Source organism: Thunnus albacares, chromosome 14, assembly GCF_914725855.1.
Source record: "Thunnus albacares chromosome 14, fThuAlb1.1, whole genome shotgun sequence".
In the NCBI taxonomy this organism is placed as follows: Eukaryota; Metazoa; Chordata; class Actinopteri; order Scombriformes; family Scombridae; genus Thunnus; species Thunnus albacares.
Window position 1 is genome coordinate 5,408,945 of NC_058119.1, and position 233,053 is coordinate 5,641,997.

At 40.9% G+C, this 233,053-nt stretch overlaps 8 protein-coding genes and 2 long non-coding RNA genes across 16 annotated transcripts; 6 read left to right on the forward strand and 4 right to left on the reverse strand.

Moving 5' to 3' along the window:
• Window positions 1–16,021: 16,021 nt before the first annotated feature.
• Window positions 16,022–26,410, forward strand: LOC122996468. 4 transcript variants are annotated; one of them, XR_006406981.1, is made up of 3 exons: window positions 16,022–16,118; window positions 22,446–22,529; window positions 24,521–26,410. It is a non-coding gene; the product is annotated as an uncharacterized LOC122996468 (long non-coding RNA). The 4 variants fall into 4 exon arrangements; XR_006406983.1 differs by lacking the exon at window positions 16,022–16,118 and adding an exon at window positions 18,227–18,591; XR_006406982.1 differs by lacking the exon at window positions 16,022–16,118 and adding an exon at window positions 18,600–19,645.
• LOC122996469 lies at window positions 20,325–22,452 on the reverse strand. The gene is made up of 2 exons (XR_006406984.1): window positions 22,254–22,452; window positions 20,325–20,564 (listed from the first exon to the last, which is right to left on the reverse strand). It is a non-coding gene; the product is annotated as an uncharacterized LOC122996469 (long non-coding RNA).
• A 2,404-nt stretch (window positions 26,411–28,814) lies between the features above and the next one.
• Window positions 28,815–32,528, reverse strand: zfp36l2 (zinc finger protein 36, C3H type-like 2). Its single transcript, XM_044372935.1, has 2 exons — window positions 32,195–32,528; window positions 28,815–31,982 (listed from the first exon to the last, which is right to left on the reverse strand). Exons 1-2 carry the CDS (start codon window positions 32,282–32,284, stop codon window positions 30,780–30,782), a joined length of 1,293 nt encoding a protein of 430 aa, XP_044228870.1. The 5' UTR covers window positions 32,285–32,528; the 3' UTR covers window positions 28,815–30,779.
• Window positions 32,529–35,224: 2,696 nt separating this feature from the next.
• thada (THADA armadillo repeat containing) lies at window positions 35,225–134,025 on the reverse strand. 3 transcript variants are annotated; one of them, XM_044372477.1, is made up of 38 exons: window positions 133,937–134,025; window positions 133,410–133,491; window positions 133,129–133,238; window positions 132,818–132,948; window positions 132,183–132,331; window positions 132,038–132,070; window positions 131,576–131,624; window positions 131,076–131,269; window positions 130,159–130,253; window positions 129,681–129,904; window positions 128,761–129,485; window positions 128,488–128,642; window positions 128,218–128,373; window positions 127,983–128,090; window positions 127,708–127,831; window positions 126,388–126,533; window positions 126,003–126,231; window positions 124,784–124,919; window positions 124,476–124,612; window positions 123,345–123,491; window positions 122,547–122,707; window positions 114,048–114,157; window positions 110,976–111,108; window positions 108,896–109,018; window positions 108,471–108,593; window positions 107,470–107,561; window positions 101,474–101,563; window positions 96,480–96,611; window positions 87,015–87,183; window positions 73,212–73,315; window positions 69,857–69,939; window positions 58,129–58,505; window positions 53,654–53,778; window positions 51,009–51,081; window positions 49,834–49,984; window positions 49,442–49,564; window positions 36,680–36,855; window positions 35,225–35,843 (listed from the first exon to the last, which is right to left on the reverse strand). In XM_044372477.1, exons 2-38 carry the CDS (start codon window positions 133,480–133,482, stop codon window positions 35,520–35,522), a joined length of 5,790 nt encoding a protein of 1,929 aa, XP_044228412.1. In that variant the 5' UTR covers window positions 133,483–133,491; window positions 133,937–134,025; the 3' UTR covers window positions 35,225–35,519. The 3 variants fall into 3 exon arrangements, with proteins under 3 accessions (XP_044228412.1, XP_044228413.1, XP_044228414.1); XM_044372478.1 differs by lacking the exon at window positions 35,225–35,843 and adding an exon at window positions 37,070–37,196 and having other exon boundaries at window positions 36,686–36,855; XM_044372479.1 differs by lacking the exons at window positions 35,225–35,843; window positions 36,680–36,855 and adding an exon at window positions 45,608–45,922.
• A 1,273-nt stretch (window positions 134,026–135,298) lies between these two features.
• Window positions 135,299–167,263, forward strand: plekhh2 (pleckstrin homology domain containing, family H (with MyTH4 domain) member 2). The gene is made up of 30 exons (XM_044373324.1): window positions 135,299–135,501; window positions 138,102–138,234; window positions 146,881–146,943; window positions 147,057–147,206; window positions 147,848–147,931; window positions 148,056–148,137; window positions 148,223–148,408; window positions 149,647–150,560; window positions 151,024–151,099; window positions 151,210–151,304; window positions 151,492–151,651; window positions 152,110–152,246; window positions 152,405–152,518; window positions 152,869–152,955; window positions 153,082–153,240; window positions 153,426–153,506; window positions 153,690–153,869; window positions 154,196–154,304; window positions 155,243–155,355; window positions 155,690–155,869; window positions 157,130–157,227; window positions 158,562–158,739; window positions 160,477–160,635; window positions 160,728–160,825; window positions 161,212–161,353; window positions 161,592–161,728; window positions 161,937–162,066; window positions 162,636–162,722; window positions 164,383–164,532; window positions 165,431–167,263. Exons 2-30 carry the CDS (start codon window positions 138,115–138,117, stop codon window positions 165,614–165,616), a joined length of 4,455 nt encoding a protein of 1,484 aa, XP_044229259.1. The 5' UTR covers window positions 135,299–135,501; window positions 138,102–138,114; the 3' UTR covers window positions 165,617–167,263.
• Window positions 167,264–170,086: 2,823 nt separating this feature from the next.
• Window positions 170,087–173,333, reverse strand: epcam (epithelial cell adhesion molecule). Its single transcript, XM_044373822.1, has 9 exons — window positions 172,928–173,333; window positions 172,074–172,175; window positions 171,701–171,962; window positions 171,534–171,599; window positions 171,361–171,424; window positions 171,134–171,232; window positions 170,791–170,988; window positions 170,640–170,681; window positions 170,087–170,510 (listed from the first exon to the last, which is right to left on the reverse strand). The coding sequence occupies exons 1-9, from the start codon at window positions 172,986–172,988 to the stop codon at window positions 170,487–170,489; spliced, it is 918 nt and encodes a 305-aa protein (XP_044229757.1). The 5' UTR covers window positions 172,989–173,333; the 3' UTR covers window positions 170,087–170,486.
• Window positions 173,334–186,381: 13,048 nt separating this feature from the next.
• On the forward strand, window positions 186,382–188,250 carry LOC122997339 (latent-transforming growth factor beta-binding protein 2-like; the record flags this gene model as incomplete). The annotated part of the gene is made up of 1 exon (XM_044373422.1): window positions 186,382–188,250. A coding segment is annotated over exon 1 (1,869 nt), but the record flags the coding sequence as incomplete, so codon positions are not given.
• A 1,320-nt stretch (window positions 188,251–189,570) lies between these two features.
• On the forward strand, window positions 189,571–206,534 carry si:ch73-105b23.6 (mucin-4). The gene is made up of 20 exons (XM_044373423.1): window positions 189,571–189,603; window positions 189,801–189,968; window positions 190,101–190,280; window positions 191,755–192,346; window positions 192,691–192,840; window positions 193,190–193,407; window positions 194,636–194,711; window positions 194,956–195,246; window positions 196,533–196,769; window positions 196,933–197,085; window positions 197,528–197,706; window positions 198,741–198,933; window positions 199,055–199,174; window positions 199,262–199,381; window positions 201,027–201,047; window positions 201,192–201,253; window positions 201,414–201,606; window positions 202,200–202,328; window positions 202,627–202,762; window positions 205,549–206,534. The coding sequence occupies exons 1-20, from the start codon at window positions 189,571–189,573 to the stop codon at window positions 205,688–205,690; spliced, it is 3,393 nt and encodes a 1,130-aa protein (XP_044229358.1). The 3' UTR covers window positions 205,691–206,534.
• Window positions 206,535–211,924: 5,390 nt separating this feature from the next.
• Window positions 211,925–216,393, forward strand: calm2a (calmodulin 2a (phosphorylase kinase, delta)). The gene is made up of 6 exons (XM_044372754.1): window positions 211,925–212,047; window positions 212,986–213,016; window positions 214,417–214,560; window positions 214,656–214,762; window positions 214,840–214,975; window positions 215,107–216,393. The coding sequence occupies exons 1-6, from the start codon at window positions 212,045–212,047 to the stop codon at window positions 215,133–215,135; spliced, it is 450 nt and encodes a 149-aa protein (XP_044228689.1). The 5' UTR covers window positions 211,925–212,044; the 3' UTR covers window positions 215,136–216,393.
• Window positions 216,394–217,526: 1,133 nt separating this feature from the next.
• stpg4 (sperm-tail PG-rich repeat containing 4) lies at window positions 217,527–227,766 on the forward strand. 2 transcript variants are annotated; one of them, XM_044372753.1, is made up of 7 exons: window positions 217,527–217,781; window positions 217,956–218,012; window positions 218,880–219,134; window positions 220,198–220,262; window positions 220,566–220,611; window positions 223,707–223,811; window positions 226,400–227,766. In XM_044372753.1, exons 1-7 carry the CDS (start codon window positions 217,692–217,694, stop codon window positions 226,508–226,510), a joined length of 729 nt encoding a protein of 242 aa, XP_044228688.1. In that variant the 5' UTR covers window positions 217,527–217,691; the 3' UTR covers window positions 226,511–227,766. The 2 variants fall into 2 exon arrangements, with proteins under 2 accessions (XP_044228688.1, XP_044228687.1); XM_044372752.1 differs by lacking the exon at window positions 217,527–217,781 and having other exon boundaries at window positions 217,822–218,012.
• Window positions 227,767–233,053: the final 5,287 nt, after the last annotated feature.

A 233,053-nucleotide genomic window follows, 5' to 3' on the forward strand; every position in this document is an offset into this window, starting at 1 on the left:
CTGTACTTTGTAATGCAGAGATATAGTATCTGTTATTTGTAATATCTTGTCATGTAGTTTATCATGTAATATCTTTTTATTGAGCTGAACAGCAGTTGGTTGACAAAACCACAGTCCACATGCAGTCATCTCGTAAATGTCTTATCCTTAATGTATGACTAATAAAGAGTTTCATCATCCTCACCCCTCTTCATTTGTCTTATTCATAGTCTTATGGTCCCTGCTCTTATGAACAGCTATTTTCCCACATGTATTATTACTTTTTTCAAGTTTAGTAAAATTTCATCTGATATTAATGGAACTGGATAGTATGCACACACCCATGTGTGTTGTATGCACACGTGTGTGAGTGTGTGTGTGCATATATCACACACTAGCTTATCAGTGGAGAAAGAAATATATATAGTATAGTATATATAGTGTTATACATAGAAAATGTTTGAAGGTATGACTCCGCTTCATAAAAAAAAAGCTCCTGGTTATCTGAGCTCAGGTTGCTAGCTACAGTAGCTAACAGTACAGTTGGTACACTGACTGCAAAAGCACCCCACATACATCAAATTTGCAAAAAAGAAAATTGATTGGTTGAAAATTTGCTTTATGTTCAGTTGGAACACACTATAAATTGAGACTGTATCAGTTTTACAAGGGTTGCCAAGTAAGTTCTTACAGCTTTACTTGGTCCAGTATGGCCAGCAGCTTGTGCAGGCTAATGCTAGCTTACAGTATATTAGCAAACCTTTGGTAGATACCATGTTACTGTGTAACTAACATTACTGAGTCAATTCACTGACTTTTGAATCAATCAATCAATCAATCATATTGACATTAGAAGATCCCTTCATAATGCACATACAATGTAAGTGATGAGGGACAAAATCCACAATCCTTCTGTGCAAAAATGTATTTAAAAGTTTATCTGAAGCTAATATGAAGCTTCAGATTCCAAATGAGTCAAATCAAGTAGATATCTTTCTAATGTTACAGTCTTTTTAGTGCCAAAGTTCCTCTTTTTTGCTACTATACTTCCACCACAGCTCAACAGGGAAACACAAGGAGGGAATTTGATGCTAAAAAGACTGTAAACGTGGCAGATATCCACTTGATATGACTAACTCAGACTGCTGAAGCCTCATATAAGCTTCACATCAACTTTTAAATGCATTTTTGCACAAAATTGACTGTGTGGACACACTGTGGATTTTGGCCCCCATCAGTTACATTGAAAGCGCATTTGAAGGGGATCTTTTAATAGCCAGTATGAACAAGAGGAATGATTACAGTGAGGAAAACCTCTTTCACTGTTCATATGGACTCCTTTAAGACAGACTTGAAAAATTGTGAACCCGTCCTTAAACGAAAGCTACTTTGTAGTTTCCATCACAAGTGAATTATTTGCATACATGCAAAAATGTACAAAACAAGCCCCCAAACATTCGAGAATGAACATGATTATGTGCATCTGAAGCACATTTTTTAATATCCTGTAAATTAATAATTATCAGTATTATCACAGATTCCATTCAAACCAAAACTCAGAAAGCCCTGGTGTTATCTTTCTAGTTTTGTCTCCTCAGTCAGTGTAGGGACAACAGAGGATGTTTTCAATTACCCAAAAAATGTGGAGGAGCCATCTGCTGGGAGAAGGATAATCACTATGCATTGTTGCGTGCAGGCATGAATGAGTGAGGAGCCAGTGTCTGAGTCAGAGAGCAGGTTCAGTAGGGGGACAGATAAGACTGAAACAGCTTATATCACAAGGACCGTTTTCAGTTTCACTCTAATCTGAATACTGTTTCAAATAAATCAGTCCAGAGTCTTCTGAGAAAGAGATAAAAGGGTGCTTTTCAGTAGAGCTGCAAAAGCATGACAAAGCTAGTTCCCTGGTGGGCTAATATGAGTCAGCGCTTTGAGGGTTAAGCCATACTGTCAGTCCCTATATGGTTTCACATGCAAATTTATGATATGCAAATGTAACATAGGTGTGTGTATTAGGAGGCCACACATGAAAATGCTGGTCATGTTGAAATAGGTCAGTTTAAAAAAGGACATAGCCTGGGTAAGCAAAGTATGAAGGGTTGAATAAACAGTTTGCAGTGATGAACGCGTAAACAAAAGCAAATACACACAGATACACACTCATAGACGCTAAGAGAAAACTTATAACATGACCATAAGAAGCTGAGCTATAACCCTGATTTGTGTATTTTCATAAACATTTGTAGCCATATTGCCAGCAGGCTTGTGCAGAAGTAACGTACTCAGTAATGTAACCATAATGTAACATAATCATATGACACCACATACAAACACACGCACAAACACATGCACACACACCCATACACACACAAACAAACACACGCGCACACACACACACACACACACACACATACACACACATACCAACCAACCCCTGAGACTGAATCATTCATTTCACATTTTACAAACACATTTTCTTTCATTTCCTGTGTGCTGGCAGGGGCCTCCCGGGGTCACACTTAACGTCACAGTGTGTGGTAGACTGCTCCACGTTGGCTGAGCAGCCTATCAACAGTCAGGAGAGACAATCACACACACATCAGATGAGCGGTGCAGCAATGTGATTCTATTAGACATCTATCAGACAGGTCATGTCATGTTAACTACGTTTGTGGGGCCAAAGGGCAGAAGTCAGCATACTGACCTGAGGGTGACACCTACTATAACGAGTGTAATGTGAATGTCCTGACTGCTAGATGCTCTGTCTATGTGTGTGTCTGAGTGGGTGAAATTACAAAGGAGGCACATTGTTCATGACAGACTTTGATTTTAAGCATATTAAGTCATATTTATTTTACAATGGGGAAGACAGAAATGTGAGTGAGTTTGTGCACTTTGGTTTTACATTAAACCACTGCAGGTTAGAGGATTGATCTTACCTTTAAAATACGCAAGGAATCAAAACTTGTTGGGTACAATTAAAGGGCCAGTTCACCCAAATTATAAAAAAGACACACCTCTAAAAGTATCTAGCCATGTATAGAGTTTTGGTTTAATTTGTCCAGGTTTTGAGATATATGTTTTGGACGTTTTTTGCCAATAGTGTCCCAGAAGTAAGAAAACCTCATTCAAAATCACATTGACATTTGTAGTAACATAAATGACTAAAAGCCCAGCCCTGGAATACAACCTTACTCAACAGTGTGTCATGTGTATCACTCCATATTGTACCATATTGTGCTGTATGTTTACATAAGGATGGTACATTTAAAAAAAAAAAGAGGAAAAAAAAGATCTGCTAAATTTGTTTATTTCATTTTTCAGTTAGTTTAGACATTCAGACATCTATTAGTTCAGGTTTCAGACAGCAGAGATTACAGCTAAACATTTGGAAAAACAACAAAAAGAGAGAAACCAAGTTATGATGACTTGATTATAAATGCTGCCAGACTGGTGTATGTCATGGGAACTGCAGTTTTTTTTATTGCATGCTGACAAATGAATTAAACTTTGTTGCGGCCATGCAAGGTTTTCAACTCATAATAAAGTGCTGTAGGAAATACTCATTATCTTGGTATATGGACTGTAAACCTTTGGAAAATATTAATTTTTTTGAGAAAGATGGAAATGTTGAATGTGAAATTACATTGATTACAGAAGCTAATGGAACAGCAGCTAGCCTGGAGGTGAAGTCAGCTCTCTTTGCAGTGGCTTAGATCTTACTCAGACTACTTTCTGCAAAAAAAAAAGTCCCAATGCAACCTGATTTGAGCACCAGAAAGTAAATTCCATCCATCTCCACTGTATTAAAACCTTAATTAGCAAAACCAAATATATGTGCATGGCTAGATAAAAGTAAATTGAATTTTGATTATTTGGTTGAATCATCTCTTTAATGCCTTTAGCTGTCCTTATTTAGAACAACGTACAATACACAGTGTCATGTGTTTTCCATTGAGCTACACAAGACCACATGGACCAAGTAGTGTGTTATGTAAAGTTAGATGCATCATAAAGCGGTTTATCACAGGACACTGCAGCCAGAGGATCCTGCTCTACCCTATATAGTGTAAATGGGATAAAATAGTAACTTTCAGTGGACTGTAGGCAGACTGCAGGCGACATGTTGTAGACTGTAACATGGAGCCTATAGATCACAAGGAAATCTTGAGAAGGAACTGATGACCTTGTCTTTCCTGCCGTCACTAGGCCCGAAGCGCCGAAAAAGTCTTGTTGTTGTAAATAAGCCACATGTATGAAATTATTATTACATTTCATTGAGAAAATGATTTTAATTCATTAAGTTTAATCAGAAATCATTATTCACACACACAGAAAATACACTCACACACAATTATGAGAGGTTTCCCAAAAGTCTTGGACCTGAGTTTGCAAAGTAATTGAAAAATTGACGTCATGAGTTCCTCAGTAAATGTAAATTGAGTCAACCCCTAAGTGCTGGACTTTCCCTTCTCTCCTCATCTTTTTTTTTTCTCTATCTCTGTTTATATTTGCGTCTTTCTTCATCTCTTACCCTCTCCTCTGCGTTTCAGTAGTCTCATGATCAATTAACACACTGAGAGGAGAGGAGGGTGGGTTCAAGGTGGCTGTGACGTCCAGCTCTTCAAGGGTTGCCATGTCGACGATGGGTGCGGCCTGAAAAGTCAAGAGAGAAAGAGGTGGTGTGATTTTTCCCATTGAAGCGGTATATGTGTGTGTTCTAGTTTCAGTACATACGGTACATGAACATAGCAGATGTGTACATTAGATGTGTACACACATCCAGACTTTGTAGGAAATAGTCCTAAGACTGCAGGAGCTGAAAGAAAAGCTTTCATTTTTAATGTCTCTACTTTTTAATTCCTTGTTTCTTTCTTTTTTTTTTTAAACTTTTCATCTATTTATTTCTCCATCCACTAATTCAGAGAGACAATTCAAAGAGAATTCAGAGGGTTTTTTTACTTTACCTTTTTACTTCTTTACTCAACATAATTGTTAGGAGCTGAAACAATTAGTCGATCAACAAAAAATGAAATAACAACCATTTGTTATAATCATTTCACTTGTTAACTTATGCACAAATGCCAAATATCATCCCACATACCCACAACCTAAATATCTTTTGAGTTTTGGACTGTTGAATTGTTTTGGAAATTTCCTAGAATAAATGATTCGTCAACAGATTAAGGGAAATATCCATTAGTTGCAGCTTAATATCAAACATTCATCTTGCACTGATGAGTTAATGCTCTCTTATCTTTCTCCACTGTGCTGTGTCAACTTGTAACTATAACCGGAACCTAACAGTTGAAATGGAATCAATGCACAGTTACTGAAGATATGTGTTATAGAATTGTCAGTGCAAAGCAGTTAAAGTAATATTTTGCATTTTGGGAAATATGCGCATTTGTTTTCCAGTGAGTAAGAAGATCAATTCCACTCATGTATGGTGACTATGAAGCTACAACCAGCAGCTGGTTAGCTTAGCTTAGCACAAAGAGTGGAAACAGGGGGATATAGCTAGCCTGGCTCAGTCAAAAGGTAACAAAATCCTACTTTGAGATACTATCCCACCCTGACAAGTATAAAACTTTGGATAAAAGAATGCTAAGATGCTCTTCAGAGCAACATCCTTATTACAGGGACATGACTTTATGTACTTCTCTAAATCTGACAGCGTTTGACATAAACTGTCCTGGACTGTCCTGGTTTAGGTGACAGACTCCACCCATCTGGTTTCCACACAAGTTCAAACAAACATACACTTTGCAAATACTGCCTGACCCACTTCCACACTGCAATGTCATGTATGTGACAAAGGGCTGTGCCATTTGACTGCACTGCCATGTTCCCCATGGACAGAGATAGACTGACAGTGAGTGCAGATGTATATATGTGTGGCCAGTTTGTGTATGTGTGTGTGAGAGAGAAAGAGACAGCAGTCATATACAACCTCTGATGGAATTCAAGAAAGTCTGTAAATGCTGTGTGTGTAAAAGATGTGTTTTTGCAATGTAAGAGTGTGGCAGTGTTCCCGTGTGTGTGTGTATGTGTGTATGTGTGTGTGTGTGTGTGTACACTGAGGTAAACTAATTACCATGTGCTGCGATCAGCTGTGGGCCCTAAGGCCTGCAGGGAGAATTCCTCTGTGGTCAGCCGACCCCGGTTGTCCTGTCTATCTCTACCTCCTTCCCTCCCCCTCTCTCTCTTTCTGTCTCTCTCTTTCACACACACACACACACACATACCCACACACACAAACGTACACACACACTGTGAACTCAGTCACCTCACTCATGCCACTCACTCAGGCACGTCATGTAGAGGCCCAGTTAACAGAGAGACCGCGGGAGAGGAACATACACATATACTTAGGCTGTCATTAACTTGTGTGCTGAACACGCATAGAAAGACATCAAATACAGTATTGTGAACAAGGAGCTGGAATAAGACTCTATGTCTGAGTGTGTGTAGTATATCGGTGACCTACATTGTGACAGAGTTGAGTAACTGTGAGTTTTAATTTGGATGTTTGCCAGGGAGCTCAGATGTTATCAGAGACAGGGATGATGTATTATGATAAAAGCTGAGTCCAGTGTCTCTCTGCCAGCTACAGCACTCACCCTCAAGCATGTTGATGTGGAGCAGACACCAAGGCTCAGTAACAGCTTTTTTAAGTACAGTGTTCAGTACAGTATGGACGCCCAAATGAGTTGAATAAGGCAGGACCATGGCCATGATTTTAGGAACACTCAATTCATAAATCCCAATCCCCCCAGCCACCCAGCCCCCTACAAGATATTTTTAACTAGCCACCAGAAAAGAAAACTTAAATTTTCTGATTATTTACTTTTTTTTTTTTAGCCTAGTAGCAGTAATCCTACAGAAAGCAACAAGTATTTTGGCTTCTTCTGGACATGTTCTTGTAAGTGAATTTTCTCTGTTGCCATCAGGGCGTCATTATGTTACCTGCTTGCAAAACTAACCGCCATTCAAAGTATCGCCTCCACAATCCGACTTTTAAATGCTACGTATCGAATTCTAATGACTTTTATGATCCCCTGACTTTTCATCTAGTGCCACTAGCAGTTTTATTTTGTCCAATGCTTTGGTTTATGCCTGCAGAACTAATGACATTCCCACAAGCTGTACTTTGCACTTAGTGCTAATTAGCAAATGTTTACATGCTAACACCCTAAGCTAAGATGGTGAGCATGGTAACCATTACCTGCTAAACATCCACGTCAGAAGCGAGCTCACAGCAACACTATGCCTAAAATGAATCATATTGATGCTCATTGCTGTACTGTTCAGTTTGAAAGCTAATCTAATAGCCTACTTTTAGTTAGCACACACATATAGTTAAACATGAAAAATACAAATACCTGTAACATATAATACATTGCAAAAGGAATAAATAGCAGTTGTCCTTCTTGTCAATGTTGAGTTTTTGTTTTGTTGATACTTCTACTTTAGTTGTTAGTGTGTTGAGTCAGTTGTATGGTAGTTTTTGAGAATATACTTTGCTGTGGTAGTGTAACAGTAGACCGTATTATATAAGTGTTTATGATACAGTATTTTGTCTACCTAATAACACAAACAAAATCACCACAGAATATGATGTAACAGAGTAAATAACTGTTAACCACTCTATTTCATGTAAAATTCTGTAAAGACTTAATTATGCTTAAGTGGGCCATACAGGTGTTGGTGCATCTGCAGGTGGGTTTTGGTGAGCCTGTCTGGGTCAAAAGTCCCAGGCCTACTTATAAACCCATCCAACCCTGACTGCAGCAGTAACAGAGCAAGTATGATGTAAGACAGCAGCATCTGCTCTCTGTATTTATCCTGTTGATGGAATTAGTTCACATAGATCATGTGTCTCCTCAGCTATCCTAAGGGAAAAGCAGATATATCCCCACACTAATTAAGAGGACTTTGCTGTGTCAGCTTACACTTCAAGTTCAAGCATGTAAATATGAAGGACAAAATTTCACATGCGCACACATGCATATGCACACACACCTCTATTTCCAGTCAGTCAGCTTGTCAGAGGGCTGTTGGGACAAGAGATTAGCAGCTGTCATGGTTAAAAACACAGGGTCTAGAGCAGTGCGGCTAAATACTAGCATAAAGGAATCCAAGCAACCACCCACTGACCTCCCCGACCCCTTACACACACACACACACACCCACACACAAACACACCAGGCCTCTTTCCCACCTGCTGGGAGTGAGTGTGTGTCACCTCAGTAACCTTAAACCTGTTCAAGGCTTGGCTTGCCTTCATTCTCTCTCACATATTAAGTCTCACGCCTTATTATTGCCACCTGACATGTATGAAATTTGCAGCTGAAACAAAGTGCACGCTGTTTCAGGGAGGGCCTTGGCTTGTCACGTCTCTGTAACAGTACATACACACAAAAACATAGGGCTTAGTTCTATTTTTAAGCAGCATAAGCAGCAAAGCTAATCAAAGTAGCTGCACTTCAAATGGGGGTCAGTGACAGTTGATGCTTTGACTTGCAGTTTACGATGTGTTTCAACTTCTAGATGTCAACTTCTAGATGTTCATGTGCTTTATTCATAGATATCACATGTGTTGAGTGAGTCAACATCACACTTCTATCAGTTCATAGGTAGTGCAGATACTTGAAGTTGCGTCACAACTCTAGAGACCACATCTGGCAACATCTCTGAGGTTCCGAATAAATTAGAGATAAATGAAACGCAACCTAGAAAAAAAAGTTTGTAGTGTGTGTGTGTAACAGGTATTACTCATGTTGTGGCAACATAAAAGTGTTTACACGGTCACATTGGGGGGACTCAACTTCCTTATGGGGACAAAAAGCAAGTTCCTATAACATGAATCGTTAAATTTTAGGCAGCAGACTTGGTTTAAGCTTAAAGTGAGATTAGGGTTAGGCAAGTTCAGGGTTCGAAAGTGCATTTGCCCCTAAAAATAGATAAAAAAATAAATTTGCCAGCACAGCGTGTGAGTAAAGATTACAACCTACCATAATCTTTTTTTCCCTTGCTCCTAATCATTCAAAAACTAGTATTTGATAGTCAGATAATGTACAATATTTATTAATAGTACATTAGTTTCACGGAAAAGAAATGCTGCCAAGTATAAATATCAGCACACTGCAACTGTAGCCTCGGTTTGTGCTTCTCACAGAGCTGCTAGTAGCGTTAGCAAGCCTGACAAGAGATGGCAGAGAGGCGACATTGTACTAATAAACCAAAGATATATTCCTTTTCTGTGGCAGTAAACACAACACATGGGCTGATAACTAACTGTGCTATATTCAGAGTTTTACAAGATATTCAGGGCTGAGCCACTAACGTTAGCTTAGCTAAAACACAGGTACGACACAGAAACTTTCACAAAGGGCCATGAATGTGCTTCTAGTGACTGTCAAAGCTCCAGTGGACTCTCTGTTTCCAGCTTGGACATGGAGAGTCTGACAGCAGCTGCTCATGGCTGCTTATTTTGCTCGCATTTCTTCTTCGTTGTCACCTACAATTGCTGTTCATCTGACTGTCACCAGTCTGTTCAGGAGGGTACTGGCACTCTGAAAGTTGTGAGCTAAACTAGCTGAATAAATTCAGTTACTGTTGATCGTCTAATTGATTAATCGACTAATCTTTGCAGCTCTAGTTTGAAACACACAATGAGGACTGTTCCTGATTAATGAATTAACTTCTTGACTGTGGTCCAACACAAATAGGTGAATGATAGTTCAGTTCCTGTTCTCTCACTGATACTCCCCTTGGAGAAATGATGTTCTCTCAGTATACAGATCTTGTATCAGGCTGCCCTCAATGTATTTAAATTTGACAGTGTATTTTAAATTTGAGTCTGTTTGACAAAGACCTGAGCGCGCGCACACACACACACACACACAAACAGCACAGCAGAAACAGCAGCAGGTGATAGCTGACAATAGGCTAAAGACAGTAAGACAGTAAAACTGAGAAGAAGTCGGCCCATTTCTGAGTTAATAAACTCTGTGTTACTTGAACATTTTTCACTGTGCACCGTGTAGAGCGCTGGCAAGTAGTGGTTATGGTTATGGGTTAGGATAAGTCTCCAGGAAATGAATGTAAGTCAATGTAATGTCCCCTGAAATGATGGAAACACTCCTGTGTCTGTGTGTGTGTGTGTGTGTGTGTGTGTGCTGGTCTGTTCAGTGTGTTCAGATGTTAGTTGCTGTGACACTTGTCTTTAGCCTACTTTAGCCTAATCTGTGCTATGATGTGCTAATATTGTAAACAATTTGTAAACAATTTGACATTCTCTAATTATATTCCGCTGTCAGTTAAGCTAATTATCTCAGTAACAAACAGTACATAAATGAGCTTGCCTGTTCATGTTGAGACGACTAGCTGAGTGTCACTTCATTAAACTGACTTCTCCATATATTTAATCTAAATTGCTTGTGTTTTCTTTCCCTCCCAGTCTGTTGGCTGTAATGATGGTGAAGGAGGCTGAGGCAAGCCCTCCACACCCGGAGGAAAACCACACAAAGCAAACACACGTTCTCTCTCTCTCTCTCTCTCTCTCTCTCTCACACACACAAATGCTCAACCGAAACCAACAAAAATAGTCATTTGAAAGTCATGCGACCTGGAAAGCACACACATATACACTCGTCAAAAATAATAGGCAGTAGGCTCGTAAATAGTAAGCCATCTGCCCTCAACCCATAGCTCCTGAACTGTATGAAAGTCAGATTTTTTGGTATCTGCGCTACTGAAAACAAGTCAAACCAGAGGTAAAAACAGTCTTCCTGGATGTCAGACGTGTCTACAGAAAGCAAAGAAGTCTTCAGTGGTTCTTTGGTTTTGTGAGTGGTTCTATACGGAGCTATGATAACCCCTAATTTGCTTTTAAAAAAGCCAAATCAAATAAATAACTTGTGTAACCTGTTGACCTTTCTAAAAAAGAACTATTTTCTAGTACTTCATAGGATGTTTCTTGTTGGAGCTGTAGGGATAGAGTAAGAGACAGAAAGAGATAGAGAAAAGGAAATATGATAGAAAGAGAGCACAGCACTGTGAGGAAAGCCATGTGTTCCCCTGACTGTTGATGCACTGATAAAGGCTGAATGGATGCGGTGTTGTTTTCACAGAGCAGTTGAATGCAGGGTGACGTGACTGAGCCATAAGAGAGCTCAACTGTGTGAACCAGCATGTGATACATGGAGACGGGTTTATTTCCCATGATACCGCTGCAAAAAACAGCAGCCTGGTTGGATAATCGATGGACTCACAACTACGGCTTTTTAGAGTGGTTCAGCTGACTTAGGAATATACACCCTCAGACTGTGACGTGTAGGTTCAAGTAAGGTTTGAGACCTGACACATGACATCCCTTGAACCGACATGAAGTAGGAAAAGAAAAAAAGTATCACCTTGTAGAGTGCGGTGAGATGGTTATCTCAAAACCCACATGAAATGGAAACTATCTGCAGAGAAAGAGACCACCAGGGGTAGTTGAGAAAATCTGCAATTTTAAAGTTTGGGTGAACTGAAACTGACACAACAATATCTGAACCTTTCAAACAAGAAGAAAAATGTTGTACTTTAGCATCACTACATTTTGATCTCCTTTCTGAACCTGTATTTCAACAAATCTCACTACTGATCTTCATCTTTCAGCTCTCTTTCACTCAGAATTTACCTAGAAGTTGATCCAAGATGCTGATTGTATCATGAGCGGTTGCCTTGGTAAATCAGGTGTTAATTACACGCATATCGAAAGCAAAAAGATGAGTGAAATGTGCATCAGTAATTCGCCTTTACATACACAAATCTGTAACTGCAGGTGTGGGCATATAAACAGGAAATAGATCGGTTGTTTGATATGATCTCTATATATATGGTTCTACATAAGTGCAAGCTGTTTCTCACTGGTTTGAAGTGGTTTTAAATGTCATTTCAAATGTTAATGTCAAATATTTCTGTGCTCCAAACAGAGTTTAGCAACATTTAAATCAGAAGTTGTGGGGACAGTTGTGGGATGGCTTACTCATGTTGCAAGACTGCTGTCAATCAAATCTGATCAAACATACAGTTCTGATAAAGAAGTCTTTTAATTTTAAATTGTGTCAGAGGTTAACTCTTAAATACTAATTAAGGCTATTTTTTTCTCACTTTAACTTTGATTATTGCTTATATAGTCATGAATAGACATTAAAGATGTATTCAGTTACTTTTGGGAAACGTTGCTAACAGATTTCATAGATATCCAGCAATTTAGCTAAACTAGGCTAATCTCTTGTAAATTTGAACTTCACAAGAAATGACTTTCAAGATATTTGAAGAAGGGCAACTATGAGTTTGTCTGACTTTGAATTAGTAAAGAAAAGCAAAAAACTAGTCATCTCTTAAGGTCAAAAACGATGATGATAATGGTGAAACAACTGGACTTGTCTCTTATATAACTTATCTGCCTGATGCAGTGCCTGATGTTTTAAATGCTGGTGCAAAAAGCTGCCCATGAAAATTGATCAGGGCGTATTAGAGACAGAATAATTAGATCTCCCCGGCTGCTGTAACAGACTGTCTTATCAGAATCTTCACAGTATTTATTCAGAACTATTTCCTTCTGAGTTGAACCTTCAGCTGCCAGGAGTATGCCCTCATTCCCAGCACAAAACAAACACACTGCAGCTGATAACAGTATCTGGGGGCTGAGGGCAGATATGACTTTAACCCCGAGACCTCTGCAGGTCTTGCACTTGTGAGGCGCGGGTGGGGTGAGGGTGTCAAAGGTTAACACTGGGGTCATGCTGACGGGTGTACAAACAGTCATACAACCCCTCTACGCACACAAACATCCAGAAACACACACACACAGACGGGATAGAGACAGTAGGTGTGCGTTTGACGCGACTGACAGATGTTGCTGCCTTGTTCCAGCTGTTCCCTACCTTACTCCTCAGGTGAGCTGGGCGGCGTTGGGCGATAATAACACACACACACGTGGACGCACACACTCATTTGCACACTCACTACCACAGTTATCACATCAGCTATCCCTGACTCACCAGATTTATGTGCTGTGTGCCAGCACATACAAACACAGCAGTATTTCAGCTCGTGTATGTGTTTGTGTGTGTGTGTGCAGGATGGGGATGTGTTTACCATTTGGAGGAATGTACAGTATTTGGTAATGTGAAAAGCAGCCCTCAGTGGTCAGGAGTCATACAAACACACTCTGTTTTATTGGATGGGCCTGAGATTCCTCTGTGCACACCCAGGGGGCAAGAGTGAGGAATTTAAACGCTTTAACATGCTGCCTCACTGTTGGGGATCTAATACTACTGTGTGTGTGAGTGTGTGTGTGTGTTTGTGTGTGGAAAGTGCATACCAACATGTTTTTGCATGTGTGTTTCTCTGTTTGTATAAAATGTGTTTGTGTTATAAAACAGGTTGTTGTCTCGACATAGAATCACAAGTCAGTTTCTAATTGAGTGAAGCGTTTAGAGACTGAGGAGGAGAATGGTGGGAGAGCATCATTTGTGGTAAGGTGTGTCCATGACAACATGTAGGTGGCGTAGGCTTGTTAGTGGCTGTACTTGCTGCCATTCACACAACCACCTCGCATTTAGAAATCCCCAGACAATCAGTAGGCGGAGAGATCTCTGATTGTCTGGTATTGCAAGACTATTCTCAATTAATCTACAGCTTTAATATTAATCTGAAAACATTTTCCTTTATTGAATTTAACATGCATATTCATAAGCTATTTAAAGTACATACTGTAAGAGTGTGAGTAAACTCTAACCCAGGTGATATTTTTGTCTGAAACCTGATCATTCACTGGAACAAATGACTGTACCTGATCTTTATCATGTGATTTTATTTCTTACATCAGCCTCTACTGTTTCCAGGTCACATGAGAACTCCATGTACATTTCATCATGTGTAAAGTTTCTGTACACTCTACTGTTTGCAGAGTAAAGGCTTATAGCATTAGTGAGTCAATAACTACAGTGTGTGTGTGTGTGTGTGTGTGTTTAAGTGTGTGAGGTTCAGCTGTACAATAGAGCAGACAAAGTCAGCCTGTGGTCTTACTGAACCTGATGGAGAGCAGCAACGTGACTACCAGTGTCTCTTATCAAGTTACATACGTTCATGTGAACACAAACATGGGTAATCTTAAGTGTGAATCTGGGTCAGTGTTGCAACTGGGAGTACAGCAGCACAGGAGGGAAATCCTGAGACTAGGAGGAGCAAAACTCACCCAGCTGGTAACTGGGTTACTGTCGCTTTGTTCAAATTTTTGAAATTATCATCTTCCCAATTTCTTCTTTGTTCCATTTATGTACTAAGGGTTTTGTCTGAGTGTTGCCTTGTCTTCCTATAAAGCCTGGTTAGGAACCGCTGCTGTTTAGGCCTTGACTTAACTTGCCATCATCAGAGCAAGAAATGCTGCTCCTCTGCATCACAAGGTGGGGTAATCCCTTTAAAACCCAACATCAGAGGGAAAGCAGTTGTGTTGAGAAGAGGGAATCCATTTTACAATGTTCCCTCTGGACCTGGATGAGTTTTATAAGAAATCCTTGTTTGACTGATGTGAGTTTTTAAAGGCTGATGCTGACACTGTTGTCTTTGGACTGAAGTTTGCTTCAGGCAGATTTTCTATTTATTGATTATATGAACACATGATGAACATAAAAAGTAAATGTTTCCCCCAGGATATTGTTGCTGGTGGGAAAAAATCTTATGAACAAACATTTAGACCACATTAGACCACTCCTCATAGATAAGAATGGAGACATGATTTATGGTTCAGGCTGCTTCCAAAGTGCAGATCATTTTCTGTTAAAAAAATGTATCTGTAAACTAGATGCTATGAATATTTGCTTATGGCCCTTTGTAATGACTCTATGATCATTAGTATAATCTGTAATCAACAATAGCCTTTGTCAGTATTTTGAAACTTGATTGATTTTTTTTCTGATTTTTTTTCACAAGGTGAAAACACAACATATTATCACCTTATATGGTTGTCACAGAGAACATATCAGAAAAAAGTTGCTTATTTGCTGGAAAGGAAGTTGATGAGAGCAGTGTAACTGAACCAAAACAGCAAGTTGCAAGTCTTGAAACCAAAACAATGAACTAAAAGACACTAAAACTCTGTAACTGCAGAATTTGGTGATAATTCTCTATGGGTTTGTCATCATGATTGACACCTTTCATATGACACATATTACACATTCATTTCATTTCACAGAACATTGTTAATATGAAAATATTGATTGGCGCAGCTTTAAGTGACAAGCTATTAGTTGCCACTGTTGTCATAACACATAAAATAAAGTGCATTTGTGAAAGATCTTTGGGGAAAATATTCACACTGTACATTTGTAAAATTAGAAGGCAGATGTTGATCATATAGTGACTGTGCAAGAACATTTTTCTTGCAGTCACCATACCTACCTGTAAAGCCTCAACAGTAACGACATTTTCAAGCCTATTGATCAATGCCACACTCAATGATCATCATCAGATCATGGCAAAATGTTGTAAAGTAACATCTGTACAACACTATGAAAGCCTATCTAAGTCCTAATGTGAGAAATTCAAGTTAAACATAAATGGTTGTCTCCTCTTCAGCTCTTCCTCATTTCTTTCACACAAAAGTCTTCACAGATTTTCTTGCCTCAGTACCCTTAACAAGCTCACCTCTTCTGGAAAGACTTTTACAAGAGAGTAAAAAAAAACCCCATCAGTAAATTTCAACCTCAGCACTGGAAACAGCTCCTATGAATATGAATTCACATGCCAAGATGTTTGACAAGGAATTAATGCAGAGCCCTAAGAGCGGCTGAAACACTTCAACCTGTAATGAAAGACTTCATACACTTCTCTGGGAATGAAAAGAAAGAAAACAACTTTTTCTTTCATAAACAGTTTATCTAACGCTCCTCTAATAAATAGCAGCAGAGGAAAAGGACTTAAATTGGAAGTTCTGGCCCGGTGGACGGTGCTGGGAAGCAGCAAAAACGTGCCACTGTGTAAACACACAGTGACAGGTTTGCTGCTTTATCAGCGGAGAGATCTCAAACCTCTCATTTCCTTTAGAGAGCGGTCCTCTGGGATTTCTGAGTGGATATGAGGTAAGGTGGGTATGATGTGCCCTTCCAGCAATATTATTTCAGTGATAATGGCAGTGAATGCCTTCAGCTGGAACTGACCATTTGATAAACCCCTCTCCTGCACAGCAGTGGTCAAAAAACTGTTCCAAAAATATTATTTAAAAGAAAAAACAGGAGCAAAGTGTAAAGAATTTATTAAACAGCATGTTTATCTGCTCTAACGTAAGAGGCTATGCTTTTGTTAGCATGTTTGGCTCACTAGTATGTTATTAGCTCTGTCCCAAGTTTACACTCCAGCAACCCCAAAAATGTTTCCTGATATAGCATTACATTTGTCATTAGTCTTCATCCTAAAAGCCTTTTCTCTTATAAGATCAAAAGTAAAAACATACTGTTTAAAAATGTGAACAAGTAAGCTAAGCAGCCAAAAAGGGTTATGTTAGAACAAAATACCTTACATTTTTGCTTATCATATGCATAATACTAGGGCTACAAGAACAATACTGTCTCTTTATTTCAATGTATTCTACGTGGATGACGCTGGGACATATAGACATTTAGTCTTTTAGCATATCATGTATAAAGCTATCGTGCATATTTTAGACCCTTTTACAAGATTCTCAAAAAAATAGGTCAGCTGGAAACATTAAAAACTCAGCCAGAGACAGTGTTGTCAGTGTTTTCAGCCAACTCAAGGAGATAACGTTAGCTTAATCAGCTAGTTAGCTACAGCTAATAAAATATAATATCATTTCAGCCTACAAAACTGACCATAGCTAGCTAGAAACGAGAACCCTTCTTTTGTATAGTTCTGTTTGAAATCATGGACTCATTGTTTCAAAAAATATTAAGAATTTAAAGTAGTAAATGTGCCACAATTATGACTGTAAACTGCGTATGTATTGCGTCAGAACCGAGAGCTTGACAGGCGTAGCAGCCAGTAACTAAAGGGGGTTAAGTGTACACTCAGTTAGGGAAGGAAGAGTGAATCATTTTCCTTATGTATGTGAAAGAAGAGGTATAAGCTCATATTGTAAATCCTGATCACATAACTGTGAGAGGAAAACAGTTATCATATTGTTTTGCTCTCATCCAGTTTCTCTGATGAGATGCTTGTGACTTTTGCAGGCCTCACTTTCGGTAAATGGGGTTAAGGAGTTTCCAAAACAGTCTCTCTTTAAATGAATGTTGCATAAGGTCTGGCCCTGGGTAAATAGCTGATGTATCATTGTACTATAGTGATACACACACAGAATGAGAGGCAGATTGTGATTTAGGTCAAGCAGTCTAAACGCTTCAGGCCTAATGACTCACCATCTGTCATTATGTTCATTATTGTCATCAGTTAGCGTTACGACGTGTTGAATTTGTCGCTGTCATGCCGCGCTTGAACCCGTTAATCAGGTGGCACTGGTTTATGGTTCAGAATTGTATTCAATCTTCAAACTTTGTTTTCTTTAGAAATGAACCATTCTGCAAGTGGGAGCAAAAGTAGGCTTGTCTTTGCTGCAGATCAGCATTTTATGTCAAAATATATGTATATTATTTGACTAAAGAAGTGCAAACTATGAATGAATGAATGAATGAATGTGATAACAAAGAAGTAGAAAAATACACTCTCCTTTATTCAAGGATACATATTTGCCTGATTAGTAATATCCACTTTCCTATTTTGTTTGGACTGAGGGCGATTTAAGGACCTTCTGTGTGTTTATAAGGTGACTCAACTTTTTAAATAAGAGATTATTTAGGCTAGCTACGGTAACAGAAGTATGTGTGTCTGCATGGGTCAGTGTGTGTGTCCAAATCAAATAAACCCAACAGTGAATATGCGGGTGTGCAGATTTGGTTCTGAGTCATCTTTTAAATACTGATTTATTTATTATTAGAGTGAAATGCACCATTGAGAAATCTGAGTTAAACTGGTAAACTTCATGGGAAACAGCCAACGCTGTCTGCTGTACATCTTGCAGAAGCAGCCACATGGCACACACCAAAAAAACCCCAAACTCCTGAATGGCTGCACAGAAGCATGAGTGTCAGATTGATCATTCAAATAAACATGACTTTGTTTGTAAAATGAAATCTATCTTTATTTACAGTAAACAGTGTGTATGCATAGTCCCAGATGCAATACACACACAGACACAGATGCACATACGGACTCAAATGAGCAAATGAGCGCAGGAGGTGTGTTTTCTTGCTGTTTGAGTAAGCGGGTACACACACACACATACACACAGGCTTTGCTCAGTGTGTGTGTTGCTGCAGATAGCTCCCCCTCTCTGGTGTATGAATGAGTGTCCTGAGAGTGCTGGATAAAGGTGGTCTGTGCTGCAGCTCTGCTCCACTGACCCTTAAAGGAGGCATTGATGGGAGGACCGGCCGGCTGCTGCAGCTCCAGGACCTGCGTCCGCCTGCAGCACACCGGCCGAAGATGGAGAGAGTCGGGGGTGGGAGCAGCTCTGCGATCTGTACAGTAAGACTCCTAACAGTGAGTTTGTGAACAAGGCAGAGGCTGCCAAATATCAGATCTTTCAGCGTACAAACACAGCCAAGCCCTCCAGTACGTGAGGCCACCACAGGCTGATGTATGGTCTGCTTGTTCTGCACATGGACACACATGCAAACAGTTGTTGTAAAGGCTGAATGGGTTTTTAATGGCTGAGACAGATACAAATATTTTTTTTACCAAAATTCAACTGCCATGGCTGGATTAACCTCTAAGAAGGGCAAAGGGCAAAAATGACCCCCCCCCCTCCCCCCATTCCCTCTACCTTCTGTTTAATATGAAGGACTACTTGGCCTGACATGTGGTCATTTGTGAAACAAATGTCAGGCCAAGTGAAATAATGAAGGCCTCAATACTAGATTTTGACACAGGGACCCTGTGCAAGACAGGAACCAATCTTAGCTGTACCATACACTACAGGCTCCTCTCCACCTAGTCTATCTAATCATGTAGCTAAATAGTGCAGTTTGTAGCTTAAAACAGAGGAAATGGTGAGCAATATAGCATGTTTCATATAACAGGTTTTGTTAGCTGATCTCAAAACTTAATCCAGGTCTTTCTCTTATTTTCCTCGGGGTCCCTTTTGCACATTCATGAAGTGGAGTCACAAAGCCTCCAAATCATTTCAAGCTAAAATTTTTATTCAAGTTGAATAAAAAAAGTCCAGTTGCTCTTGACTCGTCCCTCCTTGATATTCAAGTTGAAGCATTTTCAACTTGTGTGGTTTCTTTACCTCATTTCCTCAGTTTTGCCTAATGTCAATTTTGTATGCAATCATGCTGCTTCTAAAATTAGATTCTTGTTGTCTGAAGACATCCTTTCAAAGGAGAATGACAGTGACACTCCACTGCCTGATATGACAGTAACCCAAATGCAAATCACAAAGCCACAGCCTACTGAAGACACACTGAAAATTAAACATGAATATCAGGTAAACAGAGAAACATGCACACCTACAGATCGCTGGCAACATCATGTGTGTGAGTGCTGAATCAGGACAGGATTTTACTTCACTCTGTGTCTCTTTCATCATCACGTGAGTATGATGAAACTTTCTACCTAAAGAATAGATGTGTGATTATGTTGAGAAATGAAACAGTGCGCTCTAATGAACTCAGTGGAAAAAACTGGATCGCATTAGAAAGAGAAATAGAAACATCATTAGTGAGCACACAAACACTCATTTCCTCTGGCTGGCCAGCAGATTGTATCAACATACGGCTTTTGTTTGAAAGCCACAGATATGAAATATGGACGTGAGTAACAGCACTGCAACTAGACCGAGAAGAACTAACCAACACCCCTCCTCCTCTCTTCACACACACACAGATACACATGGCCACACCAGCACCACATCCGGGACTAGGCGACCCTTAGCCCCCTTTAACTTTGCCAGATGCAGGTCAAACCTCAAAGGCGCTCTGAACTCTCTACCTCTGAGAGTCAAAGAGGCCTCCATACATTGTTTTTATTATTTCATATTTACTAATGAGAATTCATAATATATTCATCATGCTTTATGGAAACCAACTGATGCATTACATCAACATTAGAAAAAAATACAGAACAAATGATAATAATCAGTAAGCTCAGAGTGCCATTAATTTGTATGAATGGTTGACACTGACATTAAAAGCTTTCTGCGAGGGGGAAAAAAAATACAATGCTCAAATAATAAAATTAGACTCTCAACCACAAAATAGTCCATGTGCAAATGTCCTCCAAGTACCATTTATTTAATAAGAGAACACAATGTTCTGTGATTACAGAGAAATAATTAAAAACACACGTTTCAGTCAGGAAATGACACATCAGGCACTAATTGACCATTCACTAAACCCCTTACCCAAACAGCGCTGTCCAATAATAACTTAGCAACCAATAGCTTAGCACGGCAGACCTCTCAGCAGGCTCAGTATTTGGAGGATGGTGTCTTTGTTTTCTCCTTTACAAAACTAAAAACACAAAAGCAAAATTGTAAGGAACTGATTAAACAGTGTTTGTCTGTTCTGCAAACGTTAGCATGCCTGGCTAAGTAGCTTACTACTTACCTGCAGTAGTAACCAAGCGTTACTTCCAAAGCCAATATCATTAGCTAAATTCATAATATTGTTAGATTACAGGTTATGTTTGAAAAATCCCCATTCAGGACAGGAACATCTCTTATGTGGGAGCCAAGATATACTCTTTATTGGATTTAGGGAAGTTTACACCCCAGCAACCCCAACCAAACTTATCACCTGAGAGAGCAACATTTGCCAAACCCATTGGTTAGTCCTTAAAATGTTTTCTAATATAAGTGAAACATATAGTACTGTATATACAGTACTATACAGTAACAGTAAAACATAAACCTAACCTCTGTGTTGCATGTCAAGGTATGTTGTCTGTTGTAAGCATCCAAACCATCCAAGGGTTATGTTAGAATCAACAATTTCTAATTAATTTTTTATTTATGTATCGTAATCCATTTTCCGACGCTTATCGGGGTCCTGTGGTTGTGGCAGCTAGCCAAGTGAGGTAGCATATACATTCTCCCTAGCTACATCCTGCGGTTCTCCAAGACCTGGTCAGATGGGATGTGTTGCTAATCCATCCAGCGTATTCTGGGGACTATAATAGCTAACTAGCTCTAAACCGTAATAGAAGAACAATGTTGCGCCAAACATTAAAAAAAGTGAGCTGGAGATACTGTTTTCAACCAGCCTGCAAAGTTAATGTTAGCTTAATTTGCTAGCTAAGCTACAGCTGATAGAATCTGCTATCGGCAGTCATCATTTCAGGAAACAAAAACTGACAGTCGTGAGCCAGAAATGAGAAGCCTGCTTTTGTTTACTTCTCTATAAAATCAAAGACCTATTGTTTCAAAACTGATTAGAAATGACTTTTTAGTTGAAAGTTTGACAGGCATAGAAAAAGTAAATAAGGGTGGCTAGGCTAGATGCTAGAGAGTAACGTATCAGTGCTAGCACAGCAAAAACAACACGAAAACCCTACAATGACACCAACATACTGTATAGTTTAGTGAAAAATAATAATAATGAGATTTAACACGATTATTATTTGGCCCTTTTTATCAAAGCACCTAACCCAGTTTAATAGGAAGCATGAGTCAAACAACTGAATTCAATTCAAATATGTGACTGGAGTAATTGGAAAAACAGTTTTGTGGTTGAAGCTTGTCAGGGAAAAGGTATTTATCCATTTTATGAATGTAAAACACTTCCCTCCCCCGGCCTTTGCTATAAGCATGACCATAAGGCATGATGAGTATATTATACAGTATGTCTTTATGATTGGTTGTGTAGTGTGGTATGGATATGGTTGTCATAAAGAGTGTTAGCAGGCCTTCTGTCTTGCTGCATGATAATCTGAGCCTGGTCATGCGCCTGGTTAATCATGGAGCGGCCGGGCTCATTCACAACGGCAGCTATACCCGTCCCACACAGCCACTCACTCAGCATAGTTATGCAGTTTGTACAGTATAAACATTTTAGATGATTATATGTAATTACCTGGTGTTGCACGGGTGCACGGACTTCCACATTGACTCACACACACACACACACACACCACACACACACATACACACACACACACAGGCGGATGGACGAATGGACTCACACAAACCTGCACACACTGACCTCAGGGATTCTCTTCCATGCTGAAAAGTGTTTACTGAGTAGCAAATGAAAGAAGTCAGGGACATGCTCACTGCCAAAATCCTCTCCAAATAAACACCCACATTAAATATTTTCATGTCAATCTCCCCACTTATTGCCATACTCCATAATTTTACTCCCTTTGCTCTCCCTCTCTGCTCTCTCAAACCACAGCGCTGACCGTGAAGCTTCATTCATCACGGCCGAAATCTCGAGATGTGTGGCTCTCTCTGTCTTTAACGCCATTGGTCAGAAAGTGTAAGTAGGCCAAATGCACGCAATGTCAATACACACTCCCAGCATTCACTCCTTCCCCAGCCTCACCCCTTGCCTCACAGATACTTCCTTATCGCCCTCCAAGCTCGGCTGCCAATCACATGTTTTGAGACCACGCCTGGTCTAAGTAAAGCCCCTTACTGAACTAGATAGGACATGTTAAATTTTACAGTTGCATCTCTCAAACACCCAGGTCTGGGACTTTCTCGCCTGCCCTCCGTCTCTTCCTTCTCACCCCATGTGTGAGTTTCAGACAGCCGTCACGTTTTGGCTGCTCGAGTGACACATATAGTGCAGAGATAGCGATTGTTATTTTCAGGTTCTGCTCTTACGTGGGCGCTTGAACTGTTTGCTAATCAGATCTGTTTTCAAAGCTGTTAGTTGACAGTGCAGTGTTATAGATAGAGGTTTACTGTCATCTCTTCCATTTCAAGTGAGACTATTTAAGTTTTGAAAGAACACACAACTTCTTAAACGAGTGAAACTTTAAATTCAAAGCAACAAAACGCACAATCACTCAGTTCAATACTCTCAGAGGTTTAGCTGGCACGACTGGTAGCTTACGGTGGCTAATGTTAGCCAGTAGTGCTGATGTTAGGACTCCTTTCTACTTGTGTCACCGTTACACAAGGCATTGCCTTTAAGATTACAATAAAGAGTAGAAGCCCAAAGAAAGGAGTAAGAAACATGTACAAAAAAGCGGAAGAGTAACATAGTTCAAATCTTAAAGGACCAGTGTGGAGGATTTAGTGGCATCTAGTGGTGAGGTTGCAGATTGCAAAAAACTAAATACCCCTCCTCTCCCCTTCCAAGTGTGTAGGAAAGCGTACAGTGGCTGCAAAACTTGTGAAAAACACGAAAGGCCCTCTCTAGAGCCAGTGTTTGGTTTGTCCGTTCTGGGCTACTGTAGAAACATGGCAGGCTCCATGGAAGACGACCTGCTCCCTATGTAGATATAAAGGGCTCATTCTAAGGTAACAAAAACACAATAATTCTTGTTTTCAGGTTAATATACACTAATTAAAACATACTTATGAATATTTTATTCCATTTCTGCCAAGTTTGTTCCGCTAGATGCCACTAAATTCTACACACTGGTCCTTTAAATAAAGGTAATGGAACAGGGAAACTAACAGGAAATGCTAACTCATTTAAAGCATAACTACACATTTTAGCCAGAAACCTTTTTGCTATCTGAAAAGAAAGCATAGCAAAGGTTTCATACAGAAAATATGAGAAAGGCATGACATCTCTCTCCTGATACTGTATCTTAAATGAGCAAAATTGATCAACATACATACAGGTGACAAATTAGACGGCAAGCCAACATAAAGTGTCTTAACCAACATAAATATGAATCTTTGAATAGATCTGAGAGAATAGCAATGGCTCATAGAACTTTGTACAATAGCAAAATCGATTTATCAGTGAATACAGGCAGTCCACACGCAATTTGATATGTTATTTTTCATAACTTTAATTTGTAAAGGGATAATTATCTTTTTTGTGCATAGATTTGGGAGGTTTTCTGCCCAGTGGGGAGTGTAACTGTGGCTTATCTTGTATTGTAAGTTTATCATGGCCTTTCTAGCAAAGGGCGGCCAAGAATATTCTGACCTCTAAAATAAAGCAGCCAGAGACAGAATTAGAGCCAGGTCAGGTTAGCATGTGTGTGTACCTCATTAACTATCCCACAGTGAAACTTCCGCCCACACGCTCAGCAACCCACCAGCCCAGAGTACATGAATCTGGAGACATCCTCATACAGAGCTGCTTGCCTAAAAATGGCCCGGCCGGGCCCTTAATGGTATTTGCACCCTCTGTATTATTTACATTTGGAAAGGAGTAAAGAAAACATGTTTTATGAGAATGTTCCGCCCGCAAAGACGTGATGTCAGCACCACGGCCTTGTATACAGGGTGGGGTGAGGTAAACAAACACTTCTCCCATCTTTCTCTGTCTGTCATTTGCAGGGGTCAGAGAAGGTAGACTGAGGTGCGACTGCCTCTCTGCTCGCTGGACTCTTACTGTTGGTTCATAGATGGAACTCAGAGCCGGGGCCTGAACAAGAGCCAGGGGCCAGTGTTAGTAAACTGTGGAGAGACCAAGGGAAGTACCTCATCCGACACACACACACACAGCTCAGGGTTTACACTGTGCGACGACCAAGAGAAGCATCTCATCTGCATTGCACCTACACACCCACACACACACACACACACACATGCACACGCGCTAAGGAGCCACAAGCATTGGCACACTCAGGCCTCTCACAACATGCTTTGTAAATATTTACAGCTCGGCAGGCGTTGAAGGGAGAGGAACATGGCGGACCAAGCAGCGCCGGTCGAACGTAACCGGCCATCAGCCAACCCCTACATCTCCACCCTCCCCCCCCCCCCATCATCTCCGACCATCACCGGACTTCACATCCACTGGGCAAACAACATTACCTTATTCAGCATCTGTGCACTGTGGCTTACCTTGGCTTACCTTGCGGCAGTTGGGGAGGTTACCTCAGCTGAGCATGGGGCCGGAGGCTGCTTCCTGAAAATAAAGCGAAGATTATGTTTTTAGCTACTCACAATAAGAGAGGCAGTGGTAAGCTGAATGCTGGGTAAACTGTGACCTCCTGTCAGTGGTCATACTGAGGTGAATAGTTAGGAATAAGCAAAAAAAAAGGGTTACATATTTAGACTTTCACAGGAGTTTGATACCTTGCCAGACTGAAAAAGTGCGCATGTTGAGTTTAATCTTCCCTCTATCATTATATAAAACTGTTGAGCTTTAGGCAAATAGACATTTGTCGGTTATAGAGCCAAACTCACAGTCACCACATTGGTATTTTTTCAGTCAATAAAAGAACAACATGTACCCAAGTATGGTGCAGTGCAGCAGTTCACAAACAACTTTATGTTACATGGCTCAGACATCCACATACTATTATGTCATCAACTTCAATTAAAGTTAATCTGATGTTGTGGAACCTGTGTTAAACAGCGGCCACTGTGGACACCAGTGGTAATTACAGTTTAATTGCATATTGAGTTTTCCCTCCATCTCCCAAGATGTGTTTTGTACATCTATGAATATGTGTAACTGTATGTTTAATCTGTATGTAAATCTCACATCAAGTTGAATCGTACTGTATTTCCTTGATTCAGTTGTTTTAAACCTGTATTAATGCATTTGTTGGCCATTTGGAGGCTTTTTAAATGTGTTATGGTGATTGTGTTAGTCAATAGTTGCCTAAGTACACATCTAGCAGACACAGAGCATTATTAGCTTTCATTCTGAGCAGTTTCTGGTTCCACTCTCAATTTATGAGAGACCTATGATAAATGCTCCACTATGTTCACCAGCTAGATGCAGGCTGTAAAACCAAAACAATGAGCTGAAAGAAAGAAGGGAAGGGAACTGAAGGGAACTGCAAACTCAACTGATAACTGTATTTGGGTGTGATACAATTCCTGAAATGTCTGTGACACACTAAACATAGTGTAACAGTGGCTCAAATAGAGAAGAGTCTTTAAATCAGCTAACAAGTTTGCTAACATTAGCTGCCATTAGCTACTGGTCATACTAGACAAAGTAAGGCTGTCACAAACAAAGGCTCGATTTCTTTAATATTGATTTTCTGTTTTTTGAAAGAAGGAGAATGTGTTGTTTTTTTTTCTTTAAAAAGTTACATGACTGCGCTTTGAGTTATAGGCCTCACAGGACTCCTGCCTCTGGATGCAGACTGCTGTGGGAATGAATCCCACTGAACTGTAACCCTCTGTCTTGTCTCTCTTGGCAGCTTAAACATTGCCTTGGACTCAGATATCACCTGCCTTTCTAATTACATAAAGTTACAACAGTAACAGTGACTGAAAATTTGTTTTTTCAACTGAATGCTTCTACAAAGTCTGACAGCTGCACGTGTTTCTTTGAACCTTGTAGTAGTGCCAGATGGGTGGGGTTGTTATGTGAGTTTCACAAACACACACACATATGAACACATGTTACACATTGTTTCATTTTTAAGCCAGAAAGTGACACATGCAGAAGGGACTTTTAAGGGTTCGTCAGTGACTCAGGGCCCTGGAACCATGCAGGAGGGGTCTTTTAGGGTTTGTCCCTGCTAAAATGAGAAATGTCTATTTTCACTTTAATAATAAGCAGCAATTATACCTCATTAAAGACAGAGAGAGGGGATTGGATTTCACTTCCACCACAGTAATCTACTACTTAATTACTAAATTAAGAAAAACAAAACCTGCGGGAAAGTCTGATCAAATGGGAGGCTGTGGCCTTATCCTAGTCTAATTTGAGTTTAGTGACACAAAAATGATGAACAACTTCTGCTTCCCACTTTCTATTTGGCAAACCTCCACCCATCTGGCACCCGTGATGGTTAAAACAAAGTCTAAAAAGTATGCGCTGTTACTACTTTGACCCCGGGGTCTGCGCCGAGCATGCCCAAAACAATACCAGGACGAGCCCAGCTTCCCACTGCAGCAATGGAACACAAATAGTAACTTCTAGAAGCCGTCGGCCGCCACTACAGAGGAGAGGGGAAACTGAAGGAGGAGGAAAAACAGCAGGACAGAGAAGAGGTGGAAATGGGTGGTGGCCAGGAACTGGGGCTCTTCCTGCCCTAATCACAAGTCAGAGTATTTCCTTTCATTGTAGGAGCTCCAGACCCATTAACCAGCAAGACCTCTGCGTGCGCGCACACACACACACATACACACATATAAACACCACTACATACACATCCTCATGTAGAAAAAGTTCTTCTCTTATAGATATAACATGTATAAAAGATCATACACTCAATTAAAGCTTGTGTGTATGTTTGTCGAGTGACACAGTGAGCTTTACACACTCATATTGACACACACACTCAGACACTAAGTCACAAGTACGTGGATCCTACTTGGCAGGGCCTGCCGCATTGTGCAGCCCTTTGGCTCTGCTCTGATAAACACTTCATTATGAAATCCTGAGGACACAGTAAATATTTGCCGGGGCCCTTATCGGTCTACCTTATCTTGGCGTGAACTCCAAGCACCACATGACTCCCGGGCCCTTTATTTTCTTAATGCCTTTGCTGCCGCTGATAACTTCACAGACTAGCCTGCAGAAAACACTTCTTCTTTGAGAGGCTCCTGGAAAGCCAGCACCACAACCTCACGCTGAATATAGGCCAGAGATTTTATTTGCTCCAGACATGACCGAATATAACACTCCAATCAGGGCAGGGGTTGGATGTATTTTGCCCACTACAGCCCGGTGAGTTGCAAAATGAGCCGTTGTCCCCGTTTTACCTGCTCAAGCGACTGATAGTAGAAACACGTTTACAGCTGGGGAGTTAATCAGTTATGGCTTGATGGCTGGTGTTCAGTTCCCAGCCTGATACATTCATCTCAGAGCGGCAATGACGTCACTCACAATCACAAGTTTCTTTGAAAGCTTAATAAGCGAAACAACATATAGGATCATTCAGATGTGACTGAAACATGTCGATTTGTAACGCTGGCGAGAAATCCAGCTGTAACTCCTCACTCCTTAATCTTCAGATAGACTTCAACTCATCTGTGCCTGAGCACATTATGTCAGAAAACTGCATTACAACGCACAACTTATTAAAAGATTAAAATCTTATCGTGATGGCCAGGATCCAACCAGAGCCACCAACACATTCATCTGACTTCCCCTGAGGCTCTGGGCTCCTACATATTTTCCATTTTAAAATTCCAGACCTCATTCCTCAGATGGTGCAGACATATCGCTCATCGCTCTCTGTTTATAGCAGAATATTACACATTATGTAATGTTACATACAGTTTATTTAAGGCTATTAGTCGCTGTGGTGGTGTTGCTTTTCTTAAGAATCTGATTTTTCCTGTCTCAGAGTACACCTACAGTTCAGTCCTTCCTTTGTTGGACAGGAGACTGGAATTCTCTGGAAACTAACTGCTCATTGCTTTTACTGTATACCAATACCAAGGGACCAATACCCTGAGGGCCCCAAGCCAAGTAGTGTCACAGGGCAGCTGAGGCCCTACTGTACCCAGGACACACTCTCTCATGCCTCCAGGGTTTTTCCACTGCAGGACTATTTGCTTTTAACATCTGATGTGTTTACGAGAGCAACATGAGAAGCAGGACTGTCACACTCATGCTTGATCTGATCATATGTTTAGATGTCACACCTTTTGCACGAGCCAACATGAGATCTTGACACTCAAACGTATAATAAATCACAGCTTGACAGTCTGAAACTTTTTCGAAAATGATTTTTATTGGGAGAACTACAAAAAATGTACAGTACAAAGTTAACAGTCTCACACTCAATTTGTAGTGAACTGACTCCCCAAAAAAATATTAACAACTCGCGTTGTCTTTTTGTCCGTTTTGTTACATTCAAAAAGCTTTACTTCTGATAAAGTAGTCAAAAGTACATAGTGCGCATCCCCCTGTACCTACTATGTACAAACCAAACGTGTTCAACCACTTCCCTCTCCAGCAAACTCTCAAGACTCAGACTAGATTTCAATATCAAAAAAATGAAAAAACAGAGCAAAAGGAAATCAAAATAATAAGAGGAATGGGGACTTAGAAAGGTTACGGTTGTTTTTGTCAGAGTATCTGAGTGGTAACAACCTTTAAAAACAAAAAAAATAAAAGAATCCAACACTACATTCAGTTCAACCTGTGTATAAAAGATGCCATGTAGGAAAAATACTTTATTTGGTTAATTTTAAGGCATGTCAAGATGGTGAACCCCATAGGCACTACACAATAATACTGGGGCACAAGGGATTGCTACATTCTTTAGCACGTGGCTGGAATCACAGTGTGACCTCGTGCAAACAGAGAGAAAACAAAAATACTTTTTGGTTAATTTATTGACTTGGGTTCTTTGTCACTGAAGTCTGATCTAGATAAAACAAAAGAAGTAAGGTTTGGACGGTCTGTACAACCACATCGTTTATACATTCTACAGAAACATCTAAATAGGGATCCTCCAAAAAAAAAAAAAAAAAAAAAAAAAAGCCTTCTACAGCATTGACACACAACCTCAGGAGCAAACAGCAATCACGCAAACTTTTTTTTAATAAACGTAAACAAGGAAACAAAATTAATGAAATAAATATCACATACGTTCTCTTAAATTAAGATTTTTTTTACTCATTTACAATAAAAATAACCAAGTGAAGTTACAAAAAAAAGGAGAAAAAAAACAAAATATATATATTACTGTGAAAAGAACATACACTCCACTTTATGCAGATTAATAATGGCGATCATAATTTAAACATAAAAGAATATAGATCTATTGCTTCATCATACTTGATAAATACAGTATGGACACAAATTACCAATGTAGCCTATACTTTTTTCACAAGATAATAAATAAGTTAAATAGTCCATAGCCAGTTATGCACTGCTATGTAAATCACTCAAAAACAGCTAAAAAAATATATATTCAACCATCAGCAGTGATTTCCCCAAACAAACCCCACTCAAGAGTGCTTTTTAACCAAGCAACAAACTAGACTAACCAAACGAACCACTGGGTGGCGCTGGGAGAAGACAGATCTGGAATGGAAGTTGAAGCTTTCAGATAGGAAAAAAAATAATATATATATTTATATATATATTTAAACACACTTTGATAAAGAAAAACAAAATGTTACTTTGAGTCAAGGCATATTCTTGGCAGGATGGAGGAAATCTGAAACCGCTTACAGTCTCTTCTTGTCAAGTCATGTTACACATCTAATCCCAGGAAAAGTGTGGCTTGCCTGATAGAGCAAAAGGGAGACGGGCTGCCATGAGCCCTTGGGCAAGGCACTGATGGAATGCCTTCTGTTTGCTATCTAAGTTTTAATACAGCTATATTACATACAAAGAAAAAAAATACTAAACTAATGCCAGGTCAAGGACACTTTAAACTGTGATGCTCTATTGATCCCTGTGGGTGAAATTCTCTTCTCTTGCCCCCCTCCAGGGAGGTCAGAGCAGGGTCAGCACCCCTGGAGCTGGTAGGGATTCAATGTCTTGCTGCTCAAAGGCACTTCAGCAGGGTGGATGCTGCTGAAATTGGGTGAAGGGCTGTGGGGTGAGGGGGCTGAACAGGGATCCTCTGCTTGAAGTACAGTCTACCTCACTCACTTAACACCCTCTAACTCCTCCAGCCCCCCCTGGCCCATCCATAATCCATTTGAAAACAAAACATGATTAGTCATCTGAAATCGACAGCCTGCTGAAGATTGGCAACCGTCTTCCAGCGTCCAGACTCGGGGACTCGGAGCCGCTGAGGCTCCCGGAAGAGCTGAGGGACCCGCTCGCATAGCTCTCCCGGTCAGAGAGCGAGTCTGGCGGACTGGGAGGAGGCTCGAACACCGGCGACTCGCTGAGGCGGCGCAGCGCCTGCAAGTGGCTCATGTTATAGGTCGGAGGGGAGGGCGGGCACATGCTGCCCTGCATGTTCCCGTAGTAGGCACCGGTGGAGTGGTTGTTGGCGTAGCCGCCGGGGGTGTGCACGGCTAGTGGGGCCAGTAAGGCTTTTAAGTCCTGTCCGGGGAAAGAGAAGGCACTGTTGATGCAGGACACCGAGTTGGGCGACAGCACCTCCTCGTAGAAGCTGGAGGCGGAGGTGCAGGAGGAGGCGGTGGTAGGTGGTGGTGGGGTCCGGGACGTGGGGCTGTCAAGCAGGGGGGACTCGAGTCCGTGGTGGGTGGAGAAGCCGGAGAAGCTGAGGCTGTGGTGAAGCTTTGGTCTGTCCCTCGGGGTGTAGCCGAGCTGCTGCGGGGGCAAGACATCCCTCTGGCCGTAACCGCACAGCTCACGAGCCGACCTTGGCTCCCCTGCCTGCACATTAGCGTTGGCGGCCGGAGCGGGCCGGCGCTCGTCGGCGTTGTGGATAAAGTGACACCGGGGACCGTACGGGCAGAAACCGATGGTGTGGAAGGTGCGGCACGGCTCCGTTTTGTACTTAGGGTGGCGGGACAAGCTCCTCAACTCGTGGTAGCCGTGAGCGAACTGACATTTCTCCCCGTACTTGCACGACCCGTTCTCCTCGAAGGGCCGGCAGAGCTCGGTCTTGTAGCGGGTGGAGTTGATCTGAGAGCCGGGCTTCTGCTGCAGCACGCCCCGGTCTCCGTTCTCGCTGTAAGCGCGGTCGCGGAACTTGTTTTCCTTGTTCATGAGAGCTGTGGCGCTGCTGTTGCTGCTCGGTGTGTTCTCCTTCAGACTACTGTAGGAGCCCATCGAGTATTTGTTGCCGTTGTTCATCGCCTCCATGTTGCTGGTTGAGTTTCTGCGGAAAAATCCCGGTGTGAAGGAGCCGCCGGAGCCCGGAGAAGTGACCGGAGCCCCCACCGCTTTCTTGTCCAGCATGCTGTTGATGTGCAGGGCGTTCATGTTCATGCTTTTATCTTGCTGTTGGAAAGAACAGACTCAAGTTAGCAATGCAGAAATCTGTCACTATTTAGAGCACATGGCATGTTTAAGACAACTTTGTCTGCAGCACAGCAACTTGTTGCAGCTGAACACAATCACTCCACTAAGTTCAAGCACGCTAATTCAGTCAAGTTCATTTGTTTCACGCTGGATGCAAAGAGGCAAAAGTCCACATTTTCTCATAACTTTACCTTGTAAAGCATGTCCATGTCGTAGAAAGCAGACAAGACGGTCGCAGACATCTCGTTTCCCCAAGTTTGCTGCCGCACTCCCTCTTTCATGGAGGACCGACCAGGATCCTTGAATGCGACGAGCGGTAGTTTGTGCCACGACTGGTTTTGGTTGTGGAAAAGTTTTGAAAAGTTGCTTCAAAAGTTTGTGTGTAGCTTAAGTCCGTAGAAGAAGGAAAAAAAGGGGGGTAGGTTTGTATTGTTGAGTTGTAGGTGGTTTTATTTCCTCCCCTCGAGAAGCGCTGAGCCAGAGTGCTTCACTGTGCGCTCTAGCCTTTTTGACTGGGTATAAATGCGTGATGCCGGGGAGGGGCAAACTCAAGCAAAGTTTTGCTGCTCCTCCCCTGCCCTCTGAAAAAAACTTCCATTCACCGGTTGGTCACTTATTCTTTAACACCACGCCTTGAAATCCAACCCCGGCACCGCCCCCTCCGTTAACCATCCCCCCTTAACCATCCTTACCCCCCCCCCCCCCCCCTTCACCATCCTCCACACACCCCTCAAAAGTTTTTTCTTCTTCTTAATCACACAACCAATTTCGTGGAAGTTGGTTTTGCTTTTTGGGTTTACTTTCGCTGAGAAAGAATGTAGTATCATCAAGGGAAGTCTACGATGTATGCAAGCTATTCTCCACTAATTTCACCATTCACACTTTCACACCTGGGTCCTCTAATGAAGCTGCATGTGGGGGGCTGGGTCCCTTGCTCTAAAGCTCCTTGACTGAATGTGAATAAAGGGGAAATAATTCCTCAATGACCCCCCCCCCCCCCCCCCCTCCCACTCCCCCCCAAGCCTCCCAGCAAAGTTCTGGGATTTGAACCAGCGACCCTCCAGTGACAATGGCCACCCCTCTAGCCTCTGGACCACCACACTTGGAAGCTGACACAAGTATTTGTAATGGAAGGAAAACTCTGCCTCTCCCTCCCTCTCCCTGTGGATGGGTTGAGAGTGAGACCGCAAGTATGAGCGGAGAGGAGTCCAGGCAGAGTGCAGTACAATTTTTAGAATCCATTGGTTGCATAATCGACTTCCACAGTGCAACAGCAGCCTATTCCAGTCTACTACACATGGAGACACAGGCAGTTCATTCCTACTGTGCTCACATGACCTACTTTTGTATCTGAGCTTCAAAATGTGGATTTAACCTTGAGATTAAAAATCTGTGATTCCTAAAAGGACAATACGTTGAGTCACACTAATAACAAAAAGTACATTCACTTTGATTTAATCTTTTTAAAGCACTCCTCCACAGTTCCTCTCTAACTTGTTTTTCCCAATCTCAGGGCTCAGACTGGAGGAATGTGGTTTTCATGTGGAACAACACTGCCCCCATGAGAGAAAAGTGGGAATCGACTGGGAAAGACCGGTGCGCCACCTGCTGAGCAGAGCAGGAGCAAGAGTTACATTCAGGCTGTAATAGTCATATTTTGCTGATTTCTGTAAAGAATTTGTCTTCTCACTTGATGTTTTGATGATTTCAGCAAAACCCCTACTCCCTCCAGTCTCCCTCATAATAACAAAGCCACACAGTCCTCCTTTGTAAAGTCAAAGAGTGCAGCACGGTTGTAATAAGCTGCCCCTGTCTCAGCATGATGTAACCTTCCCAGGATGGCAGAATGTTCACATGAAAATGTCAAACTACTCCACTCTGCTTTTGGAGTTATGTCAAGTTTTAAAAACCACAATGGAAAGATTGCAGAGTTGGCAGAGGAAGGACGAGACTTTATATCAGGGCTGCGCAAGGCAGATATTTTGGTCAGGAGGGTGTAAAAACGTTGTGCAGCACATATCACCAGAAATTGCTGGTTTCTACAACACTGGTAACCATTAAGTCCTTTCCATGTCAAATCATAATTGGAAGAGTGGTTATAAAAAAAAAAAGAAGAATGAAAAATGATTTTTCTTTCTGTGACATGATTCAATATTCTCTCAAGAGCTGAGTGGTTTGGTTGGAGAGGGAGGGAGAGATGTCGGAGAAAAAAAAAAAAAAAGGGGGGGGAAATAGCAACAGGCGAAAAACAAGTCACATAAGCGCTTGGAATCTACTACTACCAACCCTAAAATTAGGCTGAGGGCTGCCCCAGGACTATTTGCGCTTTGCAGTTGTGATAAATAGTTTAATGTGAAGGACAGACACAGCGAGGCTCCTGAGAAATCCCTTGAACATGTCCTCGTCCGCAGAAACCACTCTCCCATCACACGACTGTTTTTATTGGGGATGTTGAGCTGTTCCAAAACATTACGTCAGTTTTACTGTAACAGGGAACATGGCTACCAGGGAGGGAGAAGGGTCCAGCTGTATGAGAGGGAAGTGCACACACACACACTCTTACACATGTGTACACACACACACACACACACACACACACACACACACACACACACACACACACACACACACACAGAGGACAGTAGCTCATTGTGCTGTCCTCCTAATTACATAACCAGGAAAACTAGAGGGAAGCATAAAAACACAGTCCAATGGGAAGAATCCTGCAGTAAATTAAATATCACAGGAAAATAACACCTCGTATAAACATACAGTAGAAGTCAAAGCGTATACTGAAATACAACTTTGGTGACGTGTCAGCGAAAACACTTTCACAATCCCATGCCTCGGCCATAAAGCTCGGCTCACTGCACAATTGCACCATTGAAGTTTGTGCTTGAAGCTTTAGGCGCTGTGTTGTTTAGCTCCAACCTTAAATCCCTGGTAGACATGTAGAAAGCAGAACGGCCTGTGTGCTCAATGCTGACACTGTTGAAGTTTGTCGTGTGACACATTCTCACTGATAAGAGAACAGAGCATCAAGTGTTGTTTTGCACAAGCTCAGGCTGAATTATTGTTACAGCTTCACAACTGCTGCATTTCTCCATACTGCGGTGCTACGAGGACAACCTTCATATACCGGTATTATTATTAAAGTGACATATTGAGACAATAATGTATTTCCTTGTAGGAAAAATAGAAGATTGGAATCAAAAATGATGTAATTTCAGACATAATATTTAATTAAAAAGGCATCAATGATCATAAAAATTAAAATACATGTAATCAATGAGGTAACATTTATAAGATGTACAGTAAGAGGCGAGTACAGAGTAAAAAAAACAAACAGTTCTTTCCTTCAGTCTCTTAGCATGATAATAAGAAGACTTGACCACAAAGCCAGTCTGTGTTGGTTCACTGAGGCTGTTCATTTATCTGATAACTTTTCCTTTATTGAAATATGAGGAGCTCTTACTTGAAACAATTGGTGCAACTAGAGCCAAAGCCCGCTAACCTCTACCTGAGCCTCTGCAGCACATCCAGAGCCAGAGTGGCCCTCTGCTGCCGCAGCACCAGCCGGGCGTGCTCCATGGTGCAGGAGAACTGAGGCAGAGCTGGGAGGGAGTCCAGGGCCTGCTGGGAGCTGAGGGCCTTGGCTTGGGCCTGGGTTGATAGTGTTTGGATCAGGTGGACCTGGTCCGGCTCTGCCATTCCCGGGTCCTGGGTCTGCTTGTAGGCCAGGATGAGGGAGCTGAGGTGTCCGTGAAGCAGCTTCACCCACTGGACTGGCTCGGCCCACAGGTTCAGGTCGCCCTTCTCGAACAGGAACTCCTCTTCATCCTGGACATGAGCAAAATGGTCAGTTTACTGGATTTTGATATAAAGCAGTATTCACTGATTTTTTTACTATCACCTTATAAATTTGACACGTCTAACATGTTAGCAAACAGTTGCCTATTTACACAACCAGCAGATATGGAGCAACATTAGCATTCATGTGGAGACATGTTTCTGGGACAAAATGAGTGGGTTTTTCAGAGCTTTTTTAGTGAAATCCTGCTGATGCTGTAGACAGTGTTAATGGAAATAGTTGTGAATAACCAAATAAACCAAATGAGGTAAAAGATGTGTAAACGCTTTATAGAATTGAGGGAATCCACAGAGTTGAGTCATAATCCTTCAATATGAGGAACGACTTTCGAATCACACAATGTAATATGACTTAATGTAAAAATACTGATTGTTGCAGCCTAGAATACAGTAGCCTGGACTGTACAGCAGGTCTTGTCACTAGTAAAGATGTGTGTGGTAAGTAAAAAGTGAATAAAGATATGTCAGCGCCGGGCCGTAAGCAGCCGTAGTTTACAGCCACTTTGCGTTAGGTCATGCCTTACGAAGCCTCTCAGTGTCTATAAAGTCCTGAGTAGAAAGAAAACAAATAATTTGTAAATTTGTAGCCCATGTAAGTGAAACTCAACGGACTTCAGTTTCACTTGATGGGAAATCACCTTAAGTTTATGTAGTCTATCTTCTTGCAAATACCCCACTTCCTGTTTGTTATTATATCAAAGTGTCACAATACAAGTTGTGACAATATATCTGCTGCCAGATCACACATTCCTGGACACTTCAGTTACTCTGATCCCAAATGACAAACAACTAGACAGCATTCTCACCAGACTGGAGGCTTCGTCTGCATCTGCCTCCTCATCGCCTTCCTCATCTCCCAGCAGCCACTCTGTCAGGGCGAGGACACCTGCTGGTACCTGCTCCCACAGCTCAAACAGCCGACACAGGAGCCCCACGCCCAAGTCCAGGGCTACAGGAGGACACACGGACACACCTGCCACATCTGAGAACAGAGACCACACATTCATACAAAACAATCTGGTCACAGTGTCATACTTTTAAGACATACAAACATGGTTTACAGAAGCAAGAGTGAATAAACTCAGCCTGAATGTGAATGAACAACAACAAAACATGTCGACAGATCATAAATCATCTTTTCCCAAATAACAAACAGCTTTGGTGCATGTGACTGTGTCATGTTTTTCCACTCTTGCCTTGTTTTCATGAATTCTGGTGCCAATTCCAAGTCATGAACCCACTGTGTCAGCTGGCCAGTGGTTGCACTAATGGTGGTTTCACCTTTAGTCTTTAGGAATGACCAGAGGACCTTTGCCCAGGGATCTAGGGTTGTCCACAAGCGTATTATAAGGTGAAAGGTCAGGGATACAACTGCTAAATATTAAGATTTCAAAAGTCAAAACAAAAGCTTTCTGAGAGGGAGATGCAGAGTGCAGGATCGGGTTGCACCAGCTGTTTGTAAATCCATCAGTGACTGGTAGCTCGTTTCAAACTAGTGATTTACTTAATCAGGTTAAATCTTGAGGAATGTCCTAGCTAGTTCAGGACTTCAGTAATGTGTAAACCTGAGCCAAGGAAACATCCGTATTACTGTGATATATTAATCTTGGCCTTTATAAATGTTGGTATGACTTTGTTTTATCTATAGATGCATATATGGAGAAATGTGTTTTTCAAATGCAGTTTAGAATGAGTGCATTATATCCGTTGTGCGCTAACCTAACCAACATTTAGACATTTAGCTAATCTACTGTTGTAACATTTCTTGATTTGAGGTATTTTTTCCATTCTTTCAAAAGTGGTTTCAAATCTTCCCGGTTCACATCATTATTAAACATTTTTCATTTCTCTTTCACTCTTCAACCATATATTTGCAAGCTAACGTAGCTTTGTGTGTTGGCTCAGTTAGCTACGTACCAGCTACAGCTGAAAGATACCCGGTGTAAATATTTCATAACAGCTAACTAATATCTATGTAAGAACTAGTTTGTGCAACTCATATTTATTTCATGTTATGTAAATCCGCACTTAAGACAGCTGAATTTGAACTTATGTAGAGCTGATGCAACCGGATCCAGGTATTTTCTTTTTCCTATGGGGGATGTGGGGAGTCACTTGAAACTCTGGTTAGTGCACAAACCATTGCTAGGCTTAGAAGAGATGAGTGTAAGAAGTCAAAAAAACATGTTTGAAGAAACGTGTTTACATGAATGCAAGTCCTTGCTGGCTGTCTGCCTGCGGTCACATGATTTCCTGAAAATCATGTAAAAGGAGAAACCTAATTTCCTCAAATCAGGGTTTGGAATTTTTTGTCTATGTGGTTTATCACAGCTAGATGTCTGCTGAAGAATCCTGAAACCAGTTTTCTAAACGGGCTTCTACAACAGCGCAGTGCATGACGTAGACCTTGCACTCAGAATATCGTGTGCTGCCGTGGCATGAGAGGAAAAACCATTACTCGTAGCGGTGTTCCCCGTATCCAAAATAATTAAATCCAAAGTCTGACTAAAACTCATGCTGAAATAAATAATTCTAAATAAGTCAGTTTCCACAGCTTGAACAGTGGAGTATTTGTAAAATTCAGACGCATTCGGACTCAAAGGAAAAAATGTGCCTGTCACTGCGCTGCGAGTCCAAAAACAGGGAGAAAAAAACTCTTCTGGCTGCCGAATTATCAAATTTGTAATAAACATACCAGATTCAAAAATATGGCAGGTGGCTATGGAGAAATCTGATCATTGACCACCTGTGCGTAAACATTTCCTCCAATTTTCTGCCGTCACCTAATTTCTCTCAATAATTCTTGCTGCAACCGTTGCGACATTTGAATGATGCAGGGCTGACAGCATGTTCCATACTTAGTGTGTGTGTGAGTGAGTGTGCGCGCATGTGTGTACTCTCTGGGTTTGGAAGGCCTTCTGGGAAACAAAACTATAACTCATATAACCAACCACCATCAGGGTGTGTATGAGTGGATTCAAAAATATTCTGCTTCAACACGTTGCACCAATATGCCCATACACACACACACACACACACACACACACACACACTTCAAACTGCTAACGTTGCTCTTACTGTAACTTCCTGTTTACTTGCTAATGAATGGATGGACGGATTGCTAACATTTTTGAATGTGATGATCATGTGGATTTTCTTAAATGTGGTGACTGCCAGGAATCGCTCCAATGAAAAATAAAAACACTTTCTTTTTGAAAACTTCCTATTTTTAGTCCTCCTAGAGCAGAGGACTGTGGATGTGGTACCATAATGCTTCTACACACACACACACACACACATATATATATATATATATATACATATATACAGAAACAGGCCTGTCATGAGCCTATACTCTCCCAGACAGTTGTATATGGTGAAGGAGAAGGTGTGAGCGCGAGGACACACACTTCAAAACAGAGGGAAAACACAACGTATGACTTCATTTAACGACTCCAGTTGTCCATGCAGCGACTATCTGACACAGAGGTTGTGTGTGTGTGTGTGTGTGTGTGTGTGAGAGACTGTTGTTCTCCCACCTTGACCATCCTCACCGCAGCTGACACCAAGATAACACCAGAGACTTCAAAAGGCTTTCAGAGCCACTAGCCAAAACACTACCACTATGGGAAGAGAGGGAGGGAGGGAAGCAGGAGGTATACAGACCCCCATGAGCACACATACAGTATAAAACACACACACACATACATACATACATACACACACATGGTTGGGAACCCAGATTGTTTTTCCTCTTCAGAGAGGAGGCGTAAAATCGGAGCAGAGCCTGAAGTCTGAGTGGAGAGGGAAACCTGGTCTGTGAACATTAGAGGCTGCTGATTGTACAGTATTAGAGGAGATTTAAGAGTTTAGGAGCTTGAGTGACAAATTCCTTTCTTTTACGAAGAAGCTGCCTTTCTCTGGGACAACCCAGCCTCTGATGTCAAGCCTTTACGGTCCCCCACCCTCCTCCTCCTCCCAAACATTAAGGGACATAATAGGAAATTTTAGCTGCATTCAATTTATCTGCTTTTCTACGGAGGTTTTACACATCGCTTAACGCGATTTCCCTCCTCGAGCTTTTGGCGCAAAATACTCCGTTTCTCAAGGGGATTGTCTTTCATGCTGTTACTGCCATGGGTGTTGGATGTGTGTGTATATATGTGTGTGGGTGTGTGTGTGTGTGTGTGCTGGCATGAAAGCTGACCTATGTAGTTTTTGTTTGTATTGAAAGACTACGCAAGTTAATATTGGACAATCCCAGTCTCTGCAAATGACAATATCGGTGCCAGTTGGTGAATGAATGGATTTGGTTAAGAAGGGGTGAGGCTTCCGTGTGTGTGTGTGTGTGTGTGTGTGTGTGTGTGTGTGTGTGCATGCAGTTGGCATTCACTGGCACTGGTATAGTACATTTGAGCTGGGCAGGGCAGGAGTGTGAGGGAAAAACTTAACCTTGTGCCACTTGTGGAAACAGTATAACAGTTGTACCATTCTGAGCTTCTGAGGAGTTTGTCTAAAAGCTGGACTAAGATCTTTGGTTGCCTTTTTATTTAGAAAGTCTTAAATGTTAATCTGATGGAAGATTTAAAAAAAAATATTCACCAGACACACGTTATTATCTTTTCTGAGGAATTGTACATTTTAATCTGAAACTGGCTCCATTATCTAAAGACTTGAACTGTAACACTGTTACCACTTAATTGGCCGCAAAATCCAAACGGCTGAATTAAAAAAGAAACTTCTGACAGACCAAAGACTTCGAGGCTGTAATAAGCTGTGTCCCAAGTCCATACTACATACTAATTCAGAGCAGCACTTTGTGTTCACCCTGGAAAGGTGACAAGCTTGAGTATACTCAAAAAAGTCAGCGTGTATATGAAAAAACAAAGAAAACCTTTCTTTTTCTGATTTCGGAGTGTGATATAGATGGACAATACTGGACTAAAACTCAATGCACAAAGGAAACAGAGGACTGTGCATGGCTACAAAAATATAAATAATTTACAGATGATGGTGAAAAAGCTCCAGGAAAACAAAAATACATGTATTAATTAAGTATTAATCCTCTATTGGCATAGTGCTGCGGACAGACAGATCATAGAGGATTATTGATTGTGCAGCATGTGCGATGATTCCAGCTATCACAACATAACCAGTATGCTATGTTCTGCTATGGAGGGCTGATGACACTGATGACGACTCTATTACTTTTTTTTTTTTTAACATATTTTTTATTATTACAACTATTATAATTATTGATATAGTTATATATCTATTGAATTTTCCTTTTGGTCGTTCATTTAGTTGTTAAAGCCCATTCACCTACCTCTGTACATATTCTGGTTTAATTCAACTACATTTGTGTATGTGTGTGTGTGGATGTGTGTGTGTATTGTATATGTGAATGTGTTATGGTATTTGGAATATTAAATTGGTTCATTTGTCAGTCCCATGTCGTGTTTAGACTGGCGGCCAGGGGACGGTTTTGGCCACATTACATGTGACCCCCAGATACATGTGCGTACATGTATGTAGGCATGTAAATAATATATGTTGTGTGTTGTATATATTAATTGTCTCAATATGATTGTGTGATTGTCAGACACTGATACTTTTTGGTATGCACAGATGGAGCTACTCAGGTGGGAATTTCCCATTTAAAAAGACGTCAACTTTGAAAAAATACCCACTCGGTAGAAACCTCGTGTTTGCTTCGACTTAACTTTAGAAAGCATTTCAACTCTGAATTGGCAACTCTGGATTTCACCGCTCATCACTTTCAGGAGAATTGCATTAAAGGATCTCTTCACAGCCAGTACAGATAGGAAGAATGATTACAGCCATCAATATGGGCGTGCCAGTATTGTTTTAAGATAGACCTGAAAACCAGTGAAGCTATACTTTAAGAATCAGCCTTGAACTAATTTAAAACTTTTTTTTGTGACAATAAAAGAAGAGAACTCGCTATATTCTGTCTCACATGCAGTAAAATAAACTGATTGTACATTGTACCGATTCATGTTAAGTAATTTTATTAGAAAAGAAAATGTAAGATTGTTTGTACCACTGAATGTTTGCAATTTTGTTTGACACTAGCAAAACCATCTGTGATTATATGTTAGTGAATTATTATGTTTTCAATCCACATCATGCAGCATAAAAACATGGTCAATGTCAATAAACCCTTGTTTGCTGGTCTTCAATCACTCACATTTTACACACGGCTGCAGCCATATTGTGTCTGATCAGCAGTCGAGCCATTAAAGGTGCCGAATTGCATTAAGAGAGACTTAACGGACTTTTGCTGTTCAGTAAATCCTCGCTGAGCCACTGCAGCTGGGGGGGGTGTCAGATGTTCCATTGAGTGAAGGAGGAGGAGGAGTGGGTGGGGGGTTTCGGGCGGGCTTTCAGGACAGTGAAATGAGAGAAATTCCAAACGCTTTCCATTCCCTGCTGGTGTCATCATGATCACTGTAGTGTAGAGTCCATTCCTCAACTCAGCCACTCACATCTGAGGGGGATGACTTCCTCTAAGTTCCCCTTAAGACCGAAAACCTGTATCATTAAGCTTAAAAGTGCATCCTTGGTGAATCTGAGTACAAAGACAAAGATTTCACCAGACAGCAGCAAAACGACCACAACGTCAATCTTCTCACGAGCTCAAAGAGACACCGTCTTCCTAATGCAGTATCAGAGAGAAGAGACGCGACAGTGGAGCCGAGACATCAGGAAGCATAGGTGCGAGACTCAGAGAGGTGTGAAATAAAAACACGCTCTTTATAGCCCTTACTTCCTCTGGTGGCTGACGAGAAACAGGGAGTGTGGAGACCAAATGCAACAACAACGATGACACCAACAGGAAACATTAACATGAAAATGATGAGAATTACCATAAAAATAATGGTTTAAGAATACACCGGTGGTCTGAACTCACCGTGGCAGAGTTTGTAATAAAGCTGCTGCAGTCAGTGGATCAAATACAAGTCAATGGTTGTCTCAACAGGGAGCCAAACACAGGCTCCTGTTACTGTAGATCTGTAAATCTGAAGAAACACCAGCATCACCTGTAGTGATTTGACACAAAGCTGTGCAGCTATAAGTCAAAGAGGATCTACAGGTAACTGTCTGTAGACTCTGGCAGGTCATATTGGTAAAAGTAGGTTCTTTGCCTGTTTGTTCTCTGCAGGTTTTTCAAAATATCATTGTTTGCATTTGAGATGATACAAAGAACGCCAATAAAGTTCTATTCTAGTTTTGCAATAAAGTGCCCTGCTCTGTGACCGACAACTTATGTTTATGGCCCCTTTCAGACATTGAATATAGATAAATCGATATTTAGATATTTTTTATCATCCCCATGGGGAAATTTGTTTCCACAGTGCATTATGTGTGCCTCTTCTGAAGCCTTAATAAACATCCTCTTCTAACAGCAAATCCTCTCACAGATTGCATCTATTTCATCATTCATTACATAATTCATTCTACTGCCTATTTTATAAAGTCTGATAGCGCTCGAGCATAGAATGACAAGAAGTTAGGGAAATCTTATTAGATCCAACTTAGTAAGATTGACGTTGAGAATTTGTTGTAAAATTGACTCTGGTGCTTATTGTTATATAGAGACCAACATGTTGAGTTGTCATCACATTTGTGTAACACAATCAATTTGTTCTACTTTCCTGAAATTCCTGACTCTGAACTATCCTGATGAAGTAAAGCTCACTGGTACTCCATCTATGTGTTTATGCAGTTAAGTAGGCAGATTACTGTAAATCCACGTATACATGCAGCAGATTAGTATTTCTCCTCTGCACTGACCTTATTTTGGAAACATGACTTACTGATTTTAACTATCTGTGATAGAAGACGCTGCTTTCTGTTCAGCAGTGGAAATGGACTATTTAGACTTCTGCAGGCTACTTTGTGTTAGTTTCCATTTTAGTCTGACTTTGGATGGAATTATTTTAAATAGGAGGACACATCGTTCCGTGTAATGATCTCCCCTTTCATCCAGTCGCTCCGCTGTGCTTTCTCTCTCTGCAGACTTTTGTCATGCACATGCATACTTGTGAAAGTAGAAATGCAGTGACATGTATACATGGCAGAGAAGTCAGCATTGTCCAGGAGAAATCTATGTGAAGAAATCAGGTTTCTCTAATCCCCTACCCAGGTTTATCATTTACATGACAGTTAAGAACTCAGTTTACTGGGGAAGGCTGACTGTCACCCGCTTACATGCACTGCGTGAAGGTTACAGTGAAAATTACCGTTGACCTGCAGCTACAGTTAGATCTTGATCTGGTTAGAATACTGTTAACAACTGTTTCACAGCAACAGAGGATGCATAATGAGGCCAATGGTTTCATGCAGTTTGTGAAATTCTCACACTAAGCTATTCTGCATTGTATTTTATCTTCAAAACACATCAAGTCTCACGGCCCAGTGCTGTAGAATGCAAAGAACACAGTGTTTAACACCGCCTGCAGACACCAGACATAACTGGAGACGTGACTTTATTTCACGCCAGCGACCAAATCATTAGAATCTCATTCCCCACGTAGCCTTTAGAGTAAAAGACGGAGAAAGTAGCACTGGAGGGGGAAATAACAGCTTATTTATTCCAGACTAAATGTTAAAGCTGCAAATCAAATACAGTTTATGTGTTTTGAATCTTTTCTGCTCAAGTGATTGACATGTGACAGTGGTTTATTGGTTGAGTGAGCATTGTGCTAAAATAGGACGAGGTCTGTTTAATGAGTGTCCTTCAGCTCTGTTAGGTCGTTCACTTCCATTCGTCTGCGTCATCCACTGTAAATGAATGAACTGGGGGAAAGGACACATGAATGGCATATTCTGCAAAGGCATTTGTTTAGCTGCACAGTAAGCAAAGTAGGTTACTCGGGGCGAGTTGGTTGATAATGGTTGACTGACAATGGCCTGGAAAATACGGGCGAGTCAGCAGAGTTTGAGTGTTCAACATTACTTCAGAATGGTTGGTGAAACAGATTCCCACATAAATTATATATTTATAGAAGGCTAGTCATTTAGTACTTATGTTTTGCCATGCCAGACTCAGAATACAGTATTTAGAATGACAGAAAATTTAAGGTAAAGTCCCTTTTTTTAAATCTACTATAGAATCATACTTTGTGGTTTTTACAACTTTCCTGGAATCACAACTTTATTTTTAGTTGAGGATTGCTGTTTGCGTTCTCAATCACATCTCTAAAAATGCCCTCTCATACGCGGACGTTCAATCCAAACCCCTCTGTGCTCTATATATAAAGTGATCCCTCTGTTCCAGCCCTGACGCTGTCACGGTGCCGGAGGTCCAGTGAGGGTGAGTGGAGTTTGATTTCAGACCCAATTAGTCTAGAGGTATTTGGGTGGTGGTGGTGGTGATGCTGGCCGGGGGTGGAGGGAGTGTGGGGGTGTTGCAGGGTGGGATAGGGTTAAATTAGATTTGCTCTTCCTGCCCAGGACAATGGCTCCACTGTGGTTCACAGCTCTGGGAAGAAGAGCCTCAACTAACCTGATGTGAATCTGCACAAATTTCTCTCCCACACACAAAACAGGTTTATTTGAATGATATCTGGTCTAAAATCTACACTAAGATGTAAGTTTGCAAAGCATATATACTTTATTAAAAGGCAAAGTAAGTCCTACTCTTAACACTTAATAAAGAATGAATACTTGTTATTACATGTTTTTGCAAGTGAAACAAAATAACTCCTTTACTTGAAACGTAAAAAAAAAAAATGTTCTGAACTTATTCTGCAGTTTTTGCCAATCATATGGAATATACAGTACATCCCATACATGTGTTTTAATTTTCAGTTGCATAAAAGTCCTCGTTTAGACTATAATCCACAATGACACAAGTCTAACATCTAAATTCAATTTTAAATTTAAATGTTTCTTCTTTTTAAAGGGGGATGAGGTGTGTGTGTGTGTGTGTGTTGCAGAACCCGTCTCTGTCTGTCCTCCATATCAAAGGGCCAGGAGTCGTTGCCTCCCTCTGAAGCAGCTAACACCTCAGATACTTGACTCTGAAATGGCAGGTCATAAAACACACACACACACACACACACACACACACACACACACACACACACACACACACACACACACACACACACACACTCACATTGGCCCGAAGGGGATGGGAGAAAAAAAACACAAACAAACACACACACACACACTCACAGTGACCTGTATACACACATACATGCAAACACACAGTAATGTTCTTGCACTCCCACAGCATTGCACATTATAGCCACGGTGTGGAATAGCATGGCAAGCTATTGGATTTCTATTTCCTTGGCTCCCTGACCTGAGCTTTTATGCAGGTCAACAAGCCAAACGTATCACTACCAGCATAAAACCCTGGGTCTCTGCAACAGTGAGAGTGAACTTTACTACAGTGCCAGTCACATACTTGAAAACTCTTTTGCAAAAAAAAAAAAAAAATGTCATTATAGCAGCCCTGGAATCACTCTTAGCTGAGGTTAGATGGTAGCTTATGACCCTCAAAAGACGTTTTATTAAATTACATTCAACAACAGAAGGAGGATATATCAAATGACCTGTAACAGACACAGTATTGTGGGTTCAGCTACATAAAAAGACAAAATAAAGACTCATTGAGACAGTTATTAGTATGTTACGAGGAACACCTGAGCTTTCTCTATTGTGACAAATTAAAACGCCTGCTGTCAAAAAGACTTATATTGAACAATTTAAAATTACTGCTGTGGACAAAAAATTCTGACACACGCTCAGTTTAAAGTTTTTTTAAATGTATCCTTATTATTGTGGAGGCGTACAGGTCATTTAAAATGTTGAAATCAAGCAAGCTGTCATGAAAATGTTGATCTTGGAGAGTTAAGAAGAGTCCACAATGGAGGAAGCTATGCTAGCTTATTAGCTGTGTTTCACCAACAAGTTTTATTTTAATAATCCTAGCAGAGTATAAACTGCTCAAAAAAGAAGAATGGTTTGCAGACAGGAGTCAGTGGTTAATATGTCTTTTGAATAAACTATTTTCGATGGAGTTAACAAGCTTGTTAACCGCTAGTTAGCAAGCAGCTAGCAAGCTCATTAGCTTGAAGAGCTTTTTTCCCCCTCTTCAATAAAACTCTTTATTGAATGAAATTATGAACAATCATGAGAACAAGATGCCAGCAGAGAGTAAGAAAAAACAGAAAGAAGCCTGGGGAGCTGTTGTGACTGACTAGCAGCGGTTCGCTCACAAATTCAAACTCTCCTTTACGCACACAAACATACACTTCAAGACACATTAGCACACTGACACACAGTCATACACGTACAAATGTTTTCCTAGCAAAGCAGTAAGTACAGTCTTCACACATAGTTCCTGGTAAATTACCGGGATAACATTTCAGGCACTGCTAGTGATTTTCACTATTCACATCCACTATCCCATCATCCCACACTCCCCACTTTAGTCTCTAAGGTCTATCCAAATAGAGGTAATATCTGAACAAATTATCAGCTCCACTGGAACACGCATTGCAGTGATTTGTTGTTGCACACTTTCAGTTCAAACAGATGATGATTCGTGTGTTCATGACAATCCGTGAAAAGTTTAACCTTGTTATGCTTTTCGCCTCAGCCCGTCTGAGCTTGAAAAAAAAAAAAAAGTATAAGAAGAATATATGGGACTAAGGACAGTCCAGCAGATGGTGGTCATGCAAAAACTTATGGATGCCAACCGCCATAAACTCAACAGAAGAAGAAGAAGATGATGGGGGTAAGGCTGGATGTGTGTGTGTACGCGGCGGAAGATGTTGGGCGAGGAGCTGTTTTTGTCTGGTGCCAATGTTCTTGTAATGTATTTAAAAAGGGTGCTTGTATTGGCAAGGCAACCGTAAACAAGTCGCAGATTCAAATACATCATCAGCAGAGTCTTGTGATTGGCTCGCTCGCTCCACGTGAAAGTGTCTTTCCTCAGATGGACTTTACCATCCCCTACTTATTCAATTTCAGAACATCACGTAAGTTTAATCTTCAGAAGTGGAAAGATGACATATTTTTTCAATTGAAGGTTCTTGTTGGGTTTTTTTTTTATACAGTCAGAGGAATGTGATTTATTTTTGGGTTTTTTGGTTGTTTCTCATTTACTTCAGGAATTTGACTTTCCTGGCCCGGTCACTCATTCATTTGATACCAGATTACCAATTTACCATCTCATTTCTTCTTTCTTTGTTATGTGTTACATTCCTGTTGTGCGTACGACACATGTTAAACTAAACCAGGAATCCGGTGCAATTTTCGAGATCATTTCAGGGGTTGGAGAAAGAAGCTTGGCTGGAGAGCAAAAGGTCACACAAAAGTATGAAGACAAACACTTGTGCTCTTTTTCCCACAGTGGAGACGTGTGTCCAGGAGGAAATTTAGACCATCTTACGGTAAGTAACACACTCTCTGCTTCCCACACACAGACACACACTTAGAAACGGTAATCTCCAAATGAGCAGTAAATATGGATGGACAAAGGGGGATGCCCCAGCCTCTTTTCTCTACACACACACACACACACACACACACACACACACACACACACACGCACACGCACACGCACACGCACACGCACACAAGGACACCCAGTCTGTAATTATGCCTATTGTGTTCTCTTCCTGTTGTAGAGAAACCTCTCCATCTTAGTCATGTTGTTGAGCTCCTATCTGATTTTTAGCTGACAGCTTATCTGACCCTGTCTGGCCTTATGAACATAAACACGTATAGAACACACACACTGCTTTTGGATAAAATCTAAACATTATCAGGAATTTTCAATGACTTTCCCGGGCACCTAACTCTGCCTTTAAAGGAAAAGTTTGGATTTTACTCTCACTTGTCGTATATGGACAGTAAATAAAATTAGAATTTGGTCAAAACATGTCAGGGCTACTGGAGTTGAGTCTTCCCCCATGACTCTGCACCCCCTTCCATGAACAGCACTGACATGGGGGGGCTGCAGAGACTTTTGAGGAGGTGTTTTGCTATCTGGTGTTATGTTATGAGATAGTATCGGTGGCAACAGACACAATAAGGGTGGCTCCTGGAGAGAAGCTGGGAAAATACAGGAAGTGAGATTTGTGAGGACAGGAAGTGGCACTACGGCTGTTTGAGAGTTGGCAGCTGTCAGTCCTCTGGATTGTGGGATTGTGTGTGTGTGTGTGGGGGGGGGGACGGGGGGGATGGGTGGGGGGAGGTGGGGGGGTTTGGTGGGGTGGTGGTGGGGGGGGTGTACTTCTGAGTAAAGTCCGGGCATCATACAGTTCTTCAGAAAACAGAACTCAGACATTCTAAAAACAATGACACATAACCACGCACACACTTGCGTTCCAGCTGCCGAATTAAAGATTGCATCCCCCCTTCCAGGAATGGTCCAAGACGCTAAACATGAAATGATGTCATCAACCCTTTTTAACATCAGTTTGTTTTTTTTGTGTGTGTGTGTTTGTGTGTATATATTTCAGTGGACATGCATTACAATGGCTTCAGTATGTGAGTGTGTACTCCTGACAGTCAGTGTGTACCTGTACTCAGCAGATGAACTGGTACATTAGAGATGAAGTCAGAGGCCGAATCTCTGACTTCCTGGTCTTCATCCTGCAGCAACGTCAACAGACTCCTCCAGAGGGGCACTGTGCTGGCCAGACCTGAAACACACACACACATACACATACACACACACACACACACACACACACACACACACACACACACACACACACACACACACACACACACACACACACACACACACACACACACACACACACACACACACACACACACACACACAATTCTTAACATACAGATCCTGTGCTTCTATAAATGGTCACCAGTTTTCTGACCATGTCAGTATTTATCTTAACTGCGTGGAGGGTAAGCATTTCCTCAAGTCATTCCATAATTTGAGACTCACCCAGTGGCAGGTCACAGCTGGTCAGCAGAGTGTCCGTACAGTTGACCAACACCTTGGTGGCCATCAGCTTCACCTCCACCGGCTGCTCCTCGCTGCAGCACGAGCACACCAGCGCTCCCCACTGAGATAAGCAAGCCACTGCACTCGCACCCTAAATGACAACACATAACACTTAACACTTGTATAAAATTTTCTTTTTTTTTTAAAGGAAAATTCACACTTTATACTTGCATACGCTTTATTGAGGCTGGGCACGAGGCTGAAATCAATATTCAATCAATGTTAATAAGAATACTTTTACAATTTTTATATATTTCAGGATATGGCAGATGTATGCAAAATCACATCAAAAACAACAAATACATGAAATAAAATTCTTGACACCACAACCACAAAAATACCTTGTTTTATTATTACATATAATCTCATTTAAATCATTCATTTAGATGGTAGAATTTTATAAGACTATGAGATAATATGATCATGTCATCTCAATGTGATTTCTTTAAAAGTCATAAACGATGATGATAATTATCGACCAGCCCTATATTACAGTGTGACATGATCAACAGAAAATTTTTCATGTTAAATAACCTTCTTCAGCAAAAACATCAAACATTTTCTTGTTCCGGTTCCTTATATGGACACAGCTTCCTATTTCCTTGAATGAGAAAGTATGTTGAAACGTTTAACTGGTACTGTATATTGTATCATTGTAAAATAATGTTTTGGGGTTTTGGACAGACTGACAAATCATATGTTGGGGATTTCTGTCCTGACATTTCTTGGTAATATAGGCCAATACTGATAATATGTGCCATGAACCAATATCAGCCGATGTGTCATCTGGATTATTTATCATTCTAGCACGAATGGTTACAATTATTCTCAGAAATCAGTCTTTACTACGCAATGTTTTGTTTTATTTTGAATATACGTCTTTAAAGCAAACTTGGTAAAAAAAAAAAAAAAGCCTCGAACAAGAGACAACAGAGGTGGGTGGGTGGAAACAGTGACATCAGTAAGCAGAATGCTAAGCTACTAGCTGCAGCTTGAAAATGAACACCTCCTCCTTTTACATTTTTTATTTGATCGTTCAGTTTAATTGTAGTCTACCAACAGATCCTGTTGCTAAGTCAGAAATTAGTAGTACATACATGTTTATCAGTCTTTACCTTAGGGTCAGAGGTCACCAGCTGAACCACCAGTTGAGAGGCCAGGGTCAGGGCAGCACAGTGCAGCTCCACACTGAAACACGAAATGAAATGAATCTTCCACATGTTGAATATGAACTTTGAATGATTGTTGTTCTGTCCTAGATGAAGGAATAGCCTCTGTGTTGCTTTTCTGGGATTTTCTCCCCTACTTTTCCTGCTAAATTTTTTTGGGGAAGTTTTCCTTATCCTAAGGAAAGAAGGTGTCATACTGACTGTACAATGTGTGATTTGAATGACTTCCTTCTTACAATGGAGTTAAAGAGAATTTCATTTTCTTAAAAGTGCAGTAAGTGAGTAAATGTTTTTTAGTTGTTCGGGTAAACCTACCCTTTAATGAGCCATATTGGTGCAGTGTGGGCGGATAATAAGCTCCTCAAGCCGTTCTGTGGAAACCATTACACACACCTAACACTCCAACACAGTCAACTACACACACATCACTCAACTGTATTGACTTACAATCCACAAAAGACGTGTGCTGGTACTCACCACTACATTATGTATCACAATAGCCTGAGTGCCATTCAATCACACGGCAGACAAGGGCAGCCAGCAACCCAATCTCATCCCTCCCTGGCTCTAATCATAACCCTGGGGCCACTCGAAAGGGAAAGTGGATCCCCGGGTTCAGAGATTGTGGCCAGGAAAAGGCTTTACGGGGCTAAAAGCCTTTGTAATCCAATCCTTATTCGAGCCCGTATTCTCTTGTCAGGGTGAGAAAAGTACAGCAGTGGCTTGTCAAGGAAGGTGTGTGTGTCTGTCAATGGGTGTCAAAGGGCTTACAGGATGCACACACACACACACACACACACAAATACGAGAACAGTATGTGCCACATCAGTTTGCAGTAACTGCGTGCACTGTGTGACTCATGAGGCTGCAAAAGTAATGCTTTGAGCCTGACAGGTGCGAATGATCTAATATTGGAATGTTCTAATGACGTACTTTGAGGGGTAAAAATGAAGCATTCACCCATGTCTACATTCCCATTGTTTTTATATTTCTAAAAACCACCTGTATCTGTTGCTTGTGAACAATCTGGTTACAAATACTGCAACAATTCATGAAAAAGAACAAATACAGCCATGCAGGAAGAGGCCAGTATACTCCAGGTGCAGGGTGAAGGTGCAGCCAGTGAACCTGTATGTCCCTCCTCCATGGACTCTGGCTCTGAATGAAGTCCTGACAGCCAGCCTGCCACAGCAGGGTGAGGGCTCTTTCACAAGTGGAGGGAGCCAGAAAAAACAAGGGAAATGAAGGAGTGTGTGGTTGCATCTTGCCCCTCATGTCTCTTCCATCCATCACAGCTAAAAGCTGTTCTGGGATTGCTTAGGAGCTGTTTTGACAGCAGGTTTTCAGGTGGGAGCAGTCGTTTTGGAGTCATGGGGTTGCCTTCATTTTACTGCATTTACCTTGAAATGAATGAAAGTTACAACAGGTACAGACCTGTTGATTGCTACAGTGCAAAGAGACCAGGACGTATGTACAAGGAATACGAATAAAGAGGGTGCAGAAGACTCGGAAACGCAACCCAACTGTGTCCCGGAGACAACCACGTTCATGATCATAATTACATACAGTATTGTGTAAAGGTTTTAGGCACTTTAGATGTTTAGATTCCTATTCATGATGCAGTACCATCAGAGAAGCATCTGACTGGTCCCAAATTCACTCTGCAACGACCCTAAACATCCAGCCAGAGTCAAAAAGAACTATCGTCTACTACAAGAAGAACGAGGAGTCCAGCAACAGGTGGTATGGTCCCACAGAGCCCTGATCTCAACATCATGGAGTAGTAACACATTCCAGTCTGGGATCACATGAAGAGACAGAAGCAGCTGAGATGCTGAAATCCACAGAAGAACTGTGACAACTTCTCCAAGACCTGCCAAGTACCTTGAAATACTGTGTGCAGGTGTACCGAGAAGAACTGCTGCTGTTTCATTAGGTTGTTTCTGTTTACTGAACTTTGTATGAAGTTGTCTCACTATAGGAATCTATCAGAAATCAATAACAATATGCCTGAAAAGAGTGGAACAATTGCAGTTTACATCCTCTAAATTTGAAATTTGAAAGCAGCGTGTAAATAATTAATAAATGGTTTATAACACACTATAATTAAGCTGTGAGCAGACCTATGGACATTTATAATGCATCTGTCATCAACCCACAGCTAATGAATGACAACATCGCACAGCTGTAGTCATTAAAAATAGCAGAGTATTTTACATAGCACTGGAAGGATTTGTCCATGTATGTAATCATATGTCATCAAATACTATGGCAGCCAAGTTACACTGTGATATCAATCATTCATTGACTGTTTATCAGTTAAGGATGTTTCATAGGGGAGTTGGAGTAACGAGTTATCCAAAGAAGTAAAATGATTTAAACACTTTCTTGAATTTTTTCTTTAAAAGAACTCAATCAGATTAAGATCAGAAGTTTAATGGTTGTAAAACACATTGTACTAAATGTAAGCCTTGCCTGCTGGAGAAATGCCTTAACTGTCTAATGCTTTGGCCCAAACAGAAGATCACATTAAGATGACTTTGGCATAATGTCAAAGAGTATTGGTACATCAGGTGTGACCGTTTTCTGACCTGTGAACAGAGTTCTGAGCCAGACTGAGGAGGTGCAGCAGGACCTCCTCTTTGGACAAAATCCGAACACCGTCCCTCCAGAGGAGCTCACTGCTGGAGGTCAACACAGACAACACCTGGAGGACCTGTGAGGAGGGAGAGAAGAGGAGAGAAAGAGGAAAAGAGTCAAAGACGTAAGAGATATAAGACACTGATGTAGTCACTCATCTCAATCTCTCTCACACACACACACACACACACAGAGACAGACACACTCAGAGCTACTGGTGAGCGAAGTTGCTCAGGGCCATCCATCAACACAGCTTTGGTGTCCTCTCTGCAGCGCGGCTGGCAAGTTGCCCCGAGGGTATTTTTACCACACCGGTCAGATCCTCCCAACGCACACCCAAACCACGGGTACACAGCTGCCTCGCTCTCTTTCACACACACACACACACACACACACACAAATATATGCATGAACATGGATGTAGATAAGTACACGCATGCACACAAAAGAACTTCCACCTCTATCTCCCTCTTTCACTCGGGTAGTAACACATTCCTTGTCCTGTGTCTGATCATAACATCCATTCAGCTTGACCTCCACAACTTGATTCTTTTTACTTCCTTCACCCCTCGTGGCCCTCTCCTCCTCATCTCTTCCCATGCTGTTTTCTTTGCCCGGTCACTCCTCCAGCGAAGGAGGCAGCTGACCGAGTCTGAGGAGGAAACGACTTGTTTTCCACCGCGTGAGACCTCCGTTAAAAACACACACATCCAGCCGAGAACACATGTTGACATTCCTGCTGCATATCTCAATGATTATTATTTCTTTCAAGACCTCAACCTGTTATTAGAGCTTTAAAATAAAGCGTGCTTTATAGGATCTGTGTGGGCGGAGAAGCAGGGCGAGAGGGAGCATGCAATGTCTGTGTGTAAACATCTGAATGTGTGTGTGTGTGTGTGTGTGTGTGTGTGTGTGTGGCTGTATATTTGTGCATGTGAGCAGAAAATAGACACAGTAGCAAGGTAAACCTCTCTGTCTCTTTCTAGCTGGCTGACTGACTGGATCAAGTTCCAAACAGACAATCCAAAATTAAATTATCACTAGGTTTGATAATAATGCTACACAACAGAACATTAGAGTTAAAATAACTCTAAATATTCAAACATTTTCTAATAAAGGCTACCACACTTTATTCATGCATTATTCAATCAAACTTTCATGTGAATTTTAAAGCTGCATTGATTATTTTTTTATATATACATGATGGATCAAAAGACAGAAAGTGTAACAGGCGTGGCTTGTAGTGAGAAACTCTCAGATAATTATCACCGGACTTGCCGGTTTCCGCTCCACAGAGCTTTGAACATCTTTCGGTTCATTGTTTTGTTTTTCAGGTCTGCAATCCCCGCGCTCAACATCCTCATTTCCAGTCGCAGCAGGCAGCTGTTCTCAGTAAAACACCTCTGATAAACCAGCTGTACACTACTAGAGACAGACAAAGCTAGCTCTAGTGACTAGCTAGAATGATAGCATAGCATTTAGCAGCTAAAGAGTCACATATTTCCCTACGGAGTTGGTAGACCAAAACAGAGTGAATATTGCACTTACATTTGTTATGTCTCCAGAGACATGACTCCACATGAATGCTAATGTTGCCGCGTGTAGGCTGAATGTGTAAATAGGCAACTGATTGCTAACCGGTCAGTGTTTTGTGCTTTGTTCTGCTTCCCCCAAGTGGCCAAAAATATCATATAATGCAGCGTTAAGCAAACTGCAACCACAATGCCTAGCTAGTTAGCCTATTTTTAGATTTCCTCATATAGTACCTACCAACACAGCTAATGTCCATATTTCAATGCTTGGAGACAAGTCATTTAGAAATGTTCCAGTGCACCAACAAGGATTGACCAATACCCACAGCGGCCTATTACGCTCGTATGGGAGGTTGTGGTGAAGAGAAAGTGTACAGTATCTGGCAGACAATAATTCACAAAGTCCAGTGGTTGTTTTCAACCCCAATGAAAGTGAATCAATCATTGGGCCTGTCATGCCAAGCCAGTGTCATTATTAATTTGGCCACTGCATTTCTCTTTCTTTATTGTTACTTAAACTGAAAAACTTCCCAGCTATAGCCTGTGTTTTTCACTGTCACATCCACCCGTCTGACTGCCAGCTATTCAACAGCGAGCTCTAAGGCAGCTGGCCTGACCATCTCTATGCTTCTGACTTTTACAACCTGCTTTAATGAGCTCCCGTCTTGCAACACACTCGACTGCCCACATACTCAAATATACACAGTCACATGAAAACATGCCAACTCAGGCGTAGACGCGTACAGACTTTCATAGCTGTAACATGCAAATAAACAGTGACGCCCACCCTGCAAGAACAGGCACACGTACACACACACACACACACACACACAAATGTTAACAGTTATAAAAGTTGCACTCTACCTAGCTTTCCTTACAGTGCCGTCTAGGCCTTGTTCTTTCTGTGTTTCTGACCTCTACACCCTCAAGGTGTTGCTGCTTTTGGGTCTGTCCCAGTAAAACCCACACTTGCGGTCTTGAGCATGTTTGCAAGTGCGTTTACGTGCCACCAAGTCGCTGGTAAGTGTCCCAGGTCCAAAAACTGCCAACAGGCATTACACTTAAGCCACACTTGATGAACACTTACTAAGTGTATCCCACAATTCATCATGGTGCACTGCTGTTGGTGATAATATGCCTATAAGCTGGTTTTACCAAAATAAATCAAAAGACATGAAGAAATTGCAATTTATGTTGGATTTGGCATGAAATTCATATTTTTATATGATCTCAACTTCAAAAACTATACAGATCATCACTTAATATTTAAAATCTGTCCTTCATAATAACATAAACACTACGTATCATATATTTTATAATGTAGCATGTACAGCAGCCCCATGAGCTTCAAGTGTTTTATTCATTGTATTACTCCTTTAGTCCCTGAACGTGTGTCTGTTTTTTACAGTCATCAGATTATAACTGTATGTGCTGTATGGTTGATCTTTCTTATCTGTTCTTTAAGTAGAAGTAAAATAAAACCATCTAAGCATCTCTATGTATTTGTATTTACAGTAAGTAATATGGTCCGCTGTTACTGCAAACACGTTAGACCAGCAGGTACTTGATTACTCATGAATACCGCAAGTGTTGGCAGCAACCTAAAGTATCATTTGATATGTATCATTCAAACTTAACACATTTTTAGCCGATTCCTTTTCTGCTTTGCGGAGGAATTTATAAGATTGAGATCTGTGTCCTTTCTAATAAGCGGAAACAAATTTTGAAATTTAGACAGTTTACAACCCCGCAAAAACTCATAAATGGTGTTGAATAGGACTTTTTTTACATTCGCTTCCTTGTTATAAACTCAGTATTTTCCATGTTTTGATGTAACAAGTCACACTTGAGATGTAGAAGAATCCTTTACTCCATAGTAAATACATCTCCCATCTTTCTTGTCACTGACCCATGCAGCGGATTCTTTAAACACATTTATCTTGAATAAGGACTTAAGATGACTTAAGTTATTTTCTTTCAGACTTCCAGACATCACCTCTGGGCAGAATAGCTGACCAACACTATGTCCTTGGCCTACTGCTGCTCCTGCTACTCTCCCAGAATGCCTCAGTGAAGTCCAGGGCGAGCTATGGCAACTGGCCTGTTGGGTTGGCGTGTCCTTGGCGCAGGGGAGGCTCCACTTAACAGGGCCGACACTTTAAACATTAACGGCTGGGCTGTAAAGTAGCGCCTGGCGAAGAATGCACATCCAAACACACACATACACACACACACACACACAAAAAAACTAAAACACAACACAAGTCTGCAGCAGCGTGGAAACACACACACACACACACACACACACAGCCGGTCCCGGCAGTGTTGGGTCGTGTCGGCTCTGGAAGAGTGTTAATGACAGGAGTAACAGAGCAGGACAGAGCAGATCTGCTGGCTGGCTGGCCTCACTTTATGAACACACTGAAATACGACCTTCTGTCTTGAAACAGGAAATAGGTCGCATTTTCCCCTCCAAATCTTGTTGGAGTGGAGGCTTACTAAGCCTCTCATGCGTGTGTGTCAGTGAGTGGGAGAGCAAGCTAGCCAGCTCACTGCCAGAGTGCTTGGCGTGTCCCCCTGCGGCCGATTAGCCTCTCACGCAAGCCTCTGCGACATAAATTTGGACATTTAATCAATTTGCAGCGAATGACACTGTGGCTCAGATAAACTGTGATGAATAGGAAAAACATATTTCTTGGAGAGAGTTCTTCATTGTGTCATGACAGGACTGTGAGATTATACTGCACACGGCCTCACAAAGGAATGAAGAGCAGATCATGTACACGCTCACATCCGTAAAAACGACCAGACACAAATACAGACTAACAAACACACAACAAACAAATGCACCTCCTATAATGTTTTGGTGTGTGTGTATGTGTGTGTGGTCTCACCTTGGCCAGACACTGGGGGTGTGTCTCGTGAAGGGCCAGGCTGGTCAGGTTAGACAGGGTGGTCTCGTCCAGCCACGGAGGTCTCCTCTTCCCTTCCTCTTCCTCCTCCTGCAGCCTCTTCAGGATCCCCTCCAGTGCCAGCTCCCGCACCTCGTACTGAGGGCACTGCAGCAGACACTGAAGGAGCTGGGTCGTGAGCTGAGGGCCCCCCCAGAGCTCTGGGATCTCCACGCTGGCGCTGAGGGCCACCCGTGCCAGGCTGAGCAGGTACTGGGTGCTGCCGGGCGCCGGGGTGGCTGAGGAGGTGTCGGAGGTGACCAGGTCTGAGGACATCAGGACGGACAGAGCCTCCCGACGGAGCTCGCTGACCTCTGAATCTGACAAACACACAAATTTACATTTTAGTTGATAATGTAAGATCAGGAAGCTACGATATTATTGTTACAACCGTTTTTGAAAGCTGGAGCTGCAGCGGTGCGAGTTTGGGATGTTTACACAAATCACATTTTTTAATCTCCTGTCAGAATAAAGATACTTCCTGGAGACAGAGAGTCGTGGGATGATATTGCTCCTGTTTCCAAAGATAAGATGATTTAATTCCTCATGAAACAGGTTGTTTGAGTGGGACATAAATGTGAGAACAGTGAGAGGTAACTCGCAACTTGCGAACTGCAAACCAATGGAGAGAAATGCTGTTAGTTTTGATATGAAGGGCAGAGGATTTTTGTGATGAGTGGGACACCCCGGTTTGAAGCACTGACCATAAACCACAACGTCCGCAACCTTCTTTTGTGTGTTGTTCCCCCGTCTCTCTCTCTCTCACCTCATTTCCTGTCATCCCATTAATATATAGATATAAAATACTCAAAAATACATGGGAAAAAGAAATCACTTTTATTGGTTGTCTTTTTACTATTGCAGGATGAGGTCACTGTTCAAGATTAACAGTGTTTGAGAAAGTGACAGTTTCCAAGTTTCCATTTTATTGCATCTTTAAACAATTTTCCATTTACTTCTGGCTGTACATCTTTTGAATGTACACTATACTGGTGTACTCTGTTTTGATATCAGATACGTTGTTTATTCATTCGCCTTCAATTCAAGTCCTAGTCTGGCATTATTCTAGGTTTTTTTTTTTAACCGTCAACAAATCCCATGAAATGACTAAAACCACTAAAAATGCATGAGTTTGTCTCCCAATAAAGTCCTTCCACAGGCATTAATCTTTCAAAACATGTCCGAGTGCTATTTTATTTTTTTTGAAAAAGGCTGTGACATTTTCTAAAACGCCTGTAACTATAGTTTTGAGAAAAGCGTCATTCAAACAGAAGTAAACAATGTATTTGTTGAGGACTGTTTTCACTGGTGGATTTGGTGCTCTAGTGACTAATTACAGCAGCACAACAGTGTACTGTATGTACCAAAAACCCCTCTACTCATGTTCGTCAGCATTAAGGAACTGTGAAACTCATTGATAGTAATTTAGTCATTTTTGGACAACGATGGGACTTTATGGCATTAAGATGTATCAGGCTTTGGATAACAATCATTACTTGTAGGATCAATTTATTGCCGGTTTTAATCTTTTCTTGTGCTTTTCTGACGGTAAGAAAAATCTAAAATACCAGCAGACTCATCCCATAAACTGCAATATTTTACTGTGGTATTTTCTCATGATGAAACTACTGATGCTGATTGTCCCATTTTTGGGATGAATACAGTTTTATCTTATCGTGACTGTCTATCTAACCATGTATCTCTAACATCATAAGGATGTGAGTTTATTGAGATATTCCCTGTGGTTTTATGTCTTCAGTACCCAGTCCAACATCTCTACAGGCTAAACAAACACACAAAATCCCTTTGTGAAGCCAACAGATGCAGACAACAGACCAGACTGAAGAAGCCAGTGTCCTCTGTTCCTTTCTATTTTGACTTTTATAGGAAAGGCTGCGCCAGTGTCTGTTTGGAAATGCCCATGACCGTGCCAACCCAGCCACCTGTGAACATACACCCTTGGGGAGTGATGGACACACAAATAAACACACACATGCCCACGCACACATGCACTTCCTCTGAAATATAAGTATAATCCAAAGGCAGGGCAGCAATAGAGTAACCCAATGCCATTCTAAAGCTGTGCTCCTCCCTACAGTATAGCTCCGAGACTCCACACAGACCCTGCTTTGACAGCCAACTCAATTAGTTTAACATACACGTACGCACACACAAACACACACTCACACGCGCGCACACACACACACACACACACACACACACATATACAGAAGCTTATGAAACCCAGAAGCAACTCAATCTGGCCCTGCAGCGCCACTCAAAACATGGCTTGACAAAAGAGCGGGAAATGCTGCATTCCTCAAGAGATGGGCTGGGTTACCGTGGAGACAGGCCAGGTTACCATGGAACCTGATCCTCAAAGGGGGGTCCGAGGCCAAATAGGCATAACCTAATGGTTATAATAGGGGGTAGGGGCACAGTAATGACACCGATGATGAAGGGAGGAGAGAGAGGAGGATGATTGAAGGAGAATGGGAGCGTGTCAAAGAGAAAACGTCTGTCTGTCATGGTGGAGTGGAGAGAAACAAGGAGACAGAGAGCGTGGGTGTGTGTGTGTTTGTGTCAAAGTGCAGAAACAGAAAGTTGTCACACACTCATACGTTCAACTGTAATGCTACGGTCTTGACTCATACCTGACTCTTGCAAAGATACACAAAGATACTACACACATACTACACACTATTAACACCGTAAAGCAAATCAAGCAGCAGCAAGAAATAAAGAAAGACAGAATAAAAGAAAAGAAAGAACAACAAAAGAGAAAGAGGAAAAACATCATTAGTCAGGAGGAGTCTGTGGAGGAGGGGGAGTAGTCAGGCATTCCCTGAGCAAATGAAAGGCGTTCCTATGAGGACCGTTTCAATGTGATTTTTCATGTCTGATAATAAACAACCATTATTCTCCCACAGCTGTGTTTATTTAAATCTGTGTCTACAACACTTGTGTCTCTTTATGCTGCTCATGTGCAAACATGCGGCTGGATTGTGTCCAGACTCCATTAAGTTGTGATTACCATTTGATGTTTAGGATACTCTAGGATCAGGTCTGGCTCGGTGGATTATAATGTGAGGAAAGCCCTGGGATCATTCAGACTGATGTGTTAATAGATGTTGGTGTAAAGGTGCACGTCTCAGTGGAGAGTTTTAATGTTCTATAATCTTCTAAATGCAGCTTCAGAGGATTTTCTGCTGCTAAAAAACAAAGTTTGAAGGGTTTGTTTTTATATCAAAGTGGCTGGAATTCAAGCAGCTAAATGTTCATTTTGTCCTTTTGCCATTTGGCGCTGGGTAGGTAGTGTTCAGTGAGTTTATATCACAGCTTTTTCTCTGAAAACATCTGCCTGCTGCATCTAGAAAGGAGGTTGATGAAAGCTGTAAGACTAAACTAAAATAGTTAAGTTGTGAACTGCAAAAACCAAATCAATGAGCTGAAAGATGCTAAAATGCTCCGTAGAGTTGAGAGGAACTGTAGAGTCAGGTAATAATTCTCTATGGATTTTCAAATATGAGCGACCTCTTTCACATTACATGTAGTCATTGTTATTGATTAGTTCAGCTTTAAAAGGATTAAGCTAATAATTTGACTGTAGAATTTATAGAGTTTGCAGCAACCTAATTTCCCTGATAACCAGAGATTATTTTCTGTTTTCCAGATTCACATCTGGATGGCTGTGTGGCAACCTAAAGAAACCTTCAAAGTGGGAAAACAATAATGGACAAAGTTGAAATTTGTTTGCATTGATAAAGTCAAGTCAATATAATTGCTGGCCGAGCCACTAAACTTGAGTACAATCCCTAATTTGAGTCCAGTTCAGTCCACATATTTTCTGGAAACAAAAAATGGAAAGAAATCAGACTGAAGGTGGAAAAATGCCACAGTTAACTGAAAAATGTATCAAGGTCCACAGTTGTGCTGATCTCCACAGTGCAACTGTCATGTTTTAGTTCATGAAACCTGAAACTGTAAAAAGCCAGCCTTAACCTGGTGTTATTAGCATTCCTGTGCAGACGCCCAAAATGAAAATAGTGGAGCTGCAATCTATATAATGCAGTCCAAACTTTGGCAATCTATGCCTTCAGCTCAACAAACAGACAAAATACCACGGAAGGACGTTAAAACTCAAAATATTCCTTATAAAGCTAAGCTTAAGAAAATTGGACTCATATCATCTGTGGATCATATGTCCAAGAGAGACTTTGTCTAACCTGTATAAGAGTCTATGTGTGAGCACGAGAAAGAGCTATATGTGTGATGGCCTGCTTAACAACACAGGTCAAATATTTAAACTAAATGTAACCGCGACATCTGGTTTAAATAAACCTGGGCCAATCTTACAGTCGGTAGTTTAGAGTAAGATGGGAACTAAATTGAGTTTGGATGGAGGACGCAAGGTCAGCACACTGGTCCAGAGAACACTTTGTGATACAAACTAAACAGCCAGCAACTCCATTTTAACACCATGTATTTTTAGAGGTATCACTGGGAAATAGGCACGAAAATGTCCTAAAAAATCCCTAGGAGAATGTGCTGGGTGTGTACGTCGGTGTAGGTGTGTGTCTGTAAGCTGACTGGCTCTCCTATAGCACAGTCCATAGCCCACTAAAAGCTGGCAGTAAAGACGCTTTGCTGTGTCAAGCTAGAACTTTGGCTAGACACTTGCACATGCTCTCACACGCAAGCACACAGCTGGATTTCACATCAGCTTCCACCGTCATTACCCAAACTGTGAAAAACAAACCCCAGACGCTACGTGTGTGTGTATGTGTGTGTCTGACAGTGTGAGAGAGCTGACCTCCTTCTTATGCTGATGGAGCTTTACAATTTGCCCTCCCTCTAATTACCCTAAAAGCTCTGTCCCTACATATATATACGTATACATGTGTGGGTTGCTCCTTGTTCTAAAAGTCTCTCAGTAAACAAAAGCAAGCTAGAAAATTACAACTTTGTGTAACAACCACAGAAGCTGGTAGATTCCTAAATTCATTAGCAGCAGTTTTACTACTTTACTAGCCCGAGTACTCTTCAAAAATTACCACAGATTGTCGGCCACAAGATTATGACAAAGGCAGTGCATGCAGGAAGGAAGACTTAAAGATTTTTTTGGTAGATTGAAGCTCTGCTCTCTATTGTGCCAAAATATTAATACCGACAGTAGCGTGAAAAAAACACTTTAACATATATATCAGATGGAAGCACTGAATATGTTGAATGGGATTTGAAAAGGCTCAAATCCCATTCAACAAATCCTCTAGGGTACTGGTTCCCAATCTTTTTGGCTTGTGACCCTTTATAGCCAAGAAATGCATGCTTGTAATCCATTGACACAGGTTGCATCATAATGAGCTGTGAGCAAGTCAACCAAAGATTGATTTCCTCCTTAGTTTTATCTGAACAGTATCAGAATTCTGAAATTGTACAGCTTCACAAAAAAGAAAAGATTTCAATAAATCAGAAAAAAAAAACCCAACTATTTTTAGGCAGAAATGTTTTTTCTTGTCTTTGATCCCTCAGATTTATCTTGTGACCCCTTAGGGGGTCCTGACCCCCATGCTGGGAACCTTTGCTCAGGATGGCATAAATTGTGCGCTGGATTATCCTGTAGTATTTCATTGAAGTTGGAGTTTAATAGAAAGTTCTCTTGACACTGGGTTGCAGTGGTCGGTGCACATTTATGACGGTAAAAGCACATCTTAAGGTTAAATGGGTGCAAGCAGCCAAATATGGATCCACATGGCTTACCAAGCTGTCAAACATTAACATCAATCCCAGGTGCTAAAGCTGCTGGAAGCCTAATTTTTGTCTTTGTTAACGCAACACTCACGTGCCCATATGTAGAGGACATATAAAGGGTTTTTCTTTATTTTTACCATTTTCTACATTGCCGAACGATACTAAACACACCAAAACTATGATATAACACATGGAATTATATAGTGAACAAAACTGTTAAACAAAGCAAAATATGCTTCATATTTTAGACTGCTCAAAGTAGCCACTGTTTGCCTTGATGGCAGCTTTTCACACTCTTGGCAATATCTCAACCAGCTTCATGAGGTCGTCACCCGGGATGCTTTTCCAACAGTCTTGAAGGAGTTCCCACATATGCTGAGCACTTGTTGGCTGCTTTTCTTTCACTCTGCGGTCCAACTCATCCCAAACGATCTCAACTGGGTTTAGGTCGGGTGATTGTGGAGGCCAGCTCATCTGATGCAGCACTCCATCACTCTCCTTCTTGGTCAAATAGCCCTTACAGAGACTGGAGGTGTGTTTTTGGGTCATTGCCCTGTTGAAAAACAAATGATGGTCTCTCTAAGCGCAAACCAGATGGGATGGCGTGTTGCTGCAGAATGTTGTGGTAGCCATGCTGGTTAAGTGTTCCATGAATCCTTTATAAATTGCCAAAAGTGTCACCAGCAACGCTCCCCCACACCATCACACCTATTCCTCCATGCTTCACGATGGGAACCACACATGCAGATACCATCAGTTCACCTTCTCTGCATCTAACAAAGACAAGGTGGTTGGAACCAAAAATCTGAAATTTGGACTCATCAGACCAAAGTACAGATTTCCACTGGTCTAGTGTCCATTCCATGTGTTTCTTGGCCCAAACTATTTTCCTCTTATTAGTCTCCCTCAGTCATAGTTTATTTGCAGCAATTTGACCATGAAGGCCTGATTCACACAGTATATCGTGTGTCTGCTACTTGAACTCTGGGAAGCATTGACGTGAGCTCTAATCTAAGGTGCCATTAATTGGTGATTTCTGAGGCTGGGAACTTTATTGAACTTCTCTGAAGCAGAAGTCTTCCCTTCCTGGGGTGGTCCTCATGAAAGCCAGTTTCATTATAGCGTTTTGTTGCGACTGCCCTTGAAGAACCTTTCAAAGTTCTTGAAATTTTCCGGATTGACCTTGATGTCTTAAAGTAATGATGGACTGTTGTTTCTCTTTATTTGGTTGAGCACTTCTTGCTATGATATGGATAACTACAGTAGAGGAATTAGGCTATTCGCTGTATACCAACACTACCTCCGCTCGACACAACTGATGGTCTTAAACGCATTAAGAAGGCAAGAAATTCCACCAATTAACTTTTGACATGGCACACTTGTTAACTGAAAACCATTCCAGGTGACTACCTCATGAAGCTGGTTAAGGTAATGCCAAGAATGTGCAAAGCTGTCATCAAGGCAAACAGTGGCTACCTTGAGGAATACTTCGAGGAAAAACTCTTGAATGAGTGGGTGTGTACAAACTTTTGACTGGTACTGTACATTGAAAGAGTTACAGGTTGTTGTAATCTTTCCTCTCCATACTGTCCATGAAGCAATACCTTAATAGATCGAATACAGAAATGAGGGACAACATCCACAGTCCCCGCTACCTTACATAGTTGCGGTAATTTTTGGTACCTTTGCATGTTTCCCCAGACAGTGTTTCCTTGCTGAATAATATGCTCTGGCGGTTGCATTCATGGGACTAAACTCCTGCAATAAACCTACATGTGACTTCCAGGATGAAGAGCCCCACTTGATCAGTCTAACTCAGACTGCTGAAGGTTCGTAAAAGGTATCCTGAGTTTTCTGTAAACAAACAAATTTATATTTACATTCAGTGTTTCTGTCTAAAATATGATGCCTGTATCCTGGCCACCAGCTGTTCATTAGAGGAATAGAGTGAAACCTTCAGCAATGATGTGTATCACGAATCTTGTGTCTGACATACAAACATAACAAGGACCCACTCTAAAAAGTACTGCTCTATAGTGCTACTAGTGGCAAAAACTCCACAGAGTACCTTTAAGCTAAACTTTAGAATGCATTTTTGCACAGAGCAAGGACTGTGGATTTTGTCCCCCATTTCTTACAGTGTAGTCATGCTCCATACTAGCCACAGCCAGTATGGAGAGGATCAATGATTACAGCAATAAATAACTCTGAATAACTGAATCTATCCTTTAATATTGATAAAGAAGTCACAGGCATGCTATCATGACAAGACTAAAAAGTACTACTGTAAAGAGACTAAAATACATATAACATGAAATTTTGGATTTCTAGAGACATGTTACAATAATGATTTACCAAGAAAATAATTATGGCTAATTCCCAGTTCTCTGCCAGAGAAATAGTGACTTTTATAACATCATGTTTTACCATCATCATCTGCTACCACACTAATGGAAATGCACAAATTCCAACAAACTCAAATACTTTCATGCTTTTCGGTCTGATTTATCCTCTCTCCATTTGTCTCAGTCTCTTTTTCTACTTTCCTCTCTCCGTCTTGCTCCAAACTTTGCTTCTCATCTTACTGGCGTGGCTGCAGAGCAGAGAAACAGAAGACTGGTGGAGGTAGAAATGAAGCAATGAACGGAGGGGGCTTTTTTATGAGTCCGCATGGATCAAAGGGCTAGTGTAGAGAAATGTGTGCACACATACACACATGCACCAAGACCTGTGTTCAGAGCCGAGAGGGATTGGCTGGTAAATGCAAAGTTACTACTTAAAAGGGAGGAGAGAAAGAAGTAAAATTGAAAAAGCGAACTGTTCACCTCCTTTATCCCTAGTGTCAGGCACTCTTAAGACCCTGCTGTTTTCATTTGGACTTGAACAACCTGTGGCTTTTTAACTCAACATCTGATTTGTCTGAAAGTGCAATTACACCACAGGAAAAAGGGTGATGGATTGGAAATGAGAGATAGAAGGAAGGAGAAATAAAAAGACAGACCGACAGAGGTCTCTAACACCCCCAGAGGCAAAGACAGACTTATGATAATAATAGAGAGGCATTAGAGGTGTGTAAGCTAGAGGGAGGGTGCTTATTTTGTTATGTAAGGGGCCAAGCCGAGTCGGGCCAGGCCGGGCCCTGAATCTACAGGCTTGTTTTGAGAAATCCTCGGTATTTCCACTGTCAAATGCGAACATGTGTTCAGCACATGGCCGACTGAAAACATAAGTGCCTCCCCCTCCTCTCTCTCTCTTTATTTTCCCTCTCCGTACAGCACTCCTCCATAAACTGGGTCATAGGCACAATCCCACCATCTGTCAGAGAACGCTTGCCTTCGGTTTCACATTCCTCCACTGCAGAGACCGGTCCGCGCACATGTGCACACAACCACACACACAATTACGAATCCACACAGACACACAGCAGGGGGCTTCTCTGAACTATCCGAGACATGAGGCTGACTTCTGTCAACAGTCAGTCTAAAAGCAGAGTGTAGGGGACAGCCTCGCCAGCAAACGTTGCAGGCTCGTCTGTTCAGACGTACAAGTATTCAAAGTCAAATTCACAGCAAATGGAGGGAACACAGTTGCTGCTCACCGAGCTGATAACCTCCTCGGCAACTGGCTGACATCAGCAAAAGACCATCTAGACAAGATGAAGACTAAAACAAGAGTGACAACAAATGTTTTCAAAACTAATTTCAAGAAGATATATAAAAAACATATAGATAAAAGACAGATAAATAAATAAAATAAATACAATTCAATTAAAAGCCAGGCTAAAAAGGTAGGTCTTGAGTTTGCTTTTAAAAATACCCACACTCCCTGCTGCCCTCAGGTCTTCAGGAAGGCTGTTCCAGAGACGAGGACCATAGTAATAAAAGGATGCCTCGCCGGTGGTTTTTGTTCTGACTTTTGGTATAATTAAAAGTCCACTACCAGAAGACCTGAGGGTCAAAGAAGGTTCATAGGATAAAAGCAAATCTAATAAATAAGTAGGACCAAGACCATTATGAGCTTTATAAACCAATAAAAGGATCTTGAAATCAATTCTGAAGCAGACATTAAGCCAGTACAGAGACTTTAAAATTGGTGTAATGTGTGCTCTTTTTCTGGTCTTTGTCCATACACATGCAGCTGAAGCAACACTACCTGGGATATTCTTCTTCTTGGGGAGACCAGAAAGCGGAGCATTACAATAGTCAATCCTGCAGGTAATAAAAGCGTGCAGTAATGTCTCTGTATTGGCTTGAGAGAGGAACGGTCGCACTCTGGCAATGTTTTTCAAATAATAAAATGCATTCTTTGTTATATTTCTATTGTTGGGTTCAAGACTGAGATCTGAGTCAAAGATGACTCATAGGTATTAAATCCCTGTTGACAGGGGTTTATTACTGCTATTGAGAAATGGCAATTAAGAAAAAAATTTGCTTGCAGTTTCACATTGAGTTTCTGTCTCTGAGTTTCAGTACCAATGACCAAGACTTCAGTTTTGTCCTGGTTGAGCTGCCATCCATAATTTGATATCTAACATAAAGTTAAAAATGGCATCTATTGGCCCTGGGTCATGAGGAGACACTGCAATGTAAAGCTGTATGTCATCATCATAGCTATGGAAATTGATGCCTCCTGATGCATTTCCAAGTAGCATCCTATAAAGACGAAAAAGAGTAGGACCTAAAATTGAACCTTGAGGAACAGCATAATTCTTTTTATAGTTTTTTGATGAACATTCATCAATGCTTACAAAAACTTTGAAGATTAGATTTAAACCAGTTAAATACAGTACCAGAGAGGCCAATCAAACTGTGAAGTCTGTCTAAAAGAATGTATGTAGAATGTAATATGGAAGGTTTTTCATATCCATATTGGACCTGAGGTCGTTCACAATCTTAACTAGTGCTGTCTCAGTGCTATGATTGTAAATCAGATTGTTATTTTTCAAAAACATTGTGACAGTTCATAAAGTCATTTAAGTGGTTAAAAACAAGCTTCTCTAAAATTTTACTTAAAAATGGTAGATTGGATACTGGTCTGTAGTTAAATATACAGGATGGAATGTACTATTTCCATTCTGATCTATCTGGCTGCCACTCATTTAGCTTTCTTTACTGCGAAGACACTTTCACTGGTGTCATGAACTTAACTGTTTTGTTTCTACAGTAAGTACTGTAACTTTGTGTGACAAGGAAGCCAATCAGTGATTAGTGAGCTAAGGTCCACACCAGTGGAAGAGCAGGAGACGTGCATTGTATTGTGTGAAAAACAACATAAGCACCTGCTTTGCAAGCTCAACAGTTTCATGAGACAGGAAGTGTATTTGGCAATTTTTGTCAAAAATATGAGAAATTGATTATGATGCAGGAATTGTTTGAGATGTTTATTTGGCCATATTGATGCTGTGACAACTTGTTATTAAATCTTTGTGTTTGTAACTGTTTAAATTCTCGATGAGCACTTCCTGTTCTGCATGAAGAAGCAACTGCAATTTGGTTTCCAGCCACTTTTAAAGTCAACATCTTTTCATAGTCAAAAGACAGATTTTGAATGTCCATCTCATTAAGAGCAGCTCAGTAATGTTTTCAACGCCAAAGATATATTTGTGGCCAATTGGCTCACGTTGGCCTACTGTCTTTGTGGCTCCCTCCGATATATCAAGAGGAACTCAGCATTGTATTCTAGGGTAAATCATCGGAAATATCACATTTCATCAAGTATATTTCAAAGAATGCCAACCTTTTAAATTTTTAGTGCTACACCTGTGAACACCAAATGCCTTAAACTTCACAAAGGTAGGGTTTACTATAGGATTTTTATATTGGATTGCATTAGATTGTATTTAACAAAATGGTAACTCACTGTATATTTACTGGTATCACTGATAGTAAATATGCAACTTGTTTTCTTCAGCTGCACTCACCTTCCAGAAGACTGATCTTTGGCCCACACAGGCAGACCAGGACATCCAGACAGGCTCCTCTGGTCACCACACAGCTATTCTGTCTGAAATGAGAGAAAGTTAAAAATTCAGTTTTAAAAATTGTGATGAGCATCATTTATGATTTTTTAACTACACTCAACTGATGTAACCTGGATAATATGTTTCAACGTTTGATTGTGTAAAACAGAAGAAAATCTAATACAACCATATTATTGTTTAATCAAACTTATTACGACTCAATTCTGGAATTGAATTTGTTGGTTAAACTTCAAATTCATGCTTCAGAACCTCTTACAGTGAAGGCCTCCTTTTATTAAGGAAGCCTCTTAAATGTTCCTTAGCCACTTATCAGGCTGAAGTGATAAAATTACAGCCTCCAGTCACTGATTATCTGATTTTCCCTGAAGATCACAGACACTAGATTTTCTACCAGGCTCATATCTCACTGCAAAATATTGAATTAGGTCATTGCACATTTGTACTTCAATGGCTTCTTTGGTTGTGAAGATCTTTGGATTTAGTGCAGTTTGAAGTGTGATCTCAAAGGCTGACGTCATTCACCCCAGTGCTGATCAGTGCACCACTGAGGAGTTTTATGAATCGGATCTTCTGTTTATATCTCAGGTATGCAGTATACTAACATCAATGACATGTTTGACATAATTTTTCTTTATTAAGGGGGATAAAAATTCCTAAAACTAGATGTATGGAGTACAACGTGTGTGCATGTGCAGCCAGGTTTGTAAGGTAAGATTTCTGTTTTTCAAGACACAGTCATGAATAAGTTTTTTTTTTTTCTTAATTGTCAATTCTCAGCCCTCACATACACTGAAATGAAATCGATCCTCTGCATTTGACCCATCCTATACACTAGCCAGTGCCAGTGGTCAGGGGCAATGACAGGAGCATTAATTCTAACAAACATGTCTTTGATGGTGGGGGGGAAACCAGAGCACCTGGCAGAAACCCACGCAAATACGGGGAGAACATGCAACCTCCACACAGAAAGGACCTGAGATGACCAGGATTCAAACCCTGAACCTTCTTGCTGTGAGGCCCCTAGTTTTGTTTTTAACCTAAATTTAAAGTCTAAATTTGGTTGGATTAAATTGAGTTTTGAGTATTTACCATTAAAGAGCTGAAAAGCCTCAGCCTGTACTAGATGTTACTAATAACAGTAACAATGTCTTGTGTCCCACTAAGCCATGACAGTCTGACAGAGAGTACCCTGAAAATGAAGCAGCTAAATGGAATTCAGCCATTATTTATTTTATCATTTACACCTGTGCTTTTCCTACTGTAACATGTTAAAATGTTTTCTGTGAAAAAGGCAGATTATGCATCATTATGTGTGATGATGCTTGTAGATGTGGTCCTGCTCACAACATCACACCAGACAAGTCTGGTTCAGGAAGAATCCAGACTTTCTTGGATTCCTGGGCTGCAACTAATGATTGTGAGCATATTCGTTTAGTCTACTGGTTATTTATTTTACAAATAATTGAAAAGTGATTGACCAATCACTTTAGTTTATCAAATGTCAGAAAATAGTGAAAATGCCCATCATAATGTCCTCAAAATTGTCTATTTTGTACAACCAACAGTTTGTGTTTGGCATTTTTACTTGATAGATGACTAATAATTGATTAACTAAACTGTTAATGTTGTACTGATCAACTATAAACTACTCGTCTTCTAAGCACTATTCCACAGCTGGCGCATGTGACCATGATTGGAACAATAGATGAGTCATTTAAATGTAGACCAAACAAAAAGTTACTGTTATTACTGGGTCACCAGCTCACTGACTGAGATGCTGAATGAATTTGTGTTTGTATGTGTTTTCATTTGTGGTGAATCCTTGGAGTCAAGAAATGTGGGACCATCACATGAGATGCCCCCAGCTTTACGATCATGGATTTGAGTAATTCACTTACGGTATAAAAACACACACACAAACAAGTAAAGGCTTGAACAGAGAAACTGGTTGTATTTATTTCCCCTCTCTTCATAACTACACAATAATTGATTTACTATGTAACCTATGACTCCTTGCTTTCACAACAGTTACAATGTAGAATTATTAGTTATATTATTTGTGAATGTTGACATAAATTCGGTGCATCTATAGGTTTGTGTTTAAGTGAAGCAGCATGTGTGGGCAAATGCGAAGTGTGTGTGTTCAGTTTATGTGTGCATTCAATCACTGGTATGACCACAGTGCTGTGAGAGCCCACAAGTGTGTGTGTGAGAACAAGGGAGACAGTGTGCGAGCTTGACGTCACGTTTTCATCACTCGGATATTAATAACACACACGCCCACACAAATCCTTCACACACTTCACGCACACATACACAATACATGTGATGGAGCATGGGAAGAGGGCCGGGGGAGTGTGTGTGTGTGTGTGTGTGTGGCTTAAGTGAGAACAGATTTGGGCAGGGATGAGTCCTGTGAAGTGGGCTGAGTTTGTTTGTGTGTGTATGAATATAAGGTAATATTATAAAATAGACTGTAAGAAGTAGACTCCTTACATCATAATCCAAACAATACGTTGGAGTATATTGAGCTACGGTAGCGTGTGCAGTCATTGCTGCAGCGTTGACACCCTCTGGGAGCCAGGAAAAGTCCGAAATGACACAACATAGAAACAGTGTGAGGCCAAAACCCAACACTGACTCAGACCAGACGAACAATGCATTCCATCGTTTTTGGAAGGTGGCCGCTTCAAATTAGTGGTGTTCTGGAAGAGAGAGGAGGTTTCTTTTTCCAAAAACAGAGATCCTCTGACCTGTGTTGTCCTTAGATCTGGGCGCCTGGCGCTGTGGTGCTGCATGATCAAACGGACGGACGGACGGTGGGCGCGCTCTGGTGAGCAAGAATTCACCTCGTCATCTTAATAAAGGCTCATCAGTGTAACCAAGCGAAGCTAGCAGGGCTAGTGTTGCTAACCCAGCGACCCTGTGTTATCTGCTGTAGGCCTGAATACGGGGGAGAGTGGAGACCCAGGCCTGACCTCAGCCGGGCAGGAGGGGGGCGACAGGGTAATCTGTGACCCATCTTGAAGCCTCGATCTTGGGTGAGAGGGCCAGAGGTAGAAGGGAGGATGGGGGAGGGTGGGGGGTCTGCGGATGGAACAGCAGGCGGTCTCTTTGAAATGGAAGCCTGGGCAGGACATGAAGCGGACACGGCCAGGGAGGGGATGAACGGTGAGACAAGGAGCTATTCTTCTGGTGAGGGAGCTGGAAGAGCGGGAGGGATGCTTATCTGTGCGTGCATGCATGTATGTGTGTGTGCGCGCGTGCGTGTGTGTGTGTGTGTGTCTAAGATTACCGAGAAGCGAGCCACATGCGCTGACGGAGGGCTTTGCCGATGCCATTTCCTGCTGGCAGGGGTCTGTGTGAGTCAGTCTGGTAGGAGCGCAGTAGAAACAGCACCTGCGTACACACAAATACACATACACTTGATTTTATATGCTTGTGAAGACTATAATTTATTACATTTATACATGAGCCAGGGTCAGCCTAAATGACAAAATGTTGCTTGTTTAGTCATCCACTAAAAACAGTCTACAGCCACGCTAGCTGCTCTGTGAGGCTGTTAGATACTGTTAGGAACCACAGCACTGGAAAAATTTAAATTTTGACCTGATGATGACGCTAGACTATAAGTTAGAGGATCCCTATATTTCACAAAGTTCACAAATGTCTGCACCAAAGGTGTCACAGTAATTCATCCCTAGTCGTCAAGACATTTCGCTGTAAATCACAAATGTCAACCTTAAGGTGGCGCAAGAGGAAATGTCAAGATCACCATAGACATTACGATACTTTGTCTGGGGACCATGAATGCCTATACCAAAATATGTGCCACTCCACCTTGTAGATCTAGAGATATTTTACTGGATATGTGAACATTTTGACCTGGTGGTGGCACTACATGAAAAGTCAGTGGATCACTGAAGTCATTAGGATTCATCCTCTGGGAACCATGAATGTCTATACATATTCATAGAGCCATGCAGCTACCTAAGAACACACTAAGAGAAGTGTCATGGACTCATGAACTACAGAAACTGAAACCAGAAGGTTGACATCATGAGCATATTAACAATTCTATAGTACTGTATGTGTATTGGTGACATGATAGGAAAGTGGTTAGCACAGTCCATGAGCTGCTCGCTCTGAGTGGTAGACCACCTAACCACAGTAACTAATAAGAACCTGAGAAAGACACTGACAATGTACAGACTGAGTGACCATAGTGACCATAACCACCCGCACCTGACCTGACCCGCACAGCTAGCTGTCTCATTAGCTGGAGAGCTAATATCTGAAGGGTGTTTCTACTTGGATAGCACCATTTTTGTTGTGGTAGATGCCAGTTGTTTGTTGACATTAGTGGGAGTGAGGCAAAGCAATCGGAGTGCACAAAAACGTCACATCCTTTGGATTTTCGTGGAAAATCCAGCCCAGATCCATCACATCGAAATCAGTCCTGATATACCCAACGGACAAAGTTGGGGAGGGTCTCATTTTTTAAGTTCCATTACAACCCATTCACTCATTTGCTTTATTATTCTAACATATAGACCCCTGAAGATTAGGAATTGTGAAGGATTTTGTCTTAAGTGAATGATTCAATGTCGAGCAAATATTCTAGATCTGCTCTGCATGTCACGTCACTACACATTACATCACATTTTTCTATTTGTCCAAAACAGTTCACCTTAAATGTTATTTAAAGTTACTCTGTAAGTTTTCTTGCTCCTTGGCACACAACCCACATTTAGAGTTGTTTTTTTTAAATGACACTATTTCAAAGATAACCCAGAGGAATTTTGTATGACATTTAAAGTACTGAATTTGTAATTTTTGTTAAAGTAACCTCTGGTCACATTTGTTTCCTGCTGCGTTGTGCTAAACTCTCACTGGAAGTTTCAAGAGTTAATCTCAGATTGCAGTCTGAGCAACACAACCGCTAAATCTTGATGAATCTTTCCACACTGAACACAACAAAATCATGTCTGAAACCAGAATGTTTAGTTAAACGGTCAGAGACATGAGTCTGTTAACACTACTCAGTAATTTTACCAACTCTTAGACAATACACCTAAATTAGCTCTTAAAAGAAGGTAGTGTCCTCCCTTTAAACATGTTGCTAGCTCCAGAGAACCATCATTCCTCTCATTTGACCTCTGGCCCCTGTGGTGTAAATGTGTGTCTTGAGAGGATAAGTAAGGAAACAAATGCCTGCAGTAACACCAAGTCCAATGGTGATAGAAATGGTGAATAAATTCTCAAATGAATGATGACATTTCATTCTTTTCACTGTAGCTGATGTGACAGTGTGTGACTGAGCCAGTCTGTAGCAGGTGGACCGGTGGTTGGGAGTGTTCAAAGGCCAGGACACAGGCTGGCTGGCTGGCTGGCTGGCTGGGGTGTGTATTCTGGGCCTTGGTAAGTATACTCTTTAAGCCGGGGCCATGGCCACAGACCAGTAGGAAGCCATTCATTACGCTGTGCAGGGAAGGCAACATGGGGAAAAACCAGGCCGACCACGTAGCACCAAGCCTGGCCACTGAGTCCTGGCCTGCCCCTTCTCTTCTCCTGCAGTCTCCACGCCCAGGCAACACCCACTGGCTCACACAAACAACTTCCACACCCCTGGGTCCTCTTCCTTTTGCTGTCATTCTCTATGGGCTTTTCCACCTACAAGGAGCCAGTGTTAGAGCGGATTTCCAAACTAAATATTGAACCACTCCAAGTGATTCCACTGCTGAAAGACTGGTTCTGAGGGATCGGTAATCTTGAACCAGTCTCTGCAAATATTATTTAAGCTTCTAATTCACATCCATGAATCCCATGTGACTGACAAATCCAAGAATGTGTTTCCAATTCTGGTTTGCAGGTCAAGGCTCACCTATGTTGAAGTTTAACTTGCTAATTTACACTTTTGATTATTTGACATGTTGTTTTGATGCATCCTTTGTTTGAGAATGGACTGGAGTAGTCCATGATTGTAGCAGTGTCCCAACACCCTGTTTTTTCCATACTAAGTTACCAGACCACTCATTTAGAGCATCACTCTTACAGACTACTCTCAGTCTAATATCACTTTGCTCAATAATCCTGATTACCTACACTCAACCTGCAATATCACACCCTGTTTTGATGCAGAGTGTGAGCCAATTTTATTGTACTGAACGCAAGTCTGACCAAACCTTAAGCCAACGAAAAAATCTGCTACATTCTGGCCGCTGCTTGACAACATTATGTCGAGGGCAGGGTATTGTTAGCATATAAACCCAACATAGTTCTTGCAACAAGTAAGATCATGAGCAGTGGGGATCATTTTTAGGCTTGATTTGAATAAAAACTGGGAAGTTACAAAAAAGGTCAAAGGCCAGATGTGGCCTTGGACAGAGTACTAATAAAAAGGTAAGAAGGATGAATTTGGTCTATGTGTGATCAACAATAATCATGTCTGCAAGTTGCAGGACCACCACCTAAGATAATCATGTCAAGTTTTCAGGCTTTTTCTTGCAGGCTGGCGAAACTCATAAACCACATTATGTGATTATCAATGCTTGTTGGTATGCTTTGTGTTTATTGCTGGGAGAGCCATTACATCTAGTTATGAAGTCAGTTGACTCATTCAGAAGCACAGGCCTGCTGATTAAAAGGTTGGTTCAGCAGCAGTACCAGTGCCAGCACTGGTTCCAGTGTAAGAGGAAACCTTGTGTCTTATTCCCTCTCCCTGCACTCTCCAGCTACACCTCATCCACCGGGCTGGGAAGTCCCTGCATGGGAGGCTCAACCGGCTCAATCCAGCCCAGCATGGAGAAAACCGGAATATTTATAGAAAATGCTGCCTCCCTGTTCCTCCTCCCAAAGACAGAGTACAGAACTACACCCCATGTGGGAGGCGATGCTGGGATTGAATCAAACTCAAATGAATGGGAGATGATAAGACAGTAGCACAGACACTTGGTTCAGGCTGATTTTTGTATTTTGACCGATTAACCTCTGTGTCTGAATGAGGCTTTTTTTTGTATTTGTTACGACTGTTGTCAGTGTAAAGTACTATGCATAGGATTGTCCTGCTACAACTTCTTGTGTAAGAAATGAATGAGTTAAATTTCAGTATGTCCTTCAGACTGTACTATAAAATATATGTTTGAGAGAATGTCAATTTAATATCAGTTTCGCTTTGATACATTTTAAATTTTAAATAGTCTCTGAATTTTATTTAAACATAAGTATTTGTGACCAGACTGAAACTGACTCACTTTTAGAAGCAACATCATAACTTAAAAATGCAATTATGTAATTGATGAAGACTTTTAAAGCTTAAAACACAATTTTTACAGGGCTGAAAGCCTTTATAAGCCTCAACCTTGGGTAATGTTGTTCAGAATATTAGGTTTCTGTGTATTTTATTGAGATTTTTTCATAGTCTGACTTGACAACCAAATTTGTAATATTTACAAAATTTTATGGAGACTCATGATCTCAAATCTATTTATCATTAATTTTTCATTAAAGGAGGATTAATTGGTTTTGGCAACTTGGGAGCAGCAGAGCAAGCTGTTAACACAACTCTGAGTTGCCCAGTTGTTGTGGTGAAGAGGTTAGCAAACGATTGCCTATATACACATCCACATTAGCATTGTTTGAAGTTGTTTTTGGCCATATGACAAATGTGCTGTGCAATACTCATTCTCAACATGTACCTCTGTTTTAGTCTCTTAGAGGAAATAATAAAATTACAGCTGCTAAATGCTCCACTATGTTCCCAAGGTAGGTGCTAACTTTGTGTGTCTGTCATTTGAGGCTGGGCAGGTAATGTACAGGAGTTTTATCAGAGCTGCCTGTGGCTGCTGCCAGAAACAAGGTTGATGAGAAAGATGAGACAATGAGATGAAAGATGCTAAAACGCTCAGTAGAGGTGAAAGAGACTGTAGAGTTGGGTGATAAATTGCCAGTGGATTGGTCATTATGAGCTACCTCTTGTGCATCAGACATTTTCATTTGATTCATTGTAATAATATATTGATTAGTGCAGCTTTAACTCCCTAATATTCTCTCTACTTTATGACCATATTAGTACAATGAACCCCCCCCTTGTGCTTTGGGTTGCAACTTGTATGAAGCAAAAAAAGTTGGTGAGGCAGTGCTTAACATGAAAAATATCAAAACGTATTTGTACGCCTTGTTTTCTTGTGAGACGTTTAACTACTTGTATGTGTGTGTATTTCTGTGTGTGAGTGTGTGTTGCAACAAGTCTTACTCCTCTTTTTGGCCCGGTAAAAATAGTGGTGGTGGATGTGAGGTCCCTTCAGACTCTGTTATCAGCCTGCCCTGCCGTCCCTCCCACTGCCGCAACCACAGACTGACCACACGCTGTAGCGAGCATGCACATGCACAGCATGCATGCACACACATGCATTCACACACACACACACACACACACACACACACACACACATAACAAGTGCAAATAATTGCACGCCAATTCAATGCTCAGTCTAGTAAAACACATGCACAAAGAAACATATAAATCGGCTTTCACATAAAACCAGATAGAGGTTAGGCAAAGTGTGGACGCGCCCAATTAGGCAGAAAGAGATCCCAATAAAGACAGGCTAAATTTAAAAAGAAATAAACACACTTTGTTACTCCACATAGCTGGATTTTTGCACCAAAAAAAGCATGCATGTGCCCTCTCGACACCAAGTCATACTCCCTCACGTATATGCACATAGGCGTAACAACCAAGCAATTTAGTGGTGTATGTCTGTGAATGCATGCAAGGACTGTATAACGAGAGTTTATCTTTGTCGCTGTTAGAAAAGTGCATCTCAACTAGCCCCCAGGGAGCTGTTTGTTATTTCCATTATGCCCTCCAGGCGGGTATGTATTTTTGTACTGGGAGCATGAGCTGTGCATGTGTGTTTATGTGTGTATGTCTGTGTGGATGCGTGACATTCAGTAGAATGGGCCCCTTGTCATCACTCCCGCTAGTGTCTGTTAGGTCAGTAAAATGTGAGCCACCTCAACGACAGTAATGTAATGCAGGTGTCAGTTAAGGTTCACTTTCTTCATCACAAAACTGAAACTGCATTGACATAATGACAGAGCCTTTGTACTTTACATTCAATGAAAACAAAAAAACAGTTAAAAGATCTTCCAGTTTTTAATTTTAACATCCAAAACCATATTGGTGCACAGCCATCCAACAGCCCAACCGTTACACCATGGATCAGCCTACACAGTTTTTTTTTTTTTTTTTTTTACAATACTGACCGTGGCAACTCAACAACAGTATGTTGGAATGAAAACCTACTTGTAACCACACTCAAACATGATCTGTACACAGTATCTCAGAGAACAAACATCAAATATAGAATTATCCTAAGAAAATAATTGAAAGCTGCTAAACAGTAGAAGCTTCCCCGAGCTGACGACGCTGACATTTATCTATTTATAGAGTTCTGACATGTTCTCACAAACTTTGTTCCGAACTCATACTTTTAGCAGACTTAAAACCAGTGCAAAAAAAGATTTGATTTTGTTTTATTGTGAGAACTGCATTGAGGCTAACAATAATTATTTTTTCATATCTCAATACAGAAACTTGAGGACAAATTCCAAATGTAGGTGGCAAAAACAGACTCCAGGACAGCTGCAGATTATACTTCATTCTTGCCCTCAGTAATTGTATGACAAATTGTTCAAGGTTTCCATTCAAGAGTCCACTTACTAGCTCTGTCTGGGACTTTAAACCACATTTCTTGGTCTTCATCAGCAGTTAGAGTTTGCTCAGCTGTCATCACATGACGTGAGTATGGTACTTACGTCATGTAACCTCGCTTTCATTCTAACTTTACGGCTCCATATTTTTTTCATTTCTAAACTTGTAGTCTTTGGCCCCAACCAATATTACCACAAGTGACATCACTTGAGTGATGTAGTAGTACTCCCCAAGACTTGTAAATACACTTGATGGGTTAAGTCGAGGAGTTCCTCTTTAATGCAATGAAAATATGGAAAGTGTCCCCAGCATGGCAGACTTCCTTATGTGGCTCCACCAGCATACAAAACTTTACTCTATAACTTTACAACTTCAACACTAAAGTGTGACACTGGCATCAAACACCTGATAATCTCCTTGGAAGATACTTCTTGTGTTATAAGCAGTACAGCTGGTTCAGCTCTGAGGGTTTTCTCAGAAAGTCCACGCAGACCACTGACCAAAAGAAAATTACTAGAAGATAGATGGGAAGAATTCGGAAAAAACACCACTGCTTCCAGAGAAAGAGAAGCTGATGCTCCTGCTTCACAAGCCTCCTTCTCCTCGGTCTCATTTAGCCTCTGTTGTGGAAATACACAAAGGATTACATCCGTCAAGTTGGCTCTCCTCAAACCACCACAGGCCGCAGCTTTAATACTTCTGGCCCATACCAGGCTTTGTGGGCCAGGGCTGTTGCTGGCGCGTGTGAAGAGCACAGTCCAGCGTCGGGTTGGGTTAGTGCCGGTCTGTCCGATGGGCTTGTTAAGCTCAGTTCAGGTTATATCAACAAAGGTTTGGGGCACATTGGAGTGATTGAAATGATTCCTGTGTGTTTTAAGATTCTTTATCAAAGACAAGGCCCTTACTCAGGCCATCCAGAGGAGATGACTGCCTCCAGATAAACTGATAAATCAGGCTCATATTGACTTTGCATTAAAAACTGGATATTAGACAGTAAGTCTTATCTGATTGTGACATTTTGATATGCAATGATTATTTAACTTTAAATAAAGAACTTGCATTAAGTGTAGTATTATCGAATATCACTAGAGGGTCTGTCTGTGAAGGCCTTGTCACAACATAATTTAGAATGGTGAAATTTCACAGCAAAATCAATTTATTTCAATGGAATTGAAATGAAATGCAATCAGCAGATATTGCTAATGGGGGAAAATTAAATCTGTGAGACCCTTTCCTGTTCAGATCAAATTTGAAGAACTTTGACACACAAATTTGCACCACTGACCAATAGCAAACCATCTTGTGCTGACCTTTGAGGGAAAGGAGAGCCGGAAAGTCCAAAACAAGTGAAGGCATACTTTGGGTTCCAACATCCACTTTTATAGAGTTGCAAAATGGGAGGAGCAGCTGTTGTTATTCCCCTTTCTGTATTAGTATTTTAAATTTTCCTAAAACGATGTCCTCAATGTTAGTTCATGCAGAAACACTCTGGATTCTTGGATAATTTTAACAATCATATCGATTTATGTTATGGCCATCTGTTTTAATTATTTCACTCCTCATCTCTGTTTGAGGCTAGCAGCTTGAGGCTACATTAGCCGCTACTAAAATAACACACCCGAATCTCTGACCAAACTGTAGGTCAAGTTGCATTGTGGGTAATGTAGGGGTCTTGAAAAGGAAGAATATATAAATAAAAAAGACAATGTGTCATGTTCTGCAGCATCAATTTTGATTCTTTGTAAAAGAAACAACTGTCCATCATGAGTCCAGCCAAGCTAAATGGGCTGAGTGCTCTTAAAGGATTTCTGCTCAGTGAAGCATTTTGAAAAAGCTTCAAACATAAGTAAAGGAATAAGAACGGAGGACCACACATATTCATTCCACACTGTTTAATTCAGTATACAACTCAACGTCCTGTCCGCAGTGACCCAGAAGAAGTGCAACATTAGAAAGAATAAATTGGGGTTGGATGGAACCATTTTCATGTCTGTTGCTATCAGACTTCTTTACAGTGTGTGAGAAAGTCAGCAGGGTGGTACTGCCTGTCTCAGTAGCTGTGATGGTTCCCAGCTCCACACTTGGCCCACTAACAGTTGTTCTTTGACAATAACAGAGGAAGTAATTTCTCCCTCGAGCAAAAACATCTGCTACCTGTTAAACACACACCCACACACACACACTGAAGCATATTAACATACATTAGGCATTTCCAACGGCTAAACACAATGTCCTCATCATCTCAGAATAAACACAAGTACACAAACCCAAGTAGATTCAGGCACACACAGTAGTTCTTACACTCTGTTTGCTGATTTTATTTTAAACATCGTATCTCACCATCATACACGAGTGCAGAGCATTTTACACACACACACACACACACACACACACGCTCCACAGCGTGCATGGCTACTATCTCCTCTATCAGACTGTGTTGAGATGCTCCCCTCTACACGTACGCTGCAGACTTCTATCTCTGTTTTACTATGTTTAGACCACTTCACCTGCATACGACTCTACAACCACTGCTAATGACAGTCCTGGCCCCATCCCACAACTAAACACGCCTTACATATCTGCCTCCATCATCTCCACGATGCCCCCACCCACCTACACACCTGCTATCTATAGCCTGGTTACAGACCATCCTTACAGATATACACCACACTATCAGGACTCTTGTCAGTAAGGAAATCCCATTGAATCAAATGTTTTTGGTCCATGTGTTACACTCTTGTGGTGAATCTGTTTGATGTCAGGAAAAAAAAGGAACTGTTGTATCATAGAGGGTATGACCCACACTGGGAAGTAACATCAACAACATTGTGAAAGAAATTGGAAAATGAAAAAAGAAATCGCACGTCAACTTTCGTTTCACACAGTTCACATATTTTCTTTTATAGGCTGTAAATGGTGTATTTAAAGAATCTTAACAGTTGTTTTTCATTTTGGTCATCCTTTCTTCATTTGGCCCCAAAGCCATAAAAACTGGAGAAACTGAAAGGTTTGCATGCCTTTCACGTATATTATATATATATATATACACATATGTACATGCAGTATATATACAGAAGATGGCTAACACCGCCATTGGGTAATACAGAACTAAGGTGACGTTTCAGATTTAAGAGTTATTGAAACTCTAAGAGGTCATCAAGTAGGAGTTTGTGCCACACTAGAAGTTTTACATTCTACTTATTTGGTCAGGGGTGAGATGCTTCACTCCTCACAGTTTTTAATGAAATTTTATTTGCTGTTGCGAGATCTGTAGATAGACTAATTTAGATCATCAAGTACAAAATGTTTAGATAAAAAGGATTTAATAATGGTCCTTGTCTGAAATGTATGCAGCACACAGTAACGGGCTATAGCAACAATAGGATATGAATATGAATGGGGCAAAAGAAGGATAAAATGGGATATTGCACAGGATCATAAAGCTGAATGTTAGACAGATGATTACAAACAGTGACGTAGAACTATAAGAGAAGAGTGATCCAGTAAAGCTTAGAAGACAGTGTGTGAGGTAAAATGGGCTGGTGGAAGGAAAAAGGAAATTAAATGCCAGAGGAAGGGCTGCAGGCAGTAGTTATGCTATATCCCATACAGACATGTTTATGTCTGTGTGTTTGTGATCTCTCATCTCTCCTCTGCAGGAGAAGAGAAACAGTTTAAAGACAGAGTCCACAGAGATGACATACAAACAGGGCTTAAACCACAGGGTCAAATTCATCGTGGTGGGTAAGGTTGTCAGGCTAGCAGCTTTTATTGAGACACTATTGAGACTTTTATATACTGTAGATACTATTCAGTCCAGAGCAGTGGACTATTCAGCAGGTCATTAGGATTTCATCTGTGTCTTCTTGTGTGTTGAACTCTCAGTATGTAATAATTCATTCTGGTCATTTTTCCTCTATCATTTTAAATTATAATTTGTCATTTTTAATTTTAGTTGTGTGTCTGTTATTGTAAACAGAGTGATTATTTCAGTTCAGGCCAGCTTCTTTTTTGTCTCATGCATGTTTTTATTAGCCATGCTAGCAACTGTAGGAATAAAAATGTCAGTCTGTCCACCAGTTTGTTCCAGACTAGAATATCTCAGCAACTATTTGATGGATTGCCATTAAATACTTTACAGACATTCATGGTCCCAAGAGGATGAATCCTCTGACTTTTCCTCTAGCACTACCATGAGGTTAAAAATTGTGGTTCAGAGAAATATCTCTTGCCAACTATTTGATCGATTAACATTAAATTTGTTTTCGATATTCATGGTCCCAAAGTTTTTACTCTTTCAGTGAAATATCTCAACATATACTTGATGGATTGACATCACATTTTGTACAGATATTCATAGTTTCCAAACAATGTATTCTAATGACTTTGGTGATCCCCTGACTTTTCCTCTAGCGCCACCACAAAGATGTGATTTTTGGTTATTATTGAAATATCTCACGACTTACTGGGTGCATTGCTGTGAAATTTGGTACACATATTCATGGTCCCCAGAGGATGAATTAAAAACTTTGATCCCCTGATGTTTCATCTAGCATCATCATAAGGTTAAAATTTCTGCTTGTTCAATACTTTGATTCGTGACCTAATATGCTAAACTAAGATGGTACAACATTATGCCTGCTAACCATCAAGATGCTAGCATTGAGACTGTGAGCATGTTAGCATGTTGTTAGAGATGTCTGTAAATCAGTAGATACATTTTTGAGCATCGCAACCCCCACGAAATGACTTGTTTCACTATCAGAATTTGATCCATTCGGTCCAATCACATTTTGAAAGTCTAGAAGAGCCACACGATTGAACTGTTTTATCCTCATTGAAGTTAACCAGAGCACTAAACCAGAATTTAGCAGTCTCGGCTGGTGGAAGTTCCTGCTGAGCATGCTCCATGGGCGCATTGGGCCCATAGAGCATGTGCAGTATGTTTTCAGCGAGTGGCATTTTTGGCTTCATGCGCCACTGAGCAACTTTCATAGGAATGAACTGGGCCCCACCTCCCACGTTGTATCCAGTTCTCTTTATATATCCAAGAAGTACAACCTCACAGAGCCACTATTGTTGCTGTAGACTCTTAATCTTGTTGATGCAGCAATTCCTTTAATCTAACATAAATTTCTCTTACAGGGGAGACAGTAAACCATAACAACAAAATACATGATGCTAGGTCATGTGCTCAAGGGAAATAACAGTGTACTGGAAAGGTGTTTTGATTCATATAGTCCCAGCTTACTGTGTGCAAAAGTGTTGAATCCAAGGAACATAAATTAGTTGTGACTAATCATTCCATTAATTCTATTATTTATTCTATTAAGTAGTTTACGTGTCTTGTTGTCTTTGGTCAATTTCTTCTGTCTGTCTTGTCTTTGGCTACCTTCTTGTCATGCTAAGTGTTTGTATGAATTTGGCAGAAGAAGACTTTCAGTAAATGTTCACCATAATTTGCACCTTTGGAAGAAAGTTTTATAATGTTTGTGTCCTGAGTTGTGCCTTTGTGTCTAGTCCTACACTCACTAAATTGTAGATGTAAAATCATATTGTTGAGTTCACTTGAACTACTGTAAGTGTAGACAAATCTGCAGCATGAGGTAGCTAATGGCACAGGCCACACACATTACATAAGACAAGACAGAAAGGATGAAAACGAGGCACAAAGGACACATGACAGGACAAAGAAGCTACCTTATGTTACAACATCCATTACATAAGACTCTAAATTACACAGAGAAGGGCAAAATATGATCTCACCCTTTTATGCGGGAAGGAAAGACAGGGACACAAACACAATGAGTGAGGAAAAAGTAGTAGCAGGAGGAGGGAGGGGGGGCAAGACAGAGAGAGAGGGAGAGAGAGAGACAGGAGAGAGCAGTAGGAAGAGGAGATAGTGAAGACATTTTGAAAAGGAGACAGAAGTAGAGAAACACAGAGAGGAAATAGATGGAGATGGATGCGAAAAGACAAACGCAGGAACAGATCTGGAGACATCTGGGGAAGCTCCACACATGGCCGCCATGACAGGAAAAGCAAACTCAAATCCACTCTCCTCCTGAAATCTTCTCTAAGCCTTTAAGAGGCCGACCTCCCCTCCTCCCCCTCACCATCCTTGCCTTCATCCCACAGCAGACCTCCCTGCAGTCCAGACCGCTATCAAACCGTAAGTGCTCCATCAAGGAGAAGGCACAGGTCCTGAAGAAAACGATGCAGTTTTCATTCTTTGTGTTGACCCCTCGGCTCGGTTCCTCCCTCACCGACCCCATCAGTGTCGTTCAATAAAAGGCTTGGGAAACTCCCTCTCCTCTTTTCCTCCGCATGTGTTGATATTACCGGCAGACAGTTTGGTTGTGTTTGTCAGAGTGTGATGACAGAACTAAACACTGGTATTTACCCAGCGATAACCGCCTTGTCTGGACAGGCTCTGTGTGGAAACTGAGTGTGTGGGACTCAGAGCAAATGTGTGTGTGTGTGTGTGTGTGTGTATACGCTGAAGCTCGATGCTCCATATCTATAATCTTTGTGTGGGTGTACGCTATCGTAACTTCATGGTAATTGAATTTTATATTTTGTCTTGGCCTGTCAAGTCCAATTGTGAAGATTTCATGTTTTAACTTGAATTAAAGGATTATAAACTCTATAAACTGAGGGCAATCAATCCTGAGAAACATTGTAAATATAAATACAAGGCTGCTATTTTTTGTTTTAGTTCTGAAAGATTTATATTTTGGGAAATGACACAAGAACTGATGAGAAACTGTTGAGTATCATAGGAGAGTGTGAGAGTGCTAGATACTCTATATCATAGCATGCATGTGAACTGCATATTTTAGTACAGCTTTATAACTGCCCACTAACGACATGCTTTGATTAAAAATAACCTAATAACACAAACATGTTTAACAGCCCTGTCAGGACTGGGTGAAACACTGATGACATATTTGGATGTTAATATTTTGACCAATACATGCTCACAGTGAAGGTTTGAGCAGTTTTACTATGAACGGACAGCAAGAAGAAAAAAAGAAAAATATGGAAGATGTAGACAATATGATCTGTTTGTGTTCTGCTGCCAAGTTCAGTTTGATTTCACAGTCCTAATAAAGACTACAGTTTTAGCCAGATGTACTAGTGGTTACTCCAACAATATTAAAACAAGCTCACTACAATTTATAACAGATCTTTTGATAGGAGCCACGTGAGACATTGAACCGTAGAACTGCTCAAACTGCAGATGGTTCGGGGTTTGATTCCATCACTAAACAAACACTTGTGGTCATTTACGGCACTCCAGATTAAAGCCTCCACTGAATGTTATATACAGTATATACGAGTGTGTTGGTTTATGTTGGTGTGCGTGTGGGAGCAGACCTGCAGCAGAGTCCCATGGATGTGATTGTGTTGGATTTTGGGTCCTGGCTCTGGAGGAAGTTCCTGCAGCAGGGAGTGAACGGTGGACGGGACCTGAGTGACCAGTACGAAGGGAACCAGGGCCCGAGCCGCCATCTCTCTGGTCCGGTACACAGCTGAACGACCGCATCTGCAGAACACACACACACACACGCAGAGCAGCAACCTTAGTGTCATGTAGCTGCTTTGTTATAATCTTTTAGTCTTGCATCGTCATTGCATTATGTGTTTGAGTTATTAGACAAAGTTATAATGTCTCACATTATTAGAAGTTATAGGTCATTATTATTATTATATATACTGTTCAGTTTGACTTATTTTACAGCTCTGACCTTGCTATGAAAAATAATCTAATGTGTGTATTATCTAGAGCTGACCCCTAATAGTTGACCAAGTTTTCATTAGCCAGTTAGTCGCACAGGAAAAACTCCAAACTCCTCCATTGAGGAGCTGGACTTTGCCAAAATTAGATCAAAACCTAGTATATGGAATGAAACGCTAGAGGTCGACTGTGATAACAGAGGCACCGATTCCTCTGGAAATATCTGTCAGCTTCGGCACTTTCCTGCTGGGAAACCACCGAAAATGAAAGACAGGAGGATTTAATGGAGCGTACTGATACACAGGACTGAAAAAAGTAACTCAATCTCCTTGCTGGTTGTTCTGACAAATCAAAACCATTTTCTGATGCCCCAAAAAATAGATATTTAAATGATTAAATTAATATCATAAACGTGAGATGACTAATGGATTCAACTAACGACTATTAGTTGACTAAGGGGCATCCCTAGTGTTATCATTATTAGTTGTCATGATTATTTTGTACTCCAGCTGCGTTACATCATGGATAAATTCTTGAGTTAGGAATGATGACCCATCACTTCTTTGTTTTGGACGGTTATTTTTATGCAAAAGTTATGTAATATCTGCATCTTTCTTCCTCTCTCTCTCTCTGTTTCTCTCCCTTACTGCAGCGGAAAAGATCAGAGTCCAAACAGCTCTGAGGCCAGAAGCTGACTGATAAACCTCAAATCCAACATTTTCAAATCATTACCTAACCGGGCCCACACAGATCTCTCTCTCTCTCTCTCTCTGTCCTCTTCTCTTCCTCTCACACACATTGTCATTTACAGTATGCACGGGTGATAGAGTTTGTGGCCAGTCACCCTGAGTGCAGGCTAAAATTAACCTTGTTTACAAGCTGATAGTCTTTCCTTCTCCAGTGTCATAACACTACCATCACTGACAGGAGGGAAGGACATGACCAAGACCTGAGTGAGATGAGAAGCCCGGTGTTTGTCTATATAGTGTTTTTCTCCTGGCAGAGAAGCGCTGGCAGGGTGCTGGAGGAACGCTTCATCCCAGTGCTCCCAGCGCTTTTTTGATGAAGCGCTGTGCAGTGGGTTTTGTTCCTATGACAACAAAATCTTGACAATATATTACCACTCTAACTGCTGCTGTGTGATAGACTAGCATCACCCCTGTGCTTTTTATTATCTATTTGTTATTCTTAGGCTACTATTCTTAGGATCCTATACTGGTTGCCTGAAAAGGAGCGACAGTGACACCGGTGCCTTTCTGAAAAGTTCAGAGATTTTAAACTAGAAGCGCTTGGTGCAGTCGTACAAATAAGGTTGAATGCTCTGAAAAAAGACACTAGGTGCAGCACTTTTTCTCTGGGCTGTCACATGCGACCGCATACGCTCTCTCTCCTCATTGGGAACAACTGAAAAAAGACACTGACGCTCAGAAAAAAGCTATATGGACACTCAGCCTGAGTCTCTGCAGTAAGCTTCTGGGGGAAGTACAAAAAATACAAAAAAAAAAAAAACAATTTTAAATTGCACATTGTAAACATTTTATTGCCATAAATACCATTATTTATTACTATTCATTACTATTGTATAATGAAAAGTATAAAATGTGCTGTTTAACTCCAGAAAAATGTATTTAAAGTAACAAGGAATTCAAGCTATACTATGATTTAAATAGAGTGTGTATCGCTGTCAGCTGCCGAGTCATTCTGATATTAACACAATTTTGAAATTCTACACATAATGGCTACTAATCAATCTAATCATGAGATGAATGACAGAAATCTCAACTACATTTTAATACCTTGATATGGAGGCTAAATAGTGGCAAGATAGTTTTACAGTATGAGTTATACTGTGCCTTTGACATCCATAGTCAGTGTTTTCAAGTACTACGATACATTTCATGGACTAAGATTACTGCCTTTAACACATACTGGCGTTAAATCTATGAATCTATCTATGCAATCGATTTTGGCACAACTTTTGCTGCAGAAAACAGCAACATCTTACAGCAATGCAACATGAAATGATCCAGATGTATTGTATGTATGACATTTACTACTATTTTATATATTATCTATTCTTCAAAATAAAACTGAACTGCACCTTATTAAAATTGAGGATGAAAATTGAATGAAAAGTGTATATGTGCAGTGAACAGTGTATATGTTGTGTCCTACATATATAAGATGTATACATATAAGCAGAGGATACAGCAATTACATGCATGCCTGCAGAGCAAAAGTCAAAGGAGGACAAAAGGTGTGTGTGTGTGTGTGTGTATGTTGCAGGCTGTTTATAGTGTCTGAGATGGCATTAAAGATGGATGTTGAAGTCAAAGAAGCGGCTCGGCTCCGCTGTGGAAAATTCAGCGAGAGGTTCCAGTACAACGTGAAACGCCAATTCATCACCGCAACGGTATGCAGAGATGAAAAGGAAGCTTGCTTTTGCGGCTTTGGCATAAAGGAGGGTGAGATATGTACACAAGCCCACGTTTGTGTACGTTCCACATCTTAAAATTATTTGCACACGCCGCTGTTGTGTGCGAGAGAGACAAATAAGAAGATAAGAAGTTGGACGCAGTGAATAAAAAAAAAGACAAGAGTGGAGATAAACAAAGAGGGGGCTGTTTGGACCAACAAGTCAACTGTCAACAATTGCTTTTCCACCTGCTGTTCACATGCCTTCCCCCCCCCACACACACACATACACATACACACACACACCGACCTATGGCCAGACAGACAAACCAAAGCCCATGTATCAAACACAGACAACAGTTTGCATTCCTGAGCTCTACACACATGTACACGTGTATTTCTGTGCACAAACGCGCGCACACACACACACACACACACACACACACATCTAATGACCAAAATGTCCATTCCTCACTTTCCACCCCTCCCAGCCCCCATTTGGGGCCCATATGTTAACTATCTGTGCTAATTTGTCCCAATGAAACTCTTTTGCAAAAGGAAATGACAGTTTGGAAGGGTGTAATTTTAGAAACAGGGCCGTCCCTTGTGGGGTCAGGAGGCAGACTGTTGACTGGCATGGACGGGACTCATCTGGGCCTCATTTTGGAGAGCTGGTAGAATAGTTTCCTCCGGAGAGACTGTAGCATGTTGGATAAACAAGCCCGAGCAACAAGGTTTCTGTCACTGAGGAATGGAGGAAGTTAGGAAATGAAGTTAGCGAGTCAAATAAGTTTGTTTCATTCATTCGGACAGAATGTACAGCAGAGACCCGGACACCCCACAAAAAACCCCCCACATCATGTTTAGTTTACTGTCAAAGCATCTGTGTAGAAAAATTACAGGCTTTGGAGACCCCCCCCCCCCATTATTAGCATAAAAAAAAGCCCATCCCTCAACTAACCACAAAATTTCATCTGTCATCTGCTCACTTCTGCAAAAGGTCTCAAAATTATGAATTCACACTGTACATGCTGACAGGAAATGTGTGAATATGTCTGCTTAGACAGACACCCATTGTAGTATAAAACTGCTGTCCATGTCAATTTGGAGTATATACAGGCCTTATGATTAATAAAAACATTTTGATTACTGATTAATCGTTTTGTCGATGAAATGTCAAAAAAGTCTCAGGTGATGTCAAAGCATACTATGTAGAAAATTACAGGCTTTGGAGACGTCCCCATTAGTAGCATAAACATCCCTCAACTAACAGTTCACCTGACAAAATTTCATCATCTGTCCACCTCTGGTCCAAAAACAGAGGGTTGACTGTTATAAAATGCTCGTTACAAGCAGGATTAAAAATATGCAAACACTCTCAAGTTGCTACTTTGACAATTAAAGGTACCCTTGGTCACTAGTAGCGGTATAGAGCAATGTTTTTAAAGCGGGTTCCAGTTTTGTTTGTAAGTCATGCATAAGGACAAACATGCACTCGCAGCAGCAGAAGTCGACACAATTCCACATTCGCACTATTCTACAGTCAGTGGTGGTAACGTGCCAAGAAATGTAGCAATGTGCCAGAAAAGGCTAGAAAGAAGGAAACCGCAAGCTAGTCCAGCGTGGATGTAAACAAAGCCGGTTTTAAAATGTTTTAAAAGTCGGCTCTGCAAATGTTTTACAAGGAAGGAAATGGACTCAGCATGTTTGTTAAGACCTCAATATACACAATGCCTTTGGTCCAAAACTCTGAATGTAAAGTTTATTTAGTTTGGTGCTTCACTGGCCTAGATATGAAAAAAATAACATCTAACATCATTTAATTTTATGACAATGCTGAACTACTGCAGGTACTTTTAAATACTGGTGGGCCCAAATTGCCACTTCAGGTACCGTATCAGTTTACATTTTGAAAGTGAATTGTGGAAAATGTCTTTTAGTTTTTTTGCGTGTGGCTCAGCGGAGGCAGTAAGGAGGTTCAGCCGCTGTTGGCGAGTCCAGCTTTCTCTCAGCATTTCTTTATAATTTGTCACTGTCTTCTGTCAGCGTCCGTGCAAGACAACAACATTATAATAACATGAGCAGTGAGGTGAAATATACGGCATCTCAGTCGGGAAGGAAATGACAGTCCTCCCTTTTGAAGCCTCGTTGTAAAATTTACGGGCATTACCGTGCCCTTTCGAAAAAAGAAATGAGATATGAGACGGTGAGGACGGGAAAAAGAAGGAAGGGAGGCAGGGAGGGTGAGAAGAGATGCCTGGACTGGATATCACAGGACATAAATCACAGCACTCCGAGGCTTTGCCTTTACATCAAAGAGAGAATGAGGGAAAACATGAGAGTCTGGAAGAGAGACAGTGGAGGAGATAAGAAAAAACTGTACACCACATATAAAGATGTCGAGGGCCTGGATGAAGCGCCCATCGATCATCATAATAAATGTGTCTGCTGATCATCCTCCTCCTCCTCCTCTTTGTCGTCATCGTCATCATCATTCTCCTCGTCATTATCCGTGCAGGTGTGACGCATGCAGAGGCCAGGCGGCGAAGGAATGTAAAAAATCTAGTGGCGGGGGAGGAAGGGGGGAGGGGGAGGGGGGTTATGAAGATAAAATGCTTTGTGGTGTGATGGAGGGATATAGGAGAAGAGTTATTGAGCGTGATGCTCCGTCCTGTCAACAGAAGAGGGGCTAAGCTACAGCTAATCCTTGAAGGTGGGTTCAGATCATATGGAGGGGAGGAGGAGGAGGAGGAGGAGGAGGAGGAGGAGGAGGGGGGGGGTGACAGTCGTAGACCTCGTCAGACACGTCCGCACACGCCTGGGGACCATGGGTTGTTGGGGAGGGGGGGGGATGGGAGGGTGGTACAGAGAAATACGACCGGAGCCAGAGAAGTTGGGGCTGGGCTATATTTAACATCTCCAACATGTGGGCTTCATTTGAGTGAATGTGTGCGCTGCATAACTTCTCTGACAGTCGAGCAGCGAGTCAGTACTCAGCAACGACCTGTTAACTGCCCCCAGAAGAGATGGATCTTTAAGAAAATCACTTTAAAATCTTACTAATATACTGATTTGTTAAATTAAAAAGTGTGGTAAAGTCAGTAAACAAAACTAGTAGTAAGTGATGTGGTAAAATGTGTGCATTCTTTAGGCTTCAGCTCTAAACAGTTGTTTACTATGTTTACAACCCTGCCAGTCTGTGATCCTTTTACACCAAAAGGAAGAGAGGCAAATGTCATATTGTTGATGAGCCTGGTGTTGACAGCAACTTCACTCTCAACTTTCTATTTGTCACTTTCCAACCACAATCTCATTCAAACAGGATGCCCAGAAGATATCTCGGTGAGAGTTGAGCTGTGTGACTCAACTTTGAGATTGAGGCGAATAATACGGGTGTTTTGTTCTGTAAACACAAAGTTTAGATTTCAAGGATTCTTAACAGCATCATACAGATTCATATTGAAACTACTGAAGCTTGGTTCTTGGGAAAACCATTTGTCTAATATCTGACTGTTTATAAAGCTGTTCATGTTTATTGTTGGTATTTCAGCAAGTAGTTGCAAAAAAGTTATTTCATGTAAGCAGACACGCTTTAATGAGCAGAATCATGAAACAGGATTGCACTAAATGTAGAGATTTGCCAATTTTGCAAACTAAATTTGACAGTAGGAGGTGATCACATCTGAATAAAATAAAGCGGCTACATTTAATAAGGAAATGTCTCCTGAACAACAGTAAAGCTGAACTTAAGAACAATTGCTGCACCTATTCAGCGACTCTTCTCCCACCAGAGAGCAAAGACATTCCGATCAGAGGAGCGCACAGTTAGCTAAAGTCATGTTATGCTCTCTAGAAGTCATCAAAACTTTATGCTACATCATTCTACCAAAAATCTAAATGTCCACTCACAAAGCACGATACATTATACTAACAATATAGCGAGTATAATACAGTACTGACATCTCGCCCATGTACTACCGACATTTACAGACACATGTACATGCACACACGGCGCTCGAGCGGTTATCTGAATCGTAAGTAGAACATTCCAGCCTCAAGGTCTTAACACACACACACAAACTCAAGAGAGCGCACACAAACACGACTGTCTGACTTCCAGCGCTCTCATCCTTCCACTCCACCCTCTCCAGCTGTAAAAATACTGCGTTTAGTTCGACAGATTATCGTCTGACAGGAGAATTTAAAGAAGATGCTGTTTCTTATCTCGCCTTCATACATAAGACCACAGTGATTCAAACATGGAAAAGATAATCTGCTCATGTCATGATGTGACGTGTTTTATATTTCGGGAGAAAGAAATTCACAATTTGTGCCTCGGTCTGAGATGTTCTGTTGATCTGCTGAGAGTGTCACGTAGAATACTGTGTGCCTTCTCTGAACACACACATCGAGTTATCAAGCCCTTCTTTTGACCTGACAGCGAGGAGATCACACTCTCTCCACCAAAACACCACCAGATGTGTTTGTTGGCGTGCCGGGTTATGATGGAAGCGGTGACACTTGACTGGTGGTTTAGAAGTGCTTTGTGTTACCATTTGATAGTGTGTTGAACTGTACACCATAAAGGACTCACAGATACTTTCTGTAGCGTAGTGAAAACATTAACTCTGAGCTACTTTTATTCTGACTGTGTGTTTTGTTGTGCTTCTCTTCATTAAAACGGAGTTTTCACGGGGCTTTTGGCAGGTAAGATTCACTTTTAGGGTTACATTAGGTTTTAGGAGCCTAAAAGGTAAAGTTTAAGGTTTTGGGGTAATGCATTAAGTCAATGTGGGACCTCACAAGTACAGTAATACAAACCTATGTGTGTGTGTGTGTGTGTGTGGGGTGAGCTCCAGTTCTAATTTGCAGGTGCAGAAGATGAACACGTTCCAATAATATTTGTGGATTTCTTCATCTCAGGAATGTAAAAAAAAAAAAAAAAAAAAAGAAGGCTGTAACCGCAGTTTCCCATTCCCCCCGTGAGCTTTACTCCCCAGTAAACAGTGAGGGGAGTCCAGATAAAACCAGTTACAATCTAATCAACCGTTGTGACACAAGACAGCGCAAACAACAACAGAACAACTCGTTTGAAAAGACTGACTCAGACTAGACAGGTGTTTTGTCTTAGCGTGCAGGCTAACAATTACACAAATGTACATATATATTTATATCTTGTTTTGCTTTTTGCCATTGTTGTACATTAAGGATATGCAGTATAAACAGGATTTGTAATGTTAGAAAAATCACAAAAGAAATAATGGGAGATACAAGTTTATGTGAAAGATGCAGAGGCACCTGTACAAACAAAACAAAAGAACACACACACACACACATCATGTTTAGACTACAGGTGTTTTGTCTTGGTGATTGTAAAAGGTTCTATACTTAGAAAGGACAGTAGTTCAGAGAAACTTTGTTTGGGAGGTTTATCATGGCTGGGAGAGCAGGTGTGTGACCCTCTTGGATTTGATAGAGCATACGAATCTTTTTTTTTTTTTAACTTCTCTATAAGCAGGCATAAGCTGACTGGAATCACATTCTCGTTGACGGTGACGACAAAAAGGGAGGGGCTGCTGATGGAGCAAACAGACACATACGCAGCATTTTGTAGCGCCGGCTATTGAGCAGCTCTGTTGGGATCTGGGAGCAGCTGAGTGCTTTGTTCAAGGGCACTTCAGCTCTTTTATGAGGGAAGGGGAGGGTTGACAGATGCGTTATAACGGCGTGGAATAAAAAGAACATTAAAATACTTTACTCAAACGTCACAAGACAAGCAGAGAAACAAGACCAATGTCACTGTGATGACATACAGATTTTTTTAAAGCTTTTTTCGGGGGGGGGGGCAGTCAGAAAGCATGTGCATATTTTTAAGTTAACTAATATGATTGGATGTATTTTGACAGTTTTCTGTGTATATTTTTATGCGTCTATCTACCATTTTTGTATATAATGTAAATTGAAATATACTGTAAACAACAGATATGAACATTTTCAGGTTCTGAGACTAAAAGGTGGAGATACAATGATATTGATGTTAGCCAAATTCCATTTAGTAGCTGTTCTGGAGCTTTCAACTGTATCACACGATCTTCTTCAGCGAATGGAGTTTGCTTAATTATTATGAAGTCATAGATTTGAGGGATTTCTTGTCTATGTTGGCATAAAAGATGAAACTGAAAGCTCACTGTTTTACCATCTGCTGGGGAAGATTGTGTGATATGATCAAAAGCTACTAAATGGACTGTGTGCTGAGATTGTTTTGTTAGCTTCTGTTTCCAAGGAATTAACTTGTAATCTTAATGACAAGAACTCCTTGAAGTGCTTAGTCAGATTTAATTCCATGACAACTGGACAAACACCACTTCTGAGGAAGATTGTGTGTTATGATCAAAAGCTCCAGTACAGCTACTAAATGAACCTTGTTGTGAGATTGTTTTGCCAACTATTGTTTCCGAGGTCAAGAGTAAACTTGCAATATCAACTCTATTTACAATGTTTTCTATTCCTAATACATCATGAGGAATAATTTCACCCTTAATTCACCCTGAATCAATCAAAATGAAAGTGAAAATAACCTTGAGACAATAAAACTGAGAGCATGCAATTACTTTGTGTACTGTATAAAGACTGAATACCATATATGATTTACACAAGTGTGTTTGTGTTTGGAAATTCCCACCACCCACCTGATGATGAAGGGCATGAAAGGGGCAAGTCCCAGAGGTGAAGAAGACCCGTCCATTGGAGAAGGGTAGAGTCGACTGAGCACCAGCAGCAACAGGAACAGACTGGGGTGAAGCTTCACCTGACCGCTGTCACTAAACACAAAACACACACACAGATTTTACAACTGCACTGTTTATATCACCTGAATTCTGCACATACAGCAGGGATTGAGTGCATAATAAACAGAGCATGCATTAAATGTATGAGAGAAGAGAAAATATAGCTTTAACTGCACCTTTTTGGACTTGATTTAACTTGTTTTATTGAACCTGGATTGATATTAGACTAAAGGATCTCTCTTTGAATTGCCTTTCAAGTTTAACCAAGGCTCTTATGGTTTCTGGGGAAATTTTCCTAGCTGTCTTGGAGCACTTGGGCTGGATCAGGAACCGACGCTGATGTGAGCCTGTAAAAGCCCATTATGACATTGTTTGTGATATTGAGTTACACAAATAAATGTGACTGCAGCAGCCTGAAAGACACTACTATAAATGGATTGTTGCACTCCAACACGTTGTTGAATCAAAGCTATTATCCTGAACCTTTAGTCGTGTCTGCGTGTTCATATTTAGCTGTTTTGTCATCTTCCTGTGAAACAGCCTGCAGCTGGAGACAACCAGGCTTTTGCCATGAATGTGACCTATTGACAAGTTCGTATCAGCACTATTATAAATCTTATAGCATATTTTTATAGATTTGCATTAAACTAATACTTTGACATTTTGGGAAATACACTTTCTTTGCCAAGAGTTAGATGACAAGGTTGATATCTCTCGTTCATGTACGCTAAATACTGAGCCAACAGGTGATTAGCTAAGCTTAGCTTCAAAACAGGAAGTAGGGGTAAGCAGCTAAAGCTAAAAAAAAGGCTACCAGCACCTCTAAAGCTTACTAATTAACATGTTTTATCTTATTTGTTCAACATTGTTCACCGACATGTAAAAATGTTATGCTAAGCAAAGAAAACCGTGCACGGGCTCTAGTTTCATACTTAAAGTACATGGTTATCAATCTTTTCATCTAACTCTCTCTGCAAGAAAGCAAAGCACATTTCCCAAAACGTCAGACTATTCCTGTAAAGTCCTTTATTTTATGACCTTTGTAAACATGCTGTATCCAACACGTAAAAAAAAAAAACAAACACATAACACAAAACAGAAAGTAACATGCCTAAATTCCCCCAGTGAATATCAAAAACCACCCACACTCCAATACAGTCATCCCCTCATCTGTCCTTTAGCTGAGCTTTTCACTTCCCTCTTTCCTCCATCAGAATCTCTTCATAGCCAACTGACTCAGAATGGAAACTGTCTTTCTCTGCCAGCGGTTTCACAGTTTCACTCTGACACACTCGCAGCAAAGGAAGGAGGGAGAAAAATGGAGGAAAAAAAGGCGGACAAGGACTCAAGCTACAAAATAAGTAAAACGCCTAAAAATGCATGAATACCAGGTATCTAATATGGAGTCAGGCCACATTTTGCCTTCAGAAGCGTTTCGTTCCTTCTTGTCCTGCTGTCAGAGTGCAGCTCTTTGAGGGATAAAGCGGAAATCGACTCTTCAGAGGTTCAGTGAGTTTTATACCTGCTGATGTACTGTCAGTGTTAATAAAACTATTTAAACTTTAGCAGTGTTACCTTAGCAGTGCGTAAGGTGAAAAGATCATCTTTGAATACAGGGGAAAGCATGAGAAAACAGGGTTTACAAGGTGAAGAGTGCCTATAGTGGAGTGTGTGTGTGTGTGTCTGTCTCTCTCTCTCTCTCTCTCTCTCTCTCTCTCTGTCTCTCCTCTCTCTCTGTCTCTCTCTCTCTCCTCCTCTCCTCTCTCTCTCTCTCTCTCTCTCTCTCTCTCTCTCTCCTCTCTCTCTCTCTCTCTCTCTCTCTCTCTCTCTCTCTCTCTCTCTCTCTCTCTCTCTCTCTCTCTCTCTCTCAGGAGAGCAGTATGTCCTTCGGGCCCTGTCATTAGTCATGAGGATCTCATAGAACAGAGACAGAACTACAGACCCCCTGCGAAAACAACTTATGCTTTTCATTACAATATCCAACAAAACACACACACACACACACACACACAACCATCCGCTGGGACTGTTACAGATCGGCAAGATGGGAAACGTAATAGCATCCCAATTAGTAACTGGTCTAATGTGTTTAGTGTCACAGCTCAGTCAAGCACAGCGGGACAGGATGTGATGTCAGAGACCCAGGAGGGGGCAGATGGAAGGGAATTGCAAACATATTAGACCTTGTTGGGATACAGCTGGAGGCTGAAACACTTGACAGGATGAAAAAGAGACTGTGGCATTTAATGGCACTCTCAAATTCCATGTTGAGGTCTTCCACGAATTTCTGCCCTCTCTCCTTTAACTCCTCAATCATCTCCACTAGTTGGTTGTTTGATGAAAGGGTTATTTTTGTCGTACATCTTTTTTAGAGAGTGGAAAAAGAACACTGGCCTTTTTTTTTTATTTTATTTTTGTTCCTCATTTATAATTTAGTGAAAGGGACAAAGTAGGAGGGATACAAAAGAAGCTTCAATACAAATTAAAGCCTTAGCTTATCGTTAAGTTAGCTCTTGGTCTGAATGGTAAATAAATCATCCGTAAAAATAAATTTTAAAAAAATGGTACGTGCTATGAAAACAGTTGTCTTTGGAAGCGATGGCAGCGGCAGATAACTGCAACAATCACTGCACAATAGATTTAAATGTGGGTACTGACCTGAAGTAGTTTCAGAGATAAACCTGGTTAAGTTTGCTGCACTGAGATAATGACGTTAGAATTTTGAATGAAATGTATGAGTCTGCAGGCCGGAAAAAAAACAAAAAAAACACAAACAACATTCTTTTACTGAGAAGACAATCTCCCCTGTGTATGCCTCACGTATGTTTGGGCCTGCAGCATTTTGTTTTCTTAATCAAATTAGGTGTGTTCAGTGTAGGTGCATAAACAAGTGTCCATCTGATCATCTACAGCAGAGAGGGGTTTGTGATATGACACCAAAAATAGATCCCGAAGGTGAAACCCAAAACAAAGATAATGTAAGCTCTCGCTCTCGTTACATCTTATAATAAAAAGAGGAAGATGTTGATTGAGATACAGATAAAGGCAGTAGCGGAAAAAAATAAATAAAACAGGGGAGATGGTATGGTTTGTTCACTAGAGCAACCAAACAAACATGAAGAATGGGAGGATTTGTAGCAACAAATAGTTATTTATATGGAGGTGAATGTGTGTAGTGTTCATTTTGGAAGCTATTTTTAGATTTATTCTTTTAGGCAATTTTAGACTAAATAAGTACTGAAAACTGGCCGCGAGTATGATAAAGTCGTATGATAAAGAATCCTCCGAGTATGTCTGGTCTGCTGATTATTACATGCAACTAATGATTACTGTCACTATCGATTCATCTGTTGATTATTTATTTGGTTAATCAATTAGTTGTTTGGTCTATGAAATGTCAGAAAATGGTGAAAAATGTTGATCACTGTTTGTCAAAGGTAACATCCTCAAATGTCGTCTTTTGACCCAAAGATATTAAGTTTATTTTCAAAGAAGACCGAACGAACCAGAAGATATTCACATTTGACAAACTGGAATCAGAGATTTTGGACATTTTTCTTTAAAAATGACTCAAAGCGATTAATCGATTATCAAATGGTTGGCGACTAACTGTCTTTTGATCAACTACTCAATTAATCGACTGATCACTGCAGCTCTAATCCAGACATCAAATATTCTCTAGAAAAATAAAAGTCCAAATCCATCCAGGCTGTAATGTAACAGGCTGATAGTTACTGATATCTGCATGTTACAGTATTAAATGTTTGAGGAAGCATTCAAGCAAGCATTTTTGCTGAATCTCACTTTTGTTTAATTATGAACATTAAGAGTTTCGATAGATATTTCCATATTTTTGCAAGTAAGGAGTTTCCAACTGTCAGTATGTCAGTATGGCCACAGAACTAGGTTAGGACAACAGATTGTTTTTCCATTCATATTTCCTCTTTAGAACATTTGTTTGGCAGAGTATTTATGGAGGGTGGATGGATTACATAGTATATGTTGCAAAAGTACAACCTTACAATTCAAAATCACATTTCTATTATCTTTTATATAGTGTCATCTATTTTGGGAATGCACTTGTACTGCAACTTCCACAAGAGTCTTAGAAACCACTAACAGACGCTCTTCTACCTCCTGTCCGGCTCTATATTGCTACAGTATGGTGTGGTTGGTCTGTTTGTGTGGCGCGATACACTGTGATGATGTGGGAAGTCAGACAGCCGAGATCCGGTTCCGTGGGAAATTTGCAAATGTTTTAACAAGGAGCAAAGGGAGTGAGGGGAATTGTGAAACAGCCGGTCTGAAAGAGCATTCAATTAATTGGATCCATATTAAGATAAGGCTGCCTGGGGAGCTGTTGGACGACTTGAAGGCTTTTAAGACGGGAGTTTGGGCTGAGCTGACAAAGATAGGGCCAATGAACCTCAGTGGACTCAACTCCCCAATGCAAAAAATCAAAACAAAACCTCGACAAGAGTTTACTTTATTCAGTATTAAAATCTCATGCTTTGAGAAAAATAGTCCACCAATTGAGCAAGTGATATTTTGGAACAAAGGCTCACACTAGGGTGCTATCAAGGGTAATGCTACTCGATTAGAGAAAGATGCTGAGTTCATAGTTCATGTTCCACATAAGAAAATTTTGGTTTTAAGAAAGTGACTTTCAAACTGACAAAAAGTTGCACTGAATTCCCCTCTTCCTCGTCACTCCAGGAAGCCTCCCAGCACAAAAGCACCACTGCTTAATCAGCTTAACAAAACAAAAAAGCTGTCTCATATGGCTTAAATGTAAGTGAAATTAAACCTATAATGGGATCAGGAAGGTGTGAAAAGCCATGGCAAGGGCTGAATGTGGAGTTTGCATGTGTGTGGATTAAAAAGGACCACCTCACCTTTCCACTGTGGCGGCTGCTTCCTCCAGCTGGTTCAGAAGGAAAGGGTAGAGAGCTGGGAAACGAGTGAAAAACTCTCGGCCCGTCATCCTGAGGGGAGAGACAGAGAAGGATGGAGTATTTAAGAATAATAAGAGCAACAGGCATACAGTTATTGGCATACCCAGAGAACTCAGTTTGTTTAGGGTAGTGGTTGAGGATTAAAACAATGACTTTATAAAATAATTTAAAAAGTGGAATTAGTGTAAGTGACTAATGTTTTTCAGTAGAGAATGACCTGACTAAGGAAGGCACAGTGGTTGTTTGAGTCAAATGCTAAAAGCTCCAGTACGCTAACATATTCAAATTGAAAATGCTAACATGCTAATATTCAAGTAATATTCAGAATAGAAGAAGCATGTAAGTGCAAGGCTACTGGAAAGCAACATTGATGGAAAGATTAATGCTCCAAATCACTTAGACAACAGGTACCGTGGTCACCATTTTAGTTTAGCATGTTAGCATGCTAACATTTGGTAATTAGCACTAAACACACATGATCCAACCAAAGTATCGGGGTATTTAAGTCATTAGAATTCATTCTATTGGGAAAATTAAAGTCTGTTCCAAATTTTGCTGAAATCTTTCAAATATTTGTCAAGATGACAACTAGCCAACCTTCGAGTCGTATCGCTAGCATGGCAAAAAAAAAGTTTCTGCTGAAGCAAAACCCAAAAGAATCATTTTTCCGTAAACCCTTGAGTCTTTTTATGTTGACGGTGCTGTAATACACAGTGCAACAAAAATGGTGAAATATTAGTATAATACCATAGAACATAAGGAGAAATTGTTGAATGAACATTAGCTGATATTAAGAGGTTTAACTGGCTATTAGCCCTTTTGATCTTCAAAACTAACCCAGAAAGAGAGACATAAAATGAAGCAGTGGGTGAGAGACAGCAAAAACATTGACTTTGAGAAAGCAAGCAGTTGAGAAATATGAGTGGTGTCCAAGAATAATTCCAATTTACTCATTCACTACACCCTTTAAAACAGAAACTCAATAGATTACTCAGGAGTAAACGGTCAATTGAGATTTCAGACACTTGTTAATAATTGTAATGTTGTGGTCATTACTCACATAAGTGTCTCACAACTGTCATTTCTGCCTGCATTGTGGAAACTTTTCTGGTTCCAATGTGGGGAAAGGCACTCTATACTGCATGAATTTCACACTCAAATTCAGACACTCAAATAAATTCACAGACAGTAAATACAGCACTGTATAAAAATGCTGCACAAGGCATCTTCAATCGTGTAGAAATGATTGGATCTATGAATCACCATCAACAGTGAGAAAAAATCATCAGAAATACTGAGAGTTCACTTTGATTTAACTTTTTTAATTTCAGTTTATTGAATTACTTTCAGGGCCACATTGACTGCAACAGCAGGTTGATCTGTTTTTAATTAAATAGGTTCTTCTACATTATTTCCCAACCCATCTCTCAACAAAAAAATGTAGGAAAAGTGACACAACAAGGAACATAAAGAGAGGAGAAATGATGGGGAGAGTGCCAATAGTCAAATTCTGCAAAGCTCTGATAAGGAGCTGCAATGGTGCCAAATACTCTCTACTAAAACAAATCAGGCCTTTATGTTTGCTTACCCTACTACAGCTACAAATAAACACATTTGTGTGTATACACATATACCGCCATGTGCCACAGTCACGTGAGTTTGTGCTTATGTATTCACTCACTCACATACACAACTGTCAATAAAATGACAAACTTTATATTTAACACTGGCGGTCTCGCTGCTGCAACCGCCATTCAGCCTCAGGGCCAATAAAGTTTTTATTTAACTCAGCCCATCTAAATCAAGTCAATCCTAAAGGGAAGAGAGTCTGGTCTGCCAAGCACATGATTACAAGACTGGAGACACTGCATACTGCTTCAGTCACGACTGCCATTAGTTTTTGAATAACGCACACAAAAAAAAAAAAAAAACACACACACTCTCTTCTCTAGATCTGGTTTAAGTTAGCAGCGGGCACTGTCATGGTAGGGAGGAGAGTCGTGTGTGCGTTTCAGCCCCGTCAACCTGGATATGACACACTCCTCAACTCCTGTGACCTGACACACACACACATAAACACACACAAGACAACAGCACATGAGCACTGAATGACGCAACTGCAACAATCAGTGTGTAAGTGTACCAAAACATTTGATGTTCACTGTATTTATGTGCAAATACAGGATTGTGTCTATTATATAAGAGAGTGTGTGTGCTCCCCGCCCTCTGTGGCCTCTCTCTAATGAGAGTCTCTCAGTCTGACAAGACTCTGTTGCCTGGAGGACAAAGGTCAGAGGTTGTGTCGGAGCAGATTAGATGGGGTAAAAGGGGTAAGGATCACAAAGGAGGAGAGAGGAGAGGAGGAGGAGGAGGTGTAAGTGAAAAGGCCTGGTCATGTTTGTGGGCTTACAGCTGTGTGTGCACACTCACACAGGCTATGACACCTTCAAGGCAAATGGCACAGAAAGTGTGTTGAAGATTAGTTGCCACATATGTAACAGTGTGTTTGATCGCAGTCCGACTCTTTGAATAAAGAACATTTAGTACAACTCTCAAAGGCGCCTCTGTAGCATTGATTTGCACATTTCTGCATGTATAAGGGCACGTGTGGTGAAAAGCGAGGCAGGCTTGAGATAAAGCTGGAGGCTTTGGTTGGAATGCAGAGAGCAATCTTCGCTCTGTCAGCTTTGTTTACAGTTGCATTTATCTCAACGACGGTATCGGATCAACATGGATGCACGGTCACGGAGCGGAGAGGCCCGAGTCTGGGCTTAGTAGAACGATGATCCACAAGCAAACAATACGTCTGGATTTAAGTAAGTATCTAAAATACACAGCTGAAATTCCCACAGACAGCAAGAGGCTGAGTCTTTCCAAACACGCAAACACACACAATGCTGTAAATAAGCTGGTTTATGCGGGAGGGAAATGTGTATGCGCTCCAGTTTCTGTGCACCGAGGGACCCTTACACACGCACATACACACACAAAGAGCCAAATATTAGAGTGGACAAGCTGTCACAATGCATTTTCTGCTGCCAGAGATCACAACCGTAAAATCATAGTAATAACAGAGACCAGACGTACAACAGACTGTGGAAAAGACAAACTCCCGAACACACAATTATAAACGAGTTGCAGCTTTCTTGATCATACACGCACAGTTTTGTGCCAAATTTCAGGTGGATACAATGACATTTACTGGCATGCTACAACCTTCTATTAAAAAACATATCAAAAGAAACCATGTAAAAGCATTGTAAAGTCACAAAAACTCATGTAAAAATGCTCCTTTTCCTAGCCATCATCCTACTTCTCATTCATCACACCAACTCTCCCACATGCAAGTAAAAATAACCCCACAATAATAAAGAAAAGGCAGCAGACAAGAGGAGGGGGAGATAACTGAAAGCTACACAGAGGGAGGGACAGCAGACTAAAAACACGAGTGAAAACAGACAAGATAAACAGGAGTAGCCTTGGCTTGGTTAAGAGTATTCAGAGGACCTTCGGAGAATCAGCCAATAGAAACACAGTAAAGGGAACCAGACTGAGCTTCCTGGAGTAGGTCCTAAAACCCTGTGATACTTAACCCTGGATTATGAGTGAGGTAACAAATCACTTTAAGCTCAATATAGACCTCCACACAGCTATCATATTGTCCTACAGCAGAACCATGCATGCACTTTATAGTTCATATTTGCTTTAATCTGCTCTGAATAGTCAATTTTTCCTCTGATTGTATAATCAGTTTGGAAATTGATGCAGCATCCCAAGTGCTAAACTCCACCTTTCCTGTATCTAAGGTAGATTAAAAAACAGATCATAAAACATAAGTGGAAATAGCAATTTCAGTATCAGTTTCCAAGTACTTGGATGGTTGTTTGATAAGGAATGTGGAGCCGGTTATAATTTAAGACTCTTTTCCAGAAACCTCAAAAACTATCTACAATTTGTCATACAATCCCTGACAGAAAATGATTAGTTCACAGTGCAAATCAGGACCAACGGATGATAATCTTCCAACTAAAACAGAAACTGTTAAACCTCTAAACAGATTCATCGCTTGCACAGCTCCGCCTTATTTTGACTGGGTGTGAGACTGTTATAAAACATCTTAGACATAATCTGTTGGGTAAAACATCCAACAAATGAAACATCTGATCCAACATCATATTTCTGACATGACAGACAAGAAATTTAAATTTTGGATATTTAAAGGTACCCTGTGAGATTTTTGACCACTAGTAGCGCTATGGAGCAGTTGTTAAGCGTGGATATGGATGTAAACAATGTAGAGTTCAAACTTTTCCAAAAATAGGGTCTGCAAATGTATTAAATGTGTTTATCATACCTCAAGGATACACACAATGTGTTTTTGTAAGAAACAGGGAATGTAAACATAACTTTGTTTACAAAAAAACTAGACAGGGTACCTTTAAGCTACTGGCTGTAGGCTATTAGTTTTTGGTAATCTCTACACTTTAGCCCTGAAAAAAATAAGGATATCATCAACTGTGCTGTTGTTGTCCGTGACTGTGAAATTTCATGTGGCATTTTTCCACAAGGGGGGTTGGGGTCTTGCTTTAGGCTTGTTCTTGTTCTAACTAAAACTGTAAACCAAGCAACAAATAACCACAGAATCTGTTTACACACACTTCAGAATAATCACATTTAATATCTACCAGCGGGCATGTAAGTCTAAATGTCAGAGTGCCACAAACTGATAATTTGTGTGTGTTTATTGACAAAACACAACAATCTATCAGCCTTTTATTATTTCAGCTCTGACATGATTATGTGCAGTTCACTTAATATCATTTTAGTGGCTAGTCATCTATTGTATCATCAGTAAACATTTCCAGTCCTCACCAGACCAGGCTTACAGCTTTTTGCATGTAGCTTTTTTGTTTATATTGCACTATAGATGACACATATTTGCAGTACATGTCTCTGTATTATACTTGGGGCCTCAAAGATTACAGCCTACAGGTATGTCCTCTGGTACAATATTGCCCCAAGTGGTTTTTAAAGACTTTGGCCTTGTTGCCCTTCCTTAAGTCTCTCTATCCCAGCCTTCATCCAACATTACACAATATGTTTCACCAGTTGTAACCAAGACATCCCTCCCCATGATGCACCTGTCTGCTGGAGCGTGCAGTCATTTGTTGTGTGTAGTTGGCAGATAGTCTGTAGTGCAGCATTTAGAAAGATGTGTAGTATGTGTAAAATAGTTAAACATGTTGAAATTGTGTGTTTCTATTTCATTTGTCAAACATATGTCAAACTGCCCTTTTTTCTTTGCCTCCAGTGTCATTTCCCAATAGCTGGTATAGCAGCAGTGGAAAGCTGCTACACGCTTTTAACAGCAGTGGAGTTGAGTATTTCAGTCACAATGGTGTTACAACAGTGTCCCCTGGTGGTGTAAAACAACCACTGTTTATACATTTATACACGTGCTTCATTTACCTTAGTTTATGTATTCTAAATCTTTGCTTTCTTGAAAATTGTCTGACTGTTGCTGTACAACTAAAAAATATATATTTCTTATGTTCCATGCTAGAAAGTCTAGCTCAGACAGAATAATCCAGCTCTTAAAACAAGTGGAAAAAATAAGTTGAGTCAGTCGGGATAATTATAGTCAGGTACAAGATGACTTGTATTTTTTGCTATAAAACAGTTAAAACAAGTGAAGCTGAACTGGAAACAAGCTGGCTTCCCCTTGTTTGAAGGCATTTAATATATTAAATGAGGGCCACATTTGCTTGTAATTGAGAACTTTTTTGCACTAGTAATACTGACTTTAGGAACTTTTTAGCACATACATGACTGATACCCATTGATTTGTAGTAACTGCGTGCCAATATAAACACCGATACACATGACAGTAAACTTGAGCTGGTAGAGCTGTACTGGAGAGGGAAAAAGCAGCAGACCTGTTCTTTTTCGAGTGTTCATCCTTCCCTTTCTTCACTCCAAAGATCCTTGTGATCAGAGTGCTGAAGAGGAGAGTGGAGGAGTTCCTCACCTGGAAGAAAATAAGAGAGGGAGCAGAAGGGAAGACACAAAGAGGGAAAGAGGATGAAAGACAAGGTGAGAGAATATGAAAGTGTGTTTCTGCATCACAGGTGAGGGAATTAGAAAGCCAGTTTTGTACCAGTCTTACACAACAACCATGCAATAAATCCTGCCTTCATAGATATTAAGTTGAGTTTTTGCTGTAACAGGTTTTAAAGAGGCTGGGTGATATGGACAAATAGAAAAATCTTGATTTTTAATTTTTTTTTGTTCAAGCTTGGGGTTAATTCACAATTTTAAAACATTTTTCCCCTGCAAACATCATATTTTTAAGTCAGTATAGATCTCCAGTTTAGTAATCAGTTTCCACATAGATAGAGCAGAAATGTGCAGAAAATTCATCTCCTGCTGTTTGTGCTTCTTGACGTCAGCCTGATATTTGCAGACAGCAGGCAGGGACAGTCTGAACAAAGTAGAATCTGCCCACTTTTTGTCAACTCCCATGGCTCTCCCACAACTCTCATAACCACATAATATTTCATCAACGGACACAAATCAATGAGCAGTGTGCATGCGAGTCTTTTTTTGAGACTGTCCCTCTAGTAGACCTTTAAATTCACTATGAGATAACCAGAGCAGCTGGAGTTATGACAGTCCTATAAACTGCAGCAGGTGTGCATAAAGTCAAACTATTATATCGCACTTTACGGGACTGTCTTGACTTGAAATGTATAATGTAGCAAGCTAACATCTATGTTACTTTTTGGCTAAAACTAACCTTTTTTGTGTATGTTGTAATAACTAGATTTTTATGATGTAGACATTTAATACTTAAAAGTTCAAATTTACTGAATTGAGCAGATATATGTTCAAGTAGTACAAAGATAAAGAGGCAGGAAACGTGGAAGTTGAAACTCACTGCCCAGACAGGAGAGGTGAAGCCGAGTACAGCAGCCTGCATTCCATCAGAGACGAAGGGAATGATGTTTTCCCCCAGACGAGTGTCCCTGTACAGAGCCCTCAGGATGTTCAGAGCATGGACCTGTGACGAGATAACATTTAACCATCCAGATGAGATAAATCGCATTAAAGACAATGAAATCAATAAAGACTCAAGAGTAGCAGTGCCCCGCCAGAAACACTGAGGTGATCATAAAATCACAAGACAGTTTACATGGTCATGAGGACACCACTTCTGTCCACAAGTTGCCATAGACGATGCGCTGCCAACCTGACTGGGAGTTATCACTATTTGATATGCCATGAAGATTTTCACAATATGATATGACCTTCAAAAGACACTTAGAAGGATGACTCATGCATGAAGCTTCTGGGTGGTCAAACCTGAGGCACGGTGGAGCTGTCGGTGTTCCTGTCAGTGGAGGGCATGGCCAGAGCGATCAGCTCTCTCATGGTCATCTTCAGCAGACTGCAACTGGACGACTTGGGCTCAGAGGAGAGCAGAGCCTGCAGACAACAACACCAAACATCAAATGAGATATATTAGGAAGAATAGAAAGAATTAAGGAAATTAGCATGTTCATCAAAGCTCTAATTCGGATACTAGTACATGTTTCCATGCATTTTCATGTCAGACTATACTATTGTGCTGTACACTGGGTTGAGTTTGTTAATATTTTTTCCATTTACTCCATTTCCTCGCTTCCTCTAACAGAGAAAGACAGTAGTGAAGATGCACCAACAATATCCGCTGACTCCTCAAATACCTTGATGTCTGATCCTGATTCTTAATGTTATACAATTTCATATAAATATATCACAAAAAAGCCACAGCTATATGCTTACATAAGTCTGTCTATACTGATAGCTTTAGTGAATGACATCATGTGTATGCGTCAGGAGTGGGAGTGCTGGATGTTGGAGGGAGGAGGTGACAGCAATTGGCTGCTGTGTGAGAAAGGAGTTATCTTACTGTTGGAGCTGATGGGAGCCAGCTGTGTGTCTGGCCTGGGTTACGGTATGGTTAAGAGTTAGGCCTGGGAGCAATGGAGAGATGGAGAGATGAAGGTAGGGAGGAGAAGAGAAGGAGGAGGAGGAGGCACAGTCTGGCTTCTATGAACTCTTGGGCGGGGGTGGAGGTAGGTGGGAGGAAGAGGAGGGCTAGCCTGGTTCCTGTGAAGTCTGTCCCGGGTCGGTCCAGACCAGCATGAGGCGAGCGCAGGAGGCAGACTTCCCGGATCTGACTGTGTCTTTCTGTGTGAAGGAATGCAGGGCAAAGCTCCGCCAAGGTGTCGACTTCTGCCTCTCCGCAGACTTCCTCCACTTTGTCGGGCTCTCCTCCTTTATCTTATCTTCTCTGTCTCCCCATCTCCCTTCATCCACCCTTGTTTTCAACCCTCAGTCTTCTGCCTCATTATTCTCCTCTTTTCATACTTTACTACTGCAGTGGCTGCCTATTTCAGGAGGTCAAATTTAGTAGTTTTGAACCCTGGAATTATATTTAAAGCCAATTTTAAAAAAAAAACAAAATAAATCTTTTGAAAGACCACTTTTTAGACAGCCCACATGCCTGTGCACACAAACGCATGAAAAAACAGGAGAGCCGGTGATGTCAGCGGTGCAGCCGTGCGCCTCGTACCTAAAACCACATGAAAGCGCAAACCCACTCCAAAATGACTGCTATGATAAAACATGAACCCTGTCACGTCTAGTTTTAATATCAGTAATCAGAGGAAGTGGAGAAGCGAGTTGCGGCAGAAAAACAGAGTGAGTCAGTCAAGTGTTAAGGTGGGTTAGTCAGAGATTACAGCACAATAATAGAGGTGTGGGACTGGTAACTACGAAAAGGGGTCAACCAAAGGACAGCGTGTGTGTGTGTGTGCATGTATGTGTATGTGTGTACAGTGTGTGTGAGTTATGAGTGTTTATCTGAGTGTGTCAGTGAGTAAAAAAAAAAAAAAAAAAGACAGATGGATTAAAAAACCCAATGTTCTTCCAGCATGAGTGCTCCAGGGGCATGCCAAGAACTGCTGATTGCACTACATTTAGGAATAAACTGGAACACAAATACACACACACGCACATGGTTTCTATTACTAAACCTCAGACAACTTTTCCAATATTTGTTCCCCAACCCTACACCCCAACACATTCCATATCATGCCCTTAATTTGGACCGAATTCTAATCAATGTGCTCATGTTACTGTTCAGAGTTGTTTAGAATTTGTAATTTGCCAAATATGTCCTGATTTGTCTTCTTCAGAACTCATACTGGAAAGTCTAGTCGCGCATTGTACCAGTCCAGTAGACTGCAGTAGACTTTACATAAGTCTGGTGTCAGTTATGATCGCTGGTGGGAAAACGTCCAGCTACAAAAGAAGCAATGACCTGAAACTTGAAAGAAAAATCCCAAACTGTGCCTGATTGTTCTGTTAAATTCTTGCTAGCATCATGCTTACACACCTGAATATAAAAGGGGATTCCAGCGCTGCGTCGTGTGGCACACAGTTTGGACGACGGGTCGCTGGATTTGACCTCTTCAAGAACCTCCGACAGCCAGTGGGCCGGAAGCTGCTGCAGGGCCTGACTTCCACTCCTTACACACACACACAGAAAAACATAAACACGGTCATATATACAGTTACAGGGGTCTTATACACATGTTGAATCTTTCAGCTTTTACATTTTCATACACAAGTACACTTCAAACTGTGTATTTGAATGATGTACTATTATCATTTTGTGCACCCTTAGACATAATGTACAATAACTCAACTTTGAATGCAAATGTTTAACAGTTATTACAGTATTTGTATTCATTGAAGTGTATAACCATGTATTCAAACCAAGGAGGAGAATCACACTGCTCACTGTTGCATGTCTTTAACCTTTGCAAATTGTTTACAATTATTATTTGATTATAACAGCAAGATACCCCTATCAGTTCACCTGTAAGCCTCACTGAACCAGTGGGGGGAACCATCAGCGCACTACTGGTAAAGGGATTATACCCAACAACCTAACCAAGGTCACAGAGTAGCTGCAATTTTTTTTTTTTTTTTTTAATTATTATTTTTTATCATTTTTGCCTTTATTGGATAGTGGGCAGTGAAGAGGCAGACAGGAACCAAGGGGAGAGAGAGAGATGGGTATGACATGCAACAAAGGTCTCTGGCTGGAATCAAAGCAGGGACGTTGCAGTTATGTGGCATGAGCAGTAACTATTTGGCTACTGGGGGTCTTTGCTATTTTTATAACCTCTTTGACAAACTGTGGTGATGGCTCTCATGGAGTTTGCCATTGAGTGATTACTTAAGAACAACAACACATTATACTTGATTAGCTTTCAAATACTCTGAACGAGTGGCTCCACAGAAAGTGTCTAAGGGCTTCCACCTGCATCAGTCACAATGAATGTGGAGCTGTTGTCTCACGTGAACCTACTTGTGCGCGTTCCTTTAACATTACAAAAGACGTTGCTGCCCTTTCTGATTCATTTACACTGTTCTCTATGGCATCTGGTACTCCGAGCACTTTAAAACAAATGCTAAGAATATGATCAGAAGCAGGTCTGGCAAACACACACCCACAAGAAACCGCTCTGCCCTGTTCTGTAAGAAGCAGCCGTTTAACAAGAGCCACTGGAGCGAAGAGGACGAATTAAAACAATCCAGTGTGGAGGACCGAGCGAGGGCGCGGCGCACACTCCAGCGTACTCTGTCAAACACACATGGGACACACACACACACACACACACACACATCCTCATTGACAAACACACACTGTGAGGTATATGCTGTAAACAACTGGGAGATATAAATGCACATGACTAACTGGGGAAGTGTGGAACTCAGTCAGAAAGACAAAAACAGAAAGAATGGAAGGAAGAGAGAGAGAGAGAGAGAGAGAGAGAGTGGAAACACAGTGGAACACAGCGGAGCCAGATCCCAAAGGCAGAGCATCAAAAGGCTGCGGTTAAGCACCCCGCAATCAACACCCCATAACCCAGCACACAGCCTGCATACCATCCACACACTGCTCTTCCCCTCCTGAAAACACACAAACACACACACACACACACACACACTCACATCAACACAGGCCCGGAGCAGAACACAAACACGGCACAATAACACACATACTCCCGGCGCTCCTCCACACAACCACTAGAATGTCGCCCTCATTACACAACACACTAGCCTTTCGCTGGTTTCGGTACAAGAACAAAACAAGTGAGTTTGGTTTGAACTGCTCAGTCCTGGGTGGTTCAAAGTCAACACTGCTGCCACGGTTTTGTGGTTCGTCACCTGCCGCAAGGCTAAAGACATCTTCCGTAGCCAGCCGTTGAGGAAAACAGAGAGGTAACAAGAAAGTGAGAAATTCTTTCATGTTGTTCAGGATTATTACTTTTTTCCTCTTCCCCTCCGGAGAATAATGGAGGGATTATTTCCATGAATAGCGGAGGTGATGTGGAGTGTGGAGTTTAATGTTGCTCCTGGCAGCATGTCGCCACAGAGGCTCCATCTGTCTAATAATGTCCAATGTGCATGAGTAGCTTTGAAACAGAAAACTGAAATATGAATTTGGTGATATCCTCAATGATTTTTTTATAGATTTTCCCCTTGATATGATCAGAGTGTCCCATCACTAAAATGGTCTTTTGACTGAAAGTAGACCTTGTAGATTCAATTCTGTTATTGCAATAATTCTAAGTAATAACATAATTAGACTGATGTCTTAAAAGAGACAAATTATTTAATGAGAGGTATATCATCTTTCAGTTAAAGGCACAGATCAATATTTTTGCTGGTTAGCCTAGCTTAGCATAAAGACTGGAAACAGCACCTACTAATCCCTCTAAAACTGACTGATTAACACATCAAGAAAAACAAAAATGTAAAAATGACAATTTATGGCTTGAGGGGGAGTTATGTGGTTGAACTATTACTTAGTGAACGACAGTTTCCTTGCTTCCTGAAGTCATGTCATCACAGGGAGGTTGCCAGGTTTGGTACTATCATGCTTGTACAGTAGCCAAAACCAAAACCTGTGTTCATTGAGTTCAGTGTCTGGCAAGCAGCTCTATAGCAGGAGATACTTGACAGAAGCTCTGGGCGGATAGTTAAGCTGTTGTTTATCAAAAATAGTTCCAGTGTAACTCCCCCTAAAATCTCTAATTGTTGTTTTTACATTTCCGTTCATGTATGGATTCAACAAACCAGATACTAACTGTTAATTAGTCAGCTTTAGACTTGATGTGAGGTGTATTGCATTGTCATATTCTATCAGCAGGTTACATTTTTTCATGCCCATGCGTCTCTGTTGGTTGTCCAGAGGGCTCCAGATGATGAATAATATCAATTATCAAATCTTGATGTAATTACGGTATATTATATCTGAGGAGTGATGCTGAGAGAACTTGTCTTCTTGCTAATGACAAGGCAGAGTAACACTCAGCGTCATGAGGGAAGCTAATGCCCATAGTCATTCAGCAGTATTACCTTTCAGGCCTTTGCCCTGAATGTGAACACACACCTGCACAGCATGTCGGTGAGGCGTACAAAGCCCACATAAGCCAGTTCAAAGGCGCCACGATGACGGGACTGCAGGAGCTGCTGACGGAAGTACAGGCCTACACCCTCCACCTGTAACACAGAGACAGAGAGAGAATCAGCCACTCAATCGTAACAAGGGCAATAGTGCTTTCTAGGTGTGAGTGTGTGTGATATGTGTGTGTGTGTGTGTGCGTGCGTCTGGGCAGGGAGAGTATACTGTTTGACTTCAAAAACTCAATCTGATACTTTAGCCCGCAGCAGAAATGATTGTGACCCGTTACAAAGGGTCAAAATGACATAACGGCAGTCAAAAGGATTATGTGCACCTAGTGACATGCAAGGCTGAACACCCCCTGAACATTTAAAACAGTGCAGGCAGTGAGAAGTGTGTCCCTCTACACTGGTGAAATATGAGGTAGCAGAACTATCTTGCTTTCACTCTTGGAAGATGAATTTTCTGCAAACCAAAATCAGAGGCGGCTATGCTATTTGACATTTCTGCGTTTCTTTTTTAACCACAGAAGAAGCATGAGCAGATGTGCAAAGGGCAGCACTTCTACCTACCTGGTTAATATATGTCATTCATGTGGAGACTGACACATATAATAACAGGCTTTTACATTACATTACTGTATTAATCTAACAAAGACTATAATGGGTGAAATAGCTTAACAATTATTGGATGGATTGCCATGAAATCTTAAGCAGACATTCATGGTCCCCAGTGAATTTGGTGATCCCCTAACTTTTCCTCTATCAGCGACATGAGGTTGACAGTTTTGACCACTGTTGGATGCACTGACATGAACTTTGCTACACATTTGACCCACAGGATGAACTGTAATAACTGTAATAACACCCTAAACTAAGATAGTGATCAAGGTGAACACTACACCTGCTAAACATCAGCAGCGTCAATGTGAACATGTTAGCGTGCTGATGTTAGCGTCACAGAGCTGCTAGCATGGCTGTAGACACTTGCACTTGATAAATATTCTTTTGCTGTAGTACTTCCAGTATATGTATTTGATATGTACTGTATGTAGCTAAACAAACAAGGTGGAGAGTGACTCATGTTGAATTTCGCATCATCCTCTGTCCACTGGTTATATTTATGAGTTTTTTGTTAAAAGTTCAGAAAATAGTCAGCTGACATGCCGAAGTAAAAGGACTTCTTTGGATTCTTAACTAGCTAAGGCTAACTTTGTACAATCCACTGCAAAATGAACACTCCTCATGGATACATGCTTTCAGTGGGAATTCCTCTGGCGGGACAAAAAAAAAAAAAAAAGAGGAAGGCATTAAATTCTACACGTAACCACCCTTTTGGACGCTCTACTTTGTGTTTGTGTGTGAATTCTTTTGTAAGGTCAAGTAATTACATCTAAATGCATGCAATAAACTCAATATAATACAAAAACAATTACCCCTCCACCCAACCTCACCCCTGTAAATGATGTAATCCCGCTCATGGCGAATCTAATGCTGGAACACAGTGGTAAAATGCACATTTTCCCCAACCAGCTGTGTCCTTTAGATAGAAAATGCTTCATTTTCTTCCAAGAATGACTAAAAACATAACAGCAGGGTATAGCGAAGATGATTATTCACTGATGAACTGTATTACCTAATCCCTCTTTAGCCTTTTCTCTGTTTGGCAAGCAAAGTGAAGCTGGCTACACTCTTGTTTTAGAGACACCACTTAGTTTTCAGCCAGTGAGCATTGAGCATGTCAAGCGTGAGAGCGGCATGTCAGTAGCGTGACAAGTGTGTTCAAATAAGGACGCTGAGACATCCACATAATGGCCACCGTCAGTAAAACCATCCAGTTAGTAATAGTGTTAGCAACATTATTCTAACTATACACACACACACACACACACACACACACACACACACACATAACTGAGTGCCGTTTCTGTGGCAGTGTGTAAACTGGTGAGTGTGCTGCAGGTGAGGCGGCAGGGCGAGGCGGACGCAGAGCTCCACTGCCCTGTCATTAAGGCTGTGGTATCACCGCTACCACTGAGGCGGCCAGGCCCCGACTTAGTCAGGGGTGGCATGGAGGGCACAGGGAGGGGTGGCAAGGCCCTGGTGCAAAAAGCCGTGTGTGAAAAGGAAAAAAAAAAAAAAAATCCCGACAGCCGCGTGGGGGATGTGGGGTTAGACACAACATCTAAACTAACACAGACGCAGACCCACAGATGAACCAGGATTACGACAGTCATTGAAACCTTCACTGACGAACCCTAATGTAATGCATTAACGCTGGTGAATAAAAAGCAGCAGAATGTACTTAAACAGAAAAATAAATGAAAAATGTTTAAAATGGATAAACTAAAAAAGAAGTGAAGAATGAAAATGAATAAAACAAAAATGTAGGGCTTAGGCAGCCTGTTTTTGGCCACATGACTGGTCAATAAACTCAACTGACCCTGCAGACCTAAAGTGGACTAACTTAAACACCAAAGTATGGACTGAGTAAACCACAGCGGTACCAAGCCCAATGACTTATCACATTGGTGGCCAGAGTGGACTCCCAGGACAGGCCTGACCTCACCGGAGTAAAAATGGCAGCGACAGTCACTGTTAGATGGCCGTGGCTGCCGGGCCCAGACCGCTGCGGTGCTGAGCTGGGCCGAGCCGGGCCGCGGCTTCGCCTATTTAAAGCTTCCTTCCAGAAGGCTCCCGTCTGTGTAAGTGTTTAAAAGGGCCGAGCAAGCTTCCTGCGCGGGGTGGGGGGAGGGCAGGGGGTAGGGGAGGGCTTTATTTAGACGTCAACTTCCTGTTTGCAAACGTGCCCGTTTCCCAGAAAAACTTCCATGTGCGGAGAACGAAGTTTCCCAAGTCTAATTACATGTATGGCTCAGGGCCGTGACAGTGACCCAAATAGCCAACTTCTCCCTTGACAGCCGAGGGTTAGACAGCACTCTGATAATGTTTGTTGTTGTTGCTGCTCAAGCCAAATGCTGCAATCTACAGGAGGAATTATGAGGTTGTGGTTTAGAGATAGTACGGAGATTAGAAAGCCACAAAGTTATATTTCAGATTCTTCTATTACTACATATAATTAGCACATTTCATTCTTCTTCTCTTCTACAAGTCTACTGAAAACAGTTTGGCATCAGGCAAAGACTTTAACATGTGTAATATTAGCTGTACTGTTTGTAATTGTCAAGTCAAGTCAATAAATTAAGACTTGATTAAATCCAGTGCAACCATCAGAGCACCAGTGCCTTTTAAAAGCTTGTTTCTCACATGTGTCCCTGCATTAACAACTGAAACAGCAGATTATGACCTTTTTTTTTTTTTAAAATGTAAGAATCCATGTCTGGAACCTTCAGAACAACAGAGGAAATCAAGCCAGGAAACTTCTAGAAATCTAGGATCTATATCAGTACATCTTGTGTATTTATAAATTCTATTTTAACATTTTTATCTAGTAATATGATTTTTTTCTGGAAGCATGAAAAATGCAATCACCAAAACAAAATAAACCATCTATCCCTAGAGCTCAGCTTCCACCTAAGTGCCTGAAGTTCTCAAGTTTGAAAGTATGAGACTTACCTAATATCCATCTCAACCCCTGATAGTGGTGGTGACTGACAGTTACAGGAGGAACGGCTGATAAACTGCTTACAGATGAAGAATAAGCATTACGTGATCAGCAGTTTTATCCCTGGAGAGAAATGTAAAGGACAAAACCATTCCATCCATGTATTTTCATAGACTCTGTAAATCTTGATATGTACTGCTGTCATTGTCCTGTTTTCCCCAACAGGAATCAATTAAAGGAGTATCAAAATGATAATTATGTCCAAAAGAGAGTCTCTATTTCCTGAATGATTATGGGTAGGAATGTCATGGTAGTGACAGGAACTGGATAAGTAGCTTTTTACTCTCTACAGCTGTGCCTAAACTCCTATTTGCTACCTGTGCACAGTCTTTTTAGTTCTATACAGCCTAAGAAGTCTTATGCTGTGTCCAAAATTACTTCCTTATTCACTATTCCCTATAAACACTCCAGTTTATTATATTGTGGGCAGGCGATTTGCACACCTGGCAAAGGAGATCCGTATGAACAGTACATTTTTTATTCGATTGTGGGAATGTCGAAGAGCAAAATTAAAAAACAACAGCATGTGTACACTGGTATACATTGCATAAAGTAAATTGTATAGTGTGCTAGGTAGGAAGTATATAGTAATGACAGACAAAGGGTTCCTATTGTGTTAATAGCAGTGTGCGTGTGTGTATGTGGGTGTGTTTTTCTCTTAGCTACAGAGCGGCCAAACAAATGGTCTGTCTCCTCTGTGTTCCCGAAGGGCTCCAACCAATCCAGGCCGAGCCATGCCAAATAAACACCAGAGCTGTCAAACTCCAGCTAACCAGCGACTTTGGTGGTCTGTCACAAACGTACTGTGCAGTACAAGTGTGCTCACACCCAATTTTTGTAAAGCCCTGTCAGGATGTCAAACTAGCTACTCCATCCTCCTTAACCATGAAACCAATTTAAAGACTCTTCAGTCACACCTCCTTGACTCACCAACAGTAATGAATGAAATCAAACTCTTATGGTGCAAATGAAAACATTCTGCTGCTTTAATTCATCATCAGCAGAAATAAAGGAAAAGATAAAATAAAAAATAAAAAAATCAAACCATCATCATCTCTGCACATCAACAACTGCTGCTGTTGCCATGGTGCCGCCCAGTGACAGAAACATCTGCAGTGTTGCCGGGCCAACAAGGATGTAACACAGGATGCTGGCTGGAACGAGATGTGTTTTGGTCTCTTTCTCTCTCTCACACACACACACACACACACACACACACACACACACACACGCACGCACACACTAAACACATATGCCCATGCATGTCATCGCTGCGGTAGGGCAAAATGACTTTGTCCGCACAGACTTAGCCAGGCCCAACTTTCCAAACACTATTGAAATCACCCCACCGACTGTTAATGCTACACACACACTATTCATACACACACACACACATACACGCAAAAGTGTGGAACTGATGACAAGCGAATGAAAAAGAAAAAAGGATGCGGTGAGGACAGAGAGGACAGGAGTTCAGATTTTCCTCTTGTCTGTGTGCTCCTCAGCATGAGTTTGTTAAATCATCGGTTATGTAATGAGGCCCACCGCCATAGTTACCACAGAGGACAACATGGTATCCATGATATCACCGTCAATTATCTCTTCATTACGCTGTGGTGGTGACATCATTATCGAATCCATTTCAGTAGCGACAGTTAATGAGACCCTGGCTGTTTCATAGCGCCTGATATTCTGACCGGTGGGAAACACATCTCACTGTGTCCATCTGTTTTACAGGGAATACTCAATAACTCTTGGAAACTTTCATGGAACTGAACAACTAATTTACAAGCTGCGATGTGCCAAACTGAGCCCTGTGCGTGTGTTTCACAATTCAAAAACTTTCTAATACTTTCTTGCTCCACCATCAGTTAAGTTACTGGAAAATACTTTTCATCACAACTTAACTGCTGTAATCTCAAATATATCGGTTATGCAAGCATCTGGTGGTCAAAAGAAATGAAAACAAATGCTGAGGATTATTTAGTCAGTGTTATTTAGTTGCTATGATTTGGTTATTCTGCTCCGTCACATAGAATCTGCAGGTGTCATGAGCCAAATCTCAAACTTTTTCAGGCCTTTTCGATCTTTATCTGTGATTTGATGAGAAAAATAATGTGCACTTTTTAGGCAATAGTATGGGACAGTAAAGGACGGATTCTGATCAGGCAACTGATCACTTTCATTATTGATTTTCTAATTTTTTCCATTGTAGGATTAATGGTTCTAAAGGCCCTGGGCTAACGTCTTTAAATGTCTTGTTTTGTTTGGCCAACAGTCCAAAACTCACATTTATTAAATTTACAACGATATAAAGAGAAAAACAGCAACTATAAAAAGCCCGAATGGTAAAAACTATGGCCCTCGATCACACACTAAAACACACATTCAGCACATACTTACTACCTACTTTCTCTCTCTCAGGAGTGTAAATACATAGTCAACAAGCAAACACACACACATACACAAACACACACTTTACCCCCTACACTGACAAACACAGACTATGTCTGGTACCCATGTTATTATGGACGTTAACATGCTGAACCACTCAGACAACTATTCCTGTGTGAGTTTGTCTGTGTGTCAGTCTGTGTGTGTGTGTGTGTGTCGATGTGTGTGTGTGTGTGTGTGTGTGTGTGTGTGTGTGTGTGTGTGTGTGTGTGTGTTGTTCGCAGTGCTCAGTGTTTTCCTGCTGGTGGTGGAAGTGATTTGGAAAGAATGCAGTGGAAAGGGAGGGGCGTCGCGGCCGTTAAACCAGCAGGGTCGGGCCTCAAATGAAAGCGCGGCGCTAACGAGGGCGGATGCTAATTGAAGAGCCTCCCAGCATGGTGTCACAAACACACACAGACACACAAACACACACGTTCACATAATTCCCCCGCTACAGTACTTCTACACACATACAGTGAAAAAATGACACCTATTTCTATGGAATACGGAGGGTGTGGATGTAAACATCTTCTACGACTGAGTGTACACATTAGGCTGGGCAGTCATCCGTATTTTTAGATTGTCCCACCGTCATTGCATGAGATCACAAATTCCCGAATGTTCGTCTGCGTTCTCAGGAACACGCTACCACAGCTCAGCTGTTGTTGCCTGGTTAACCTTGTTAATCATCCAATTCCCATGTGACAATGAAGCAGGAAGACTGGCGAGAAGACAGAGCTGATGAGCGGTAGCAGGATATGTTGGGGAGCCCTCTGTCAGATGTGGAAAGGTACTGACACACAAAAAAACTCATTGGAGGGAGCAGAGCTTGGACTATTTTGGTATATTTTGGTTCTAAATGGAACATAACTAGTGGAATACCACAACAGGCAGATTAGGATTTTTATACAATTCATCTGACTTTCTTGCTCCCAATATTCTGATTATCAATTCAATAACGGTGGTAACTTTCCACTACATTTAAAATCAAGGTACCAAAAATACTGAGTCTGTGGCTTACCTGGACTGAATGAATGTAAATGATAGCAAAAACAAATTTTACACTGAAATTGACAAAGAAACTATATCTAATGTGGATCAATCAACTCTGGCCAATAGCTGATTCACTTAATGAGGTTAGTATCAACCCTGATAACAATCCCGTGGAGCGAAGCATACCTATTGACATGGATAAGTGATATTTTTGGACTGAAGTTGCTAATCTAGAGTAATTACTGCCATTAAATATTTGTCCATGTTTCAAACCACAAAACACCCTACTTACAAGAAATTCCAGGAAAAGACCAAAACAAAGGCATTTTCCGACTTCCCTACCCTGTTTGTAGCACTCAACCAAGCCGTTGGTTGCTAATGAAGACGAATATATGTTTTCATTTTGTAAAAAGGCTAAATAATATCCTTAGAAACATCTAGGCACTGTTGTTTTGAGTAAATGTTACTCAAACAGGAGGAAAAACTGTTTTCGTCAGGACTAAGTTCAACTACAGGTTTGGTGGACTGGCAGGTATTTACAGCAGCAAGACGTGTATGTGGAACTGACTCAAAAATAACATTAAGTGCCCTTGATCATGGTAATGAAGGAACATGTCGCCCATTTCAACAGTATGTTTATAATGGCCAAGAATGGAGTGTTATGGCACAGAGGAATTAAGCTACAGATGGCTACAGTGAGGGGATCTGGTGGCTCTGTTTAGCTTTGGGAGGCATTTTGCTGGCATGGTTTGGCTCCACTTGTCCCCTTAGAGGGAAGGGTCACTGCTAATCAATACAAAGTTGTTCTGAGTGATCACCTTTATCATATGATAAACCATTTCTATCCTGATGGGAGTGGTCTCTTCCAGGATGATGATGCCCCATTTCACAGGGCAGGAGGGGTCACTGAATGGTTTGATGAGAATGAAGATGATGTGAATCATATGCTATGACCTTCACAGTCACCAGATCTCAACCCACAACAATGGGGGATTTTGGACCGACATGTTAGACGACCACCACCATCATCAAAACACCCAATGAGGGAATATCTTTTGGAAGAATGGTGCTCATCCCTCCAGTAGAGTTCAGAGACTTGTAGGATCAATGCCAAGTCACATTGAAGCTGTTCTGGCAGCACATGGTGGTCCAACACCTTACTAAGACACTTTATGTTGGTTTTTCCTTTAATTTCTCACTCGTCAGTGTATCAGGCTTTGAATAGTAAAGTCAAAAGGCTAACAACACTTATTAATTAAACCGGTTTAGCGTCACACAGTCTGTGGTCGGGACAAGAACAATGAAAGTGACAGTTGCTCTCTGACTCTCATAATGACGCTAACGACTGCTTCAAACGCGATATGAGGTAACGGCGGTAAGAAAACGTGAGCGAGGCATGTGTGCGAGTGTGTTGTGTACGTCACGTCAGGGTTTCACCTGTTCCTCTCTGATGAGCCCGGGGTGTGTGCGTGCGTTGTCGTTGGTGTAGTGCAGAGGCAGGCTCTGACACAGCTGTCCGAGCAGCATGGCTACTTCCTTCATGCTCCGCCAGCAACATACCAGCACCATCTGGGCTGTCACCCTGTAGCCTTCACCTCCTGGAAGCAACACACACACAGTCAGACACACACACATGAAAAAAAAAAAAAACAAGGGAAAAGTTTGATCACTTCTTGAAACTCTTAATAATTTACACTGAAATATGTGTTTGTTTTGTTATGTAATGTACCACATTAAAGCTGTCTATTGAATGGAAACTAAAAACAGTCTCATAATGTGTCTACTCATTAATGTGGGTTGTTTATTTTGGGTCACAAACACTACACACAGCGAAAACACACACACACTACAGAGCCGATTAATTTTCTTTATGACTGTGAAGTTACAGTAGTTTAGATTATTATTAAATAAGTGACAGACTGTGTATTGTGTAAATATAGCTCACAAAAAAAAAATGACAAACACTGCCCCCGTCAGGACATCACTGATATAGCACCCACAATCAGTGACGACTTGAGTGGTTTTCCACAGTCTAGTAAACAATGAAAATTATACTAGTGAAATATAGACTCTTTAGCCTAATGAGGCATGGCTTGTGCACAATTTGAGAACCAAGCTTCATATTTCATATTTGTTACCCTCAGTTCACAAGTAAACACAAGAAAGAGTAAAAAACCTTGAGTATTTTTCTGCATGTTGAACAGACTGAGTGTGATATAATGATCCGTAACCCACCTGTATCTAGTGACGGTGTGTGTGTGGTCTGGGTTTGTGCGTCATCATCTCCGTCATGTGTGTCCAGCTCTCTGGCATTGTTGAAGAAATCATTGGTGTCTCTGGGCTGAATCTCCTGCAAGATCTTCTGCAGTCCTGTTGACGTATCTGTTCAAACACACAATATATAATCATATTGTCAGACTTTGTCCTGTCCCCTGTGTACATTTCTATATCTATGTTTGGATGCTTCCATCAAATTCAAATATAACTCCAAAATATTCTCTTTTTGCTACTATTGGGATATTACATGCTGCTGCAAAACTTGACACCAGGAGTGAATAATACTTTGGAAAATCTAGTATTTTTTGGCAAAGTGATTAAAATATTCCCCCAAATTTCATGGGGAATTGATTTTGATGATCAGTAAGACCTTCAGAGACATGCAGGATGGGCCTCCTGTAAGAAGCACTTCTACAAACAGATTCGTTAAGTGGCACATACAAGTGATTTAAGACAACTTGTGGTATTCACCACTTTTCTCAAACCTAAAATTTTCTCTTGGCATGCTAATTTACTGAGAAGTTCTTTTGCCTTTTTTTTTTCTTTTTTACTTCATTGCCATATTTTTTTAAGCAAGTCGTCCAGGGCGACTTCTTCTGGGCATTACCAATATCACCTAATAGGATATATTCTGTTGTTCATCCCTATGACTGTCACGTTCCCTTAAATGCCTCCTGTTTTAGTCACGCCTTGCTTTAAAAAGACATTTTTTGGCGTCTAACTTCATATCAAACCATTCCTTCTTGAATTATGTTGCAGTACGGCTCGGTGACAGTCATAGTAATATTTGTGGTCCCTCAATAGAGCTACTGACAATGCTAAATTTGTTATGTTTTCATCTGCTGATTTCCAACAGCAACGCGGTGTGAATTTTTTATTTTTTCTCTTGGGTGAGCCGTATATATGCTAATGATCAAATCTCACCTACTCCTCAAACTCACATTAGCAATTCAGGAAAAGTTGGTGCAGTTAGGAGAGTTTTCTGGCTCAGACTCGGTACATAAAAGTAAAAGGTTTAAGACAAGATTATGAAAATGTCCTTGTATGATGCCTATTGAGTGTATGCAGCACAGTCTAAACCCAGATCACCTGAGTCAGTATCCATGGGGATTAGTCCTTCTGGAGAGGAGCTCTGAACTACAGGGGAGACCACATCAGACATCCTGTAGCACATCGCAATCAGCTCCGACACCAGACACCTCCACTGCTCAGTGTGGCTCAAACTCCTAAACACAAACATAAATCAAAACACAGAGCATGTGATTATGGTCAAGACTGAATTTGATCTTCAAATACAGTGTGCTGTTGCACCAGAATCTTGGTGCCGACAGCAAATAAATGTAAATGGAAGTAGAGTGTTTGGGATGTGAATGTGTAGTTGTGGTGATTGTTCTCACTCTGTGTCTAGATGCTGCAGGACAGCAGTGATGCAGTGAGCTCTGCCGTAGAGAGGATAGGAAGCAGCTGCCTGCAAGAGAGACGACTCAGCCCTCGACACCTCCGACTGCAGACAGCGCAGCAAGAACTGAATCACTGAGCACAGGAAAACAATACAATACATATCAATAGCATATCATAGCATACTACTTATATCAGTCTAATGCATACATCTACAAGGGCTACACATCTGGGGTCTCATTTATAAAACAGTGTGTAGGATCCATACTAAAAATGTACGTGAGCACAAAAGCTGAGAATGGTGCACGCCAAAAAAATAATCAGATTTATAAAATCGTGTGTACGCATGAATGCACGTGTATTTCCCTTTATAAATCACAATCCACCTGGAAGTGTGTGCACGTGGATCATCCTTGTATCCTGCTCTCTACACGCCCACATTCAACCACAAATGGTCAATGCAAAAATATTCATGAATATTGATGTACATGTGTTTCTTTTGGCTGGACCAATCAGTCTCTCTGTCTCGAGACGCCTGACCAATCAGTGTAGAGAGTCAGCGTATCCTCTCGCTCTTCACTTGCGCTCGGGCAGCTGAAGAGGGTAGACCGCAACAGACTCGAACGGACTTTTACTGTTTTATTTCCCTGTTTTTGGACTTCTTATGTGTTATGTGTGTAACCCAAAACAACCATATACAACGTCAATAAACATTCCTGTGGATCGTAAAGTCAGACATCTCTGGTTGAGCTCTTACTGGACACCCTGCAGCCGGCCAGTTCCTAGTTAACCACTTTTAAGTAGTTTATACACCACACACACTCGATAGTTACAATAAAATAAACACTGTATTCATTTATATTTACTCCAAAATCCAGCATACAGGTGTTTCTAATTTACACAGTCCATATATGAGTGCAGATGGTGAAGATGTGGCGGTGAGGAGATTGGAGAAGGCACAGTGTGTGTGTGTGGCAGCCATCACGGTGTCTCCAGTGTGCTCTGAGTTCAATTCAATTCACCATCTGCATCGCAATTTTCCCATCTCCAAAGTGTCCATACGCAAGGGTCAGAGTTTACATACAGGTGCACACATGCTGCTGTCAAGTTTGTTTTTGTAGATCACATTTTATAGATTGCATGAGGAGTGACGCACGCCTCTTCCAGGCCCCGTTTTGTGCGTACACAACGGTTGTTAATGAGACTCCTGGATCTTACCAGCCAGAGTGTTGAGCTCCAAGGTGACGGCCTCAGAGGCCTGAGGGGGTAAGGACGTAGGCTGGAAATCGACGCCCTGCTCCTGGGCACAGTGTAGCAGTGCCTGGATCAGGTCCGGCTGGTGGAGCAGCAGGTGGAGCAGGTGGGCTGCTGTGACGCTGTCAAAGGGTTTGGTGCTGGTGCTGAGGTCCAGAGCAGCCTGAAGAACACGACGCATCCTCTCCGGCACCTAACATCACAAAGAGCACGGTGAGATCAACTGAATACCACGACAGAAGTTGATGATTGTGGAATCCAGCTACTATGCATAAAGCTAGTGTTTGGAATAATGGGCTGTTATAGTTTTTTTTTCAGTTGAGTGGCTGAGCTTGACCCTCATATTAACCTGTAGTCCCACAGCTGATGGAGGGAGCTGCCGTAGCAGCGTGGAGGCCAGTTGTTTGACTTCCAGGAAGTTGCTGGCTACACAGTAGAGGACATTCTGAGCGTGGGTGGAGGTCACAACTTCACCCAGGGCAAACCCATCAGACCCTGAGGTAAAGACAGAGGTAGAAATAAAGAAGGATGAGAGGAGACAGAGAGTGAGAAGAGGCAGGGCATATGCTCAGACAGCTAGAGTATCAGGTTAGCATCAATGTGACGAGGCTAGCCGGTGATGAAAGGTGTTTGCTCGGGTAACGACAGGAGAATGTGTTCCAGCGCTGTTAGCTGGCCACTGCAGCCGAGCATCATCACTAAAGGTGTCCTTGAGCAAAGCACTAAACTAAAAACTGCTCTGAGTGTGCTGGACACATATAACACTGTGTTCTGATCTTTATGGTGAATAGCTGTTCCGCCTGATAAGTTGCAGTATGAGGTACCCCCATGGTTCGGATGTTACAGTTAAACTTGGTGTAATTATATGTATTATCAATTTGGGTTGTCACAGTGAAGGAGCTTCCTCAGCAGTGACTCAGGGTGGCTCAACAGCGCGATATGCAGCATAGCACCTTTTTTTTGTGCAAATCAAGGTATGTTAGTCTGATTATGTGTTGGCCGAATGGAGCAGCAGTACCTGACAAACACAGAAAATACTTTAAATCATTTTGTGGCAGGAAACACTGGCCTACAGCCAAGTCCCCTTAAACCTGGGATTTATGAATGGAGTCTGGCTGCACGAGCCTTTAGATTGTATGATTGATGGAAAACTACTTTACATCGCATGTTTAATGGCAGCTCGGCTTTCACGGTGACCGTGGAGAGTTTAAACATATAACCGAGACAAAGTACTCATACAGGTGTGTTTTTAACTACCGAACATCTGCACAGACCCCCTGGTCAGCTCACTGGGCTGACCGGGTGAGACGCTTAGCATGTGAGACGCTGCACATGGCGGGTGGGATCCTCCAGAGCCACCGGACCAGGGGAGCTACCAAACATTCAATACACACGCATTGAAGTGTACAACAGGAAGGGCCTAGCAACGTGAACATAGCGCGGTTGTGGTGGTTGCTCGCCATCCACCGTGGTGGCGCAGTATTGCAATATTGCGGTTATTGCCACAGCAGTATTATCATTATCTCACAGCATTATATTTATTCCTGTATCCTTGTCAATACATATAATTAAAATATACTGTAATGATGGAAACAGTGTGTCTTTTACACAGATGTGATGCTGTGAAACTGTAAAATGTACTGATTCTGCTGCTGAGCAGTTCACATACCGGTGCTGAAGGTGAAGAGCTGGCCCAGTAGACCCAGCAGGTGGAGGGACATGAGGCATTTAGAGAAGGAAGCTCCAGGAAGCAAAACTTCCAACAGCCTCACACACAGCCAGCGCAGGAATTCCTGGATCGCACACACATTTATATAAAAGCATTTCTAAAAACAAAACTAAAAAATACAACATTGGGGGAAAAAATCCACACTAAGGCTGATTATACTTGTCGGAAACTTTGCATTCATGTGTTGTATGTGTGTGTGTGTGTGTGTGGTATACCTTGTACAGATGTAGCGTGTGTTGGTCTCTGTCTCTCTGCTCCTGCTCTCTCTCCTGGCTCCGTCTCTTCTGCAGCAGCTGAGTGCTGTCCTTCACTCTACAAAGCAACTGTGGAACAGAGCAGAACACGTGCTGATTGTACGTCACCAGCTCAACATTTCCAATGCAATGAGAAAATAAAATCCATCGAGAACCGTTTTCAAACACCAAAGATGATGTGAGGTCAATGACTGACCTTCTTCATCAGGCTGACTGTCTGCTGTCTGACACCTGGTGATTGGCTGTTGAGATTGGGTAGCAGGAAGTGGCGGATAAGGTCCATTTCCTGTGAGGTCAGAACCTCAGTGCTGCGATGGCTCTCACACACCAAGCCCAAAGCATCCATCCTTACCTGGCCAGTAAGAGATGCACAAAAACATTAAATGGGAAATAAACATACACAAAATTTATAAAAACGTACACAAGATTCACAAGTATACACACTTCAGGACACAGATGCACTCACTTGATCATGTTTGTGTACCAGTGCTTGTTGGAGCAGGGAGAGGGGCACCAGTCCTCCCCACAGACCTTCCTCTGAAGACAATACAACGCCCTGAGCCCTGGCTGCCCGCAGGCACGTCATCAGAGCCCCCAGCGCACCCCTGCTGCCTGAAGGACCTAACGAGAAAAAACACTTTAAGTGAAGAGACACCAGTAGAGCAACCAGAAGGGAAAAAAGAAAGTAGATACAGATGTAAAGGATGTAAGTGTGTTTGTTTGTGCAGACGACCTTTACCTGAGCTGCACGGCGGTGTGTCTTGCAAGGCCTGCACCATGTGTGCCAGACTGGAGGGGCTGCAGCGAAGCAGCTTGGGCAGGAAATAGTCCAGGATGTAAGTGGTCTGGTCCAGTCTAGCACGGCACAGCACCTGTAGCAAGGGGGTGACCCATGTTTGGTGCCAACGCTCCATCCAGTCCTCTGTGGCTGTCTTGCCTGCTGCGCTGGCTTCAGCAGCTAGCTGCGCCTTGTGGCTAACAAACAGCCTCTCCAGCAGGTCGCTGGCATACGGAGCCAGGGTCTGGTCACCCATCAATCCCAGGAGACATGAAGGCAGCTGTGGTTGGATCTCAAGCAGGTACCCCGCCCCATACAGCTCCACAAGGCAGCCTAATGAGCCGTACTTTCCCCTCATGTGCCACTCCAGTCGCAGCAAGCTTTGGGTGAGCTCTGTGATGTAAGGGTCCTTGGTTGGGTCAGAGGTCGACAGGTTGGTGTGCTGATGGAGGAGGAGGAGGTTGCGGAACAGGGAGCGGGTTTGGTGGCGTACTCCATCTAGTGGGTGTTCCCAGTGGGAGTAGATATGCTCCAGGAGGTGTCGCTGGAGATCAGAACCTCCACTAAGTGACTGCTGGAGGCTGGGAGGGCAGGGCTGCGTCTCCCCCTGCAGGCAGTCCAAGGCAGCTCCACTCCACAGGGTCAACACCCGAGCCACCACCATAGCTGTACTGGACTCCTTTATACTACAGCAGGGAGGATAAACAGAAACTTCTTAAATAAACCTGCAATCACAATTTCTTCCTAGCTCTAGACAACACCAGGATATTTCATTCAGAAGAACTTCTGAGACACGTTTCAATTGTGATGATTCTCCAATGAAGAAAGGATCGACATTTACAGTAGTCAGTACTGGATGGGAATTAGTTTTTTAGAAGTACCTGACATCTAAATCCAGCAGTGTGTTTGGGACCAACAGCAGCAGTTTTTCCCACTGTGGCCCTGGTAGGGCCCCCTTCCAGCTCAACATGGCCAGAGCCCCATGACACAGATACAGAGAGACACCTGGTGGGCGACTACTGGTACACAGACCCTCACACCTCTGCTTGAGCCACTGAGGGGCCGACCCCAAACCCTGCGCTGAGCCGCACAGCAAACTGCACACCTGATACACAAAAACAAAAACAAGAAGGACCAAGATACAGAAATACAGCTTAATATGACATCACTGTTTCACATTACATTGTGATTTACTGATTCAGATAAGACTGCAGCTAAATATTGATTTTACCGTACACTCATTTCAAGATGCTGCTTTGTTAGTTTACATTTGTATAATCATGTAAGATAATTACTTTACAAGATTCAGAACATACAAATAAATCTTTTTAAAATGTACACTTTTAATCCTCAACTCACCACAGAAGCAACTTCATCTCCAGAACCCATGACAGACCTGATTAACAAGACTACAGCCATGCCAGCGGTGCTCTGGACTGCCTGGATGAACTCCTCTATAGGCAGGGAGAGGAACAGAGGAGGGAAAGAAGGGAGAGTGTGTGCTGTGTGCATTACATTTGTGATTTATTGTTTCTGATTTGCCAGTTTAAATGTCTCGTATTTAAAATCTTTGAGCGGTCATGAAGGTCTGAGTGTGGAGAAACACTTGTGTGCTAATGACAAGGCACTGCAATATAACTGCTCCTCAAAAGCTGCTGTGCACAAGATCTACAGGTAACAGTTAATATTTGCAACATTCGTTTTCTATGCAAATAATGACTGATATATTGGCAATTAGATGAAAGCAGGTCTAGGCGTAAACCTCTTTAAAGGTCGCTCAAGGAGAAGTCTTGTTCTGAAATCTCACGAGAGTTGAGTTGTTGTCGAAATCAGCTAAATAATCAGCCGTGACTTTGAAAATCTTTTAGATAACACTAAGCTAAGCTTTCTGTACTCCAACACAACAAACTCCTCCCAGCACTCCTCTCTCCAACTCAGTCATGGCTAAATATTTAGCTGATTTCGAAAACAACTCTTGCAAAATTTCAGGACGAGACTCAACATTCGATAATGTTGTCAGACACTTATAATAACAATCTGAGCCTGTTAGTGGCAAAAACAAGCACTTGGACATATTGACGGTGCACTATTGCCCCATTGGATTACATTGCAGCCCATTTCGCATCTGGTGGCTGAAGCACTCTCACTCAATGCTGGACCAATCTCAAAAATCATTGTCCCCATTAGTCACTTAGACACAAAATGATTGGTTGAAAACTACCAAATTTTCCCTTTAAGCTGAATCTCTGCACATGTCAGTGAGTTCCATGTCTTACCGTCAGTGAGGATGTGTATGTAGCAGCTCAGCAGGCTGCTTAGTGTGTCCTCCAGCTTACAGTGATCCTGAGCAGCCTGCAGGGCAGCACTGATGGTCTCCTGAGATCTCTGAATCACCAGCATGGACGTCTTCACCGCCGTCAGACAGTGATGCATCAGCTGGGCCTGAGCTATGTGACGGCCTACCAGACCACTAAAACAACAGCAGGGGGCGACAGAGACACACAGAGAGACAGATCACATATTGTGAATATCAGCAGTGACCAGGTTCTCATGTATCAGCATGTATCTTATGTATCAGCATGAGTTTTTGCACTTTGCACTTTTTGGTAACGACGAAATAAAGCATTTGGGGTTTAATAAAGTATATTGTAATGCAAGTAATGTATGCACTAACTTGTTAACTTTCAATATGAGACTAAATTAAATGCCAAATATAAATAAGTACAAAACAGATATGAAAGGGGAGATGTAAAGAATACAGGATATGCCTCCATACCTGTTCTGGTGAAGGTATTCACTAAGTCCTTTGTGAAGGAACTGCAGCACTACGAAGATAAGAAGAGAGTCAACAAGAGGATTTTCTCAAAATTACAGTCCTCATTTAAAGTAGAGCTGATAATCAAATAATCATCTCAGTCATTTTTCAAGCATAAATGCCAAACACTCACCAGTTCCCGCTCTTCCATTGAGATAATTTGCTTGTTTTCGCAGTTTTACATCATTGTAAATGGAATATCTTTGGGTTTTGGACTATTGGTCAGACTAAACAAGCAATTTGAAGATGTTATCTTGGGCTCTGAGAGACTGGTGGGCAATTTTTCCGCAATTTGTGACATTTTGTACATTAAGTGGATAATCATTTAACTGAGAACATAATCAGCAGATTAATCAAATATTAAAGTAATTGTTAGTTGCAGCCCTAATGTAACACTTTTTAACAAGAAAGCTGGGCACTGACCTTCTGGCAGCAGTTTGTTGATGCATCTCTCACCTGGACATAGAGGATACGGCAAAGACAGTTGTTTAGCGAACTGAACAAGAGGAGGTGATCAAAAGAAGTATATATCAGCAGTGAGAACAAAGGCAATCGATCACCCACTCACCGAGAGGGAAGCCGTCTGCGCAGGCAGCGATGGTGTCTACTATGTGAGGATATTGGTCTGAAGCTGGGTTGGACAGACAGTCAGACAGGCAGGCAGACAGACAGGCTACAGTCCGCTCCTGAAGCCAGGCTGGTACTGAACCCAGGGTACTGAGGAGAGCAACACAGAGACATGTTATTTATCAGAGAGCTTAATAATGTACTGTACACACAAACAAAGTGGAAATAAGGCATAACAAACTTGTAGAGCCAAAACTTTTGTGGTCCAAAATTATATTCTTACAACCAAATAAAAACAGCTTTATTGCATTTTCTTTCAGCTTTCAATTGCAAACTGAACAGTTGTGGACTTAAGAAAACTGACAAATAAAAGTGTGATTCTGGCATGACACAAATGTAGCTGCGACATGAGAGGATGATATTCATTAAGAAGATTGTAGAGATATTTATTTTAAATGATATGACAGCAGGACTTAGGATTTAAAACACAGAGGGATCAGTTCTTGCTGTTTCTCTTCTGAAGGCAGAATAAAATCTGTGATGCCAACTGGTTACGTCCCAAGCTAGTGACCACAGAATTTCCCACATCTTCTCCTTCTCATTTCAAACTAAGAATACTTAAACTTAGTTTTGTACCTGGCAATGGCCCGTCGTAGAGGGTTCTTGGCCTGCAGGGAGGTGTAGACCAGAGCCAGGGTGTGTAGACAGGCCTTTAAGAGAGCTCCATCAGGCTGCTCTTCACTCAGTGCCTCCAGCTGGGACCCTGCCTGATGCAGCATGAACACACACACACACACACACTAGTTATATACTGTCAGTAATGCTTTAGAGAGAATACTTGACAAGATAATGCATATCATCCCAGACACACATTAATCTTGTTGTTATACAGTGCTATTTTGATCACTACTATTATCATTATGCCTTCAACTGCTCTCCAAACCAACCTTTTTAACCAGCTGGATCTGCTGCACTGGCTCTGTCAGCTTCAAACAGGATTGTAAGGTCTGGGCAACCTGCCTGACTCCATCTTCTCCTCCATCCAAAGAGAGAGACGCTAAGAAAGACCAAGATACACACATTGTTAAACATTAAAACTGACACACATCATGCAGTGGAAGGTCCACACATCTAGTCTGAAAGAGCTCTGTGCACTTATAGTTTTGGGCAGCACCTATAGGATTTGAATGTGTTTTCAGTAACCACAGCATCAGTGAGCACAGCTTACCTATCAGCTTGTGCAGATTCTCCTCGTCCAAAACAACAGCCTCTACTTTGGCTGTCTTCTTCTTCACCACCATGACTCTGCCCTGTAAAAGCACCAACAGTTAAGTCACTTCCATGACTGCAAGAGTGTTTATGTGAGAGCAATATTTCCAAATTCAAATCATCTGAGAGGTTGAGTGAGAAGGGATACCAGTTACAGATACCAGATACCAGTACAAATTCAACCCTTCACCTTCACCATCTCTCTCTCTCCCTTTGACACACACACATACACATTTTATACATAAATACACACATGCTTAAACTATTTTCTTTCTGTTGTTACTGCAGTATTCGCTTTTACTTGGCTTTCTCATAAGTCCTGTTACTAGCATCTCCTAACTATTGCTAGCTCTCTGGCATTGACTCTGCGTAAGAAAATGTAAAGGCGAGACAGACACAACAAATAACGTAACAGTAAAACCATTATATGCTTAAAAAGAGTCGAGGAGTAACCAAAGTGTAAAGTTATACATCAACAACGTTCACCTCAATCCAGCATGTGGTTTACTCTGAGCTTTCTGCTTCTGGTGGTAGCCTTCTTCTTCTTCTTTGGTTTTACCGACGTTAAGGGTGCATGGCGCCACCTGCTGTACCGGAGTGTGTAACATCATGACTTTAAACAACAAAAACTAACAAAACAAATAAACAAACGAAAAAAAACTGTAGCTGCAACTTCTAATGTCAAGCTAGATAATAATAGAGCTTCCACGTCCTGTAATTTATGTTTTTTTCCTCAGACTAAAATTAGGTTTATACATTAGGCAAAAAGTACAATGAAATATGTATTTGTATTTGTACTTTTTGGTAGTATATTATTCCATATCTGCTTCTGAGATTAAAACCAATAGTTTGATACATTTTTGTGGTTGAACGAACCTTGAAGACATATTTGTACACACTTGTACACTTGTACCATCCACACAGCAGCAGCCTGTTCTCCCTGCTGCCCTCAGGTAGGAGGTACAGGAGTTTCAAAACACACACCAGCACACTGAGGAACAGCTTTTTCCCCTCAGGCCATAAGACTACTAAATAAATAACACACACACACACACACACACACACACACACACACACACACACACACACACACACCTCTGTGCAATATTTGTCAGACCAGTGATTGAATACCATATGCAACCTTTTTGTGTCTTGATTCTGTCTTTTTATGTACTTTATATATTTTTAATGCAGGATGACTATCACTCTGACCGGCTTATCTTTGTTAAGGTGCTGGAATTATCAGTTAGTACAAACTGCTATCAGACTTTCATCACAGCATACATCTCTATAATGTATATTCTGATGAGGGTCTGATAGACCGAAAGCTAAAAAGTAAAGTGCATAGATCTAAATGTGTGGAAATCTCTTGCATCAGTTATATATATATATTTTCAAAATGTATATATTTTCAAAAAAATACCTATGTATATTTTGTATTGCTTTTATTTTTTGTTATTATATTTCATATATCTTTTTTATATACAGAATTATTATTTACTTTTTTCTGTAATGGAGCCTCTCAGCCAGAGTATTTGATACGGTGGTACTCGTTTAACCAGAGTGACAATAAACATGTTGAATCTTGGATCTTGTATAATATATTTTTTTAGTTTGAATCCATACTAACACAGCTTTCCTGTTTTGTTCTGGTAAACTTGACACACCTATAAAACATGCTGCTCGGTGAGACGTCACTTCCGATAAATAGTAGCTCACCCTCGGTCTTTCCATAAAATAGCGCTCCGGGTTCTGATTGGTGGAGAGCTTCCGTCAATCAAAGACAAACTTTGTCATCCTGCAGCGCAGGGAAACGCCTACCTGATATGTGATTGGATGCATTTCACGAAACCACACCGTCTCTCCAACCCGCTCCCAACTTCTGCCTGAGAGCTGAAATGAAAACCTCTGGGAAAAAGAGAAATTCATCATTTTTACTCATGAATTAGGATTTTTTCCCCCACACAGGAATAATAAGAAATATACAGACGTTGGAGTCGACATGGCGTGAAGTCTCGTGTATAGTGTCGCTTCATCAAATATTCTTAAGGGTAAGCAGAGAAACTTTGATGAAAATGTGTCTCTAACTGACGCTGTTTGACCTTTTTATAGTGTGAATCATTTAAACGTTGTTTTTTATTCAGTTGTTGAGCACTAGTGTCTCACTTGGCAGTTATTTGGTGTGATAATGATGTGAAATTCATGAATTAGCTGATGATAGTGTGAATATTGGCTGCTGTGGTTTGTCATTACTCATAAATTCACTGTTTTCAAGCTAAGAAAGTAGCTAGTGTTGTTTATGTGTGTTTTACTAGCTGCTGTTGTAGGCAGCGTTGTCTTAAGAGCTATAGCTCTAAAAATTTGTAAACTATTGAAATTTGAAATTTACTTCGGGTCTGCAATAAATCACAGAAATAATCAGGTCATATGTATAAATATACACATTCATATACACGCATATATACATGGACACATAAAACGGAGGCAGATACTCAAATACCACAGATGAAAACAACACAATAACACAACTTAAGAGATTTCTGCAGTCTGAAAAAGGTGTAGGAGATGTTACAGCTTATGCCCTTTAACAACACATCATATTTGACCTCAAAAGGTAACATCAAACACAAATATCTCAACAATATATAGTATTTTTTAATGACATGCTAAAATATTCTTGTGACAACGAAAACACAGTTTTAGCTGTGATGTGTTATAGTCTATAAATTCAGAGAGAGCTACACCTTATACCTGTTAGCTAGCTAGCTCACTGCTTGACTACTACTAAAAATTTTAAGTCTCTGTCAGAATAGAAATATATTTAAGTAATCCTTTTAGTTTAAAAAAAAAACCAACAACTTAATATTAATATCATTATCAGTGTACTTTGTTCCAGTCAGCAGGCATTCATTACAGTTCATTTTACAGTTACAAGTGATTTATCTACACATAGTACATCTTCATCTTAACATAAATGGTGAGTAGCAGAGCTCTTATAGCTGTTAATGGCTCACTACATCACCAGTCCAGACCAAAACACAGTGAAACCCTCAGACAGCACATTCTCTCTCTGTACGCTGACACCGACTTTACTCAACAGGAAGTGGGAAAGAAAGCGACAGACAGACAGAAAGAGACATAAAAGAAAAAGAAACAGAGTCAGGGGTTAAATAGCCTTTCATGTTTTCCACCAGTCACATCCTTTCATCATCACTGTGGAATGAAGGAAGAGATGAGTGTGCAGAAAATGTAATCTGTCCTCCATTATAGAAAATTGACCAATATTCACATATGATCTTATTTAGATTTATAAAAGATGTATTTACAAGTAAATGTGAGTGAATTAGCTTCTCAGTAAGATAACTATATCAGAGTCACTACAAGTCTATAACATTTTTTATTGAGGCAAAAGACAATTTAAACCTCAGCAACCGACTAGACTATAAAAAGGGTGAGAGAGGGCAATTTACTATGAAATTAATGATATGATTAACAGCAATGCAGCGTAAATTACAGCATATTAAAATGATACAAGGTGTTTTAAAGTGTTGGTTGACAAAAGTGGCTTAACGTCATTGTAAGTGTGAGTTACAATTTCAAACTGTTTCATATAAAAAGCCAATGATTCCACATTTGTATCCCTATGCAACATGTCATATTAAATTCTTGCCCTCAGTCACTTGTGTTGTTTTGTTTTGTGGGGTGAGAGCTCTTTTTTTCTTGCCTTCATCAGTGTCGACCACAGCAAACAAGCAACAGAAATAAGTGGAAACTGGTTTATGGCCTCCCTCCACACATGTTTGCAGTCTCTTTGTGAGGAGGCCAGGCTGGTAATGAGAGGTTATTACTTGGAAGGGAAACCTAGACTTTCTATCTTCCTCCCTCTGGTCTCCTCCATCAGCGATCCTCATCTCTCTCTCTCTGTCTATCTCTCTCTCTCTCTCTCTGTGTTTACCACCTGTTTTCCAACGATAGTGTTGGAAAACGTGATGCGAGTCCGCCCCGGGGAGCTTGTTGAGGGTGTTTTGGAATAATACAGTGGTCTTTATCTGTTTGGCCAAGCTAAGCGATACACCCACTGCCCACACTGGTCCGGTTGGGCTCGACCCTGGAATATTTCAGGTGCTGGCTGATGGCAAAACATCTGCACTTGCATCTGTCTGTCTGCTTTTGTTTGATATATGGAGTTTATTCGACATTCTATAGCCTTTTAACAAGAGTCAATACTGCTCAGTGACTGCTGTCCATCTCTGATATGACTGATAGGATAAAGTTTGATGTATTTCCTGTTAATTAAAACTGATCAATATCATACTCTTTGTTTGTGACCTGAGGATATTCTAACACCTGAATTATTAAGGGTTTGAATGGGATTTCAGACCTGAATAACTGGGATTTGGGGTAAGAAAATGTTTAAACCTAAAGATGTTAAACATCTGTCATTTGTATCTTCCTATGAAAACACATGTTGGTCAAACAGACAATATATCAGCAATTATGCCATCTGCAATACCCCCAACCAGCTTCAAGGACTGTTGTCTGTAGCTGACCTTGACCTCTCGCCTCCCTGTGGAGGAGGAAATTAACAGACAATTCTCCCACAGGAAACATACTGTATTATAATGTACATACTGTATACTGTGTATTCCAGAGGGCCAGGCGGTATGGCGGAGGAGGAGGCCATGAGCCAGGAGGACTGGAAGGAGAAGTGTATAGTCCTCGAAGCTCTGCTCATGAAGTTCAGGGTGCAGATCATCAAGATTCGAGAACTCACCGCTGACAAGGTAAATCAGTTATAGGCAACATTCATCATCACGGGGACAGTTGTTTGCAGTCAGAGGTGTCCTGTCAACAGTTTTACAGACATCGCTTTTATTTAATGGAGGTTTGTGGGTGAGATACGTTTTGGACAGCAGTACTGTGAGTGACCACTGGGACAAACTGGCAGCACGGCTGAGTGGCGGTACCATATATAGCTCTCATAATATATATCCATGATATGCACTCCTTGGAAGGGCATTTAATGACACGTCTGTTTACAAATCATATATTTTTTGGTTCAGGCATGATCTCTCTCCGTATATTTATCTTCTTAAAATATAATTAAAACCAGCAATACCTAGATTAAAAAAGGATAAAAGAGAGAAAAACATGAAACTAAATTGAGATAAGAGATCTAAGATTAGCAGCTTTAGTTTCAGGGTCCTGCTGTTGTACATGTTGGCTCACTGTCACACTGTCGTGACTTACTGAGGGCACCTGAATAGAACAGAGCCATTGTTATCAGTAACACCTGTATTTTTCCTACTAAGATAAGTCAAAATGTCGGCTGAGGAAAAGGTCTATTGCTCCACGGACAATGTCATAATTAAAAAAAATATCATCATCATGCGGTCCTCATAAATATAGAGGTGGAGGAAGATACTCGAACAGAGAGTTGTGGTATGTCTGGTCTGGTTAGTACAGAGCAGCTGGCCAGCACTGGGCCGGCCCAAACTGCTCAGTGGCCTAGATCTGAAGCTGCTCTCCAGGGAGGCTGATTAGAGCTCTAATGTAAACAGCCGTCTGACCACAGGGCTCCGCCACGCACTGCATGATGGGATTGACCCAGCTCCAGTCAATTACAGAGTCAAAGTAAGCTCAGCTGGACAGCAAAACAAACTCCCGGAGAGACTTGGAAGAAAGATTGGGTTTGGTGGGTTTTTGCAGCCCACGTAGCACATGTGAAAGACTCCGCTGCATATTTTTGGCCTTATCCATCGTATCTGACAGGTTGAATTTTTACTACGTTTAAACCTTTTTTCACTCGACATTATAAAACACACCATTAATGGCTTTTTAAAAAAAAAAAAAAAAAACTGGATGAACATCTGAAAAATAATCAGCAAACTAAAGCATAAAACATTGTGTAATTTACTGCTCAGTGTAAACTAATTTCTACTTATATGGGTCACCACCTCGTAGCCCTTAGCCAGTATTAAACTGTTTTTCTCAGTAGACTGTAGAATGTGGTCAGTGTGTTTGTTGCAGATCTTATAAAGAATAGCTGTAGTAATCATCTGTAGTAATCAGTAATCATCTTTACCACATACTGTACGGAAGATCACTGGTTTACTTCCCAAGTATCCAGAGTTCAACCAGAGTTCAGCAGTTTTTTTTCCGAGGACTTGTAGTGACAAAAATATTTGTGGATTGAAGCTGGCAACCAGAGATACTAAGTGCTGATGTTCAGTATCTTTTATTTATGATCGATTGCATTTCATGAATAAAAAGAATGCAATGATTCAGTGGATCCAGAAGTTTGGTTTGGTAGTATTCCTCCTGTAAACCCAGTAGAGTGAATAATAACTGGGTTCTGCAGTGTTTCCTATCAGAATAAATGAAGTTGAAGGGCTTCCCATTAACAATCAGAGAGACCTGAGCAGCTTTACAGTAAATATGTAATCAATCAGAATAGTTACATCATATCAGAAAACCATGAAACCATGAGTTGTCAATATCAGATTTTTAATAAAAGGTCAATATTAGCCTATATGTTGCCATATCTTGATCTTAACTGACTTCACTTGTATGTAACCTAGGAACAGTCTGGAAGCATTAGCACATCATGTGAACTCCACGTGATATTTTTGCGTTAACATGTCGTTATTTTACTCATGCGGCTTTGTTGTAGGATGACCCTTGACCTCGCGCTGGCTGACCCGCTGATGCTATGAGGTCATTGTGTTAATATCCAGTCCCCTGCTGATGTGTTTTCTCTGCTCTGTGGCTCCCATCGCCTCCGCCAAAGCTTGTTGTTTTAAAGCTGCGCGGGGGCGCATGTACGTCACTGCAAAATCCCCCTAATATCTCACTGTGGAGGTGGGCTAATAAAAGGATGAAGAGGGAGTTAAGAGAAGTCATTTTCAGCGGTGAGGATTCTGCTGATGAAGCCTCTTACGCTGACAATAGGTTGGCGTCCATTCATTCATGCTAACCGCAGCGTTATTATAATACAAGCAGACTGAAGACCTGGATCCTACAGTATAATTTGAGAAATTTATATCAAATGAATCATGTGGGTTAAGATTGTAAAATCAACAAAATGTTACTACTTTGAAAGTAATTATCTCATTATGGCTAATGTCTTGTTTCTGAAACATCCATCTTCATCTAGCACTGAGTATTTTTTTTCTACTAACATAAAATAAAAGATTCCAATGAGCTTTCAAACTCAAAAGCATTAGAATCAAGTAAAATGATCTCACAGATTCTTCTTCTTCTTTTTAGGGAGATTTGACTCATTAAAGTGTAATTAAACAACCTTTCCAGATAGATATTGTGTGTAGTGACACCGTTTTTTTTTTTTAGCATCATCTGGATTTCTTAAAAGAAAACTTTCTAAATCCAAACTATAAATGGTAATTATTGGAAAAGAATGTGAACTGCCAGTTAATTATCAATCAATCTGTTAAATTGGGTCTGAAAATGAATCCTGGCAGCCTTGGCAAATTGCTGAAATCCTAGAAAGCCTGTGAGAGGGGATAGAGAGGGAATGCGGGGAGAAAAAAAATGAAGCCTTGTGTAAAGATTGAGCTGCCCAAGGGAGGAAATACCCGGTTTAGTAAACTGTGTGTGTGTGTGCGTATGAGTGTGTGTTGCACAGGAAGTGAGTTTGCAAACTTAAGCAGTCAGTTATTCTTCGTGTGCACGTGTACGTATGCAGGTCAAGTCAAAACCGTTTACTGTAGAAAGTGTGCTTAACTTAGATTTTTCACAAAAGTGTAAAGTGATGGTGTGGCTGTGTGGGTGCAGTTATTTGGGAGGGACGTTAGTTTTGGCCAGCAGGGCCTCCAGCTGTAACAGTAGGCTACACATCTCACAGTGGAGGCAAAGAGGCTACAGTATGTGTGTTACATTTTCCTTGGATCTGTCAGCCTCCCCCCTTCAACCTAACACACTCTAACAATCTTTATTCTAGCTGTCTGCCCGTCTATCTCTCTCGCCTAGTAAGGGAAAATTTTGAATTGCGTAAAATGCAAATCATAAATGAAAAGATTCCAACACTTTCATCGGCTTGGATTATTTTCAGTATAGTTGTGAAACGTCGGAGGTTATGCTGTCAAATGTCAAATAAATGTCATTTACAATAAGAGGAAAGCTACACACACATATATCTGTACTGTACGTATACTGTACACAAACCGCAACGGGTGGAGCAGCTTTCTGGGTTGGCCATACTGATTGATTCCACATTTGGAACATTGGCATCCTCCTATGTGGTAGGCGGGGTTTCCTGAAGACAGACAGACAGGGTGAAGGGTACATCCAAAAAAACCTTTTAAAGGTACTGGATTGAAAATCAAACTAAAGGCAAGAATCAGACTAAAGATCTGCACACTGTTGCTAATACCTCCCAGTGATTGATTCAATTGTTAGGCGGGGTTTACCAGCCATATGGTCCAATCATATGTCAGGTTAGGAACGCCAGTCACGGTCAAGAGGGTCAAAATCAGATAAAGCGCATCAGCTGGACGTCAAACTGTAGCCGTGGTATAAGACAGTAATATGTGGAGATAAAGCAAGAGGTCATTCTGTGATTCACACAAACACACACACACATCCAAATCAACAGTATCTTCTCCATATGTGTCGCTACACACAGACATCCGCTTGCAATTTTCATCTCAAGCTGCCAAGTCACCAGCGCGTATCTGCCCACGGCTAACCTTGAGTTATTCACTTATTTTCCCTTATATGTCCATTTGCATGTGTTTATGTTTTTATGTATCTATATCTTTCATTTTATTGAACATATTTGACACTTAACAAGTCTTAATTATAGAGTTTTAAAGTGTCGGTGAGCATATTTGGCAGAGAATGAGTTCTAACTCTATCTATATTTGGTGTTCAACCCATATAAGTGTAGGTAACGTAGGGGGTAAGCACTGTGGGTCGTAGCGGCTACAGAAAGAGGCTTTGTGAGCTGGCTGTCTGGCTGCGGATGGAGCGATGGGGGAGGGATGGATGGAGTTCAGGGGGAGGTTGGACACAGAGAGCCAGTTGTGGAATTCCAGGAATGGAAGTTGAACTGGAGTTTGGATCGGAGCGGGGAATTGAATGCAGAGGTGATAGAGTGTCGTACGGAGGTGATGGGGGCTGAGGGAGAGGGAGGGGAGAGATCACGTGTATGCGTGTGTTTGTGAGGCCTAGACTTCAGTGAAGCAACAAGAGCACTCATACTGTGTGTGAGTATATATTCCAGAGAGCAGGTAATAACTCTTCAAATGACCACGATGTTACGCTAACCTGTCATTGCTCATCCCAGTTAAGCTGCACAGGATATGACACACACACACCCCATCCTGATTCATCCTATATATAACATACAGAATGAGCAAAACACACATATACACAGGGGAATATCATCATCATCATCATCATCAGACGTGTGTTTATAGGTTTTTATATGTTGTTATGTCTGATCTGTGTGTGAGATTGTGTGTGTGTGTGTGTCGTCTCCAGCTGTAGCCTACAGTATACATGCCCTGTAATTAACATGCTGTTCTCTGCCAGATGCTATATCTGTTATTGAGGGAGGCACATGTGGTTTGTCGCTTGCGGTGCAGCGAAGGATCTATATAGAGAAGATAGAGAGAGAAATAGAGAGGGTGTGTGTGCTTGTGTGACATACATTAACCTTCTTCATGTCTGCTTTTGATCAGGAAATAAATGTAAATCCAGCTTGCACAGGCTTTTTTTTCTGAAGTGAAAAGGATCTATGTGTGTGTGTGTGTGTGAGTTAGATCAAAATAAGTACAGAAATAGATGAAGAGAATTCCTGCAGAGAGGTTATGTATCACAGTATCTTCAAAAGCCAGACATGAAAGTGATGTGGCTCCACTGTCCAATAAGTGAAATAAATACACCCACGCATGATGTATAGCAGTCACCGTCAGCATGTCGAGGACACACTGTGACATAATCTCATAAACTCTCCTTCTTAGAATCGGCTTCTTTAAAAAAATCACATTGAAACGACAAGTGGGACTGTGGCTGCAGTAAAGGCCTCGCTTTCAGTTTGGTCCAGAAAGCGTCTCGCAGTGGAAACAGTGAGTGGCTCTGGCAGGGTGTGGCTGCTTTTGGACTGAGCTGCGTCCGTTTCTGCTGAACTCTGGAAGCTAACAGAAGCAAAAAAAGGGGGGAAAGCTGAAGCACGGCCATGCCAGTCTGCACTGACTGTGTCAGCGCTACAGCTGAATACAGGTGCCGCTCTTCACGGTAGAAGAGCAGCTGTGTTAACTCATCTGAGTGCGTAGGAGAATCCCCTCTGACACTGATACCTGGCAACATCATTGTACATATGACATAAGAGCATCGGTCATTTTCCACTTCTAAAAGTTCTTAGTAAGCTTAGTAAGTACTAGGAAAACTGAACTGCCTTTAAGAATTCGGGTGGAGGAAGAAATGGAACAAAAATTGAATCTTTTTTTTAATCATGGCTGTAGAGCTGTGTGCAGGTACAGGAACAGGTAGCTGAAAGACATACTCGTACTCACAGACTGCAAGGATGTAGCCGCAATTGGGTCTTAAGGCTTGTTCGATATGGTCGAAATCAGTATTACAGTATTGCTAAGGATACTTTTTGTTATCACTCATGAACGTAGCAGATATATGCAACATCACATGTAAAATAATGATGTTTGAAGCAGTGAATTGCGTTCCACTGTTATGCATTTGATGAGACTTTGCTCAAAAACCTGAATAACTTATTTTTCAGTTTGTAATAACTTGGTTTGGAATCATTCATTTGGATAATTTACAGAAAGGTGATAAGAACATGATGCTGAAAGTTTGTGTATGCGCGGAGTTTGACACTGTGCTCACCTGAAATCTGAGTTAAACGCGTGTAAGTACGAGCAGGATTTTGTGACATCACTACTTGTCCGGGAGCCAATCGTGTTCAACTTACACACATGAGAGGTTGAAACTTTAAACCTACATATGCTGAGAATTGATGTCTCAGTTAAGATGGAGACATCTTGCCTCTAGTGGTTGAACTTTTGAAACATTTGCACATTTACAGACTCTAGATTTTCAAGGATATGTGCTTTTAAAATTTTTTAACTAGGGAATTGAACTTTTTTTAGTGGAAAAACCACATCTTACACAAATCATCATTCAAAGCAGAATAATTTAATGTCCTGAACGTAGTCAATCTGTCATGAATGCGACATTTATATTTTAACCCTACGATGAATCACTTCCTGTAATAGCGCTAGCTGTGTGTGTCGACCCAGTTGCCCTTCAGGGACTTTGAAAGTTTCCTCTAATCTAATTTGTACGTGTATATGTGCACATGTAGCAAAATATTCCAACCGTGGTGGTTGTAAAATTGCTACGCAGAGAATTTCCATCGACATTCCTACATTTTTTCCTCCACGAAGCCAGTGAGGTTTGAGAGCGTTTTCTCTGAAGACACTGGTTTCACTGCTGCTTCCGCCACTTTGAGCTGAGGAATTTCAGAGGAATGTTGCTCATAAAGTCAAGTCTCTCCTCATTTCCCGCAGGGTTTTTCATCCCTGTGTATGCGCATGTGTAGTGTGCGTGTCAGTGTGTACACTGGCATACGTGCTGGTATCTGTCTGTGTACGTACGTGCGTGTGTGTGTGTGTGTGTACATGTGTGCTGTAACTTATGTGTGAAAGCTGCGTGACCTTTTGGGGTGTTACTGCAGGTTTAACACACTCCTACCAGGTTCTGCATGTGCTGCTCTGATCTTAGCATTGTACACAAAGAGCTGGTTGTACCTTTATAGATGTGACACCTCATCATCATTATGCAACCGGTTAAAGGTGCTATACGCAGCCCTTCTGCAGCAATAAAACTGCCTCATCAATCCTGAGACATTAAGTGTAGGTGTTGTAAACAAATGAATCCGTTGCCAAGAAGACTTGGCAGCCTGTTCTTGGAAATGGATTCTACATCCTGTTTTCTATTTAGGGAATTCTGCTGGATTGTTTTGCAGCAACCAGGAGATCCTCTGACATTTAAAATACATATTTGCTGTTTGGAGCTTTCAGTTAAAACCATCTCCAGGAGCAGGCAGTTGGTCAGGATCAACAGCTAATATTAAATACCAGGTGATTGCTCAGTTGCATCAATTAGGCTGATGATGTCACAGGTCCTGACACCTGGAGACAAGACATGAAATCTATTGATAATATACAAAAACACTGAAATAAATGGTCAAACTAAATATTGGGGATTCCAACATGAAGACACATTTGTCATCAGTAGATATAAACCTTCCTTGAACAGAGGTCTAAAAGCTTCCAAGGAACTCAATGTGTTAGCATGACACATAGAGCTGTGGGTGTTCAATTGTTCCTGTGTTCAATCTTACGTGTGTGACATCATCAGCCTAACTGATGCAACCGGACAATTAGCTGGCACACCTGGTATTTATTAGCAGTAGTTCCTGACATTTTAACAGCTCCTAAAGATGGTTTTAAAGTGAAACTGTTATCATAAAACAGCAAATATGCCTCTGTCCTTTTCTTGAAGTTACTCTACTCTTATTTGTTTTGATGGAGCTACTGTAAAGGTGACAGTTGTTTTCTGTCATTAAATATATATTGAATTATACAGTATCAGCCAAACGTTTGGATACACTTCCTCATTCAAGAGAATGGGAAGGTGTGTCCAAAAAGTATGTTATTAGTGACAAAGTGACAGGGACACAAAGGAGAACAATATGGTCTTCAATTTGACAAACATGCAGGCGTGTATTAGTCTATTCTATAATGATAATTGATAATGGGGAATGAATGTTCTGTTTCTGTAATAACAGGATGCCACATTTAAATTTAACACAAACAATACTTGAACATACTGTAAGTACAGATGCAAACTACAATCAACATTCAGTGAATTGAAGCAAAGAGATCGCTTCTTTATAGAGTTTTTGTTTAATTACTAAAATGTAAATGTATTTGCACAGTGCACCTTTAAATCGTCAATATTCTAATCCTTACTGTAAATGTTATTTTGAATCAGAAAAGGTGAAGAAAGTCCAAGACCAGCCGAAAAGCATCTGCTCATTCCCAGCGTAGCAGCGTTATCTCAAGTGGTGTTCTCATTACTTCTCTAGCATGCAGCACTTTCTTTGTCTTTATTTGGTGTTGTTGTGTTTGGCTTCAGTCTGAAGTGGAGTTGATATTTCACCTCCATGTGTACACAAATATTCTGGTCTGAAGGGGGACAAAGAATGTTACTTTGTGGGTTGTGTAGCCTATATATACTGTATAGGATGCAATATGTCTTAGTAAGTAACAAGAGTTGTAAAATATTAGGAGGGAGAAATAAAAAATGTTCAAAAGAAAAGAGGTCAAATAAAAAAAAAAAGGTGAGATTAAAGGAAATTAAATATTGTTTCTTTCCTTTCACAGATTCAACAATTGGAGACGCAGGTGATAGATGCAGAAAAACGGGCCTTCACTGCTCACCAGCAGGTAAAGCTGCAAACAGAAGTGTGTTCATCTGTTCTCTGTGTGTGTGTGTGTGTGTGTGTGTGTGTGTGTGTGTGTGTGTGCCCATGTGCTCTTATGTGTTTGTGTGATTTCAGGTGCAATGGATGGAAGAGAAGCTGAAGGCTCCAGACGGTCAATCCGGAGACTCAGAGGTGCGTTTGTTTCAACGATGCCAAGAGCTGCAGGCCTTGGTGCAGGAGAAAGAGGACTTCATCGCCCAACTGGAGCAGCAGCTGGAGGAGCAGGTAGAAAACACACACACACACAAAGAATTTCATCAATGCAACAGATGTAGTGCCAGTAGATGTGTTTTTTCAGATGTAAAAGAAACAAAGAATGTAGCATGCCATGCGCCAATCTTCACAGACACATATACACACAAACAAACTTCCTTTCAAAGTTTCAGAGCTGTACTCACGTCAGACAGCTGCACACCTGGCTGAAAGTCTACTGTTGTGCCCTGGGAATGTGCTGTCCCAACAAAAACCTCTATATATCCCCATGGATTTAATAAAAGCATGATCTTGGAGAGACAAACTAACCTCCTGGTTCATTATGTACTTATGAAAGATTTATTATAATCCTTGAACAAAAACATTAAAGATGCAAGAAGAGCAAACTACTTTTCTGAGCTTTTCGTCTCTACAAATACGGATAATCCAAGTTGTTTATTTAAAACTACTGACCACTTTGTGAACTCATCCTCGTCTAGTGTCATAACCCTTTTCTGCTGTGACATTCCATGTCATTATTGAAATCCACTGAGCCACTTCAAGCCAAGCTTCCTTAATTTTATCTGCAATAGCTCTCTATTCTTTGGTTGAGTCCCAAATATTTTAAGGCTGCTTTAAGGCTTGCATGACCCCAGTGTGTCTTCTTTCACTAGAAACAAATACGACATCAGGATGCCAAGACAGTGGAGGAGAAAGCGGCTAAGATCAAGGAATGGGTGATGCTGAAGTTGTCAGAGGTAAATAGTCATACACATGGAAGAAAGAAAAATGTAAGCTGGATGGTGATGTTTAAGGTCATCAGTTTGTCATAATTTCCTCTACCAAGTGGTTGTTTTATGTTAATACATGTTTGTTCCTCAGTTTGAGGTGGAGAACGCTGCACTAAGAGAAACCAATAAGCAACAGGAAGCTCAGATTTTGGAGCTACAGAAACAAGTGCAGGGTAAGGACCTGAGGCATCTGTTTATACATGTCTATCAGTAGAAACTAGCTAGATAAAATGTCCATGAGGATGCTTTGTTTTCCAGAATTTGAGCAGAGGTGTGGTGGTGGACGAGGAGTCCTTTGCAGACCAGGTGAGGCCCAGCGTCTGAGCAGCCTGACGTTTGGCTGTTTCCAGGTGAGAGGGAAGAGCCCTCAGGTCCTCACTGGTCCAGCACCCTCCCAGAGGACCCTCAGCACCCAGGAAGAGACTGAGGGCAAAGACAAAACTGGTAAGACCACATATGCAGCAGCTATGGATATGGAAACAGCTTCTGTGATTCAGCATACGTCTGGTTGAAATGGGACACTGGCGCAGAGCTGGATGCATGAGGGCATGTTTTAATAGTGAAAAATGGAAAGTGACTCAGAGGAACTTTTTAGCCATTAGGTCATATCCATGGTGTCTTAGGGAAAGGTTTTCACTACCATACTTTGTAGCCACATAAGTTGTAGATTTCATATGACTGGAGAGGCCACAGATTGGACTGTAAGTCAACCGCAGTCAAAAGGTGAAAAGAACATGTAATAGTACAGTTTTTTTAATTTGGAAAATCATATTATTGGCTAGTAACTACAGTATCATTTATTTCATTCATTACTGCACATGCTGCATCATTTCTGAGCAACTGCAGAGACAATAATGCTAACAAGTAACACACTCAGCCTTCCTTCTCAGTTGGAAAGATCAAAGGTCATAGTCAGCTAAAGAACAGCAGACCTGGTAGGGATTCAGAAAGAGGAATGTTTGGCAGTTCATTGAGTTAAATATGCTTGCCCTTTGCTAACCATTTGCTAATCATTACAGACATCATTATTACAACATCTGTAAGAGTCTACAGTCATGCTAGCAGCTGAGGGAGCCTTTGGTTAGACACAGCGCTGCTTTGAGCTGAATGCTAACATCAGCATGCTAACATGCTCACAATGACAAATATGCTATGCTGATGTTTAGCAGGTATGGTTACAGTGCTCACCATCTTAGTTTAGTGTGTTAGCATGCTAACGTGATGGGAATGACATTAGTTTTGTAGGTAATTTTGTCATAAACCAAAGTATTGGATAAATTAAAACTGTGACTAATTGATGGTGCTGGATGAAAAGTCACGGCCAACCAACATTGCCATCCCTAGAGCTATATTGCTGGCTAAGAACCAAAATCACTGCTTCTATCAAATATACTATGGGGGCAAAGACACGCTAAAGGATCCAAATCTTTAATTTAGTCCTTTATATCTGAACAAAATAGAAATAAATTGATAAGAAAGATTTTTCCTGTATTTCAGCTGGTTGAATTTGACCATAACTCTTCTTTGAGAAAGTTAGGGATCTGCACAACATCACTGAAAAATGAACTTAAAAAGCACAGTTTTACATTGTAACACATCCATTATGAAATTATACAGTTATTATCAAGTGGATTTCATGAATAACCAAAATGAAAGATCCATTTTTGTGTTTGCTTTGACAGAGAAGAGTAGCAAGCAGTCAGCCTCCCCAGGGGTGGACGGTGATGTCCAGAAACCGGACCAGACTGGACTTGTGGTAACTCCTCTGGAAGATGACAGTGCATCTGAAAGCCCTGGGGAGAATGCCTGTGGCTCTGAGTCTCGCGGCGTCTCCTCGGTGCTTTCCAGCGCTGCATCAGAGGGGGAAGGAGGAGGAGGGAGTGAGGGCAGAGAAGGAGGTGGAGGGTGTAGTCTGGAGTTCAGCCGCCCCGGCAGTGAGACCTACCTGACTGCCTCGGACGACAGCAGCTCTCTGTTTGATGATGACATGCAGCGAGCGGGGTCGTCAGATGGGGCACTGGGAGGGTGTAAGGAGGGGGAGGAGGAGGCACACAGGGCCAAGCTGGAGGACTGCACCTCCGAGGAGCTCAACAAACGATTCCAGTCACAGAGACTCGACTCCTCATCCTCCTCCAGCGAACCTAACACTCCCAGCCCCATCCTCACGCCAGCTCTTACCCCTAAACGACCCAACCCACCCCAGGACCTAAGGGACAACCCCGCCTCACCCAAACAGCCCCGGCTGCGGACCCCAGCAGGGTTCGGGTTGATGAACGTGTCTCTTGCCAAGAAACACCTGAGCCAGCCACCAATCAGCACTGAGGCAGCACATGGACAAACGCGCAACGCCCTCAGCATGCTGCGCCCCCTCCGGCCACAAGAAACTGACCTCGACCAGGAGCAGGAGGTCAACATGGAGACGGGCAAGGATACGTCTCCCCAAATCCTCCCCAACTCAAAAACTACACCCCCCTTGCTGTCTTTACAGGTCTCACCTGTCCCCTCTGAACCTGGTACAGACATGAGCCCGGACTGTGACAACTCAGCACCCGGCAGCAAACCTCCTACTCCCCCTTTACACAGGCTCCCCTCCTGGGTAAGAAGGTCCACTGTTTAATCTGAACTGTGGTCAGTTATGGGTCGATGAAAAATGTTAATCTGTGGACTGATGCTGGGAAAAATGTACATTTTGTTTCTTGCAGAATGTTAAGTTTCACAAGGTTCAAGAGTGTCTGAAGATTTTGAAGATGTTTTGGTTTTACTACAGAGAAACTAAAGTACATTTTATCTAAGATCCAGGCACAGGATAAAACTAAAAAACATACAAATTAAATTCCTAACATGTCCATCCCTACAAATGAAAGGCTTTTTATATACCTGTCTGTCATCTTAAAATACTGTAATACAAGACAGTGTCATCTACATGCAGTGCGTCCTTACATATAATGTTACAACACTATAAAACGTAAGCTATCGTCGGATATTTGCTTGCAAAAAGTTATTTTTTTAGTGTCATAATGTGTGTTTTTAAAATATTGACTGATATGTTTCCTCCACAGGAGAGTCGTATCTATGCTGTGGCTAAATCAGGAATCAGACTGTCTGAGACTTCCTGCACAGACCCTGCTAGCAAAGGTGAGACAGAAAAAATGGAGGCAACTCATCAACAGCCTTAGGCTCAAGTCTCAGCTTCAGAGACGTTCAACTGAATAACTGACTAACTGAAACTTTAATCTGTGTTGTAGACCCCTCCCTGCAGTCCTCCTACCCTGCCTTTGTCATGTACACATCTCTCATCTATAAAAACATGACTACACCAGTTTACACTACTCTGAAGGGGGTAAGTACAACTGTACACAGCAGGACTTCCTGTACATGCCGATGACGTGTGGTTGATTGCACAAGAAAGCCTCGTCAGTGTTGTGTTTGTATGCCGTCAGATTTATTTACCGCAGCAATGTGTATCAATGACTTTATAAGTGTGTATCATTAGTGGGTTGACCCCCCACCCTGCTTCCGTTTTACAGAAAGCCACTCTACTGAGCAGCAGTCCGTTCTCAGATGAGTCATCCAGCTCCGAGGAATCATCCAGTTCTGGAGAAGAGGACGGCTCCTTCTGCAGCTCCCACACCTCTTCCAGTTCCCGCAAGGACAGCAGCCCAGGCAGCCCACGTTCTCTCAAGAGAGGTACACAACACATGGACTGGAAGGTTATTAGAATTTCCACCGCAGCTGAAGGGAAGACTGTCCTTGTGCACTGCAGCTGCTGGAATGGTCAACATGAAAAAAAATCACAACAGGTTTCCATTAGAAATTCATGATGTGTCTGACAGCTAAAGGTGAATTCACAGCAGGCTTAATTTACAATATTTTATAGTATTGTCTTCTAGTGTAATTCTAATATGATTTTATTTATCTGTTTCATATACCTGAGTTTGGACAGTGATACCTGTGTGCTAAATTTTATAATTTCATAAAGAAACAGCAAAAGCTTGTGACTGAATGTGTGTGAAGGGCATTTGGTATTATTTTTACACATCTAAATGTTGTATTTTTAAAAAAGTAGATATTTACTTTTATGATGTAAAAGATGTGAATGCCTATATATTATATTGTCAACTACTTTACCTGTGCTTCTCCTCTAGCTGTGTCCATGTCTTCAATGACGTCAGAGAGTGACTATGCCATCCCTCCTGATGCCTACTCCACTGACACAGAGTGCTCTGAACCAGAGCAGAAACTCCCCAAAACCTGCTCTTCAGCCAGTGACAATGGCAAGAGTGTAAGTCAGTCAGTCTGTATTTAAAGAATACATCCAGGGTTTGATACATTGGACTGATGATGACATAGACGTGTACCTCACTAATTTAGTGAGGTACACATCTGTGTCCTGCACTGTGCATTGTAATACAGAAAACTGAACAGGGTTGTATGTTGTAGGAACCGATGGAGAAGTCAGGCTACCTGCTGAAAATGGTGAAGACCTGGAAGAAAACCTGGAAGAGACGCTGGTTTGTCCTCAAAGACGGAGAGCTGCTCTACTATAAATCACCTGTGAGATTAACTGTATATTATTTTATCACATTTTTTAATTTAGATGCTTTTTCACTAGCAAGAAACACACCACAACAATATGTCATTTAAAGGTTTTAATGGAAATTTAGGAGGTATTGGATGTTGAGAACAGATGAATGGATGTAAAGGGGAAGGGTGAAGGTGGAAGGAGGATGTCGTCTGTAAGGCTGGTCTAGGAAGATGTACTATAGAAGGGTTGGAGGGAGACCCAGTGTGGGGGTTCTGTCTCAGGCGTGTTTCCACCGGAGATGATTACAGGCCTAGGTCAGTCGATGTAGCTCTGTACGTCTGCAGCGAGCCACCGTAAAACCGTCTTCATTCTTCCACAGAGTGATGTGATCAGGAAACCTCAGGGTCAGATCGAGGTCAACGCCACCAGCAGCATCGCTCGTGGAGAGGGAAAACAAGTTCTCCAGGTATTCAATAATGCTTAGAGGTGAAGAGTATTTTAAAAAGTAGATGTCAAAATTAAAAATATCTACCGTGATTCTGCTTCCCTTTCCCACCTTCACCTCCACCTGTGTTTTTGTCACTGCATGTAGATCGTGACGGGGAAGCGTGTTTACTACCTGAAGGCTGACTCTCCTAACCTGCTGGAGGAGTGGCTCAGGGTGCTGCAGAGCGTACTGAGGGTGAAAGCTGCCAGTCCTCTCTTCACTCAGCCAGATATCAGGCCCGGCATGAAGGGACTGCTCATCAAGGTCCAACAGCTGCACTGACTGAATACAAATCTTCACAACATAGAACTTTACCAAAATGAAAACAATGAAGCAATAACATTTTTCATTTTATATATCTACCCACTTAGATTTATTTATATTTATTTGCTGCTAGATTGTCACTGAAGCCACAGCAATTACTGAAATTTATATTCTATTCACGGCAGGTGAAACACGGCTACTCGAAGCGGGTTTGGTGCGCTCTGATTGGCAAAACGCTGTACTACTTTCGCAGCCAAGAGGACAAGGTAGGATTTAACATGAAAAGATCTCAGTCTTAAGATTTACATGATGTAGAGACAGAACTGTAATGCTCTTATCAGGTGAAACTTATTGATTTTCTTACCTGAAGTGATGTACTCTTCAAACCCAAGGCTTAAACACTCATGCAAAGCTAAACAATGAGTGTCTGTCTGTGCCTGTGTTCCCAGTTCCCACTGGGTCAGATTAAGCTGTGGGAGGCCCGGGTGGAAGAGGTGGACAGGTCACGGGATTCTGATGAGGACCTGAAGGCGTGTGGGCGGGGGTTACAGGTGGCACCCTTCACCATCGCCATCCAGCCGCAGGAGCAAGGGCCAACTTACCTGCTCATCGAGTCCCAGCACGAGAAGGTCTCACTCTGAATGTTCCTTTTTTTGTTGTTATTGTTGCAGTTTTTCCCGGTCGTCAGGACAGTGATATCTTATTGTATTTTATATTGATGAGGTTTGTTTGTTCTCAGCCACTGTGGTCATCACAAGTAACTTTCATGCTCTTCTTGTATTTATTATAAACAAAACTGGAAATGTTTTCATAAATCAGATAGAGAGGTATCCAGATTGTGTTTCTGTGTACTAGTTGATCTGAACTAGCAAAAAAGAATGTTTATTTCTGTGAAAATGTGACTAATTATTAGTTCAAAGCAAGAATTGGTTGTAAAGTGTTTGTGTCTCTGCAGGACTCGTGGCTGTACCATCTGTCTGTGGCAGCAGGAACCACGGTGGGTAAAGTCGGCACTGAGTTTGAACAACTGGTGGGGAAACTCTTTCAACTGGACGGAGATCCAAGTGAGTATTTTACACAAATATTTTCTTTCTTGTTGCGTCTCTGTGCTTTATTAATAGCTGCTTCTTTTTTTTTAACTTCAAAATTGAGTTTCACACTAATCATTTTATTGTGATGTGTAAGGCTGGTCATACACCACCAAACTAGATATGATAAAAATCATAACTGTAACAGTAACACAAACATATACTGAACATGAGCCTGTTTGGAGCCTATTCATAAGCACATATAATGTTTAATAAAATAAATGCTATTCATTATGGGAATGTTCCTCACGATAATCTGTGTGAACAATTAAACAAGAAATCTGCACAATTAAAGCCTGTTTTAAATATGTTCCAAAGGAGTCAATGAGAATAGTAGTTCATTTATCTGGACCCCTGTATGTGATGGAAAATGTACCTTTGGCTGTGATGTTTGGGAAGATGAAGATTAGATGATTGTCTGATTGAGTCAAATCTGGAATAATCCCCCAATATTTGCCTCTTATAATTGCAGCCCTAAATGAAATGATCTGTAAATAAGAGATTGTTATGATTGCTGATGGATCATTCACACCCTGATGAACCAAAGCTGAGTGTGTTGATGAGTAAACTGGATCATGTTTTCTTGGCCTTCATCCACCTACAAATGACGTCAAAGACATCACAGCTTTGAATGCAAATCAGTGAACTCATTTGTTTTCCCTTTTTTTTTAATTTAACATGCAAAACAAGATGTTGTAAAAAGGTACTGATGTTTTCCAACTTGCTTTTGCATGTGGATCTTATACTGAATCTATTTATTGATGTTTTATATTTTCTTAAAGTCTCTCATTTGTCTGGTCTCTTATTTCTGTTTCTCATGCTTCTTGTAGCATATACTGCACATTGTTTAATTCATTTATATGACGCATGCTTGTTGTTGCCTTTAGCTAGAAGTCTGCCGTTCTGTATTTCAGACTCTCAGATCTGGAGACATCCCATGTTGTGTTTCAGTAAGGAGGCTCTGTCGTCTCCTCTCACTACGCTGCCCTCACAGGCCCTGCAAACAGAGGCTGTTAAACTCTTCAAGGTACACAGATATACATGCTCTTATATAGCACTGATATGCAGTTTTATCCAGAAACTACGATGTGGACAAGTAGTCCTATGATCATTCAGAAAATGTAGTAATTTACAAAGTGTGCCTTTATAGAATGAATGCTTTGATCAGACTTCACAACACCTTGCTGCATATATTTGAATGTTGTGAAAGCTCAAATGTATCTTATTTGAACCTGTCTAATCTTTATTAATAAGACGACACAGTTGACAGTCACAGGTTGACATCTCCCGTAGCTTTTAATCTTTAATAATGTTTGAATCATTGATCATCACAGCTTATTTCTCATCCTGTATCTTCTCAGACTTGTCAGCTTTTCATCAATGTGGCCATCGATGCTCCGGCCATCGACTACCACGTCTCACTGGCCCAGAGTGCCCTACAGGTGTGTCTGGCCCACCCCGAGCTTCAGAATGAGCTCTTCTGCCAGCTCATCAAGCAGACCCGAAAGAGGCAGCCGCATGGCCACCCCGGACCCCTGCAGGTGCATACTCTCACCACACGGTGGCAGCAGTAGCATGTGTTGTTTGTTGGAAACATTTGACATTGGAACGTGGATGTATTATAAGAGCTGGTGGGGCTCTGCCGCTCAGCCTTGCAGCCAATTTTTCCCTTTGGCAACTCGCAGTATTTCAACGAAAAATCCCCCTGCGGCCCAACAGGTATTTTCCCCATAGAACACCATTGTAAAAGAGACATCAGTAAAACTGTAGACAGGACACCTTGAACTGCAAACAAGGTCAGTTATGACTCTTTCTATTATGAATTTTTGATCCATGGAGGCCATATATTTTTGAAACTGTTCTCGAGCCGAGAAAAGCGATTTAAAAGTCTGTGATATCACCACAATGTAAAGTCTATGGGCTGAGTGGGAACCTGTAGGCGGGGCCAGTGGAGGAAACACTACTGCTCATATTCAGTGGGCCGCACAACACAGAAGTAAACCTGGAAGCTAGAAACTTTTTTTTGGCGTATGCGCCAGGCGAACAATTCTTATTGGACTGAATTGGCGCCATTTTTGGTGCAGTATCCAACTCTTATAACACATCCATGCATGGGAAGTACAGAGTGTCTGACTCATCAGGAAAAAGCATTGCAGTCCAGTATGTGGTTAGTTGTAGCTCAAAGTTTCAAACTGCTCTTTGTAGTTGCTTCCCTTCTGTTGGCATGGTTACCAAAAAAAGCTTTTACATACAGAGACTAAGTCCTTAAATGTTCATCTCAGAAAAGGGATTCAAATTTTCACCTGCTTCAAAGCACCCAGTGTCTTTGTGCTCTGTCACCCTGTAGTCATGTGATCTTCCATATCCAATAACCAGACAACCTGTAACACCTGCAGACACATTACCAGCAGAGGGCGCAAATTAAAGTTGACACTGCTAGACAGTGTCAAAAGATATGTAAGATTTCCAAAGCATGGTCATGTCTCAACCGACCGGAGGATTTAAAGACAACAGACTGAGTCACAGCACAATCCTGTTGGTTCTAGACCATAAATAACTCTGTGATCCTGTACATGAATGGACTAGCTGATTAACAGGAGCAAAACTGGTTATAGTAGTGACACACGTTTCATAGTGAAACAGTGTGTGACGAGGAGGATCCAGCCAAATGAAGCTGTTGTTTATGTCTCACATGCTGCACTATAATACTTCTGATCCTGCCTTTATAGATTCTCTGTCTCATATGGGTTTCAGTTTGTTCAGTCTGTTAAGTATCAATGTCTCTGTGTGTCATTCTTCAGGGCTGGCAGTTTCTAGCCTTGTGTGTGGGACTGTTTCTGCCACAGCATCCTTTCCTCTGGCTGCTGCAGGTTCACCTCAAAAGACACGGAGACTCCAGGTGAGAAAAGAGGGGGCTCAGTTCCTTCACCAGGCACTCACATAAAAAAACCACTGCACAAATTTTAACCAGGCAACTTGACTACAAGACAAACTGTGGCAGACAATTTAGAAACATTGAAAAAATAGTAAAATTATCAAGTCTGGAAATCTTGTGTTTATGTCTCCTAAAGTTATTTTTCTTGAAACAAGTGAACATATCTGCCAAAACAATTACAAAAAAAAGCCCAAATAATTGTTTTTCCATAATTATTATGGATCTGGCATGATTTAATAAACAGAAATGTAGTGTTGTTTTTTTCCAGAGGTGAATATAAAGCCCCATTCAGACATTCTTCATTCTTCTCATGTCAGATCAATCTATAAAAATGTTTTTCCCCTTGTGTGGAGAAAAATAAGTTTTTACCCTTGAAAAACCACAATAGTAATTAGACCAATACTTCCTTTCTGTGTTTTAAGCCTAATTAGGAATTAAAACAAAGTCCCAACTTAATTTCCCTCCATTCTATGCTATGAAAAATAACTTAAAATCCATCACTGATGCATCATCACCTGTGAGAGAACAGAGAACAGTCCTCTTTCTTGATATCAGAATCTTTCAATTCACAGCTGCTCTCAGCAGTGACACTGCTCCATCTGGTGTACCAGGTGCCAAATATCACACAAGCACTGCGGCTCTTTCCAGAAATGTCCTGTCATGTCTCAATAGAGCTGTAAGGAACATTTGATTAACAGTCATCTATGTCTGAATGACAAAAATCATCACATTAACAGATAGATAAAGCCAGGAATGCAAGATATTCCATGTCTGAAAAGGGCTAAAAACCTCAAACTAAATCTAATTAATAAATGAGTTAAGACTGCCTTCTGCATTCAGGGTAACAATATCTGATAACAGATTTCTGCACTTAAATTTACTTTCACACTCTTTACAACTCCTCTGTTTTGCGCCAACTTGTCTGACAAAACTGACATACTACACTTTGATAATGCTGACATAGCATTATCACTTCACACACTTAACAGACTTACAGGAAGTGAATCATGCCAAACTGACTTCTGCAGGTTAGAACTGCAAAAAACTTGGTTTTTCTCACAGAAACAATACAGACTACAGCACCTGTCACAGTTTCCAGCTGTGCATGTATTTGCATACCATATAGCTGCATAACATCCTGTCAGGGATATAATGGAGGATAAATCAACTCAGTTTATATACCTTGCTGTTGTGAAATACAGTTCATCGTGTACAGATGAATGGTGAATTCCAAATATGTTAATACACTTGATGCACAGTATATACCACTGTATCAGTGCCTCCTATGTTGTCCTCAGGACTGAGGTGGGTAAGTATGCCATCTACTGCCAGCGCTCTATGGAGCGCACACAGCAGAAGGGCGAGAGGCAGGCCAGGCCGTCACGTATGGAAATCCTGTCTATCCTACTGAGGAATCCCTATCACCACTCCCTGCCCTTCAGTGTGCCTGTTCACTTCCTCAACAACACCTACCAGGTAAAAATACAAGTCACTCACAGTCTACACATGTCCAACTGTCAGTTTACATGCTCATGCACATGCTCACTCTGCTTCCCTTCTCCACCCCAATATTTACCTCTATGCTCTGATTCAAAGTTTCTCCTGGGGGGGGGGGGTGTTGTCACTCTGAGTCCTGTCTCTGTGTGTGCTTGCAGGAAGTGATGAGATCACAGCCTGGACACCTAGTAGCAGCTCTGTATTAGGAAACATAAACCTGTTTCATGACTTGTCTGGCTGAAATATTATAATAAGGAAAACATTGCTATATATGGATCTTTTCTCAGAGTACATCAAAGTGAGAATAAGGAAACAGCACATATACACATAACAGGAATCAGCTTTTAGATGTGTTGGTACAAGTCCTGCTGACGGTCCCGGTGCCAGAGCTGGCAGACTGGCCAGACCATTTGGTTTCTGTGGAAAAATAAATGAGGAAATGTGAATGTTTCTTGTTGGCAATTTACATAATGTAATACAAAAAGGACCAGACATATATATACTGTGTTGAACATATGATCATTTAAGACTTTTAGGAGGACGCCTACATGTTCTGTTCCTGTTTTCAACTGCTGCCGTCACCACGACAACCACAACACATTGAAAGTCACCTGAAAGAAAACCTGGAAGTCACCATATAACACAAACACTGGTTAGCCTGAATCAGGTGTTTTGGTTCAACCAGTGGCATCTGGCAACTTTCAGTTGAATGCATCATGGTTGCCTGTAGCGATGGCAGCTGGCTCCTAAAAGCCTTATCAATTTTACTTTAATCAATCAATCAATGTGTTTATTATCTACGTCAAGTATTTACTTAAGTTAAACTGTGCTCAGCAAGAAGTATTCACCTTGTAACATTTCTTATAATGTGGGAAACAAAACAGAGCCTATAAGTTGGCAATGCAGCTATAGTCTATCTTGTGATTTTAAACTGTTATCTTCAGTCAGAAAATGGCCCATTTTCAACTAATTAACCTGCTTTGTCATTGTGTGTGCACTAAAAGTAGAGTTTGTGGCTAAATATTGTATAAACTGTGTGGTTACACAGCCAGTATTCACCAGGTTTGACCAGCCTACCGTCTGTTTAACTTGTAACCATCAGTGTGGATACTGCAACAAGAGTTTCATCTTAAGCAAGCCATGTAAAAACATTCATTTCAGACCCCTGGCCCCCTGGGGCCCGCTCATAACACCGGGACTGACTACTAGCATTCCCATCAGCCTCAGTTGCACTTTGTGTTTAGTGCAAATTAGCAAATGTTAGCATGCTAACATACTAAAATAAGATGATGAACATGGTAAACATTATACCTGTTAAACATCAGCATGTTAGCATTTAGCTCAGTAAACTCTAGTCTTGTTAGATGATCTTTCCATATGTGCTGTATAAATGTGTATTTATCAACATGTTGCTGCTAGATGTGTCTCTATGTTACAGTCTCTGCATGTATGTGCTATAAGATATATTGGGAAAGTAATTTTTTCATGTGAACACCAAAGCTGAACAATACAGTTTGTATGTTTTGAGTTGGAATTTTCAAAAAAACGTTCCTATCTGAGCTTACTTTTGATCACATCAATATGGCAGCAAAAATCTTTTTTTTTAACACTGAGTGGTTCGAAACACTTGGAACTTTATTGTCAGACTATCATAGCATTTCAAAATGGAGAACCGTCATGATCATTGTCATCACTGAATGAATTCCCTTTCCATAGGTGGTGAGCTTCGATGCGTCGACCACAGTGGAAGAGTTCCAGTGTCGCCTCAACCAGGACACAGGCATGAGGAAAACAGGACTATCTGGTTTCAGCTTGTACACTGATGACCCTACTGGACGGGAGCTGGAACACTGCCTGCATCAAGGAGGCATCAAGGTACATCTTTTATTCATGTAAAGAAGTTTTCAATTTGACATGATGATCTCCAAACACTTAAAACAAATCAATCTCTTTCATATCAAATGCAGATTTGTGACATCATCTCCAAATGGGAGCAAGCCTCTAAGGAGCAGCACACTGGCAAGTCTGAAAACACCAGGACTGTCCGCCTCACCTACAAGAACAGGTAGAGAAGGACCCAACAGAGCCTTCACACACATGTATTGTATGTTAACACCAGGTTGAAAAAGCCCATGAGTTGATTCAGACTTAGGATATCATGGAATTTGGAGAGTGAATTTAAGGCAGGGAAGGTTGGGAATTTTAATTTGGAGTTGAAATGTTATCTGATCTTTCTTAGATTAAAAATCATTTTATGCACATATTCAGCATCACTGAATGTTAAGTTAAATATTACAGCAAATTTCTGCAGTAGACACCAAATTGTTCTCTTCTTCAGAACACGAACAAAATCAAGAAGTTCAATAATGTTTCACCCATCCACCCCTCTTTTTCTCTTTCTTTCATTCTGTTTCTCTTTTACTATCACTGTCTTTATCTTTCCATCCCCAGGCTGTACTTCTCTATCCAGGTGAGAGGGGAGTCAGAGAGGGAGAGGTTGTTGCTGGCCTATCAGACTAATGAAGCCATTGTAGCGGGACACTTCCCTGTAAACAAGGAGCTGGCTCTGGAAATGGCCGCCCTGCTGGCCCAGGTCTGAAAGATAATACTTTCTTTTCTAACTTACTGCTTATTTATCTTGTACATTTCAATAGGTCCTAGAGTTAATGGTTGTATAAAAAAACTACACCTTTGACGCCACCTTGCCATCACTAATGCACTTTGTAATATGATAAAAAGAGGAAAAATATTTCATGCATTGATGTTTGTAGACCAGACCACACCCTGAAAAGCAATACAGATTAACACTTACAGTATGTGTTTGCTTTCAGGTGGAGTTTGGGGATTTTGAACGTCCTTTCTCTGCTCCTGGATCAGCTCAGACCAAGTCTAACCAGACCCTGAAACAGGTCCTGGACAGATTCTACCCTAAACACTACCGCAGGACCACATCTGACGACCAGCTCAGGTACCAGAACACAGTGAAACATCATGTAGACTAATCCAGTCATATCAGATCCTCATGGCATGTTTTTTCTATATCTTTGATTGGCACAGAGGGAGTCTAAAACATTTAGGATAAAACAATAGGAATCTTTCAAGTTGTGCTATAAGGGATTGTTACAATCAAGTCAATATGATGAATGAATTGTCCCCCCCCCCCCCCCCCCCCCCAGGCAACTGCTCCAGCGTCTCTCTGCCCGCTGGGCCTCACTCAGGGGTCGAAGTTTGCCTGAGTGTGTCAGGATTTACCTGACTGTTGCCAAGAAGTGGCCTTTCTTTGGTGCCAGATTATTTGAAGCACAAGTAAGTGTGTGTGTATGTTAACTGTGGTCTATGTTATCTTATCAACAGGTAGATACTGTATAAACAATGTAACAAAGTATTATTATTTGCTCTCAAAGTAAAAATAGTGCAAAAACATGATAGTGTTGAACAAATGAAGGCCAACACATAAACTAAATATGCTCTCAGCTATACAGAAACGTAAATAGAAAATTAGCAGGAAGGAGAAACCTCTGCACAGTGTACATGTTATAATATTTTGTCCACTTGTTAATTGTGACTGAATACTGCTGAATCACACAGGCGTTACTCCACCTGTGTGTTTTTTGTGATTGTGACTTGTTCAAATAGAGTCGGTCCAAAGCATATATCCACCTCTATGTGTCATTTTAGAGCAGTAACACTGTAATATATTTATAACACAGGATAATGTTTATACATACACTCATCTTATTGGAAGAATTTTTCACTTAATCTGACTTCAACTAGGCGAGGTCGAATTAAAAGATGACATAACTTTTCAAACCATATCTTACTGTGAAAATAAATTTTGAATTGTTATTGCTATTTGTTTCTCTCTCTGGTTTCAGTCCATCACTCCCTCTCCAGAGCAGGATGTTCGTGTTTGGCTGGCCGTTCATGAAGATGGTATCAGCGTTCTGGAGCACAACTCTATCGTGAGCATCTCCGGCATCACTACAATTTGTCCAGACATGATTCCTTTGCTCTACTGACTTGATACACTGTTAATACCAGTGGTACTTATAAGTCATGTAACCCGTGAAGCATGAAAAACATACAGTATGATAGGCTTTACATGATTTTTGAAATGCATGCTGCATTAGTTGGACTCAGACAGGGATACTTCAATCTCTAAACGGTGCTGCCTGAAGCTCAGTCCAGCCCTCAATGCTGCACACATATCCTGCACCAGCAAACAGTGAGTGCTATAGACTTGACTTAAGTTCAAAGAGAAACTGATAACATGTTAAAGCATGAATCATTTTAAATATGAGCCATGTATATGACGCTTTAACTTTTAATTTTACTCATGGATTTTACTTTAAATACAGGATTGTATACTTTATTCAATCAATTAAAAAGCAAAGAAGCACACAATCAGCAGGAAATATTGAATAAAACAGGACAACTGAATAAAAGACATGAAAACTTAATGACTGGATAACTCAGACCATTAATTCAATGTCAATTTAATGTTCAAAACCCAATAAAAAACAAAACGATGTTGCAAACACCACAGCATTTTACTCAGAGTGAATATATCATTACAAGTTATTGACCATTAACCAATCACTTCATGCCAGTCTCACTTACACTTGAGTGCAAATTAAACTAAATAATAAATAATAAAACACAAATATGAATGAATAAAACTACTTTTATTTTCCTATCCTTTACTCTCACCTTCTCTGACATTTGAAAAACACATCATCAACATCACTGCAGCAGCTTTCTTCTACCTCCATCACATTCCCCACATTTCTAACACCGTCAGCTGTAGAAATCGCCACTCATGTGCTCATCTCATCTTGACCGGGCCGATGGTAGCTCTTCATCAAGTCTTCTGCTCTGTCACAATAAAAAACTCCATCTAGTCCAAAATGCTACTGCTTGAACCAAAACATTTGAACAGATAACACCGATTCTGTCTTCACTCCATCGACTTCCTGTTTCATCCCAGTCAGACTACAAGCTGCTACTTATCAACTGCAAAACTCTCCATGGATTAGCATCTCCTTATTTGGCAGAACTCCTCAGACATCATATTCCCCCACATGCACTCAGATCACAGGACGCAGGCTACCTCATTATTGACTAATCATGATTCACAAGTATCTATTTTACAGCTCTCTAAATATAAGCAAATAAAAAACAATGTATTTTACTTTTATGCATGTATTTTATATTGTTATTTGCATTATTTGTATTTTTCTTTTTCATAAAGTGTACTACTTTACTTTAGGCTTTTACTTCTTATGGTTCCCCAAAGCTCTAGAGGTAGGACTGGTCTCAGACAAAGGTCAGAAAGGTCAAATCTGAGAAAAAGAAGGATTCAAAAAATGAGCAATTAGTGAAATTTGCTCTCACTTGATTTGTGAGGGGATATTAGATTATGTATTAGGATGTAAACAAGAATATGGAGGATATTAAACATGCAGTAATGAAATATGTGTTTTCAAAAGCCTCAGATGCAGTTTGTAGTTGTGGAGAATGCTTGTACATTGTTTTCATTATCAGGACATCATAACTTCCATCATGATAACACAAATAACATCATAACTTTCATCATGATAATACAAATATCTGTGTGTTCAGAAACCGCTGGTGTCCCACCCCTACAAGAACCTGATGACGTTTGGAGGCTGCAAACAGGACTTCATGCTGGTGGTGGGGCAGAGCATCTGTACCAACGCTGCCAAAGACAAACCTTCAGAGAAACATCTGTTCGCTATGGACGCCTCCAAGGTTGGTGTGAAATCCAGTCCAGCATCACACTGTGGGTTTACATGAGCCCCGGTGTAGTAGTCAGAACTTTTAGAAATTACACTCACCGGCCACTTTATTAGGAACACCTGTGCAATCTAATGCAGTCCAATACAACACAGTCACAAGCAAACTCTTTCACATGAATGAAAACAACAAAACATGAGTACAACACATTCTAACAAGCAGCCGCCGTGCATTTCATTGCGTGACATGAGACAAGATCGATATCGGTCTGTTAAATATGAAGCTGGAGCCAGGACACAGTTATCTCAGTTTAGCACAAACACTGGAAGCAGAAGAAAAAATCTGCCTACCAGCACTTCGAAAGCTCAATGATTCATACATTATATCTCATATGTTTAATCTGTACAAAAAGTACAAGTGTGAAAATGTCAGAATGACAGTTTGTGGTTTTAAGGGGGATTATGTGCAGGACCTTTTCTTGGCCAATGACGACCACCTGTTTCTAGTCTTTAGTTTAAGCTAAGCTCTCCTGGTTCCAGCTTCATATTGAACTGACAAACATTAAAGTGATATCAATTAAGTTAAGTTTCACCTGTGAAACTCTTTTATTAAATGACAAAACCTGACAATCTCCAAATAAAACATTATTTGTCATAATTTAGCATTAAAATGGTGGAATATCAAAATGCTGGCTATCAGTTCCTGCAGTCTCAAAGTATTAGTATCGTTGTTGTGGTTTAAAACATGGTTGTTTATGATAAAACAAGCACTTTCCAGCTATCATGATATTGTCAAATGTTGCAAAGCCCCACTTGGTCAGCTTAAACAAAATATAATAAGGATTTATCAGTGAATTTACACTCAGTCATGAATGAAAACACGCGCTGACGTCACTCTTTTGTTTCATCAACAGATCAGGGAGATCACCCTCCTCATCTCCAGTTACATCAACAGTGCTCATCAGCAGAAGTCCGCCGCCCATCACCTCTCTGCCCCGGCCCTGATGGTGGCCCAACCTGTCAGTCTGAAGAGCAAAGAGCTGAGGAGCAAATCTCCACCAGCGCTGGGACGCCCCAGCAAGACCCCCACGCTGCTGTGACGGCACGGAAATATCAAGCCCTGATCTCACTTTTTACCTTATTTAAATTTGAATATGTAGGATTTATTTATAGGTTTTATTCTATTGTTATACATTCCATGTGTCAGTCTGTAGATCCATCTTTGTTTTCTCAGATTACTTCCTGGTTTGTGGAATAGTCACTTCTCTGCTGACTGGAAGTGAAGTTGATGTAACTGTAAGCAGTTAACCTCCTGAGAGGTTACTCAGTGCCTTCCTCGGAGAACACATGAGATTCGAGGCAGAGACTGGAGCTTTGAGCTGGTATCTAGAAACAACTGAGAGGCTTTGCCTATCATTCTCCAAGGACGTTTTTTTGTCTTCCTCATGAGTGTTGCTTTTCATGTGCTGAGTCCAAAGAGAAAAGTCAACATTATTTATTGACAGACTGAGCTAGCCCTCTGAAATGTCTCATTAATCAGTGCTGTCTGGTACATTTCCTTTTGTACAGATGCTGTTTGGAAATGATGTATTCCCTATATAGAATAGGTAATGATGCTTTATTGAGAAATAATTTAAAGGATATTTTTGTATCTGTTTCTGCCCTCCTGTAGGGCACAACATCTCTGACAGGAACTGAAGCCCTTACTGTTTCATATTGTTGTATAATGAAGGATATTGAACACTATGATGAAAGCAGGAAGCAATAACAGGTAACCACACTGCAGTAGTATGACATACTTTGCAACTGATGGAGAGAGTTTTTAAAAAAAATAGTGAAAATGTATTTTTGCTTCATGTATCCAGTTTGATATGCAGTACATGTGATTGATGAACTGTGGACTGTGTGAGCTTGTTGTGTTGAGAAAGACTGTAGCTTATAAAAGTAAGTCAGTTTGGACCCTGTATGCTCTTTAGTTACTGAATAGCCAGGAGAGCAGTGAAACTTTAATCAGGTACAAATACTTCAAGCCTTTCAGGTAGGGTGTATAACCAAAATCAGCAAGATGCCTCCACTCTGTATGTTCCATGAATTTGTTCAGGGAAGAAACTTAAATCAACCCTGTCTTAATGCTGGGTTATTTAGAGGAAGATGGTGAGAGGAAGTGACAGTTGTTGAAAGAATAGATTGGTGGAAACATTTGGTGTTTGTTCAAGGGGTTCAAAAGAAATAGGATGTACTGTGTCAGGTATTACAACAATGACCCCACACTCTAAACCAAAGATAAACTGGAAATACAAGACATTTCTTAAACCTGCAGTGCAGAACTTTTGTCTTCCCCTTCTGGCAGAAAACGCATCACTACCGGTGCGCCAGCGTGGGAAAGTCACCACAGACACCAGATGTAAAAACTCTGGTATACTGTGAAATACAGAGAGATTTACGTGGCGGCGGTAGGCTTAATCAGCATTGTGTGAACTTGTTTGGCAGGGCTTGAATGTAATGGACGTTCATTTATATTTAAAAGTCCCAAACTCCAGCTTTAATGTAAGGTACTTTAAAAAGACAACTTTCCCTCCCAGTATTATCTTACGCCTGTATACAGCAACTATTGTCCAGTATTAAATGTATTTGTTGCATAAAATACATTGTATTTAAATAATTTTTGGAATATTTGTTATGATTATTGTACAAGTCTAATGCTTGAATAAAGTAAACTACAGCAGACAAGCGGCTGGTTTCAGTTTATAAAATCCCTGACACAAGCCATTCAAATCATTAATCTGTGCCCTCCAGGAAGTTAGATTTTCAATACCACATCCATAGAAGTCATGAGATCCATACATTCATTCTTTGCTAACACCCCTTCCCACGGCACTTCCGTCCAGCTTTTCCTTATTGGTGCGAAACACACTGACGTGCTGATACCTGCATCAGGTGCCTGACAGCAGCTGACACACCCTCATTCCAGCACTCTTTCACATAAGAGAGGGGGAGGGGGAGGATATATGATACTCAACCTGTCTGAACTAGCAGAGACATGCTTTTGTCCCAGTGTTGCTATGGAGATGAAGAGAGGGAGGGCTGGAGGGGGAGAGAAAAACCGGGCGAGGCAAAAGGGAACTAAAATGCAGTTAATAAACAAATGATTATTGACTGGCTCATAATATTCATTATTAAGAGTATAGAAATGGAGAAGAATCAAAGACAGGAAGTCCATATTCACATGTAGTGCTGATATGTTCTTTTGAAATAAAGTTCAGGATAAACATGTAAAATGCACTGGACACATATTTAAAAGTGTTTTTGTCATTGTGCTGCCTTCGTGTCGCTTGAAAATAAAATGCTTAAACTTCTTCCTCATGACATAAAGGTAAAACAGGAACTGCCTTCTAAAGTGCAGCTGCAATCACACAAAACTCTGAACACTGTGATCATGTTGTGACAGGATACTGTATGAACAGAGCAACTCAACAACATCTGTTTTGTTGTGCAACAAATTCCCAGCTCACACTCATTGTCTATTTACTTAATAAGAGGATTTCTGCTGCTCTGGCTCTACTGGCCTTAGACTTTTCTCTCAACCTGTGAATAAAAGCTTCCTCTGCATTCTATTAAATTGCTTTAAACTCTTTCTCAGTGCTTGTTGTGTACATACTGCATGTGTTCGTTTATGAGTGAGTCAAAACAGGACCGACAGGTTGAGCATGATGCCAAACAGTTTCAGAGGAACGGACAGAAATGAAGAAATCCCCTCCCTATACACTAACAGGTGTTGTCATACAGCAAGATAGTCTCAGCCAACCAGTATTGCTAGATAGATCAAACAAACTCATACTGCATTGTCTCAGCTGTTTTTGAACCACAAATACCATGATGACAAGATCCCTCTCTACATGCATGCAGAAGAAAAACAACTACAGGTGTATTTTCTGTCTGAATGATGTCAACAAAGACAATCTGTGGGTCACACAAATGTATGACGACGTTCACAACCACAATTTTAAGTTACTGTTAGAAGACACAAGACAAGTGTTCAAAAGTGGTCAACGCTGCTTTCATTTCATTGGCAGTTTTAATTAACATATTCCACATGATTCTTTTTTTCTTGCCAAAGTCTATATTTAAGGTATTAGATTGATAAATTTCCACTTTTATTTGCATTTAAGTATACTCCATGGATAAAGAAAATGTGCTTGTAGATGTTTGGAAATGTATTTTCTTTATTGTTATTGGGTAGTAAATTAATCTAAGCCGCCTAATCGGGCTACCTCTCCTATCTTCCTCATATTCCAAACACAGTTATGAAACTCTGCTTCTCAATTTGCTTCTAACTCTTCAATTCAAGTCAAGCTTTATTGTCAGTCCACAGTATGCTAAGGACATACAGAGGAGTGAAATTTCATTCCTCCAGGGCCACGGTGTATCATATATAGTATATAGTATCATATACAAGTGTGCACAATAAATACAGAATAAAAAAACTAAAATATACATAATACAAAAATACAAAATGCTCCCCTTGTACATAATAAATTAAAAAATGTTCACATTAAGGTGCGCACCTTTATAAGCTAAATGCAAGATGTAAACATAGGTGTAGTTTGGCACTGAACAGCGCACACAGCATTTCAAAAATGGCATGGGAATGGACTTAATTATTTATTTTAAGAACTTATTTAACAGTGGGACATTTGTGTCCTTTGAAACACAACAAACAGATCACAGGATCCACTTCTTTAAATATCTCCAAGCATCCTAACTCTGATGTATCACCAAAGTCCAGCTATTCTGAGCCATATGTTTTGGTCTTGTCAGTCTCTAAACTGATTCTGGGAGCATGTTTTTGAGGCTTTTATACACACAAATTCAGGAAAGAAACACAAACTCAGCTCATCCGAACAATGATGTTGTTGTAATGCCTTCCCAAATGGTATCACTGCTATATCAACTTGCACTTATACATATATATTTGAGATCTGATTTCTCTTGCATTTAGGTTTTTTTGTTTTTGTGAATGATGGTGTGTCATACGCCAACCTACGGGGGCCTGGAGGGTTGTGTTGGGATGGAGGGACTGAAGCACTGTAAATTAAAATGACAAATAAATGGTTTTAAAAAGATGATCCATGTAAAGCAGGGATTAAAGTTTCCTTCACAGACACAAACAATACTAAGACAGTGACACAAAAACAGGGCTGCCACACCCATGCAGCAATGCATCTGGGTAGAAAACAAATGGCTTACTGCAATCCACCATTATCAAAAGGAGCCATCTTACTTACATCTTTGTATGACAAAAGAGGTTTGAAATTCCTGAAAAATATTTCCATGAACTGTAATTACCTTCACACAAAGGTTAGGTTTAAGTATAACATCAAGTGCCCAGCTCGGTGATTTTGATCATGTATTAAGACTACATAAGTATCACAACATGCAAAACGTTTCCCACAGTGATTTCCTCTGGCCTGCTTTCTTCCCCCATGTGATCTGCTGTACTTTTCCACTATGGTCAAGGAAAAACTCTCTCTACTGACAAACCTTTACAATACAAAGAAACTTGCAACACATCAAGCATTTTAAAACTTTTTTTTTTTTTTTATTAAAAACAATCCAACAAAACATACATAAGTAAGTAAGAAAGAAACTGTACAATCTATGATGTGGAATTTAAACCATTAAACAATTTCTAACGTAAAAATGTGGCATGTGCCAGGCATACTTTAAAAAGCACAGTTCTTTATGGCATATAGATTGGATGATGCTTAAAACTTTACACAACTTATAAATAAATGGCGGTACCAGTAGTGCCAATGACAACAACAACAACAACAAAAAAGGCTGATTGTTCCTTTACGATCTGTATTCCTCAAGTAAAATGGTGAAAATGGCACACTTCCACTGCAAGTAAGTTCTTCCAAAGCTGATGTACAAGCTGTCTCTTCATACAGTCCCGCTGCGGTGAAAACTTTACATGGGCTCCATCTCTCTTTGCTGAATTATAAAGATCAAGGACAGACAAAAAGTTGTCAACAAACAGTAGTTCTATAATGCAGCAAGAAACTTTTTACACAGATAGACTCACATCATTGAAAAACTCAAGTTACACGAAGTTTATCTCACCTGAGCTTTGTTGTACTTCTGCTGTCTCCTTCTGGTAAAGAACTGCACACAAAAGAAAATTATGACTTTAAATTATAGCTCATAAATCAAAGTAGTACAAGTAATTGCATTTCAGCTGATGACATAATGACATATAGGTAGATGCACTCACCAGGACCAGCAGGCCAGCAACCACAGCCAGCACCACCACCACGATAACGGCGATGATACCACCCGACAGATGCTTCATGGTGAATGTCGGGGGCTCTTCGTCCACATAGTACACCAAGATGTTCTCCATCTCCAGCTTCTGGGTGCCCACCATGGGCTCAAACTTCGCCTGGTCCTTGAACAGAGGCAGCACCTTCACCTGCAGGAGGAGAGGAGATGAGGAAAAGGACAGGGTCAGTCAACACTAAGTTTCTCTTTACACTTATAAATCATAAAGAGGAGAATAAAAAAAAAAAAAAAAAAAAAAAAAAAAAAAAAAAAAAAAAAAAGCAGCTTCAACATACATCTTTCTCCATGTAGTAGGCCATTTGGGACAGGTCAGCCTTGCGATCCCCTTCTGCCTTCTTCACATCCACCACAATAAGGCGGGCCTCAGGGTCATACTGCAGAAAGACAGTTTTGATTTGAGTATTTTTGTGACGCCTTTTTTAAAAAATGAAGTACATTATGTAGAAATGTGACAAAAATGCATGTTTTACCAAACTGGACCCCCATTCACTGAGTCTCTTACCTGGATTTCTTTCACTAAGTTCTTGCTGAAGTTGTAACGACTCTGAATGGCATCTGCAATGGCACTGTTTAAAAAAAAAAGGCAAGAAATTACAATTATGATATTTTAAAAGTGATGCAAACACTAGAGTTTTGCTTCTTGTTTAATAAATGGGGACTGTTAAATATACTTACGTCTTCAGTTTGCTGGCATCCACTGGACCTTTCACTTCTTTGTGTTTCAGCTGAAGACGGACCCAGCTAGATGTAGAAAAACAAGACAATAGTTAACATTTCAGTACTGCACACTGAAATCATTTATTATAATTCCAGCCTTCCACACTGATGAGGAAATTACTTACTATGTCTCCACAAGCTTCTCACATTTGAGGTTTTTGTCTCCCTTGTCAGTACGACGAGCACCAGCACTGTTGACGCACCAGCATTCCTCAGTGTTGTTGCACTGCTTGGCCTTGAATTTGCCGTCGTTCTCACAGTCTGGGTCATAGATGCCATCGTTGTCCACAAATGCGGTCTCCACTGGCTTTCCTCCTATTGTACGGGTGCTCAAACCCTTCTTTGCTCTGTACATCTCAGCCTTCATCAGGAAGCACTTAGGGATCACTGAAGGTGACACAAATTGTCACATCATAAGCAAGCAAGAACAAAGCAACTCGCAAAAGAGAAGGAAAGGAAATATGTATTCTTGATCAAAATGTAAAATCTTTTACTTACATTTGGTGCAGTCCAGCTTTTGTTTCACGTTGTCATCAACCAGGACGGTACACTCACATGGATTTCCATCACAGGTGGCCCACTTCAGAGACTGACATGAACCTAAGCAGAAAAACATTAAGGTTTGTTATTCAGAAAGAAACAAGATTGACACTGAAGTATTCTCAGAAATCCCTAAAAACCTCTTAATATAACTAAAGTGCATATCAAGTTTAATATCAGTTACTATTTCAATTATCTAATGGCTAACTTTAACATCACTTTACTGTGGTTGTTTGACAATATCGCACATAAGTATGAATTAGAGAGACTCCAAAAACACCCTATATGTGAGTTAAATGTATCATAGTCTTATTGTAAGCCAGGTTTCTGAGAGATTTATTGTATCTTATGTTATAAAGTCCCATAAACCGAAAGGGCTAAGTACAGCAGGTAGACTAGCAGGTTAATTTAACACCTGGGCGTTGGTTTCTCTGAACAGAGCAGTCCTCAGGGAGCAGAACAAATCCTCCCAACCCCCACTCTGCAACGACACTAACTGCGTTTGATATCTAAACAACTTTTAAAGCACTTTTTCCACCCTTATCGGCACAAAAATTACTTGAAACGACTAAACATTACATTTAAAGTAGGAAGGTAGTAAAGACACAAAGATAATGTTTCAACCCAATATTCCTGTTTTCTAACTAAAGCTTTCCAAGAACTGAAAAATTAATTAAGACACTACAAAATTCTTCTTTTATAGCCTTGTTATATAAAGCTATATGACTGGACCACACGTACACCCAGACAAGGCGTTGTAAGACATTTTTCAGTCAACAAAAGTTGAACAAACCCTAATCCAAACTACTTACAGCTTTGTGCTGAAGCTCCCACCGCGAGGGCGGCGAGCATGAGAGCAATCCAAATCTTCATTATGAAAATTAATAAAAATCTAAAACCGAATGAATAAAAAGGTTCCTCCTTTGCTGGTTTCCTATCCGTCCGTCGTCTACAGGGGTCAAAGATGGAGTACAGAATGGAGTGGAGGCACACAAAGCTTCCTTTTCTTCCTACAGGTGTGTCCCGGTCAAACCTGTTTGGAGAGAAACTCAACGAGCGCGCGCACACAAAGGTAAGGACTCAAAACAGCACGAGCGCCACTAGTCAAGTTACTGCGTAAGGCTGATTGTAGTTTATATTCCTTTAAGATGTTGTTGTCCAACTGGTAGAGAGTTATAAGGAACTACATTTATAAGAGTTGTAGTCACATGACGTCACTCTCATTTGCATAGATGATAAGGAGAGGGGGGTTGAAAACCAAACGCACCTTTTCCCCGGTATGACCATATTTGGTCTCTCTCTCTCTCTCTCTCTCTCTCTCTCTCTCTCTCTCTCTCTCTCTCTCTCTCTCTCTCTCTCTCTCTCTCTCTCTCACTCACTCTGTTTCTGTTGACATACTTTACTTTTTCAGCTCTTCAGTAATCTAAATTTCCATATATTTCTGTAACACTTTTGGCTAAAAAAGACCAAAAAACCCAAACTTAGAGACATACAATTATGCCTGTTTGTCTTATTCCACCTCTTGGCAATTATCACTGTAATATTGTGTCTTACTGTATTCAGTAGGCAGTGGTTCATAGTGACCTTTATACTGAGGTCAGTATGATATTCCTATAGGATATTAAGCGGCTTATAGTTATAGTTATAGTGGCTTCTCATATCTACAGGTCTTCATACATTGTATTGTATCATAATGTATGTATATAATACTCCGCTAGGATGTTATACATCACTTTAGACAGTTTAGTGGCCTTTTCATATTCAATGCTATTCATATGTTGTGGACTCTATTGTTCCACCAAAACACTTGTGTAGGATGTTATATATCACTTATATAATGTTGTGTATATTAAATGTTTTGCAACTTAAACACTTTAGCTGCTGTCTAAAGTTGTGTGTTCTTATTCATATTTGACATCATACACCTAAAATATCTTAATATGTGCCCACAATGCTTAGTGTTATTCTAAATACACATTTTGTTTATCTGTCTGAGCAGGTATCTTTCAAAACAGAAACCAGAGGTTGGGAAAAGATTTCTCAGGTGTGGTGAGTCACAGTCTGCGTGATGACACAGCTGAGTCACAGCCTCAGGTCTTGAAGTTATGATCTGTCTGAGAAATATTCTCACCAGCAGTGCACCCACATATTTTTTTCCTAACTCATTAGTTTACGTCAATGAAGAATCAAGTGGCCAGTTCAGAGCAGGAAAGAGGAAAAACACAGCAGAGTTGAGTAAGGGAAAAAATAGTAGTTTGAATTTGCTTATTGCAGAGTGCTTGTACACCTTTGAAGTGCAAATAGAGGAAAGAAGAAAGAGATCTTATTCCCAGATTATTCTAATTCCCATTTTACATTTATACCTCTATTTATCTTTTCAATAAGAGTAAGGCAACTTTAGTCTCTCAAATATTAAGTGTTAAAAAGTCTCTTTTTAAGTCATGCACTGTGAAACCTCATCTAGTAGACACAGTTTTTAAAACAGGCCATCACTACACTTTTCAATATTTTAGCAGCTTTGTGTTTGCCACTGAAGACACCAACAAAGAGTAAACAGTTTTAAAGGACTAAATGGACATAGCACCTATTCATGGAGCCTTGTCTTCACCGTGAGGTTGCCAGACAACCAGAGGAGACTTCAGTAACTCACTACGCCCCCGTAAGAGCACAACTTGATGTTTTTACACTTTGTGCAGATTTGACAAACAAGCTACAACATGTTAATTAGTGAGCTTTGGAAGTGCTGGTCGGTGGATTTGTTTAACCTTTGGAGTGAGCCAGAGTAGTTGTTTCCACATGTTTCCAGTCTTTATGCTAAGCTAAGCTACACTGTCTCCTCGATGTAGCCTCATATTTAACAGACAGATATGAGATTTGCTCATTTGCTTCATCTATTGTTTATTGTTTAATTGAAATCAGATTTGAAAGGTAGAAACATCACTGCCTTTTTGTAATGCTTACTATAATATGGTTCAATGTTCATACATGCATTAGATTTAAGAATAAATGTGATAACACAGACATAACAGGATGCTTTACCAAACAAGATGTATCACTGAATCTTTTTACTGGTTGCAAAAGAGAGTTTGGAATACTTCCATTTGAGTTCTTAGATACCACATGTGTTCCAGGGATGGATGGAGCTCTTTTTTTTCTCTCTACGTCATGTGTCTCCTTCATAAAAATGTTTAGGCCAATGTCATAGATGTGTACCCAAATACATTCTAAGGATGTTTATGTTGTGATCTGTCACAACATGTCTTTTCCTGTGAATACAGACTTCCCCTCACAGTGCCTCTTGTCTCTGCTTCCACAGATATCCATAATTATGATCTTGTGTAACAGATAGGAGGCAGCAATGGGGTTTTCAGCTGGCTAAATAAAAGCAGCTGAGTCAGAGAAACAGGTCAACGTCCTATCAGAGAAAATAGAAATAGACCTTTTTCACAGCAGAAATGTTGACTCTTCACATTAGGAAAAGCACAAGTGTTATAACATGAAATAAAGCTTTGTCTTTTTTCAAGGGTCCCAGTAAGCTGTGACAGTCAGTCAGCATGCACAATACCAGGACCCTGAAAATGAAGCAGCTAAATGGAATTTAGTCATCATTAGCTTTAACATTTACACCTGTGCTTTTCCTACTGTGACATGTCAAAATGTATTCTCACCATAAAATACAGTATTAACACTAATACAACTGTTTCAGCTCATTTAAAACAAGCTATACATTCTTTGTCTGTATCTGGTTTCACTTGTTGAACACTCCCAAGTCGGGTGACAGGAGCCTTTCTGTTCTTCCCATTCTGCCAACAATGCATGAATACAGAAAAAGAACAGCTCACGACATACTTATTTACCTATTGACCTTTCTTTTGGCAAATATTACTCATCAAACACATGTGATACTAATAACATTAAAGATACCCTGTGAAGTTTTTGACTTCTAGTAGCACTATGGAGCAGTTTTTGTTTTTTGTATTTTTTGGGTCGATGCCAATGCACGCTATTCACTGATCTACAGGTGGCGGTAATGTGCCAAGATAAGCACCAATGTGATAGCAAAGGCAGGGAGGAAAAAGACTGCTAGCAAGTAATCAAGGATGTAAACAATGCAGGTTTAAGAGAAATCAGCTTTGCAAATGTTTTATGATGAAGGAAATGTATACAACATGATTGTCAGGCCTTAAGGACACACACAATGAGTTTTGGTGAATAACATTGAATGTAAATGAAACTTTTGTTTGTTTACAAGAAAACTTCACGGGGAACCTGTTTTGGCAGCAAGAATAAAAGAAATTAACATACATTATTAATTTGTACTAACAGAAAATAATAAGACGTGAGCTAAATGATGTCAATCAATCAAACTGCAACTTTGGAAAGATGCTGCTGATATAAAATTATGGAAAAAGATTTTTTTTTCCAAAAAAGGCTGTTGTTGTTGTTTCTTCGAGGAATGTATCGTGTGACTTTAAAAAATAAAAAGTGAAAGCTGTTGCTGTTTTCCACAATGTTCTCAAGCTGTCTCACCACTGGCCACAATTACTTTTAATTACTTTTGGTTTTTTCCAGCTGAGTGGCTCTTCCATTTCATATATGCATTGCATTGTGGAACATTTACCGTCAGCAGCACACACAAAAATTAAGTATATTGGTAAGCATAATTATTTCTTTAAGTATTCTTTAAGCATAAGTATTTCTTAAGATTTTGTAGTTTTTCCAGTGTGAACATGCTACATATCCAAAAACCAGTGTAGAATTAGTCTCTAGTGTGGAATAGGGACACAGCTAAAGTCTGATATTTTGGTGCTATTTTAGTGAGCCAATGTTAAACTCATGCTTGAGTAATTATCTACAAGCGCTGCTCCTCTGCTTTGAGTTAAATGTAAGCTAAATACAACAGAGCCATTGTTAATGTTACTAGTGACACCTGTGCTTCACCTGACATGACAAGTCAAAATGTCTGCTTTGAGAGAGGTTTGCAGCAAAGTCATTAACATAAACCTATTCCAAAAGCTGATCGTCCTACACTCTACATACTTAAAAAAAACACACACACACAAAAAAGGAAAAGCTATTTTGGCATATGTTGAGGTTATGTGGAGATGGAGATAAACCTTTGCAACTTTGGGAACTAAATAGAACAACCAATCAGAAAACTGAGGCTGTCATTTTCCAAGTTGTCAATATGGTAGCCATTTTGGCTGTCATGATTTAGGAGGCTAAAAATGACATTTTCAGGTAATCAGGAAATTCAGTTGTGCTAATCAGAGGAAGGTACAGATGATCAAAGATGTATTTCTTGGTTGCAACCTTGAATTTATGAAGTGCAAAAAATAGAATTTAAATATCTCTCATTTTCTACTTGACTTATAATGTTGATTCCAACTGCCAAATCCATGCTTACAACCACAGTGGATAAAACTGTCATTTATTAGCTTTCTCATTTTCTTAAATTTTCTGTTCCCTATGCACTATGGTCATTGTCAATACTACCTCTACTTTTGACATGGGGATGAAGTGGACATGTGCTCTCTTTATGACAACTGCTTTTTTTCTCGTGGCAGACGGAAGCGTTGCTTGAGGGGTGTAACACACAGAGTGTTCTTCAGCTGCTTTGACGTTTAACACCTCCCTGAACTGAACAGAATTGAAACTGTGCCTGTTATAGCCAGGCACTGATAACATCACACATGTAACCCAGATCATCACCTTTGTGACTTAAATGTCAAGTGTGTAACAAGGGTAAACTATTGTACAGGCCCAGGCGACCAGATACTTCAATCTTTACAACAGGCCATAAAAACAGTCCCATTTTCCTAACGGTGGACGGAGCTCATAAACCAGCTCAGCATCTATTCTGTGGCTGCCTTATTGCTCCAGTAGCTGCTGCCAAGGACTCTGTGTGTGCTATATAGTCTATACAGTGCTGACTGGCAGGTATACCATGTGACTGCTTGAGAACACGCCAGGATCTAATGACATCTAAAATTATATAGTAGAATTTACCTTTCGAATAAATGCAGAAATGGATTGACAATTTAAAATATGTCTTGTATTGATGCCATATGATTCGGATTCATCACATAGGACGATACAGAATGTCTATCGCACTTGGTTAATGAAAACAAGGGTATGGGATCTAAATGGTTTGATTAAACTCATAAGTTGTTATACTGGTATCACTGGGGATTTTAATATGTTTTTAACACGCACTCTTCATACAAAGCGATATCTCAAACTAAATTTAGCAGAATCAAATTGTAAAATATCACTTAAAGGCTCCACGAATGATCAGGTGAATGAAAGTCATGTTGGTGTCCTGTCTTCTTGACTACAGTGAAGAGGACAAATGAAGGCCTTAGGGGACTGGTGCTCTTATTGTGCGAGAGCTGACACACAAGCAGGGGATTATGGGTGTTCCCCTTCCCAGAGGTTTAAGATGTCAGGGCAGTGCATGGTATGGTGAGGTGGGCCATTGTCCTGACTCCCAGGGGTGGAGGAATCAAGACAGAGGTGGAGGAGAAGGAAGCGGAAAAGGCTGGTTGAGGACTGAGGTTCGACTCTGCGGGGAAAGACGCAGAGAGAGAAGGGGAAACGGCAGAGAGAGATCTAGAGGAGGGGGCTCCGCACCTTCTCCCCCACGGAAGACTCAGAGACCACCAGGAGACGGGGAAATATGTGGTGAGTGAAAATCTCTGCTCCTGTAAGATGTCCTTTACTTTTTAAAACTTTCTTTTTTATGTTATTGGATGGTCTTTTAGTGGTGGCCTAAGACTGGTATGGCTCATATTACCAGGATACATGTGTGATTGTTTTTATGAAAAGTTATTATTAATCCTGCCGTCTATTTCTCAATAATTGTATCAATACATATTTGGTTCATGGTTAATTTTCATATTATCAAAGCACAAAAGTATCATTTGGATGAAATTATGGATCAGTTTATGACATACATCTGTCAGTATAGAACAACACTACTGTGTGTTTCACCTAAACTGCATATACCACAGTCTTACTTATGTGATTTTGTTATTTAATGTTTACCATGTTATGATTTTCTTTAACTTATTATGCAGCTTTTAATCCTCATCTGTCTTAATATTAGCGGGTAAACAAAACAAAACATAAGAATGAATGAGACTTTTTTTTTTCCTTTGCTGCTATCCATTTATTTATTCATCTTTTTATTTATGTATTGAACAATTGTTTAAGGTATTTGCTAATTCATTTCATTGCATTTATATACTGATACATTTATTATTTAATATTCACTTTTGCAATGACATGCCATTTCCAAAAGACAGGCCTGGCTGTAATGGCTGCAGGATTTAGATACATACATAAATAAAGTAATTTATTAATCCAAAAGGATAACAGCAACCAAGTCCCATAGATCATAAAAAACAAAAAGTAGGACAGAAATAAAGTACAATGAAAAGCTAAATAATTATAAAAGCAGAGAATACATCCTAAAAGTACAGGACCATAATCTTTAACTCTAATATGTACTGAATATACACCATACATAGATAGTGTCCAGTGATATACTGTACATTAGTAGTGCAAGTCAGTAGATAATGTTAGATGTTGTACAGTAAGGTGCTGGATTGTCCTTGGATGTTAAATGAATATTTAACAGTTTTGGAAATACACTTATTTGCTTTCTTGTCAAGCGTTATATGATAAGATTGATACCACTCAAATAAAGTGGTATCATTCTTCTCATCTAACTCAGCAAAAAAAGTGAATATGCATATTACAGTATTTCTTTAAATAAGACTTAACTGTACATACAATATAACTACAGTAGGGTCCAAAAGTCTCAGATCACTTTCCCTTTTGGGGAAAGACTTTTGGACCCTACTGTATATTCTCAGGTAGAGAATAAGTAGTTTAGTTCAGTTTAGGGAAAAGTGTAAAAGAGTAGAACAGAAAATGACAGAAATATAAAATAATGAAATCTTTAGTGCTTTCAAAAAGATTGACTTTCCAGAGTGATGCACATTGATGTCACAAACAGTAACTATTTCCTCACATTTCAAATGTTTTTCTTAAGGGTAATTGTGGCACAGGGTGAGATTATAGCTATTATTGCAGCTGTCATACCCATCCTGTCCTGGGTGCAGTCCATCAGGCAGGCTCCATGTGATTTACAGTTCTGCATTTATGTAATGGGAGTCTGCTTCAGTACTCTCACTGTCCATCCACAGCCTTCTCCTGAGACACAGACAATAGCCCTACATGGCCAAGAGGGAATGCTGACATTTAGATGGTAACCCAATCATAACAAATAGGGATTATTGTCATTTTTCTCATAATTCTCATAAATCAGCTTAACTACTTCCTTGAGCTATTGCCTGTAAAAAATACTGGAGTGACTGAAAAAACCTTTGTAGAACAGATTTTAAAGCAGAGCCCTCTGGTGCTAATCAGTTAACTCTATAGACGTTGGATTCTTTAATAATCATTATGTTGGAATGATGGTGCTGATAGTTGAAACTTTATGCCAGTATTAAAAAAAATAATTTAACATCTCCATATCAAAGCATTTAGGGACTGCACACCCATACAGGTGTTTTCACTTACTTTGGCTTATATAACTGCTGCTCAGACTGAGAGCCCTAATCAGAAACAAGAGAAATCACCTGTGTGTGTGTACCATTGAAGTGCAAAGCCTTTAAATATTATGAACCTGGTGTATCACACTGGTTCTGTAGAATTTTGTTCATCAGAAAGGAACTAGTATGAAATGGCATATGCTCTTCATTTAACTTTATTACCACCTCTGTAATGAAATGGTCCACCAAAAACTGAAAACGTTATGATAGCGTCATCCTGATGACAGGTTGTAAAGCATATCTAAATTTTTCGGAAGCCAAATGATTGGCTCCAAATGTCAGATGTCCCACATTGTCCTCACTCTCATTTTGATGAATTAAACAAACAGAATAACATTTTATTGCTGTTTTTAATAACAAAATCCTTAAATACAAAACTTTATTGTCTCTTGAAAATTAGATAAATGTGGTGCTGAATGGACTAAAGTTATTAATAAATAGTACCTACATCAGCACATTTTATCTGGTAGGACTCGACTGTGATGTTGGATAAGTGAGAGCAGAATGACAGTAAATGACCTCTTTGGGTGGTGAGTCAGGATAAGACAATAGGTTTATGTGTGTTACACCAACCGTAACAATAGACACCTGTCCATTGTTCAGTGAGTGGAAAGTAGGCTGTGGACACACAAAGTACAGTAAGAAAGGTAACACATACTCTGCAATTAGGTCAAATCAAGACTTTACTTCCTATTTCAAGAACAGAGCTGGATGACTTTTCAGGTGTCATGTGATATACAACTCTATAATTGTCAGAAATGAAGCCATTGCATGATGTTTAGAGTTACATGCAACAGCAACCACAGAAATTGACTGAAACTCATGTCTCCTCACCTTTGCCAAGATTTAATACATCTTCTGTCTTGTACAACCATATGTTTCTTGTACTAAATGACAAAGATTAAAAAATACGAAGTATACAGAATGCTCACTATGCTTCTGAAAAAAGCATAGAGGTAGGTGTACTACTTTAAAGGATGATGGCAGTTAGATTCTCCTGATTTTCTTTTCTTTGTCCTTACAGGTTTCCACTCCTGTGGCTGATCAGTCTATTGGCAGTGCTGGAATACTGCTGTGCAGGTGAGTCATCTCATCAAGAACAATACCTTCAATGAAACTGTCATTGCTGTTTTTACCCAACACAGCAAGAATAGACACCAAATGAAATATGCTCCTTTATATATTCACAAAAATTTGAGTTGACACATAATTAGATTCAGATTCTCCCCCTTGCTCTTTTCAGTTGCTGACCCGAAGGACTGTGAGGCAGCAGGCAGCAAATGCCACCCCCAGGCCGAGTGTCTGAAGGTCAAAAACAATTTCACCTGTGTGTGCCGTATGGGCTATCAGGGTGATGGTCTTCTGTGCAACGACATCAATGAATGTCTTAGTGGCCTACACAGCTGTCACCCAAAGGCTCGCTGCAACAACACCCTGGGCAGCTACAGCTGTGTCTGTCTCAATGGATACATTGGAGATGGCACTGACTGCAAGGATATCAATGAGTGTCAAAAAGAAAACGGGGGTTGCCACTCCAGCGCTGTCTGTACTAACTCTGAGGGTGGGCGACAGTGCCAGTGTAAAGTCGGTTTTACAGGCAATGGCTTCCAATGCACTGATATTAACGAATGCGCTAACCAAAGGATTTGCCACTGGAATGCCACCTGCACCAACAACCCTGGATCCTATGTGTGTACCTGTAATGCCGGCTATAAGGGAAATGGAAACTACCTGTGTCTGGATATAGACGAATGTTCAGAGACTCCACATGTGTGTTCTTCCTCACTTGGCTACAAAGGCTGTAAAAATCTGCCTGGCACTTATCGCTGCACGTGCAGCAGTGGCTTTGAAAGCAACGGGCAGAGCTGTGTGGATATCGACGAATGTGCAAGCAATATCTGCAGTCTATACGCAGACTGCGTAAACACAATGGGGTCATACCAGTGTACCTGCAACAAGGGATTTGTAGGAAATGGACTGACATGTGCAGACATAAATGAATGCGAGGAAGACAGTCAATGCGACCCCAATGCTGCTTGTATCAACAGGCTGGGGAGTTATGAGTGCTCCTGTCTCGGGGGGTTTGTAGGAGATGGACGACTGTGCGAGGATATCGATGAGTGTGCAACACCTGACATCTGCCCTCGTACCACTACCTGTGTCAACACTGGTGGGTCATATTACTGCGACTGTGGCAGTGGCTTCATCTTCAATAATTCCAAGTGCCATGACCTGGATGAGTGCGCAGCAGGCCTCTGTAGCCCCTATGCCTCCTGCACAAATTCACCTGGCTCTTTCTCATGTCAGTGTGCAGCAGGTTACAGGGGAGACGGCTTCACCTGTGAAGATGTGGATGAATGCTCACTGGCTAAGCAATGCCACTCCGATGCCCGTTGCACTAACCTTCCTGGTACCTACAACTGCACCTGTCAGGTGGGTTATTCTGGAGATGGAGTGATCCAGTGCAAGGATGTGGACGAGTGTCTGGTGGATAATGGAGGTTGCAGAAACAAGGCTACATGTGTCAACAACGAAGGTTCCTTCTCTTGCCTGTGCCTTTCGGGCTTTGTCTTGGTTAACCAAACTTTTTGCCAGGATATAAATGAGTGCAAGGAACTGACCAATCCATGTGGGGTGAATGAAAAATGCAAGAACATCGACGGGTCATATGAATGCCCCTGCCATGTCGGTTACTACCGCCCTGCCACCAACATGGACTGTGTTGATATGGACGAATGTAAAGATAACCCTTGCCACGTAAACGCCACATGCCTCAACACAATTGGGTCGCACACTTGCACCTGTAAGCGAGGTTTTGCAGCAAATGGCACTCAGTGCGAGGATATAGATGAGTGCTCTGCATCGGGTGCATGCCACCCACGGGCGCTATGCACCAACCTTATAGGGGACTTCCTCTGCTCCTGTCAGCAGGGTTTCATAGGTGATGGCTTTGCATGTCAAGATGTGGACGAGTGTGTCCTCTCTGATACCATTTGCCCGGCCTTCTCAAAGTGTATCAACTCCCCTGGTGCGCATGTCTGCTCCTGTTTGAATGGTACAGTGGCCTTCAATGACACCTGTGCACCACCCAGTCCACTGTGTGACCCTGCCTGCCACATTCATGGCTTGTGCCACTATTCGTCTGCTGGATACCAGTGTGTGTGTGACCTGGGTTTCGTGGGTGATGGGCTGACTTGCTCTGATGTGGATGAGTGCCAGAGGGAAAACATTTGTCCTGATAATGAAACTGAGTGCGTGAATAAGCCAGGATCATTTTCCTGTGTCTGCAAACAAGGCTACAAACTCAATGGAACAAAGTGTGCCGGTAAAACTCTTCTAATAAATCTATCAAGTACTGAAAAAGTAGTTCTGCACTGAACTGAAATGCAGTTCTGAACTGCACTGAATGTATAAAATATTATGAACTTTTTTCTCTTCACTAATTAAGATAAAGAGCTAAATTCAAGTATCATCCCTTAGTGTTTTCCCTCATCCAATACAATGTACAAAAAACTACAACTTAATTACTGTTGTTTTCAGGAACATATCTCTAATACTTGTCACATTTAGTGTAAATCATCCATCTTTAGCCTTCTTCTGAGACACAGACAATAGCCATACATGGCCAAGAGGGAACACTGACATTTAGATGGTAACCCAATCACAACAAACAGGGATTATTGTCATTTTTCTCATAATTCTCATGAATTAGCTTAACTACTTCCTTGAGCTATTGCCTGTAAAAACCTATGTGGAACAGATTTTAAAGCAGAGCTCTCTGGTATTGATCAGTTAACTCTAAAGATGTTGGATACATTCTTTTAATAATCTTTATGTTGGAATGATGCTGTTGAAAGTCCATACTTTGTGCCAGTATTCAAAAAAATCAATTTAAGATCTCCATACCAAAGCATTTAAGGCCCTACACACCCGTTCAGATGTTTTCACTTACTTTGGCTTATATAACTGCTGCTCAGACTGAGAATCTAATCAGAAACAAGTGAAATCACCTGTGTGGGTGTAACATTGGTGTGCAAAGCCTTTAAATATTATGTACCTGGTGTATCACACTGGTTATGTAGCATTTTGTTTATCAGAAAGGAACTATTCTATGAAATGGCATATGCTCTTCATTTAAATTATTATTACCACCTCTTTAATGAAATGGTCCACCAAAACTGAAAACGTAATAACTGTGTCATCCCGATGACAGCTTGCAGAGCCTATCTCAATTTTCTGGAAGCCAAATAGTTGGATCCAAATGTCAGATGTCCCACATTGTGCTCACTCTCATTTTGAGGAATTAAACAAAGAAAATAACATTCTGATGGATACCAGTGTGTGTGACCTGGGTTTCGTGGGTGATGGGTTGACTTGCTCTGATGTGGATGAGTGCCAGAGGGAAAACATTTGTCCTGATAATGAAACTGAGTGCATAAATAAGCCATGATCATTACACACTCAATGGCACAAAGTGTGAAGGTAAAACTCTTCAAATAAATCTATAAAGTACTGAAAAGTAGTTCTGCATTGAATGTATAAAATATTATGAACTTTTTTCTCTTCATTAATTAAGATAAAGAGCTAAAGTCAAGTATCATCCCTTAGTGTTTTCCCTCATCCAATCAGTGCACAAAAAACTACAACTTACTCACTGTTGTTATCAGGAACATATCTCTAATACTTGTTACATTTAGTGTAAATTATTTAAAGTTACAGAATTCATGATACAAGGAATGATTATAATTGTATCATAGCATAGTATGGGGTCATGACAACTGAATGAACATGTTTTTGTATTTTTTTTCTGTTTTAAAAATAACTGGACTATAACTGAACATCCTCTGATATTTGTTGTTGCCAACATTTGTGGGACATTATATTGTGTCACACTTATTCAGTTAAAAAAAAAAATGTATTCATTCAAATTGAAAGTGAAAGGAATCTACTCTTTGAATGGGCTTTCAGTAAAACGGTGTGAAACACTGCTATAATTACAGTAAGTCAGCAAAGAAAGAGATTATAATCATTCCGGGATAGGGAGTCACACACCACCCACTCCTGACTCTAAGTCAGTAGTCAGGTGAGTTAGCACACATTTCACTTTGATATAACAGTGCCAGAAAAATTGGGCTACTTTTTTCTCCCAAAAATTCTTACATATTACCCTGTTTGTCTTAAGTCAGCAAACAAAGGCTTTTTTATTTAGTTTACTTCTAAAAGTAAATCTGTGAAACGTTTACAATACACAAATGGCATTGATTCTAATAATATTCATATGATGCATGCTGTTAAATCTAATTTTCTCCCTGTTCCTCTTTCTAGATGTGAATGAGTGTGAGACAGGACTACATGAGTGCAGTGAGTTTGCCCAGTGTGTCAACACAATCGGCAGCCATTCCTGCTTCTGTCTCAGCGGCTTCACAGGTGATGGGAAGAACTGCTCTGGTACGTATCAACTCCTCATTGTATCCATCAGTAGCACCATGGTTCTTTTGCCCCCATAAGTGGACTCTCTTGTGAGTTTTCTTTTAGCACCATTTGGGGCTGTTTCCCTGATATTGTCCCATTTTGGATGAATTATAGACTTTGATGAGTGCCAAGTCCAAAATGGAGGATGTCATCCCATTGCCAGCTGCACTAACATGCCTGGATCTTTCAACTGTACCTGCCCACCTGGCACGGAGGGCAATGGCTTTGACTGCCAGGATGTAAACGAGTGCGAGCAGAACTCCACCCTGCCACACAACTGCAGTGCCCAGGCTTTGTGCCGCAACACAAAAGGATCCTACATCTGCCTGTGCCAGGATGGATACCAGGGTGACGGCTTTGTTTGCAAGGATGTGGATGAATGTCAGCTGGCCACAGCCTGTAGCTTGAACATGACATGCAACAATACGCCTGGTTCCTACACCTGTTCGTGTATCCTGGACCAGGTGTATGACAAGGGCACATGTGTGAGTGAAGACACCTGCCTGAATGCTAGAGGCGTCTGCCACCCTCTTGCTGAGTGCCGCCCATATCAGGGTTCCTTCTACTGCAAGTGCAAAGATGGTTATCAAGGCAGTGGCACTGAATGTTGGGATGTGGATGAATGTGACCAATCACAAGTTCAAACCTGCCCTGCCTTCTCCTACTGCTTCAACACTAATGGCTCCTACATTTGTGAGTGCTGGGAAGGTTTTCTAGACAATGGGACACATTGTCAGGACATGGATGAATGTATGACGGAGAACTTCACCTGCCCTGACAACAGCACCTGTACTAATGTAGAGGGGAGCTACAAATGTACCTGCGATCCAGGCTTCTCAGGCAAGGGCTCCCTGTGTTTGGATGTAGATGAGTGCTCCTTCAGCCTCATCCAGTGCCCAAATTCATCCAAATGCCTAAACACAGTGGGATCTTTCTTTTGTGAATGCTGGGAAGGTTACCAAGGCAACAATACTGGCTGTGAGGAAATCAATGAGTGCCTTGACAACTCTACCTGCCCTGAGCACAGCACATGCATCAACACCAATGGTAGCTACCTGTGTCTTTGTGACACTGGATTCTCCAGCATGGATGACTTGTGTGTGGACATCGATGAATGCAGTGACACTGAGCTTGGGGATCTTTGCACCAATGGGACATGTGTGAATGCTATCGGCTCTTATTACTGCGAATGCATCAAAGGATTCTGGAGTAATGGAACAAAGTGTGTTGATGTGGATGAATGCTCTGACTCCCTCAACTCTTCAGTGTGTCAGCCCCATTCTACATGCATCAACATCCCTGGGTCTTACCACTGCCCCTGTAATGAGGGGTTTGTTCTCAATGGCACAGAGTGTCAGGATGTGGATGAGTGTCATGACCCAGATGGTACCCCATGCCCTGAGCACTCGTTATGTAACAACACAGCGGGGTCTTTCTTCTGTCTGTGCTCTCCTGGGTACAAACCCATTAGTTTGGGCTGTGAGGATATCGACGAATGCAAAGACAACACCACCTGCCGCTTTGACCAGGTGTGCACCAACCTGCCTGGAGCGTACAACTGCTCTTGTCCACTGGGGTATCACGAGGAGAAACAGGCATGTGTTGACACCAATGAATGTGAGAATTCACCATGTCACCCCTTGGCACGATGCTGGAACACCCCTGGCTCCTTTTCATGCCACTGCCCTCTGGGCTTTGCTGGAAATGGCTCTTGGTGCAAAGATGTGGACGAGTGTGTCGCCCTGACCAAACCATGCCACCCTCTTGCTCACTGCTACAACTCCCCGGGGTCATTTGTATGTGTGTGTATGCCTGGCTTCATGAGTATTGGGCCACTGTGTGTAGATTTTGATGAGTGCCAACAGACTAATGGACAGTGTCACTCTGCTGCCACCTGCTCCAACCATGTAGGAGGTTTTAAATGCTCCTGTAGTCGTGGCTGGAATGCCACCAAAAACAATGGTCATGGAAAAGGAGGATGTGTGGACTTGGATGAGTGCTTGTCACACATAGCATGTCCAGGGCAAACATCCTGTACCAACCTGCCAGGGTCTTACACCTGTTCCTGTCCAAAAAACAGCACAGTGTGCAAAGGGATTACTCAGACGGGAGCGATAGCTCAGACGGGTTGGTTATGCCTTTACTAATCAGTTGCCATAATAATCACATACACTGATTTTTGTGTCTGCTAAATTAGAGGGTGTGTGTGTCATTGTATACGCTTAGTTTAGATTTATTAGTCCTAGTGCTTAATACCTTTGTTTCATTGTCAAAACTTTCTGCCATTCTTGTATTGCGAGAAACCTTGTAACCCCCCTTGGTTTTAAGTTATAAAGTCTGTGGGTAAAAAACACAAAAACTCACCAAAACTGTTCAAAAAAGCAGCACTTAGCCAGTCCCATTTATCTAAAATCAAGTTTGAACAACTAACAAATAATTTCAACGCAATCCACATGGCCTATTCCTAAACTATGTTGTAAAATTGATGTCGCCTCTGCTGCTTCACTGACAAGCTAATGTCACTGTAAGACAGTTGCATTGTACAAAGTCAGCCAGCATTCTTACCTTTATCCACATTTTTCCATTTCCATTTTAGTGTTCAATCCAAAGTGCTTTGTCACATTACTGCTTAGGTGAATTAGTGTCATGATTATTGAGCACAGCTTGCTAGTTTTCTCAGTATTGTGTTAGCAAAGAGGATAGCAATAGCATAGCAAAGCATGCATCAGAGTGACACGCCGTTGGTTTTTGAATTTGAACACATAATTACACACCAAATGTATTTTTTTTGCCCCACATTCGAACAGTAGTTTTAATTTTGAAAAAAAAAATGGTGAGTGAGTGTAAGTGCCCTATCTGATACAGTGTTTAAACATTCACTTCACATGTTGGTAGCAAATGAATCAATTAGTTTGGTTGGTGACAATATAATGCTGCAATAATGAAGCTGTCTTGAGTTTTGACATTGATTAATTGTCTGTGCTTCTCCAATAGAGAGCAACCTGTATCCCTTTGGAGAAGAGGTTGGTGATAAAGGAGTAAAGGTGGACACAGAAGATGGAAACTCCCCATACATCACACCGCCAATGGGTTTCCCCTTTATAGGGAAACTGTATGACAGGGTTTATGTGAGTTTCTAAGTGCATTTATCTACTAAACAATCCTCTGAAATTTTTAATTAATGGACACTATTAAGAAATGTTTGCATCTGGATCCAAAAATCATATCTCACAATATTGGGAAATCCTTAAACAAAAATCCTGGATCTTCACCAAAAATTAATCTGATCTCTGATCTCCTGATCTAACTTTTAATGTTAGATCTTAAATATTTTTAAACAGGACTGAAAACATGACGAGAATATGACAGAATACAGTATAACTTTCATGGGTGTGGTATAAATAAACATACTGTACATGGCTTACTACAATCTACGATGTGTAAAAGGCAGCACAGCATTAGCCAGAGAATAAATGACAAAATGAAATTACAATTAAATATAGGTTAGTTAAGATTTTATGACAGAAAATACCAAAGTCAACCTCTTTAGTTACATCTCTTGTGAATTTGTGTCTCTCTTTTTTGTTCTCAGTTCTCTGATAATGGCCTTGTCCAGTTTCAATCTGCTGCTGAGAATGAGCAGTACCTGCTTCCAGCTCCTTTATCCAGTGGGTTCCCCAACAACATGAATGTGACTCTGTTGGCGGTTTTCTGGGATGATGCTGACCTCACCCAAGGGGACGGACGGTTGCTCTATCAGGTTAGATGTCATGAAGGGTCAAGGGTCAGACTGGGGTTGAAATGAGACGGGGGTTTGTCATATCTAATTATGTATTGGCTTGCTGCTGCAACTTGTGTTGTATCTTCTTTCTTTTCTTTTTTCTTTTTCAAGGAATACCATAAGCTGGATATGTCAGATGTTTACTCCCAGATAGTTTTTAATCGTACAGCAGATGAAGTGACAAAATTTGAGGAGCGGAGAGGCAAGCCTGCTTTTACCCCTGCCTGGATCCTCAAGATCACCTGGGACCATGTGATGCCAGTCTCTTACCAGAAAATCAATTTCTCAGAGGTAAAGAGATTTTTTGAATCATGAAAACACTCCTATGTAGAGACTGAAAAACACTGAGAATGTATCTTATTTTTCTGGTCTGATTTCTCTTTTAAAATTTCTGATGCAAAGTTGCAAACAAAATTAGTTCCAGGGTACTTCCCTAAATAAAACATTCTTCATCAATAACGTTTCTTGTAAAGTAATGCTTCATGGGCATGATTCTCGCACTGGTCTGCTTGATGCAGTGGTTTTTACTATAGCTTTAAGTTTAGGTTTTATTTCCTGGAAATGACTAGTCTTTTTTTCTGCATTATCAATCCTTAAAAACCACAAAACATTTTTAAAATTAGTTTTTTGTCTTTTTTTCAACAATGTTATGTAAGTTATTTACATACTTGTAACTTAGTAAATATGCATGTCCTGCATGGCATAATTCACATTCTCAGTTTCTACACACCACCGGGGAGTGTTTCTGTTTGTTTGCAGGTTTGTCCTACTTTAAATGCTATTGTTATGTGCAATGTGAGCCCTTTAACCATCAGCTCAAAGAAAGCAGGGCCCATATTTATCAAACTTCTAAGAATTACACCTGACAATGCTCTTAAGACCCAAGTTGGGGTAAAATATTCTTCACTCTTCGAATGTGAAGAATAAGACACAATTATCAAGCAACCGAGCAACAGTGTGGAAGTGACCTTTAAGAGCAACTTGAAGTGATCACATGATTAATCACATGTATACTCAATACAGGAACAGGAAATCAGAGACAAAGATTTATCCTACATACAGTACGCCATATTGTTGATTCTTTGAAAAAAATCTGCAAAGACATGTCATTTTAATTTAAAGGTTATTTGTGTGAAATCCTAAATATCTGCAGTCACAACTAATATGTGAAATGAACAACAATGTATTTATAATACATGAAGGTATAAATAGGGATGAAATATTAGGAAATTGGCTAAAATGGAAACAAAAAGATGATCAATGATTTATTGTACAGTCCCTCAAAAACATGTCTCACAAGGTGTATGCTGAACTTTGTCTCTGTACTGCAATTTTCTAACATCTACTCTTAACCAATTTATTCTTTAAGTTTTCATTGATTTTGTTTTTCATTATTATTCTTAAGTTTGTGAGTAGAGTAAAAATGAAGGATTTTTACCTTTATCTTTCACTTAAATGTAAAATTTCATTTTTAACCATTTTATAAATACAGGCCTAGATATTCAGCCATAATCCCTGCAACACTCATGCTATTTTTTTTTTTACTTTGGTGCCACCTTGAGGCCATTTTACTAAAAGTGTCTTGTCCTGTTGTTCCTGTACTGTGGGAATTGTGTTCCCATTTAGTGTTAGTCAGTGATATACTAGGTTATATAATGTTGGTAAACAATAGGAAAACTGTAAAACATAATTAATCATTTATTAAATTAATTCAATTTAATTAAATTAATCAATTTCTTTTTTTATTCATTTTTGTTCATTTCAGACTAACACTTTCCAGTGTATCCTGACCACAGATGGAGCACGCTCCTTTGCCCTCCTGCGATACGGTGAGATGCTCTGGGGTCCTGGCCAGAGGCAATACCACGACGCTATCATCGGCTATACAGATGGAAAAAACTTCCACAAGGAGCCCACTGTTCCCCCAGGAAACCTATTCGGCCCTGGGGGTAGATACAGGCCCCAGGAGGTGAAAGGGACCTTGGGAAAGATAGGCCAGCTGGTGTATAATTTAACAGGATCAACAGAGTCAGACATGGATCCCAAAATCATGTGCCAGGCATGGGCGATGAAGGAGCCTGATCCCACTGACTGGACAAAGGGGCTGTCCTCATGTCCCTGTACCCGCACTCAGGCTCTGGAGGACCTGTCCATCTTGCAGGATACCACTGATCCAGGTTCAAGAGTGAAGATGCTGAGGGGTCAGCGCTGGGGTGGTGTTGAGGGGCACACCTTCCAGTCAACTCTTGCAAACAAACATGGTTCGGGGAAGAGGTGTGTGTACGAACCTGAGGGGCCTCTGCTGGCTGGGTACAATGAACGCTACTTCTACGGACACAGCACACAAAAGCATATCGGTAATACATGTGATTCTGTCTTCTTTGGTCAGCAATCCCCAACTCCTGATGGTCTGTAATATCTAATATATTTAAATTGTTCTTAGTCAGTAGGGGATGATCTTATCCAGGGTTTTTAAGACAGTATTGAATCAAAGTCAATACCTGCTCCAAAGGGGGTCTTGCAAAAGCCATGACGGCGCAAATCAAGTTGTAGTCAAGACAAGACTAAGTTTCTTTGTACCCTTGCACCCTTCAACACTGTAGCGATTAATGCATAGGAATTCAATCATTCCTACATACAAATTTCAGGAGTATTACCCATTAATTACTGAATTTTGTGTTTAATAAACTTTTCTCTCCAGATGAAGATCTCCTGCCATTTCAATGGTGTTGCATTGAGTCTCCTCTATGCCACCTTTACCTCAACAAGAGGCCCCTGGACCGTTGCCAGGGTTACAGCTGGGCCGGTCCTGGCGGCTGCACCCCAGCTAAGAAGGTGACACAGGGTGTAGGTGAGGGACTCTTTCCAAGTAAACACAAGCAAGTTAAAACCAGCAAAAAAATAGACAAGCAGCAGAAATGTTTACATTGTTTAAGTTATACTTGTGTATACAACCAGTTGATGGTCAGCAGTCATATTAAAATAATCAAATGTAGCTTTTCTTCAGTCTGAGAAGAATGACACTTAATTTTCTCTGATGTATGTTCAGACATATACCATAGCACACTTTGCACCTTTTAGGGTACAATGAACTTGTTTCTTCATCGCATCTTCCATCTTTGCAAGAAAATTTAGACTACCTTTAGACACAGCTGACTAAAGTATGATAGATTAAAATTCTGTCCATGTTTCCAATGCAGCAATGGTGTATGGAAGCCTCCATTTCATCACCTTCGATGGGACGGAGTACTCCTTCAAGGCCCTGGGGGAGTTTGTGATAGTGCGCCTATCCTCCAACACAGGCTCTAATATCTTCACCCTGCAAGGGCAGACTGAAAAGCTATACACAGACGCAAAGGGGATCATTGAGGTCCCAGTGGTGGTGCGTATGGCTGCGTTCCACCAGGGCATCGGCAAGGTCAGTGTGTGTGTGGGCGTGTATGTATCTTACAAAGAGAGAGAGACAGTTTATGTGTATTAAAGGAATAATTCATTTTTGTGAAATTCGAACCTCAAAGGTCAGTCTTTTAGCACATCTAAATCTAAATTTAACACATTATATCTCACATACACTTTTTCATCTCAAGTCTTATCATCACCATGAGGTTGCCAGGTTTGGTACCACTGAACCTGTTCAGAGACCCACTAAAACTTGTGCTCATGACTATATCTGGCGACCTGCACAAATGCTACACAGAAGTGTTGGACTCATGGGCCGTTGTTTGTCAAGAAATAGTTACAGCACATAGCTGTCCCTAAAACCATACATTTTGTTTTTACATTTCAGAATTTATGGATTAAAACAAGGATATACGATGTGTTTTGGCTCAAAGAGATACTGGTGTATGAACTTTGGAAAGAGCCAGGCTAGCTTCCCCATGCTTCCAGTCTTTATACCAAGTTAATTACCTCCTACTTAAAGTGGTTATATCATTATGATAGTGGTTGATTGTATTGACAAACCCACAGACAATTATCACAAGACTCTTCAGTTACCTTCACAGAGCTTTTCAGTCCATCAGAGTTGCTTTTGGACAGCTATTTAGAGTTAAAAAAGCTCTAAAAACTGCTGTATGCTACCTGCCCAGCACAAAATGGCAGACAAAGTTAACGACTAGCTGGTAAAAGTGGTGCAGCATTTCAAAGCTAAAGAGCCAGATATTTCTCCCAGGAGTTGGAGAACAAAACAGAGCTAACGCAAACGAGCAAACAAGACTACTAATGACTGCTAATATTGCTCCATATCTGCTGGATGTGTCAAATGTTGTGTTTTCTGCTTGTTCCTGCTGCCCCCAAGTGGCAAAAAAATCAATTATAGCAGATTTCACTCTTGGAAAGAAAGCGAATGGGCGCATTTTGATTCCTTCAAGAAAGCAATACAGAGAGTATGAATATTTAAATGAACGTCTGTACTGTAATCCTCTCTATTGGTCAGAGATATTGGGAGAGATATTCCTATCAATTTACAGGATTTCTTTTTTTTTTTTTACAAATACCTGTTACAGTTTAGATGATCACAGATCTCTACAGTATATGATAGTATATGATGTATATGATGCTCTGAAAAACCTAAGCTAGCTAAAAGAAACAGATAATATTTGAGAGTAATAATTTAACCCTCTCTAATATTTGCGTATTATTTCCAGATCGAATGGAGATGTGCCGAGAAAAGAGAAGGCCTGCAGGTTTTTGTGGATGATGTTGAGGTTCCAGTCACTATTGGTAATTATAACCACACACACTCTGACACACTATTATTGTTACATACTATTGTTTTTGTATGAAACACCACAATGGAGAAGCATGTGAAAGGCCCATTGTATGCAGTCAGGAGAAATGTACCTAGGGTAACATAACGGTTAAGAAAATGTTATAAATGTATTATCAAATCCAACCCACCTAGACAAGTATGTATAATAGCTGTATACAAATGCCTTCATCATATGACAAATATGCTGTTTTTCAGGTGTCGTGCACATGGGGGAGAGGGACTTTGCTGTACGCTGTATGTCAGTGAATCGCTGTGCAGCGGTGTACGCCAGCGGTCTCCATGTGGTGGCGTGGCGAGTTGTAGGCCACAGTCAGCTGGCAGCCATGGTGGAGGTTCCTCAGACCTTCTACAACCGCACCGTGGGGCTAATGGGTCTCTGGACTTCTAACCGCTCTAACGATTTCCTCATGTCCGACGGCAGGCTCCTCCCCTCAACTGACCTCAACCCCCCTTCAGAGGAGAGTCTGCATTACTTTGGGCTGTCCTGTAAGTGGACAGCAGACAAATACACTTATACTATTTAATTGTGTTTGAAACAAAAAAGACCACAATCAGTCCTCCTGATTCATAGCCAGGCTTACTGGCTGGTTTATGGAGTCATCTACCTTTGAATGCTGCTCTGTTGCATCAACTCTTAATACCTGGACCTCCACCATCCACTGTCACTGCAAGTGACACTGAGTTGCCTCCCCCAGATCGACCTGTAGCTGCCAGTCTGATGCAGTATTCAGTGGATTTGATAGGTTCTTGAGCTAGAGTCTTCTCTTCAACACTGACAAGTAGCATCCTTCTATATGGGTCTGCTTTTAAAGCTGTCCTAACCTTTTTTAATGTTATCAACAAGGGATCATGTGTAATGTGAAAGGCGTCAGTGGTACTGAAGGATCCACAGAGAATTCACCTGACTCTGCAGTTATCTGCTCTACAGAGGATTTTAGTGTCTTTCAGCAATTTGTTTCTTTCAGCCTTTCAACCTCACTGTTTTGATCTACTCTGACCCATTTCCAGCAACAACAGGTGGCTCTTTTCTGTCAGAAAGCTCTAAAAACCCATTTTATGCTACCTGCCCAGCACCAAACAGCTAACAGGCAAAGTAAGCAACAAGCTTGTGAACGTAGTAGAGTAGCAGCTAGAGAGTCATATCCCTCAGGAGTTAGTGAAAACCAAAATGGAGCTAAAAGAAGAATGCTGCACTTACATTGGCCGTGTGGCCTGAAACACAACTCTAAATGATTGCTAATGTTGCTCTGTGTCTGCTAGATGTGTAAATATGCAACTGTTTGCTAACATGTTCACCATATCAACTTTATAGGATGATGATATGTCAGTGTTGTGTTTACAGGTCGTTGCGCTGCCCCCAAGTGACAAAAAAATCAGTTAGTGAAGGTTTGAGAATGTGCTTTGATGTTCATATTCATGTGATACATAAAATGAATACATGAGTTCAGATTGCCAAAGACCAGAATGGGAGATCTTTATGTTCAAAACATGACCTGCTGTGTTTTCAGTGTTCATGTCTGACACTATAGGAATTTTGGACTCTATGTCCTGTGAATTTTGTTGGCTAAATGCCAAAACAACAATTAGTAAGTCAGGTTTCTCATAGAGTAAAATTATTGAAAATACTAGCCGAAAATAACAGTTCCAGGTTGGCTTCCCATTATTCTACAGCCCAATGTTGTATGATGGACATTATCTAGACAATTTATGGGGTGTTTTTCACAGCTACACTTGTCCCATATCCATCTCTATACCCATGTGTGTGTCTCTAGGGGCAGTCCCAGTACCAGAGAGCCTGTTGTTCTCTCAACCTCCACTGGTTCCACTGGAGCCTATCTCCTCTAAAGACCTGCTGGAAAGCATCAGTCCTGCTGCAGCGGAAGACCTGAGGAGAACCTGCAAAGGCAGCATGCAGTGTGTCCATGACACCCTAGCGTCCGGCAGCTCTGACCTGGGCCTGTCAACTCTGGATGCCAAAAAGCAATACCAAAATCTGGCTCTAATCTATGGTAAGCTGGCTACAGTATTTTGGGAAGATTATCCTGGATAGGAATAACTTTTTTCACTCCACATTCATATCACTACTCTTGCCTAAATCAAGGGTTAAATTAGTTACTGAGTGCTGTCTTTTTATCAGTGACCTGTACTAATTTGTTCTGTCTGTTGTGGCAGGCAACATGCCTCCCATAGTGACAGAGCCCACAGTGATCCATGGTAAGGTAAACTCTACTGTCAACATTCAGATTGTTGCCCAGGACCCTAATGGAGACCCTATCACCTATTCACTGCTCTACCCCAGACCTCCACGGGCTTCCATTGGCAGTGGTGAGACACTCACACATACATTTTCCCTCAAATCTTCATACCAAAAGACTCCATCCCCCCGCCCTCCATCATTGATACAGATGACGTTACTGTTGACATTTGTTAGTGGGATGGTGAGGCTGTTGCTGTAGCCAGCAGTGCAGTCTTTCAGCAGATGGGACATGAGTCAGCGGATGGGTCACACAGAGAGAGACACGCACAAGTGTACAGAAAGCCCAAAAGACTGAAGTATGAAGTAGTGTTGTTAATAATGTTATTTCTAAAATGAACATGTAATTGTCACATGTTTCTTTTTTAGTAGGCCTCAGAAAGACAATGTATAGCCTTTCTGGTATCCCATAATGTTCCCCTGGTATTATTATGTACAATATATGAATGAATGAGTTCCTGTTGTGCAGACTTTACCTGGACTGTTAGACCATTTTTGTGCTCTCTGCTCCAGGTGACGGTTACCTGACATGGACGCCTCTCACTACTCAGCCTGTCCAGCTGACCATCAAGGTCAGTGACGAGCTCACCAGCTCCCTGTTCACTCCCATCCTGCGTGTTTGCAACTGCCTCAACGGAGGAACCTGCCAGTATGACAGCATCACTGAAAATCACCAGCAGGGAAAGTTCCAGGTAATTTTTCAGATTAGCTGATCCTCTCATTCACTGCAACAGTTCCATTATTATCACATATTCATCACCTAACATGCACACTTCCATTTGACATTTAAGAAAATAGCTGTTTGTGCTGATGGGGATCCTGAATTGGAATAGGCAGGTACAGAGCAGACCCTAAGTCCTTTTTGTGTTAAAGTGCCCCTCCACTCAAAAATGTGTTTTTCTTCTTGTTCCTACAGTTGGATGTTTGAGCTTCACTGTGCAGAATGATGTATGTGCAGAGTTTGACACTAGAAACCTGTTTTCACATTCATCTGCTGGGTTTCTCTGTGCTCTTCTTAAATCTGAGTTTAAGGCATGTATGAACAGGATTTGTGACATCACAACTAGTTTGGATCCAATCATGGTCCAGTATTCAACTTAGACAAGTGTGATGTGGAAACTTGAAACTTCCAGTGCACAAACACTGAGAATAGACTTTACAATGATGTAGGAGACATCTTGTGTTTCTGGGGTTTTTAATGAGGGACAAGGAGAAGATGTAATTTTAAGAATTAAACTTTTAAGGTAATTAAACAATTTTGTGGAAAAATCATATTAGACATAAATTATTTTTTAAAGAGGAGTATTTTTTTTAATGTCTTAAAACATGTCTGGATGACATCTATAATTGTAATGATGCATATGTTTTGCATAATAATGATAAAAAACCCCAACAGCCCTTCTCTTCATTACATGCTATCATGGATTCTGGAGTAAATTCAAGAAGTACCAATGTATTATATTCATTACATGACAAAATAAATGTAAACATTTTTCATGCACTAAGCCCTCTTTGGAACAAGTTAGGAATGCTTTTCGAATGTGTCCTTGTTGGTGCATTCAGGGGCCTGTGGGGAGGTAGGAAAAATGTATTCTCCAATCTAACTATTTATGGAATGGTATGGAAAGAAGAAAGGCCAGTCACTGTAATAATTGGGTTCATATAGCATCTCTTTTGAATGTATCTGTCAGTCTGTATTTCTTTCTGTTAATTTTTATCCTCCCAGGTGGTGGGGTGCCTGTGCCCACAGGGGTTCAGCGGCAAGTTCTGTGGGAGCACTGCAGACGTATGTCAAGGCAAGCCATGTTTCCGAGGGGTGCAGTGCCAGTCCGGGTCACTGCCCAGCCAGTTCACCTGTGGAGAGTGCCCTGATAATACTGTCTCCGAGGGAAAACAGGGATACAAGTGCTTTGAGCATGGTCAGTAGCAAATGAATGATGATGATTGTCTTTGTGCAGTCACATTATCAGGTTCGGACAAAACGTTTGACCTCATATACCATAACTGACCTTGTTCTTGTTTCCCTGTGTACCATCTCAGACATGTGCATGCCTCCTTTCCCTTTCCCCTGCCACAAAGATGCGAACTGCTACAGCACGAAACAAAACTACACCTGCAAATGTAAGCCTGGATTTACCGGAGATGGACGCAACTGCACAGGTACTGAACACCGGACACATCAGTATGAATAATCACACCTTTACTTACAATAATTGAACGGCACAGCTGTCTCTGTCTGTATTGTAGATATAGACGAGTGTGCGAACATCTCAACCTGTCCCAATGCCAAGTTTGAGTGTAAGAACAAGCCAGGCTCTGTCGACTGCTCCTGTAGATACCAGAACACCAAGGACACTGATGGATGTGGTATGTGCAGAGTCATATATTTCCACTATCATTTAGCCAGCAGTGGACTTTTGTGTTAGTTAGGCCTACACTCACAGATCATACAGTAAATATGGGCCTAATTCTTTATCTGTATTTTGTTTGTTTTTCCCTTCCTCTTCTCTGTCTGCCTTTTCTTCCATCTTTGCTATTTTTTGGTTTGTTTACTTCTTTTGCTCACAGACAATAGCCTCACATACCTTATAAGCACACACACACAAACAGCTAAAATATCCATATTTTTGCCTTTCTGAGAGCTCTTTTAATGTAACATCTATCTCATTGATTCATTATTTGTTTTGTCACATCTATCTTTAATATATCACCTCTGTTTTATTGTACTGCACTAATAAAATATTGTTGTGTCGCCTTATATAGTGTTGCTAAAGTGCACGTGACTCACATGTCATGACTCTAGTCTATCTGCTATAAATTAAAGTACTGTGTCTTTCTTTATAGTCCAATGCCCTCCAGCCCCTCAGAAAGTTGTACATCATTTCTTCATTATTTCATGTATTTCATTATTTTATTGACAGCCTCTACATAGCCATACTACTTCTGCAAGGGGTTTTCACTTATTTTTACTGATTAGACCTCCCCTCAGGACTTACACTGCATTCGAATTGTATGATATGGAAGGTAGTGATGGAAAAAAATCGCCATGTTTATGACTTGTGAGTTTTCGCAACATTGGACACTCAAGATGGATACAACCATCTTGCAGAGTTGGTCGTGTGAGGGTTCAAAATATACTGCGCATAGTCAATATAGCCCTGTATTCATTCAGTTTAATTACAGTGAAGGTTTGCTTATTACAGGAGACATCCATTTTTACTTGGTTTTCAGGTACTTACTTTATTCTTGATGTGATGAGTATTTACTAGTCTGTAACTGGTAATTACAGGAACTTTCACATGACATAATCGTGGCATTGGTGGGCATGTACAAACATTGCTTGATTGACATCTGCCACATATTGCCCAATAATTTTGTTAGTGTGCTACAGCTTACACTATTATGTTTATTGCATGGCTTTTAGTGACCTCACATAATTCCCAGCATCCCATTCTCCTGTAGTATCCAGAACTTGGTAGAGAGTGTAAACCTTGCATGTTTTTATCTAACACACACATACAAACACACACACACACACACAGCTAACACTGACCTCTCTTGTAAATGAAAGAAAAATTAATTATTAAAATTATTAATCTAGTGTCACTTGTACTATCTACCTTCCTTAAAGTTCTTGTTAAGTTTTGTAAAATCACCGATAGGTCTTGTGTGCATATCTGCAACACACACAAATAAAATATGACTGGAATTGCTCAGAGTACACCTCAATTAAACATGATACATGTAGAATAATGAAACATAGTGAAATATCAACATAAATAATAATAACTAATATTCAACTCAAGAATCTCAGTTTGGTCCCTGACCTGAGCAGAGGTCTAATCAGCCAGTATAACTGAATTTATCAATATGATTATCTTACCACTGATACACCAGATAATATGCAATGTAATGGAACTCTTGATGTAGTGCTACTTTGTGTAGGAGTGTATATGTCCAGTGCATCACCAGTGTATATTAATGCAGTTCTGAATGATGTGTTTCTCTGCAGGTGACTCTGCCAATCCTCCAGGTAAAAGTTCCCATATGGTTCTTTCTATGGCTTCATTGTATTATAATAGCTTGGCTCTGCCTCTGGTGTCACCATGGTGAAACATGCCCATATATGGTAACAAGAGGTCATCATACAGCTGTTGCTGCTGTTGTGTGTTTGCAGGGTGTAATGTGTTCAACGTCTCTGTTAGCTGGAAGAAGAACAGATATGATGGACTCAGACAGGTGTGTTGTTGTGTCTGTGTGTGTGTGGATGTCAGCAACATCAAATAAAATATTAATTAGTGACATGTTACAGTCATGATATTACTCTTCCAACCATTTTGTGCTAATTTAACACATTGCTATACTGATAAATGATCATTTCTTTCTCCATCTTCCTCAGCTGGTGGAAATCCTGTCCCTGGGTTTCCAGAACAAATTCTACAACGCCAGTAAAAAGGAACTAGGACAGGGCTCCGTTCTGGGTTTGGATGAATATCGCATCAATGTGTCCAGTGACACACCCCACTGGTACATCAGAGACTACCTGGCCAGAGTTAGCAGGCACTATGACATCAGTACTGTAGAAGTTGACGGTAAACTCCCACTAATTTCATGTTTTGTTTTTTTCCTTTTTGAAGGCGTATTATAATAATTGTTTTTAAGCTTAGCAAGTCTGGCAAACACTACCATTTCAAACGGAGCACATTATTAGGTACACATGTGCTATCTAATGCAATCCAATACAAGAGCTCTGCCATAAAATCTCTACTTTTACAAAGTGTATACGTTTTCAGTTTCTGTTGACATGTATGTTAATGGGGTGGACAAAATATTAGGGAACACTTTTCAATATAATGCACTCCAGTACACCACCACCACCTACTACGACCTCAATAATAAACACAAAGTGGAATTATCACCTTTCTGACAATGTGAACAAAAACCGAAAATGCAGAAGTTTTGTAAAAATAGAATTAATGGCAGAGCTGTTGTATTAGATTGCACTACGGCGTTTCACTCATAAGAAACTGTGGAACTGTAATCTCACATACTACAGTGGTTCAAGTTTATCATGGTATTGTCATTTTAATGTATAAAATATACTGTAGCATTTTTAATGATGGCAAAGTGTTGGTAAGACTACTTCTCTCTCTCTCACTTGCTGTTGGACTGTCCACACCTACAGATCTGGATGAGTGTAAGGCCAAGGAGGCGGTGTGCATCCACCCTGCCCTCTGCACCAACACGTATGGAGGCTACAAGTGTGTTTGCAACAGCACAACCGATGTGGATAACACCCAGTCTTGCATAATAGGTGAGGATCTGTGCATACTTAACATCCGTTTCACAGTTACAATAATGACACCACAGCTAATAAAATGTCAGAATCAGTAATAAGACTGAGTGCTGAAGCTATGAAATTCAATGTATTTCAGACATGCCTCTAAATAATGTTTTAGCCATTTTGAAGGTCATGATTTATCATTACATGGTGTTGCCATTACTGGTAAACATGTGTCATATTTCATTCTGTGAAGCAATATGTGACTTTTTGTTTGAGAGAATTTTATAAAACAGTTTGTCGTGACTTGATCTGACTCAACTCTTTGCAGATAGAGACAAAGTGCTCAATAAGGAGCTGGACCTTGTTCTGGGCCTGGTCCTGGGCATCGGCCTCCCCCTGCTCCTGCTGCTCCTCCTGGCTACGCTGGCCTGTTTCTGCTGCTGCAAGAAGACCGTGACTGGAGAGTGAGTAACACAAGAAACACACTGAGTAGAAATTACATAAGATGACTGACTGGAATGTGAGGATTGGGAGTTTGACATCTGTAAGTTTTTGAAGGCTGACGGCTGACGACATGTTACATGTCATCAAAGCTTCTTATAATGATCTTTGTGCTGATAAAGAATATATATAAAGGACTACTTCTGTCGAACCCAGTTGTAGGCTTGATAGGTGGTTCTGAAACAGTTGCAGCTGTGATCATTTTGGGTTAGAATGGTGGTACAGTGGCCCAGTTTTGTACCGAAAACATCCACAGAAAATTCTCAAACCACTCCTGCAATATAATCCAATGTCAATGTCAATTTTTTTTTCTAAATAAGGCTAAATACACAGCCTCCATCTGTGCCTAGCATGGTTATCTGTCTACATTTATTCATAACACAACTATGTTTTATTACGTGGGTCACTTCTATCTGATTGGCCGCATAAGCACTGTAAACTCCCAACACAACTATGGCAACTGAGTCCTCAGGGGAGCCCACTTCAAGGCTCCAAGACAGCCAGAAACTCTGAGCCTCTGGGCACTCTACAGAGAATAAGGGCTTTTAATTTAGATATCAACATGACTTTTTCTTTTGGCCCCACCTTAATGTTTTTTTTTGACTCACTAGTGGTAAGGATAACAGCTCATTCACTTTTCATCCATCCAATAACCGTCTTTAGACATGTTTTGTCTGGTATGTAGTGAGCATTACAGCATCACTACAGTCTTTCTAAAACAATTATAGCCACACACCTACAAAACAATAACTGGACCATCATGGGGTATAAAAACCTGAATGAATAAATATTTAAAAAATGTTTTTAGGTGGGTCAGCAACTCCTTTGGGCAGGATGAGGCAGGGTTCATTGTAGGTCATGAAAAAATATACTGCTGCTGCAGAGAAGGACCAGGACACACACACACACACACACACACACACATATGCACAGTTGCACACTGTTTCAAGGTACAGTAGTCAAGTAGGTCTGCCCAGAAACAATCCTCTACATTAACTTGAAGGATTTAAGTCATGTTCTCTGTAACGCTGCTGCAGCTTCTTCTTTGTATTTAACTTCTCAGTTGGAGGACGGACTGCCCACTCTCTTACTATATTAAACAAAAACACTTCCTACTACCAGCTTTGGTCCGAGTTATGAAACTGCACTTGGGTAACACTGAGGAAGATTTGCAGATAGAATAGACAGAAAACCAAGGTAATTATAAGTTAAAACATCCACCTGTGGTAAATCAAGAGATATTAGCACCATAATTCAGATTAGAGGTGCTTTGTTTCCTCACAGAAAAACGGTTCAAACAGCATCATCAAAACAGTGTAATTTCTGAAATAAATATAAATCATCTAATGATATCAGATCACTGTAGGATTTTAATAAAAAATCTGAACGTGCCACATTACATGAAAATCCACTCTCAAGTACATCTCAGATGTAAATGTGTGTGTGGATGTGCATTACGGAGTATCTGTTCATGACTTTGTGCATCATAATGTGCATGTGTCCTTGGCCCCAGCGTGTGTGTGCAGATGTATGACATCTGGGCCAGGTGATAGTGGGCCATGGAGACACATAATCCCCCTGATGACTGGCCTGCTTTCTCTGCTATCAGTAAACTAGACCCTATGGATATAATGGACGCGGCTGGCGCCAGCATTGTGGGATTATGTTGTTAGATTAGAGTGAATGAGCAAAGCCAGGGAGAAGGTTATGCTATTGCCTTTCATTAAGACAGCGAGGTAGAGATATTTGGATTATATGGTATGATATAATGATACTTAAGTTCCCAGATAAATGCGATATGATGGAGCAGATATGGTTGGATTTAATTTTTCCAATGTTCCCTTTAAATTTTCCATTAAGTAACATTACACATGCAGGTATAATGTTTTCCTCACTGTTTTGCAGCATTATATTTGTAAAATTATACAAAATCAGTATTTTATGTAAGATCTAGTATCCTTGACTACAATTTGGACTATGCTTCAGAGAGTTTGAACACTGCTTTGTCTCAAGATTAGCTCTAACCAAGGGCCAAACAAAGGTTTTATGAGGCTGAAGAGGTTAAATTATTGCAAAACCAACAGGCAAATTTGCAAAGAATCATCTGCAAGAATTCTTTATGTATATTTCCTTTTGGTCTTTTATTCACTGAATGGTTCATGATATACCAGGTTACACCTCATTATCAGAAAGGATATACATATTTGCACAGAGAACAACCATAATGATATACAATCCCAAAACATCTGAACTGCAGATCAGACAACAGTGAGTCTGGAGAGGAATTCGGGATGTGTGTTTCATGTTTTTAATCAGCTTTAGCCCCAGATTTCAGCATCTTTCAACACTCAGAATATCTAGGCTAGAGTTTGCATGAATATTTATGAGTCCCTGAGTATTCCACAACAACTGCTGCCCCTCCAAACATTTCCATAAATTGCTTGAAATAATTGTGTACTGTATGTGGAATTATCGACAATGCTAATCAGAACAAGGGACTCACTGTGAAAGGTACAAAATGTAAAAGAAATTAGACTTTTGACTGGATAACTTACAGTTTTACAGAACAGCATGACCCACATTGTGAAAATTAAAGACGTTAGCTCCTCACATGCTGTGCAAAGACTGCAAGACCGACTACAGACATTACTTATCTCTCTAAATGTTTTCCACTTTACATCATCTCTGTGTTCTGCCTGATTTGTTTGTTTACTTCTGCATTCTGATTGGTTCGTGTGTTTTCTTCCAGCCTGCCACATTCGTTGCCAGATTACATACAGGAGCAGTACAACCCTCCGCCCTTCAACTACGCCGACCCTGCTCTGCACTACATGACCCACTGCAGCCCGCGGATCATAGACAACATCACACCTCGGCAACGCCTCAGATAGCACATAGTAAAACCACATACATGTGCAAATCACTGACACACACTTTGAGACACAGAAAAAACAATAGCATGCACACTCGCACGCAGAAATGTAAATACAAACACAGTGCAAGCACTTTTATGTTACGCTGTATATGTTTTATAATGACGAGATAAATGACTTATTTATATTGTAACAAACAAGTAATTAAACCTGAGTGACTTTAAAGTCAATTATTTCCAGTCCTCTCCGCTGAGCGATGGACCTGCCAAGTTTGAGCTAGAAGTTTTTTTGCCTGGACAACAGTTTACAGTGGGAGTCTGACCCAGCAGAACTCGACAATGTCTTGGCTGGAGATGTTGATGAAAAGTAAACCACTGCAGTGGTCTTCAGTTTCCAGCTGACCCTAGGCCAACAGCCTCCTTGATAGCAGCATTAGCATTTGCCAGAATACCTGGCGTCAGGCTCCTGCCTTCTGCTCAGTTAGTCAGTATGAAGTTTGTTATGGTTCTAATCCATAATGTAATGCACCCATGTTTGGAAAATCAGTATCACTCATAATCACCACAGCATAGTTGATTCAATTTTTATTGTTATTATTTTGCATACACAGGACTTTACCTACAATCCATAAAATATACAATACTGTCACTTTTTTCAAAAAGCATTTATCTCATTTTGGAATCACACTCTGAAGTTATTGTTCATTGGTGGATTGTTTCCCAGTTTATTTAACACAGTAGAGAAATTCAGGGTTTCAACTGATAGCTGTCTTCTCTAAAGCTGGACTGTCACTACATGTAAAACAATGTGTAAATATGATGTAAATCAATAAAAAAATGTAATTTTATCAACCTTGTGCAGCAGTGATTCTATTCCAAGAAAAAAGGAACTTTCTTCTTGTAATACAGATCAAGCTGAAGCTACTGATACTTGACACTTTGTGTAAGGACACAATATGTTTAAAAATGAACATGCCACAATACTTCTTGTTAGAGTGGAAAAGCCTCTTACATTCTGAATCAAGGACACCACTCTGACTACTATAATAATAATAATAATAATGATGACTTAGTTGTAATCCATTACAACTAAGTCCTGTTTTCAAAATACAGTTTTAAAAGTAAAAGTACTCATAATGCTTTATATTCATAGATAGTTATTATTATTATGGAATTTATTGTTGTACTTGCTCACTTTATTGGATTACTAAAAAGGGAGAGAGGACAACTGCCCTGAGTCTTTAATCAGTGGTGGATGAAGTATTCAAATATTTTACATCACAATATAAAAATACTCCATTACAAGTGAAAGTCCTACATTCAAAATCGTACTTAAATAAATGTAAAAGTATTATCAGCAAAATGTACTTAAAGTACCAAAAGTAAAAGTACTCATAATGCAGCACAATAGCCCCTGTGATTGTTATATTATTATATATTATATTATTGGTTTATTATTATTGATGCATTACTGTGTATGTGTGTGTGGACATGAAGCTACAATTAACTGATTCATACTGTTAGGTAGTTTAATCAATAACAATACATCATATTTTATTAACATATATGTTTTAGAAAAATCTGAATGTGCAGAGTAACTAGTAACTACAGCTGTCAGATAAAGTGGAGTAATAGTGTATAAAGCAGAATGTTTCCCTCTGAAATGTAGTGGAGTGGAAGTATAAAGTAGCACATAAATTGAAATACAAGTGCCTCAAAATTGTACTTATGTACAGTACTTGAGTACATGTATTTTCACTTACAATAATGCATCATATCTTCTCATATGTTCTGAATGTAAAATCTTGATCTGAAAGGTAATTGGTAATTATAGTTGTCAAAAAAATGTAGTGAAGTAACAATACTTCCCTAGTAGTAATAGTGAGCAAGAAGTAGAAAGTAGCATCAAATGTAAAACTCAAGTAAAGTACAATTATTTCAAAAAGAACAGTACTTGAGTAAATGTACTTAGTTACTTTGCACCACTGCATCTGATTAGTACTCCTTTTACAACATTGTAGTCGTGTTTTGCCAGCAACCTGCACTTTCTCCTCCAGCCACCAGGTGTCACAGCTGAGTCTTCCAAACAAGGCTGATCAATCACATTTGTTTATGAGCAGGGTTTAAATAGAAACGCAGCACACTCACAGCCACACACACACATAGACGACAAGACACCTGCTCTGCAGCCTTCATCTGGAAGTGGCCTCAGCATGCGGTGGAGCCCGCTGCCCCCTGCAGAATGAGATCATCTGAGAGCGAGGCAGCCCTGCGGGTCTCCGCCACTGCAGAGTCAGACCTGGCCTATGCTACAGCCAGGGTCAAGGACAGGGCGCTGCTAAACACTCTGTCCCTGTCACCTCCTTATTTGCGGTTAAGCACTAAAGTACACACTCATGCACACAACTACTCCTGAACAACCTCTGCGGTGCTTCTCGATTTCCCCTGGTTTCAGTTTCTTCAGGATTGATTGAGAGAGTAAACTGAGATCACTTCACATACACTAGAATTCTTAAAGGAAACTTATGGAAAGAATAAAACTCCATAGCAAGAGGAACTCCTGACACCTGTGATAGACACAGCTAACAGGGAAAAGCAGATACTGAGGATGAAATCACCTTGGCGAGAGAGCTTTGTAGTGCCACACTTCTGGAAGGTTCCAAGTAGCACTGTTTCATGTGCTGCTGAAGGCTGCAGTGTTTGAACTCCAGCTCCACACTGACTGCAGCAGACAACCTGGAGGCAAGCCAGTGATGGAAAGAGGGAGGCAGGGAGAGGGACAGAGTTAGATAGAGTCAGAGAAAGAAAGAAAGAGAGAGAGAGAAAGAGAGATGGAGAGAGAGGACACGAGGGGAAATGAAAAGTGGGAGAGCGAAGATCAACCGCAGGGATTCTATTTGACAGCCAGTAAATGGTTTTGCCCCTCAGATCCCCTCAAATAAAACAACTGACATGTGCAGGTTTAGAGACGGTTGATGATCCAGTGCCAGGCCCAACAAACACAACACGTTAAAGGGATAAAACAAAAAAACAACTAAGTGCATACTTAACATTATATCCATTTCATCACTACATGTTTGAAATAAGCAGGGGATAGCAGGCTCGACCAAATCCTCTTATCTGATTTGAGGCCATTAATCATTTCTGCATCATGATGTAATTTTGGAAAACAAGTCATTTCTCAGTAACAGGTAGGCCAGCAAGGCGATGGGATTGGCTCATGTGCGGCTCGCCTGTTGTTGGACCTTATACAGCTAATAACCTTATCGCATGGTTGTAAAATCATCCACCATCAACTTTGTCCATTGACTGGGCCAGACCTTTAGCCAGCTAATGCTGGTAAACATTACTAATACTCTTCAGAAATAGCACAGATCGAAATTGCCTTCACATCATAAAAAATACATGTGCAAATGAACACACCTCCTCCACGTCATATTTACCATCAGTGTGCACACACACACAGATGCATTTGCATACAGGCATGTAGGCTAATCTCACATATACACACGTGTGCGGATGTTCAAACACACTCTGGAGAGCAAACAGATGTAGGCCTGCATGTGCGGAGACATACACACTCACAATGTAAAGGTCTTTTCACTGATAGTAGCTTCACATGCATGACACACAAACAACTACCATTCTCTCCCATGAAAGGTGATCCGCTCCCTTGGCATTGAACCAGCAGGTGCATTACAAAGCCTCATTCATTAATAATGGCGGCTGCGTCTTTCAGTTACACAGGTAAACATCTTCTCATATTTGTCACCAAGACTTTATCTCTCAAAGTCCTCACATGCCACTTAGGTACACAAATTAGCCGTCTCATCAAGCTTTTGCGTGGAAGCTGCTTTATTTTAGAACATGATTGCGCAATATCACTACCCTGCACTGTACCACTGCATGTCTCACGTGCTGTGTGCCAGCCCGGCCCGCCCCCATTGCCAAAAATTGAACTGACCCACATGGTAGCTTTTTCTGCGGAGGGAACAATGCTAACTGCTATCAGCGGGAGTGATGTTACAGGCCATCGGGAGGTGACATTAATGAAGATGGAGGGATGACTTCAGCCTTGCCTCTGCTGAACTGAAGTGACCTTTGACCCCCCCTGCGGTGTGGAAATGAACGCTGCCGTTTTATATAAATGCTCCGGGTTGGGCTGTGCCTGATAAGGGCTCATTACATGAGGAAGTTACATATTCACAGAGCTGATAAGAGGAGAGGGAAACATAAAAGGAATATCTTTTTTGGAGTGCACACACACTGATTAACCTGGGTAACCATTCATAATGCAAAAACAACACTGTAACACATATTATATTGTCCTTCATGTTGTGAGCAAGTCCTCCTTGGCTTACATCGTGGAGATTGGTTTCAGGTTTTATAGACCATTAAGTCATGTCTCCTGTGTTCCAATATGCCCTTTCCATATTAACCCCCAACCAAGTCACCTTTGACCTGCAGCTGGTCCTCTGAGACCTGGGGATCATTGAAGGGCATCTCATCAACCAACCAAACTGCTGATTCTGCATATTGGATGAAGTGCGGCTATAGAGATTGGGCAGAGGACAAAGTAGAGTGCTTTTCTGATTCTGAAATATTTATGACCCTACAGTAAACCATTGTCTCCCAACAATTGTATTATTGGGGCAATTCACCACAGATGTTGCATAATAACATCTCAAAAACGTGAACGCCAGGGGACATACAGTTAAGTTTTCATGGCCACTTATAAATATTAGTCTCCAAGTGTTTTCAGTGAGGCGTGAGGTGAATTCATACACTGCTACATACAGTCATTTACACATGCTCCAGCTTATCTGGTTCTTGTGACAGATTTAGGCCTTTGTGCCGTCACCTTTGGAATTACATAATCTGCAGAGTGTCATAACCCCCCGTAGCAGAAAAACAGATTTAAATGAAAAGAATCCAATGTGCTCCAGATTAGCAAGGTTGGAAAAAATCTAGCGGATTCTGAGGCTGTTCAGCTGATCACATGCCACAGGCAGCATCACCTCTGCAAACAGTGCAGATGGATGTGGGAACCACTTTGGATCCTCATGTCTTGCATGTGTGAGATGTTCAGCTTTTCACAATCCCAGCTCTCTACATACAGTGTGACATCTGTATCTAATAATAAGAGAGGCAGTAGAATTGGGAGTTAGAGCGGCTGTTTTGGGACATACTGTAGAGATTCTAGTGCATTCTCTGTGTGGTTCCTCAAATCCTTCTTCTCGCGCATCTCTGTCTACCTTCCTCCACCTCCTCCACAGCATCTCCCATGGGACCAGGCCAGAGACAGGTGGTCACTGGGAGACAGGAGAGCAGCCAGGCATAAGCAATCAGGCTATCAGATACTCCATCCACACCAGCAGCATAATTAGACCTGAGAACCCACAGTCATCTGACAGCAATGCCTGCGACAGACCCAGTCACATATCACACATCTAAATGCGCATGCATGCAGACACTACACAGATGCACAAACTATTATCTATTACAAACTATTAAACCCAAAACACCTCAGCCCTGACACTGCATCTCATTATGCATAAGATGCAGCAAACAGGAGGAACTTTACTTAAGAGCCACACTGAACTACATCACAGTCTGTTGTAACCTTGTAAACCTTGTAAACAACAATCTGAAAACAGCATGGGTATCAATATGCAACTGAAAATACAAGTAATGTAATCAGAAATGAGCCAAGTGCAGCAACAGGAAATAAGAGAAGCTCATGGAAGTACAAATTGGGTCAGTAAAGCCCTAGTTACAAATGATAAACTATGTTCCTGGTAGCTAATTACTTATCAAAACTGTCTTATTGGGTCTCCCTAAAGATGATGCCCATATGTATACACACTATGCAACAAGCTTGTCTGCCATGCCTGTGGCACTGACTGGGATGTCTATGGATAAGATGCAGCGGCAGCGCAGACCATGGGAGTGACGCATTGCAGGTACAAACACACCAATCAGAGCGCGCGATTTCTTTCAGCTACGTCTTGTGCCCCATCACAGAGTAGCAGAAAGTATTCATACGCCGTTATGTAGACTGCCAGCGGTACGCAATATCATTCCAAATATCGACGTTAAAACTTTCACAAACGTCATACATGGGTATTACAATTGTTTCTTGATTTTACTGTGTAGATAATGATTTCTACAAATATGATTTTAATTAATTTAGTAACTGAGGAAAAGGGGGAAGTTGGCGGAGTGATATTGAAAAGAGGAGGAGTTTAGGATAGCCGTTAAAGGCGAGTCCAGTTGGCTCTTCCTCACTGTGTTCATAGAGACTGTCAGTTTCGTGTCGGCTTTGGCTTTCTTACGGATTTTGTTGTGAACCAGCCGCTGCATCTACGTCGAAATGGTAAGAAAAACAAGATTATGTTTTCTCTCTCCAGTCTATACTCGTCTGAGAGCCCCGTAGCAACTTTTTCAATGTTTGAAGGAAATGTCATGAAAACGTAAAGTCATCCGTGGCTAAGCTGAAGCCAACATTAAAACGATGCGATGCAGTTGCCGTATAGCTAACGTAAACTAAAGCCGCAATGGCCTGAATAAATGCAGTAACGTTAACACTCGTGTGCCTAACGTAACTAAACCGTAGTTACTCTTGAAACTGTGTATCAGCGTTCCCTAACAAATCTTTTTATTCAAACCAACAGTATTCAAGCTAATGTAAGACTCGTTAAATTATGACCGTGGTCGGCGCTGATTGACAAATGTGTGACTATTTGCCAACCGGTGCCTTGCTTGTGACGACTAGCTGTATTAGTCAGTCATTCTGCTAAATGTTGAGTAACGTTGGTGTTTGTCTGAAAGGGCTGTAACTGTGAGCCGGCACATGATGGTAGCTTGCTAACTTTAGCTCCTCTAGCTAACATTTACCGCCAAATTGTATGTTGTTCATTGTCTGGGCAAAGTTAGCGTCATCCATCGTTCAAACGGAGATGGATCTAACGTTAAATGGGCGCGTACTAAATGTGATCTGACATTTTTTCGGCATTGTTTCTTTCTCCTAAGATCACATAAAAGATTGTTAGCCAACCGCATTAAATTTGCCTCTGTTTTTGTGTAGTTGTACAGCTGCTCGCATAGTTACTGCAACCTCCAGTGTAAAAAGATGTGTTTGTAAGTTAGCTTTTTAGTAAATGGATTGCCCTGACTTTGAGGTCATTCATTAAGATTTGGGATGGCTATTAAAATCTTCTTTTTCCATCCTAATTTCCATTAGGATGGAAAAGCTTGTTGTGAATATTTTCAGTTTTTGGCACATTATTAATTGCTTCATTTGCTTCTTTTCAGGCTGATCAGCTTACAGAAGAGCAGATTGCTGGTAAGACATCGCTGCATTGATCTTCTGCTTTCCTCATATCCTGCAAAATGGCCTTCGTTATGGATCCTTGCATCCCTTGCAGTGGATTTATACTTTTGCCTTTTAAGGCGTTCCACAGGGCAGCCTACTGGTCATAAAACAGGAATGAATGAAACGGCTGTTGCTTGCTGGCTTTGGAGCACAGAAGGACTCCCTCATGGAAAACTTTGCATTTTCATGGTTGCTGTGTAATAAATGATGTAATCTGGAAGGGGTGTGCATTCTGGTGAGGTGTTGGCAGTCACCTTTTTACATGCTGTGCATGATGTGTCCTTTGCCCTGGGTGTGTTCTCATCAGACGGAATGCTTACATTACAGTAGTAACTTGGGCTTAGCGTCCTGATGTTATAAGTTTTAATCTAGGTCTTGTCATAAGGCATGCAGTAGGAGTGTCCCCTGAGGCATTGTTGCCAGTTGCTTGTTTTTTATCATGCTTTTCATGTCTAAAATGTGGCATGGTACAATTGTAATGCTAGTTTTATATCTTGTTAATCTGCTTCCGTTGACTTGAGTCAGTCTATGTCTCATGTTTCACAATATCCTGATCATATGGAATAAGCCCTTAGTGCGTTAACAACTTGCTTGATGTTTTGCTGACACGTGGCAGTTTTTAAATTGTCAGTTTCTTTGAACAACAAGAGATCATGCACCAGCATGCCTCTGTTGATGTGGAAGTCAACAGTAATGTTAAGCACCTGCAGTGATGTGGGCTTCTAACAATCCATATCATTGGATTTCCCTTACATTTCCTGCAGTTGATGCAGATTGTAGGCCTTCTCTCATAACAAAGGGTGTTGCCTTGTGTGTTTGACCCTGCAAATGGCAGGGCAGGTTGTAGTTTTTATGATGCTGACAAGCTGCTGCATGCCACTACACATTGCCCATTGGCCTCATCACACTTGATGAGTGTGTCATTGTTCGTCATCCCTCACGGCTCCACCAAACCACACAGGCTGTCATTCGCTGCTGACTCTGCCCTTCTGCTTGGTCTCGTGGTCGCTATCCTTGTTTAGCCAGAAACGACTGCAGCTGGAACTCAAAACAGAAGGGCTCATCAGTATGCTGTAGCCAGTTTATAACTGAAACATGAGTGATGTAATGCCCTTTTGAGTCTTGAGCTAATTCAGGGTTTGGGTCAGTGTGATTGGCAGACTTGAGGATAAGATGAAGACTTGGTTATGCAAGGTTGCCTGAAAGCCTTTACATGGATTTTCTATATTTTCTGCTATAGATTCAGATTCTGCAGTGTTGGTATTTTACACCCACTGTCATACTGTCTTGCCAGTTCTGTTGTGTATGTCTTGCTTTTGGTGTGACATCTGCTGTACTAAACAAGCCCATGTACTTTTTCTTACTAACAGAGTTCAAGGAGGCATTTTCGCTCTTTGACAAGGATGGAGATGGCACCATCACCACCAAAGAGCTGGGCACAGTCATGCGTTCTCTGGGCCAGAACCCCACAGAGGCAGAGCTGCAGGACATGATCAATGAAGTGGATGCTGATGGTGAGAACTCAATTTGGCTTCAAAACCTGCTAACCACACATACTGTAGATTCGCTGGATGGAAATCCCTCACCATGTCTGTTTTTATGTCTTCAGGAAATGGAACGATAGACTTCCCGGAGTTCCTGACCATGATGGCAAGGAAGATGAAGGACACAGACAGCGAGGAGGAGATCAGAGAAGCATTCCGTGTCTTTGACAAGGTAAATACTGTCTGCACTCCCACACATGTATGTATAACATTAAAAAAAATTTGCTTACTAACTGATCTAATTTTCAGGATGGCAATGGATACATCAGTGCTGCTGAGCTGCGCCATGTGATGACAAACCTCGGAGAGAAGCTGACTGATGAAGAAGTGGATGAGATGATCAGAGAAGCAGACATTGACGGAGATGGACAGGTCAACTATGAAGGTTGGTAGATGTTGGATTTTATGTTTTTTTTTGTGTGTTTTTTTTTTTTTTTAATAAATATGATTGTTTTTACTCATTTGACACTGAGTCTCAACATTTTTGTTTCTCCTTCCTTTTTTTTTTTCCTGCAGAGTTCGTACAAATGATGACGGCGAAGTGAAGGCCTTGTACAGATTTCGTATATAAATAATTTGCCTTTTTTTCTTTGTGTAATTTATCTGTAAAATCTTAATAGCCCCCCTTCGTCCCTGCCCCTTCTGCTGTCCAAAGGAACTGCATGTAAACTGCATAGGCTCTTGTCCCCATGTCCCTTTCTTTTGCTGTCATGGTGTTTTGGAGTGACGGAACGGTCATACAACCAGATGCCCGTGGAGGCCCCTGGGAGCCAGAGAACTTCGAATCTTCCTGTCTTGTGCTCGGGGCCCCTCCACGCATGGCGACATTGGAAACCTGTCAGCTGGTTGTCACTTGGCAACACTGTTGGCATGGAAACAATGTAGAGGAGTTAAACTCTGCATGGACTACGGACAAAGTATATATGGAAAATCTCTCAGCATTGCACTACTGCAAAAAAATGACACGGGTGTATCTCCTAGGTACTCGTACAAACTCTTTTTGTATCTGCTGTTCTATATACCAGAAAACGACTAATCTTACCATGCTTTTTAATGTTTTACTCACTACTTTTGCTTTTCTTTCTTTCTTTTTTTTTATGGCCTCTGGTCATGCCTCAAATAATCCATTCCAAGTTGTATATTTTTGTTTTCCAATAAAATTTACAATCTACCCGGATTTGAAAATTGTCTTGTTTTCTCAGTTATAATGGATCCTTGAGTTTGTATACCCTGTAATAATTCCCATTTTTGTATTGAGGACAGGATGCTCCATTTTTGATAGGATTTTTTTTTTTTTTTCTTGTTGCTTAGAATACACATGAAATGTTTACCATTTTAAGTGTCCCCTGTTAATTCCCAAAAGCACTGAGGAGCATCAGCCAATGCCTCTTAATGTTCAGATAAGCTCAGATCAAATCTGTATTGTCATTAAATAAAAGCACTGAGTGGGATCAAAGGCTTCTATCTTGAAGTGCCCACAGTGGTACTCGACATTAGATTAGCCTTGTACTGTCCAGCTCCCTTACTGACTGCATAGGCCATGTGTTGTCTGCTGCTGTTGGCACAGCACCATGTAGAAGCTGACTAACTCATGTCTTACTTGGCATTTGCCCCCAATCACGAGGTGCAGGTGATCGAGAGTACATCAGAAACCATGGTGTAAATAGAGGTGTACCTGTTTTTTTTTTTTTTTTTTTTTTTTTTTTGTTAATTTCTGATTATTGAGTTTGTTACAGTAGCTTGCAGAGATACTAAGTTTGTTATTTTGATGAATGACAAAATAAAGCTCTATTGTGGACCTCTGCTCTGCCTCCTGTGTCAATTTTATGCAAGCTGCTTCTAGTTTATGCCTCTGATCCTGTGCAGTGACTGAATTAACACTTCCATAATGCTAAAGAAGAAAAAAATGAAGGTGTTATGTGATGGTTTTGACTGTGTTGAGTAGTAGGGGGGCAGCAGTTTGTCGCTTGGTCAGATGTACATATTATTCATGAGTCTCTGTAGATGCATATTCAAGCATTTAGCACATCACAAAATGCACTTAAGTAACAAGCCATACTCTAACAAGGACTATAATGTAAAGAGGTAATTTACTCACCTCATTTGATTTTTCTAAGTCTTGTCGTGTGTGCTGCTATAAAAAGTTTATTATCAACTAAATTTCCAAGACAGAACAAAAAGGAACACCACTACCCACAGCAATTTCAGGTGTGAATCGATGACACAAGTGGCTCTCATCTTGTCAAAACCAATTATCACAAGTCTTAAAAAACTCTCACAGTCGAAGTGTTGTCGCAGTCTACTTATAAAAAGCTGTTAATTACGCTGCACATGTAACACTAGTCTTGGCACTCCTCTGCATTCATGCATTGTCCAAAACAGAAAACTGAATGTACATGAGGTACTATGATGAAAAGGGACATATATGCACAGAACAGCCTCAGTGTGTTTTTAATGTGTGTGTAGCCTTCATCTCCACATGTACTCTCAGGTCACATGAGACTTCCTTGACAGGCAGTGTAAACATGATTTCTTGGCTTATTTGAACCATGCCTTCCATGTAGCCTTTGCTCCCAGAGTGAGATTTTAACTTCAGGTGATGGTCTTTAGTTATGCTGTGCTGTGTGTGTGTGCATGACATCACACTCCTGCCCAGTATGCCACAAGAGGTAAGGTACTTCAAATTTCATAAAGAGAGAAGAAACCTGTTGTGCTCCCAAAACTGTTGCATTTCAAGACCCACACCGGAAAGAATGATACATGAATTCCTGTTTTGTCTTGTACTGGATTGCAATTAGCACTGTGATGACAAGTTTTGATCGGTATCTTCTAATCAATATGACAGTATCACTCCAAATATCACAGGGATAATAATAAGAGGACTAACTGCAACATGTACAGTATGAACCTCGCATAGCTTTCAGTTAGGACACGGACTTACTCACAAACAAACTGGTCGGTGAGTCTAAATTTAGCTCTCCACCACCAGGCCAGCTTGTTGAAAAATTGATCGATAGTGGAGTCGCTGCTATAGTAACAGTCACAGTTTTAATGGTGGTCAGGTGTCACTGGATCTCCAGTCAACCAGATAGTGAACGACAATGAGTACAGTGCAGGGTACGGCCACACGGAAAAACAAAGCTGCCTCTAAAGTCAGTGACATGTCCAGGGGTGGTAATAGAACAGATAAGGTAAGGCTCTTTAAAGCCCTTGTAACTGTGTGTGGTTAATTAGAACAAGCAGAACTGGTAAAGCACAAGATGATACATGTGGGAGACTCATCAACACATTGTTGGCATAGCAAAGTCATCATAGCAGAAACAGTCTCTACCATCTCGTGGCTTATGTCCTGTTTTTATCTGCAGGGTGATGACAAGGTGGACCTGTGTGGCCGGGGGCGCTGGTGGCTGGGAACACTGAAAGTAGGTGTCTGTCATACTGCAGTATGGTTTCATAGCCTGTCTTTGGAGCGGAGGCTGCTATGCTGTCGCCTGTGCGGGCCAAAACACTTGTCACTGGTTTGCCATTTCAAAGTGGCTCATTAGCTCATGCACAACTATAGCAGCACTGGTACATATTACCTTCAGGTAGCTTCCAACAGCTGTGATTTCAGCGAGATACCGCACTCCCTCACTGACATATCATGTTCTATTAACTGTCAGTTAATAGCTTTTAATGGACAGCACTATCCCAGTGTTTCTGTCCAAAGTGTGCAGTCTGGTAGAAATAAATTCAAACACTTACACTGCAGTGAGTCCAGTCCCTAAGTGCTTAACAGTACATTAATGGTAATGACACTTAGACCTAATTAATTATCAGTTTATTTTAATGTGAACCCAGCTCCCAGGCTCCATTGTTAATCAGCTGCCTTCTTCTGTCTGTGAATGTATCCTATACAGCTGACAATAGGCCAGGCGGCTTAGTGTTAGTGCAGCAAACATAGCTTGTTTGCTGTGCATTTACTGTATATACTCTGCTTGTACAAATAGGCATTTCATTTTGAAACGTCTAAATTTAGATTATTGTTTGGCTAGGACGCCAGTCAGCATTTGTAGGTGAATAGGCCTGAAGTTAAAAGCTTCCTCTTCTTAATCGTATTTGAAAACTCAACATTCATACTGACCTTCATACCATCATTTATCTTTATTTCCTATGTTCCTTTTCAAAGTTATTATACAATGATCCAGTGGTGGCTGCAACATGGCAGCAATACAGTTAAGTGTACAACCCTAGCACAAAGCGATGTGGTCTTACATTATCTAAGCTTCTCTCCTCTCACTTTATTCTAGGACACACCCATCCCAGGTTTCTATCACATCCGGGATTTCATTGAGGAAGCTGAACTGAACCCGGTGAGGAAGACCTACGGGTTTAAAGGCTTGGGCAGGAAAGCCCAGACTGTGGGCGTGCACAAGGGGGATCTGCTGCTGCCTGGGGCGTACGAATACACCGACGCTACCCAGGAGATCCTGATGCACCAGGCTTCCTACTCTTTCAAAAACTGCCCACGGCCTGACATCATCACCCTGGGCATCAGGGACAAGGTGCGGTTCAGGCATGACCTTTATCCTTCCTACTGCTGGCATATGGGACACGTTTAAGAAATAGTTGAATATATGGGGGAAAACACTTTTAACTAACTTATATGTAATGTATATATGTAATAAATCTACAAACAGAAAAGCCAAAATGTAATACCTCTAATGCCATAAGGTTTGAAATATAGTATAAGTGTGTTTTTACCATTTCTTATTGGTTATTACAGTGCAGACTGGTATCAATTTGCAAGTAACAAGAATAAAGGGAGTATATATCTTAGATTTTGATCAAATATCTTGATGTTTTGTATGCTGCTCTAAAATAAGCATAATGGTAATCTATATATTTTACCAATAACATTAGATATGATTTCAAGAGTGATTATTGGTAGGATCTATGCCACTACACCACCTTGATTGTAGTATATATTTCTTATCCCAAGGGTGTCACTTACTTAAGCAGTATTTATCAGTTGCTCTGTTTGATAGTCTACTTGGCAGCGGCGTCTACTCATCATCACAGTACCTGGCTTAAAAATACAGCAGGTGCTAGGGCTGAATAATATATCAAGATTTTGTCAGTATTGTGATTTGAGACTTGATATTGTCTTAGATTTTGGATATGGTAATATCGTGATATGGCATAAGTGTTGTTTTTTCCTGGTTTTAAAGGCTGCATTACAGTAAAGTGATGTCATTTTCTGAACTTACCAGACTGTTCTAGCTGTTCTATTATTTTCCTTTACCTACTTAGTCAATATATCATTTTATATCCTTTTTATATATTACTGATGATTATTTGTAAATATTTTGTTTAAGCACCAATAGTCGTCCCCACAATATTGTCGCAATATCGACATTGAGGTAATATTGTGATATTTGATTTTGTCTGTATCACTCAGTCCTAGTAGGTGCTCTTAAAAAAGCTCCTGCAGCAGACTAACTGAAAACAGAGGATATGTTGGAAAGAGAAGCGTGTTGTTGGCGATGTAACACAGCAGACACAAAACAAACCCATGGTTCAACTGTCATATATATCTAAACACTTTATCTTTATTCCCTCTGCCAGCATATAAACACTTCACCGTGTGACTACACTGTGACAGCCAAACCAGTGGAGAAGATTCCCTGCAAGTAAGCACTCGACAAACAGCCTCTCTTTAACTCTCAGATCACAGCAGAGCAGACAACCTATGAATCATCCCTTGATCGCTGAATCCTTCCTCTTCACACAACTTCTGCTTTGCTCTCTCATCTCCTCACAGCACAAAGATGGAGGAGCAATCACCAACCTGCTCTCTCATTTTCTCTGCCTCTGATCATGCACGGCCTTATTCTTTTCTTCTCTCACTCTTCCCCTCACTGTTCTTCTGTCTTTTCTTTTTTTTTATTATTATGACAGCCACCCCCCCTCTTTCTTCTCTCCTCTCCTTGCAGGCATGTGATGTTTCGGTCGACTGTGCAACGGATCAGCTTTCCGCCTGTAAGTATCTAGTCACCAAGGCTGGTTATTAGGACCATTCAGTCTTTCCATTGCCCACAAAAAGGCTTCATTACAATACACTTTCAATAGGTTCTGGTTACAAACTGTGACCTACTGTAGTGTGTATCTGGTATGTGCTGTACATGAGCTAGTTATGACAACCACTAGGGTCAAAGAAAACCAATCCCACAGCCTGTCTGATTGTATCATTTGCCCCATTTGAGGGCCTGTTATGGCACTGCACTGGCTGACCAGTCAGCTTTGGCTCATATTGCAGTGTTGCAGCCTTAGCAGTGTGTCCATGCTGGTAGCTGATGGATATTTGAGCCGTGCTGGCAGCTGCTGAGTGTTGACAGAGAAGGAAAGGTGCTAAGAAATCCCGAGGGTGTTATTACTGCAGACTTGGGAGCAGTTTTCTGCTGTTAGTGGTGTCACAGCGACTCTAAGACAAGTTTGTTGTCAAAGGTTAAGCAGTTACACAAATCCTGCAGTGAAGTTACAGAAAGCACAGATCATTCAGATGGATGACCTGTCGGAGGTACACAGATATTAGCAGATCAAAGTTGAGGTTTAATGGTTTATACTGGGAACTCTAGGTCCATCCTGAGATGGGGGGTAAGAATTTCAGATTTTTCTGAGCCATGCCTCTCAGCTAGGAGTAAAATGAAATTGATTTCCTCACATACAGAGAGAAACCTCCAGTGAACTGAAGATGTTTGGGAGCACAACAAGAAAGATATATATTCTCTTTTTTTCTGATTTTGACTTAATTTCTCCATCCTGAGGCCACTGTGTGTCCTAGATTTACATGTTGTGCTTTTTTGCAAAATCGACTGCACGTGCTGCTCGGAAGGAACAAATCCTCCCTTGAGATTCAAGCCTGTTTGAATTAAACTCATAATCCCAGACATTTTCATATGAATAAATGTCCTATTGCTGTAGCTAAGGAGTGATTCAACTTTTAACTACTGCATGAGAACCTGCTACTCTAAACACCTGCTAGCGGCATGGCTCTATCGATGTTGGTCTGTCAATCGTTCCACCACTTTGGTCCAATATCTCAACATCTATTGGATGGATTGCCATGAAATTGTATACAGACATTCATGGTTCCCACAGGATGATTCCTAAAGATGGTAATCTTCTGTCTTTTAATCTAGTGCCACCAGCAGCTTAAAGTTTTCACTTATCCAGTGAAATATCTTAACATCTACTAGATGGATTGGCACAATATTTTGTACAGATATTCATGGTTCTAAGAGGATGTATCCCAATGACTTTGGTGATCCCTTGACCTTTTCTCTTGCACCACCATGAGGTTAACCTTTGTTGTTTTGACTGAAATATCTTGATAATTACTGGATGGATTGCCATGAAATTTGGTACAGACATCCATTGTCAAATGAAGAAGCACCTCAACCTCATCGAATTTATGCTGGTGGCCTGAGGTTTACCACACATTATGCTGAATCAAAGCCCCACATGAGTTGAAAAACCACTACTTATAAACTTTCAAACATCACACAAGGCACCCTATAGGACAGACATCTATTGTCCCCTCCAAAACCCTTTGGAGTACATGAATGGATGTCTTTTATGGAAGCAAAAATAGCCACACCATTAACTTTTTCCAAATCAAGAAAAGCAAGAATATGTTGTAAAATATTTGATTTCAGAAATGAGTTTTCCAGTTGATTTAAGGAGTACTGTACAGCAAGGTCTTGGCTCAAAAATAGGTCAAAGTTTAAAAGTTTCACAGACATTCGCAGCATGTGCCAGTTACCTACGCCACACAGGAAAATGTTTCAAACGTGCTGTGCCATAGTAGAAAAGTAGGCCAGGTGCTTTGGCTCAAACACACTGACACACACACACACACACACACACACAATGAGGTTTCATAATGGCAGTAAGACAGTTTCACTCTTCTCGTCCTGCCCGCCAGCTCCTGTGAAATACACCTGCATTAGCACCTCTGGGAGCATCATGCAGGCTTGCAGGGCCAGCAGGCCAGTTGCCGAGGATCAAGTGAACTGGCAAGTGGGATCAAATGGCACGTAATGGTAGCAGCCATCCCTCCAAGGAGCAGAAGAGAGGAAAAGACACCTTCCTCTCTCCCTAGGTCAGAATCAGAGAGTGGCTGAAAATGAAGGGCTGGTCCTGTGTTCAGGGACAGGGAGACAGTTTTATGTCTGAGAAGGAGGGTGGAGGGAGGGTGATGCTATTTCTGCATGGCACGCCGCTGGTGATGACCAGTATGTGTGTTAGTGGGTAAGAGGAAAGGAGAAGTGAAAGGCAAGAGAGAGGGAGAGAGATGGACTGACTTTTGACAGAGACTAACCTTAAACATACCTAAACCACAGATCTACTGGCAAAGACCATAAAGACACGAGTCAAATGATTCGTCATAGCTCTTAAAACTATCAGACTGGGACCTCAAAATAGGTCTGGTGAATATTGTTAGTGCGTCCTTTAGATGACTGAAGTATCAGTGTGGTATAACAATAGGTTTTCATGAGCTTAGATCCAAGGATGAAGGAATTAATCTCTCATTTGGCTCTAAAATGTCAGAGGTCATGATGTTCAGTGGATCAATTAAATTAAATTTGTGTTTGGCTGGTTAAGAGCAATGCCATTTCAATTCAGATGGCACCTTAGAAATAAAGGTCTAAGCTCTCTTCTGAGAGAACCTCCATTCTTCATAGGAGCTACCAGCTAAAGCCTGGTCATCGGCTCATAGTTAGCTGTTTCTCTCTGTGTATTTAAAGGTATACTATGCAAGATTTGCATTTACGTATTATGGTTGAAGTATAGCTGAAGCCAACAGAACTACAATCCGGTTGGTTTTAACTTTAAGCTAGTGCTAACTTACATTTTCAGTAAAAATAATGGAGAAAAACAAGCCATTACTGGCAAAAACACAACAAAGAAAACTTCCTCACAAGGTTATTTTTTCACCTGAACCAAGATGAGAAATCGTGTGTGCTCACATGCTAATGATCACATGCTAGGCTTGGTCTGCTGCATACTGAAGTTTTATCACACTTTCTATCGATCAATAAATCAATACTAACTACTATCTCTGACCACCTCAGAAGGAGGGACCTGCTCCATGCCACTACAATCCACAGACTAGACCAGCAAAAGGCATCACCTCCTGCTTCAAATCCACATTGCCGCGGCTCCACTATGTGCACTCAGTGAGTTCATACTTCACTCTTACACTTCACTATTCTTCATGAACAACAGTACATTACTAAAAGTGTGACTGTAAAACTTTTTAGTTTTAGAACCTCTCAGCTGCATTATGGCATTGGCAGTTTTTTAGTAAAATGCAATATATTTATGTTTTGATTTGATTCAGTGATGATTTTATCATGATTTTGGTGGAAAACAAACACATTTGTAACATATTAGATCTTATTGGAGTAATATGTGTAAATAAAATGGAACCAATCAAATTACTTCAAACAAAGTGACAAGAACCATTATGTTTCATACCACATATAGAGATTTAAATTTTACAATTCTTTGTTTAAGTTTATTCAAAATGTTTAAAATAATACATTTATTTTGAAAAGATTTCTAATAGACATACAGAAAAAGTTAAACCTCAGCTCTAGATGAACATCACAAACAACTTAATCTAAATATCAAATAAAAAGAGGTACATTACAGAAAGCACTTCAAGTCATATTCTATATTCAACCCATGAGGTAACAAGGCTCTTAGATGGTGGATCCGATAGTGTTTCCTCTTGGAAAGTAAAAAATCCAAGTTACCTCCTCTCGAGGGGAGAGATACCTTCTGAATAGCAATATATCTTAGAGAGGAAATAGGAAGATTAAATTCAACAAAATGTGCTGCTACTGGATAATTCATGTTTTTGTATCTAAGAGTGCTCCTATGTTTAGCAATATGAGTTTTCAGTGCTCTACTCGTCTTTCCAACATATGACTTACCACAAGGGCAAGTGATAAGATAAACGACCAACTTAGTGTGATATGAAATAACTCCTTTTATAGACATCTCTTTACCTGTGTGAGGATGTTTAAAATTGTTACAATGGTAAGTTTAGTTACACTGACTACAACAACCACAGCGGTGGTTGCCCTCAGGGATAGGTATTAAAATGGCTTGGGCTGTTACTGATTGAAGAGGAGGTAAATATGAGTGTACTAGGTGGTCTCTCAGGTTTTTACCTCTTTGAATACATCATTGAGTTGACAATCAGATTCAAGTATAAGCCAGTGTTTTGTTATTATTCCCTTTATCTGTTCTGAACCCTTAGAGTACTCTAATGATTTCACTGTAGGTTTATTTTTCAGAGATCACACCTAGATCTGTCTTGTATTTTAGTGGCAGCATCATTTAGGATAGATTTTGTTGTATCCTCTTTGCTGAAAGTTGTTTTTCATTTCACTCATGTTCCTGTCAAAATCATCAGTTTTCTGGAAAATTCGTTTTAATCTGCAAACGGTAAGGGATGATCAGAGTCTGCCCTAAGTAAAGTATTTCTAGTAGTAGGTTTTCTGAACAGATTTGTATACAAGTAATTATTTTCTCTCATGATCCATAAATCTAGAAGTCTGATGTGTTTGTAGTCATAATCCATAGTAAATGGCAGGAATCAGAACATGATGGGTTTTGGACACTTTAAACAAACAAAACACATCATCCTAGTAGCTCTTCCATAAGAATATATTCTTGTGAAGCCATCGTTAGAGTAAATAAACTTCTCTTCAAACAAGCCCATATATAAGTTAGAAAAGGTTAAAAGTTAATTGTTGGTGAGAGCTGAACAGAGGAGAGCCAATCAGTTAGTTAACGTCCTGCAGGCCATCTTTTGGGGCTCCATTCGAGGTTCCTACAGAAAAAGATGTTGCCCCCACTTGCACCTTTTTTGTCTCTGTTGAATTTTTTTGATTTTCATTTCTCTAGAGAGCTTCTCCTGCATGTCTTGGTTAGCCTTAAGAAGGTCAAGGAATTTTTCTTCATGTCTGATTGCTTGGGATAGAGACAGATTTTTCTCATCAATTGATTTGCCCAATTCATCCAGGTCTTTCTTAAGTTGGTCAACAAGCAGAGTCATCAGGTCAAAAGCACACTTATTCAAGATGGCACACTGGCGTTCACAGAATTCTTCTGTTTTTTTGCCCAGCATGGGTTCCTTCTGCCATCTAAGACCTCGGGGAATGACTCCTTGTCTGCCGTAATCACTCAAAGTAATTACATGTAGGTGGGTTTTGACCTGGTGTCTGGAAAGGTTGAACAGTTCATTGGAGACCTCTGTAGACTGTGGCAGTGACTGGTCTGTGGATGATACCTTCTCTTTGGTGTTGGCAGAATTCAAATGATCCTGGTCTGGTCAGGATCTAACAGTTGTGTTGACTGTATAGTAGACATCTTGGAGCTCTTTTACTTTTGGTTGCAGGATACAGAAGACAGATATAATGGAAAAGTAACACACACCAAGGGCTGTAGTGAGGTGCTGATCACTGGAAGTAGATATGAAAGTAGGAAAACAGTGTCGCACACTCTGACTCCCTATGCATTTTATTCAATATAACCTAGCTTTGTCTGTCTTTCTCCCCCACTGTATAACATGAGCTCCCTCTCCTCCTTATCCTTGTCTTATTGATTAACGTTTCTTAACCAACAAGATGAAGAAAATAAATGAAAAACTAGAAAAACTACCATGTTTCTCTTTTGGCTAAGTAACTTTCTTTTTGACATCATAATGAACAAAGTATGTGCGTGTATGTGGGTATTGTTTTGCATACCACAGAAGACCCCAGGACCAGGGGCCTATGAACCTTGCTGGAAGTTGGATGACCGGCTGAGCACAGAGACCACGATGGACCCGTCATTTAGCCTCTTCTTCCGTAACATTCCCTAGCTTGGACTTGATTTCCCACAATGCCCTGATTCCACCAATGTCTCCCCAATCCTGTCAGCTTACTAGCAGATCACACCTGACCCTGCCTTATTGATAAAATAAAAATAACATCGTGAATGTACAAAAGCAAGTCTCTCATTACTTGGACTAATGTTTATCTGCATGTCAGTGAGGAATTTTGTGGTCTGCCAACAACATAACAAGCTACATTCATTGTGCTCAAATTGCTTTAGTGACGCCGGCTAGGGAAGCAGAATGATCTTATCTGCAACAAAGAGTACTTCATTCCACTTAACTACATGTTCCCGGTATTGCTCTCCCCCTTCATCTCTCCTGCGCTCGCTCCTCTCTCTCCCTCTCTGTTGGCAGTCAGGCTGCTTTGCCTTCCTACTATCTCTGCCCTGCGATGCACTCAGGAGGAGGAATGCTGCTCAGCCATGCGTCACATGCACATAGCTTAATGTGGCATGCTGCACCCTCAGATAACACATTCAGTATTAGGGGCCAAGGCAGTGGCACACAATAAAACAGCTATTCTTATCGCTACCTACTCCGCATACTCTCTTTCTATCGACGAACCAAACAAACACGGCCAATAATGTCGGGACACAGCAGCGATAGGAATCACCTCCGCATGGAAAATAATGGTGGCGTAGATTACAGCGCGACAGGGAGTGGGTACAAAAATAAAAACAAACACATTGCAGAATTGTTATTAGCGTGATCCTGGTCAGGGTTTTTTTTTTTTTGATCATGTATTTATTCAGAGCAGGGTTTTGCTGAGCATGCATGCACTTTGTCAGCACTGCTTCACATTCATAGAGCTAGATAGTCACGCCTAAAAGCAGCAGAATTTTGTGCTATGGCCAGTTAGACAGTTGTTGAGGGAGTGGAGAGTTATATTCATCCATTCTGCCCACCCAGATTCTGCTGTCGAATCCAAGGATGAAAACATGTTGAACAGTAATTAAAGCCCACTTTATTAAGCTTTATTTTAGTTCTGTATTGATTTATGAGCATGAGTAATCACCCATAGCCACCAATACAGCCTGGAGTCTTTATAATGCCATTAACAAACAATAATCTACCTCTTTCATTAATAGCAAATGGGACACTTGGCTTTCATGGAAGAGTCGATTTTATTTTTAAGCTGTTTTGGAAGTAGCCACTCAGTTATATGATCAGTCTTTGTATGTTTCCATCAATAAAGCAGCGCCATGTCTGTGACCACAGTTTCCCAATAAAATAAGAACAAACTTGGTTCCACTTGTCTCTTCTTCCATGTTGGATGTACATTAAAGCTGCAATAATCAATATTTTTATATTAACAATGGATCAAGTGACTAGGTGTAATGTAAAAGGGGTCATTCAAAACCAACCATGAGTCATCAACCACTCTGCAATTTCCCTCAGCTCTACAGAGCATTTTAGCGTCTTTCAGCTTCTTGTTTTGGTTCAATCTAAATAATCAGTCTCACCCAGCAGGACAAAGTTAGCAACTGGAGGGTGACACTGGAACATTTAGCAACTAAAGAAACAGATATTTTACCTTATAGCTGGTGAAGACCAAAACAGAGCTTAAAGGAAAGTGACAATGAGACTTGCATTTGTCAGCTGACCAGAGACATGAGTCAAATAAAAGCTAATGGTACTCTGTCGGGTGCATGTGTAAATATGTAACTGCTTCTTAACTGGTTAGCCACCACAACTTCATTAGGTGATAAAAAATCAATGTTCTGTTTACATTGAAAATAATGTTTTGATTTCCCAGGTTTGAGTTGGGAATTCTGTGATCCAATCACAGAGTAATGTGCTGAGGTCACAGACGGGGCTAACTGTATTCTTATTTTGGTGTATTGTTCATATTCACAAAATATTTCAACCTTGACTTCTGACAGAGCAACATCCCTGGAGCTGGTGGGGACGCAGTATCTTGCTCAAGGGCGCTTCAGCAGGGTGAACACAGACATAAAAGACTGAGTGTAGAGGCTTATTTCGAGAACAATTTTTGATAAGAGAGGACCTGAGGGAGTTTTGCAACTTGTGAGATACCGTACATAATTAGGCATTGGATTGACTCGTCTACATGTATTGACATCAGTGAAGTGTTTTGATCGGGACAACAGTCAGGCGAGCCGTCCAGAGCTTTATCACGGCACATCTACTTTGCCTAGACTTTAATCCTCACCACTCTGTTTTCCTTCAGTTGCCGACACTTAAGAGCTTGAAGAGGTTCAAGAGCTGGGCTCTTATTCCCCATGTCATTATTCTGGAGACAAAGGAGTGCACACTTCCACCCGAAGAGGAAGACAATCTTATTAACACGGGGCTTTGCACGCAGCCTCTGGAGGGCTGGGCATGTGAGGAGGACGCAATGAGAGAGATGTGAATGTGTGTGTGTTTGCAAGTGATGAGCAGCCATTCTGCCTGTGGTCAAGGCACCAAGCCCCCAGTAATCTCTGTGTCTCTCAACCCCCGGAGCCCTTCCTCCCTTCTCATCTCAGTGATCTCCACGGTCCAGCACTGATCTCTGACATATGCCTCATACTGACGACTTAACACCCTCCATCTCCCACAGCCTGCCTCGACCACAGGCACGACCAGGCACCCGCTCTTTCACTGTCAAGCAAGGTCTCCCTCGTAGACATACATTGCTTCAAAGAGTGCGCACGCGGGCACACAATGAAATGAAAGCACACACGTGTGCATGCACTTGTGATCCTTTGTTTTTTAAAAACCCCAAAATTAGTATGCATGAACCTGCAAACACATGCTCACACATTCTCATTTCTCAAAGGTTCTGTGTGCTAGTGATCACAACATTCTTTAAAAATATACAATATTTATCAATCATTTTATATAAAGGTCTTTAATAACTAGTACGAACATTTTTATATAAATAAATAAAACCTCTGAAAGATGAATGTGGGCCTTGCATCTGCACTTTGCAAGGAAAATGATCAGGACGCTAGGCAAAGCACGCACCACAGTAGAAACTACCGTGCACAGCATGCACTGCACAAAACCTACCATAAACACAATCTTTTCATCTGTGCTATTTCCTGTCAAGAGTGGTGACAAGGCGATTTAAGTGTGATTTAAGATGCGAGTTATGCTGGCACAGAGGAATTATATCATTTAAAGGTCCTGAGAACATCTGGTGTCAGGGAAGGTCACACAGGTAGTACAAACATCAACTTTGGTTTCCGGCGACAGCTTAATGAGATCCGGTCAACATTCAGGAAGCAGTGCAGCACATCAGTGGGGTCTGGAATAAATCTGTGTTTTTGGCAGCTTACAAAAGGAGCTGACCCTGCTACCCAGTGGTGCAGCTGAGCCGGAGTCAAGGATGTCAAATTAACAGCTAAGTCAGGACAACATGCTGAGAAAATGTGACATTAGTGTGGAACAATGACGAAGCCATGCCGCTGGAATTTCCTAAGAATGCGAGGTTGCTCAAAAATACCCATAATCCAATACTGTTGCGGGACAAATGCCATTATCAGTTGCTGAGTCCCAGCTAAAGGTCGCCAAACAAACAAACCCCAAACAGAGCAGCTATTGTTCGCTCAATGACATTGTGCTGAACTAAAATGGCCTCCCAGTATCACACAACCAGGCTGGCTCTGTCTGTCTTTCTCCCCCACTGTATAACATGAGCTCCTTGAGAAACTCCAGCCTGCAGTAAGAGGGTCAAACAAAGAGGTGGCAAGTTCAGAGGTTCTGCTCCCTTGTGTCCCCTTTAAGTCCAGGTCACATTCACTCTCATCACCACATCCCACACTGAGGCCGATGACTAGTCGGCTGAGGAATTTAGCAGGCAGTGTGACACACCAGGAGGGTGAACAGGTATCCTTTTACCCCCCCCTCAAGCTGCTGACAGACACATTGGAGCAACATTACGCTTCTATTAAATGACATTTAAAAGTTTAATCAGCTCCAATGGGAGACTGTTAGCGAACAAGGGGGTCATTGTTTAAGTGGGTAATGGCGCTGGCACCCGTCGCGGCGTGTGTGGACGTGGACCAAGAGCGCCTGGAGGGTGATCAGGTGAGCGGGGGAGTGATTGATGGAAGAGAACACATGGCTGGCCAAGCTGCCTTTTACTGTGCTGCTGTTGCGCTTGGTGCTTGACAATTCCCCATACCCTCATAAATAAGCATCAGAGCATATCTAAAAATGAGGCTGATGGCTGTGTGGCAACAATGTGAGAACAATCCAGTGCTTACTTAATATCATTAAACAGGTTTAGCATGGCTGCTGGTGGCTCAGGAGTTTATTGTGCATTTGAAAGTATCTCATGACCTTTTGCCCTCGCACACATTTTCTCTTATTCACAGCCATATGGTCTTATATAGTTGAAAAGTTTTTGACATTCTGGGAAATAAACCTATTCACTTTCTTGCAGAGAGTCAGATAAAAAGATTGATACCACTCTCATGTCTGTAGCTTATGGTAAATATGAAGCTACAGCCAGTAGCTGTTACCTTAGCTTAGCATAAAAACAACAGGAGAAACAGTGGCAAAAAGCTAGCATGGCTAAGTCCAATATTAACAAAATCTGTCTACAGGCACCTGTAAAGCTAATTTAACACCTTACCTCTTGTTTGTTTAATGCGTGCAAAAACTAGTGAAATGTAAAAATGACAAGTTGCGGAGGGCTTTGTACCACACTATTTCTTGGCTAGGCGCAGTGACTTCCACAACATGTCCTTTTTACACTTTGGTTCATCTATGGAAAAAGACAGAACATATAGTGTGTTTGTCAGTGAGCTTTCAAGGTTCTGGTAGGTGGATTCCTTTAGTTAAGCTGACTGGCTGCTGGCTGTAGATTCATATATACTGTACGGACGTTAGAGTGGTGTTAATCTCCGTATCTAACTCAGAAAGATAGCAAAGCTACTTCCCAAAATGTCTAACTATTCCTTTAACCATTCTGATTAACCTGTGAAAAGTAAATTAATGGATTTTTATGACAATGCATTAGTATTATAGCCTACATTAATTAAAGTAGATGAAAACACAGCAGATATGAAGTAGGTCTCTGAAATATATTCAGGGTTTTAACTGTAAAATCTTTGGGAAATGCTCAACTCATGTGAGACTATAAATCTTTAAAAGAAGAAATGTTTGTTTGCCTAAGTGTTTGTATTTATCACCTTTGGGCAATTTTTCTTTACAACATTTTGAAAACATGCTCATGTCAACATGTGAACATTGGAAGCATTCTTGTATTGAACACTGCTGGAACACATTTGCCCCTTGGGAATGAACTCTGTTTACGTCTACTGTAGCAGTCATTTTATTTATAAATGAGATTATGGAACCACATCTCATCCTTATTACCTCCATCACTACCCTCACCCATCCATGACTCCCCATCCTTGTTTGGACATCACAATGATGGTTTATGGTTTCTCTTTTGGCGCTGTGCACCAACACCACCCAGTCAATGCCCTCCACGTGGCACCAACACACACAAATACGCACATACACCCCCATGACCTGAATACCGGGCCCACACGCACATACACACCTCACTCCTCAATGTGGTTATTACCTTTGTTCACCAATTCCAGTGTGGCTGTTGTCAGTTACAACTAGTTAATTACTTCATGATATGTATGCAGGATGGTTGTGTGTAAATGTGCAGTAAGTGCACCTAAACACTTGATACCTGTTGCTGCCCACCACCCCATCGTCATATCACAGATACACATACAGAGTGTGTGACAGTCTTGTGAAACTCAGGTGTGGAAGTGAGAGCTTAACCAGAGTGACACGCCTGGGTGCTCTGACATCACAATGACACAGGTGCACATACTCGATCTTATGCATACTACTCATTTATCCCAGGTATATGTACTGTATATATATTTATGTGTGTGTGTGTGTGTGTGTGTGTGTGTGTGTGTGTGTGTGGTGACACTTGGTCTAGTGAATAGAGCTTCATCTGCCCCTTGTCATTCTGAGAGGCTTTGCAGCGGGCCGCTTCCCCCATTAATCTGTCTCCTTTTACCAGAGCTGTCAGGACCACTGCGTGTGTGTGAGCGCAAGTGTGTAGCATGTGCGTACTTACTGTGCCACACAATGTGTGCATGTGCCTCTCTTTGTCAATGTGTGCGTCTGCATGCCAGTGACCACACATGTGTGTGTTTGTGAATGTGTGAGCACACCATGTAATATTTCACTCCTTACCCACAGGGATTAGACCATTCATCTCCCGAAGCTCCTGTGTAGGTGTCACACATTGCACTAATGAGGAGAGGATGGAACAAGGGAGAGCCGGCGAGCGAGGAGGGAAAAAGTAAAAATAGATTTTTTGTTTTCGGACAGCAGAGAAGAGGCGACAGTGATCGATAATTCCTGCGCAAATCGAAGTATTGATGAATGAGGGATTTTCATGCTGGGAGCGATGGGAGTGTGGGTGATTGTAGAGCTTTAAAAAAAAAAAAGAAGGCAGGGATTAGCACTGGTCGCCCTACAGGGAGGGGAAGGGTTAAGAAATGGGGGTTTGCTGAGAGCAAAGGCAGGTACTCCTTT

Bases quoted from the DNA above. Each gene is read 5' to 3' on its own strand.
- plekhh2 (XM_044373324.1), top strand. From the start codon at position 138,115: ATGGCGGAGGAGGAGGCCATGAGCCAGGAGGACTGGAAGGAGAAGTGT. The intron at 152,247-152,404 runs GTAAGTCAGTCA...TGTATGTTGTAG, and splicing joins CCAGTGACAATGGCAAGAGT to GAACCGATGGAGAAGTCAGG. The intron at 161,729-161,936 runs GTACCAGAACAC...CCCCCCCCCCAG, and splicing joins ACATCTGACGACCAGCTCAG to GCAACTGCTCCAGCGTCTCT.
- epcam (XM_044373822.1), bottom strand. From the start codon at position 172,988: ATGAAGATTTGGATTGCTCTCATGCTCGCCGCCCTCGCGGTGGGAGCT. The intron at 171,600-171,700 runs GTAAGTAATTTC...TTCTACATCTAG, and splicing joins GAGAAGCTTGTGGAGACATA to CTGGGTCCGTCTTCAGCTGA. The intron at 171,425-171,533 runs GTAAGTATATTT...TTTTTTAAACAG, and splicing joins GATGCCAGCAAACTGAAGAC to TGCCATTGCAGATGCCATTC.
- stpg4 (XM_044372752.1), top strand. From the start codon at position 217,851: ATGATACATGTGGGAGACTCATCAACACATTGTTGGCATAGCAAAGTC. The intron at 218,013-218,879 runs GTAGGTGTCTGT...ACTTTATTCTAG, and splicing joins GGTGGCTGGGAACACTGAAA to GACACACCCATCCCAGGTTT. The intron at 223,812-226,399 runs GTGAGTTCATAC...TGCATACCACAG, and splicing joins GGCTCCACTATGTGCACTCA to AAGACCCCAGGACCAGGGGC.
- thada (XM_044372477.1), bottom strand. From the start codon at position 133,482: ATGGTGGTGAAGAAGAAGACAGCCAAAGTAGAGGCTGTTGTTTTGGAC. The intron at 129,486-129,680 runs GTACTTCTAAAA...TCCCTGCTGTAG, and splicing joins CTGCTGGATTTAGATGTCAG to TATAAAGGAGTCCAGTACAG. The intron at 127,832-127,982 runs GTATACCACACA...TGTGCGATCCAG, and splicing joins ACACGCTACATCTGTACAAG to GAATTCCTGCGCTGGCTGTG.
- zfp36l2 (XM_044372935.1), bottom strand. From the start codon at position 32,284: ATGAAAGAGGGAGTGCGGCAGCAAACTTGGGGAAACGAGATGTCTGCG. The intron at 31,983-32,194 runs GTAAAGTTATGA...TCTTTCCAACAG, and splicing joins ACATGGACATGCTTTACAAG to CAAGATAAAAGCATGAACAT.
- si:ch73-105b23.6 (XM_044373423.1), top strand. From the start codon at position 189,571: ATGACAGAATACAGTATAACTTTCATGGGTGTG. The intron at 198,934-199,054 runs GTCAGTAGCAAA...GTACCATCTCAG, and splicing joins ATACAAGTGCTTTGAGCATG to ACATGTGCATGCCTCCTTTC. The intron at 201,048-201,191 runs GTAAAAGTTCCC...GTGTGTTTGCAG, and splicing joins TGACTCTGCCAATCCTCCAG to GGTGTAATGTGTTCAACGTC.
- calm2a (XM_044372754.1), top strand. The intron at 214,561-214,655 runs GTGAGAACTCAA...TTATGTCTTCAG, and splicing joins CAATGAAGTGGATGCTGATG to GAAATGGAACGATAGACTTC. The intron at 214,763-214,839 runs GTAAATACTGTC...TCTAATTTTCAG, and splicing joins CATTCCGTGTCTTTGACAAG to GATGGCAATGGATACATCAG.